We start from the raw sequence: 221,293 nt of genomic DNA on the forward strand, positions 1-221,293 counted from the left end.
TACATGTTCTGCCCCCAGCTTTGCTGCCAGTTTTTGTGAACATGACGCTCCTGTTAAACTTGAAAGCTGCCCAGTAGATTCAGAAATTGTTAGAGAAGAAAATAAGAAGAAATTCATAATTGTTAGAGACAGAAAAGTTGTGTGAATACAGAATAAGTTTTAAAAAAAGCTTCAGAGTGTTTTTTTTTCAATCCAGTCCATGTACATACTACCTTTTTTTTTTTTTCCTAAGAGATACTTCAGCACTTTTTCTGTTTACCTCCCATTAAGTGTGGGTTCTCACCCAACAGCTGCAGTGACATTTCCTCCATAACAATATCTTAAAAACTCAACCTCTTCACCAAATAATAAAACTTAGCATACTAATTAACAGTCTTCAGGAACCTGAGAGAACCATTTCAAGATGTCTCTAATCTCAGTGGGATTTGTCTCTTCTCAGGTCTGTGCAAAGCTTTTTATTTGTACCACTCTCAGCTGAACAGCAAAACTGCACGGATGGTACAGAAGTAATGCAATAAGCAGCAGTAATTGGATTAATAACCCATTAGCACAAATTTAAAATCTCAGTGGTTATTCCTAGGAGTAAAGGAATTCTCGCTATTAGTACATGAACACTGGCACCAAGAAACAAGAAAATTCTTTTTGCAGATGAGTGATGTTGTGTTCTTATTCCTACAGACAACACTCACCAGCAAGGGAACTAGTTACCAACCCCACTTCTGAGCACAGCTGCAGCATGTATTAACCCTGGAGGAGGCAGCACAGGAGGTGCTACAGCTGCTTTACAGTGCCAGACACTGGTGAACAAAGAAATCAGATTGGTCTGAGCTGTTTTAATGCCTGCATGGGCCTTTTAGTTCCCCAAAGAAAAATAAAGACTTACTAGCTTTTTCCCACCCTGCTTTCAACTTTTTTTTTTTCCTTAAACCAGAGAAGCCATAGTTTCTTCCCTTCCAGCCTTCCTGCTTAGAAGTTGCCCAGCACAATCCCACAGACTATTTCAAGATTTTAAGGGGCCACTGCTGTTGCTGGCTTGTTGTTTGGTTGCTGCTGGTTTGCAGAGCTATGCTGGATGGGAACTGCCAGCAATGACCTTGCTGAAGCCTTGTTACAGAATTTAGGTCTTGGCACAGCACTGGCTGAATGTGGAAAGATCAATAATTACCCTTCATGGTCACTGGGGAAAATACTGAGACCTTTGGTTCTCTCCCATCAGGAAAGATCCACAACCAAATCTCACCAGCTGATGTTTTTCTTGGGTTTAAAAACAAAAGTGCCAGGTATTCAGAAGTAAGGGATGAGTCACATGCCTCCCCCATTTAACTCATCATTAATGCCAAAATATCAGGAATCCTGCAGCAAGCAGGAAGAATCAGAAAGCTCAGAGCTGAAGCAGTCCAGATCTTCAATTGTTTTTTAGCAGAAATCCATGAATTTCCCCCTGTGGTAATAAGATAAACAGCTGCTAAACTACAGCATTGCGTAAGGGGGGGGGGGGGGGGGGGAAGTACTTTTCTAAGTGAAAGATGCAGACTGCTAAACCTTTTTTAGCCTTTTTGAACCAGTCTTGTCAATGGAGGTGTGTGTTATGTGGCTACCAGCAGCCTCATGGAGACCTGAAAGTGTCACCATCAAACACCGGGTTTCAAATTTCCCCAATCATCTTGAGGATGTGATTGTTGCAACACTTACAAGGAAATCCTCTTAAACCTCAAAACCAACAATTCCCAGGTCTTGTGTGGAGCATTCCAGTGATACCCCCAACAAGTTCAGTACTATTTTCAGAGGCAGCACGGGCAGTTGTGCAGCAGCAGAACGGATCAGCCATGTCCTTGCCTGTCCTTAGCCCCATTGTGCTTTAGGATTTGGGCAGCAGCGCTGGTGGCAGCCGCCCAGGCCCTGCTGTTTGGCAGGGCAGCCAGGCGGAGCTGCTGGCGAAGGGAAGTGCCACAAACGCGATCCAAAGGTGCCATCTAGTGCCTGCTCGGGACCACAGGGAAAGCAGCCCGAGCTGCAGGGACAGCAACGAAGGGAATTTCTAGTTCTCAGGAAAACACCGAGGAAAGAATTTTCCCGTGTGCCTGAGGCAAGAGTGCGAATTTGCAACGTGCAATTGGATTCAGGGGTAATAGGGACAGATGTTTTATCATCCTTTTTAAGAATTACAGTGCTGTGGTGCAAGGATATATTTGCAATACAAATAGATAGAATACATATATAATAACCCAGCTCTAATACAGCACCTGGAGCTGAGAGGATTCTCCAGGGAAAGCATCACATTCTTCACAGAGAACATGACTGCATGCCTGCCAACACTTGGCTCAACGTGTCCACCTCTAACCTCTAGCCTGAAGATCTTCACCAGTGTCATACTGGGCTCCCTGTCATCCCCCAGTCACTTCTGCCTGACTCACCTCTCCAAGGGATCCTGCAGGGAGGCAATGCTTGGAAAACCACTGTGAACACCAGGCAATCCTTCCAGAGGAACCCTGTAAGGGCTGAAGAGGAAGGTGAAGCCCTGCAGGGATGAAGGGCAACAACTAAGAGAAAAGACAGTGTAATCATTCCAAGTGTCCTAGCACAAGGAAACTTGAGCCAACCACAGCTCTCAAGCTAGACTAAAAACAAGCCAATGCACACACTGCTGAAGGACTGATTTGTTTCAAAAAATTTATTGAAATGTAAAATACTTATTACAAAACCATACTGGTGCCTCCTCAGAAGAGAAGCTCACCTCTCAGGCAGAAAACAAAAGACCAGCAGGATATACACAAACCAGGACACTGTTTGTCCAGAGCTCCTGGCTCATATGGACAGAGACAGCCACATCTCATCTCATACCCCTGAGACATTCAAGTCATGAACAGCCAGACCCAAACTGTGGTTAGCAAGGCTATGGATACTCCTGTTCTCTAAACACATGCCCAGGTTTACATTCTTAAAAATGAGGGCTATCAGTCAGGGGACAGACTGGCAGATCTGTATCAGAAGTAAATTAAAATCCAAATCATCATCTGGGGAGAGAGAAACATCACAAAACAAATCCCTCCCTCTCTGTCATTATGCACAAAGTTCTGTGGCACTAGACACAGCAACAGGTGCTAAGAGACAGGTCCCAGTTGCATCTGATCTTTATAAAGGTCAGATATCAATTTTTCAGGCTGTTGCACTAAAAGGCTATTGTACTTAAGTACTACTTTGTACTAAAAGGACACAGGAGATATCCTAGGAGTCAGGAATTTTGGTGGTTTCTGAAGTGTGGAATGAATGTTGGGAACCAGAACACTGAAAAAAAACCATATAATACTGAGAATCAAAGCTGCCATGCTGGGATTTCAAATGACTGCTTCTGGCCATGTGCCCTATCCTATCCCTCCGAATCCAGCAACCTCTGTCGAGCTTCCAGAACGATCTCCTCTGTCACCTCTGGTTTGAGAATGTCCTTGATCTGCAGTGGAAAGAAGAGCAATATGAGCACCAGAAATCAACAACTACTTCTGCACTCTGTGGGGAGAAAGGTCCCTTACACACGGCAGCAACAAGCAAGGGAGTTTAGAGGGTTGTGGTGAAAAAAGACCTATGGCAGAGGGTCCAAGGCATAATTAACTCTGCCAGTTGGGAATTCTTACAGAGACCACAGGAAATCAAAGGAAGGCTACTAACCCTCTTCATCTTCCCTGTAGGACCCAGACTGTATTTGGGAAGGGCAGTTATACTTCTAAAGAACACCTCATTGGGAATGAAAGCAGAATTCAGATCTCATTTATTCATGGGAAGAGAATTGCCCATGTTTGTGCTGGCAGGAATCACAGTGAAAAGCTGTACAGCAAGAGGGCAAATGGAGGCAGTCTTCCAGCAGTGCAGGATGTGGATACAGACATGAGCCTGCTCTCTGTACAATACATGACATTTACTTTTTCATTGCTTCATAAAATGCACTGTACCCTCAAACAATGCCAAATTTAATACTGTTCTCATAGGAATTAAAGGGTCCATAATCCCAGTGAGGGATACACAACATCTGTCAATAAAGGGACTGATCTCTCTTTAGGAATAGTTGCCAGAGGTAGAACCTTTCAAACTATTCCTGAAATTGTGCAAGGCAAGTTATGTTGTGCAGAAGAGGAGAGTTCATACTGTCACTTACTACAGGATGCTTTGGTAAATTTTAAGGAAACTTCAGCAGCAACTGATGCAGCCTTTCTGTTCCCTCCCCTCAGTGTGGAATAAACACTACTGGTTCCTGTACCTGATGAGGAAGGGATGCTTCATAGCAATACAGGATGCTGGTGTCAAAGAGCATAATCTTGTGAGTAACCAGAGCCATGATGCAGTTTCGGAGCCGTGAGATCACCTCCCGGTCAGACAAGGGAACTGGCTGAGGAAGGACAGAGGAAAAGGGATGAATGCACAGGGAAATCATGCAAGGAGAAAAGCCTTGCTGTGCACCTAACACAGGATCCTGAAGGTCTCAGGTTACTCAGATGCCTGTGACTGTGTCAGACTAAAAACCATCACTGGCAGAAGAGAGCTCATGTTCCCTGGACACTCACCTCCAAGTTGGCAGTGTAGCCTCCAGCCTCGTCATCCTTCTGCTCCGGAGTTGGGTAGATCCAGATGAAGCCATTGTTCCCAAGGATCACAGATGCACCACAGGGCAGGTCATGGAAATGAGTCTTCTGGCGTTTCACAAGGGAGGGAGAGACCTGAACCAGCACACCCTGGGCAAGCTGGAGAGCAGACCACAAGGCTCAGCGTGAGAGACATCACGAGCCACCACAGATAACACCAAGCCACCGATACACACCCACTCCATTCCTCGCCTAGGAACAACTCTGTTTTAACACCTTTTCCTCTGAAACAGTGAATATAAAACCTGCCTGCCTCTGGGAGCGCTGGGAGGATTAGCTAATGCCTGTGCAGCCCTTTGAAGATGAAGAATACTCTAAGTGCTTAGCACAAATGTTAATAATATCTTGATCGTAACTACACATCAACCATCCCTGCAGAAAAATGAGGAGTCAGAGGCCCAATTTAGCAGAACACTTTCCCCCATAATCCAATCACTGTCCTTCACCCTTTGTGCAATAAGCACACTTCCCTTTCATCTTTTAAGTGCTAATACCCTTGGTCTGGTAATCCCAAACTGCAGCCTACGCTCCAACGGCCCCTTGGCTTATTTCAATGCACAAAACCAGAGATAAATGCCAACTGTGTAAAGCCTAAAATAGAGCCCTGGGGAGAGGAACAAGTCGCAGGGGCAACAGCCAGCAGAAGAGCAGTGAGGAGATCTCTCCCCAGGATTTAATTCCCAAGTGGCTACTGGGGGAAATAGAACAAGCAGGCTGAAACTGCAGACAGGGAGAGCAGTGGATCAAAGGGCAACTCAAGGACACCTTCTTTGCTTTGGGGAAACTCTGCTTGGTGGTCCCATGGAAGAACTGAGAGGCTTTCTGTCCTGTAGGAATGAGTTATAACAACATCCTGCTCTAGTCCATAGCTCTTTTCTTTAAAAAGCCTCCAAAAGGCCTTATACAAATCAGTTGGTGCAGAATGAACCCAGGATCAAGGGCTTTGGAATAACTCACCTTCCCATACTTCAGGCTCCGGGTGTGCAGCGATACAGCCCCATCAGAAAATATAGACTGGACCTCTGCCTGTTGGTGCCACTTAAGGAAACAGGGTCCCTAAGGTTGCCCAGTGCCACCCCAGCATAGCTCTCACCCCCAGCCAGGCTGGCCAAGCTCTCCCTGTTCTTCCCATGCCCTTGGCTCTTCTGTCAATGGGAGCAGCAGAAGGATACACTGATGAGATCCCCTTCCTGCAGGTAGTCCCTCATTGCAAGCTCATCTTCTGCTGATTTCCTTCTCTGAAACATCACAAGAAAAGTTACATGTAGCCCAGAATAAGAAAACATCCATCAGTAGCTCTTTGTGGGGGACCTAAGGATGCCGTGCAAAACACAACCAGCTACACTCACCAGCTCCCCACCAGGTAAGTTTATAGACGAGAGCAAGAGGACTGAATCCAGCCTGGAATTTGTTTCAACTTTCCATCGCTTCTGCTGAACCTAAGGTGAAAAAAACCACCAAAACTTATCGGTACACACTCAATAACTGAACGGGAGCTGCAGCTCACCAAGCTGCAGGAGGGGACAGCTCTGCTGGCTTCTTCCAGCCCCATCCCGGTGCAAAACACTGATGTGTGTCAGTGTTTTAGGATCCCGGGAAGCGCTTAGAGTCGGACTGAGCCACAACCACCCTCCTCCTCAGCACCGTAGCAAACACGGGGCTTTACCTCCGTAATCCTGCCGACCACGATGTCGCCGATCTCGCCGTTGTACCTGGGACAGAGAGCGGCGGTCACACACCTCACTCACGCTGCCGAGGCAGGCCCCGCCGCCGGCCCGCACCGCCGCGGCCGCGCTCACCTGGCCTTCAGCGCCCTGACACACACCAGCTTGTTCACCCTCTCCACCACGCCGGCCACCGAGGCGATCAGCTTGTCGTCCTCCACATAAGTACCGTGGCCCCTGCGGAGAAACAGCGGCTACCTAAGGACAGCCCGAAGCCGCGCCACCCCGCCGTCGCCTCCCCTCCGCCGCTGCCCGCACCTCATGTATCCCGTGTCCGTGGTGATGGTGTCCCCCGGTGCCACCAGGTGCTTCTCGCCGCCCCGGAGCGCGCTGGAATCCAGGGGCGCGCGGACCGCCGGCAGCCTCATGGTGACCGCCGCCATCTTGGCCCCGCCGCACGCGCCTTCCGCCCACCATGTTGGCTGCTGGCGAGAGCGCGCTTGAGGGCGCGGGCGGCGCCATCTTGAGTGAGGGCGGCGGGGGCGGTGACTGGGCAGCCATGTTTGTTCCTGGCAGCAAAGGGTCTCTTGGGCTTCGCTCCAATGGGGCCCAAGGGGGACCGCGGCCATCTTTAGTGAGGGCAGCGCCCGGCAGTGACCCGCTCCCTCAAAACCCGCCCGGTAAACCTGGGGGAAGCCCGGGAACACTCTCCCGGGGCTCACCGGGCCCCACAGCCCGGGCCGAGGCGGGGAGCAGCACTCCCAGTTCGGGTGCCCGTCACACAAGGTGTCCCCCTGAGAGCCATCCTCTCGTGCCCTCCCCAGCTGGCCGGTGCTCACGCTGGGCTCAAACTCAGCGCGGCTCGGCCCTGAGCCCTTTCCACTCGGCCGAGCTGCGCCAGCACGAACTCATAGGTCCGTGGAAAAGTTTTATCCATTCCAGCACCGGTTCGGCTCTAGGGCTGCGGAGGAAAGGCCACGGGAAAAGCAGCCCACCATGAACTGACCGTCAGCAAATATGTCTCCATCCTTCCAGCAGGGCTTGCACCTGTGCCCCATCACAGCCGAAATATGGACACTAATTCATGGAATGTATCAAAGGATGGCAGTAGCTGTGGCTTCAAAGAGGGGCTGTACAAGTTCACAAGAATAGGGACTGGCAGGGTCGAAGCAGTAGACCCCACGCGCTCCGAAGTGAGCCAGCCCTTACCCCAGCTTCCACACCTGAAAAAGGGCCTCTATAGCCAAAAACTGGGTTTCCTTCCCCTCCCAGATGCATTTCTTTGTCCTATAGATGACAGCACATCTCCTCACTCACATATTGTTGTGGTAGTTAAGACCTTCACTCATCCCAATACCCACATCCTCCCCCTAGCACATAAAATAAAGCTCTCCATGCAATCCCTCTTCTAAATGATAAATGTTCCAAGTAATTTTTATTTAGAATACAAGAGAGGTACAAATGTATTTACACTGTATACATATACAATCAAATAATATATAATATCAAAGTCTTGTAAATAATGTTTACATAAATATTTACAAAGTTAAAGTGACAGTTGTTTGGGGTTTTTTTTCTTTTGTTTTGTTTTTGTTTATTTTCTTCTGGAAGTGAAACACGGTTTGAGAGAACTTTATACATCTTAGACTTATAATTAATATTAGAATACCTTTTTTTTTAAGATTTATGATACACAACTCTCCTCCTCAGTGTGGGAACTCCAGAGGGCGCTTAGAGTTGTCCTTGGGGACAGGGCTGGCCGGGGACAGGTTTTCTCTGTCCCCAGAGGGCAGTAGCAGTTCCAACCAAAATGTTCCTTCAGAGCTGGGAAAGGGACGGGGAGAAGAGCTGCCAGGGCTGGAACAGGCACAGCCCGGCAGAGCTCAGGGTCCCCACAAAACCTGCCTATGCGTGGGCATTCCGAGCTGGCACGGTGTCCCCTCTGTCCAGAGCATGGCTTGGAGCCATGACAGACCCCAGTACAGGGCTCTGGCTGGAGCAAGGTGGGCAGAGGGGGCTCGGCTGCAGGAAAATGCAAATGTTCACTAACTCGGGGCTCCCGAGCAGGGAAAGGTGTCCCTTGGAAGGAGCCACCGGGACCAAAGCCACTCCCGGGGCAAACAGGTATGACTGGGGTGGCCGCATCAGAGCGGTGCCAACCTTTCAGTGGGACACGTGTCTGCTAGAGCAGAGGACACATAAGAGGAATTTTTCTTTCTACCAAATTATCTGTAAAACCGAGGCATGACTGCTCCAGGCTCACCTTTTTGGCTCTCCTAGTCCTCCCCCAGTGCGCGTGTCAAACCTACACAGGACGTCCCCTGCCAACCCCAGGGGCCACCAGGCCACTCTGTGCCACATGTCCATGGGGATGATCCTGCACAACTCAGCTGCAGAGCTGGGGGCTCCCCTCCTGCTGACCCCCTGCAGTCAGCAATGCCCAAAAACAACCCAACACTCTTCAAGACACAAAGCAGCTCAGCCAAGGGCCAACCCCCCAGTTCATTGCATGTCTCAGCATCAGTCTTTGCTGTCCCAAATCCTGCTGCCACACCGGGGCTTCACAGCACCATGGTGGGGATGTGATGGGCCAAGGAGGCAGGGTGGGGCACAGGCAGGGCAGGCGAGTGGGCCTGCAGGGAGGCGTTGGGGGGCCGGTGGCGGGCGCTTTTCTGGTGCGCCCGCAGCCCCGCGAGCTGGGAGTAGGCACTTTGGCAAACCTGGCACTTGTAGGGCCGCTCGCCCGTGTGCAAGCGGACGTGGTTGCGGAGCGTGGAGGACTGGCTGAAGCGGCGGTTGCAGAAGCGGCACACGAAGGGCTTGTCCAGGGTGTGGATGCGCATGTGGGAGCGCAGGTTGCTGCGGGAGTTGAAGCCGCGGTGGCAGATGACGCAGCGCATGCGCCCCGTCGTGCTGGCCCCCGTCTCCACGGCATGGAAATCCTCTGGGGATGACAGGAGATAGTCAGGTGCTGCCCTCCAGCACAGCAGCTCACCCCACCCCAAGTCCCTGGGGTGCTGGGTGCTTTGGAAAGTCCCCACTGCCCTCCTGCTGGCTCCCTGCTGCTGAGGTCACCTATGCTGGGCAGACTGGCATCCAGGCTGGCTCTTAGGATTTGGGATGTAGCCAGTGCTGGGAATGGGCTCAGGCAGGTTTAGGTAAGGGGAATATTCAAGCTGAGCTGAATGAATCCCTTTTAAATGGAGACAAAACCAATTTTCCCCTCCCTGGGCTGCAGCAGAGCTGGAGGAGGTGGGTGCAGGAACTGTCAGAAACCCCCAACCACACTGTCCAGCCCCTGCCCCAGTCCCAGCTTCTCCCCTCACTCTGCTGGGCTCAGACATGGCTCTCTCTGAGTGGGGAGCAGAGTCAGGGAGTGTAAAAGTGGCTCCAAACACAGCCTGAGCTCTGCCGTGCCACAGAGAAGCACCTCTGGGAGCCACTGAGACAAGCGGAGAGCGAAAGCCGTCCTGTGTTAGTGGTTAAGATCCCTGAAGTGCAGAGTGGGGGTGTAGAGGCTGCATCCACTTGGTGTTTCACATAGCTGGGGCTGTCTTGCACTCACGCCCTGCACTGCTCCTCCTTGCCTGGCTGGGTCAGGCAGCGACTGCCAACACCCCACCAGCAACAGCCGTGGGCAAGCTGGCCTGGAGGCATTGTCCTGAATTACTGAGGACCTGCTCGAACTGTGTGAATCATTTTATAGTCCCTGTGCTTGTCCACAGAGAACTGGGGTATCTGACATACCCCTGGGATACCCCGCCTTGTGCCCACCCAATGGCCTCAGAGCTGGACACAGGGTGAACAGGCAGGGATGCGGCACCCTTGGCTCTTTCTGATGTTACCTACCATGTTTGTTCTTCTTCTGCTCCTCTTCCAGCCCTGGCACACCTGGGATGCCCAGGAAGGTGTTGTGGGAGTTCCCGTACCAGACCAGCAGCTCTTGGTCTGGAGGAATCATCTAGAAAGAGAGATAAAGAAAGGGTTGTTGGGAGGGGTGATGAACATCCATCCCTGCTCTGATCCATTTGGACCTACCCTGGCTGTGCCCCACTTCTGTGAGACCCTGCTGCCATCTGGGACCTGCCAGCAGTCCCCAACACCCCCAGACAGGCACGAAACAGCCCAGGATGCAGCACTGGAGGTGATGGCACAGGTCAGCACCAGCACAAACCCACTCCAGGCTCTTCCCCAAGCTGGGATACAAACATATTTATGGGCAAATATGCAACTACAGGCACAGGCACAGATCTGGAGTCTCCGGAGTGCAGGACCCAGAGGTCCCAGCAGCTCAGGGAAGCCAGAACAGGGTGGAACACAGAGACACGGAGAAATAAACCATTTGTGAAGCCACAACCAGCATGAGTGACAGAGACGAAAGGAGGGAGCTGGGACAGAGAGACCCAGCTCAGGGCTCTACCAGAGCATTTTCTCTTTGGACAGAGCCATCAGCACCCTTCAGCTGTAGGGCACAGGCAGCATCTCCCACCCACCCACCCCTGCCAGGGCTGATTTTAGAAGGTGGAAATGCAGATCCACCAGCAAAGGGCTCATGAGCCCACGGGGCAGAGGAGAGCTCGGAGCTGCTGTCAGAGACCATGGCTCGGGTGTGAAACGCTGCTTATATCCCCCACCAAAGCTGCTGCTCCTGCAACAGCCCAAGGACAGCTACAAGAGCAGGGCAGGAGTTTTGCGTCATCCACGCTCCCATTTCCCTGCAGTGATGGCACTTCTCCTGTCCCTGCTATTCCTGTCGTGTTCCCACATGGCTGGGGTGAGCGGCCAGGAAATGCTGCTCACAGCTCCCCTCGTGCAGCAGCCCTGGCTGGGAAGATGGATCCTCTCAGACCAGTTCAAACAATACTAATAACAACATAACTTCATTAAAAAAATACATATTTTGCCTAGCAGTCCCTACTGTTAAGAACCTAATTTAGAAATAGGAACATCCTGCATTTTGGAGGATGGTTTTCTGTTCACTGAGCATGTTAGATCCAAGTAAAATATCATACACATGAAACACAGATGCTAAGTTCAGTCACCTCAACATTGAAAATATGTTGAATTTAAAGCATCTGAAATATGTAGGAATTTGACTTCATATCTTTGTCCCTCTGCATAAAGACCTCACTGGGCTGCAAAGGAGGAATTTGGGATTCAGAGGAAGCTGACATCACTTTGCATCTCAAATTGATGATATTTCTTGGCATTATTTACTCCTAACAGAAAATTAGTCATTTTTAATACAAGCAAATATAATATTGCTGAAAGGATAAAACAATCTGCATGGGTGCATACATGGGTGTGTGGTTTTTTCTGCTGAAGCTGCTGCAGCCACACCAGCAGCACGTGAGAACTCATGTGTTCACCCCAAAGCAAATTCAAATTGCCCCCCAGGAATCTTGTGGCCTCCAAATCAAAGGCCAAAACTTTCTGCCTTCGCTTTATTTTCCAGCAGCCGCAACTCGGTATTGCTGAGAAAGAGGATGGGAAAAACAAATCAGCAAATAAGGGCAAGAATGGGCAAAATGCACTAAAATATCCAAGGTAAATAGGAAAAAAAAGCACCAAATCAATCTGGATTTTTGGCATGTAGGTGAGAAAGGCATCCAAAGAGATGGATTCACTGGATGGGAAGCCACCAGGACTGGTAGGGGACGGAGGGTGACAATGGCTATGCATGGACACCTCTGGTGCTGAGCAGGGCAGCACCTAAGTTAATGTCGGTGTGTGCGTGCCCTGCCGAGCTTGGGGAGCAGGGTGACAGCAGGGACCCTTCATGCCCACCTCCTCTCACACATCTCTTGGGGTCCTGCACTCTCAGCATCTCAAATTCACTGCTTGTGCCAAGGGAATTAAATTCAATCCTGCTACACTGCTCACTGCTTCAGCCCTAGGAGCAAGCCCACAGCTGGATCATGGCTATACCCAAATATTTGCTCACCCACAGCCTCATCTGTGCCTGCACAAGGTGTAAAAACCACAGCTGTGGTCCTAATTACACCAGCACTACCTGGGATTATTTTACTTATTTGCATAATTTAAGAACAGTAGTAAAAAGTACTTAAAGTGCTGTCACAACAGGAATACCTGCCCACAGGAATATCAGGTCTTAAAACTAGAAACACCTGAAGCCTGTTGTCCAGCATGTGAACAGCAGGGAAGTGCTTGGAGCTCTTGGGAAAGGTGGCAGAGCCCAAAGGGTACACGGGACTCTCCAGCAGGAGGAGAGAATATCTGATCCTCTTCCTACCCACCCATTCTCCTTTGCCATCCCACTGCAGCAATCCCTAACCCAGCCCTGCTGTGGTACTGCTCCATGGAGCATTTGGGTTTGTGCTTCTCCGTGAGCCAGTGCAGGAGCCTGGACAGATCCAGAGCGCTGCCTGTGCCCACAGAGCCAGCAGGCACTCATGGTCATTCCCAGCTGAGACCCTCTCCCAGCTGCAAACACTCCTCAGGTGAGACTCTGAACCCAATACTGGAGCGGCACAATCCCAGTGCTGGTCTGGGATGGACTGAAACGTGTCCCCTCTTGTGACTCTTTAAGCCAAAGCTGCTGCACAGGGCCATCTCCCTAAGCCACCACCCTTCTCCACCTGCAATAGTGTTGGGTTATGGGGACACTGCCCATAAGCAGGGCTGGTCTCCACCATCACCCTGCTCTGGCACTGTGTGATTTGTATGCACATGACACCAATAATGCTGGGGAGTCAGACACCCACCTCCATCCCAGAGTCTCCTGTAGGGAGCTGTGGGCATCCTTCAGCCATCACCCCATTGCATGGCAGCCTGTGCCACCCCTGAGACCCTGCTCCTGCTCCTTTGCCACACCAGCACAGACCAGCACTTCATGCAGGAGCACAGGGATGAGGGGGCAGGAAGAGCCCCTTCCCCACAGTGTAAAGCCCAGGGCAGAACTGCACCAGCACCACTCCCTGCCCTCTCCATGGCTCCCTGCACAGCAGAGTGATGCCCAGGCAAAGCAGTGCAGAGTCAGGCTCAGCCTGTGCTCAGCATCTAGGTTTCACAGAACCCCCCAAGCTTTACCCTGCTATAAAGAAGCAGGTTCTGCACAAAATCCCACTTTTTCAATAGAGCATCCAAGCCCTGTCCTTGCCCACAGCCCCATATGGGCCAGAATTGCAGCTCTTTTCATGCTTTACACCCCAAGCAAGGATCTACTCTCACCCTGTTCAACACACATCACTCCATGAACCCACAGAAAGAGGGCAGAGAGGAGAAGGGACCTTAGCTACTCCTTGAATCCCATGCAATGGCCCTTCCCTGTGCAGGTGGATCTGAGTGCCAAGGATGGAAAAGCTGCCATATCCTTCCACAGACACCCCACCAGGAACTCAAAGAGCAAGAGAGGGAGAGTCTTCAGCCACACTTACCTCAATGGCCTTGTAGAAGATGCTGTTCCCAATCTGGACCACCTCGAGGTTCTGCTCCTGCTCGTTCCGTGCACATTTGATGTAGGTCATCCAGCTGCGGTGATCCTCCTGGCTGGCGTCGATGAAGTACCGCACTGTGCCGTCCTCGTTGAAGACCTGCGGGGGCAGAGAGCACTTGGTAGCAATGCTGCCCACAGTGGGCTGAGCCCCTCCGCCTCTGGGATAAAGCCCCTGGACAGGGACAAGCTCAAAGCCAGCAGAGCCTCAGGGCTGAGATCCTGACAGCAGCCAGGAGATGCTGAACCCTTCCTGCTCATGGTGCTGGACTGTGGCGGGGCTGAGAAATGTCACCTGCTCTCACTGGCATGGCTGGTCCTGCCAGCCCCTATCTCCCTGCACAACCCAGTTCCCTTCCTCAATTTCCCTTCTCATCAGAGCCACCAGCAGCTCAGTCCTAGAGGAAGGGGCTGTTCAGCATCCTACAGCTGCCATGGGAGCCAGAGAATCCCTGGGTGGAGGGGGAAAGTGCACGCCAGGCCTGGAAAGATGCTTAGCAGGGTGCCAGAAAAGATGAGGCAAGTTTCTGTTAGGCATAAAATTACAATAATAATTAACAATAATTAAGAAGCGCAAGTCTGAGTCAAACAACAACAAAAAAAAAATTAGGAAACCCCTCCCTATTGGCTGTGCATTAGCTCACAATGTCCTGGCATCTGGGATCCCCCCAAACTCCACGGTTTCATTTGGGATCAACCTCACCAGGTCTGGGGCAAAGCAGGGGGCAAGGGACAGGGCAGAGCTGGTTTTGTCTGCTGTGGCCAGTGCAGGCAGCAACCAGTCGGGTGTTCCACCAGGACAGGATGGGCAGGGCGTTATCTGCTTGCACAGGACATGAGCAACAGCATTTTGGGGCACCTCTGTGGGCTGGCTGCACCCCGAGGGCTGGGGAGACCTCATCCTTCTCCTGCAAGGGGTTCCTAAACCCCCCTGCCCAGATATTTGCATGAATGGGGAAACTGAGGCACAAGGATGGTGCTCAATGGTGCCCAAGCACGGGACAGAGCCCCAGCACCCCGTCCCTTCTTCTCCCCTGACCAGTCGGGGCTTGGGGTTCGGTGGGGTTGTTACCTCCCACATGAGGTTGTTGTTCTTGCACAGGTCCACATGTTCGGGGGAGATGACCCTGCCCGTGAACGGCCCCATCTCTGTGCCAGCCTTGATCCAAGTCTTGGAGAAGATGCCGAGCCCTTCCCCGGGGATGGAGCTCTGGGCGATTATCACTTCCGACGGCAGCACCAGGCTGGAGAGCTTCTGCACCTCTGCGAGGGGGGAGACCAGCTCAGAAAGGGACAGGGGTGGGGGAGAGGAGGGAGACCGGGGGCAGCGGGGACCCCGCCCCACCCCAGACCCCGGGGCTGAGCCTTTTAAACGCCCAACCGGGCTCCCACAAAGCGGTACAAGGTTTCCCCCGGGGCATTGAGAAGGTACCTGGGAAAAGCATCCCGGGCTGGGCGAGGGAGCGGGGCTGGGAAAGGAGGTTAAATGGTGTCTATTTCGGCCCATCCAGCAATTTGTCATGCTGTTAAAGTGATCTGCATTCATTAAACTCAACTAGAAAGAAATTGCTAATTCTAAATTCATTAGTCCTTTAGGAATGCTGTAGCGGTACATTGTGCCTGAATGGCGCGAGGGCTTGTTTAAAAGGGCCCAGGAATTCCTCTTACAAAATGGGGAGATGAGATGGTTGACATATCGTGAATGGAAATGGAATTAGCCTTCATGGTAAATTAAGAGAGGAACAGAAATCCGAGAGGGGGAAAAGGGAGCTGGGACGCCCCGGCGATGCCGGGGCGAGAGAAAAGATATTGTCCCGGGCGGCTGAATGCGGGACGGCCCCGGCCCCCCCAGCCCGCGGTTTAAGTGGGAACTTTCTCAGGTCAAGCCCAAGTTAACCAAATGAATTTAAAGCCCTTTTTCCCCAGTCCCACGCCTGGGGAGAGCGGGGCGCCGGGACCGCATCCCGCCGCCGGTCTCCGGGAGCCGGCCCGGGGCCGATGGGGGAAACCGAGGGGATCGGGGAGGGTCCGGGGGTGGGTCACTCACCTCCGGAGAAGGACTGAGCCAGGACTTCGGCCGTGAAGGCTGTCTTGGGGCTGCTCTTCTCCTCGAAGAGCTGCTCTCCCAGGACGTTTCTCCAGCGGCCGTAGAGGAAGCTGTGCAGGATGTCGGAGGTGATCACCTCAGCCAGAGAGAGCCCCTGCGGCTTCAGCCCAGGCTTGAGGACCAGGGCCTCGGCGGGCAGCACCGAGCCCATCATGGGGGCGAGGCGGCGGGGCCGAGCGCGACGGGGCCGGGCGCGACGGGCGGTGGGCGGCGGGCTGGGCTCCGTTCGGCTCGGCGGCTCCCGCCCGGCTATATATGAGCTTCATTGACCCTCCTAATTGGTTATTAATGACCTCCCTGACGTTGGCGGAGAGACTGCGGCTGCCGGAGCGAGGCGAGCCGTCGGAGCCCCCCCCTCCCATCTCCTCCTTCCCTCCCCTCCCGGGGGTGGGGTGGCTGGAGGGAGGGAGGGACACGGCAAGCACACACACACACACACACAAACACACATACAGGATACACACACACACATATACGCACACCCGATACACACACACGCGCACCGGCTCTGCCCTCCGCACCACCCGGCCCTAGCAAATCCAAACCCGGGCACCTGCCCCCGGGCACGGCAGAACAGCAGCGAAACGGGCAGAAATGTCCCCGCCGGTGTCCCACGGACGGGGCGCACCCTCGGGCACGGTCCCGTTCCCCACCTGGGCCCCGCGCTCGTTTTGGGACTGAAACGCTGCGCTTTGTGGGCCATTGAGCCCCACAACGAAATCGGCGGCCCCGAGCCCGACAGCTCCCGGTGCTCTGCGGCGTTTGGCCCTCGCAGCCCCCGGGGAACGGGCTGAGGCTCCCGCAGTTGGTCCCGACCGTGCTTGGCTCCCCGCTGCCCCCCGCAACCCCGGCTTTCCCGGACGGGACCGGCAGCACCGGGAGGCTCCGGCACTGATCCCCCAAATGCCGGGAGAGGGTCCCCAAGCACGGGGAGGGTGGGACGCGCTCCTGGGGCTGATCCCCGCTTGACCCCAAGGCAGGGCTCACCCGGCTGCCTTCACCAGCCCGGCCGGACCCCGATCCCACAACCCCGCAGGAATTGTGACCAGGTGTGGATTGGGAACCGCTCGTGGATCTCTCGTCTCCCTGCAATCGCAGCCATGCCCTGCCGGGTCCCCCCAGGGCCGGACCCGCAGCCGGGGAGGCTGCAGTATCTCCGGGGCTCTGCCGCCGCATCGCCCCGTCCCCGCACCCGAAGGCATTTCCCGGCCAGCCACGGCGCCCATCCCCGAGCCCAGGAGCTCCGCAGCCACCTCTGCTCCCCAGCAAGGCGGCACCAGAGCGGTGCCCCCAAACCCAGCGCTCCCCTCGGGGCCCGAGCTTTGCCTGCTCAGCAAAGGGTTAATCTTTCCCGGATTTAAACCTAGTCCTGCTGTGTCGGAGCTTAGAGCCCTCTCCTTAGCCTTGTTCTTTTGATTTTCATGGGGACGACGGGCTGTAAAGGGCTGCGGGGAGAAGGCTGGGCCCCCAAGATCCTCAGGCGCTCAAAGGCCGATTCCCGCACCCCGGAGTCCCGGGAAGCCCCGCCGGGTCTCACCGTGCCCGGAGCAGCAGCCAAGCACAGCCCAAACCCCTAGCCTCTCCCCTGGGTGGGTGTCTTAGAGAGTGAAGCTGAGGAGTGTCTTCTGGCCTGGGTGAAATGATGCTACAACCAATGTGCAATTAATTTTTTCTATTAATCAAATCAAGAAGCAACGCAGGTGTCAGGAACCCACCCAAACCAGCGCTTACTTTTGGGTCTTCGCCTGGCGAGAGGCAGCGCTGTCCTGGAAAGGGATGTTAGCAACCTGCCAGGGACTGGTTTAATAAGCGTAAAAAATAAGTTTATTTTGTTTTTCTGGACTCTGGCTAGAGGAGCCGTCAGAATATTTCGGCCTTGCTAAACATAACGCATCAGGTGGAAAGGTTCCCAACACCGGCTCCCTCCAGCCGCCGAGACAAGCCAGTCATCGGATTGCTTTTTTTATTCTTTTTTTCCCCCCGTTTCCCCAGGAAAACCCTTCAACCTTCAAGTTATCCCGGGACAAAAAAAAATAATAGATGCTCTTGAACCCCCTGCGGCTCCGGTGCGGGCTACGCTGAACCCCGCTCCCGGCTGCGGGAGCTCGGCGGTGCGGGGGGGTAGTGGTAGAAAAAGGTGGAAAGAAAAAAAAAAATCTTCCATTTTCTGCGTGGTTTTAAATATCCCCAGCTGTTTCCCAAAGCTTCTTCCCGGTCCTAGGAAGGTGCTTTGCTGTGTGTTTCCCCCCCTACCCCCTACTCATTTCTCTTTTTTAATATCGCAGCTATCCCTCCTTTTTAACATTTAAGAGGAAACAAGTTTAATATTCATGGCTGTTAATAGAGAAGGGCCATTATCGCCGCCCCATTGTTCTGAGCCCCGCACAATGCTGCTTGTATTTTCATGTGTATATTCCCAAAGTTCCTTCTGAGCGTTTAGTGAGCACTTTAATATTCATGGGTGTTAATAGAGAAGCCCTCAGTATATTGGCATATTGTTGGGAGGTGTACATATTGGTCTGACTCTGAATAGCCACAGTCCTCTTTTCTTTTGCTCTGTTTTGCAGGGTTGATGGGCCAGGAGTAAATGGGCATTTTTCCCCCCCGTCTCCCCCTTACAGAGAGAACATCTTTATTCCAGTCCCAGACTTTCTGGTTTCCCATTCAGGACCCTCAGAAATAATGTCAGGCAGAAGAAAAGTGGAGCAAATCAATCTTTCATGGTCTTTTTGAGACCAATTTGACATCCATGGACTCTTCTTTTCTTTCACAGCCTACAAGGGGATGGTCAGGATCTGGACAAGGTTGGGGTCTGATGAGGGGAGACATGGGATCATAATGCAGCAAAGAGAGAAAAGAAAAGCAAAACAAGAAAAGATTGCAGGGATGGGGTGATGGAGGAAAAATGAGGGTGAATGACAGTGCAAGAAAGGAGATTAGAGCCCAGCAGCTGCTTTTTGGGGGGCGGGGGGGAGGGGGGAGCTCTCTCCCCTCTTCCAGCCCTTCGCATGAATAGGATTTGAACAGAGCGGAGATTGATTTATAGTTATTGCAGTTGAACATTTATTGCTCTTAAAGAGTGGCGGGGAGAAAAGAGAGAAAAGGGGTTTGAAAAGCTCCTTTCTGTATTAAAGAGGTATCAAATGAAGACTGCTGAGATAATATACAGTGGCCAATGGGAATTTGATTTGCTTTAAAATTTAACTCTTGTGGGGCCGCCGGCGGCGGAGCCGGGATGAGGGGATGGAGCCGCCGCTGCCCCGGGCCGGAGCAGCCGCGATTCTTTCCTCAAATCCCGCATTCACTGCCCGGCTTCACTGCAAAGATCTGCGGCGGCTCCTGCGCGCCGGGGAAGGGCTGCAGCACGGAAGGAGGATTAGTGCTTCGTTTGTACAATTTTGTATTATTTCTTTTTTTTTTCCCCCGTAGAATGTAGAACGCAGGAGGGATGCAGAGCTACGAAAATAACCGGCGCATGGAAGAGCCCTTTTCGAAGCTGAGTTTTTCTTGCCCTAAAACCGGAGGTTTCTCCTCTCCGGCAGCAGAAACGCGATCGCAACCGAGTCCCCTCGGGCGCAGAAAGGAGCCCATTGTTCAATGGGGAGAAATACATTTTTAGCGGTGATTGAAAGCTCCCCTCTCGTTTGAACTTTAGAAGAAAGTCCCTGGCAGGGAAGAGCATCCCCCTCCCTCTGCCTCAACATCTGTTTGGAGCAATCCAGGCTCTAGGGCAGAGCCGGGCTCTGCCCCCTCCCAAAGTCATTAAAAAGATATTAGTTGAGCTGAGAAAAGTCCAGCGCAGCCCCCGATCCGGGGTGGGGTAGGGGGGTGGTATGTGTCATTAAAAACGATTTTGGATTTGCCAGCGCTAATACGAGGCGAAGGGACCGTGGGCTCTGAGTTCAAAAGCCCGCTGGCCCCGGCCGCCCCGCCGCGCCCTGCCCGCTGCCCCGGTGCCCGGTACCGGCGCAGGGCGGCCCGGCCGACCCCATCACCTGCTCCGTGCGCCCCCCGAGCGCCGGGAAAGGCGACGGCGGAGAGCCGGGCTGGGAGCCGAGGCGGTCAGCTGCTCCGGCCGCAAGCTCTGCGCCTCCACGGGCTGCAAATGCCCCGGGAGCCGCAGGGAAAGGGGGGCAGGAGGGATCATCGCACCCCTGCGGGAGCCGGGGGAGCCGGAGCAGGAGGGATCATCGCACCCCTGCGGGAGCCGGGGGAGCCGGGGCAGGAGGGATCATCGCACCCCTGCGGCTGCCGCAGGAGCCAGGCGCCTCCGAAGTTGCTAAATGTGTCATTTATTAAAGCATTCAGGGGGCTTTTCTTTGGCGTTTGCTTGCAAACTCACAAAGGCCGAGCTGCTGTTTGGGGGTCTTTTCTGATGGAAAAAGGGCTCGGAGACCCCCGGCACAAAAGAAATCCTGGCAGTGCTTTCAATGGCCAGGACTCAATGAGGGGGACCCTGCGCGGAGCGGGCGGGGGCGAGGGGCCGCCCGGTGCTGCCTGAAAGGCAGGACTGAATGTAATGGGGAGATCTGCGTTTATTTGTTGGGATCACATTTAATTAGCTTAGTACAACCCTTGAAAGACAAAAGGACCTCAATCTGGATCCAATCTGAAGCTCGTTTGGAGAGCGAGGGCTCCTGGAAAAGTCAAAAGAGAGAAAGGAAAAAGAAAAGGGAGGCTGGGAGAGAAAGGGGCTGGGGGCCCAGCCAGGTGACTGGCACGCGTGAAACAAGGGGGCCTTTTGGGCACAAGGCAGGGCTCAAAAGGGAGGGAGGAAAATAGCCTCTTCCTCAGGTTTTACCTACTTAAACCCCCTGAAGGGGCTGGAGCTGAAAAGCCTCAATGGGGGCTAAGGAGGCTGCAAAGCAAACAGCAGCACTGGAGAGGGGCTCCGGCCCTGCCGCCGCAGCAGTTGGTGACACTCGGTTATGGGAATGTGCCCAAATGTTACCTGCGCCCGGGAACGCTCCCAGCAGCGGAGCAGGCAGTGCAGGAGGACAAGGCGGCGAGGACAAGGCGGTGCCCAGGGTGAGCCTGGGCCCAGGGGGCCGGCGGATCCTTTGCGTGTTCCCTCTACAGGGTGGGACTTCCCACCTGTGCCTTCACCCGCCCCACGCAGCAGCCCTGCAGCATCACTTGGGGAGCTTCATCACGGGCCCGAGGGGACACCGAGGAGGGGTCCCCATGGGTCCCCGTCTTGCTTTGGAGCAGCCTCCGGCATCCCCCATCCCAGTGCCAACACAGGGCACATGCAGGTGCGGTGCGCTGCCATCTCCACAGGGGTAAAAAGAGAGCGACCGTCCCCAAGGTGCCTCATCCATGGATGGAGCTGAATGGCCCCTTGTTTCCCTCCAAACCGCGCACTGCCAGCCTGTCCCTGCTGCCCTCCGAGGGGCTGGGAGCAGTGGGGAGGGGTCAGGCCCGGCCCCCCGGCCGTGCCCGGCGGCTCCGGGCACGGAGCGTTTGGTGCGGGGGAGCCGCGACCCTCTCGGCAAAGCTCCGGCACAGGGCACGGCAGCCCCCGGAGCCGCGGGCTGATTGCGCTGCTCGGGGAAGGAGCTTTAGGGCATTATTTGCCTCCATTTCACTCTGCGGGAGGCCACGGAGCCGAGCAGAGATGCTGAGTGCTCTCCCCTGCGCTCTCTCTCGCTTCCTTGCCTTTCTTTCCCCCCTTCCTTTATTTTAAGTATTATTTCCAGGATTGTTTCGGCGAGGGTGTCACGGCACGCAAGAGCAAGAAGAAGAAAAAGAAAAAAATCACCTTCCCAGCTGCTTCCGAGCTCAAGCGGTCACGAAAGGGAACCCGGTTGTGGCGAATCGCGGGGGCGACTCCTCGGCCACCACCGCGGCTCGGCAGCAGGGCCGGTGGCACGGGGTGGCCGGAGGGACAGAGGGGAGATGTGGACTGCAAAGACAGGAAAATCTCTGCGCCTTTTTCTCCCTCCTGGCAGTGATCTGGGGATGGGACAGTCACATCCCACCGACTTCTCCCCCGCATCCACCAGCGTCTGTCCCACATCCCATCCCTCCTGCAGCATCAGCTCCAGTCCAGCTGCGGGCTGTGACCCGGACTGCGCTGAGCCATCAGCCGGGAGAGGTGCCCGAGGGGACAATGTGGGGCTGTCCGTGAGCCCCTCTGCTCCCCCTGCCCTGCCCTGCTGCCCACTGCCAGGGCCACGCCGGCCGAGCCTCTCCAGCAGCTGCCCAACCCACGGGCCGGCTGCACCGGGGGAGTTGCAGGAGCCGGCGGCGGGAGATGGCAGCCGAGGCTGGCAGGAGCAGGATCTCAGCACCAGCCACAGCTGCCCTGCTCCCGGGCTGGGCAGCGCCCCAGGGCCCGGGCCGCGGGGCTGGACGAGCCCGGGCACGGGAGGACGGGGGTGGGTGACGGGGACGGGGCTGCCTGGCAGAAGGATGACCCCGGCGGGGGGCTCAGGAGTCCTCCGGCAGCTCCTGCCCTTCACCAGCCCTATTTCCCCCAAAACAAACAGAGCAGCAGCTCCGGCCTCCCCTGTAACGACTGCACGGCAGCAAAGTTTAATATTCCCTGGCGAATGGTCCGGACAAGGAGGCCGCGCTGAGTGACGGCTCCCACAAAGGGCAGGGAGCGTCTAATCCCCGGGACCGCGGCACCTGCACCCCGGCCCGGCCGGGATTAGAGGGGAGCAAGCCGGGCTCTGCAGAGATCAGAGGCTTCATTAGAGCGGCCTTGAAATAGGATTTCCTCAAGTGATAAGGGCCAGGGTAGGAAGATAATCTGGGGGGCTGTTGGTACCTGCCCTCACATCACCCCCAGAGATGCTCTTTTGGGTCACCTGCCTTGTACGTGGTGTCTCAGACCTGGAGGGAAGTGGCAGGGCAGATCCGACACCCTCTGTCCCAAATCCTTCATCCCAGGGGTGGCTGGTTCCCTTCTGCCATCTTCCTCCATCCCCAGCACCGGTTGAGGAGCAGCCCAGACACGGGTGGGGCTCGCTGCCCTCCCACTGCCCTCGGCTCCGGGGGCCACTCTCTCCTCCTGCCAACAGACCCGAGAGCTGTGGCTTTCCAACTCATCTTCACATCACATAACACCAATTTCTGCTCATTTCCACCATTAACATTCTTGAAAGTTTCTTTTGTGTCTTTTCCAACCTTATGAGAGCAGAGAAACGTTGCCTGCCATGGGCACCCTGCACTGCTGCTACCCACAGCAAATCCAGTGAAAAAACCCTCCAAACCAGCCAAATGAAGGATGAACAGCTCCCTGCATGGACTAAACACCCATGTGCTGTGTGACAGCATACACCGACACGGCAAGATTCCAATTTCTCACCCTGCACCACAAACCTGCAAACACCAACAGCCCTGAAAATCCCCCTGAGAGTGGGAGGAACCAGGTGTGTCTAGGGGAGAAGCAGCAGCGCAGGTGGGACCTTGTGAACATCCATATCCTGTTGGAAAGCTCCACGTTAAACAGGAACTCTCACTCTGACCATGCTGCCCATTACTGTAAATACAGCGTTCCTTTAATGCAATTAAATATTTAATACTGGGAGAAGGGGAGAAAGGTCCCACATCTTGTCTCTTTCAGCAGTAATTTCAGTCTAACTCACAATGGCCTTAATGTAGCTTGTTCTGAAATCATGCAAAATTAAAGTATTTTAGTCTATCTCAAAGTTTCCCATTCCTAAAAGCGCTGTTCCTGTTCAGGCTCACCAAATACAGAGCACGAGAGAGCATCAGGGTCATCCTGGACTCAGTGAGATGCTTTAGTGACAGGGTTTTTAGGGCTGCTGCTCAGAAAGGGTTTGCAGAAGGACCACAGTTTTTATTTCTGCTCAGGATTCAGGCTCTGCCTGCAGAGTGGGGTGGGTGCTGCCAGCTTGGGGGGTCCTGTGGGACACGGTGCAGACACCCCCCCACACCCAGCAAAGCTGTGCTGCTGGGCAGAAGTGAGATGGATTCATTCTGGGGGAGCAGAGCCATCGTGTGCCTGAGCCAAGGGCTCTGGAGAGGGATTGAGCATTTTTGTCAAAGGTAGGAAAGAACAGGGGCTGGGCACCTCCTGCCAGGGCCATTGACTCCAGTCCTGCTCTTCCCAAATGCCACACTCTGGAGGTTGAGCCTTCCCCAAACTGGTCTTCTCATGGGATCACCTCCCTGCCCCTCAGGATTCTGTCCTGCCATGGCCCCGTGCTGGGCTCTGGCTGCCTGTGGGGAGGAAAAGGCTGCACCATCCCCTTCACCATTGCTGGACCCCAAAGTCCCAAATGTGTCTCACTTGCCAGCTCCTGCCCAGCCCTCAGGGACTGCTCCTGCTCCAGTTCCTGCCAAAGGTACAGACAAACCCTCCCTGCCCCAAAACCCAGCGCAGCCAGGGCTTAATCCACATTAACTGGGGTTAAATTTGTCCAGAGCTGAGCAGGAGATTTGGTTCCTCTCCTGGACACCAAGACTTGGCTTTGAAGGCACCACAGCAGCTTCTGGGCTGCACCACACACCTGAGCCAGGACATGAGGAGCAGACCCCAGAGTGAAAGGTGAGGGGGCTGTCCAGCCCTGGGCTGGGAGTGACCATCAGAGCAGTCCCAGAGTTCCTGCATGGCCACAGACCAGGAAAGCAGCAGGGCTGGGGGAGGCCTTGGAGGAACCCAGAGGCCACCAGCTCCTCATGAAATGCTGAGGCATCTCTGCCTCAAACCCTGCCCCTCTCCAGCCCTTCACAGGCTCACAACAGTTCAACATCCGTGGCCTCTCTGCCCAGAGCAGGCAGCAATAATGGAAAACAAATCAGTGAACTTGGGAACGTTTCAAGCACTTCATCCTTCCAGGACACCAGACTGCTGATGAAACCCCAGCTTTGCAGGCACCATCTTAATGACAGGCCAAATTTCAAAGGCTTGCAAACTATTTCTTGTGCTGCTGCCCCACCCCCTCAATAAAAGGTTGCATCAGAAAGAGATATTTCCATAATTTATAGTAGGGGCATTTCACTGGGGAGACTCACTCATCTGTACTTACAGATACATTTAAGAAAATGCATCCTCCCACAATCCTGCGCCATTTACGACTATTGGCACAATCTGTAATCCTCAGTCTTCAATTAAGGGACACCTTAGGGTTCATTATCACACAATTGCTCCCTGTGAACCATGCCAAATGCTGTTTTGGCACAGAGCTTGGAAGATGAATTAGAAGGAAGTCTTCTCGGTAATGCCCGCTCCCAATTCCCATCAGCAGCCTTTATGCCCTCCTCTAGCCATTTTTTCCCCCCTCTCCCCTCTTTCCAAGTGGCTTTTACTATCCCATCTTTCAATGTCTCTCTTGATTCTCTGGAGGTATATTTAGAGATGCTACATCTCCTTTTCTTCCGGCTCTCAACGTGCCTCCCGCTCCCGGCTTTGCAGATGGGATCTTCTTTCCTCCCTTCCCCCGTCGTAAACCCCCACGGCTGCCTGGGAGCAGGGGACGGAGCTGCCTGAGGCTGGAGGAGCTCAAAACTCACATTTTACAAGAAAGGGATCCCTGAAGGAGCCACAGTTCTTGCCAGACTTGGCCTGGGCACAGCTAATGCCCTCAACACATCTGATAATGGCCGGAGCCACGTCCCTCCCATCACTCTCCTCAGTGCTGCTCCAGCAACACCCGCGCAGGGACGGATCCTGATGGATTCAGCCACAAAGTTGGGGAAGAGCAACAAGTCCAGAGCCTTAAAACCAGGGGCTGCCAACTCTTTAGCAGTAAAAGCCTTACAGGGCTGCAGAGGAAACCTGCTGGTGTTAACACAGACCCTGCTGGGACCCTTCTGGCACAAATTGCAGCAATCACAGAAACTTCCACAGGAATCCTCGGTGTCACAGCACCAGGGAGAAGTGACAGTGACAGTTTCTCCAGAACAGCACCAGGGGGAAGTGACAGGGACAGAGTTTCTCAGGAATTCAAGCTGATGCTGCCCTCAGTGACCACCCCAAACTCCCCGGGACGCGGCGCGAGGAGCCAGGAACAACGGAGTCCAAGAGACGGGAAATACTTGGCCCACAAGACACCTTGTGGAAATTTTATTATATAGAGTGTAAAATGCAACTGTCAGTCAAATAAAAAGAACACTTTTTTTTTTTAACACCATGCTCAACATTATCCAATCGCGGTTCTTTATAGTTAGACATTTCAAGCATAAGGAAAAATAAGGAAAGAACCCAAGAACAGTAAATTCAGTACATTTAAAAACGGAATGTCCCGCAGGGCAATTAAAAATGCAAGAAAAAATAGCTTCAATTCCGTTTTTCCTTTAAAAATACACTGTTATCTGTACAAGAAACACTACAGTAAACATCAGAAATCATATTATCCCTTTTATTAAATCAAAATTATTTAGCGCATACTGTGGTTAATACTAGATTCATTTATTTCTCTAGGTAATTTGACAAATATTAGATAAGAAAATATTTAAAAGAAATGAAAAAGCAGAAAACACCTTGGAATTAAAAAATAGTTACTACCTTTTATACGGTTTTATGTTCCACAGTGTTTGTTAAAGGTACTAATAGCAGATTCATTTTAATATTAAAAATAACAGTATTTATATTTCTGAGAGCATAGAAGAAGTTTTTTTCTTTTTTTTTTTTCGTTTTTCTTTTTTTTAACAAGCTTGGAGGTCTTAGATACATAAATGCAACTAGCAATGGAGACATGAAAACATGTATTGCTAAAAAATTAACACATTTTTATATTACCCCTTTAGACTCTAGAAATTATACAAACCCTACAAAATGCCCCCCCAACTTGCAAACAGTAACTGTTTCAAATACAGAAATCATATCATTAATTACAATACATATCATAGTTCAGTTTTTTAAAAATGCAATAAAATCAAAGACAGCCAAGATACAAGAAATTAGAAGTAAAACATTTAATGAATTTACATATTTAAGAATATTTAAATACTGTTTAAATTTTTTTTTTCTTTTTAAGATTTGTTACATACCACCTAAGACATCCAAGCCACTCTTTCTGTTCCAACAGAAAAGATTGAAAATTAAAAGGAAAAAAAAAAACCACACAAAAAACCCACATGTTGAAATGTCACAGCTCTGGGGTACGTTTTGGTGCCTGCAAATTCTCTGGCTTCTCTCCAAAAAGAATCCCGGAGGTTTTTTTTAATATAAATTTGGAAACAAAATTACCAGCATGTCCATACGTTTAGTACATTACTAATTGTTCCTGATTCTTAGAAAAGTTCAGTATAGATTATCCTACAGCTAGTGTTTCACAAACAGAAAAGTCTTCATCAAAATGTTGCAAATCTAGAAACCTCTGTTACAAAAAGGTTTTCTTCCACAACGATTCCAAGGAAAAAAAATTGCCACGAAGACCTTGTTCTACTGCTCCTGGAAAGAAAGAGAGAGGAGAGAAAAGGAAAAGTTACTGAGCAGCAGGAAATTATCCAAGCTGCCGAGCCCTCCTCCCCCAACACAGGTCTGTGCCCGCTGCAGCTGAGTGGGAAACAGAGCTCAAAGGTTGCTCTGAGCTGCCACCAGAGCCCTCTGCCCTAACGCTGTCCCAGAGCTCTCCTGCCCTCACCAAACAAGATCTCTCTCTCTAGCAGGGCAGGCTCGGGGAGGAATGCAGAGAAGCCCTTTCATCATCACCGCGTCCAGGTCACACTTGGCCAGCGCCCGCGGCGAGCGCCGGCTCCACCTCGCTGGGGAGAGCAGCTGCTGGGGGCTGGCATCCACAGCAGCCTCTGCTCCCGGAGCCAGAGCTAAATGTGGAGCTGTGGGGACAAGTGTCAGACCACAGCAAGGTGCCCCTGTGCTTTGCACAAACTTTCTGCCGCTTTGTTTGCTCCATGAAGCAGCGAGCATGATTAGGATAAATCTCACACAACTCTCTGGTGCACTGAGTGACAGCTGAGGGGAGATTCCACTCAAAAGCAGGTTAATACAAATTATTTTTCAATGGTTTTGGTCTCTTTTGGGACAGGGTGAGCACACAGCTCCTGTCCCAGCACGAGAAAAGGCAGCGCTTGCACTCCCAGTTCTGGGATGTGTCAATGCTGTGCTGCCTCACCAGCCTGGCTTCATCTTTGCTTTTACTTTAATTCCCCAAAGTCAAACAACTGCCTGGGGACTATAAGGAAAGGCTCCCAGGAGAAACAAATAACCTCCCAGTCCTCTCCCAAAAAACCCCTCACCCACCCTGTGCAGGAAAATAAGACTTTGATGTTGAGGCAACGCTTCTGTAATCACTTCCTCAGCCACAAAACATCTCTGCTTCACCGTGTGAGCCTGAAGGAGAATCCCTACACTAGGGCAAGGCCAATATACCCAATTGCCCAAGAGAAGGAGCAGAGGGGTTTGGGGAAGGTGAATACAGACCTGGCTGTGGGCCTGAGCCTGCCCTAGTGTCTGCCCATAGTAGGCAGCCTGCTGTCGGTAATACTCTGCCCAAGCCATCGTGTAGTCCGGCTGGGAACTTGCCTGAGAAGCAGCACTGGCAGCATGACCTGGAGGGAAAGAAGAAAAAAGGAAGAGATAAGCAATTCCAGAAGTCCAAGCCCAGGCTTAGGATCTCCTTTTGCCAAGCTTAATGAAGAGCCAGCCCCCTTCCAGCTGCTGCAGACACCTGACAGAGCGACACGGGCTCCGCTGCGTGGGATGGCAGGATGGGCTCCAAGCTGGACTGTGAGGGACAAGCCAAGAGCAGGCAGAAAGCACCCAGAGCGTTCCTGCAGCTGCAGGGACAGGCTGACAGCCTGCACACCCCTCATCCTCAAAGGCACAAAGCCTCCAGCAGCTCCATGTCAAAGCAAGTCCAGAGGTCGGGATCATGCACTCCGTAACACGGTGGAGAGAGCCAGGCCTGTGACCTTCCATGAGCTCTCCTACCCTCTCACAACCCAGCTCCAGCTTCCTGAGTTTTGCCAGCAGCAGTTCCTGCATGCTCTGTGCTTCCCCAGGCAGGCTGGCTGCAAGCGAGGGCACGAGGGGCCCGGGGCTCAGCGGGAGCTGCTCCCCCGAGACGCGACAGCACAACCGAGAGCTTTCCCTGGGAGCACTACATGCACCATCACCAACAGGGCAGGGCCACAGGGCATCTGCAAAGGACTGGAAGCTAAAAATGGCAGGGATGGAGATGCAAGTCATCAGATTAGAGTTAACTCCTTGTGACAAGAGCCGATTCATCTCCAGTAAGCCTGTTTCACTCACTCTGTTTTTTGAAATACTCCTCCCATGCTTTGCTGTAATCGGGATGGCTGTTCTGCTGCTGGCTCTGTTGGCCTGTGCAAAGATGACAACAAGGGGCACGTCAGTATGGAACAGGTGACAGTTTCCAGCCAGTGATATCTACCTCTCCACTAGACAGGCCCTGGGTCTACCCCAGCTGCCCAGACTTAACACTTCAGCTTCCATTTTTCTACAGTGTTGGGCATCTTCAGAAAAGCTTGAGTTCCTGACCTCACCTCATCTGCTGAAGGGCATGAAGCCAAACGTCATCCTGCTGGGACCTGCTCAGGACAAAGCACATGACTGGGAGCTGCCCAGTCTGCTTGCACTCAGTGCAGGAGAGCTGAGACACCTGACACAGCTGAGATGTGTCACCTCCACAGAGCTGCCAAGGGAACGGCCATATTTTGGGTCACCTCACTTGTTTCTCAGGGGCTGCATCCTTCACCCCTGCTCTTCTCAGTGGAGAAGAGCTGAGGGACCCCTGTGAGCAATGCCCCTCCATACACCCTGCAACAGATCGGCCTCCACAGCATGACCTGCACAACTCCGGGGCAGCCACTCAGCTCCCGACTCCTCAAGGTGCTGTGAGCCCTGCACAGGACACAGCCAGCTCCACTGGCCAGGGGGCACAGCCAGCTCCACTGGCCAGGGGGCACAGCCAGCTCCACTGGCCAGGGGGCACAGCCAGCTCCACTGGCCAGGGGGCACAGCCAGCTCCACTGGCCAGGGGGCACAGCCAGCTCCACTGGCCAGGGGGCACAGCCAGCTCCACTGGCCAGGGGGCACAGCCAGCTCCACTGGCCAGGGGGCACAGCCAGCTCCACTGGCCAGGGGGCACAGCCAGCTCCACTGGCCAGGGGGCACAGCCAGCTCCACTGGCCAGGGGGCACAGCCTGGGCATCACTGAAGAGGCAGCCACGACATCCCAAACCACCACAGCTGGCTCATGGTGTCATCTCCAGGCTCCTACACTGCTCCAAGGGAAGCAGTGCCAGCGTCTCCTCACAGATCCCAGACCTGGGGCTCCACCCAGCACAGATCCCCCATCTTTGAAGCACTAAGACACCCAATACAACCCAGCACATCCAAGTGCCACAGCAGGGAGAGCCAGGCCAGCCAGGCCAGGGAAGGATACCTGCCCTTCCCACGCTTCCCTGGACCCCAGCGGGAGCACAGAGCACTCAGTGAGACACAGGACACAGCAGCAGCAAACACAGCAACTGGGAGCTGCAGAGAGGCACAGCAGGAGGGGGGAGCACAAGGCACGGGGGACAAGGAGAGAGGCAAGGACAGAGGACACGGGTGGAGCAGAGCTCTTCCCATCCCATCCCAGCTCTGTGCGCAGCCCAGCCCCGACGCCGGCCCGAGGGGGGCTTTGAAGTGGGGGAAGGGGGAAAATAATACACTGCAAGTGTGAAGTGGGTGGAGGGAACAGGGCAGCAGTGTCCTGTCCAGGGGCATAAAAGCGGGTTAAAAGACTTGACCAACGCTACAAGTCAGGACCTTTTCTGGCAGAGGTCAAGGCTGCCTCAACTGTCCACCTGCTAATGCCAACAAAGGACCTCCTTCAATGCCTTTTCTTCTCGGAGAATTACAGTCCACAGCAGGCTGAAAGGACACGCAGCTAAATGCATTTCACAGCAAAATGTTTCCCCAGCCAGTTAATTTATTTAAGATGGGGGAAGTAATTAAAATCTAAATACATGTGTAGGGGGTGGGGGTCTGCCCCTCCTCCCACAAGGAGGGCACTCGAGGCTGTCCCCAGGACGCCGGCGCTGTGACAGGGCTGACAGAGCTGTGACACACAGGCTGCAGCACTCGGGCCAGGGACCCTGCACAAGGCTGTTTTCACATTAAAAGGTGCAAAAGCAGGTATTTACCTATTTCTTACAACAATCCTCCTACGCCTTGGTGAGCTCCACCTGGGCACCACTGCAGCAGAGAAGAGTGGTGAGGGTTCTTAGAGCATTATGTGTGTGTTCTCTCTCCTCAGCCTGCCTTCAGTGTGCCTGGCTACAAACAGGAACAGGGAGCATCCTAAGCACACATGGAACTAGAGAGACAACATCTTCCATCAGGTTCAACTGCAGAAATAAAACACCTGCCTCCAAAGGGCAGGAGAGTGTGGGACTAAACCCACATGGGGAAGGACAATGGCAAGGCAGGAAGCTCCAGGGGTTTTGGGAGCCACCTGAAACCTGACAGTGCAAAACTGCACTGGAGTATGAGCTGCATTATTGGTGATCAGGGGGCTCAAGGGGGCTGTGCTTCCTACACCAGGCTCCAAAGCCAGGAGGGGTGAGCCTGAGACATGATTATCTGCTGCAGGAAGGGAGATTCTTCTTTCCCCAAGGAGTGGTGGGTAGCATGAGGGGATATTTCAGCAAAGTGAGGAAGAAATTAAGTTACTAAGGTGAGTTTCTAAAGGCATCTTGCAAGGCAAAGAGCAACGCATTTTTGTAAGCATTTCTTCCAAGACTCTATGGAAGATAAAAGTTAAATATTTTTGTGGAGCTTTCCCTGCTGCACTGACTGCTCTACTTCCCAAAGCTCAGGGAAGTTCAGAGCCCTTGTGGTTGCAAAGCAAAGGAGTAGAGTAACAATTTTTCCTGTAAAACAAGTTAGTGAGAAAAAACTCTTCTTCAGTACCATACCATTCTACTCCTATACACAAGAAAAGTCCACTGAAGCCCAACACTGCATTTTAATGTGCTGAAACCAGAACAACTGCTGACCTTCTCCAAGACCCTTGAGCTCAAAGGGAAAGTCATCATCTCTGGTTGTAACTGCTAAGAGGGAGGACTCATCCAGAGTTTAACACACACTTCCCATGCAAGGTCCCCATGTGCCACCACAGCACACATTTCAGAAGTGCAGCAAGTTAACAAAGCAGCACTGAGATTTCTAAATTTCACATATTCACAATGTCATAAACACTCAAAGGTGATCATTGTTACAGGAAATCACAAATGCAATTGCAGACATTGTCCCTGCAATGATTCCTCTACCTCAGGCACTGCAAAGGGCAGGAATTTATACCAAAATTCAAAATCTGCTTCATTGCTAAATCAGCCTTAGCAGTGAAAAGCATCTGCCATTAAACCACTTTTAAAATTACCCCTCCACACACCTTTTGGTGCTTAGGTTTAGTTTAATGAGACCAGACAATTAAAAAATTTGTATTTCTTAAAATATTGTGACTGCTAAGGTCCTTTGGGCATTACCATCATCACATGAGCTTTGAGATTACCAAGCAGACATGAATCTGCTCTGCTCAGGGCAAACCATTCCTCAGCTGTTGGAGACACAGGATGATGCAGCTACAGCACCACCATCAGCATTTACTACTAGAATTATTCTGAAAAGGCCATTCCAAACTGCTCAATTTTGACTCAACAGACTTTCAGGAAGAAATGACCAGTACAGGAGCCCTCCCTAACCTTCCTCCCATTTCCTGCATCCCTCTCCCCTGTTGTTCCATCAGTCTGGAATTTGAACAGGGAGAAAAGTTTGTGAGGAACAATTAAATAAGAAAATAAGCAAGAAATTATAAAGTCAAGAACAAAGAGATGTGAGGGCTCAGCACCTGTTAGGGGGAAGTGTAGTTAGCAAGTGCTTGCCTGCAGAATCCTGGGAGAAGAGAGCCATAGGCAGGAATGTTTTTGTTAAGAGAGGAACAGACAGCAAGGACCAAGTTTCTACCCAAAGAGCAGAAAGAGGCAAGAAGCACTTAAGCACACAAAAAGCAAAAGTTTTCCATGTCCTTTAGCTTGTTCTGAGCTCAACCACCACCACGTGCCTCCACACACCTCTTCTGCTCAGGAAATTGTTCTGCTGTTTTCACACACGTGGTCTCATGGCTGAACCTGCCTTTTGCAGGCACGAAGCAGAGGCTGCAAAGGGAACACCAACCCTTGTCCAGGTCCTGGTACTTACTTGGGACTTGCTGTCCAGGCTGCTGCCACGTCTGGTAGGTGCTGCCCCAGCCCTGTGTCATGAACGCCTGAGGACCACTGCAGAGGACAAAAAGCCATGCTCAAGTAGACAATAAAATACTTACCAAGCCACAGAGAAGGTGTCACTCAGCAGCAGCTGCTGATCAAACAGGCAACATGGGAGCAAAAGGAAAGCTGTGCAGGTGTGAACTGCTATGTCCTGCCTTGGTATCAATCTGTTCATGAAGCCAAGGTGAAGACACATCACACTGAACAGCACTCCTTGTGTTCTATGCAGTTCAGGCTTCTTTCCATGCTCTCACTGCACTAGAGATAGGAATTTTGGAGATGCCAATACCTACCTGTGCATACTTAACAGATGAAATCTTTCCTGTAGTCAAGCTTAAAGCATTGAGCTCACTTGCTTTTGCTTCTGAGTGCTCAATCTTTAAAAGGCTCCACTCATACCCCACCCCTTCAGGGCCCTCCACCCTTCTCCCAGCACTTTCTCTCTCCCAGCCATTCCCCCAGCCCACGGGTGAGGAGATGCAGCAGCTTACTTTTGATGAGGTGTAGCAGGTGCTTGGCTGAAGGGACTTTGACCAAATCCTCCAGGTCCACCCATGCTGGTACCCTGTCACAGAATCCACAAATATTTAATGCCAGCTCCAAGTACAGGGTGGAGGCAGCTACTATGAGGAGTAAGAAAGGAGAGAAGACAGCCTGGGACATGTGGATCCTGAGGTTGGTGTCAAGCCTTCTCCTCTCAATTCAGCATGAAGGCAGCTTTTCAGCTTTGCCATGCCCCACTTCAGTAGTTTCCATACTTTTCTACCAAAGTCTCCTCATTCAGTAGTACTGACTTTATTAAGCCTCAATACCACAGCACTGCATTAAGTGTAAGATAAGTCATCCTGAACTTACAGAGCAAATTGAGTGTTTTACTTTCAGGATGATGTTGCCAGGACTGTGTCATTCTCACACAGTGACACTATTGTCTCCCTTTCAAAAATCTCCTTTGACAGCCTTTTCATACCTTATTACTGCTGTTCTTCCCTCTCATATAGCTGTGTACACTACCCAGGATTATGTCAACAGCCAAACCCTTCTGGGACCACAGCAAAAATTAACCAAATGGATGCTGGAGGGCCATCAAGTTCAAGCCAGCTGCTAAGAGGCAAATGGTTTTGAAGCTGAACAATGCAAGCACGTGCATTCTGTGCCATCCTGTGAGTCCAGGCCTACATGAACCCAGTGAAAGGGACAGAGCAAGAGAGCAGAGATGGAACTTACCCCAACTTTCTCATCTATGAGATGTCTAGCGAGCTCAATTTGCTGGGGGACCCCTCTGATTGTGAATATTCTTACACCAGGGTCTGTGTTTGGGGGTGGGTTTCTCTGCAGCTCCACGTGTGCTCCTGACTGCTGATTTATGCTCTTGATGTTCTCACCACCTGAAGAGAAGAAAACCAAGACATTAGGAGGGATATTCAGCAGCTTCTTCCATAAAATCATACCAAAGTCAGGTCCTGGGGATGGATTACAGTTTCAGCCACCTTCTGTGTGCCTCAGGAGAGGTGGGCTGAGGATGGCAACAGCAAAAGAAACTGCAGTACCTGAGCTCCTGCTGCTCCTTTAATCTACTTCACAAGCATAACCTGAAACCTTGAGCTACCCTAACAGTTTTTGGGGTCATGGATGATGCTGCTTAAAGAACACACAAGCCCTGCTAAGTGCCCATTGCCAGGCTCCCAACAAGATGCAGCATGACTGGGATACACTTTGACAAAACAGATGCAAAACCTGCACTGACTGAATTCCATTGCTTTTGCACAGCTGCTCAAATCCTCTAGGAAATGAAGGTCACCTGCAATCTAAACATGCTGGTTTTTCTTCTTTTTTCCATCACTAAGGCAAAAAGCCACCAGCCACACAACAAAGCTTAAGCCTTTTCCCAAACATGAGCTGTTTGATAGGTTATTGCCTTAGAGCAGCTTCTGCTTACAAGGTTTGCTATTCACCCTGCAGCTACACATCCCTCCACAGCCATGGCAGCTCACGATTCCAGGCTGTCTCCTGCTATTTCAGAGTTAGCTGGGCATGCAGTGAACACGTCTGGCTCGTTTGCCATCTGGATGCACTAGAGCACAGGAGTGCTTCCAGCAGGATGCAGCAGGGCCAGTCAAAGTGGATCTGATTTCCTCAAGACCTGCTAGGTCCTGGTCTCTTCATGAAATTTGCTTAACAAAAGCCTCAGCCAATGTTACAATGGTTCAATTCTTCTTTTGGAAGCTCACACAACTTACAGACCAGCTCCACTCAACTGGAGAAATTAAAGGGTGTGGGGAAGGAAGGGATTTTACAAGTTTTAAATCACAAACCAAAAAATCACCAGCTCAAAGGATAGACAGCAAGCAGCACAGAGAGCAAGGGAAACTAACCAGAGATTTTTGTTTGGTTTTCATTAAAAAGAGCCTCCAAAAATAAACGCCTCAATTTTGCTCACATTTCCATCTCTATACATCCAGCACAATTTCAAAACAAACTGTGGATGTTGCAGACACTTGTTCATTTCATTGTAATGGACTCGTGACCTTTTTAACATTTTAAAGCCTTCTTGGGGAAGGGAGGAGGAAAAGTTGCCAAAGGGCAATTAACTCTTTCTAAATGAATTTTTGAAGATGCATTTAACAAAAGATAATCATGTCACATCCCTGGGCAGACAGCAGGGATTGTACTGTGCAGCCAAAAGGCAACCCACTTACTTTCAGTCAAGCATGGGAAAGGAGTAAGACGAAGTTTCAAAACCAAGAAGGGTTTTTTTTTTTTTTGTGTCACGCTTTTGTCTGATGCAGATTTGTTTGAAGCTCTGGTTTTTACATATCGAGGTGAGATCTGAATCAACAGCCATTTCATCTGCTTAATGAAAACAGAGGACCCTTTCAGGCAACACAATTTGAAGGAGTGGCACAACTTCTTTACTGGGTGACAGAGGCACAACCAGAGGTTGCTACTTGCACTGCAGACTAGTTTCTCCTTCCAAAAGGGGATTAAAAATCGAAGCATTCTCAAACTGGAAGCAAGGAGAATACAGATTTCAAATCATTGCCCCATTTAGCATTCAGCACCAAGCCTGTGGTTGTTGGGCCTGTTTCTACAGCAGCTCCCTCCTACACCACACAGCAGAATTAAGTCAGCTGCCTCTCCAGGTTTGGTAGGAGACTGCAAGCTTTACCCCCTCTCCAGAAGGACTCAATGCCCTCATCCCCTTCCCCGTGCAGCCTGGTACATGTGGAAGTGCTCCCTCCCAGCCAAGCCACCCTCCAGAGGATGCAAAGGCCGTGACGCAGCCGCGGTGCCGGAAGGAATCTCCTCCCCACGGCGAGGTGACTGCTGGGCACATGGTGGCTGTCTATAGAGCATTCATCCCCTCCATTCTTCCACCTGATGGGGGGCAGGAGCGAGCCAGGAGCGGCCTCCCGGCTGGATGTGAAATCCTAAAGCAATTAATCAAACCTGCTCAAAGGCCGGGCTGACAAGAGCCAGGCTGGCCGCGCTATCTGTCAGGGTTGCCGTATTTATCATGGAAATCCAGGGGGGCCCAGGGAGTCAGAGGCTGTTTCCAAGCACCACCAAACACAGACAGACTTTGACATGTGTATGGTGCTCGCCTCCACCCTTCCTCAAACCTTGGGGAAAGAAAAGCTGCACCTTCCCACCCTCCAGGGGAAAGAGCCATGCGCAGGATCTGCAGGCCAACTCCTAAAAGCTCATGCTCCCAAGCTGAGATGTCCACAAGAAAAAGGCACCAGGTCTTCAGTCATGTATGCTGCAGAAATTGAGCTGAGAAACTTCCCAGCCTCCCTCTTTTCCCTGCTTCTAGAGGGGTCACATGGAGCTGGGAGCACAGGAGCAGTTACCAGGTCAGATCACACACACCACACCTGGGTGCCCAGGGCACTTGGGTCAGCACTCTTTGCTTGGGTGCTGATCTTGAGACCAAGCTGATGGCCCACAGTCCTCAGCCAGATTTTACAGAGAAGGCCAACAGCCCCATCCTGTATCACAGCAAAAGAAAAACACCCAGCAGCTGGAAACTGCTCAGAAACTGTCAGGGAGTGCAAAGGTTTTGTAATTGGTCACTGTTAAGAAAGCCCCACTAAGATCCCCTCTGCCCTGCACTGCCCCACAGGCAGCAGGGGTGGAAATAACAAGAACTGCCTGTCTTGCATCAATGTGTAGAGAGAGCAGCACATCCATGCTGGTCCAGACCCCAAAAGGCAATGCTACAGCCATCACTCACTTGACAAAAGTGAAGGCTGCAGCAGCCTAAGAGCACAGGCACTGTGAGAACACCGATTACAAGGTGGTATTACAATGCTACCAGCACTCAAATCACCATACAACTAGTAATTAGTCACTCCAGAAAGCTTCTGATCTGGCCAAGTAAGAATCCCTATTTTGCTGTTGTGGAAACAAAGGTAAAAAGCCACCCTTCACCCCCCAGTGAGGCTGTGCCAGGCCTTGCACTTGAATGCTGGGACATTCACTCCACTACCTGCATTTATCTTTTCAGCACACAGTGCTCTCTGCAGTCACAAATGCTCCACTTCAGTGCACTGCTGAACAACAAGTGACCTTTTCTGATCCTTTATTAAAGATGACTAATGGATACAGCAATAAAGTTTCATTATAATTTGATTTTTCTGAACATGTAAGTCTCACTCCTGGGCTTAAAATTTACTTTGCTTGATCTTTTGGCCAACTGGACTGCTCAGTGAGGACAAGCATAATCACTGCAATTTCTGCATAATGGGGAAAGCAGGTGGTTTTTCATACTGAAAAAAAGTTTTCAGGTTTGTGAACAGGCTTGTGGCAAAAAAACAACATCTGAAAACAACTGCAGCTACAGGGCTGACCTGCCCATGGCCCTGGTCATCCAAGAGAGCAGGAGCTCAAGGTGCTGTGGGGACAGGCCCACGGCAGGGAACAGCAGGGATGTGCAGGAGGGAAAGAGGCCACAAGAAGTCTCACCACAAGCTGCCTCCTGCCAGGAACACTCAAAGCCACTGAAACTTGGCCCAATGCCCTCAAGTCTCTGCCTCCTTTTCTGCTGTAGCTTATCTATTCCTATTCTATTCTCTGCTGAGGCTGAAAGCCAGCTGTGATTACTTAAATACTAGTTCAGGCATATGTCATTCTTTCAGAAATAAGCAGATAGAAAAATGAAACACTGCCTTAGATAGGTCAGTGCATTAGCTCAGACACATCACAGCAGTTCAGAGCTAGAGAGCTTGTCTGCTCCTGGCTCTACCCTGAGTCCTGCCACTGGCCCATGTGCAGCTCCTGCTCTGTGACAAACTGAGTCTGCTGCTCAGTTTCATAACCATCACAGGGCTGTCCTGATTGAGAGGATGACTCCTCATCCATCTCCTGAGCATGGAGAGATCCACTGGCCAAGCAGCCAAGGAGCCTCCCTGGCAGTGAACACGCTCAGCCAAGTGGCACAAGGTGCACCAGGCTTCTGTGCCAGGTCAGGTGCCAGCAGAGGCAGAGAAATCCTCCTACTTCACTTCATTCATCACACACTTCAGGGGCTGGAAGCAGCTCCAGTTATTAGCACACTCAGAGACCTTCCATTTCCTCACACACAGAAATCCAGCACCATGAAATGACTGTTCTGCTTGTCCCTGATAAAGCGTCCTTCAAATGAGTTCTCTGAAAAAAGACTCCACAAATGAACCTGCCTTTTCTCAGCCAGCTGCTTGTTATAAAACAAGCTTATTTGACAGCTCTGCATTAAGAGCCTCTCCTACAGCTTGTGAACAAGGGCCTGGAGAACACAATTACGAGTGAGAACACCACAAAGACAACAACCACAAGCACTTAGAGCTTATTCCTATGCTGCATTCACCAGGCACTAAACACTACAATCACAGAAAACCCCAAAGCTTCACTGTCAGGCAGCAAGAACATGACCATCCTGAGAGAGAAGGACTGCAAGCTGTGGTATTTGGAGCCACCAAACCCACCTTTGCCTATAACAAGGCCACATTTGTCAGCTGGAACAGTGTAGGTGATTTCCTGCACGCCCCCAGGTGCTCCAACACTCCAGTCCCCACGGCCACGCCCTCTTCCTCTGGCAACAGCCAAGTTTCCAAAGCCATCTCGTTCCTTAGAAGGCAAAACATGTGCATCAGTGTTTTTATGCTGGCACCAATGCACATTAAAAACAAAATAAAGCCAGGTCAGTTAAACTGCATCATAATCAATGGCACTGAATTGAGATATTCCTGGACCTCAGTTTCACAGTCAAGGTTTAGAAAGATGCCAAGTAATGTAGGTTACAGTTGCCTTCCTCATTCAGGAAGATATTTTTATTTTTAAACGCATGCCTTTACATCTGCTGAAATAAACCTATAAATAAGCATCAACTACTAAAGGACTTTCAGTTTGTGATGGGGGGGGGGGGGTCCTCTTTAGAGTAAACAATGGATCTTGGCAGTGACACACACAAAAGCTGCTTTCCAACACTTTCAATCAGCACCCTGCTGGAATTACTCAGCAGAAATGCACGTTTTCCAAAACTTCCAAAGGAAGCTTCTAAGTTCAAAGACACTGAAAGGACATAACCATTTTGGGTAAGTGATTTTTCCAAAAGCAAATCCTATGGGCAGTCAGAGGCTATCATGACAGACCACAATATTTAAGTGAATCATTACAGCAAGTTATGAAACCAAGTATTCAAACCAGGTATTGGGGCTAGAAGAGATCTCAAGATGGACAAATTACAGACCTTGCTGGACGAATTATGCTCTGGTTTCTGAAATGGCCTAAAGCTTTAATTCCTCATAATGCAAAGGGAATATAAAACATCCTTCAAGAGTCTGCCCTAGTACCTCACCTTTCTTGCTCTTGTGTAATGCAATGTTGGTGTGTCTTAGAGCACAGTGACACAATACCTGAGCACTCAGCACCTTCCTGTGCCTCTACCAGATCAAAGGGCTGGAGTCTGAAGATGAGGCACCACTGAGCACTGGCAGTGCTCTGCTGTCTAAGCAGAGCCCGCAGCCACTGTCTGATGCTGATGGACTCCATTCCATCAGGTCACTGTTTCCAAACTTAACAACTCAACAGGAGATTGATGTGGAGCTATAATGATGTCTCACAGGCCTGGGAATAGAAGACCTTCCTAGAGCTCAGTTAGCCCACATCACATTAAGAGAACTTCCATCACAAAGAAACAAACCTCAAACCCAGCAGCTCTGGGCAGCAGCATGTGTGCCCTACCACGGGAAAACTGAACACTGCTGCTTTTCAGAAGATGGTCTCCATCCCTCCATGCAGCCCACATTCCCACAGAGCAGTTCCAGAACCCACCTGTGCCGTGAGGATGAGCTCACTGATGATGTGTGCTGCGTGCTGACACCGATCGGGGAGCCCCATGACCTGCGCGACTCTTTCAGCGCTAATCCCATCATCTGTGGAGAGAGGTGGCAAAGACTCAATTAAAAGCAGAAAACATCCCCTCACCAACAAAAGCTTCCTTCCAGCACCAACACTGCTGGCAGCATTTTCACACCACAGAACTATCCCAGGAGCTACTGCTTCCCTCCACCTTCAGCCCCTCTTCCCTGGACTGCAAGAAGACAAAACCCAGCCCGCACTGCAGAGGGAACAACACTCAAAAGAAAACACTTTCAAATGTCAAAAAGCTATGAAAGAGACTGATATAATTTTAAGAGGAAAAAGGCAGCTTTGATAGGTGATCAGACAGCCAAGGACCCAGAGAAAGTTACTCAGAATTAATCAACTCCTGATCCCCAAAGGCTTTAATGTCCTGAAGGAGAATTCTTTAACAGGAAACAAAAGATTTTTGTTATTTTATTTATCTGTATAATTACCACTCAAGATATGACTGTTGTAACATCTAATGTTTGCAAAGGAGCTGTACATAACCTTACTCTCTGAAAACCAGGAAGTGCATGAGGAGGCAGCACATCACATTTAAATGGATTTCAGAAAGAGACACAATGCACCTGTAAATGAGGAAAGCCTGGCTGCTGGAACCCAAAAGTGGAACACTGGTCAGAAAGCAACGGCTCTCCATCCTCACACAAACCTGGTTTAAATTGAATCCTAACTCCAGCATCATTCTGAATCTTTTTGATCATTTCTCCATTTCTTCCTATCACAATTCCAACAGCATACCTGGGCACAGAGACCTGATGGGAAAGGCAAAGGAGTATGAAAGTGCAGAGAACTAGACTGAATGACTCTGATTTTACAAGGAGATGCTCTTAACTTTGAGGACGGGCCATGTTAGGCAGCTCCAGGCTACAGAACCGCATCTCTTGAGAAAAACAAACACGTGGCCACAAATTCCTTCCCCACTAAATGAGCTCTGCACTACAAGAATGCAGCTTCAATTATAAAGTGCCATCTGGGAGTCCACGAGAACTCCTCCTCTTTGCAGAGCCAGACTCAATTCCTCTGGCAAAAAAAAAAAAGAACACAACACACTTTAAAAAAAGCTTACAGGTTACAAGTGCAGTTGGATGACTCCCCCCAGTACCCATCCCACAGGGAGGTTAGCAGAGCACTGAGAAGCAAACGTACCTCTATGCTGCCTCCTCCCATTCTAGCACTGAAATCACTGCGCACGCCTCGGAAGTCTGCCTGATCTTTCTCTCGGATGATCTCCAGTACCATTTCCCTCGCTTGCTACATGGGGAAAGAAGTTACAGTTAGCTTCAAATTCTTCTGCTTGCCCTCCTGGTGTTAGGGCCTGAACATGGGGAATGGTCAGGCTTCAGGCAGGGGGATCTCCATCTGCTGAAGGGGACAGCAGCCTGATTTAGGATTTCTTTTACCACAGTCTGTTCTTGATGGCATCTTCTATGTCTGACCAAACCTGCCAGGTGCACAAGGTGGCAGTGTCTTGGGTGCAATTGCTTCCTCCAGCTTTTCAAAAAAGGTCCTTTAACTTTTAAAATATCTTTGGAAGTGGATGCCCTTTCCTACTGACAGAACTGAAACCAATAAAGTAAGGTAGAAGCTGCTGGTGGCATGGCAGAGTCATGCCCACTAAGAGCTACTGAGCACATACCAAGGAGGCTGCTGGGCACCACTGAGCTTACTGACTCTGAGAAGTTAAACCCAAGTCTGCAGCAATCCAGCAAGACATTTTCTGAGACAAATGAGTATTTTTCCTACCTACTGACAGCACTCAAGGCCATTCACAAGCCCAGCTAGTGAATGTCTACCCTAGCCAACAGTATTCACCAACAAAATAAAAAAAGCTTATCTGTCAAACCCCAGCAGTTGTTTCTCACTACTATCAGTCAAGCTTTTGACATCTTTGTTCTATTTCCAAGCTTGAGGACAGTGGTGAATCTTTTTCCTTTCATTTTTACACATTTCCCATGTCCTCAAAGTATTTTTAACAGAAAGAAACTCAAAGACATTTCAGAGATGCCAAGACAGAAATATGGGTGATGGAGAGATTTCAGAAGATCTGAGGAAGTTAAGAAACACTGTTGCAGCATCCACAGAATCCCACCAAACCCAAGGATTCATCACACTTCTTAAACACTTCCTAAGTGTGCTCAGCTTTAAGTGCCTCAAAGATCTTCCAGCCTGTGCAGTCCCCATGTTTCCTTGAATGGAAGATGTGACAACAGCAACTCTTGCACAGCAGAAGCCACCTGGGAAGTGGCAGCACTAAGAGTATGATTTGGTTAAAAGTAGCCAGACTGTCTTTAAACTCCTTTTGCACAGGGATACCTCCACAGTAAGAATTTCAGGGGGAAAAAATTAACTCTAAAACTTGCAATAAGATCTTGGAAAAATACTACCCAAACACTATGCCTGGGCAACATCAACTGTTGCAGCAATTTATGATTAGGGAGATCCTATGAAACAGAACTACTTCTATTGGAGACAGGAATGCTAAGCTAGATTTAAGTACTTAGCAAGTTATGAAAGGCACTTGCTGAGAAGTGGAACGTGCTGTGGCTAAACTTCAACGCTCTAATTCAGGCACTCCCATCAGCCTGCCATCCCCCAGTCTGCAGCTGATGGGGTTTTTTCCCCAAACCACAGGTACATCCACATCTGCAGAACCCTGGCACAAGGAGACTGAGGCACCAATATTAAGCAAACCCCTTGGTTTCAGGAGTTGTTGTGGGATTGGTTTTTAATTACCTGCGTCGATTGGCTGTCTGAGGTAGTTTTGTGAAAGGTTTGCTGTCTCAATCGTGTGATTCAGTCAGTCACTAAGAACCCATTTGCTCAAGTGACACAGAGCTCTCATTTTTTGTCACACAGACTGGAAAGCATTTCAAAACTACTTTCTCCAAGCCCTCCCCCTCATCTCTACTCCTATCCATGTGCAGTATTTATGTGGAGTAACAGCTCCTAAGTTAAACAAACTGTAGAACAAACTACTCTGCTGTTTTAACTTGCTCTACTCAACCTTACAGAACAAACAAAACCAGGAAAAATTATTACATTTACAGTTGGATTTGACTCCATGAGGTGCTCACAAATACACTCAGGTTTGAATTTCTCCTCAGTTCTCTTGGGGAACCAGTTTGCTTTTGTTACATACCTGTACTTTAAATGCATCTCCAGTAATACGGAGAGGTTTATCTGCTCCAGTAGGCAAAGGACCATCTTGGATCATAATCATTTTCACACCTGTTCGCTCCTGAAGAAAAAGCACAGAGCAATTTTCTAAGCAGAGTCCCTAAAACAAGGGACTAGATTTTGGTTATTAAACATTATGAAGGTCAAACCAGCACCGTTACAGAAGGCACAAATTCAGGAACAGTCCTAGAGTGTAAAGGACTGCCAGAAACTGCACTGCTCCTGAGGTTCTCAAATAGCTCAAATCCTTGCAAGAACAACCCCCTCCACCTCAACTACTGACTTTCCAGCCCTTTCCAAAATGTGTATGCATGTAACAGTTATTAAGTGACCAGCCTCCAAACTATATGACAGAGGTCTAATAAGGGCACTCAAAACCCCTCTATTTTTGACCCTAGGTGTTTTGCTACAACCCTCTATTCTTTAAAAACTTGTACCAGATGGAGGAATAAAGAACGTCCAAGAACACAGTTTATACATAACACAACACTTAATTAGAAAGGGGTGGGATGAGAAAAAAAGATGACATATGGCAGCTTTACCACAGACCAGCAACAAAAGAGAAGCAGAGCACTCTACAAGAGCATGGCTGGCATTAAAAATACTGCAGAGCAGAGCAGACCAGACATGGCCCTTCCTTGGCTACAGGGATCCCCTCCTAAACAGCACACACCAAGTGTTATCTACAGCACAAGGGTTTCTGTCGCACTTCTGGCAAAACTCCACTACTTGTGTAGCTGGGGCCACGCTGATTTTGTAACACGAGATTGGATTTGAGTCCAATCTCCGAAGGCAGAAGAGTAGTCCCTGCTGGAGAAGGTTAGAGCATTCAAGGCTCTCCATTTCAGCCTGTTCCAGTGGATCTAGAGAAGCTGCAGTAGGGAAGAGAGCCCTAAAGGAAATGCATCTTGCGCACCTGCAACTGTTTTATTGTTTCACCTCCTTTGCCGATGACTAGACCCACTTTGGATGCCGGGATCAAAATCTCCTGAATGGTACTGTTGCCATCAACATCGTTGTGAAAACCAGGTCCGTTCCGACAGCGATCTACAATCTGCCCCAGAAGCCGTTTTGCTTGTCTTTGGAAAAGAATCGAGGGAAACAACCATTAGACAACATTGCTCCACGAGACCAAGAGACCAGGAACCATCGGAATGGAGAGCGGTCGGGGAGAGGAGAAGTGGAAAGATGGAGGAAACCATAGTCAGCACAATGTTTGCCCTTTTTTTTTTTAAACTCTTTGATGTCTATTTTCCCCTATCATGATTATTTGTAAGCAGTTTGATTTTTGAAGGGGAAGAGAAAAGGAAGAGCAGCAGCATGCTCTGACCTCTTAGGAAGTTAAGGACAACAGCTGAACTACAGCATTTGGGATGCTTGCTTCAAATGAAGATGCTCTAGGTTTTAACTTTTCTAACACATATACAATAATAAAACTCAAGCTCTGGTCTCCTTCTCAGTCAAGACAAAAAGACACACACTGCTCTGATACTAACACAGCCCGTGGATTAACCATTCTCTGATCAGTCACAGGCAACTGCTTTGCTCTTCTCTACCTGCTCTTACCAGCAGCACCAGAACACTGTCCTAACACAGCCTCTGCTCCAAGCAGTAGGTGCTGAAGCTACACCACGAAGCAAGGCAGGGATACTGCAGCAGCCACCAGTGAAAGACTGGGTTCTTCTACTCCTGGTGAGAAGAGACACACAAAGAAGCATTTGGGAGATTAAAGATCCCTTCTCTAAAATCTTTAGCATGTCAGAGGTAACTGACAGGGTTTCCCTTCATCTTGAAGACTCCTATACCAGCACATCCCATTCCTGCCCTTGTCCCACAACCCTTCTGAAAGCAGAAGAAATTCAGTGGTTCCTTGTACAGCCTAAAGCAGCATCTTTCCCTCTCTCCATTTTACACCAAGCCATATCAGGCACCCTATGGATGACTGAATTCTCTCTGGAGATTTGAAGAACCAGTACAAACTCATCTCTTCAAGCAGACATTCCCCCAAGGCAGTTCAGGGGGTGGTGCACTGAGGCTGCACTCAGAGCAGAGCACTGCTTGCCCTTGACTTTCTCACAACAAAAAGGAAAAGGTGAAATTTCTGGAAGCCTGTTTCAAATGTTCTGGAAAAGTCCTGGGACATTTTATTCATCTGCCTTCATATTTTGTGCAAAGTCCTTTAGTGACAATATAGAGACCACAACAGTTAATACACAACATATTTCAGATGAGGAGTCACTTGGAAATTAACCCTTTTAGTTTGTCACTGGATATAACTAATGAAAACATTCCTCACAAAACCCTCCTCAAAGAAGTCTGACACTTAGAATGGTTTCTTTACTTCATTTTCTTTTTCTACAAGTAGCCTGAAAAAACCAGTTCAAACAGCCAATTTGTCAAGAATTTTACCAGAAAAGTAAATTAAATTTCACTTAATTCCATGTCCATGTTCTGTTTCACAAATTTAAGAGTCTCACTTTTAAGATTTACTCATATTTTTATTTAAAGACAGCCTTGGACATGAGTACATTTAACTGCTTATTTCAGAAGCATGAAGTCTTAACTACACTTCTCTCCCATTTTCCCACAACTGCATCTCATGAAGCATCCCAGCTTTTTACTATTTTGCTCTTGTTCTTAAATGTCCTTTGCTAAAGGGGGAAAATCACCTCAATATCAGCAAGAATACACTGCCTGTCCTGTAATATGAGATTTGCCAATTATATTTGTTGGGGCTCACTGCTTGCAGTATTATGGTAGAATAATGAGATTTAAGTGCCCTTAGATCTCTTTAGGAATGGAAGAATGATGAGTGTCTTCTCTTTAGAGAGACAATCTTTGCACCAATGTATTTTCAAACGCAACTCAAAGATTTCCAGATGGATTTTAAAAAACCCACCTACCCAAAGGCTGGGGAGAGAAAGAGCAGCTCCATATGTTAAGTGTGTTCCTGTAAGCCTGAGGATCCTGGATCCAGTTCCAGCAGGAGGTCCTCAACTGGTTTGTGAGAGTCTCAAACTCAGCTCCTGGGAAGGGGGAGGGAGGAAACACTGTCCCTAAAGTTTCTATAGGTCTAAAGATAGAAATCCCTGCTGGCTGGCCACGTGTCTCTACCATGCAAGGAGCAGAATCAAGACTTGGGTTCAGTCCTTTGCTTCTTGTTGGCAGCAATGCAGAGACAAGCACCCAGTGGGCCTCATGCTGCTCTGCAACAACACCAACACCTCCAGGGTATCCTGGAGTGGCACCCACAGGCTTTGGAGGCCTCATGCAGCCCTTCTTCAGCTGGAAGGATGCTCATCTCAATAGGAGTAGGGAAGCGAAGGGGAGAAGAGAAGTGCCCTTCAAGAGCTTAGCTCAGTATCCTGGAAAGCTGCAGTTACTAAACTGCATCCTAGGTGCCCTAAGAGCAACCTCACCCTGAGGAGGGGAATTCCAAGGAAATTTCTGCAGAGGAGTCAAACTGCAAGTGGAAAAAAAGCCTTTGAGGTGCACAGTTTAAAGCATCAGACCAAGAGGTTCTATGCTCCAGAGACCCTCAAGTTTCTCTAGGCCAACATCTGCTGGTGTGGCTAATAACCAAGTAGCACCACTGACAGAGCACAGCATTAGGGAGAAGAGAAAGAAGGAAAAAGGAGAGAAATTAAATCAGAACTCACTCAATGCTCTCTGGTGTCCCAGTGAGTACACAGGGCCTCTCGGGCATCCCACCACTGTCTGCAAAGGAAACAAGGAGAAAACTTGTGATACATGGAATTAAAAATGTGGCAGCTATTTCAGTGACCACCAAGCACCAATGGAAGCACCACCCACCTGCACACACAGCTAAAGAATTCAAAGACATCCAGGATCAACATATTTTAAATTATTTACTGGATGTCTGCATTCTTTTAAAGCCTTGCCCACCAATTAAAGGGAGGGGTAAAAACTCAGATAACATTGATCAACAGTTCCCTGCACAGCACTGCAGCACAGTCTTCCCCAAAGCAAACTGGCACCAAATGATCCCATTTGGATGAATGGTCTCATTTCCACAATGCAAAGCAATCTGTATGGAAAGCTGCTGCCAGCCCTGCTGAAATGTCCTCTGCCAGGAGCTGGAGCTGACCAGACCAGTCAGAGGCAAACCACAGAGCTGAGCAAAGTGAGGAAACTCAGCAGCTTCAGGTCTAAGCACAACATGGATTGTTCATTTGCTCTGCAACCATCTGCTGGTTAGAGCCAGTTCCCTCACTGCTCCATTCCCCAAACCACCTGACCAACCTGCTTCTACCCTGGTTGGGAGGTGGGACCCACAGCAGCTCTCCCATGGTTGTCTGTATCCATGTTAATGGTGATAACACACCCTGAGCATGGAAAGTGCCTGATCTAGTGGACACAACACCCTTTGACATTAAAACCTGCTCACCACAGGTTTCTGGTCCACCACACAGAGGGGCTTACCTGGAGCAATTTGAATTTTGCAGCCAGACTCTATCTGGATCCGTGAGATCTGCTCTCCTCCCCTGCCGATTACTGAAATGAGTGCAACAAGCATCAGAACAAACTGTTTTTCCTGGAAACTGCAGAGCACCTTCCCCCTTTTACTCTGCTGCAGCTGTCTATAAAGGAACAGTTTGACTCCAGGATTGCAGAAGAGGCATCCACAGCATGACCAAATTTATCATGGCAGAAAAACATTAAAATACTGCTGAACGTTATTCTATTTGCTTGGAAAAACAAAACAAAAAAGCCTGTCTTGCACAGGAAGGGAAAGAAATGAGCATGAAAGAAATAAGGCACTAGTCTGGGTGATGCTAGGAGAGTAATTTAAGTACATCTTGTTCAGCCTGAATCAATAAGCCAGTTATTTGGGGTACTAAAAAAGGCAAAGACTTGTTTCTTTATAATTCCTATCTTACTGCCATTTTTGAATGGACATGCTATTTGCCTGTCTGCACTCAGACAGAACCACATCCTGAAATGCTCTATCAACCTCCAGGGAACACAAATATCCCTCTCCCTTAACTCTCAGAGTTAAATTGCTGTTTCACAACAAGACACCCAGAGCACAGGCTGTGCCAGTCATCATTCCTACCCTTCCCAGACTGCAGAAACAGTAAAGCAGTCAAGTCAACCAGGTATTCCTGGCTCAGGATGCTCCCAAAGAAGCATCTCAGCTGTGGGGCTGCATCCCCCCGTATCCATCCACCCCGAACCAGGGTGAGACACAGAGATGATGCCTGCACGCTCCCCTCTCCCAGGGCCAACATGCTCCATGTGTAGCACCAGGAGTGAAAAATGAAGAGGTTTGGCAGGAGAGGCGGGAGCTTTTCCTCTGCAGGAATTTGAGTTCCAGTCCTACAGTAGCGTTAGAGTCGGGACAAAACTTGGCGCGCTATGGGGTAATTAGCAGGGCCTGTTATTTTCCTCTTTACTCTCCATATATCAAATTGGAAGGGATACACAGAGAGCCAGCAGTGGAAGAGTCTATGCAATCACTGCAGTAACACATCAGCAGGAGGTGCCATTGAAAGCCAGAGTAATGATCATTAAGAGGAAGAGAGAAATTAGGATCAAGCTTGAAAGAGAACAGCATCAGGAATGCAAATCTAGGAAAAACTCTGGTCTGGTTGTTTCCCTGCAGCAAATGTGTGAGGAATTTAAAATTCTGTTTAACTTGCCATTGGTCAACTTATATTTTAACATTTAAATGTTGTTTTCCTTCCTCAACTCTAACAGTTTTGCATACTCCAAGTAAAATGTTGCAATGAAGGGAAATAAATTCACTTTTAACTTGTTTATGTACTGTCCTAATGGGAATTTAAAAGAGAAAATCACTAAAATGCCCAGTAACTTGTCCCAAACATTCTTGTTCTTATTACTGGGACACCAAGCTTTTACATGAAGTTTGCATCTGGAATTTAAACACAAATCCTCTGTTCCCCTCTGCTGTTAAAACAGCATTAAACAAAGCTTATCCAAGGCTATTAAGCACAAAAACTTGTGTCAGAATCAACAGCATTCCTGCACAGGAAACACATCAAGAAGCATCAAAAGCATCCAAGGTACTTACTAAATCCAACCATTTTATCAGGCACTTTGAACTCTTCTGTTATTACAGCCCTAAAAAAAAAAAAAAAAAAAAAAAAAGGAAAAAGAAAAAGGAAGAAAATCCCAAAGTCATTACAAAGAACAGTTTGGAAGAAACAGCCCTGCCATGGAGCCTGGGCTCAGCACAGGGGCTCTGCATACACAAGTAAAAGCACATCACTATCAAAATTATTTGTTTTGGAAGGGACCTCTGATGGTCACACAATTCCTCCCATGCTGGATCCATTTCCAGTCTATCTCTGGTATCTTGAATGGAGTTGATGGAAGAAGCTCTTTCTGTCATTCTTGCTCCAGACAGTTTTAACAAAAAAAAGCACAAAGTTTCCTTATCACTGAGCCTGGACCTTCCAAGCAGCAGTGTCTGCCCAGTGATTCTGGATATTCTCTTCCAACCAAAGCCAGTCCTGACGTGAAATTCCCCTTCTAACAGTCACAGGTTTGGTGGTTTGGGACTCTTTTTCACTTGCTTGTCCTCATAATTCTTTTCCTTGGAATTAATAAAGATTGTCTTCAATTATCCTCTGAATTCTTATTATCTCTAGAGTTCCATACCTATTACTCTTTGGACAGTTTCTTCAAAACAAATCACTCAAAGCAGTTTCCTAAGACCAGACCACAGCCAAGTAGAAAGGAATTAACTTGGATTGCTCTTTTGTTTAGCTGTTTCTGTTTTGTAGAAAACACAACACCATGAAGGTGGCATTTGCAAATATGTATTATATACAATTTGCTCAGCAATCTCAAAAGCAATAAAACATCTGCATAGTAAGTTCAATGCAGGTTTTGTAGAGAGGTATATTAAAATATTCCCTTTTTTTTTTTTGCTTTAGATCAGTTAGGAAAGGTGTAAAAGACACAGACTTGATTAGCTAAGTTGCAGATGAAGTACTAACACTGCCTACCCCTTTCTAGGATGCTCTAGTAGGACATCAGCTTTAACTTAACCATTAAAAATTTAAGATTCTACCGCCTTCATGCACAGTTTGTCCCTTCTGCTGAGGCCCCAAACAGCTGGTTAGGATGGAAATGCACTACTAGTCACCTTCAGGCTAATCCAGCTTTAGAAATGTTCTTCCCTTCAAAGCAACACAGAAAACTCCTCAAGAGCAGGATTTGAGAAAAACTGAGAATTTTACATTTTTATTGGATGCTGAGACCTGCTGGATGACAACTCATACTTGCTTCAGTCTTCCCAAACCATCTTTGACAAAGGAATCATCCCAGGTCATACTAACCAACAAAACTAAATAATAAGGACAACAACAGTAACATGTGTCTGTTTGATACTTCCACCTTTCACCAAAATGCCAGATCTTTTTTCACTTTTTCTGTCTTGCCCCTGCCAGGGCAGGGGAAGGGAAAGGAGAGAGAAATTCTTTTTTTCAGTCCTGCAGATTTGCAGAGACCAAATCCAAGTTTCACATCAGCTCCTCTTTTTTCATCAGAACAAACAACCCAGACTGTAGAAAACCCAAGCTGACAGTTTTTCCACATTCTCAACCTCTGACTTTCTAACACTACTACAGATGGTGGATCAATAAACAATTAGAATTGATCAATAAATAATAAAACATAACCCACTGCTTACCTTTGATGTACCAGGGCCCCTAACTGGTTACCTACTGTGGCAGAGAGAGAAAAAAGGGAAAAAAATCAAAGCATTAGCACGGATAAACTAACTTCATCCCTATAGAAAAAGAGTTCTTACCGTTTCATCAAAAAAGAAAGAAAAGCAAAACAGTAATTTAGGTTCAGTGGCTGAAATGAATGCGTTATGTGCTACAAAACAGGAGGGGATTTCTTGATCAACACACACCACAGCCCAGTGTCCAGCTGAACACAGGATAGGGAATTGATCCGTGTCTCCCCATGCTGAGAGTCACGGGAGAAAATCCTGCCTGCCCAAATCCAAATCCCTGCAACTAACCTCCCCCCCTTCCCAAATTAAGCCCAAAGTAGTAAAAAAAGGGAAAAGGAGGGGAGGGAGGAGGAGGGAGAGAAATCTGAAGGAGACCAGTGTGTATTAAGAAACAAGAATAAAAGCCAAGCATCCTCAGAGATTCCCTCAGTCCAAGCATTGACACGGCTGGCACATACTTCTCTCTGTGTCTCTGATCTGTGCTCCATGGAGCCCACTTACACGGAGACCTGTTAAAGGAATAGGGCTGTTAAGTAACCTCGTGGCACCCAAACACTGTTTCAACCCAACAAAACACATGTTCTTGAACACATTCCAGGCATTTCTGCCATGCTAGCTGGTGGTCCATCTATGATTAGCAATTATCTCCCTACTGACAACCCTGAGACAGACTTTTCCCCCCAGCCCAAACAGATTAGATCTTTCTTCCAAATGTTAATGGGGAAAATATCATTAGACCAACTCATGCAAAGTAGGAACATGAGCCCTGCTGGGCTTCCTACTGGACTTTGCCTGCAGCAAACCAGCTAAAAACCAGACCATTTGGTGCTAACAACCAGTTGAAAGATTATACTGCATGCCTGGAGGGCACGGAACAAAACAAATGAAATTGGCCAACATGTGAGCTGTGAGAATAAAGATGCTGTTTCAAACTACCTTGCAGCAAGCTGCACATTCTTTGACCTGAAATAAATTGGCAATCAGCTGGCAGGGATAGAAAGTGGATGCATCCCACACTCTCTAAATCTGGTAGAAAAATGCATCAAGTTTGTGGCCAAACACTTTACTCAAAGAAAATAGACAAAGAGAGTCAATAGTGTATTTCTGCTGCGTGTCAATACCTCCATGATAGTTCAGGACCAAAATATTGACAATGTTTCTATTTTATTACTCTCTCCAGCTCAGCGATAAGACAACTGCTGTGTTAATTGACTCCCTTAGATTTGTCTTTGCATATTCTCACCTTGAATATGAAAAGCTCTAATTTGATAATTGTGAATAATGCAGTTGAAAAAGGTGGGTGATGTAATGGGGACTATTTGCCCTGGCTGATAAGCTTCTACCACAGAGCTGAGCAAATACAATCAAACTCAGAGTATTTCAACTCCACGCAGTAGGTCTGGTGGTATTGGTGTAGTGTGGGGCTGCCACAGCCAAGGCCACTCATTATCAAGATACCAGAAAGAGTGGTTTTAACTCTGCAAAGGCTGTATTTAAATCTCCACTTGGCATTTCAGTTCACTAGAACTGCTCTCTTAGCAATCTGTTCCGCTGCCGCCGCAGCCCACAAATTATGAGACAGATACACATCCTATAATCAACTCCCCAAGTTCATGCAAGGGAGGGAAGAGCCTTCATTTTGTAACACAATCCTACACTTGAAAAAGCCAACTTCTGATGGGAAACCTGTACCAGCACAGGAAGTTAAATCAGTCAGGGAATTAATGCTTTAGATGCAGGTAGCAATGTCTCTCCATCCCATTCTGAGTTACAGAATCCAGAGTAAGCCATTCACCCCCACAGGGAGGTATCAACCTTAATGCATGTTTATTGTACAAATTAGTATGGAAAAATTATGCCACAGTAATTTATGTGAGAGACCATTCCTTCCACAGTTCACAGATAACTTCTCAAAAAAATTGAGATTGAAGGCAAATGGAGAGAAATGGAAATTATTTACTTCAAGTCGTTTATGATTTCTGTCTGTTTTGAGGAGGGAAAAAAATGATGTGGCTCCCAGATCCAACAACCTAAAGGTCCATTCCTTCTCCAACATATCCATTTTTCTCTGAAAAACTGGGACTAACAGAGAGGCAGGGCTGGGGCAGCCACAATACTAAAAGCTGATGCACCATTCCACTGTCTCCCTTCACACCAAGGAGGGGGCTGAACTCTGACAAGCCACATACATATTTCCCCCTTTTACATCTATTCAGTACAATTTAACTGTAACTGCAGTCATTTTACTGCAAATAAGGAAAAATACTGAATAAAATCAGCACAATTTCCTATTAATGGCACCTGCTGGTTGATAACTCTTCAATCTGCTTTACGCTTCACCTTAACTGAATTCTACCTAACAGACACTCAAAACAAATGTGGATTTTTCTTCCACCCCATAAAACAGAGCAGTGCCTCCCACTAAATTAATGTGCATGATGGGAATATACAATCTCTTCAGGAATATCTTCATGGCTAGAATAAAATCAGAGCAACACATCTCCTTGAGAGCAGTGGAACAGGGCTGCTTTTCATACTTTAGAGCCAAAATGGGATCATCATAAATTTTAGAAAGCTACAAAGATTTTTAGCCTAATTCCCCATCATTAAACATTGATAGGTTTTTCTTGAATTAAATAGTCAAACCCTAATAATTTTTGTGTGTGACTTCACTGCAAATCTTTGGAGGTTTTTTCCCCTCCCTTAAACCACCTCATTTAAAAAAGTGGCCATCTGTAAAGTTACAATTCTGAAGAACAGTGGCATTCTGTGTATTAAACCAAATCTTTTGCCAAGAGATCTGGACTTTTGCCCTGGTCCTACTGCTGCTGCAGATGTGTCAGAGCATCAGTACTGACTTTCATCAGCAGTAAGACAGGGATACAATTCCCTTCTGCCCACCACTATTTTCATTGAAAACACATTGGAGGGAAAGAATGAAGTATTCTTTACAGCAGGATCATCTCGTGCTTGAGCCCTTGGTCCTATTACAATCAAATTTTATTACACCAGAACAGGTCATCTTCAGACCTGGATGTACCACAGGAGCTTTGGGAGGAGAGAGGAGTGGAGAGAGGGGGGTGTGAGGCTTCTCCAAGGTCTCTCACCTTTGTTTTCCCAGACTCAAAGGGTGCCCCAGCCTTCAGCTGTAATGCTGCTGCTTAATCCTATGGATCTCACAGGACACTCCTTTAAAGCAGCCCAAACAAAGGGGAATGTTCTGTCCATCAGTCTCTTTGCAGCAGACTAGATCCCAGCTTCCTTTGAACAAAAGGAGGCTGCTTCTTTAAAGGTTATTTAGCATTAAACAAACTTACTCATCTGTGCTGATAATTAGAGAGATCTTTTAATTAGAACAGAGGCCAGGGGCAGCAGTTGGCCCTTAACAGGTGGGCTGGGCTCTGTCCTCAGCTGCAGCTCTGCAGCTCAGACTCACCTGTCCCCAGTGCTCCCCTTCACTGAGAACCATTAACCCCTGCAAGTGGCCACAGATATGCCAGCTGTGACTTCCCAGGAGCAGTACTAATAAACCTGATCTCTTCCCTGCACTACAGCTGTTTGCAGGATTACTTTCAAGTTGTTTCCAGAAAGGGGGAAAAAAGAAGCCAGGGAAAAGAGAAATAATCAGTCTCAAGCTCCATCTAACACCAACGAGCCAGGTTACCAGGGGTGATCCTGCTGCTCCTCAGCTCAGATGAGGGTTATGTTAAGGGAAGTGCAAAAAAGCACTCACACATCCTGATTTCTGACACGATAATAAATCTGTTTTTCCTGGAAATGCTTGAAAAGCAGCTGAATTTGTTTTGATCAATGCACTGACACCTGTCTCAAGACCACTTCCTCAGTTTGCATCAGGCAGACACAGCAGCAGCTGTTTACAAAAACAGACAGGAAGAATTAGATTGGCCTGAAAGACAGACAGTTCTCTGTCACCTTAAATACTTCCTCTGCAGACAATTTTTTCAGCACTACTAGGAATAGCAAGACTTTCCCAAGAGCTGCATGGGGATAAGGAAACAGTGAGACCTGCACCCAGCTGTGAGCATGCAGTATACAGGGAAATTTCCCACCAGATTTGTTTCCAACCCATCTAGAGCAGTAGAATGTATCCAAACCCACTATAAAATGCACTATAACATTTCTAAAGCATATGTAACAACATAATCACTTTCTGACAACAACATCTCCAAACTATGCTTCACAGACAAGCAGAAAATGGAGAGAAGTGTGGGCATGAAATTCCAACACCCCTTGTTTGCAGTTAACAGAGAACTAAAAAAATCATCCAAATAGGAAGTGCTTTCCTAATTTAAGTGTCCTATTAAAAGCACCTTCCATCTTCCAGATGTTTAAAGTTAAGGCTGCATCATAGACATTTAATTACACAGCAGCAAGAGCAGGTAGCCCAAGACTAAGATATGGATCACAAAGAGATACAGAGCAAGAAGCACACACAGCTTCAGAAGTTGCTTTGCCAGGCTGCAGGTAAAGAACAGCACAGGAGGATCCCAAATGTAGGGGGACTCATCACACAGCTGCATCTCAGTACAGGACTTACTAATACCATTAGAAATAAAACCCAACATGACCCAAGCTGAAAGAATTGCTACAACCCTTATTCCTACCTTGACAACTCCCACTTCTTTGTCAAATTCCAGCCCTTTACAGTAAGACTTCTGTCATTTCTCCTCTCCTTAAAGACCTCACAGACCAGATTTTTTGGGAGGGGAGTTGGACAGTTATATACAGATGTGTATGAACAACCCAAGGGCAAACACAGCATTTAAAAACAATTACAAACAAGGTTTAGTGCTGAGGACAGGGTGAGCAGAACAACTGCTGAGGCAGGAGTCAGGAATAGCCACTCTGGGAGGCTCTCCCAGGAACAACACCCACTCCATGGAGTTATCTACCCAGCACAAGAAACCAGCAGCAATGTGCTTTTCTAGCCCAGACTGCTACTGTATTGACATGGTCTGTGTCAACACAAACAAGGCTCACCAAGTTCTAGGGCTCATCAGTACAAGTACAAAGTCCAACCTGTCACTGAAACACTACAACCAACTCACGTGTTCCGAGTTCCTACAACCCATTTTGTCAGGAGGTCAGAACTCCACTTCAGTCTGATGAATCAATGAAAAACAGGCAGGGCAAATGTTGTGAATGACTGGTTCCCAGAAGGCTATTTTTACTCCTTTTCACACACAGGCACATCCCTAAGCTCAGAGCTGTTCAGCATTCCTCAACACTGCCCAGCACCTACCCCTGCAGAACCAGCAATGCCAGACCTCTGGCTTCTCAACAAAGATACAAAATATGGGGGCTCATCACCCAGATAAATCCATTCTCTCCTGAAACCAAACCAAAGGAGCAGCAGCAACCTGTTGCTCAAATAGAGCCCAGAGCAGAGAACAGAAGTGGGTGGTGGCATGTGTTCAGAAAACAGTAATGTTAGCAAGCCAGAGGCTCCACATGAAAGAAACTTCTCCCCATGCACCAGCATGTTTCTTCAGACTGAGGAGCAGACAGGCAGCTATTTTCAGCCTTTGTATCAGACAGAAAAAAATTCTTTTCAAAATGAAGTGCTAGGCAGCAGCTTGGCTTATCTCCTCAGTACTCTTAAACATGTTCATGGGGGAGAGAATCACCCTGCAGGGCTACAAGTGTCAGGAAAAATACCAGAGGAAACAGCAAAAAGGAAGACACTGCCATGCTTTTTATTTCTTCACAAGAAAAGGTGAGCTCTTTGCATCTATACAGCTGTAGATAATACAGTTTAAACACTTGAAACAATGCATATCATTAAATTTATAAAACCTAAAAAACTCTTTTTCCAACATTTTTTGTTAGAACTCTTGCTCTAATAAACATAAGAAACTAGTGGCTTAATTTAGAATTGTAACAATTCACACAATATTGACTTATGACAGTTACCAGTTATGCTCCATGCAATAAACTATCCTTTGCCTATGGCCAAATTTAAATTATTCAGAGATTTCAGAATTCTCAAATAATAATGGAGAAAGCAAAACTAAATACTGAAAGTTTCCTTCCAACTTGCATCATCTTACATAAATACCTTTTCTCCTTAAAATTCAAGTAAAAAGCAACCAGAACTTGACAGCAACTCAGCTCCTGGGCTGTGCTGGAAACAAATGGAAAGGAACACTTGTAATACTGTCCCTACACATTACCTGCTCTCAGAAAATAGGGGCCATCAGGGAAGAACATGTACTGTGTACACCTGGTGCTCTATATATGGGCTCCAGAACAGACCCAATGAAAAAATCCTTCTCCCTCCCTCAACTATCACAGACCAAGATTTAAATGACACAATTTGTTTGCTGATTCCCAAAGGTCATGAACTAACAAAGAATTACTTCATATTAATACTAATGCCTAAGAACACTGTGCAATCTAGGTAAGAGTAAACAGCACAGGGCATCTTGTATAAAATTTCTACACACAGAAAGCTGCATTTTCCATCCTTAACACAGACAACTGCCTCACTGATGAATTTCAGGAGCTGCAGGCACAAGACTGACTAATCACAGCCAGCTTACCTCCATCATCCAGGGGCCGTTTCTGCACTCCATAACCGTAGACTGATGGGTCCACAAGTGTTGTAGAATTATTCAAGTGAGGAATATCTCCAATTTTAGCAGCAATCTATAAAAAGGGGATAAAAACATTATCAGCCACCACAACTAACACTGTTTCTCCCAATAAAGCTTTGACCCCAGGCCAATCTTCTCTCAGGTAGTTACTATAGAGGTGGATTTGTAACAAGGTGCTTCATTTGTAAAGCAAACAATTTTCTGCTTGCTTTTAATATTTGCTTAATTAAGATCATATTCATCCAGTTCCTCTTCCTGATCATAAGTAGCCCTGGAACATTATATTCAGGATTATTTGCTCAATGGATAGCTGACAAGCTAAAACTTGCTAAGAGGAGGGTTCAAACTAACCCACCAACTTTGTCCTGGAGAAGCTGCTACCTCCAGAGCTGTGTGGGAGGACATGTGCTTCCTCCTGCATCCATGCAGATCCAGACACACAGAAATGCACACTCACACACCCCTGGGGGAGCAAGGGAGAGAGTGGAAAGACACAGCACAAGGACAGGTTTGGGAACTCCCTGTCAAAGAGACTGGATCACTCTTGTTTACTGTGTGAGGAATAAGCCAGTGGGCAAACTATCAGTCCAGAACTAGTTTCCATTTCCTGCAGTGGTCAGTCCTCCACAAACACAACCAATGCTGCCTGTGCCTCTGCTTCCAAGCCTTCCAGAGGGTAAACTGCCATTCCCTGCTGAGCCAGGATACAAGGAGTTTATTCACAGGAAAGAGGAGACAGGCAGGTATCACAGTAAGGGGACTAAGGTAAGAAATAAACTGAGACACACACCTAAACATCACTTAATGCAAGTGGAAAGCTCATCTCCAGTGACATTTGGGGGACAGCTGTACAGGTGAGTGCTGATAACACAAGCTCTTCCAGCTGCTCTCTGAGCTAACTGGTGGAAACCCACCCTAGAAAAACCCAGGTGCATGCCCTGGGTGCTGCACCCCAGCTACACCCTCCCAGGACAGGCAAACTGCAGTCTCACAGCTCCCTTTGCCTACATAAAGTATTTTGCTGTAATAAGCAAGCACAGAAAAAAGCACTTACAGAACAAATATCAAGTATACAGTATGCTACAGCACTTGCTGCCTTTTCCAGCAAAAATAAAATCATTTAATCAAATCTTTACCAAGAGATTGATCTCACTCCATTATAACTGGATTTCATCAGGGAATAAGGAACAGGAGCAGATGAAAGAGCATTTTACACAGAGATGTTTTAAATGACTAATATATCTAAAGATTTCTAAAATTTGTCTGTTGCAGTGAAATGCATCTACAGCAGCTCTGGTTGTTGATACTATCTTCTGCTGCAGTGGAACAAACAACTGCCCAAGATGCAGAATCACAGGGTACTGGAAAAAAGCTATTTGAAATAATATTGAAAGATTGAGGGCACTGCTTTTAGAAAGAGAACAGGAAACATTCTGTTCAATGCCTTCCATAAAAAGGGCCCCAAGTTTTGACCATTTTCTCCTTATAGTCCATTCTGTCTTGTCTCCTTTTGGAAAGTCAGAAACTTTGCTGTGTCAGAAATGTCAGAGCTTGAGAATAAAATCTTTCACTGGTACCAGCTGCAATCCTGTAGTGAAGCTTTCATGACAAGCATTTTGTACATCAACATCTCCAGTGAGTCCCCAGAAAGCTGGTTCTGAAAGCATGAACACACCTTGTCCTCTCCACGAGGGAGGGACAGGTGATGCTTTACTTTTGTTAAATGTTGTACTGTATCCATGGATTCAGCCCTTTGCCCTTACATTTCATGTTTGGGATGAAGAGAACTTTAATAAAACACAAAGAGCAGAAATGTTTTCTGACTACTTCAGTGCCGAAATACAAATTTTAAAATGTATTTTACAGCAATCTATTAACAGCTTTCATACAGTAACTTCCAACACAGACCAAAAGGAACAGTGTCAGGTATAACACACCCTGACATATTTTGGGACATTTAATTTCAACACCCTATTCAAGAACTCTCTTTCTGTCAGTGGTTATTTACCATGACTTACAAGTTATGGACGATCCTTCAGAGGTGAAATCACTCAGCACACACTCCAGGAAAAGAAAAAAAAAAAAAACCAGTCTGTGGACAGCAGAAGCTGACTTAGGGAAGGAAGGCAGCCTGAAGTACAGAGGTGTTCAGGACCAGCCTGCTGGCACCAAGGCTGTGTCCTCCCACCTCAGGGGAGCTTTGTGAACCCCTGCTCACACTGAGCACACAATGATCACCCTGGCACAGGATCCTCCAAGTAAAGGGCAAAGCAAGAGTGTTAAAGCAATTTTTACATTATCAGCTTTTAGGATATTTTCCTTTCCCCCCTCTCCCTTTATTTAAACTTGTACCCTTATCTCTAAAGCCTCCCAGCTGCCACTGGATTACAGGCAGACAATGGTGCCACCTCACCACAGCAGGAAAATACACCCTGCAAAATGAAGAGCTGAGCTTTTAAAGTACATGTAGCAGCTAAAACACATTTTAACATCTCATGTTCAACTTAAAATGGAAGCTCAGTTTTTATGACAAGTTCAGCAGGGAAGTAAGCACAAAAATTAGGACATGGCAAAAGCAAGCAGACCCAGCCCTTATCTGCCTCTATGACCTTGAGTAGTGTACTGCTGCTAGCCACTGCTTTTGTCCTGCTCCATGTCAGCCTTAGGTTTTTTTCTTTTCTTTTCTCCCCCTTAAACCCAATGCATCCATTTTATCAAGCTCTGAAATATACTGGGGAAAAAGCATCACTGTTTCTGCACCTAAATTCCCCAAAATAAAGCTCTCCAACAAAGACTTAAAAGGACAACACAAGCCCCAGCTGCAAACTGCACTGATAAAGCCAAGAATAACAAATTAATCCATGAAGTTGTGTGAAAGATACAAGTTCTCCTATACCTTGCACTTCTGTTCTCCTATATTTTTAACAGCCAGAAAAATGACAATACAAAATAAAGAATAATACAAAACCACTTTTAAACATGAAGCTTCCTTGCTAGGCACACTCAAACACCAATATCTGCAGAATTCAGCTTTCAAGAGAACAGGCCCAGCTTCTAGGAAAAACCTCTCCATGGTGCCCTGCAAAGAACAGCAACAGATAAAATCACCAATTCTAGGTATTAGCAGGATAAAAAAAACAATAAGGCACTGTCATCTGACCCTTCAGACTATTCTGGTCCTTGTGCTGCTCCTCCCATTCACTCAGCAGAACACTTGAGTTGGGGTGACAGACATTTCTCCAGAGCTCTGCAGAAAGCAATAAAACCATCCACAACCATTGAAACTTCATGTCACAGGTGGTTCTCCTAAATACCAGAGTAATTGGAAAAGCCTAAATCTACTTGAAGATGACTTGAAAAAGGACTCTGTAATGGGGGAAAGAGAAGTTTGTCCAAGACCCCTCCATCACCACAGAAATTAAAGTCAGAGCCTGATACAAAGACAGATTTCAAACACAGCCTGCTGACTCTCAGTCAGTCTCAGGACATTCCCCATTTTTGAGGTAGCCAGGATGGCACATCACAGGTTCATCAAGCCTCAGCCTCTCTTCTCCAGAGCATTCCCAGAACTCCCAGCAAGACACTGTTTGGTCAATCAGAACAAAACTTAAGGACAGTCTGAGAGAAATTCATTTTAGTCCAAAGTACAAGCAGCTCTGCTTATTTTCTGATCCCACTATTCAAAAGGGGAGCAAACATCCTCTCCCTCTCTCCCCAAAAATGCCACAGAAAAGCCAGCCTGCCTGGGAGCAGCTGCTCCCCACCTAGGAGCCACCAATCCACTTGAGACACTGTGCAGAAGATGCAGGACAGAGCAATTCAAAGTCCCAGCATGTCTTGAAACAGTAATTATTCATAAATCCCAAATATTTCAGAGTCCACAAAAAATCCAGGCAAGTCCAGCACAAATGCTGAAAGCAATACAAAGAAATTTCTTTCAAATATATTCCAGGTTCCTATTTTATATTCCCATAATCATCTCACATCCCAGTGGCTCTGAGGAATGCAGCTACTTTCCTTTATTCAGGGAAGTCTTCCTTGTCCTGAAGTTATGTCCCTGTTTAGATATCCAGAACCAAGCACTGTATTCCACACCCTGATTGTAATGTTGTGGCTCTCATGAGAACTGAATTTAGCAAATTTGATTACTGGTCTTACATGTGACACAAAACCTTGAAAGATTCAAACATCAAGCCAGGGATGACCAACCCATAAAGTAAGAACCATGGCTGAATTTCTTTCCTCTGCTCCCTCATTCCCTTGGAGCAAAAGGAATACTCCAAAAAGGCCAAAACCAGAACAAAAGCTGTAGCAGATCAGTACAGCTCAGGCAAATACAGCACCAAACACCCTTGGTGAAAGCTCAGCCATCACCTCCAGAGAAATATAAGATTTCATTTTCCCCTGATTCTCAGCCAGGAAGTTCCATCACAGATTGCTTGGGTGCTGGGGCAAACCCATCACCTGAGCAATGAAGAGCATGTTCAGTGACGTTTGGCAATGAGTCACCAGTGACAATCTGGTTCTGTGCAAGAGAAGGCCACCTGCTCTCTTACCCAGCCTCTACAGAGCTCAAATCAAGTATTTTCACAGGGGAAGGAAACATTTTAGCCCTCCAACAGCTCTTTTCATCCCACAAACACTAACAGAAAAAAATCATATTCAACAGGCAGCAAACAACTCACTGCACAAAAATGTAGGACACTGCTCTCCCACAAACACGTGCAGAGCCCACATTTCCCAACACACTTGTTGCCAGGCTGAGAGACAGCCAGAAGGTTGCTGCTGGAATCTTCCAGTTCTAGGCTCATGGAAACTCAGCACGTACAGAATAACTGCAGCAAGTATAATGAACTTAAGAACAACAAAATCAAGTAAGTGACCAGAGCCAGGGCACAGAATTATTTATTATTCTGTATACATAACTATTTATTATTCCATCTCCCTCATGCAGGGTTTGGGGTCTCACAGACTCCCCCTACAAACATGACAGCAGTGAGGCAGCTCCAGCTCAGATCCATTTGCAGTTTGTGCTGTTTGAGCCCAGGATGCTCTGAGGCATCACCCTTTATCCTGTGACTGATCACACAGAAGGGTTTGGGGTGGAAGGGACCTCAAAGCTCATCCAGTTCCACTTCAGGTCACCTTCCCAGGTGGCTCCAAGCCTTGTCCAACCTGGCCTTGGACACTTCCAGGGATGGGGCAGGCACAGCTTCTCTGGGCACTCTGTGCCAGGGCCTCACCACCCTCACAGGGAAGAATTTTTTCCTAATATCTGACCTAAATGTCCCCTCTTTCAGTTTGAGCCCCTTCTCCCTTGTCCTCTCACTACAGTTCCTGATGGAAGAGTCCTGTCCCTCTGCATCTTCCCTGCAGCCCCTTCAGATCCTGGAGGATGCTCTGCTCTCCCCATTGCACCTTCTCTTCTCCAGGCTGAACAGCCCCAGCTCTCTCAGTCTGGCTCCACAGGGCAGGTGCTCCAGACCCCTGACCAACTTCATGAACTCTTCTGGACTTGAAACACTCACAAAATAATTTCAACCACCTTCACTTCAACAGCAAATAATTATTTTATTTTACATAAATGAGTTATTCAACTGCTAACAGGTGGCAGCAATACCAGATATTTAAATAAGATGTTTTTTGCAATGAGAGGCCCTCAGTAAGACTGAATCAGGTCAAGACAAAAGCAGCTGCAGCACCTCTCAATTTAACTGCACCAAGCACAAAACCCTGTCTGGCTGCTCAGACATCACATTTCAAGGACAGGGCACTTTCCCAGTGACTGGAAGAAACAAGGCCTGGCTCACCCTGCAGCAGTTCACACCCCACCAGCCCTGTGCTGAGAGGGAAATCAATGGCCCCAGAGCAGCTCCTGTGTCCTGGGAGGTGCAGGGTGTGGATCTACAGCACCAGGTGCCCCTGTGCAGGTCACAGGGACTGGCTGCCACTGATTCCCAGGTGAGCTGGGAGTGAGGGGACAGCACCTCAGCTCCACTACACAGAGCACTTGAGAGGTCTTAGGGTCCAGCTTAGTTCCCTCAGAAGTTTGTCAGTGAAATTACAAAGTCTGGGCAACAGGAGGGGATTTCTCCCACCTGGAGAGAACAAAGTCAGGGTCTTTGAGCAGCAGGTGGGCTCTGCTCCTGACACTCAGCTGTGTTACAGGTCCTTAATGTGCAGCCACTAAGCACAAGTGCAACCTGTTCAGAGATGAGAAAAACCCAAGACAGAGCTGCAACAGGAGATGTGAAGAACAGCCACAGCATCCGTGCTGTGAGCAGCAGTTTCTTGTTCTGCAGCCACCTTCCACAAACCAAGGAGCACACCAACACCTGGAATACCCTGTACTGAAGGCAAGGGTGTTGATTCCTGCAGGTCTGGGTACTCTCACTGAAACTTCACACTTCAGCACTGAGTAAGCTCATGGATTCCTCTGGGGATCACCTCACTGCCCCCTCCCTCTCTCCCTGCAGGGAATGCCAAGCTCCTGCTCTGCCCAGGTCTGTATTCACAGAATCAATCAGCTTGGAAAAGAGATCTATGAGGCCATGGAGCCCAACCTGTGGCTGATCACCACCTTGTCAATCACAGGACAGCACTGAGTGCCACATCCAGGGTTCCCTTAAACACCTCCAGGGAGGGGGACTCCACCACCTCCCTGGGCAGCCCATTCCGATGTCTAATTACCCTTCTGTGAAGGAATTCCATGCAATGTCCAACCTAAACCTCCTCTGGCATGGCTTGAGACTGAGTGCTCTTGTCCTGTCGCTGGTTGCCCGGGAGATGACTCCGACCCCCACCTGGGGACAGCCTTCTTTCAGGGAGTGACACTGTGACAAAGTCCCCCCGAGCCTGCTATTCTCCAGGCTGAGTGCCCCCAGCTCCCTCAGCTGCTCCTCATGGACACACACCCCAGCCCCGCTGCCGCTCTCTGGTCGCTCCGTGGCTCAGCCCACGGACAAGGCCGGTCAGAGACCCGAACCGGCACCGGCTCACCCCAGCCAGAGCCCAGGGCCAGAGGCTGCGGGCCGCCCACTCCCGCACAGCAGCACTGCTGCCCCGGCACCAACCACGGCCGCGGCTGTCAGAGCCCCGCCGCCCCCTCAGGGCACAGCCCCGGGGCTCCGCTCTCCCGGCACAGGGGCAGCGGGGCCGCCGCCGTGCCCCGCCTCCGCTCCGCGGCCTAGCGGCGCCCCGCGGTCTCCTCCCGCCCGCCCCCGGCCCGCCGGCCGGCGCCTCACCTGCCGGGCCCGGTGCAGAGCGTCCACGAAACCCTCGGGCTTGATTCCCACGGGCGCCGCGCTCTGGCTCTGCCCCTGCGCCAGCTCCGCCATGGCCCACGCCCGTCCCGCCGCTCCGCCCGGGGCCCGCGCCCGGAAAGGGAAGGAGCCCCCCGCTTCCGCCGGAAGTGCCCCGCAGGGGCGGGGCTGGGGGCTCGCGGGGCGGGGCGGGGCCGCTCGCGCGCCGTGGGGTGGGGATGGGGGCGAGGGGCGGGGCCAGATCAGGCCACGCCCCTAGGGACCCCGCGCCCGCCCCCGAGACCGGCCCGGGGACACGGCGGGGACAGGGCTGGGACAGAGCTGGGACCCAGCGGGGACAGGGCTGGGACAGAGCTGGGACTGGGCTGGGACACGGCGGGGACCGGCAGCGCCGCCGGACCCTGCTCTGCCCCTTACAGCCCCTCCCCGCCTGTGCCAGCCCGGCCCCACCTGTGACATCCCCTTCCTGACCGTGCCATCCCATCTCCACCTGTGACATCCCCTTCCTGACCGTGCCATCCCATCCACACCTGTGACATCCCCTTCCTGACCGTGCCATCCCATCCACACCTGTGACATCCCCTTCCTGACAGTGCCATCCCATCCACACCTGTGACATCCCATTCCTGCCTGCACTCCGTGCCTCACTGGTCCCATCCCATCCCTGTCTGTTCCTTCCCATCCCTACCTGTGGCCATCCTCCCCCTGCTCATGCAATCCTCTCTGTGCTAGTGCCATCCCATCCCTGCCTGTGCCATCCCATGCCAGGCTGTGCCACCAGAGCCCTCACTGAGCCCCTCCCTGGAACACGCCTCCCTCGGTGCCCAGTCCCTGCCTGGTTTGGTCCGTGTGTTTGAGCACCATGTTCCTGACTCCCATGGCCATGGCTGGACACTGCCATGGTGTTGGTGACACTTTGCACAAAGATTCTGGGCATGGGGTGCTCTGGGGAGCTCTGCCAAGAGCTGGAGCTCTGGAGGTGCCCCCAGGTCTGGTCCAGCCCCCACTCCTGCCACAGTGGAGCAGCAGGAGACTCTGGGATGATGCAAGGACCAGTTAGTCAAGGATTCATGCAAAGAACATGCAAAGCTTGTTCCTTGAGCAGGGCCCTATACAGCCCTTCCTGCTGCTTTTTGTGAGTGTCATTTTTGGGTGATACCTCCCAAAATGCTGCCTGCACCCAGCTCCTGGCCTGGCTGGGTTTGCACACAGCCTGGAGTAGCTCAAGGTTCACTGACCCCACAGCCCGTTTCCCAAAGCCCTGAGTAGGAAATTCAACCCCTGAGGGACATCCCACAGAGCTCTGTGCTCCTCCTTGGCTGGGTCTTGCTCTTTCCAGTTCTGTGCATCCCATTTGTGCCTACAGGAGCAGGCAGGAATTGCTGAGCTGGTGGAGTGATCTGGTGGGAAGGGAACACCTTCTTCACTGGGGTGCAGAGTCTGCTCTGGTCACCTCCTCACACCAGTGGGCTGGCTGCTCCCCAGCCTTTCCTCCTCTCAGAGGCTGGGGTCATTTTCTTAAGGAAAAAGTCCATTTGTTTTAGGAAAATGGACACAGCCCATGGGGAAAGGATTTTAACCACAGAAGGGTTTGGGTTGGGAGGGCTTTAAAGCTCTGCTGGTTCCAGCTCCCTGCCTTGGGCAGGGACATTTCCCATTAGACCAGGTGGTTCAGAGCTCCATCCAGCCTGACCTGGAGCACCTCATCACCTGAGATGATCACCATGGCCATCCCATCATCTTCTGAACTTGATGGAGGCAACATCTCCAGCCATGCCCAGGACTTTGCTTCCTCCTCTCTTGGAAACACTCAGAGACTTTGGATTCAGGGAATTTTCCCCTCCTGACTCTGGATGAGAAGACCCAATGTGCTCAGCAGCAGCCTCTCCCCAGCTGCCCCTTTCCCCAGGCATATCCTGGCTGGGGGATCACCCCAACAGCCCCACCTGGCTCTCAGGGGTGCCCTGTTCTGGGCAGGATCCACCTCGTGACCCTACAGCCAATCTCAAAGTCGCTGCAAAGGTGACCAAACCTGCAGCATAAAGCCACCAGCACTGGGACACAGACAGGGAAAAGCTGGAACCTCCTCTACCAGACCCAGAACGGTGCTCAGGGCTGTGAGAGCTGAATTTTGGGAGCCTCAAGCCCTGCTAAGAGATGGAAAATCCTCCTTGGCACTGGGCAGGAGCAGCTGAGGGACCAGGCTGCTGGGAGGGTGACAACCAGCCTCAGCACTGGAGCTGGAAAGAAGAAGACATCAGGCAGTGATTGAAACGAGGGAAATTACAGGCCTTAAACACTTCCAGAAACAAATTTCTGATGTAAATCTTCCTTTTGAGGAATAAAAAAAAAAAGAAATAAAAAGCAAGGGAGTGATTCTATGCCTCCATCCCCCAGCTCCCCCCTCTCGAGGCACACACACACCTTTGCACACACACACTGAAATTAGTTGTGACAGCTGAAATTCTCCACTCATCGGATGCTGTTTGACAGGGTACTTAAAAAAGGAGGAGGGAAGGGAAAAAAAAAAAAAAGGAGAAGAAGAAGAAAAGGGAAAGTGGTTTGGTGTCGCACGGGGGAGGCAGAGGGGGGTGATGTGCTGGGGGGTTTCAAGTGATACAAGACGCATAATTCAGGCTTCTTGGATTGCAAAAGCTCCTCTTACCTAAAGGGCCTGCTGCCTTTATTTTTATCCAAATGGCTCAATTACTGCAAAGCCCCACAGAGAAAATTATGGATGTTTGCCTCTATTTTTCTCCCCTTGTCTCGACAACTGTAGATATTTTGTTTTCCTTCTTTCCATCTCTTTTTTTCTCTTTTTTTTTTTCCCCTCCCTTGTGGTGGTGATTGTAGGGGGTAGAAGGTGGCTGGAAATGAGGATGGGGAGATGTGGGGGACCCAGGGTGAGGGGTGGGGTGCTGGCATGTGGTGTCCCTGCCACCATCACACACCTTGGTCCCCTCTCCATCTCCCCTGTGTCACCTCGCACCTTTAGCTCCTTGCATCCCCTTCTTCCCCACAGCCCCCACTCTTCTCCCTTCCTCCAGCCCTCTCTCCCTCTCTTCTCCCCCACCTCCCTCCTCTCCTTCCCCCTACTCTCCTCCCCACCACCCCCTCCCTGTGCCTCTCAAAGCCACCATAATAGCAGCTTGTTTGGCACTTCACTTGGTCTCAATGAGAAAATTCCCCTCTCTCCCTCTCTTTCCCTTCGTTATTTCCAAACCCTGCAATAGCTCCTTTGCTCAGGGCTGCGGGAAGTGCCCATTTTTCAACATTTTTCTTTGGCTTATGTTTGTCATCCTCTGAATTACCGCCCCGGGGAGTCCAGTCAGCCCGACACCGGGCCCTGCTATTCACACCTCTCCTGCTCCTTGAGATCATGTAGGGAGAAATTAGTTATTTATTTCGAGCACCACTGCAATGCACTTCCCCACACAAGTGTTTGTTTTGATCCCCTGCTGGAAAAGGAGGCTCCACGGGGAGCGACGGCGCCGCGGCAGCGCCGGGTCCGGCTGGAGATGCAGTGAGGGCAGGGCAGGGTGTGGGGAGATCCAGGGATTCCCAGGAAAGCTGTGAGCACAGAGACCCCCAGCATGGTCCCCCACCACGCTGAGCTGCCTTTCTGCAGGTGCTGAGAGTTTCCAGGTGATCCTGTCCCATCAGAAATCTGTCTGTTTGTGGTTTTATCTCTGGGTCCCCTGGCACCAGGGATCATCCCACCCCGAGGTGGCCACGACTGCAGCAGGCAGTGTGACCCAGGAGCCGCTGCCAAACGCTGAAAATCTGGACAGATTTTGTGGCTGGAAGAAGAAACTCTACTCTGACACACCCATGCCACTGGTCGTGGTCCCCAGCCCCGTTCACCACCCGTTGTTCTGCCCCCCCTGTCCCGGTTTGCAGAGCAGGGCCAGCCTTGCATCAGCAGCCAGCCTGTTGTCCAAGGGCAGCACCGTCCAGCTCAGAGAGAGCCCCAGATGATGGGAGAAGGGAAGGACCCTGCCGTCCTTGGAGATGATGATCCACCACCTCCCCTCCCTGTGCCAGGTCAGGAGCCAGTGAGCTCCCATTGCAGACCAGGCTGGCATTGCTGCGGCACCATCGTGAGGATGCTGCCAGTGCTCCTGAGCCCTTCTCCCTGTGCAGATGCCATGGCCAGGCACAGGCAGCACTGGCACTGCCACTGCCACCAGCAGGCTGCAGGGAAGGGGCCCAGGGAGCTGCAGCTTTAAAGAAAGAAGAGGAGCAGCAGGAGGACGAAAATGCAAAATTGGCCCAGTGGGTAGAACTGCTATTTAAGTGCAGTTGAGAAAGGAACAGGAGGAATTACAGGAGAAATGATAGTGTCCTGACAGCTGCTATTTCCCACCACCAGTCTCCCCTAATGGAGTCCTAATGTAGTGGTGGGCTCTTCGCTGACAGCCCAGCCCGAGACAGGGCTCGTCTTTGTGCTGGTGACAGATGGGACAGTCCGGCAACAAACCTGTAATCCTCTGATTCCTGCCGCCGCTGGCTCCGCTTAACCCCTTCCTCCCCAGCACCCGCGCTCCGCCAGGTGTGTGGGGGGGTCCGACCAGCCCACAGGGACCCCCATGGCAAAGCAAGGGAATGGGAACGGGAATGGGAATGAGGATGGGAATGGGAACGGGAGGCAGCTGCCTGCATCTCCTGCCTCATCCCTTGGCTGCCGCTGGGGCAGATGCTCAGCCGGGTCACGGAGCCAGAGCAGGCGGCAGCAGGAGTCCCTGTGGGTGGCTCGGACTCTGCCCCGTGCCAATGAACTGCGCAGGTGAATGTGGGCAGGTGAGCACGGGCAGGTGTGCTCCGTGCCCGCAGGGAGGGCTCTGGGCTGCCTGCCCAGCACAGCGCCCACAGGCAGCCTTCCCACTACCTGGCACTGTTTCTAAACCTCCTTGCCCGCCTCAAATTAGCCCCAAACCCGGTGTGATTGGGTGGCTGTGAGATAAAAGGTGTGACAGCTCCCCCGCCCCCAGAGCAGGCGGCAGTGAGCGCTGGCTGCTCCCGTCCTGCTCCCCAGGATGCCGGGGGTGGCAGCAGGAGAAGCTGTCCAAGTTTTTCTGCAGAAGAATAAATGCAGCTACTGCACGTACTTGTCTCTCTCCCGGGAGGGGGAGGGCTGGGGCCCCTGGTTACAGAGGGGGAGATTAACCACCCTCTGGTCTCTTTCCCATATCCCAAAGGGCCCAAAGGATTCCTCGGGAGGGATTTTTGGATGCTTCTCCATTAGGCAAAGGTTCAAGCCTCTCTACCTCCCTTCCTGCATTGAAGCATCTCTGACTTGCACCCTCTCTGCCCTCCATCAGGCACCTGGATCTCATCCCCTCCAGTGAAACCCACTGGCATCCCTCTAAGCTGCTGGAAGATCTGGCTGCCATAAGCATGGGGCAGCCAGATCTTCCAGCCTTCAGCCCAGAGTCACAGCCACAGAGCTAAAGTCACCGGTCTGGCAGGGTGGCACCCATCTCATGCCCCCAGAGCTCCCATTCCACTGCAGCTGCCTGCTGCCTTCCTGCCTGCTCTCCTTCCCAGGAAGGAATCAGCAGGTAGGACAGAGTCCAGGGAGCTCTGCAGCATCATCTGTTCATCCACGCTGCTGCAGAGTGAGGGCTGAGCTGAGCCCCACTCCTGGCTCTGTGACCATCCTCTCCAGGCTGTGGGGAACAGAAACATCCCAATCCCATATCCCTGCCCCACCACACCCTGCAGAGCAGCTGAGACCCCCAGGGCCAATCCTGGTGGATGCTGAGGGTTCCCATCACCACTGCCCTGGTCCCTGGCAGCATCAGACCCTCCTTGGCAGGAAAGCGCAATGCAGGTCCTCGGCACAATTAGCCAACAAGTGGCTGTTTTGTGAGGGATTGTTGCTGATGTGTTTTAAGTGGCTTTCTGAGTGGAAAATGTGAGGCACTGGAGAGGCCGGCAGACAAAGAGGGGGATGCATTAGGTTTTATTGGTCTGCCTTGCACACATCTGACATCACTCCACGGAGCAAGTTCTGCCTGGCTTTAGGGAAAATGAAAAATAAAGCAAGAAAAAGCGGCCGAGGGTACAGGGGCGGGGGAGTGCCAGTGATTCGAGCAGGCAAGTGGGGGCTTAATAGCAGGAGACACTGGAGCAAACTGTGTCAACCAGATGGGACCCGGGTGCCGCGGGAGGAGAGGGGAATTAGCCAACCCGCGCTTTGTTCCCGCAGAAAGCGCGGCCCTCTCCCCCCAGGAGCTGCCTACATGTGATATAATACAGCCCCTTTCAGCCGCTAAGCTGGCCAAGGACAAAAGTCACCAATAAATAGAGAGAGGGCGAGGCTGAAAGCAAAAGGCAGAGTTGCCAAGAGCTCCCTGCTTTTCTCCTCGGGCTGCCCGAGCTGCTGGGTATCTGCCCTGGCTGCTGGCACAGGGACCGTGGGCATGGCCGTGGAGGTGCTGGGGATGGTTCTGCGGGACAGGAGGGGTTCTGGAGATGTGGTGCCTTCAGCAGGGGTGGTGTTGGAGTGTTGCCCATGTGTTCTTTGCCGTCATTCCCCGAGCCAAGCCATAAAAGGAAGATTCCTCATGCCTTGGGCATCCCCCAGTGTGCAGCAAGAAGGGCTGGAGGTTGGTGTCCCAGCCAGGGCTCTCACTGCTTGGACTTATATTTGACTTTTACTCACCCTTTACCGTCACCTCCAGGCTTCTATAAAAACAGCCCCAGCACCAAGTAGAACAGTTCCAAAACTCCTCATCCAGGCCCAAACACCACAAGCAAGAAGCAGATCCTCCAAAGCAGCCCCACCCCTGCTGAGCAGTGGGGCTTGGAGGCTGAAGCCATCCCAGCTCCTCAGGTTTTGAAGGCAAAGATATCCCAACCACTGTGCCCCAGTGCAGAGCATGAGACCCACAAACTGGAAGGAGGAGACCCCAAACATCTCTGGTCTGAGCTCCACCCCTGATTCAGGGTCTTCCTGCCTTCCCAATCCCCAGAAATGACCCAGCCCAGCTAAGCATTAAACCAGTCGTGGGGCTGTGCAAACAAGAGGGATCCCCTCATCCCCTCCTTCCCCTGGAGGGATCCTCCTTGCCCTTGCAGAAATATTGATCCAGATAAACCAGGGACACACATTAGGTGCCCCGGGGAGGGTCAGGAGATCAGCGGCTCAGCTGGGCCCCTGCTGCCCACGGGGTCTGGCCATGCAGGGCCAGGATGGGCAAGGGAGAACTGAGGGCCTTGGGAAGCCATGGAAGGGGCCAGGGCCAAAGTGCTTTAGCCAAGGGGAGGTAAAACAAATCGATGAGGGGCCGCTGTGACACGCTGACCCTGGCTGAGCCGTGGTTTTAACACGTGACAGCAAAGCTGGGCGGGGGGCTCAGAGGCAGATGGCTGGAGGGGGGAGGTGAGAGAGGGCTCTTGCTGGTGGGACAAGGGAAGGGCAGGAGCTCCCAAACTGAGCAGAGGCCAGCAAAGCCCCCAGGGAAGGAAGAGGAGGTGGGAGAGGGGAGCTTGGATGCTGACACGGGGATGGGCGATGCCTCTGCCATGAGCAGGGTGCTGCTCGTAGCCAAGGATCCCCCCCGGTGCTCCCTTTCTGCTGCTGCACCTGCCCGGTCCAGACCTGTGGGGTGCCTGAGCTGAGACACCTCGAGGCTTGCTCCAAGCCCATTTCCAGATGAGGAGAAGCATCCCTGCTGAATGGAGGTCTCGTTTCCAGCCCTCATCTCCTCACTCCCACCCCCCGCCGAAGCCAGAGCAGAGGGCAGGAAGGCACCAACGGCTGCGGATCCTGTTACCTGCGGCCAACAAAACCTACCTGTCCCTTCCCAGCCACTCCCCCTGCCCCCTGTCCAGGGGGACAGAGCAGAAGGACCCCCTGGCCCTCCCCAAACATCTCCAGCTCGCTGCCTGCCACGATCGAGTGACCAGATGGACGCTGGGCTCCGAGTGCAGCCTCCTCTGTGGGTCCCTTGTCCCTCCCCGAGCTGGCTGAGCTGTGAGGCTCTGTCCCCCCGGGGCAGCCTTTGTCAGGGCCGTGCAGAAGGGCCCCTGTGTCCCTCTGATCCGGCCCCACAGCAGCGTGTCCCCAGCCAGAGCATAAAGCTGGCTTTCAGGGACCCGGCGTTGGGAAACTCCCAGGGAAGGAGCGAGGGAGCTCCTTGTTAAACGTGAGACAAAGCCACCTTGTTAAGGGCTTTACAAAGGCCACCATCTCCCCCCTGCCTGGGAAGCTCAGGACTGGTGACTCCCAACCTCACCGGGGGGATGGCTTTGCCTTGGAAGGGTGGGAACGCTCAGCAGCCGTGCTGTGCTGCAGCCCTGTGACCCGAGTGTGGAGTTCAGGGCACCTTCTGTGCTCCCATGGATCACTGGAAGCCACATCTCCAAAGGAAAATGGGAACCGACCACTCATCTTGGGGAATCCCGTGGTTTTCCTAAGAGTGCACCGTTGCTATCAGTGTCCCTGCTGAGGGGATGTCATCCAGGGCTAGGGAATGCCATCTGCCCAAAGTGATGGGATCCTGGGCAGCACCAGAGGATTTTCTGTCCCTCCTTTGGGAGAGGTGGTCCAGGGTCCCCTCCTACACGCCCCACAGATGGGAGATGGAGCCCCAGGAAGGGATGTGATATGGGCACAGTCCCACGGGGCACAACCACACAAAATCTCCCTGCTTGCCTCCTGCAAAACATCATGGTTTTTCCTTGCATGGACGCAGCAATGCATTTCTTTGCCTGACAAAATAAAATTTATGCAAAAACCCAGCAGCCCCACAGCTGTTCTATCTCTCCAGGAGTTTTCTCTTAAAATCCATCTATCCTCACTGTCTTTTGCAGGAAAAATCCCTGCCCCAACAAGGTTAGCACAACCTTTGGCATGACTGTTGTGACTCTGATGGTCACTCAGCCTCTGATGGGCCCCACCAAGCCCTTGGGCTCCCCATTTTACAGCCCACATCTGGGGGTTCCACACACCTTGGTCGTGTCTGAGCCCCCAGGATGTGCTGCACACACCTGGGCATTGTTCTGAGCTGTTCTTGGCAATTCATGCTAAAATCCACATGCATATTAAACCTCACACCTGGTAATTACCTCAGAGAAACGGGAAAATGGATTATGCCACTGGTATCCAGCAGGATGTGGTAGCCAGGGATGGCTGGTAAGCTTCAAAAAACAGAACCCACTGAGCCCAGAGCCCATCTGGGTGTGATGCACAAGGGGAAGGGGAAGACCTGGCTCTGCAGCAATCCTGAGGGATGGGCAAAACAGGACAAGTTCCAGGTGGGGAGTCCCACCAAGTAGCAAGTGTGATGCCAAAGCAGCCAAATTAACAGCAAGAAACTGCCACCCTTACTCTTCCCTGCCTCCCTCCCACGTGTGCAGGTGGCACTTTGGGGGTCCACACCTCTTCTGGCATCATCCCCACATCCTTCTCTTCTCCCTGGGGAAATGCCACCTCTGGAGAACACATCACCTTCTCTTCTTTGAGGCAGCACATGTGAGCAGCTATGTGGTGACACTGGGGGTGCCAGTTCTTCACTGGGAAGCCCAGCCACAGCTCTGTGCCCCCTGGAGCCAGGCTGCAGGCAGCTCTCCCTCCCCAGGACAGCAGTAAATTGGAGTGCTACAGCTTTAAAGAAGTGTGTCTGCTCCTTGGCAGGGCTGGTGGCAGCGGGGAGAGCCAGAGGACACCTGCAGAGATCCTGTACAGCTGGGGAAGATTAGCCTTTTCCACTAGACAAGAGCCATTACCATGTTCCAATATACCATCACTTCCGCTAGGAGAGCCTGCAGATGAGATATCGATTGCAGTGACCCCGGCCAAGCCCTCCACCAGAGCCTGGGAGGGTGGCAGAGCAGCCCCATGGCAGAACCCAGGGTTCAAAGAGGGGCTGCACTTTCCCAAAGGCATCCCCAGGGGTGGCAAGGGGCTGCCTCAGAGCTGGAGTGATGGGTGATGCTGTGGGGGATGCACACAAGAGCTTACAAGCCCAGCAGTGACCCAGGTCCCTCCCCAGGGTCCCTCTGGGCTCTTTCCAGTGCAGCCCTGCCTTGGGAATGGGAGCCCCCAGCCCATCTTCACTGCCCTCAGAGCCAGATGGGTGCTGCAGAAACAAGCTTGTCACCTTGAAGGCCAAAATATTCTCCCCAAAAACATCTCTGCTGGGGAGTTCCAGGTGGTTCAGGAGGTGCTCACAGAATGCTCCTCACCCACTGCTTATCCCTCCTGGCAGTCCCAGCCTCTGAAATACCTCCCTGAGACACAGAGGGGTGGAAGGACACTGAGAAACCATCAGATCTTGGGAACTGGAAGGGCTGATGGCAATTAAGGCAGCAAGGTAATTAAATGTGGTGTCTGTCTCACAGCACCCTATCACTGCAGCCCCAACAGGAAGCACAGGCACTTTGGTGGGTGTCCTCTATGCATTGAAACCATGATTTCTGAGAGTTTTTTCCCTTCTGCAAGACTCACACTAGGTTTGACTTGGCTTTTTGAATGCACTGAGCTCTGCCTCACCAGCACAATCCACTTGCAGCCCAGTTGGAAGCAGCAGCTGGAAGCTGACACGTGATACTCCTCCAAGGCTGAGGTGTCATGTCCATCACTGCCTCTGAGAGCATCCCTGTGCTTCCCGAGGAGCTGGAGCTGCCATGGTGGAGCATCCTCTGCCCTGAGCCAAAAACCTCACTGGACACTCCAGTGAGACAGGATTCCCTTGGATCTGGGCTTTGGTCTGAGTGGATATTCCAGGACTGGGAGTTAAGTGGCTTTTTCCAGGTGATGATTTAAGCACCCAGCTGGCCCAATGAGCCCACACTGAGCTTTTCCAGCATTTCTCAAGCTTTGGGGCACAAGAAGCTTCTGCCAAGACACTTTGTTTTGTTGTTGTTTTGTTTTAGGGTTTCCCCCCCCAAATAAAAGACATCAGCTCCTCATTGCACCCAGTTGTTTCAAACACCACTTTTCCAATGGGGTGCTCTACCATAGCCAAGGATGGGCATGGGAGGGAACTCTCACAGCTTCCAGGGCTACTCACTGCCCCATGGGCCAGCACAGCATCCATCCTTGGTGTGTGGAAGGGAAGCAGCTCTGTTCCCATGGTGTTGTGGATGATTCCTCAGGTGAGGTTCCAAACCTTCCCCCAGCTGAGAATGGGCTGCTGTGGGATGAAAAGGGCTCAACACTGGGCACCCAGCCAGGCTGGCTGGTCAGCACAACCTGCTGGCCACCAGCCCCACTGGGGCCCATGCAGGACCTTGTGTGCAGCTGCACTTGCAGCGTGGACTTGCTGCTGAAAGCAGTGGGATTAAGGGAATGGGGTGGCCCTGCAGAGCATCCCCACCTCCCCATAGCCCACAGGGGTTGGACAGGCTCCACCAGCCCACAAAACCATTTCTTTCCCCTCTCCTGACAGCCCTCTGCTGCTTTCTCCTCCCAAGATGGTCGCTGCCAGTAATAGCAGGGAAATTCACATCCAAGCTGGGAAAATAATATGTTATTTTCCCAGCTGTGATGTCAGAGCTTGTCACACTTGCTGGCTTGGCAGCAGAGTGGGCAGGGCACTCCTGGACGTCCCCAAATGGCCACTCGGCCTGACTGTCCCATAGGGGCTACTAAAATGTGCCCCTTTTTGGTGGCAGCTCTGCTTTTGCTCCCCAAACACGCCGGGAAGCCCCACATTCCTGCTGTTGGGCTGGGGCTGCCCTGCTCCCTGCTGGGTACCACAGCAAGCACCGTGCTTGGTGCAGCCCAGCTCCAGGGAGCATCTCTGCTCCTCTCCCAGGGACCCCCAATGAGGGGATGTCCCAAACCATGTCCTTCCCCAGCCTCAGCAGTGCTGAGCTCCAGTCCTTTTCTCTTTCCTTTCCCTCTGCTTCCACCACAGCTCCAAGGTTCCCTCGCCGAGCCTCCCAGCCAGGTGTGAGCATCGGGAACACAGGGACCTGCATCTCTCCAGGCATTCGGGAGAGGGATGCCCAGCCCAGCCTGGACCCAGCACTCCTTTCCTCCTCACCTCCTGCAACACCACCAGAGGATGTTTCCTGCATTTCTGTCTTTCCCGAATATGCTTTTTAAAACTCACCAAAACGCTGCAGAAAGGATCGAGCCGCGTTGACCCTTAAGCACCCAGCTCACCCCTGTAGTCCCTGGAATACCTCTCTGAGAGGTATTTCCCGCGCCCCACCTTCCCCACAAGGTACCACCAACCCCCCACGTCCTTCGCAGCCACTTAATCCATCACAAATTCACAAAGCCGGGCTGGGGGAAGCGCTGGCCCGGAGGAGCAAACAAACGAGGCAGGAATAAAGCAATAAAGCCCGGCTCTCAATGCCGGACCCCGCGCGAGGCTGGGGTTTATTTCTTTCCCCACTTCTCCTCCGATGGACAAACCTCTTTTTTTACCCCCCCCCACGATTGCATTTCACTTGCAGCCCCGTAACAAAGCCGTCACCTCCGCCGCCGCTCCGCTCCAGGGAGACGAGTTACAATTACCAATTGCCACCACAATTAGTGCTACTTCTTCGAGAAATTAGAAAGGGGAGCGGGAGGCTCGCGTGCGATTGATTGCTATTCATCCTGCTTTACGGTGACCTTGCTCTGGAGACGATGATATTCCTTCAGCCTGGAAACCGGGATTTGAAAAAAAAAAAAAAATTAATTGTAAATTAACAGTGAGAACACACATTTCCTTTCAATTAATTTAAGCAGAATGAGGGGGCGTGAAGAGCAGGCGTTTGTTAAGGCCTGTACAGTTTAATTATTTTTTTTTCCCCCCACGAGATAATGTAATTAATCTTAGAGGAGTCGGGGGGGACACGGAGCATCAGGGAGAACAAAGCAGTTAACAGGCAAAGGAAAAATTAAGAGCCCATTATGTAAATGCGGCGTGTTTTACAGCCCTGGAGTTGGGAGGGGGCTGAGAAATAAGTAAAATAACGATGCTGGCTGTGCTGGGGAAGGCTGCAATTAAACAGGGCTGGTACTGGCGGGGCTGGTGGCACCCCACTGCTCAGGGGGAGCTTGCAAAGGGGGCTTGGTTCACCCCCAGAGCCTGAGTGAGGACAGGGGGAGCCCCGGGGAGCTGGGGAGGGTCCCACTGGAGCCTGCAGACCTGAGGGAGTTGATGTTGATGAAGCCGGTGGCGTCGGCGGGCTCGTAGTCCCCTTGCACGTTCATGCTGTGGAGAGAAGGGCACTGTCACTGCCATGGGACTCCCAGGGGAACCAGAGCTGCTCTTTGGGAAGGGAGAAGGTGTGGGGGACCCCAGACCTGGCTGCTCTCCCCTCTCATCCACTGGTGGCTGCGGGGGGCTCAGGTCAGGGTCCCTGCCAGTCCCTGGGGAAGGGGCACAGGGCTCAGCCATGCCCAGGCTGCATGGGCCCTGCCAGGGACACAGCCCCAAAATTCCCTCCTTGGTCCCTCATGTGCATCATCACCTTCCATCATCACCCTTCCTCTCCGTGCTCTGGCACTGCCCAGGGATGTTCACCCTGTCCCAGAGCAATCCTACAGGTTTGGGATCCTGGGCAGGAGACACTGGCCCAGGCATGAACAGGACTCCAGGCAGGAAGGGACAGCCCCACACTGGTGTGGGGGTTTATGGACCTGGCAGTGATTCCTCGGTGCAACACTGAGCACATCCCCTTTCCCAAGGCAGCAGCCACCCACTGAATCCCAGCTCCAACAGTTTCCTACATCCCCAAAACACACGGCTCATTTCCCAGAAACCACAAACCTTAAAGCAGGAAGTGGAGGGAAATAAAGAAGAAAAAAAATAAAAAAAAGAGTTTACAACGATTTTACCTCCCCTGACGGGCTACAGAAAAACCTCTGTGCTTTTATTTTTGCTCATTCGAGTGGTTCTGACCTGCTCTATAATTACGTTACTTTCTACCTACTGTGCAGAGGCATTTCCACACAGCTCTGCCTCTCACAGCTTTCTCTCGGGTTCCTGTGACGCCGTCACTCAAAGGCTTTCAAACCAGCGATGTAGAAATCAAAAAGAAAAGGAAAATGGTTGGAGACGCAGGGAGAATAAGTGCCCCTGCTTTTCTCTCCCTCTCTCTTTTTCCTCCGTCCCACCCCCCTCCATCCTCCTTTTTTTTCTTCCCTCTTTTTTTTTTCTTTTTTTTTTTATTTTAATACTTTATTCATTTAATCTCTCCAAGTGAGAGTGCAAAGCATAATGAAGGGTTGGGACGGATTATTAGGAGCTGTTGATTTTGAGGGGGAGGGAAGGGGGGAAAAAAAGCCAGAGAAGAGAAAGAGAGAAGATAATTTGACTCCGACTGATCTAAACTCATTCGGGTGTATTTATGGCTTATAAAGTGTTTAGAGAGATTGAAAGGAGTTGAGGGAGGGCTGAGGGGGGAGCGAGCAAGCGAGAAAACAACACGAAATAAAAGGGAAAAGCCAGAGGGGAAAAAACCAATATTGACTTGAAACACGGCTCACACTTCAGCTGGATGCTGGGCTGGGCCCATGGTGTCACCTGTGCCACTGGGGATGGGATGGGATGGGATGGGATGGGATGGGATGGGATGGGGTGCCCACTGTCACCACTCCTGCCCACCCTGCCCCACTCACCTCACCAGCTCCTCGTTGTAGAGGGACCGTGGGGACTCCCTGCCCAGGATGTAGACGTGGCCCTTGAAGACGGAGAGGTGCACGGTGCCCACCACGGGCTCCTGCGAGCGCCCGATGCACTCCCGCAGGAACTCACACTCAGGGCTGTGCCAGAAGCCTGAGGACACGAGATGGGGTCAACAAGGGGCTTGGGGAAGGCCAGGGGGGCCTGGGATTCCAGGTGATACCCCAGGGCAGCCTAGGGTGGTCCCCAGGTTAAGCCTTACAAAGCAGAGCCTGGGTAATTTCCAGGGGAAGGGATGCGATTGCAGGACTGGGTGAGGAAATGAGATACTGGGACACACAGGATGAGCCATGAGGGATGGAGAGCTCAGGTGTTTCCCTTCTCCTTGGTGGCCCTCAGGATGGGAGAAGAGGATGGAACAAACCAGGAATAGGCCATGGGGCCATCCCTGTTCCAGCTCTGCTGGGCAGGGGTGATCATGCAAATGAAAAGGTTTGTTAAGTAGGTATGAAATTGCCACTCAAACACCAACATCTTGGGAAGGCCAGGTGGAGACAGACAGATGGACAGAAATGGGGGGGGATCAGCTCCCAGCCCTCCAAGAAAGGAACAGGCCATTCTTCCCTGGGATGGGCAGAGTAGGGGTCTGGCCAAAGAGCCAACCCCAGGCTGTGGACTGTGCTTAGGGGGTTGCAGCCCCACAGGTGCGGTCACACCCTGGCCCCCAAAACACATCCTGGGGGAGTGGCTGGTGGCACTGCAGGTGCATGGAGGGGCCGAGCCCTGCCTGCCACCCCCACACCCCTCCTGTCCCTAAGCAGGGTTATTAGCCAGGGAGTCCTGGGAGACCCAGAATAAAGCCTGGGAGATGTAGAAGGAGATAGAGGTGGAGAAAGAAAGAGCCCATTCACCGCCCTCCAGTCAGGGCCTGGTTTTATCTCTCCCATCTCACACCGGTGCCCTCTCACCTTTCCCTTCCCAGCTGGGCTCTGGGGCCGAAGCCATTAAAGAAACAAATAATTTCTTTTGTTGTTTGGCCTCACCAGCCCCTGAGCAGGGCTGTATCCTGCTGCCTTGTCCCCGGGGTCTGTGTGGCCCTGCTCCAAGGCACAGCACCGTGGTCCTGCAGCCCCTCACCACCAAACCCACCTGCCTGAACTGACCCCCCTCAGCTGCCCCACCCCAGCACGGCCGGAGGGTTTGGGGATCCCTTTCCTAAAATCAGCACTGCCACGCCAGTAGCAACCCCAGCTCCAGGCAAATACACTCCTTTTTTTGGTACCCACCCTCCAAGTACAACTCTTCAAATAGCAGGCTTGGTGTAAAAATCCCTGTAAAAATAAACCCCAGACACACTAAAATAATAACCAGCTGCTTAAATCCTGACTCTGACAGCTCCAGGTGGGAGAAAGCATTCCCCCCCCTCCCGACCCCCCACTGCAGACACTGGAAGCGATCCCCCTTAATGACCTTCCCACCATCCTGCCCTAATCACGGCGCAGGCAGGGGGACAATGGCATTTCCGCACCTGGGAAGGAGGGAACTGCCTTCAAAGCCGCCCCTCCACAATGGGATCAATAGGAACAGGGGGAAGATAAACACTAATTCTCCTAAAAACGGGACTAGCTGCAATAATGAGGTGTTAAAGGAAGGTGAGCTTGAAAGGCTGGCCTCGGGCACGGGGACCCACGGGTGCTTTTTGCACCCTGCTGGGGTTGTTCCTTGGATTCAGGATTGGCTGGCAGGGAAGTCTAGGACCAAGCTGGGAATCCCTGGGGATTCAACACGTGGAGCCAGGGAAACAGCAGCCTCTGCCTGGCAGACACGGGGAGGGAGAATTTAAATCATGATTCCCTGAGTGACTTTTTAACCTGGTGGCTGCACAACAAGCCAGTGGTTAGGAATAAACAGACAAACAGGTTTAAGCCTGAACTACCAAAAAAAAATTAAAAGTCAAAAGACAGGCAGGCCAGGTCAAAGTCTAATAAAAATGGAAAGAGGCAAAGTGGCACTGGAGAATGAATGAGGGCAGGGGCTGTGATCCAAGAGGAAGGTGACAAAGGCTCCCCCAGCCCCTGTCAGGGACCTAAAATGTGATTTAAGCAGCAAAGGGGCTCAGGCATTAAATGCCAGTTGCTGAGGAAGATGCAAGAGGGAATGTCCTTGGAGGGGAACATGACAAGCACTGGCACAGAAGGTGCAGGGGAGAAAAGCCTGACCCAGTCCTACTGATCTGCTGCTGCCCAAAGCCTGAGCTCCCAAAATCAGGTTATTTCAGAGTATCTTCCCATTGAAAACTCCACAGGAATCATCCCAGACCTGAAAAGCGATGGGAGAAGGAGCTGGGAGGCTGAGAAAACAGGGCCTGTGCATGACACATGTCTGGCCATGGGGCAGGAATCTCCTGGAGTGGGGCCTCCAGGGGTGACAGCTCTGAGCCGAGCACCCAGGTGTGGGCAGTGGGTGTTGAGCCTGCTTAGGGCATCCTGGGCTAATCCTACTTCCTTCAGCTTAGCACCCGAGCCTGGGCCGGGGTGGATCGGTGGAGCAGCCCCCAGGGCAGGGCTGGTTCTCCTCCCAGGGTGCCAGGACAGGGAGCTGCTCCTGTGGCACAGGGGAAGCTCTGAGCTGCGACCCCTCAAACTGAGCTGTGACCCCCCAAACTCAACCCGCGGTCTGGGGCTGCGGCTGCCGCACAGGAAGGAGGACACAGGGCTTCACTGCTGTCCTTCACTGCCGGGTGAGCCACTCTCCCCTCGTTCCTCATGGCTCCCAGCCCTCTCCAGGCAGCGCTGTCCTGTCCCAGAGCGGGAGCCCCAACCCGCAGTGCCCCTGTGTGGGCTGTGCACCACATAGCACAGCCAGGACCCTCCAACCCTCCAGAGAGAGTCCCCTGTGCCACACTGCCAGGGCACAGGGACAGCTCTCCAGCTCCAAATGCCATGGCAGGGTTTGGAGCTTAAAGTTTGGGTCCCCCCCCGTCCCAGTGTGCATGAGGCAAGGGCAGAGGTAGAAGGGGTTGGAGGTGAGAGCTGGGGAAAGGTGACACGAAAGGGGACAAAAGGATGGTGAATTACATCCAAATGTGCTGGTTGGGATGAAGTGGTGGCACTGGGCTGGCAGAGATCCCATGAGCAAGCCCTCGTGGAATATGACATTGCCTCCCAAAGAGGCACAGAGCTCCCTGGGCAGGAAAGCAGGCACAGTGTGGGGTTTTGCTCAGCCCAAACCCACCTTTCTCCCCAGGAGCAGCCTCAAAACCCACACCTCAATTTTGCCACCAATGGGACCTGCAAGCTCCAGCAGCAAGGAGGGAGGATGAGGAGGAAGGCTGGGAGGGTGCTGCTGTGGCAGGACTGGACTGCACCTACCGTTGTACACCAGCTCTGAGAATTTCAAGGAGAGCCCCTGCTTGATTTTCCTCACTTCCCGGTCCATGGTGAAGGCCTCGATATCTAAATGTGCATGGTATAGGATCGTTCCTGCTGGGGTCTCATAGATACCTAGCCATTTTTCCAGGCAGGGGGAAAAGCAGAAAAAGAGAGAGAAACGAATGAGACCAAAACTGTCAGCAAATGACAAAAAATAATGACTTGGCTGACAGAAGGAGCCGTGGTCGAGCGCATTCAGTCTCAGCTCGCTGTAAAATGCATCTGTCATTATATTCATGCTGGGGCCGAGACAGTCCACTCCGCACCTTGCGGAGAAAATTTCTAGATTCCCCTCTTTGAAGAGGCACTCTGACGAGGCTAAATGACAGGGTTTGGGAACCGATCCCCCCACCCATCCGTGCCCAACGGTCTGCAGCTGAAAACCTGTAATTAGCAGAACGAGCGGGGCACAGGCATGGGGAGCGCGGGGCCCGCAGTGCCCTCCTCTCCCCGCGGCTGCCGAGAGGCAACGAGGCTACCTGGGGGCTGCCAGGGCAACCTCCTTCGGGGCTGGCAGGGCCCCCCCAGTCCCTTCCTGCTGCCCCCTCATTGCACAAGGCCTGGGGATGGAGGATGTTTAATTATTTTGGCGTGCTGCTCCTTTGTTCTAGCCGTTCAAGGCTTGTTTTGTGCGTGGTGTTTAAATACGAGCGTGGCCAGGCGGTTCTCCCATCCGTGGGGGATGCAGGTGGAAATATTGTGGGGAAATGCTGAGCTGAGCTGGTCTTCTGGCAGTGAGTACGTGATGGGAAAGGCTGTGAGCTGTCCACAGCCAGGGCTGCTCCAGCAGCATGTCCCTGTCCCCTGCCTGCCTGCAGCAATGGTCCCTTCCCAGTGTGGTGCAGTCATGGGAATGGCAAAGGGCACAAAGTTCCCACTGAAGGGGATGTGTCCCCAGCCAGCCCCAGCCCCAAGAGAGGCTGAGGGGGAGCCCACAGGGCTCAGAGCTTCACCAGGCTCTGCTCTCTCAGTGCCCTGGAGAGTGGCACAGGCTCACATCCCGTGCCAGTATAGCCACAGTCCCACAGACACAACAGGAGCCACAAGGGCAGCAGCCCAGGGCTCTTCCATCACACTTCATCCCAAGCAGTGCCCATGATTTCAGCATCCTACAGGATGACAGTCTGTCTGTCCCAAAGGAGAACCAACCCCTTCTCTCCAGCCACCCCAGGGATGGTGCAGCCCAGTCTCTGGGGCAGCTCAGGTGCTCACCAAACATCCATTCCCTCAGGATGTGGGAGCAGACAGCCAAGTTAACACCAAACCCCAGCTGTCCCCAGGGGCACAGCAGTGACAGGGGCACAGGGAGCTGCTTGTTGTCCCCTCCAGCCCCTGACTGAGAAGCTGAGCCCACTACAACACAATTAACACAATTAATACAATTACAATTAATACAATTAATATTCCCTCTCCTTCCCCTTAGGGACTGTTAAAGGCAGGTTGGGTTGAAGGTTTGGGTACATGCCTTGACCCCCACCTCCTGCCACCCTGGGGGTGCTGGGAGACAGGACCAGAGCGTGTCAGCTGGGGCAGAGGGGAGGGCAGCTGACAGCCACTCTCCAGCCTCTGCCGAGGAGACAAGAGACACCTTCAAAGTGACACTCCACAATCTCCAAGTGTCTATTTTCCTCTCCCTATGTTTACAGGAAAAAGACAGAGGTGTCAGCACTGCAGCCCAACGATGCTTCAATCACCCCATAATTACTGCTAAGGAAGGGGGGACCAGAGCAGGGGGGACATGGAGGGAGGCAGTGAAGGAGACAGCTGCCTCTACTTAAAATTTTCTAATTTGTAACCTCGGCTGTCACTTCACCTCCATCCAAGCAATTCCGCTGTGCTGAGTGCAGGCTGTCACTCCCGACGTCATCCCTGGGACAGGAAGGGATGTGCTGCCTTCCCGAGGAGAAGGGCAGGATGATGCTGTGCCCACAGGAAAATGCTGCCCAAATTTCCACCCCTGCTCCGGGGCTGAGGCTGAGCCATCAGGCCGAGTTTGGCCTGGTATGTGCTCATTGCAGGGAAGGGCTTTTCCACTCTCCTCGTCCATCAGCTCAGCACATCCAGAGGAAGAAAAAGGTGGGAGCCAAGGGGAGGAAAAGCCCCAGCCGCCAGCAGCGCTCGGCTTTTGGCAGCAGCCGTCCTCCTCCTTCCCTCTTCCTCCCCACTGATTTCATTTACTTCGCTTAATTAGCCCCCCTTCAGAGTTAAAAAGATAATTTGATAATGAGGATGTGAGTGGGAGGCAGAGGCAGGGCTGTGCCCCCCGGCCCAGCCGTGCCCCCCGACCCTGGCACCCTGTAATTAGCCACCTCCTGCCACTAAAACAAACAGGGCAAACCTGAGTTAATTGGGCTTGAAAGGTTCCGTGTGCCCCTCGCCCATTAGGCCTTAACGAAGTCCAATTAGGAGCTTAGTAAAAATCAATGCAAATGAATTTTTCCTCTTCTCTGACTTCCTGGGACTGGGAGGTGAGGAAGAGGAGGCACCTTCGCTACCACCTCCACCACAGGGAAGGCTCTGGCCATGCTGCTGCCTCTGCCTCAGTTTCCCCTGCAGAACCCCAAACCTGCGGGGCAACCTCACCCTGCTGGGGTTTAAAGGATTGTCTCCTCCAAGCCCAGTTCCCATCTCCTACACTATTGATCCTAAATCCACTTGGGGTCCAAAATGCTCCAGGCAGTGGTGGAGTCACACCCTGAGTTCCAAAACCCTGGAGGAGAGCAGGTGCCAACAGCCCCCTCCTGTTCTGGCCTGCTCCCATCCCACTCTCCCTCTCTCCTGCAGAGCACATTTCGGGGAGGTTTCTCTCAATCCCAAAAAGCCAACCAGGGGCAGGATCCTGCTGAAAGCAAAGGGGGAGGCTTCCCCAAGGTCTCATCCCCACGGGGAGCCACCCCAGGGTCTCCTCCCTGCAGGGCTGGCCCAGACCCCCCGGTCCCCCGGCGCAGGAACGCGCAGCGATCGCTCGGCGGTGTCACACAGGAGACTGACGTGACAGTTAAATGGGGTTTGGAGAAATTATTAAATGCTGGAAGGGTCACTAGAGCGTGTCAGTGGCTCTTAAAAAAAATAAAGTAGATTTTGACAAATTACTCAGCATCCTGAATGCAAATGCACAGGCTGGCGAGTGCGGGTCGGGGTTGGGGTTTTTTTCCTTGCTTTTTTTGGTTTTAATGTGATTATTCAAACTCAGATCAAATGATTTGGGGTTTTGTTTCTTGCCCTGTGGTGGGGAGGAACACTGCAGGCTCAGTCTTCCCAAAATATTTGCTGTTGTCCTGCACAGAGGGCAAGTTTAAAGAAAGGAAGCATCTAATAAAGTATTAATGAGATTTAAAACAAAAGAGTTGGAACAAGGAGTTGGGAAATGATGCTGAACCACCTCCTTACTTAGTTTTGCACAGGGCAGCTTGCTGCCTCCAGAGGTTTCCATTGAAATTGATCCCAATGGAAGATCAATATTAGGAGACATGGACTCAAAAATATGTGGATAAATCAAATATTTGCTTTTTTTAAAAAAAAAAATCAAAGCAGTAATTTGCATCAGCTTCCTGTGGTTTGTACAGGTATTGGAGATTCTGGCACCGTCCAGGACCTTCCATGAGCATATCCCCACAAAACCTAGAGCCTGGTGTGTTTGCTGTGGGGACTGGTCTCACCTGGGGGCACTGGGACCCCCAGGCTGGTGCCAGCAGTGGCAGCTGCTGTCATTAGAGAGCAACAAGGAGTCCCTGTCACGGGGAAATCTCTGCCAAAGCTGATGGGGAGGGAAAGGCTGAGGGCTGCTGGTGTGACCTGAACAAGAGCTCCCCAGGATTACTGAGCACCCACCATGGCTTTCCCATTTTTCTGTCTTTTCAGGGCAGTGCTCTCACCTCTGGACTTCATCCCGACGAAGCGGTTCTCCACGATGTCGATGCGCCCAACCCCGTGTTTGCCCCTGTGAGGAGAAGGGAGGTTGCAGCAGTCCCAGCCCCACAGGTGGGTCAGAGGGGTGGACAATGGGGAAAAACCCCAAATGACAGCAGGGCAGCCTCTGGGCAGCACTGCTGACCAGCAGCAGGGACAAGGATAAGGCAGGTGACAAGGAAATGGATTTTTCTCTCCACCAGTCTCTCATTTGTCACTGGGACCACCATACTGCAGGCAGTCATGGCACTTTGGCCACTGGGGAATAAACTGGGCAAGGAGACAGGGCATGGCACAGCTGTATTCCCAAAGAACTTTTACAACCACTTATTAACCATTTAAAAAGTGAACAAAGTGGAGAAGTTCATTCCCATTCACCACCAGGAGGATAAAGGCACAGAGGAGGATGGCCAGGGACTGGGTGGCACTTAGGAGGAGTAACCCTCCTCACGCCCAGTGAGCAAAACCCCGAGGTATTTATACCCTTGTGCTCCTGGCCCTGGTGCCCAGCTCTGCTTGCTGGCATTTATGGCACGGCTGGCACCACGGCTGGCCACCATCCCTGGGCTCACCAGGACGTGTCTGCTGTGAGCTTCCTGCTCCCACCCCGCGCTGGGTGCCCTGGGGACGCTGCCCTTGTCCCCTCTGCTGGCCGGACAGGGTGGCACTCACGCGATGTCGTTCAGGTACACAAAGAGCTCCAGCGCCGAGGAACGAGTGGCTCCGTCCCCAGTGTTGGTGACCTTCACTGGGACACCTGCAGAGGCGGGGAGAGAGGATGGGCAGGATCAGCCAGTGTCAGGATCCCCCCGGAACATCATCCCGTGGGCGTTAAATAGATGTGACAGATATGAACTCTAAATAACTTCTTAAAAAGGCATATCCAAGCTGGTGCGAGGGGGAGGCGAGGGGAGGGGGACCCACCTCGGGAGAGGAGCGAAATAAATAAATAAAAAAGGCCATAAAAACGTCACCCCCCCTTTTCCTCTCTCTCCTCCCTCTCTTTTTTTTTAGGGCCTGTGAAATTGCAACCAGGCCCTTAACTAATTGAATTTCACGCTCCGCAATTGTCTTACGGCGCAGCACCTTCTGTCCCACCAGCCCTTGCTGGGGAGGGGGGACAGAGTGACAAATGTGTGCCCCCCCCTCCTCCCCTCGCCAGCATGGGGGGGTGTCTGGGGGGGACCCCCACCCCGGGGCACGGCTGCTCGCACACGCACGCACACGCACCCCGCGGCGGGGTGCTCCCCGCCATGAATTAATTATTGCACTTTTTCTTTCTTTCCCCCCTCCTTCATTTTTTTTTTTTTTTTTTTTTTTTTTTTAAGGGCACCGGGCAGGAGCAAAGCAGAGCGGGGTGGTGGTGGTGGTGATGGTGGGGGGGGGATGCTGAATAGAAAGAGGCATTTTTCTTTAGCGGTGTGAAATGAGCAATAAATGTATTAGGAAGCTGACAAGGGGGCTGCGGAGCCCACAAAGAAAAGCGGTGCGGAGTTGGAGGCTAATCCCCCCTCCATCTGCCCTCCTCATTACCATTTAACGCACTATCAGTTGCCAATCAGCCTCAATGCCTCCCTTTCTAGTCTTTATTATATAGGCGCCCGCAAGAGCCCTGTCTAGTGACGGGGGCTGTCAGCTCCCCCCCACTGCCCCCCCCTTAAACCCCCTATTTTCCAGGGGTTTATAAACTCAGTTGTAAATTGCTATTAAATGTAAACTCGCGGCAATAATGAACCTTAAGCTGCTTCTCGGCGTGGGCCCCCCCACCCCGCGCCCTCCCCTCGCCCCAGCTCTTTCTCTCCTCATCCTCCACCGGGATATTGGCCGGGGTCCGCTCGGCGAAGAGCCGACGTTGTCGGGGCTGTTGTTGCTGAAAGCTGCTTAGCCTTTGAAATAGTTAATAATTAGATTAAAACTTCAAATAAATTAACTAGGGGCTGAATGGGCTGCAGGGAGGGGAGCTGCTCCTTGCAGGGGGAACATTATAATGGAGCAGGGAGGCTGGCGGTGGGGAGGGGGTGTCCCCTCCCAGCAGGGTCTCCCCCCAGCCTGTGCTGGGCTTGCCACTGCTGCCAGGATGGGTGGTGGCACGGGGATGGCCGTGGCTGGCAGAGGGGGAGATGTTGCCCAGTGTCCTGCTCAGGGCTGGCTGGGCCTGCCGTGTGTCCCCAGGGATGCAATGGAGCATCCCTGTCTCCTTCATGATGGTGTCACCAGCCAAATCCTGCTGAGCAGCTCCCCAGCTGTTACCTGGCCAGCATCACCTGCATGCCCTCAGAGCCACCTGCAGGAGAGGGGATCCTGTGCCCACTGTGCCCTGATGGCAGGTGAGGGAGCTCAGACCCATTTCCACTCTCGGGGGAGGCCCAGAAAGCCCCTGAGATCCGAGCAGACCCTCTGCACACCTCAAAAGGCCCTGGTGTGCTGCAGGCACCATCCTCAGCCCCAGTGTCAGAGTCAGGGCCACCCATCTGCCCCCACCCTGGGGGTGCTCCCAGCTGCCAGAGAGCCCTAGTCCCAGCTGGGAAGTGGGGCTTGGGGGCACAGGGACAAGGGCCTGGCAGCAAGGAGCCTCTTACCCCTCTCAAACTCAATCTCCAGCACATCTGGGGTGTCAGGAGAGTTGGCTGGATCACAGGTCTTGGTGTAGAGCCCGGGAGGAGCCTGGTTCTGCAGGGAGAAGGAGAGAAGAGGGACAGTCAGTGGCATTGCCATGGCCAACACTGCTGGCAGCCCCAACCCGGAGTGCATCCCCCATCCCAAAGCTCATCCCATCCCAGGGGGGTATCCCCTATCCCAAAGCACACGCGCCATCCCAGGGGGGTATCCCCCATCCCAGGGGGGTATCCCCCATCCCAAAGCACATCCCCATCCCAGGGGTGCATCCCCCATCCCAAAGTGCAGGACCAGCACGGCACCGACGCTTACCGGGGGCCCCGGGAACAAAGGGGTTGGCAGAATCAGCCAATTTTTCCCCTCAACTTGATCTCATCTTTTCCTCCAACGCCCCCACAGCTGGAGGCGGGATGGCTGAGGAGAAGCAAGTCAGGCAGGGAAAAGCAGGACGCTGGCAGCGAGCGGGCGGGCCCCGCACGTCCCCGCACCGCGGCCGGGCTCATTCGGCACTGACCGAAAAAACTGATGAGGAAGCCTGACCCCAGCAGGTGCTCCCGGCACACCGGCTCTTTCATGGTGTCCCCGGGGTTAATACACACGGGGGAAAATAGAGCAGCAAAGCAAAAACCCATTTCAGAGCACATCAACCTTTATGTATATTTTTTTTTTTTCTCTGAGATTTATAGGGAAGAGGCATCTTATCTCCATCAGAGCCAGGCCAGCGGAGGCTCGGGTGCCGATGGTGAATTGCTGCAATTGAAGTGCGTGCCAGAAGGGAGGGGGGAGGGGGGTGGGAAATGTAATATAAAAAAGCTTTCCGTCCCGGAGAACAAATGCTTTGCAATTTCACATGGCCCCTCAGCACTCACCCATGATGCGACTGCACAGGATGACCCCAAAATACTTTCAGATCTGTGTTTGTAAACTCCTGCCTCCAGAGGGACTCCCCACCCAGCCACAGCTCCAGGAGGTGGAGGGGGAATGCAGGCACAGAGCAGCCAGGGCACTGCAGCACCATGGAGAGCCAAGCACCCTTTTAAAGGTGGCAAACTGGTATTTCCACACCAAACCCAGCTGGACAGAGCTGGAGCTCTGGGTATCTCTGGGCAGGGAGGCCCTGCCTGCACCCAAGCACCCAATGCCTGGCCCACGCTCTCCCTGTTCTTCTTTTCCTTTTTTAAGCACAATTCTGCTCACTTAATCAAATAATGAAAGAGTTTGGGATGGAATGGACCTTTAAATGTCCCTTTTCCTCCCTTCCCTTGCATTCCAGCAAGGAAAAAAAAAAAAAAAAAAAAGCCCCGTATAATCCAACCAAAAGTGATTGCTTTAAAAAAATTTAAGCTTTTTAAACGGAAAAGTAATTTCTCTATGGCAGAAGTTTTCATCTAAAATTTTTCCAGACTGGCAACAAGAATTTTAGTGAAAACTTTTATTTATTTTTGTCCAAATGTATTTACATTTGCTGAACCACTGCCAGCACCTGAGGGAACCCCATCCCACCCTCCACACTGGGGGGGACCCCTTGCCTCACCCCAAACCTCGGGGTGCACATCCCAACACCAATCCTGGGAATACAGACATAGCTACCCAAGCACTCACTGCAGCAAACCCCTCCTCAGTTCCCATTTAATGTCATTTTTGTCCCTTTCCCTCGTTTTAAGGGACGGGCACTGGCAGGCAGGCACATCTCCCCCGTGCCCCCACGCACAGATTACACGGGCTGTGGATTTCAATTTTACATCATCTGGCCTTTCCTAGCCCTGATCACACTTATTAACTAGATGAACCTGTGAGAGATGATGAAAAACTTTGAGTTCAAAAGGAAAAGGTGGAGGGAGGTGGGAGAAAAAAGACCGGAAAGTATTAAAAACTCTTTACTAAACATTGGAAGTCAAAGTCAGGTAGTTTCCAATTTTCCGAGCCAACTATGAAAACCCCTATTAAATAAAATAACTAAATAGAAATAAAAGTGACATTTGGCTTGCATTCCATCATTACGGTGTGAGTCTGTCCTCTTTTTATTCTCTCTCCTAAAAGCACAGTTCAAATGACAAATAGTTTGTTGCAGTGTATCAATGCCTCCTATTTATCCCTCCCCGCAGGGGGGCTAGTCCTGCAATGTCATCTTTAAAGGGAAGAGAGGAAAAAAAAGGGGGGGAAAAAAAGGGGGAAAAAAAAAAGGAAGAGTGTGTGGAAAGTGAGAGAGGGAGGGGGGAAGAAAGAAGCAAGAAAAACGGGGCAAGAAGAGAAGAAATTGGAAGCAAATGGTCCATGAAGTAAACCATGATGCAGAGCTATCGATGCCGCAAATGGTTTATTCATCCGGCTGATATTGTTGTGCCCGGGACTGAATGAACTCTTTCAGAGTGCCATATGAAGTTAAAGCAAGTAAATTTCTATCTTTCTCCACATTAGCTGCCTCATTGCCCTTCAATCGGGCCTCACAGAGGCAGAAAATAGCTCAACCATCTGCTTTCAAATCCCTGCGTTTGGCAGGTCCCGGGGGTTTGGGGAGGGGAGCCCGCCGTGCCTGGCACCCCGGATCTTGCCAGGGCCACCTTGTGCCCAGCACCCCTTCCCGGGCCGGGCAGGGGACAGCAGCGACAGTGACAGCAGCGACACCGCGCTCCAGGAAGCCACCCCCGGCACTGTCACAGAGTGAGGTGCCCGAGCAGGGGATGCTCCGGATGGGGTCAGGGCATTGCTCAGCCCCGCTTGGGAAGGGAACGGGCTCGGCAGAGCCTGGGGAGCGCGGGGGAGAGGCGAGGCGCTGGGCGCGGCAGGCTGGCTCGGGACGGGCGCGGGTCAGGCCCGTGCCACCTTCAGCTAAAGCCGTGAAGGCCCATCCCTGTGCCAACCACTCTCCGCGGGGCGAGACCCCACGGGAACCCGGCTCTGACCCACAGGCACCCCTCTGGAGGGCACCAGAGGAGGAACGGGACCCCCTCCCCACCCTCACCTTCCTCTTCCTGCCGCCCCCGCCGCAGGCACGCGTCAGCCCCGCTGCGGGAGCCGGCTGCGGGCACGGAGCTCCAGCGGCTCCGCTCCCTCTGCGCCTGCCTTCCCCTCCTCTCCCCGGGCTGTCTAATTAGGCCTGATGGATAGTTTAAATAGTTTAAATAGCGGCCGGGCCGGTGACCCGCTGGAGCGTGAACGGAGCAGGCAGCGCCGGCAGGACCGCGGGCACGGCTCGCAGCGGCCGGAGATGTGGCGCTGTCACCGGCGGCGCCCTGCCCCAGGTCCCTGCTGGTAGCCAGAGCTGGTGGCCCCATGGGCGCCCACAGGGTCTCCAACACCACCACCCACCCAACGGGAGGTTTTACACCGCACCCCATGGGAGCGGGCTGGCAAAGCGAGGAGGGCCGGGCGAGCTGCAGGGGACGCCCCGAACCTCTGCCACCCGCCACCAGCTCTGACTGTCACCAGCACCGCGTCTAACTGCTCCTTTAACGCTGCCCGCGACACTGTCCCCTCCGGTGTCACCCTGAGACGGTCCCTTCCCCTATTCAAGCTGGCGGCAATCAACGTGCCGGGGGCGGCGGCGGAGCCTCCCCGCACACACGGGCGGCCCCGCCGTGAAATTTCCAATTAGGCTGCAAATACACGAGACGTCCCCGGCCCCGTGGCTGCCGTGATCGATTACCTTGGGGTTCTCCAGGATCCCGGCTTCGTAGCTGCAGCAGGCAGGGAAGGAGAGAGGAGTCACTGCAGCACCTGCAACTTGCAACCCCAAAATCCACTGGGATGAGACCCCCGCCCCCACCCACCCCATGAGGATGGACATAAGTACACATCATGGATTTCCAGAGCGTTTTAGCAGCAACCCTGAAAGGACAGCCGGGCTTGGGAGAGTCCAGGAGAGGAATGCTGCCACGTGCAATGTGGACAACTAGAGAGAAAGGGGGGATGGAGGATTTGGTGTCACCCGTGGTCAGCATGTGGTGGGGCAGCCTGGGGCAATGGATGTGCAAAGGGCTGTTCTGGACATGTGGGTTGGAGGAGACTGGGGCTCCAGATCCCAGGTCTTTACCTCATAGAAGCTCCCCACCTGCCCAGCTCCTTACCTGATGTGCATTAGGTTCTCATCCATGCTCCAGGGCGTCTGAGGTGTCACAGGCACTGGGATCCCATGTTTCTGCCAAGAAAGGGACAGTGGGGTAAGCCAGCCCTCATTGATGCTGGCTCCCAGCAGGATCAGCCCCAAAAGCACAAAGGCACAAACCATGACCAGCAGGGCAGCACAGAGCAAGGTGCACCCCCATGTCCCTGACCCTGAGCAACATCAGCTCCCACCACAAGGGCCACCTCAACAGGGACACCAGGGACACAGTGTGGCTGGGTGGGGGGAGAACAGCCATCCCAGCCCTGCCACAGGCTGAGGAGGGGGCCCAGAACACCAAGTGAACCCCAGAGATGGGGACACCAGCACAGATGATGTCTGCTTTTCCCAGCTCCAGGGCCAGGATGGTGCAATGATGCTCTCAGGTGTGTGGTGGGATTGTTGGGGTCTTCTTTGCAGGGCCAGGAGCTGAACCCAATGACCCAGTGGGTCCCTTGCAACTCAAGGTGTTCCATGATTCTGTGATTCCCCCAGCCAGGCTTCTCAGCAAGGGGAGGTGACACCAGGATCTGAGTCCCCAAACCCACAGGATGCTCTAGAGCCTACAGAGGACAAATGCTCTGTCAGGAGGGGACAGCAGCACATCCTCACAGCCTCGTGCAAACCCATGGGGAAGCAGACACAGCCCAAGCAGGCTCAGTGCCCAGGGCACCTCGAGCACTCCGTGCCCAGGGACGTGTGGCCCCACAGCAGCTGCCTGGCCAGCAGGACGTGCAGCACCGAGCCCAGCTCCCTAACAAGGTCACCAGCGTGCCATTTATCCACTGACAGCTCAATGGGGGAAATTGCCTGTGAAAAGGAGGTGAATACGTGGGGGAATTAGCGGGAGAGGTGACGGCAGCAGGCTGAAACTGGAGCCAGAGGGGATGTCACCCACCCTGCAGGGACACTGAGTCACAATGTGCTGGCTGTGGGGTGGCCATGGCAAGACAGGGATGGGGTCAGTGGCTCCCACTAAGCTTTGATGTGTCTGTACAGCCCGGGCACTGCTGGGCAGCTCTGGCATTTCAGTGTCACCACAGCAGGGACTCAGTGAAGGGCTCAGCTGGGGACAGAGGAGCAGGGGCTGAAGGGACATTTCTTGTCTTGCCAGGAACGGTGGAAGGAAATGCTCATGGTTGTTGTATCACAGTCCTCAAACCATCACCTGAGGTGGAAACAAGATTCTGAGCTCTTCTAATGCTGTAGAGGGACTGACTCAGGCCTGCTCCTGGGGGGACGTGGCCTCAGGCTCATGGGCTCTGATTTGCTGGTTCCCCACCATAATTCCAGCACAGGGCCTGCTGAGACCCCCCCATTATCCAATCTAGATCTTCTCTGGCACAACTTAAGGCCATTTCCTCTGTATTTGTGAGAGGAGATCCAGCATTGGCACACCCACCTTACCTGGGGTGTACAAATCCATCTTCCAGACCTGAATGACCAGTGATCTTGAGCTGGCTCGTGCCCTCAGCCAGCCCTCTCCTGGCAGCTGGGGAAGCCAGTGCTCCCCAACCCATCCTCCCCATTTCAAAGAGGATCCTCCAAGTCCACACCAAATATCTACAGAGCCAAGGCAGCCTTTGCAGGAGCCAAAGGTGCCAGGACCAAAGAGGGATTTTGTTCTCAGCTTCACCTGTTCTGCACCTGTGGCCAGGCTATTCCTGGAGCAGCACCCAGGAGAGTTTGGCTGTTCTCATTAAGGTGTGTGAGAATGAAGGAGCCACTGGCACAGATTTGCTGCCAGAGCAAGGCTGGCTTCAGCCCCTGGGCAGCAAACCCATGGAAAGAGCTGTGCCACAGTGAAACCCAATTCCCCCAGCACCAAGGTGAGCACACAGCTGTGCTCAAAGGACCTGGCCATGCATCTCCCTCTCCTCAGGATGAGAAAGAAGGGAAACCACCTTTTTTTTTTTTTTTTTTTTTGTAACAGATAACCAAAGACTGAAAAGTACTTAAACCCTCACCCCACAACCTTTTGCTCTTGGAGTGGGGCCCCAACCCATTTGATTTCCCTTTCCCCGCCTTCCCAAACAAACAAAACAATCCCCACAACCAAACAAAACCCCCAAGCCCAAAACACATGTTCCATTTTCCATATAATAAAACTGTGGCGCTCTTAATAACTCCCCTATTTGACAATTTGTTTGGCAACATATGGAAAGCTCTCGTAAACTCTCCCCTTCATAATACAGCAGCAGATGGCAAACACAATCCTCAACACACCACACTCTCCTGGCAGCCCTAATGGGCTCAGAGGGCTCCTCACCCCACGCCACATCCCTCCAGCTCCACACCTTTCCTTCCCTGAGATTATCCAGGCAGCTTCGGTGGCAGCTATTTAAAAACTGAAGCAATTTTCTGGTTTATGCACAGAGCTGACTTTTCCCTTTTGATTGATTGAGCTGAGTTGTCAAGCATTTCCATGAAGTCGCTAAAAAAGAAAGGTACCCTGGTGGGCACATAAAAACCTGATGCAAAACTTCTAATATGTTTTATTGTAACTTGTATTTCAAAAAGGAAGGGACAACAAAGGTGAATGTATTTGCTTTGTCTGTTACACAAGTCAGGGAGCTGGGACCCGTTTCCTTGGAAAGAGGGTTACAATTAATAGCCAGGTAATTATGGGGCTTTTAAAAAGGAAGGAGAAAAAGAAATAGAGGAAAGGGGGGTGGGGGGAACTCTGACCAGGAGGCTCCTGAGTGGTGCTGCAGGGATGTAGTGCAGGGTGTGCTGCTGTCACCTGCCAAGTCTGGTAAGCACCCCGTGGTGACCCCGAGCATCCCATGGTCACTCCAAGAATCCCATGGCTACCCTGAGCTTTCACAGCCACTCTGAGCACCTTTTGCTGCCCTGGGCATCTTGTGGCTACTCCACACCAGCTCCTACCTTGGCATAATCCATCAGCTCACGGCGTCCAGGAAAGCGCTGGTAAAACTCAGGCAGCCTCCACGGTGCAACAACCTGGCAGGAGGGCAGGAGCAGGAGATGAGAAGCCCCCTGCCCTCTTGTAGCCCCTGGGCCCCCTCTGCCCCTGGGAGCCAAGATCCCCAGGGTGCTGCTGCCCCAGCTGAAATTTAATCTCCCAGCACAAGGTGGGAGTAAACCAAACCCCGACCCTAACCAGGCACTGGATGCAAAGGGAAACAGGCAGCATCGATTATCCAGCAGCTGCCTTGGTACTGTCTCCTCTGTGGCCTCGTGGTGTTTGGGGTAAAAATAGGTCAATTAAGGATCATTACAGCCCCCTGAAATGCCAAAACGTCGCTGAGTGCAGCTGGTGGCTTGTTAAAGTGAGGCAGGGCCGTTTGCATGGGTGTTAAAACAGAATTCCCAGCAGCTGCAGAGGGCCAGGAGCCCGGCAGTGGGGAGGCAGGGATGGTTTTGGGTGCCTTACCTTGATCTTGGGACACAGGGCATAGCAGCTGAGCTCAAACCGAACCTGGTCATTGCCCTGAAACAGGGAAGGGAGTTGCTGAGGGGTTACCCCAGCCCAGGGTGTGACCACACACAAACACACACACTCTCAGCCTCTGAGGAGCTGATTGGCTCCAGTCACAGCTCCCCTGGTGGTGTTGGAAACCACCTTGGACACAGAGGGCAAGGATCCTCTGCCCCAATTTTGGAACCCAAACCACCTTTCCTCTAGCTCCTGATGTGTGTTCAAACCAGATTTGGGCATTTTTTCCCCCAAAGACAACAAAGGACAAAGAAGGAAGAGGGCAAGGTGGGGGTAAGACCATAGTGAGCAGAGGGATGCAGAAACTCATAATTAAATAGCTCCAAACCTCCCTTTACCTTAATTGTCCCTTGCTGATTAGATCCCACTAATGAGTCCAGGTATCTGGGAAGGAGCAAGGAGCAGCAGGGAGGCTGGGAATTACAGGCACTTCCTTGGGAATAGCACTCACTGAAACCTATTTTCCACCGTCACCAAGGGGTGTAAGGACCCCCACTTCCCTGCCGCGGGCCTGGAGGATACATTTACACCGGGCTGGGCATTCCCAGAGGACTATTACACACATCCAGCAGAGCACTCATGTCCCTCCCTGGCCCGGGGCTCGTCCATCTGCTCGGCAGCGGGCTCTCCGCAGATGGTCCCATTTAAGGCTCCGCAGCCGGCTCGAGTTACCGGCAGTCAGTCAGTCCCTGCCCGTGCCCGCGGCTTAATGGCTTGGGGAGTGCAGCCACCGAGGGTGCCCCTGCCAGCAGGGATGGCTGGTGGCACCTGGGGGCAGAGGGGACACCGTGGCCTTGCGGGTGTGTTACTCCAGGGCATCTCTGAGCTGGAGCTTTCAAGCAAAGAGTGCTGAGGATGGATAGGATGGACAGAAAGGGGTGCAGGGACCCGACTGCAGCAGGGGAGCGAGCAATTCTGGTCATGTGTCCCCCCAGCTGCCCCTCTGTCCCATCTCCTGGCTGCATTGAACATCCCCTTTCTAGCACGGTCCCCACCGTGGGGACCCCCAAACCCATTGCGATCCCCCCGGGGACCCTAAGGGATCCCCAGGGAACCTAAGGACCTGCTCTTAGCCCAAGGCAGGGGGTGTGGGAAGAGGAGAAGGAGGCACCCGGCAGGTCCTGGGCTCACCCGCTGAGCCCTCACCTGCCCCAGGTGTCCCAGCCCCGGACGGGGCAGCGGCTGGAGGTGCCGGGGGTGACCCACGGTCATGTCTCGCAGGTCCCACGTCCCCACCACGGTCCCCGAGGGGGATTCCCCCTCTCCAGGACCGGGCTGGCCCCGAGCATCCCTTTTCCACGGTCTCTGGCTGCCTCTAGCGGCAAAATGTCCTCCCTGCGGCCAGCGAGGACTGGGACAGGAACAACCGGGATAGGGACAGGAACGGGGACAGGGACCGGCACAACCGGGATAGGGACGGCACAGCCGGGATAGGGACAGGAATGGGGACAGGGACTGGCACAGCTGGGATAGGGACGGCACAGCCGGGATAGGGACAGGAACCAGGACAGGGACCGGGAGAGCCAGAATTGGGGACAGGAATAGGGACAGAGCCTGGGACAGTCACAGCAATTCCAGGACGCCCCTAACCCCGCCGGGTTGTGCTGGCTCAGTCTCAGCCGGCTCCTGGCCCGGGCAGCCTCAGCATTTTGAAATCCTTGCGGACACAGAGCGTTCAGCTGTGACTCCAGCCTTCCCAACAGCGAGACGGAACCGAAATTGGGCACAGAAATCCCAGAAGCGAGGAGGAAGTGTTGAAATACGGCTGAGTTTTGCACAGTCCGCCCAAAGCACCCCCCCTGGCACCCCCGGCTTGCCCTGCACACTGACCAGGTCCCCCATCCGAGCACCTCGAGCCATCCCTGCCCGGTGCCCGTGTCCCCGCTCACCTTGCCCGTGGCCCCGTGGGCGATGTACGGGGCTCGCTCCTGCTGGGCGATGCCCACGAGCCCGCGGGCGATGCAGGGCCGTGCCAGGGCCGTGCCCAGCAGGTACCGATCCTCGTAGAGCGCGTTGGCCTGCACTGCCGGCCAGATGAAGCTCTCCACGAACTCCCTGCTGACGTCCTCGATGTAAACCTGCCAGCAGAGGGACCCTGATGGAAAGGTTGCTGCAGGGGAAACCCACTCCTTTGCAGTTTTAGGAAGAGTGCAGAAAATCTCTTTGCCTCTTTTTTTCCTAAACGCTGCTAAAATGCTTTGGGGCAAACCCTCTCGAGAAGGGATTTCTCATTGGCACAATCCCCTCTCTGGGGTAGTGAGACCCTAAGGCTCACCCCCATGGTGGGGAGCAAGGGCAGGGACACTGTTACCTTCTTGGCCCCCAGTGCCAGTGCTTTCTTTCGTGCTGCCTCAAAATCTTCCTTCTGCCCAATGTTAGCCTGGAAAGGAGTGAAAAGAAAAAAAGACTCGGTGTGAAACAAGACCACAAAACCCAGAGCAAACCCAGTTTGTCACAGGGCATGCCTGGCATGGCAGAGTCCATGGTGGCTGGGCTTGAGGACACCCAGGATGGGCAGGAGGGGAGTTCCACCCCTGAGGTGATATCTCAGAGCCATGCCTCCCTCTGCCAGGCCCCTTGGCTCTGCCCTGATTCCCTGCCTTCATTAGCAGAGGGTCATTAGCTGGCAGGGACAAGCTGTGCCACACAGGGCTGGCAGCTCAGCAGAGCAGCAGTGAGCTGGGCCATGGTTAACCAGTGCAAGCAGGGTCACACCCACAGCACACACACACAGCAGGACCCCCATTGCTCACCCAAGCCCCCCCAGACCAATGGCCCAGCACCCCCTGCACCCCCAGCCCCCGGGGACAGCCCAGAGCTCACCAGGTAGGCGATAACATCGTAGCCCTGCTCCTTCAGCCACACCAGGATGCAGGAGGTGTCGAGCCCCCCGCTGTAGGCCAGGACCACTGTGCCCTTGCACTGAGCCATTGTGCTGCCAAAGCAAAGGGAAAGGGGGTCATGAAGTTCCTGCCCTTACTGCAGCCATCAGCCACGGCATCAGGAAGGATCAGCTGAAGCAAGAGCCCTCCCAGGCTGCAGGGAGCCAGGGCAGGGCTGGGGGCAAGAGGAAAAGCCACAGCACTGTGAACAAGGCCAGGTTGTGGCTCTCAGCCAGGGGGGACACCAGCCTGTGCACCCTGATGTGGCTGGACAACAGAGGAGCCAAGGGCAGCCAGGAGGGTGGTTTTGCTCTTACCTTTTCTCCATGCTGGCAGCCCCAGCACAGCCTGCCCCACACTCTGCACGTGCCCTGCAATGCTGGGGAGCTCAGGCACAGTGGCAGAGGCACAGCCCAGCACGTCCTGCCCGTCTGCAGAGCTACCACAGGTTCAGCCCCCTGTGCCTATCAGGACAGCAATGGCTGCAGGGCTGGGGGGCCTGGCAGCATCCCCTAGAGCCCAGCCCAGCCCCAAGGCTAATTAATGCTTACAGAGCATTTGTTCTAATTGTGCTGCAGTGTTTTCTGCCAGCACCAAACACCTACGTGGGGATTCAGCACCCCTCACCCTCCAGCCAAGGGTACCGAGGACTTCAGCCAACAGCAGGAGACGGTGAAGGATGCAGCAGCCTGGATCTCAGGGCAGGGTTGGGGCTCCCGGGTAGGAAGGGGCTCTGGACTGTCCCTGCAGTCCCCGGGCCAGGCTGTGAATCCCAAGGCCCCGCGAGGAGGCGATGCCAGCTGACCCTTGGCCGGGGGAGGGGACGTGGAGCCGGCCAAGCCCTGTCCTGAGCAACTTTCACACTGCTGCTGCTGCCAAGTCAGCACAATCCTGATCCTGCAGGCCGCTCCGGGCCGTGCCTGCCGCTCCGGGCTGGCCCACCCAGCAGCTCCCCCAGGGATGCGGTGATGCCGGGGTGTGCCCAGCGCCCCGGTGCTGCAGAGCCAGCATCCCACGGGTAAGGCTCGGAGCCAGCCGCAGGCAGCTCTGCCCCGCTTCCGCCGGCTTCTTGCTGAGGAACAAAGGGGTCTGGCAGCCCCGTACCCTTCCCTGCGGCTCCCCGAGCCTGCCCGTGCCCGTCGGGCTGGCACGCAGGCTGCACCCGGTGCCCGGGCTTGTGCAAGCAGCATTTCCCTGTGCCAAGCTGGGCCCCTGCCCAGCGAGCTCCAGGCGTCCCTTCCTCAGCGGGGCATTTACAGGAAGGCAGGCGCAGTTCCCAAAACGGCCCAGCCCAACCCTGACGCTGCTCCTGCGGCTCCTTTAGAGACAACTTCCCTCCTTTAGTCCCAAACTCATCCCCGCTGTGGCCACCAGCATCTCTGTTGTGGTTGCCAGCTTGAGTAAGCACCTCCGAGAGCAGCCACACTCGCTCTCCCAGTGGCCCAGCAGGGCGATCGGGAAATGCCTCCAACTTTTGCCTGCTCAGACGCGTCCCAATGTCGCAATACCCGAGGGGCCTGGGGGCACTTTGTCCTGGAGACGCATCCTGCATCCCAGAAACGGGGTGGGACCAGCAGAGCTGCCAGCTCGGGAAACAGGGTTCGTGCCAAATCTGCCTGCCCAGGAAGGGAGAGCCCCGAAGTTTGAACGTTCGGTGGTAAGAAATCAGAGCAAACAAAGCTCGGTGAAGGGGAACGCGGCGGGACTTTCTCAGCCCTTATTATTATTCCGTAGCAATTTCCGTGTGAGTTGGGGCAGGGATTTTGCTGCTGGAGAGGCTGGGGCTGCCCTACGCTAAAGGAACACCACGCTTTCAGTTTTAAAACCAAGAAATAAACAGAAAGAGGGAGGGGAACAAAACGGCTGAAACTTTGGTGAAGAGAGGAGCTGTCTTTGCCAGCCGGGCTGCTGCCTGTGGGCTGGGATGGAGCAGGCAGGAGAGGCTGGGACAGGCAGGAGGGGCAAGGACAGGGGCAAAGGCAGACAGGAGGGACAGTGACGGCCTTTCCAGCAGCAGAGGCATGTGCTTACTGGCGCTGGGGTTTTCTTCAGCATCACTCCTCCACCTCCTGGAGGTCCCATCCTACCCCCCAAAATCCCCAGAGCAGAGAGGGCACGAGGAGGTACCGGCTGAGGTCCCAGTTCCCCTCCTTGAGGTGCCCAAGGGGACTCTCAGGGAAATGGGACTCACTTGGAAACCCCCTGCCCATCCCAAACTGAGCTAGGAAGGGCTTGACTGCAGTCTGCACCGCACCGGGAAGGGGCTGGCACCCCCCTGCCCTGCTCCAGCACCCAGGGGTGGGGGGACAGCCGTGGGTGGGTGGAAATGGGACAGAGAGGATGAGGGGACATCCTCCAAGGCAAAGCCCCCCGTTTCCCTCTCCCCCGTGCCGTGCCCACACTCACGCACTCCCGGTGTCCAGCTGCCCTCGGTGCTCTGCTCCGGTGCCTGGAGCATCCTCCCCCTCCTGCTGCTCCTTTGTACCGGGCTCAGGCAGGCGGAGCCGCCGCAGGACAGCCCCCCCTTGGGCACCGTCCCGGGAGAGGCCCTGAGCTCCTCCTGCCCTGCAGAACAGGGGGAGAAGCTGCCCCCGGGCCGGGATGGATGCACTGCCCAGCCCCAGCCCCTGCATGGCTGCTCTGGGTGCTGCCACAGCTGCCCCCCTGCTCCTGACCTCCTCAGCAACCTCCACAGAGCACCCACGAGTGTCATCCCCCCTGGGGGACTCCACGGAGCCACCTGCCCCCGAGGAAAATGGGAGCAGAGGAGAAATGGTGCTCTGCAGCACCTGACTTTCCTCCCCAGACCAGCAAGGAGCAGAAGGTTGGATTTATTTGAACCTTCATCAGGAGGTAATGCAGAAGCCAGGGTGGGCAGGAGGGGACAGGGCAGAGGGCTGTCCATGGGGCCAAACTCACCATTCCCCCCTCACATATCCCCAGAGCACCCCAGACCCACAGCAGGCCTGGCTTTGGAGGACAGGAAAGCTCCATCCCAAAGGACAGAGATTTTTAGGGGAATCTCAGACAGGGGCAGCAAGAGCCAGCTCCAGTGACAGGATCTGACCATGACAGATGCACAGCCACCATCAGCCTCTATGGCCCAGCCCTGGTGGCTGGGGGCTCGTGTCTCCTGGGGCCAGCAGCCCACATCCCACACCATCAGCTAGGACTGAAACAGTGTTTTGGGAATGGCATCCATCTTCACCATGTGCAGAGAGGCCATGTCCTGCTCCTGCTGCTTGAGGGGTTTGACACCAGGGCAGGACTGGACCTTCAGGGGCTGGACATTGACCTTCTGGCATTGCTACATCCAGACAACCTCCCTTCTATGGCCCAAGGGCAGGCAGGGAGGTGTCCAAGCCCTGGGAATTCTACACACTGAAGGAAGCTGCTTTCTTCAGGCACAGCTAATATTTAGCCACAAAACACCTTCATAAATCAATGAGTGCACAGAGACCAAGTGGATTAAAAAACAAACAAATAAACAAAAAGACTATTTCAGTTTAATAATGGTTAATGCTGGGGTGCCCCACACCCTCCCCAGCCCAGGGAATCCCTCCCTGCTCCCTGGTGGGACCCTTGCTGGCCACTGTCACCCCGTTCATCTTCCTACCCCCCACATTTGGGGACTGATAATGGCCAAGGCCATCCAAACACAGCCAAAGCTGTGTTTGTGTTGGGATTTGGGACCTGATTGCAGGAGATTGGTGGAACATTTTATCCCCCCTGGGATCCTGACTCTCCTGCTGAGTCAGGGCCCAGCCCTGGGTGAAACACAGCTGAGAGGGGAAGGGGTGCCTGGGAGGGACAGAAAAGGTACAAGCTCAGCATTCCCTGAGCCATGTGCCCCACCGACGGGGTGGGGAGGGACAGGAGGAGAAATGTGTCCCCTCCTGTCCCTGGGCTGTGTCAGTAAGGGTAGGGCGAGACAGAGATGAGGAGGAGGAAGTTGCTGGGTGCTCGCTGCCCGTCCGGGACCAGCGCCTGCACCTGGAGCCGGTGAGTGCCGGGCTCCCGCAGCGGCCGCAGGGTGGAGATGATGCCCTGGCCCCGCTCGCTGCGGAGGGCGAAGGGGCTGTCGAGGTCCTGCTCCAGCAGCCTGAAGACGGGGCGGTGGCGCAGGGCGGTGGCCGGGGTGAGGCGCACCACGTCCCGGCGGGCAGCGATGCCGAGGGGCAGGGGCAGCAGCTGGTACTGCAGCGTGGGGGGGCCGGCCGGGCCGCAGAACGGGGGGCAGCGCCCCACGCACAGCCTGCGTGAGAGATGGGCAGTGTGGGATGTGGTGGGTGCCGGAGGGTGGGCAGGACACTCGGGGTGGTGGTGAGATGGGGAGAGCGGGATGGGCACTCCCAGCCCCACAGCACGACTCACCCTGGGCTGGAGCCTCTCCGGTACCCAGCCGGGCACGGCACGTCCATGCAGAGGGCACCTCCACGGGTGTTGAAGCACATCTGGCCCGAGCCACACTGGATTGTGCCCTCCGTGCACTCATCCACATCTGCAGGGAGAGAGAGGACAGGTCTGAGGGTGCTGGGGTGGTTGAGATGGGGGTTCAATCCCCAGCTCCCCCACACTCCCACATCTGCCTGGACACTGAGGCAGTGAGACACAAGCACTCAGACTGTGGAGATCAGAGGCTGGGAGCAACTGTCCTGAGAAAGGAGAAATACTTGCAGCCCCAAAAGATGACCATGGGCCCCATGGGGACGGGGCGCCCCCCTGGCCCCCCTGCACTGACCGTGGCAGGTCTTCCCGTTGGACAGCAGCCGGTAGCCAGTGGGGCAGAGGCAGCGGTAGCTGCCCGGGCTGTTCCTGCACTCGTGCTGGCACTGGCTCAGTGTCTGACACTCGTTGAGATCTGTGGGATGAGAGGGGTGAAGGCAAGAGGGGAGGATCAGTCCCCTATGGTGCCACTACCTTGTGCCAGCCTGGCTCTCACCTCCCCTTCCCAGCACAGCAAAGACCACAGGGTGCAAACTAAGTGGTGGACGGGGCAGCAAGAAGGACACGAGGGACCTTTTGGGGACAAATAATCTCTGAACTCCCTTCAACGCCCTTCCCCAGGCACGCTCACCAGTGCAGGTGCCGTTTCTCCTGATGTAGCCCGTGGGGCAGGGCGGGGCCCGGGCACCCCTCCCTGCATCCTTGGCCACGCGGCGCAGGGCGAGCTGGGTGTACAAGGATCGTCCCCGTGGGCGGCTGCTCGGCCCCTGCCGGCGCAGGGGAGTGTCCCGGGGCCCGCTGCTCGCCGTGTCCCCTCCCTCCATCCCCGCTGGGCCACACCGCCCGCCCGGCAGCACGGTCATGCCAGCGGGGCACAGGCACTCGTAGGAGCCCCGCAGGTTGCGGCACTCGAAGGCACACGGTGGGGGAAAATCCAGGCACTCGTTGACATCTGGGGGACAAAAGAGGTGGGGAGTTGCAGCTGGATGAGGAAACTGAGGCTGGAACAGAGCGGGGGCGTGACCATGGGTCCTGAGAGCCCAGCTCGTACCCAAGCACGGCCAGCCCGTGCCCAGCGTGCGGTAGCCAGGGGGGCAGGAGCAGCTGTAGGAGCCGGCGGCGTTCTGGCAGACCTGGTTGTAGCGGCAGGCATGGGAGCCCTCGGTGCATTCATCCACATCTGGGGAGAGAGGACAGGGTTGGGGGGACAGGGAAGTGGCACCAGGTGCCCCCTGCCATCCTCGTGCCCCCTCAGGAAGGGTCCGTACCCATGCAGTACAGCTGCCCAGGGTCTGGGATGAAGCCCAGTGGGCACTGGTCTCTGTCAGCACCTGTGAATTGAACAGAGAGAATGTGGCATGTCACTGCGGGGACATGGCCTTTGCAGACACCCAGAACGACAACAGATCTCCATCCCCACACTGGGGACTCCCCTGCTTACCTGCATCAAGAGAGGCACGGAGCTGGAAGCGGAGCTCCTGTTTGGCTGGGTCATAGGAGGCTGTGATGGCTCTGGCCCGGAGCTGCTGCACCCGGGGGGGCTGTGGCCCCACGGGGGGGTCGAACACGATGGTGTGGTTGCAGTGGGCACGGACGAGGCGCCCATCCCGCAGGAAGTTCTGCACCGAGCCCCCGGAGAGCTGCCCCGCGCCCGTCCGCACGTAGCGCTCGCTGAAGTCCTGGGCAGAGGCAGGGAGGGGGGTCAGGCCACGGACCCGCCGTGCTCCCGGCATGGCAGTCATGGTTCCCATGGGGATAATGGGCAGTGCCAGCACCTGCAGCAGCAGCACGGCATCGCCAAAGCCCTCCGGCACGGAGCCACTGATGACGCTGTCCAGCCGCAGAGCGCCGGCGCCACCCGCGCCCCGGGCGAGGTGGGTGACCCGCAGGAGCTCCCCTGCCAGGGGGGAACAGTGATCAGCACCCCACAGCACCCCCACACACAGCTCCACTCTGCATCAGGGATGGTGCATGGGGGAGGTGGAGGCTGAGCTGACCAGGCTGTGCTGTCAGGGACCCCTCACCTGTGGCAAAGTGCAGCAGTGACTCGTGCTGGAAGGTGCCCTGCGTGAGCAGGAGCCCGTTCTGGGCCACCCCGCGGGCGTGGGCCAAGGACCAGTAAATGGGGGCAATGATGGTCACCAGCACTCGCATCAGTGGCCCTGGGAATGAGGAAGAAAGGGTGTCACCATGGAGCCAGCACCCTCCTGGGGGAGCACCCAGGCTGTCCCATCCCTCCTTGCCCACAGTGGAAGGTTTGGGGGAAAAAAGGTTTGCTTCTGGGGGGAAAAAAGAAATAAAAACCTTTCTGCCAAGATTTACATCTGACAGAGGTCGAAACTCTCACCAGGGTGAAGGTAGAAATGTCCACCCACCTATGGCAGGTGGAATGCTCCCAATGCTGCTCTGGAGGGTGGTGGTGCTGGATTGAGAGTCCCCCAGCACGCTGGCATCAAGGCTGGAGACACTGAGCTCGTGGCCATTGATGACACCGACCAGGCTGCCCCGCACCTGGTGCAGCTCCCCTGGGGCAAATGGGATCAGGGGTCAGGCAGCAACACTGGGACTGCACTCTGGCTCCCCTCTCACTAATTTGCATGTCAAAAAAAATCTTATTTTCTGGAGGTGAAAGCAGCCAGAGCAAGGCAGGACATGTCCCTGCCTGGCTGCAGCAGTCCCCAGGGACCCCATGGCTCCAGGCACAGTACCATGTTGACAAGGGATGCTGTGAGTGTGGCCCTGTGCCTTGTCACACCAACAGGCACTGACACCCCCAAACCCTGCTCTGTATCAGCCTCAAGGTCCTGGCATAGCCCCAAGCTTTTATTTGCTTCTCCAGCGTGCCTGGCAGCGAAATGCCACCAGCCACACAAGGGCACATGGGGCACCTGGCACTTCCTCCAGCCTGGCTCTCTGCTCCCGAGGGGCAGCAGGAAAGGATGTGTCTGTGCACTCAGCAGAGCCCTGGGAGAGGGGAATTTAATCACGGGCAGCTGAGGCAGGAAGGCTGAGGAGAGGCAAGTGAGGGAGAGGCTGCTCAGGACAGGGCCTGCTTGGCCTCCAGCTGAGCAGTGCAGGAGAGGACAAAGCAGAGTTTGAGTCACAGGGGGTAGAACAAGCCAGGCAATGTCACTCCACAGCACCGCGCTGGAGGTCTCACCCCGGGTGGAACAGCCCTGGCAGGCAGCCCCAGCCCCCGGGGCAGGGCACACACCCACCTCGGACATGCAGGGAGGCGTGGGCGACAGCAGAGCCCAGGGCACTGCGGGCGAGGCAGGAGTAGCTGCCGGCGTCACGGTGGGCGACAGAGGGCAGCAGCAGGGTGGCATTGGGCAGGACACGAGCGTGGGGACCCTCGGGCACGGGCTCCCCGTCCCGCTGCCACTCCACGGAGGGGGTGGGCTCCCCTGACACCGCACAGTGCAGCAGCACCTGCTGCCCGGCATGGACCGTCACCTCTGCTGGTGTCACTGTCACCGCAGGGGCACCTGGGCAGGGAAAGGGGTGCAGGTAGTGATACAGCACTCCCCACGGAGCAGGGGGAGCTGGAGGGGCTGAGAGGTGACATCGTTTGCAGTCCCTTAAAAGAAGGGTGCGGAGGGGGCCAGCACTCACTCTGCAGAACGAGGGTGACAACTTTTGCTGCCGTGCCCGCGTCATTCTCTGCCACACACCGGTACTGCCCCACATTGGTGCTCTAGCAGGACCAACAGCATCAGCACAGCGTTTTGCTTTGCCAGGAAAGCACCCTGAAAGGTGCCAGCACCCCCCGGGCCCCGCTCACCTCCACAGCACGGATGGCCAGGGAGCCATTCTGCAGCTGGTGCAGGCGCCCGCGGGCCACCACCGGCACCCCGTCCTTGCTCCAGCGGATGAGGGGCTCAGGGTGACCCTGGGCGTGGCAGTCGAGGAGGACATCACCTCCGGCGTGCTCCACCTGGTAGGTGCTGGCCTCCCCCTGTATGACAGGTGCTTCTGGGAAAGGGAGAGGGGTGGCAGAGGAGGGGGGCTGGCCGGGCTCCCCAGTTTCCCTGCCAGCACCTACCTGTGACAGAGACGAGGACAGTGGCCCTGGTAGCCCCGGCGCTGTTCTCGGCGTGGCAGACGTAGGTGCCGCTGTCCGTGGGTGTGGCTGCCTCCCGCCGCAGGATGCTCCGCCCGCTGTGCCCCGAGGCACCATCTGCGGGGTGCAAACCCCCAAAAACGGTGGTTGGCGATCAGCTGGTTACAACCCCGCACGGCCAGACGTGCTGGCACCCCGGGGACCCTGAAAGGTGGGACAAGGGTGGCACCAGGATCGCATCTCCCCCATATTCAGCATCCCCTGCCCAGGTACCAGTGACGAGCTGCCCGTTGGCCATCCAGGAGACGCGGGGCTGGGGGCTGCCCACTGCGGCACACACCAGCTCCAGCCTCTCGCCCCGGCTCAGGGTGATGTCTGTGGGCAGCTGGGTGAAGGTGGGCAGGCTGTGGATGGAGAGGGAGAGCCGGCGAACGGCCCTCCCAGCGGAGTTCACCGCGGTGCAGGAGTAGCTCCCAGCATCCCCTTCCTGCATGAGGATGAGAGGGAATGATCTTGAGTCTGGGCTCCAGCTGCGGCCCTGGCTCGCTGAGTACAGCTGTACTGGTTCTTGCACACCTAAAAAGTCACAGTTTGGACAGAGCCACTTTTTCCAGCCCACATTAGCAACCTCACACAGCCCCAACCCCCCAGCCTGTGGCACAAAACTGCACGGGGCTCTCCCTCTGCCAGATGTATCCACAATCAGCCAAAAGCTCTTCAGCGGCAGAAGCCACTTGTTCATCACCACTCCAACCTCTCAGCGCCCTGGGGGACGGTGCTCACCTGGACATCCCGGAGCAGCAGCTCCCCGGAGGGCAGGACTGTGGCCTTCCCGCCCTGCACCAGCACTCCCTCCCGGCTCCAGGACACGCGGGGCTCGGGGACACCACGGGCGGCACAGGGCAGCAGCACCTCCAGCCCCTCTGGGACCACCAGCTCCAGTGGGCCAGCAGCAATGATGGGGGGCACTGCACGGGGCAGAAGGGCAGGGACAGCAATGATGGGGGGCACTGCACGGGGCAGAAGGGCAGGGACAGCAATGATGGGGGCACTGCACGGGGCAGAGGGGCAGGGACAGCAATGATGGGGGGCACTGCACGGGGCAGAAGGGCAGGGACAGCAATGATGGGGGCACTGGATGGGGCAGAAGGGCAGGGACAGCAATGATGGGGGCACTGGATGGGGCAGAAGGGCAGGGACAGCAATGATGGGGGCACTGGATGGGGCAGAAGGGCAGGGACTTGCTCACAGCTCGGCAGCCACGTTTGCTGTGGGGCGCTGGAGAGGGGCTGAGCAGAGCAGGGAGAACTGGAGCTCTGATGGCTGCTGTACCTTGCACAATGAGCCTGGTCCTCCCCGCAGCCGTGCCCGAGGGGTTGCGGGCCATGCACAGGTAGGTACCTGCGTCCTCTGGGGCTGCTCGGAGGAGCCGGAGCTGCCCCCTGGGGAGCACCTTCAGCCCAGACCCTGGCAGAAAGGAAGGACAGGATGGGGCAGTGCAGCTGAGCCAAGGCACACAGAAGGATGATGTGCAGGGACTGCTTCCCCCACAGAGGTGCCTCTTCCCAAAGAATCTCCATGGAACAGCTCCAGCGGCCACTACACCCACCAAGGACAGCAGCCAGCAGGACCCATGTACAGTGACAAACCCCCGGCACCTAAACCTCCCCCTAGGTAAAGGCTGACAAGTAATGTGGGCTCTGCCAGCCTCCAGCTCACTCCTGCTCACCTCCAGTGATGCCAACACCATCCTTTTGCCAGGTGACCTCCGGCCGGGGGATGCCCGTGGCCTCGCAGGACAGCACCACGCTGCTGTTGACCATCGCCATCACCATGCCAGGCAGGGGCTTCAAGGCAGGGGGCTCTGTGAAGGGCAGGAAGTGCTACCCCAGGAAGAGGGGACAGGACCCGCAGCAGCAGGACCCCGGAGCTGTGTTTACCATGCACTGTGAGCCAGAGGTGCTTGCGGGCCGTGCCCGCGGCACTCCGAGCCGTGCAGGTGTAGCGGCCGGAGTGGGCAGGCAGCGCCTGCCGGATCTCCAGGGCTCCTGGAAAACAGCAGCAGGCAGGGGGGAGGCGGCGGCAGGGCTGGCAGGGACCCCTGTCCCCCCCAAGGTTGTGCTGCCCCGGGCTGTACCTCTGGGCAGGACACGGTAGCCCCCTCCTCTGCTGCCCAGCTGAGCCCCCCCCTTGCTCCAGGACACCGTGGGCGGGGGCACGCCCGAGGCATAGCAGGTGAGGACTGCAGGGGACAGCCGGGTGACAACCACATCTGTAAGGTCATCAGCAATGGTGGGGGGCACTGCAGAAAGGAGGGGGGGAGGTGAGCAGGCAGTATGGCAAATGTTGAAGAGGATTCTGTCCCTGTTCTTATGGGCACAAGTATTTCTCTCCCTCTTGTCTACCCCCAAGCCCAGATCTTGGGTGGGCACCCAACCCAGTGTGGGGCTGGAGCACACCCAGGTCACAGCCCAGGCGGTGACAGATCCTGGGAAAGCCACTCTCAGCAAACCCCCAGCCCCAGGAGCTCACCATGGACAGACACGAGGAAGGCCTTTCGAGCCTCTCCAGCAGCGTTGGTGGCGATGCACTCAAACCTGCCCTCGTCCCGGGGAGCAGGGCTGGAGATGAGCAGCGACCCTAAGGACTGCAAACTGCGGGCAGAGCACACATCAGGATCATCCCTGTCCCCCAGGGAGCAGCAGGAGGGGCAAGACCCCCTAGGGGGGAGCCCTTTGGTGTACAGGTACCTGTAGGTGCCAGATGGGAGATGCAGGCTCAGAGGATGGCCGTCCTTCTCCCACCTGATGTGGGGCTTGGGGGACCCCCAGGTGTCACAGCCCAGCGTGGCTGGCTGCTGAGCTAGCAGGGTGAGGTTGGAGGGCCCAGGTGTGATGGCAGGAGGGACTGTGGGAGGGCGTGGCAGCCATGAGCAGAGGACAGCAGCACATCATTGCACTGATGAGGGCAGCCCAGCAGGGCTGGGTTGCAGGAGGGTGAGCCCAGGAGGGATCCCTCTGACTCTCCCACTAACCCAGGACATGGAGGTCCAGGCCTCGCCTGTCAGAGCCAGCAGGGCTGGATGCCATGCAGAGGTAATGGCCCAAATCCTGGGCCTGGACAGGGTCAATTTGCAGGGAGCCACCAGGCAGGAGCTGCAATCTGAGGAGGGAGAGCTGGTGAACCCTGTGGGGGCTCTGCATGGGCAGGCTGCATCACACAGGGAGCAGGAGTTGGGAAGGTGACAAGCGCCATTGCGGCCACCTGCAGCTCTTGCCCCAAGCTGGTGTGAGGACAGAGCACAGCAATTCACAGGGTGACTGGCACACTAATCACCTGTTGCTGTGGAGGGTGGCACGATCTGAGCACCAGCTCTTGGTGCCACCAGCCCACAGAGCCTCATACCTGTCACTCCCGGGCAGGGGCAGGAGCTGGCCGTCCTTGCGCCACGTCACCTGAGGCACAGGCCACCCCTGTGCCTGGCACGGCAGCACAGCCGAGGTGTTCAGCAGCACCTTCACCTCCTGGGGGCCTGCCTGGATCTCGGGGGCCACTGTGGCAGCACCCAGAGACAGCACCGAGAGTGTGGGACAAGGCTGGGGGAGGGAGGGCGCCAGCCCAGAGCAGCACTGGGGGCTGGGGCGTGTCCAGCCCTGCCATCCCTTCACCCGACCATAGGCCACCCTATAACATCCCACATCCTGGATTTAACCGGGAAGGGGCCGGCACTCAGGGCAGGGCAGGGCAGGGCAGGGCAGCACTCACCGTGAACGCGCACCCGGATGCGCGGGCCGGTGTCCCCGGGGGCGCTGGTGGCCCTGCAGCTGTACTCGCCACCATCCACCGCAGCCACCGCCAGGACCTGCAGGAAACGCCCCTGGGCCAGCACCTGCCTGCGGGCATCCTCCTGAAAGCGCCGGGAGCCCGTCAGCAAGCACCCAGCGTCACCCCCAGCCCCCGCCCCGTGCTGCTGGTGACAGTGGCCAGACCCTGACTGCGACTCTCCGTGATCCCGTCACAGGTACCTGCAGCAGGGAGCCCTCCCGGTGCCACTCGATGCTGGGGTGGGGCTCAGCACCCTCTGGGCACTCCAGGAGGAGCTGCCCCCCTGGCACAGCCGTGATGATGGGGATCTCCCCGGCACTGGCAATGCTGGAGGGTGCTGTAGGACATGGGCCGGGGGTCAGGGTGTGCTGGACACCCCCATCCCGGTCCCCACAAGTCATGCACAGGTGCACAGGCCCCACTCTGCAGGACCAGCACTGTGCTCCAGATCCCTCTTTTGGAGCCCACACCAATCCCAAAAAAGGAGGTTCTGGCTCTCTGTTCCCCCAAGGGCTGGACCATCCTGCAGCCCCCCCTGCTAGCCCTCTCCTCACTGCTCTGCTGGGATCACACTACCTTGCATGCTGACATGGAAGCTCCTGCTGTCTTCCCCTGCAGGGCTAGTGGCCAGGCAGGTGTACAGGCCAGCATCAGCCACCTGCACAGCCAGGAGAGGGAAAAATTGAGGTACAAAACCAAAACCAAGGTAGGGAGAAAAAAGTAGAACTCCTACCTCAGTGCTGTCAATGTGGAGGGTGCTCTCATTCCCTGACATGAGCGAGGGTCCTGCCAGCAGCTGTCCATCCTTCTCCCAGGTGACAGTGGGCACGGGGACACCTGTCACCACACACCTCAGCCCTAGAGGGGTGCCCACAGCGATGGATATCTCAGTGGGATGGGACCCAGCCTCGACACGGGGTGGCTCTGCAAGGTACACAGCAAGGCAGGAGGGTTCATCCTTCATTGCTCCCAAAAAATTGGCTAAGCTGCCCTTCCCAAATCCCAGAGGGATGACACGCACCCATCACCACGAGGTGGAAGGCTTTGCTGACCTCTCCCACTTCATTCACCACCAGGCATGAGTAAATGCCTGCATCAGCTGGTGCCACAGCCACCAGGCTCAGCTGTGGGCCACCAGGCACCTGGGCCCTCTGCTGCCCTAGGGGCTCTCCGTTCTTCAGCCAGGTCACCGACGGTGCTGGGGACCCGGTGGCTTTGCAGGTGAAAGTGACATCGGAGCCCTCGGCCACCATCTGCTCCTCGCTGCTCTCGGGGCTCTCCAGGACAGGGGGCACTGGGGAGAAAAGTCAGGTCCCCAGACACCGGGGGTGGGTTTGGCCACTCCCTGCTGTCCTGCGAGCAGCCAGAGGTGGCTCAGCCCTCCTGCAGGATGCTCTGGGACTGCTCTCAGACAGATCCTGCTTTGTTCCATCCTGTCCACCCCACCCCAGCAGTGGAGGAATACACGCTGTGCATTGCACCCTGCTCGGGGACGGGGTGCAATGCACAGCGTGTGCTCTGCCAACAAAGCAGTGCCCAGGTGCCCCCGCTGCCGGGCCCTCCCCACCCCCCTGCCCTGTACCCTGGATCTGAAGGACGAAGCTGCGATCGGCCACTCCTGCCCGGCTGGAGACAATGCAGGTGTAGAGTCCAGCATCGGAGAGCTGAGCCTGGGAGATCCTGACCCGTGGGATGGGAAGGAGACATCAGTTCTGGGTGACACTCTGCCACTTCAGGGTGCGGCAGGGTGCAGCCCTCATGCAAACCCGCCCCCAAAGCCTGTGGCGGACCATTGCTGCAGGGTCACTTCTCACCGGAGGACGTGCCCAGCCGAGAGCAGGGTGACACGAGGGGACAGGCGGAGGGGCAGCCCGTCCTTCAGCCAGCTGACGTGCAGAGGAGGGGACCCCCGTGCCCAGCACTGCAGTGTCACCGCGGCGGACAGCACTCCACGGGCCACCTCCGGGTCATCGGTGCCTCTCTCGATGGTGGGAGGGACTGGGAGAGGGGACAGAGGGGCTGCTGGGGCTGTCGGGCTGGGGGTGGCCCCGGCGCTGCCCCGCAGGTCCCAGCCCTGCTCACCCAGCACGTTCAGCGTGTGCAGCCGCGTGTCCTCGCCCAGGCTGTTCCGGGCCAGGCACGTGTAAGCCCCGGAGTCGGCAGCTCGCAGCCCCTCGAGCAGCAGCGCGCTGCCATCCGGGGACACCCTGCGTGGGGAGGGTGGGACAGTGACCTGCGTGCTCATCCCGAACGTGCCCGTGGGGCACAAGTGCTCTGTGCTCAGTTTACAGCCAAGGATGAGGATTCTGGGCACACTGCAAGGTCAGGGCGTCCACTGGGACCCTGCAGGGTGACAGTGGCCATCCCAGACTCCGAGGTTTACCCCAGGATGACATTCTCCCAGCTGAGAGCCGGGATGAGGCATCCCAGACCAAGCAAGGGGAAGCAGCAGCACAGCTCACCGTGCCTTGCCCAGCGATTTTGCACGTGAGGACACTGAACCCCAGGGGTGTCTCCCCCAGACTCACCGGGCGTGTGAGGGGGGCTGCAGCCCCAGGGGCTGCCCGTCCTTCAGCCAGGAGATGTGGGGGGTGGGCTGCCCCTCTGCCCGGCACTCCAGCCTCACCCTGCTGCCCTCCAGCACGCTGTGCTCACTGGGGTCCCCTGCACTGCTGATCCGGGGAGCCACTGCACCGAGGAGAGAGGGAGGCTGAGGAAGAGGAGGGGGACGAAGGCTCACCTCTAAGGCAGAGCCCACAGGGAGCAGGCTGCCTCAGGGAAGCCCTACCTCGCACCAGCACCATGAAGTCCTTGCGTGTCTCGGCCCCCGGGCCCTGTGCCAGGCAGGTGTATCTGCCCTGGTGGAAGGGCTGCAGGGGGCTGAGCAGGAGCTGGGTCCCCCCAGACACCAAACCCTGCTCTGGGCTCATCTCTGCAAGGAGACAGGGGGAGTGGGGGCTGAGCAGTGCTCCTCCACTCAGCCCTCCCCAGGCTCATTGTCGTGCTTCCCCCCCAGACCTAAGTTTGGGGGCACTGTTAAAGCAAAGCAGGGGTTTTGCAGAGTTCACTGCTGGAGCTTCACAGGAGAAAAGAGACACTGGCTTGGGGACAAGCCCCTGTCCCAGCTAGCACCCCAAGGGCTGGTAACCAGAAAGTTCACCCCCTGCATATCCCTCCATCATGACTTGTGGCTTTGAACCTCAGGAATGAACCTCAGGTCTCTTGAAAGCATGCAGGGAAAAGGCCAGACCCTATCAGCCCTAAGGGCCTCTTGCAGCAGGGTTAGAAGTTGGGAAACTGAGGCAGGACTGCTTGGAGGGCAGCAGCAGTGAGGCTGGGGGTGGCAGGCTGGCACAGCAATCCCCTGCACACACACCCAGCAGGCTCCCATCCTTCAGCCAGGTGACAGAGGGCACGGCCACACCGGTGATGTGGCAGCTCAGCACCAGGGGTGTCCCCATGTCAGCCTCAAGTGTCTCCTGCTGTGGGTCCTGGACGCCTGGGGGTTCTGAGGAGGATGAGCAGAGTCAGGGGTGTGAGACAGACCAGGGCTCACTGTTGGCTCCTCAGTGTGGGCTCGGGGGACAGCTCCTGGCTGAGCCCTCACCACTGACCATGGACGGTGAGGATGAAGCTCTTCTGATCCTGGCTGGCCACGTTCAGTGCCATGCATGTGTATGTGCCTGAGCTGGAGAGCTGCAGGTGAGGGAGCTGCAGCACCCGAGAGCCTGGGAGAAGCAGAGAGCAGGGAATCAGGACAGCCTGGAGGAGAACCAGGTCTGGGCCATTATGCCAGCAAGCTGACTGGTCCCCCAGCACCCGGCCAAGCTCCATGCAAAAGGAGTCTGGCCATGGAAGTCCCATCTTGAGGTCCAAAGCCTTGCTGTGCCCCACAGGAAAGGGCACTGAGCTCCCAGGAAGCAGCAGCATGGAGTTCTGCAGGATGCAGCCCTTGATACTCTCCAGAGGGGATCACTCAGCAGTGTGTTATTAGTGTGTCATTAGTGTGTCACACAACGCAAAGGCAGAGCTTGGGACCCACAGGTGGCATCCAGAAAAGGGGAGTAGGGGCCCTAGAGCTCACTGTCAAGAGCTGGGACACAGGCAATGATCCTGGCTGATCCCAACATACCTCGGGTGACAGTCCCCTCCTCTCCGAGCCGCAGGACGTGGCCATCCTTGTACCAGGTGATCTCTGCAGCCGGGTGGGGCTGGATGTCACACACGAGTGAGACGCTGCCATTGACAATGCCATCGACCTTCTCGGGGTCTGTAGCCACACTCCAGGGAGCTTCTGCTCCAGTGCACCCAAAAGACAGTGCCAAAGGGGAGCCATCACCGGGGGGGGGCGATGCCTCCCCAGGAGGAAACACACACCAAGCCTTTAGCCTGCTCAACCTCCTCACACAGGGTAAGCGTGACCAGCACAAGGGGACAGAGGCAGCCAGGCAGTTCCAGAGCCAAGGAAACTCCAGTTGGTGGAGAAAGAGGAGGAGGACAGCAAATCAGTGACCCAGGGAAGGGGAGATGCCTCACCCTGCACAGCAAGGGCAAAGTGCCTCTCGGCTGACCCGGCCATGTTCTCAGCCACGCACGTGTAACTCCCAGTGTCACCTGCCTCCACCATTGCCACCTACAGAGGGGGAGCAGAGCACCACTGAGGGCTGCCCTGAGCTGGGGAGATGCTGGGGCTCCCATGGGCACCTTGGTGAGATCAGGGCAGCCACCTCTGGGAGGAAAGAATGCCCCATCCCCTCCATCCAATGTCTCCTGTGTCTCTCCCCAACACAGCCACCTGCTTAGGGGAACACCAACCTGCAGGACTGTGCCACCCTCCAGGAGCTGGTGCCGTGGGCCAGCCTCTATGGGGAGATCATTCCAGAGCCAGGACACCGTGGGCTCTGGGTGCCCAGTAGCTTCACACTCAAAGCGGACAGTGCCATTGATGGTGGCCGTCACCTCCTCCAGGTCCTCTGTGCCACCACGGATGGCTGGAGCAGCTGGAAGCAGGTGGTTATGGGGCTGCCATGTGCCTCAGCCCGATGTCCCCTGTCCCTGTACTCACTGAGCACCTCCAGCTCGTAGTGCAGGCGGTCCCGCCCCGCAGCGTTGGCCGCCTCGCAGGTGTACCTGCCCCTGTCCTCCTCCTGCACCGCCTGCAGCTGCAGCACCCGGCCCCCTGTGACACGGGACAGCCTTGGGGCAGGGCACAGGGGAGGGTCTGTGGGATATCCCCCAGCCCTGCACAGAGCCCTGCACAGCCCCAGTGACTCAGAGGTCCCAGGGGTGCTGTGTGTGGTGGCAGGAAGGGGACAGGATCCAACCTCCTCCATGCTGTGGATGCTCTCAAGCCACTTGGCTGCTGCAGGAGCACCCCCAGTCCCCACAGTGGGGGTTCACACCCACTGCCCATTACCTTGCAGCATCAGCACCCCCAGGCCAGGGGAGAGGGGCTCCCCATCCTTGTACCAGGTGAGCTGGGGGGGTGGGATGGCACTGGTGTCACAGTAGAGGGCGGTGGGCTGGCCAAGGACAGCCTGTCGGTGCTCTGTCACCTCCCCGTCCTGGTCTTCCTCCCGATAGAAGATTTCAAGGGCTTCTTTGGGGCTTGTTTGCTGCTGGAAGATGGGGGGCACTGCGGGGACAGGCTGTGGTCAGCTCTAGGGAACAGGGACACTGACCCCCAGGTGCATCCACAGCATTTGCCCTCACTGCAGCTGAGGAGATGTTTGTTGTTTTCCAGCAGGTTTAACTTTTTTTCCTGCTCAATTTTCTGTGCTCCCACAAGTGGCCCTGAGGACCCCTGCTCTTGCTGAGACACCCCCTGCTCTGGGTGCTGGCTGTCTACCCAGAGCTCACCTTGGACGTGCACAATGAAGTCCCTGTCATCCTCCCCCACAGCATTGGTGGCCACACAGGTGTAGTGCCCCGAATCTGAGACACCAGCTGCTTGGATCTGGAGGACCTGCCCCTCACTGAGGATCTGAATGTGTTCAGAGCTTTCCAGAAGCTGAAGGGAAGAAAGAGAAGGGCAGGAGGAGGATTACACACCCAGGAGTGGGGCAGAGCCCAGCCAGCTGTACAAAGGGTATTTTCCCACTCCATCCATCTGGGACACTCCCCAAACCCAGCAGCTCCTCCCTGGGCACAGCTGGACCGTCCCCAAACCCTGCAGCTCCTCTCTGGGCACAGCTGGACTGTCCCCAAACCCAGCAGCTCCTCCCTGGGCACAGCTGGACAGTCCCCAAACCCTGCAGCTCCTCTCTGGGCACAGCTGGCACCTCACCTGCTTGTCCTTGTACCAGCGGATGGTCGGCTCGGGCACAGCCCAGGTCTCACACTCCAGCACCACTGTGCTGTTCACCCTGGCTTTCACCTCCTTCACAGCAAATTCCCCCAGAGGATCCTCTCTGGCAATCCAAGGAGGAACTGGTGGGGAAAGACAAAGGGAAGCAAAAGGAAGCCAAAGGAAGCAGCACCGGGCTGGTTACAGTGGTGGGGTCACTGCAGGAATTAGGAAGGATGTGGGGAGCTCCCTCACCCAGGACCTTCACAGCATAGCTCTTCACAGCCTCCCCATCTTCGCTGGCCACGATGCAGCTGTAGGTGCCCGTGTCCTCCTCCTGGGCATTCAGGATCTGCAGCCCATGGCCACCTGGGCAAAGGGGGTCTCCTGAGAGGGTTGCTGCTCACAGCCACAGCTCTCCCCATGCAGCACCTGAAGGCATCTCTAGGGACCTGCTGAGCACCTGCAAGCCTGGCTGGGGAGGGGGGGGGCAATGCTCTTCTAGAGCCCAGTCTCAGGCTTATAAAAACCAGCATTGAGGAGGCTTGTTATTATCAGAGGATGCAGCACTTGGAAGAGCAGCACCCAGCTGATCCCTGAGCCCTTAGGTCCTGCAGGATGATGATTTCTCACCATCCCACTGTGCTGGACCCCTGCCAGACCAAGAAGAGGCCCCAGTCCCACTCCCCAAGGCATGCACAGCAAGGGGCCACCACAGTCATGCAGAGCCAGGGGACAGCAGCACGGTACCAGGGAGCAGGAGGACATTTCTAGATGCTTTGAGAGGAACCTCATCCTTGAGCCAGGTGATGTTGGGAGATGGGTATGGCAGGGCCTCGCAGAGCAGGGAGATGGGGTTGTTGATGATCACTGTCACTTCTTCTGCAGCAGCATCATCTCGAGCAAAGGTGGGACTGGCTGCACAGACGTGGCTGTGTGTTAGGTCAGCACTAGCACACACTTTGGCTTCCCAGTGCTTCATCCCCCAACCAGAGAGCATGATCCAAGTCCAGGGAGTTGGATTTGACACAGCCTGTGCCAGCTTCAGACTCTGCCCTGTCCTGCTGCCCTTCAAAACCACAGAGATCCAGAAGACACATCCCCCCTTCCACAAGCCACCATCACAGATGGATCCTGCACTAAGCAGGTGCTTTCTGCTCCTCCAAGAGGTCTCACAAGGGCTTTGGGACAGGTGCATGCCGGGCTTTGGGACAGGTGCATGCCACGCTTTGGCTGCAGGACTAAGGGATCCTCCCCACCTACCTGGGACAGGCCATTAAAACCCTCTAAGCCTGCTCACACCTGAGACCCTGCCTCCATCTAAAGGCATCTCATACCCAAAACATCCAGCAGGTAATGCTTGGTCTGATTTGCCACAGGGTTGGAGGCCACGCAGGAGTAGTGACCAGCATGGGCCAGGGAGGCCTGGGGGATGTGGAACAAGGAGCCATCAGGGGAGATGGAGAAGGTGCCAGGGAGAGGATGGTTGTCTTTCATCCAGGTGATCTTGGGTTGTGGGTTGCCTGTGAGGGATGGAAAATTGGTTTTGGCCTTTGTGTGAAGTTTTTCCATGTGTGAGCACAGCCTGGCTGGGGTCACTGTCAGAGCTTTTCTGGAAAGCAGAGACATCATCCCAAATCAGAATTATCATGATCTGGATCAGGATTTTAGAAGCTGCTGGATGAGCCAGCAAGAAGAAAGAGAACTGTCCTGAGTGGGAGGTGATTAATTATTCCCATCACTAAAGGAGCAATGAGATTAAAGGAATTTTAGCTCCATTTGGGAAAGATTGGATCTTACACTGTGGAACAGGCTCCCCACGTGGGCGTCCCCTCCCCAGCGCTTCCCGGACAGCACAACTGCAGAGCCAGAACCATCCCAACAGAGCTCTGCAGCCCATTTCAGCTGTTTTCATGTCTCTGACTGGAGACATCCGTTTGTTCCACACCCCAAAGAGAGACTCAGCTCTGCCCCTAGGCCCCATCTCCCCCTTGCTCATGCCACCTCCCTTCCCCACTTGATGCTCACCTGAAGCCAGGCAGGACCAGGTGACAGGGTGGCCCTCGGGCACCTTGAAGGTGTCTTCTTCATCTGCATTCTCAATGTGGGGAGGAACTAGGAACACAAGCCCCCAGGGACTTCAGCAGCTGGCCAGCTCGGCCTCTGACCTCACGTCCTAAGGACTCCAGCACACCCAGCATGTCCAGTCTTAACTCATGTCTGTTCCTGCAAGGGTGGAGCTCTGAAACCCCAGCAGGAATCCTACAGCAGACAGAAGACCCCTCCTTACCTAGGACCTCCACATAGAAATGCCTCCTGGCCTCCCCAGCTACGTTGCTGGCCAGGCAGGAATAGTGACCACCATCCTGGGCTCGTGCATGGGTGAGCCTGAGCAGCCAGCCCCCTGGAAGGACAGAGCAGAGGGGTCTCAGGGCCCTGATCCAGGTACCAGCACATCCCATCTGGATGGGAGGGGGTGTTTGAACTGTGCTCCTGTGGAGCTCTGGCTCCACCATGAGTTTGAACCCAGTGTTGGGGCAAAACACATTCCCAAAGGAGATCTCTGACCTGAAAGCACTTGTGTGTGCTCGCTGGGGGTGACAGGAGAGCCATCCCAGAACCAGGTGACGCTGGGCTGGGGAATGCCAGTGGCCTCACAGGTCAGTGTCAGGGATCCTTGCAGGGAAACGCTGACATTTGTTGTCAGTCCTGATCCTTGAATGAACTCAGGGGGAACTGGGGATGCAGAAGAAGATGGACATCCATTTGCAAAGCAGCCAGGACATCAAAGGAGCAAAGCAAGGAGGGGAGAACTGGGTGAACCTGGTTTTTCCCACCGTCTTGCTTTGTACAGCTTTAGGGCACAAACCCAGAAGGACCATTAGCACCACCTGGAGATGGTGACTTTAAATGTGTTATGGGACAGGTGACCCACAGCAAGTATGTGCCACTTACCTGCACACCTGAGCCCAGGCTTACAGGCTCACACTGGGATGGCCACACAGCCTGAGCCACCTCAGAACTTTTATAGCTCAAGTGACCTTGACCCATGAGGTAGCAGAGGACTTTATAGGGGATGATCTGCTGTGATGTCTCTGGAAAGAAACTCCTGCCTGATGGACACAGTCCTACAGCTATTCCTGAAGCATAACCCTGAGACCTGCTACATGCTGGATTGTCCAACATCTGCTGCACATCAAGTTACTCCCCATCACCACCCTCCTTGTCCTGCCTGCATCCACCCTGCCCCCAGCCACCAGCCCCATCCCTCGTCCTTACCATGCACCACAACATCGAACTCCCTCTGCTCCTGCCCCTCTGCACTGGCAGCCAGGCAAATGTAGTGTCCTGCATGGGCCACCTCTGCCCTGGGGATGTGCAGCCGCCTCCCCTGCTCTGTGAGCAGGAGCCCATCCCCAGCAGCCACGGGCTGCCCGTCCTTCACCCACGTCACCCACGGTGCTGCCGTCCCCGTGGCCTCACACTCCAGAACTGTCTCGCCACCCTCGATGACAGAAACCTTCCTCAGGGTGCTGCTGCTGCCCTGGAGCCTTGGCAGTGCTGTGGGCAGAGGGACAGGGGGTGAGGGGATGAGCAGCAGCTCCCTCAGCCGTGCACAAGCAGAGGGGCAAAGCTGACCCAGGTAGCAGCATCCCTTCCAAAATATCCAAGGCACCAGGACATGGCTTTAGGGTCCAGCTGGACCTTGCATTGAGAGAAGTCCCAACACTTTGACCCACCCCCACAGGTCTCTGGTGCCCCATGCTCACCTTGCACCTCCAGGTGATGCTCTTTGCTGCTGCTGCCAGCAGCATTCCTGCACTCACAGGTGTACGTCCCCTGGTCCAGCAGCTGCACCTTCTCCATGTACACCACATTCCCTCCTGGAGACACCAGCTTTGGGCTCCCTGGCTGGGTGGAGAGGGGCTCACCTGCCCAGGGAAAGGGACAGCAGCTTCCCCTCAGGCTCCCAGCAGGACAAATTCCCACCCAGAAGCTGGATGCTGCTCAACTAAAAGTGCTCCTTGCTCCAAGGAGAAGAACAGCTAGGCCAACCCATGTGGGGAGAGATGAGGCTGAGGAACAGGGCCCTACCATCCTTCCACCAGCTCAGGGTGGGCAGGGGGGTCCCATGGCACTCGCAGGCCAGCTGGACAGGTTGTTCCTCTAGCACGGACACGGCCTCAGGCTCTGGTGAGGAGAAGGATGGAGGCACTGCAGGGATGAGAGGAGCAGCTTGTTGATGGCACTGGACAAGAGGAGAAGGGCAGCTCCTCACTGGAGCTCCATCCTGCTGGATACACATCCCCTGGAGCCCTGCTGGGTGCCACAAAAAACCCAGTGACATCCCCTCATCCTGGCTTCATGTGGAAACAATAACCTTGTCTCTCCAGCCAAGCGAGGGATGCTTTTAATTGCACATGGCCAACAGCAGAGGATGACCAAGCATCCCACAAGCAGGCCAAGGTCAGGTTGGCCAGATACAGCCCTATTAAGCAGCTCTGCTCACTGAGAAGGTTACCCAATTCTTTCCATTATCCATCAGCTGCTCATAAATACAGCTGGCTGGAAAATGGTAACTCCTTCCCATGAGGGATATCAGTTTGGAGAAGAAAAGCCTCAACACCCAGAAACCCTTGAAAAACAAAAACAGCAGAACCCAAACAATGCACCCGAGCCAGGACGGCAGACGTGCAAACATTTCCCTGGGAAGAGATTGCAGGAACAAGCCCAGAGCAGGAGAACTGGATCTTCTCCACTCCCTGGCCACCTTCCTGCAGGACTTCCACCAACTGGAGCATCCCTGGGAAAAGCCAGGGCCTGGCTCAGCCCCCGGAGCTGTGGACATGCTGAGTGGTCTGGGAAGCTGCAGGGATGCTTGGATCAAGTGAGAAAAAGCATCCAGTGCCTGTCTAGGCAGCAGCCCAGGAGTCACCACTGAGTCCAGGGGGACAGAAATGTCACCAGGCATATGGGGTGCAAAAGGGACAGGGTGGGTGGGTGACCCCGTAATGGGGACCTGGCAATGCCCATCCATGGGGCCATGGCTTTCCAGGGTATCATTTGGGATGAACACGGGGGATTGCATGGCTGGAATTGCAAACGAGCCATCTCCCAGCGACGTATCCTGAGGGCTGAACAACCCCACCGATCCCACACGATATTCCAGGGGGAAGCCCCCATCTCTCAAGAAGCCACAGCTGCACTCACCGGTGACCTGCAGGCTGTACCAGAGCTCAGCCACTCCGGCCGCGTTGGAGGCCACGCAGCGGTAGCTGCCGGCATCGGAGGGTCGGGCACGGGCGATCTCCAGGCGCTTCCCATCCCCGGACAGCGCCGGTCCTGCTCCGGCCGAGAGCTGCTCCTGCCCCTTGTACCAGGTGATGTCTGCAGGGCAGCCGAGAGCTGAGCTGTGAGCAACGGTGCTGCTGCCCCCCTCAGCCAGGGAAAACCCCAGGGATTCAGGAGCAGGAGCCGAGGGACAGGATGGACTCACCGGGAGCGGGCAGCCCCGAGGCCAGGCATTCCAGGGATGCCGAGCTGTTCTCGGGGACGGCCAGATCCACCGCGCTGGGTTCGATGTTCGGAGGCACTGCAAGCCAGCAGCCCCGGTCAGAGGCTCTGTGGGACCCGGGCTGCCGGCAGCCAGCACAGGGCAGGGCCCTGGGGCACTGCCAGGCTCACCCATGGCTCCTGGCACACACCAAGTCCTGGCAGAGCAGCAGCCGGGGGCCACAGCTCATTCCCAGCTCTGGGAGGGGACCACGTCTCCCCATGGTGCCACCACTGCTGCCCAAACCAGCTAGAGGCTGGGTCCCTGCCCCCATGAGAGATTCATTCTTCCCAGGCAGGAATCTCTGTTCCCTGCCTGATTTGTCACCTGGCAGCTTCAGAGTCACATCCTGCTGGAGGAGGGGAATTGGGGCTGGGGGAGGACCCTCCAGCAGGAAACACCAGTCAAGGATTTACTGTGGTGCCAATGCCATCACCTCTCAGCTTCACTGACAAAGCACAAGGTCCCAAGGAATCAAGCCAGTGACCCTACACCTACCAAAAAACTGGGCCAAGAACTCCCACCCCTTTGGGCAGCCACATTGCTCCCAACACATGGGATGGACAGCCCCCCTCACCCCAGACACTGCACTCACCATGCACTGAAACCTGCACCTCTGCCTGGGCCAGCCCTGCCCAGTTGCTGCCCTGGCAGATATAGAGCCCTTGGTGACCAAGCCCCACTCGGGTGACCAGCAGAGTGCCACCATCCTCGGACACCACCACACCGTCCTGCCCATCCAGAGGGTGCCCATCCTTCAGCCACCTGCGGGCAAGGGGACAGGCAGCAAGTCCTGGCTCTGTCCTGCCACCACCCACGTGTCTCTGCACACCAACAGGGTGAGCAGTGCTGGCAGCAAGGACTGTCCCCTTGTCCCCTGGAATGGGGCTGGCAGTGCCAGCAGAGCACTGTTGAGAAGAGGACACCAGGGACAAGAAGAAGGAATAAATGCCTCCACCCTTAGGGACACTCCAAGGCAGAGGCCCTGACCACCCCTCCTGGGAGCACAGGGAGCACCCACCACTGCAGCACTCACTGGATCTGGGCCGGGGGGATGCCCGTGGTGTGGCACTGAATCCTCAGGGAGGTGTTGGCAACAGCCGCCAGGTGCCTTTCCCCATCACCAATCCACAGCTGGGGGGGAGCTGGGGGAGAGGGGACCACAGGCTGTGACCACCCTCGGACCCTGGCACAGGGACAGGAGACAGCCAAGGCTTTGGAGGGTTAGTGGCACGTGGGCAGGGTGTTTGAACCTTGCACGTGCAGGCTGTAGCTGAGCGAGGCGTTCCCCGCGGCGTTGGTGGCCATGCAGGTGTAGAGGCCATTGTCTGTCACCTGGGGCTCAGCCAGGTGGAGAGATCCTGAAGGGAGGACACTGAACCTTGGGGGAGAAGGAACAGAAAAGCTGGATGGGAGAAACAGCCATGTCATCCATCACCCAACCCTGAGCAGGAGCTGAGGGCTCGAGACAGCCAAGAGAAGGCCACCATGGCCACCTCCCACTCAAAGAGGGTGGCACAGCTGCCCCTGGGGGTAAATCCCCTTTGCTCAGCCTCTGCACGAGCTCAGCACGAGGCAGCACATGAGCTCAGGGGGATGAAGGAGGACAAGGGTCCCCTCAGAGCACAGTCCCTGCAGCTGGAGCTGGCCATGCTCTCATTCCCAGCCCCATCTGTGCTCCACAGACATAACATCATCTCAGCCCACGGCTGCAGATTCCTCCTCGTGTGCTCCCATAAATCACCCAGCATGGACAAGCCAGCTGAGATGTGGGGAGCAGCACAGGTCAGCCAGGAACAGCCATGGCAAACCAGACATGAACAACAAGGCAATGCATGCCCCAAGAAGAGCAAAACCAAGATGTCTTCCTGCTTCCCCAGGCCACAGCAATCCTCAGGGACAGGTAAGAAGTGTTTAACCCCAAGACCAGGACCTGTGGTTTTAGGGATCCCTTGCAACACGGTGCTAACATATGGGGAACACATTGGAGGACCAAGACACCAGATAACCTGGGGAATGGTTGGATATGAGTTTATCCTTGCCCATCAAATCACATTGACTGTCTCATGGCTGTCATCAGCTTCAACACCATCAACAAATTGATTTGTCCCTCCAGAAGTCACTCACTGGAACAAAACTGGCCTAAACACCACATCCCAGGGCAGACAAAGCCATTGCTGGGCTAAAAACTGTCTTTGTGCCAAACCTCGTCCCAAGAAGCATCAGGCCCCGGTCCAACACTTCCCACAGGGATCCACCATCCCCAGGCACCTCCTTGACCTTGTGACAGCACGAGGCAGGAATGTGCACGAAGGCAGGCAGACAGCAGGCTGAGGAGCTGCACTGGAGCTGCCTTTCCCTCCCAGCCCCTTGTCCAGGGTAGGCATATGAATGATTGGAAGCAGCTGCTTGGTCCCAGATGTTTGGAAGATGGAAGAAAAGCCTGGTGCTCTCCAAGGAGAGCAGAGTTAATGCAGAGCTCAGCTGCCTCAGCTCCTTCATCGCCCACAGAATGCCAGGGATGCCCTTCACATCCCCCTGCCAAGCAGCTGAGTCCCTTCATGGACCTGACATCCCTCTGAAGAGGCAAAATCCCAGGAGATGGTGGCTCCCAGCACCCACAGCCCTCCTTACCTCGTGGTGGCGAGGGGCAGGGGCTCCCGGCTCCACACCACCAAGGGAGGGGGGTATCCTTGGGCCTCGCAGGGCAGGGTGGTCTCCTGCCCCAGCACAGCCAGGATGGGGACAGGGTCTGATGTCTGTGATCCATTCACGCTGATCCTGGGCTTTGCTGCGTGGAGAGGGAGCACAGCTGGTGCAGGGACACTTCAGGAGCCCTCATTGCTCCTCTTCCCATCCTCCAAACCCATCTGGCACCTGGATTGGTGCTCCAAGGAAGCCAGGAGTGTTCCCAGGCCATTCTCTTTCCCTGCCAGTCCCCTCTGGAGCTGTCCTGAGCACTCACTGCTGATGGAGAGCTGCATCTCCCGGCTGGAGAACCCAGCTGCATTGGTGGCTGTGCAGAAGTAGGTGCCAGCATCCCCAGGGGACGATGAAGGGATCAGGAGGGTCCCATCGGGGTCAAGCTGGTAGTGTGGGCTCAGTGAAATGGGCTCTGTGCCCTACAGAGGAAAGGGAAGGGAGGAAGGCAGAGATTCTTCCATGAGCTGAACATCCCAAAGGCAAGAAGAAAGCTCTGGACACATCAGAGCAGGCCAGGCCCTGGTCCCAGCTCCCCAGGGCACTTGGTGTCACCTCCCCACACAGCCACAGCCATGCTAGAGAGTTACACCCCTTCAGACACATTTCCCTGAACACAAGGATGGCCCCAGCCGGGCTGGCAGGGGCACACAGCCACCTGTCCCTGTCCCCTACCTTTGCCCAGGTGACAGTGGGGGGGGGCACGCCGGTGGCATTGCACCGCAGGGTGACAGGCGCTCCCTCGGTGGCAGTGACCAGAACGGGGCCAGGCTCGATGCTGGGAGGAGCTGGGAAGGAAGAGAAACCTCATCCTGCATGGCCAGGGCCACAGACAGCAGAGCACAGAGAGCACCTGCCCCGTGTCACTGCTGAGAGGGGACACCCAGCTCCCTGCCACTCACCGTGGATGACCAGGGACACGTCCTGCCTGTGGGAGCCGAGGGCGTTGGTCACCTCACAGGTGAAGGTTCCTGCATCCCCCTGGGATGCCTGCTCCACGTGCAGGCTCCCATCAGCCCGGATGGAATAGCCATCACCTGGGGCTACCTGGACATGGGCAGAGAGCAGAAAGCAGGACAGGTGGCAGGACAGGTGGCACCAACACATCCCTGCATCTTTGGGGCAGATCCAGAAATGAGTCCTTGAGTAGCATCCTGATGTGGAGATAAACCCATGGTGCCTTCCCAACACAAACGATCCGTTGGATTCCTTCACCAGCAGCTTTTGCCCCAAAGGCTGGGGGCCCCCATCCTGCAGTGAAGCCCCCCCAGGGGGCAGGTGCCCGCCTGCCCACCCACCCGGGATCCCACCAGGCATGAAACTCTCACCATCTGCCCATCCTTCAGCCAGCGGCGGGCTGGGAACGGGCTCCCAGCCAGGATCACACAGGGCAGGGACACGGGCTGGCCTGGGAGCACACGGACCACAGGGGATGCCAGGGCTATTTCTGGGGCTGCTTGAAAGAGGGGAAAGGGAACCAGCATTAATCAGTGATAAACTGGCCAGGAGTGCTCAGGAGAATGGATGTACATCACCTTTCTCCCAAGGTCTGGATCCTGGCTCAGCATAAACCAGCTCCGATTCCATTCCCCAGGAATTTGGGGATATTCGCTGCAGTGTGGGTCCACGGCAGCATATGAAGCCAAAGAGGGCTTGGAAGGGCCTTGCCCAAACCCTGCCCTGGGGTCGCTGAGCGTTCACTGTGGCCAGCTCAGCACCAGAGACAGCTGCTCTGGTCTCTGCCACTCACCCCTGCCAGCACACTGGGATGGACTCACTGACCAAAGCACAGAAAAACAAACCCTGTCCCGTGACTGTGAGCTTGACCTCTGCATGGATCTTCCCAAACTCGTTCTGGGCTTCACAGATGTAGATGGCTTGGTCATCCAGCGAGGCACCTGGAGCACAGTGGGGAGAAGCCTCAGCCTGGTGGGGCTGGAGAGCCCTGAGCAAACTCCAAGACAGGGACCACCCTCCCGTGCCCCACCACCATCTCTAATAGGGCACACCCCTCAGAGCTGGATTCTTGCAGGCTGTTACTGCACACGTAAGCTTGCACAAGTTAAAAATACAAATAAATGCATGCACACTCAGTCCTTACTGTCAATGAGGAGCTGGGCAGTCTCCAGCTGGCTGGAAACATCCCGTGGTCCCTGCCAGCCCACCACGGGCTTCCCGTCCTGCCGGGACCAGGTGACCTGTGGCAGGGGAGACCCCTCGACACGGCATGGCAGGCTCACTCTTTCCCCAACCCTGACCTCCATGTCGCCCAGGGGCTCAGGAAAGTGAGGGGCAGCTGAAGGAGAGAGCAGCAGAGAAAGGGCTCAGGCAGGTCCAGCATCCCAGCTTCCCCACAGCTGAGCCTGGAGAAGGGATGGGGCTGCAAAACCAATGAGCTGGGTGCCCTAACAAGTTACAAGACCCCCATTTGGTGCTTTTCCAAAACTATCAGAGCCTTTGCAGTTTCCACGTCTTCCAGTTACACTCATCGACCTCTGGCTCAGCAAAATAACTTGCACTTTTCCATCTTTAACCACTTTAAACCCTGCTGCCCTCAACACAGAGCCTTCCCTCCTCCGCCTCATGCTCTTTCATCCCTTCTGCCTCCAGCAAAAGGTTTTCACCTGGATTTTCAGACACACAGAAGTCAGACCCCACCTCTGCCTAATCCCACTGAATGCACTTTGCATCCCCTGTTGTATCCCAAGCCCTCACGTCCCCATGCAAAAACAACTGCCTCGTCTTTTCCCACTTGCTGAGCCTCTTGCATCTTCCCAAATCTTGGAACTCCTGCCAGGCTTCCCCCTGTTTGTACCAAACACCAACACCTCCCTGCTGGGAAGCCTCAGAGAGCAGCAAAGGGGAGAGGAGCCACAAAGGAGAGCTGGGGGAGAGGCTCGAGCCCTCGGTAGGAGCAGCAGGACTTACATCCCACGTGCAGCACGGTGCTGTCGGAGGCGCTGCCCGCCTCGCCCAGGGCCCGGCAGCCGTAGAGCCCCGCGTCCTCCTCCCGCACCGCCTGCAGCCGCAGCACCGCCCGCTGGCTGCCCGCCGGGAACGCGGCCACCGCCTGCTCCCCTGGCCAGACCCCAGTGTCAGCACCCCGCGGGCCTCCGTGGGTCCCTGCCGGTGTCACAGCCACGCGTGGTGTCCCCGCGGGGCAGAGGAGGGGTCCCGGTGAGTGCTCCCGGTCTCACCTTTGTACCACACGATGTGGGGTGGGGGTGCCCCTGACACCCAGCACTCCAGGGTCACGTCCTCTCCCACCAGCACCTTCAGGCTGGGCGTCACTGCCAGGATGGCAGGAGGTTCTGTGCCGTGGGGAGAGGTGACTTTGGTCACTCTCTGCTGCTCTAGGTGCAATGCCATGCAGCCCAAGGGGACCCCAGAGCCCTGAGAGCTGTCCCCTAACACCCTTTATCCCACACAGCCCCATTCCCAGTATGTTGACCACAATTCCCTCCATCCCAAACAGCCCCATTCCCAATGCACTGTCCCCAACACCCTCCATCCCACACAGCCCCATTCCCAATGTGCTGACCCCAATTCCCTCCATCACACACAGCCCCATTCCCAGTGTGCTGACCCCAATTCTCTCCATCACACACAGCCCCATTCCCAATGTGCTGACCACAATTCCCTCCATCCCACACAGCCCCATTCCCAATGTGCTGTCCCCAATTCCCTCCATCCCACACAGCCCCATTCCCAATGTGCTGTCCCCAATTCCCTCCATCCCACACAGCCCCATTCCCAGTGTGCTGACAGGGAGCAGGTACCAGTGAACTCCAGGGTGACCACTTGCTCATCCCAGCCCAGTGTGCTGCTGGCATAGCAGCTGTAATTCCCTGCATCCTCTGGGACAGCAGACCTGATGTGCAGGGCACCCTCAGCATCCCTGAAAACCCTGCAGCAAATGGGAGAGAAAGGGAGAAACGAGCCCTGTGGAAACAGGGATGATGGAAAATGTGTTGATGGAAATGAGCAGGTTTCAGGCCATGCTGGGCATGTGGTGGATGTGGGTCAGCACTTAGAGCCAGCTGCTCCAGGGAAGGACTTTGCTTTGAGCCAGGGAAAAGCACTGAGAATTGGGCTTTTTCATCTCAAAAGTCCAAAAGCCTTCTCCAAAGTCAACTCCTGCACTCACAGCCTGACACGGGCAGCAGTTGGAAGGCAAAAAGCAGAAGAAATTAAGGGGAAGTACAAGGAGTTTTTTGAGACTTGAGCTCACACCAGGTGTGCAAAGTGGGGACAGTGACCTGGATAAGGCAGGACAGCTTAAAAATAAATATAGGAAATTAAGGCCAGCAGCATGCCAAGCACCTCAGGAGCATGGGCTGGGACACTGCAAAGCCTCCCTCTTTCCAGAGCTACGGCAGCCCCAAGCCTCCCTCCCTCTCCTCGTACATCCCTGCAAGGGGAGCACCCTCCCTGTGGGAAGGCAGGATGGAGGCTCCTGGCTCCCCAGGGGTTACCTCTCATCCTGCTGCAGTGGCCAGCCCCAGTGCCTCCAGGTGGTGTGGGGCTGGGGGTGGCCCCCGGCCGTGCAGTTCAGCCTCAGCTCCTGGCCCCTGCTGAAACGCTGGGGACTGGGGTCCACCTTCACCCACGGTGCCTCTGCACGGGGTTGGAGCAGGGCTCAGCCTCCAGGTGCCATTCACCAGCCTCCCACAGGCCAGGGTCTGCACAGGGGCACAGCCTACCCTGGATGAAGAGCCACAGGGAGGCAGTGGCAGTGCCACGGGCGCTCTGTGCCACGCACTCGTACAGGCCCCCGTCCCCTGGCTGCACGTGGCTGATCTCCAGGGAGCTGTTCTGCAGCAGCCGGGTCCTGCCATCCCCTGGCTGTGCCACCTTCCCATCCCAGCTCCAGGTCAGGTTGTAAGGCACATCCCCCAGCACCATGCAGGACATGACCACGTCTTGGCCCGGTGAAGCCGTGATGTTGCCCGGGGCGATGAGGCGTGGTGGTGGCTCTACAAACACGGGATGGATGCCTGGGTGAAAGGAGCCCGTGCTGAGAACCACAGACATGGGAAGGGCTCCAAGGCTTGGCACAAGCAGCCCCCACCTGAGACAGAGAGGTAGGCACGGGCCCGGGTCACTCCGACCTTGCTCGTGGCCATGCACTCATAAAAGCCTTCATCACTCTCAGACACTGCAGGGATCAACCAGCTGATGTTCCCTGAAATCCTGCAAAAGGAAGAGATGAAAATATGGATCCCTCCCACCTTGGGACTGCCATGCCACCATCCTAGTCCTACTCCCTGGGACTTTTTTTCATCTGAGTCAGGCAGATGTGCATCCCCACTTGCTGCAGACCTGTCCCTTGGAATTTTCCTCTTGGGATGCTCAGAACCTGAAGGCACTCACCCAGCACACAGCACCCCCTCAGCTGGCACAGCTCAGGGACTCACATGGGACCCTCCTGGTGCTCACTGGGCCATACCAGAGGCTCACCTGAAGAGCTGCTCTTCCCCGAGCTTCCTCCTGCCACGGCTGAGCTGCAGGTGGAAAGGGATCTCACTCCGTGCAGAGCAGGAGATGAGCTGTGGCTCCCGGTTGTAAGCCTGGATATTGCTGGAGATGTTCACTTTAGGCAGACCTGGAAGGGGTTTGGGCTGTGCAGATGTGCAGCACCCTTGGGAGCACACTGGGAGCTGCACTGGGACGCAGAATGACCAAGGAGAAACCAAAGCAGAGGCAGCGCTGCAACCTCTGCTCCCTGCTCAGCACCCGCACGTTCCACTCACCGGGGACCACGCTGGTGTAGGTGACCCCTGAGAGGCGGTGCAGGGGGTGGCCCTGGTCATCTTCACCCTTCACCTTCAGCAGAAAGTCCCCCGGGGGGACCCAGAGCGGCGAGCCCACCCAGAGCTGCGTGCTGGAGCCGGAGGAGGAGCTGAGGAGGGGCTGCGCGGGCAGCGAGACCAGGACGTGGCCCGAGGTGTTGAAGAGTTCGATCTCCTGCAGGCGCCCGGGCGGCCTCAGACCGGTGCAGTTCACCAGCACAGAGATGGGCAGACCTGGAAAGCGGGGAGGGAAAAAAAACACCAAGCACGTTCCCGGCTGCAAAACGCCCAGGGGCGGCACCCAGCCCCCCGGGCAGCGCCACCCTCACCCTGCACCGGCCGCTCTCCGGGCTGGCTGGTGTCAAATTCCGGCTGGGTGGAGAAGCTGGCTTGAAAATTAACGTTGCTGATGCCCGTGATCCTCAGCGAGTGGCGGCCACTGCTCCGGGTCTGGAAGCAGATCGAGAGTCAAGTGCTGAGGGAGGGAAGGGAGAGGAGATGGGAAGGGAGAGGTTGCAGCTGGCCCCTTTTATCCTGCTCACACATCCTCTGCCTGGCTGGAGATGGATGGGGATAGTCCACACCTGGAAAAGCCTGGCAAGCTAAACATCCATCAGGGAAAGGCAGAGGATGTGCAGGTCTGCCAGCAGCCTACCGTGACCAGCCACGTCCCTGGCTCGTAGGGCTCCACGGCCACCACCATGGCTGAGTTGGGGATGCTGAGCAGTTCCTTCAGACCTCGGCCTTTCTCCAGGATCTTTCCTGTAACAGGAAGTGAATGCCTCAGGTGGGGAACCCAGGTCTATCCACTGGTTCCTACAGCAGCTGGGAATCACCTCCCTCAGGGCTCAGGGTGGTGCAGAGCCCGTCACAACTCACAGCCAGGGCAAACCCTCATAGGCAGAGGCAAAGCCAGCCTGGGAGGGGAACAGGGAGATGGGCTGGTGTTTACTGAGGGCTTTGTAGCTCATCACCTTCTCATCTGAGTTTTAGGGCAGGTTTTGTGGATCCCTTCCTGTTTGTCCTCACCTGAGGTCATTGTGGGAGCCAAAGGCCCACCCCCACCTTGTTGTCCCTCTCCCCTGGGCTCCTACCTGCTGGATCCTGGACCCTGATCCCTGGGGCAGGGCCACTCAGGGAGATGGTGACCTCCTTCAGGCTGGGATCAAAGGGGACCTGCCACGTGTTCTGCCCACCATCCTCGTGGTCCGTGGACAGCAGGTGGACCTTGGAAGCCTGGATGGCCTCTTCCACCCACTTCAGCACCTGCAGGCAGTCAGGGGAGGATTAAACCCAGCTCTCCCCTCCCCAGCCGGCACAGCCTCACTTCAGCACAAGGGGCCAGGTGTCCCCACTCACCTCTGTCACCTGCTGCTTGTCCAGGTGGAAGATCTGCCCGGAGCTGGTGGCAGCGATGCGCTCGTACACGCGGTACCCGGGGTGGCTCCTGTCCCCGCAGTCCCCCGTCAGCACAAACACCACCTGCCACAGCAACCCACGGGAGGGGACATAGCTGGCATCCACCAGCATCCCAGGACATCGAATCGGCCCGGGGGATGCAAAATTCCCCCAGCCCAGGGTTTTATGGCTGTGTCTCACTCCCTGATGCAGTGCCGCTGTCGCAGGAGCCCTGCGGACAGCGCCAGGGCCGCTCACCTGGCTCTGCTTGTGCTGCAGCAGCCGCAGCAGCTCCTCCTGCTGCTCGTAGTCCTTGGCCCGAGCATCCGAGAAGACGTAAATGAAGGAGCCGGGATGCGAGATCTCCACGGCCACCCTGATGGCCCCCACGCTCATCTCCGGGCAGTCCCCCCCGCCCTGAGTGACACAGGCAGGGACCTGCCGCAGGCACCGAGCCACCCCGGGCTCAGCTCCCCGCAGGATCCCACCCGGAGGATGCTCACGGGGAGGAACGACCCCATTTTACTGGAGTCAGCGGGATGGAACTGCAGGGACACTGAGGATCACACGGACCCGGCCCTGTCTCACTGACGAGGATAATTAAAGCACCCATCTGGGGATCCATGCTCGAGAGGCCACTGGCTTCCCACAGATACCTTTAGTGGGCACATTTGTGCCAGCCACCCCAGGGAAGCCTCCTGGCACAGAGAGGACCAGCTCCCACTTTCCCAGGGCTTGGCACCCCGAAGGGCTGGGAAAGCATTTGCAGCCTCAGCATTGCATCTCCTGCCAAAACAGCTGCATCCGAGGGGAAATGCCACAGGGATTTAGCAATTCACGGGAGGCAGGGCAAGAGTGGGGATGGATAAAGCAGGATTAAGCTCCCGGGGAACATTTCAGCTGGCAGAAAACAGAAGTAATTTAAAATTTTAAAAAGACAGAAATTAAAAACTCAATTATCCGGCACTGGTTGTAGAAAAGGAAATTTTTGGTTCCATGGAGAGTCTGTGCAAACTCTTCTGGGATCAGCATCTCCATTAGGGACAAGAGCTGTGGGCTGGGAATGCTCTGCCCTGTTGCAGGACTCTGGGGCACAGCACCAGTATTACCCATCCTCTCCACTCCCAGCCCTGTGTACAGCCCCCAGCCGGTCTGGCTCAGCCTGAAGCCCCATCACACTTGTGGGGGATGCAGGGATTGCCCCCAGAACCCACCACCATGCAGTGCCAAGGCCTGGCAGACAGTGTGGGGCTGAGGATGCCTACCTGGACATGGAGCTCCCGCAGGCGCTGCTGGAAGAGCTGGGGATCCGTGGTGAGGGTGACAGGTCCCACCTCTGTGAGCACATGGATGCCACCACCTCAGTCCCCTGAGCCCAGCAGCAGCTCCTTCCAACACCACCCACGCTGCTGGCGCTCCTGGCACCTGTGAGACTCTGGGTCCAGCATCTACCCTGGCTTGGCACCAGCAGAGAAATGGGTTTGGGCAGACCAGCCCCTGTGCCCATACTGTGACCACTTTGGCAAACTATTCCTATGCCCAGGAATTTCTCCCTACACGCTGGGTGGTCCCAGCCAGGGTGAGCTGCAGACCCCATGCCCTTTTCTAATGGGGGAAGCTCCCAGCAAAGCAATGCAGGAATCAGTTCACTGCCTCTGCCTCCTTCCCTGTCTGGCTCCAGTGATTTCACTCAGCTCAGTGTTTCTGCTGAAAATAAAGCTTGGGTCTCTCTCTCCTTGTAGGAGGCCAGGGCTCTTTTGGGGAGCAGCTGCCCTTTTATGGGTGTGCACAAAAAGAAGACAAAAGTAGTAGAAAGAAATGATTCTGGCATCACAGCAAGTTACCAAACCCTCTTAGCAAGGGTGCTCTTACTGAGGTGACCTGGAAGCACGTTGTGGAGTTGGACAGAAATACCCCCATGATTACTCCAGGGAGAAGAGCAGGATGGAAGGGGAAGAGCCACCCACAACAGTGTAAGCACCCCTGGGTTTAATACAGTGGAAACAGCCCACCCTGTGCCACGGGGTGGCTTGGGGACAGGAGCCCCAGCCCAGCTGCCAGCTGCTGAGGTGCCATCCCCACCACAGCAGCCACCAGGGCATTAAACACAGGGAGAAGGGGCAGCGCGAGCACTTGTGAAGCGCACGCTTCAAACACAGCCCCAGCCAGAGCCACAGCCCCACCCTGGCAGGACACTCCCTCACCCTGTCCCGGACCTACCTGGGTCATGGAAGGGCACCAGGGCGTAGTTGCTGATGGGCTTCGTGCTCCTGCTGCGCGTCCGCTCCAGGATGCGCGAGGCCCCGTCCATCACCTGCACCAGGTCGTCGTACATGGAGCCGGTGACATCGAAGACAAAGGCGAGAGTGGCCCACCCTGGGGGCGTCTCGGCCACACTGAGGGCCAGCAGCATGCAGAGACCCAGAAACACCCCTCCGTGGGGCGGCATCGTGGGGGGACACGCTCAGGTGTCAGAAGCACCCCTCGCGTCCTCGTCGTTCCCGCAGAGCCGCTGGGACCGTCCCCGCAGCAGGGAGGGACACGGTGGGCGAGGGGCCACACGCGGCGGGGACAGGGAAGGGACCCCGGGCAGGGAACGCCCAGCCCTCCGCAGCTGCGGACCTGCTCCTCCAGCGTTCAACTTCTGGGAGGGATCAGGGAGGGCGGGAGGAAAAAGCGGAATTTTGGAGCCAGCGACGCGGCAGGGAGGTGGGTGGGAGTTGGAGGAAATCGGGATGGAGATACAGGGCTTGGGAAGCAGATCCTACAGCCCACGGGATTGTCAGAAACGCTGCCCGATCCCCTGGCTCAGAGAGACCCTGCTCTGCTGGGGGGAGCAGGGGGTTAGGGGAGGACATGGGGGTCACAGCTGAGCACCTGTGAGGAAACCTTGCCAAACCCCAGCGGGGGAGAGACAGCTGTGAAAGGAGCCCCAAGGACTCAAAACTCCCCCTTGCTGGGCAAAGGGCCCTGGAATGGGGGTCTGCAACGGGGCTGGGAGGTCAGGGGGCTCTGTGGGGGGTTCGGGTGGGCTCACCCACGCAGCCACCCCACGAACAGGGAGCAAAGAGCCACGCAGAGCACAGACAGAGCCGGAGCCAGGACATGGGCCGGGCAGGCAGCGCTTGGCCGGGACAGGCAGCGCTTGGCCGGGAGCGCTGGCCGCGGGCGCGGAGCGCTGAGCTCATGGCTGCTCCGCAGGGATGCTCTGCTCTTGCTCAACTCCCCCGCAGCGGGAGCCAGGGCGCAGCCACCGCCAAAAGCCGGCTCCAGGTGAAGCTGTGCACCTTCTGCACCCCCAGCAGCAGCCCTGCTCCTCCCAGACACAGGGGCTGGGGGACCTTGGAGGTCACCCATCTCATAACCCACACACAGAACAGTGGGATCATCCTGTGCATTTCTTTATCCCTGCAAGCGTGGGCTCAGCCCAGCTCAACCTCAGAGCAGGCAAGGACAACCTCACAGCAAGACAATGACACTTCTGCCCCTGGGGCTGTGCCAGTGGCCTATTCCTGTCCCACAACCAGAGCTTGCACTCCTCCAGGCTTTGCACTCCCAGCCCCACAGAGCTGAGGGCAGTCCTCCACCCCACAGTGCCACAAAACCTACCTTGGAGCATCCACAGCCACCAGCCTGCATGCCAGCTCCATCCTGCACCCTGGCAGGGAGCACCAGCACTGCTGGCACCAAAAAACCTCCAACAGCTTCTCCTCATCACCAAGTTAATCCCAGCCAGGCCTTCCCACACTCACCAGTGCTCCCAGTCCCAGGAGCACCTATGCTAGCTGGGCTTTAACCCCTTCCCTGCTGGGGGTTAAGGCACAACCTCTGGGGAACCACGGTGGTTTGGAGCCTGTGCCTGTCCTTGCCCACTCCATGGCACAGGGGAGGAATCCCTGGGAGCTCCCACCATGTGCTGGCACAAAGCACCCCTGGACAAAACCCCCTGCACAAACACAGCCTCCTTGTTCAGACCATTAGGGCATCTCCTCTGGCCTCCTGAAAACAATTAGTGAGCCTCGTTAGGAGAGCAAACACAAGGGACGTGGCTGCCAGGGAGGCCTCGCAGGGCTCGTTTCCGGAAGAGTTGGCAGAGCAGAATGGCCAACGCTGCACGTGAAACCCAGTCCAGGCTGTGAGCCCCCTGTGAGCCCTGCCAGGAGCAGGGGGCTGCCAAGGGGCACATCCAGGCACTGGGACACAATTGTGGAATATTTGTATCAAGATTCCTCTGCAACCACTGTGTGCCAAAAGTGACCCAATGGCTCCCAGCCCGCTGCATCAACGAGAGGGCTCACAGGGGACAGGGGCAGTGCCTTCATTGCACAAGGGAAATGGGGCGCAGGCACTGTGTCAGGATGGGAGCTGGCAGAGGGAAAGCTGTGTCTGGGTAAAAGGAGGTGGGAAGAGCAGTGTATGGGATGCCTGGAGCTGAGACCTGGCAGCTCATCACAGGTGTGGGCACAGTGCCTGCCCACAGAGCCCAGAGCATCTCTATTTACACCTGTGTTGGTGCCATCACTCCCCTGTGCTTGGGGCACGGGACAGTGGCACCCCAGCCCAGCTCCCATCCCCGCTGTGTGCCAGGGCAGCTTTGGTGGCCCTGTGAACCCCCACCCCAGCGCATCACAGACCACTCACACTTCATTACTGTCATTAAGCTTTTATTTCCACTGTCACAAAGTTCCTGGGTTTTGTTTTGTTCTGTTATTAAACTGTTTCATTTGCTTGGTTTGCTCTTGAATTCATCTCAAGACAAGGCAGCGGGGCATGCAAGCCGAGACACCGGCACGGACGCACACACAGGCTTCATCTCCACAAACAAGGCTCTTTGCTGGAGCTGCTGCTTCTCAGCCCAGGGCTCAGCCACCCCCTGGGCAGGGGTTGCACCTGTGGCACAGGGCACCCTGCCCAGGGCTGGTGGCCACAGGAGCAGAGAGAGAAGGGAAGGATGACTTTGCTGCAGCGCTGCTGGAATAGGCAGGGCTGACACGTGTCACTGAGACCCCAAAAGTGCTGCACCCCAAACTGTGCACTGAGGCTGGGGCCATCAGCTCCCTGCTCTGCTCTGGGTGAAAGATGCTCTCACTAAATGCCCCAAATCTCTCCTTGGATGGGGACAGTGAGCTGGCTGCAGGTCACTCACCCATCCCAAATGACCCCCAACCCTAAATACATGGCAAGGGGGCAGCTCTGCCAGTGATTTCAGCTGCCCCCTGCTTCAAAGCCAGCCCTGCTCCAAGTGGGGCTCAAACCCAGATCCCAAGACTCCAAGACAATTCCACCCTCTGGGCAGCTGCATCCCTGCCCACTGAGGAGCAGTGACCTGGGCTGGGATTCCCATAGCCCTCAGCCTCCCATCCAACAGGAATGTAGTGTCCTGATGGCACAGGAAGAGCCAACAGGCATCTGTTCCTGTGAGGGAGGGTGAGATGCAGTAGGTTCCTGGCACAAACAGGGTCTGAAGTCCCCCAGAAGAAAACACCCCCCTCCACCAACCCAGTGCAGAGTGCTCCCGGGACCAGCCTGGTCTCGTTATAAATTGCATTAATTAACAGCCTGCTCCAGAGGAAAAACCCTTCACTTCTCTCTCTTGGGTCCTGGTTTGTGCTGTGAGGAGAGGGCAGGGGGGAATCTGCCCCCAGAGCCCTCTCCCACGTTCTTGCTCCTGAGGGAAACAGCTCAGCTCAGCCCAGCCCCAGAGCTCAAGGAAAGACAGACAGAAAGCAGCAACAATCAGCACACAGACAGAAAAGTGAAAAGAAAGGAAAGTACAGACATGGCATTTAATGGGGCAACACTGACAGGGACAAATGAGAGGGGGGCACATGCCACAGTCACCAGGGCTGGACCCTCACCTCTGCCTGGCTGTGCTGTGGGCCCCCTTCCCATGGCCAGGGCTCTGTTTTGGGCAGGCACCAGGAACCCGAGTACAAACAGAGACAAACCAGGGCTTGCTGCCTGTTTCATCATGGGCAGGTGTAAAACAAGGCTGGAATCAAAACTCACTGACAAACCCAGCGTTCCATGCACCGTTCCTGGTGCTCTGCAGTGCCTGGTGCCCAGTGGGTCCTGCCAAGCCCCATGCCCTGGGCCATACCCAGCACTCATGCTTGCCAGGGCACAGACCCCAAACTGCTTTCCAGAGGGGGAAGGCTCACCCCAGCTACTCCACTGATGGGGAAACTGAGGCACGAGGAGGTTAAGGCCAACATTCCCAAGCACAAGATGCTCCAAGCCTTATTCTCAGTGATACTAAGATGCTGCAGATCCTGGTGGAGGTCAGGAGGAATCAGGGGCCCTCAGTGCTCCCCAAAAGTGGGACTAGAAGCTTCCAAGCCAGGGTCCCAAATCCACAGCCAGTGGAAAACACTGGGGCCAAAACGTTTTGCTCAGGGACACTCAAGAGCCCTGGCAGGGCTGACTCCCTGGGGAGACATCTGTGAGCACTGATGGAGCTCAACCCATGACAGGTCCTCCAAAAATTAAGAGCTTTCCAGGGGAACAGTGTCAGAGTAAATGAGGTTTGCCTTTGCCTGGGAACTATGTCAAACGTGGCAGGGGCCATCATTCATCAGCAGAGGTGATTACAGCAGTGTCACATTCATTGGGAACATTGATTGGCACCAGGAGGGGACCAGTCTGGCAGATGAGCATTCAACAAGTCGCAGGCACTGCAAAAACCTACCCCAGAGAGTTGCATTTTGGCCACAGAGCAACAAGGAAAAGGAGATTTCCATAGGAGTGAGTGAGGGACACCCTCCAGAAGCACCCCCACAGTGAAACATGAGCATCCTCAGGGGCTGGAGCTGCAGAAGAGGCAGAAATATTGCACGTGGACGTGAGGTCAGTCTCCTTGGGGATGGGGAAAGGTGTTTTTCTATGGGCATCAAGAAGTACCACAAGCACAAAATCCCAAAACTGGGTGAAGAACCAGCACCCCTGGGCTGGGGCATCTGTCCCTGCCATGCCAGGAGGGCTCAGGGCACACTGAGGCACCACCTTGTCTCCTGCATTGTGAGACACCTGTCACACTGTCCTCCACAGGCAGATGTCACCTCCCACTGCCACGGGGACAGTCCTCTGGGCTTAGCCACAGGAGCTGGGAGACAGCTGGGTGGGAAGATGCTGCTCCCATCAGCTGGACCAGAGATGGAAGGGTGAGGCCCCAGGGTGGCTTTAGGGGCCCCAAAGGCCTCTTGCACTCTGCTCCTGAGGGAATGCACATCTCTCCTTTCCCTGAGCAGCTGAGGCATCACCCATGCAATGCTCATTCTCCAGCAGAGATGCCAGCTGTGCCCCACGGTGGGGGTGCTGGTGGGGCTGAGCTGGGGGCACATCCCAGAGGGGTCCTGGGTGCTGATGGAGTTTGGAGAGGCCCTGCAGGCCTCACTGCCCCCAGGTGTAAATTCCCAGCCCTTTGCCTCCCCCAAGGTGGGTGCAAGCAGCTCTGCTTGGGGTCACAGCAAAGCCTCCCAGGTCCTGTGGGAGTGGTGGGGTAAGGAGACACCCTGAGCTGTGCTCAGCCCAGCCTGGCACTCCCCTGTCACCTTGTCCCAGCTGGGAGGGGGGGACAGAGCAAGACAGGCCAAGGCTGCCCCTCTGTCCCTCCAGCACACAGGATGGTTCACAGCCACCACCAAACACCTTCCCACCGTTTGCAAAGCAGAAAATAGCAAAGGAATCTGCCTGAAAGCAAAACCCAACTCTGGGCTCCATTAATACTTTTTCATGCAGTGAGAAAATGAATAAAAGGAAGGAAATAGGGATGTTCTGGTGCCCAGCAGTTTCCTCACCCTGCCCGACTGAGGGATGGAGCTCGGTCTGCTCCGAGTCTGGGCTGAGTGAGCCCTCACTGAGCCCCCAAAGGGAAGAGTGAACAGAAAAACGCAGGGAACACGGGAACAGGGAGAGGAAAAGAAGCTCAACCCCTCCAAACAGCAGCCAGCCCACGGAGCTTGGGATATGAGGGGTGGGAGGAGAGGGGGGAAGGCAGATTTTTGGCTTCATTGTTATTGCAGGCTCCCGGGTCCCCGCAATAGTGTACGAGCATGTAAACCTTACAAATCCTCACCTGGGTGGGTGGACACACACACGAGAGACAAAACACAGCAGCAACATTTACAACAAATAAATAAGGATATCAATCGTCGAGATAGGCATATAAAAAAAAAGCCTCACTTTTTTCCACCGAAGGGAAAAAAAAAACCAAAAAAAACCAACAAAACAAAACCAAACCAAAAAGCACAATACTGTCTCACCAGAAAAAATAAAATAATAATATAATATATATCCCTAGTGAGCCGAGCCGGGCTGCCAGCGGCATCGTGGGTGACGCCAGGACTCTGTTCCCAATCGCCGTCGGTGCCTCGGCTCCCGGCCGCCCCGCACGGGCGGAGCCCGGGGCTGCAGCCCCCGGTACCTTCGGGCTCCTCCCCGGCCGCTTCCCGAGAGGACCCCGCCGGCGCATCCGCAGTCCCATCCGGAAATGTGGGAAAAGGGAGCAGAGGGGGCGAGGAGGCCGGGAGGGGGCTCTGCCTGCGGCGATGCTCCAGCCGCTCCCCCCGGCCCTGAGCCCTCGGACGTTCGCTGCCGCTCAGACCGGGGTCTGGCGCGGGGATTGTTTGGGAAAAGCGGAATTTGGCGAATGGCAGCGGCTGGTTCAGAGTGCAGAGAGGGGGGTGAGCTCGCGCTTTGAGGGCTCTCCTTGCTCGCAGGACAGAAAGGAAGGCCGGGAGGGACAGGCAAGCTTCGCACGGCGGTGGTCGGATGGCACGGAGAGCATCTTCCCCCAGGCATCTGCAGGAGAGGGTGGGAGAAGGGAAACGGGGTGAGAAGGACGGCCAGAAATCTCTGTGGCCATCTCAGCGCAGCTGGAAGGGCAAAGCCAGAAACAGAATAGATATTGAAAAATCTCAAAACTCCATTGGGTGTTAAAAACACCCCACCCCCAGGACACTCCTGGACTGTGATGACCAAAACCACTCCAAGGGACTCTGCACAGCTCCACAGGGCACAGCAAGGACCACGGGAAGCTCAGCCCAGCACCTGTATGATGCTGTGAACCAGTGTCCCTGACAGTGCTGTGCCAAACCAGCTCCAGGGCATAATATAATAAGAAATAAGATAAATAAAACATTTAATATAATCTGTCTCTGGAGCATCCCCATGCCCCCAGCACACCAGCTGCCTCCCTGCCTCCTCTGCAGCCACATCTGCTGGTGAGGGCACGAGCTGTGCCGCAGGCAAACATTTCCATCTCCATGGGATGAGGTCTGAAGGGGCTCTGTGATACTGGGAGAAACCTATCAGAATGGGGGCAGCATTCCCCCTGGCTGGATTTGGGGGGGATATCCACGTTTTGGTGCTTCAGCAGAGGAGAATCAGCTGCCTGTGCTGGGGGAGGTGGGGATGGCAGCTGGGGGATTTGGGGCCCCCAGCCCCTGGTGCTGCACTCACCGCCGCTCGGCCCCGGGACTATACGAGCCCATCGTAGAGGGAGAGCGCCTGCACGATGGAGGGGTCAGCCTTGGAGCCCTCCTGGAATTCCTGCAGCGTCAGCTTCCCGTCTGCATTCTGCAAAACACTCCTGTTACTGCACTGCTCCACCCAGCTGAGCACCTGGCACGTCCACACCGGCCCACACACCCTCCCCACTCTGCTGCCTCAGCCTCAGTTTCCCCACTGAGCCACTCTTGCCTGCAGCCATGGAGGGGACAATGCCACCCTGGAGACCCTGAAATGGATACAGGGATCCCAGAGGGATGTGGGTGTCCCACAGTGACCTTGGCAGCAGCTGAGATCTTGTGTTGGTGGGGCAAGGAGGCACCTGCAGGAGCCAAGATGCAGCAAAGGGACCCACAGCACTTCCTAAATCACTTGGCCACAGGGAAAAAACCCCTCAGGCATCCTTACCTTGTCCATCATGGCAAAAATCCGATCCACCCTCTTCTCTGGTGTGTTCTCCTCCTCAGGAAGCTCCACTGTGTTCCCCTGCAGCAGCAGGACAGGAGCAGGTCACACACCCACCTGTGCCCTGCCTGGAGGGTGTCCCCAGGTGAGGACTGTCCCCCCACACACATCAGGACAGGGTGCAGGGGGACAACATTGGCACCAGAACCACCCTCAGCAACCAGATCCAAACCCTGCCCCGGCCATGAGGGCCACGATGGTCACAACCACCCACCAAAAAAGGCCAAAGAAGGAATTGGGGGTGTTTCAGCATTCCCAAAGAGCTGAGCTCCAGCCCAGCAGGGACTGCTTGCCTCGTGCCCCCCCTGCCCCTCTTACCACCATCTGATAAATGGCATCCACAATGTCCAGCATCTCGTTCCTCGTGATGTACCCGTCGTTGTCCAAGTCGTACAGCTTAAACGCCCCTGCAAGGCAGAGCAGCCCCGGGGGGCTGGGACTGTGGCCCCACCCTGGACACACAGCCCAGCACCCTCGTGGGGCTCAGCCCCCCAGCATCCCCTGGGGAGCACTTACACCTCAGCTTCTCGTCCAGCGTGCCCCGGGAGGTGACCGACAGCGCCTGGATGAACTCTGAGAACTCGATCCTCCCATCCTGGGAGAGGAAAGGAGGAAAGGAGGGGTCAGGCTGCTGCTGCCACTCCTGCCCAGCAAAGTCCTCCCTGCCCACGTATCCCCTCGGGGGTGGGGGGGGGGGCACATCCAAAAAGGCAGCAGAGAGGGAGGAGTGATGCACGTTTATCCCCAGCACTGTGATCCAGCTGCCGGTGCCCAGCCCTCCAGTGAACATCCCAGCAGGAGCAGCTCTGGAATGCAGGAGGCACCACAGGCACGGGCTCTTGTCAGGGCACCAGAACACCACTTCTCCTTTCCTGCTTTGCCACTTCATCACCTTTCCCCACATCACTCTCCCCAGCTAAAATCAGCACAGGGGCTCACTCCAGCTGTGCCGCTGCAATTTCACGCCCCAGGAAGCGCTGGAATATTTTGCTCCTCCAGTGCCAGGCAGACACATTCCAAACCCATCCCACCATCACCATGGGCCCAGCCCTGACCACCCTGGACCAAGCCCCTGGATCCCAGACTTACTTTGTTCTCATCGAAGACGTTGAAAACAAAGGTGGCAAATTTGGTTGGGTCTCCGAAGGGGAAGAACTGCTTGTAGATCTTCTGGAAGCCGGCAGCATCGAGCTGCCCGCTGGGACAGTCCTTGATAAAGCCCTTGTACCTGTGGATGGAGGGCACAGCATGGGCCCAGGAGGGCCTCCCCACTGAGATGGGAGGCTCTCCCCAGTGCTGCAGTGGCAGAAGCTGGGAAGGTCCCCAGGTGCTCCCTGTGTCACTCCCATCACCCACCCACAGCATCCCAGCTCGGTGGATGAGGTGCCTGTGGGCACCACAGTGAGGGTGGCAGAGGGGACAAGCAGTGAGTGGCACCAGTGACACCAAGTGATGCCCACTGCACTGCTCCAACCTGCTACCAGCCCACAAGGGCCCCAGCCAGGCTTGTGTTGAACATTGTCTGGGACATGGGAGGTGACAGGAACCCACTGCCCAGCCAGGACTGGCAGTGATGCCACGCTGCAGCCGTGCCCTGGCAATAAACAATGGCACAGTGACCCCTGAGTCCTGTGAGGGTGGTTGGGCACTGGAACAGGCTCCCCAGGGAAGCCTGCCAGAGGTCAAGAAGTGTTTGGACAACAGTTGCAGGCACATGGGATTCTTGGGATGTGCTGGACCAGGAGCTGGATTTATGCTGATGCTTGAGTCCCTTCCAGCTCAGGATATTCCCTGATAATTTTTGCACGACCACAAATCAAAGCTGCTCAGAGGAGCTGGAGCACTCAGCGAGGTTCCTGTGTCCTCAGGTGGCACAGCCCAGGTCACTTCCAAAACCCATCGATGCTTTAACACCCCAAAAAGCCCTCGGTGCCAGCTCCAGGCTGGACCTGGCTGCTGCAGAGTGCAGCTGAGCCGGAGGGCACGGGGAAGGGGCTCAGTGGCTCCGTGGGTGTGGGCACCATGCAGGGAGCACAGAGGGAGCATGTGGGACCACATGGGCACCACGTGGGGTACGTGAATATTATGCAACACATCGCCCAGATCTGTCAGGCGCCCGCTGCAGCGGGACAAGGGCTGGAGGAGGAGGGGAAGGGGGTGGCGAGGTGGGAAACCGAAGTGCCGGTGACATCTTCTTCAGCTGCTGCAGCTATGACTCATCGGGTGGGGGGGAAGGATGAGAGAAAGAGATAAAGAAAGCAAACCTTGACTGGTGGAATAGGGAGATGAAAGGGAAGCAGTGGCTTTTCTAGGGCGCTGTGTTCGGTGGGATGGAGGGGATGGAGTGCTGCTGGTGAGGAACTGTGGATCCTACCCCTGACAACCTCTGCAGGCCCTGCTGCCAAAGGGAACATGTTGGGACAGCACCAGCCTCCTGCACCAGGTCACCAGCTGGACAGTCCCCATGTCCCCACGCTCTTTGGCTGCTCATATGGGGAGGGAAGAGACACTAGAACCCAGCCCTCTCACAGGGTGTGCAAGGAAAGCCCCTCTATTTTCTGCTCTCCCCTCTATGAGGCAGCACCTGCACCCCAATAGAGGTGCACCTGCCCACACCTCCTGCATGTCCTGCTCTGCCCAGCCAGTGGGGTGGCTGAGTGCCACCAGCTCCTGTCCCCTGCCCACAGCCCCACACCCCAGCCAGCTCACCACCATGGGAGGCACTCACCACTGCTGCACCTCCTTCTCTGTGACTGCAAGAGAAAACAGGAGAAAAGAGAAAAAAAGAGACAGAAATTTAGTGCTTTTGCAGTGACAGCTGTTCCTCTGCACTGCCCATCAGTGAATTCCCTGGGGAATGCTCTGGGGCTCCCAACAATGAATTCCCTGGGGGATGCCCCAGGGCTCACTTGCTCCATGACCTGCCAAGTTTTCCCCATGTGGCAGAAGCTGCTTTTGAGGCACAGCCTGGGCCAGCCCAGGTGGTCCTGGGGGCCAAGGCTTCAGGTGCTGGGGACCCCCAAAACCAGGGAGACTCCCAAGATGTTTTATGTTGTGCTCAGGGAATACAAAACTACAATTGACCATGAAAGGGACAAGCTGATCATGCCTGGGGAGGATCTTGTCTGGCCCTGACACTCTGAAGGTGGGCACAGGCACAGCCCCAGGGCTGGCATCCCCCAGGTACCAGCTGTCTCTGGAGAAACATCCTCAAACCCATCCCAGCACACTGGGGAGCTGGGCTCTGGAAAACCCCCAAAATACAACAAACTAGCAAACAGACAGCACTGGTATCCCCAAGTGTCCTCAGCCAAGGGACAGCTGCTGAGATGAAAAATGTTCTCAGCAGAGGGAAGGCTCTGAGGGTGCTGGGTAGGGGCTGGCACTTGTCACTGCGTGTCCCGCTGCAGGAGCTGTGCCTGTGCCTCCCCACAGCGGGGAGCCAGGTGCCAGCAGGTGGGCACAGGGGGGAACGGCCTCTTTTGTCATTTCCTTTGCATTCAAATAACGATAAAAGAGCCGCGGGTCTGAAAGGCGCGGGGATAATGAGGCGAGTGGAGATGTCAATGTGCAAACGGCTGATAAAAATAGAGACCCAAGACACACCAACAGATGCCAATTACCTTGGATGGCAAGAAAAATAAAGAAAGCAATTTTCCATCAGGAAGATTTGTAACGTGCCTGGCAGAAGGTGCAGAGCTCAGAGGTGAGGGCTGGGGCAGCCAGGAGGGCACACAATGGCTCCCACCTCACCACCAGCTGGATTCTGGCTCCAGCATCCCTGTCAGCAGGAATTTCTGTGCCCAAGGCTGTCCCCATGCATTGGAGAGTCCCTCCATCCCAGCACAGGGGTCGCTGGAGGGACAGAGCCTTCAGTTCCTCATTTCCCCGGGGTTCAGCAAAAGCAGCACCTACTGTAGCACCATGGGGTCTCGGAGAGCAGCTCCCCAGGAGGGGGGACACAGGCACGGGGATGCTCAGCATCTGGGGTGAAGGACATGGAGGGCTTTGGCAGTGTCACAGGAGGGATTTGGAGGGCTGTTTGTTTTGGGCACACAGCACTCTCTTGGCAGGAGGGAGGCAGGAAGGACACGCTGCATCCAGCAGCTGAGCTGGGGTAGGATAAAACAACAATCACAGCAGTTCCAAGGGATTTCCCCATTTCCCCCCCCCCCCCCCCCCCCCAAAAAAAAGGGTTGCACAGAAGCATCCTTCCAAAAGAGAGATGCTGAGTGACATCTCCAGCAGGAACAGACCTCCCTGCACACACCTGCATGGAGACACCAGCTGTGACCTCCTTCCTGAGGATGCCCAGGGGATGCCCCAGGCACCACCTCTGCAGGCCCAGCACCCACGAGCACCAAGGAAGGCAGGTGGAAGGAGGAGGATGAGGGTGAGCCCTCGGGGCAGGCAAAACGAACCGCAGCAGCAGCCAGGGCTGCAGTCAGAGCTCGGCTCAGCTCCTCCAGGCAAATCGCCTTCTGCTCTCTCTTGTTCGACTGCTTTTCCCCCACCGTGCTATTTTGGGCCCGGGAGCTGCCTTTCAACTCCAGCAGGAAACAATTAAGAAATTTGTGCTTTTTTTAGTTCGGGAGAAATGCTGGTAACGACAGCTCGGGCTGAGGCGGGAGGGAGGGAGGGACGGAGCCAGCTCCCCTCGTGCCGCAGGAGATGTGTGATGCTCCCAGGAGAGGCTTTTCCGACGGGGGGAACCGTTCAGGTGCCAGGCTGGAAATCAGCACAGGGCTCCCGAGGAGGGATTTGTTAATGTGCATCCTGGCATGGAGCCACACGGAGCCCCATCCCTCCTCCAGCACGCCGGCACTGGTGCCTCTCCTCCAGCCTTGGGTGCTGGGGAATCCGTGGGGTTTTTCCTGAGGTGGGAGCGTGGCCTCATCTTCCAGGGCTTGGAAAACCACATACCTCTGAGTTCGCCCCTCCACTGCCATCAAACCTCCGCTCTGTTCCCAGGGCAGGGAACAGCCCAGCCCTGACCCAGTGTGGGGACTGAGCAGTGCCTGCCTCCTGCACCTGCTGTCATAGCCGGGACGGGTGATGACTTCCCGGCTGCCACTTCCCAAACACTCCGACCCTGATGGGGTCACACTCCGAGCGGCACCAATTAGGAATGCTAATGCCCGACTTGCAGCCGCAGAAGCCTTGGGGACACGGTACTGAGTGCGTGGCTGTCCTGAGGCTGGAGACAGAGGACACAGGGCTGTCGCTCTGCCCTGCATTGCCCGGCAGGGCTCACAAGCAGTCCCTGTGCTGCATTTCCCTCCCGCGGCATCGATCACGGTGCGGTGCTGAGCCCACACACATCAATTCGCAGCGATATAAACCTCGGCCAGGCGCGCCCCCGACGTCCCAGAGCAAGGGGATGACCCACAGCAGCCCCCCAGAGCCCCCCACCGGAGCAGGGCCGGGTCCCACCCGGGCAGGGCCGGGTTCGGCCGTGCCGCGCTCCGGGGACCGCCGGCTCGGGCTATAAATAGTGCACGTAGCAGCTTGTTAGCAGCAGCGTGCCCCGGGCTCCTCGGAGATGAAAGGCGCTAAATAAAGGCAGAGTATTATCGTTTGTTATGAACCGCAGCGCTGGAAGAGGCATCGCCGAGCAGGGAGCCCCGCGCCGCCCCGCAGGCGCCGGCCCGGGCGCTCAGCCCCGCTCGGCGGCGGCGCCGTGCAAAGAACGGGAGAGAGCGGGACTCGCAGGGCAGGAGCGGGGACAGGGACAGGGACAGGCATCCAGAGCAGCTCAGGAGCTGCCCCACACGGCCAAACCCCGTCCAAGGGGCCTCTCTCTTCGCTGGTCGGTTCCTTCCCGCTCCCACCTCAGGGAGGAAGGTTTCGGCGTCTCGTCTCACACAGCGCAGAGGAGCAGAGCCTCGGAGCAGCCCCCAGCCCCCTCCTCGCAGCTGCCGGTACCTACCTCTCCCCCCCAGGCCTCTCCCCCCACCTCTCCATCAATCCCAGTGGCACAGGCGGGGACTGACAGCTCCGTCACCACCCGCCCTTCGCGGGCCCCCTCTCCTCCCACCACCCAGCTGCCACTGCAGCAAGAATCACTCTGGTTAATCAGTGTTCAAGCCTGTTAATTTGTGTTTTCCAAGCAGAGAGGAGAGGAGCGACCCGGGACTGCAAATCCCCGTCCGTCGCCCTGCCGCAGGGAGCTCGCTGGACCGCGGCGGGGACGGGGCGGCAGGAAGGAGGGCGGGAGGAACCTGGATTCAAATGGTTCAGGGACCCTGGTCACGGTGGGATGCATGAGGTGACGGGATGCTTCAGCCCGCCAGGGGCTTGTTCTGTGCTGACATCCCTTCCCCTGTGCGCAAGGGCAGGGGTTTGGCCACTGCCGCAGGGCTGCACCCTGAGCAGGACTGTGCACGCTCAGCTCAGCCCCTGGGTGCCAAAACCAACGGCACGGCTCTGTCCTGGTGCAGGTTTGGGCTCCCGAAGGCTCAGCAAGCACCATCCCCACGCAGCAGCAGTGAGGAGTCTCCCCCGAGCCCCCACACGTCTCCCCCTTGCCCCAGCTGCTCGGACAGCACCCTGATCCCGCGGGGCCGTGGGCACCGCAGCCTTATCAGGGAAACCAGTTAATTATTTCCAGGCACAAAGTGGCTCCCTCACCGCCACAGGGCACTGCAGCTGTGCCAGCTCGAGGGCTGTGCCAAGCCACGGGCACAGCACCACACACGGGGTCACGGCAGGGGCAGTCCTGAGGTATTTATTTCCCCCAGGGAATTGCTGTGGCTCTTTCACAGGGTCCCCCAGTCTGGGGGAGCCGGCACACCACCCCAGGATGGGGCTCCAATCGGGTTTGGGGCTGCCTAAACCGGCTCTGGGTGCTCAGAGCAGTGCCCAGGCCGGGGGAAATTAAACACCCACAATGGGTGCTCAGGCGTGAAGGAATAGGGCATTTATGCACGAACTAAGTGGGCACCCATGCCTGAGCCAGAGGGGCACTCATGCAAAAACACAGCGGGAGATCATGCGTGGACTAACTGGGCACTCGTGCATAAATTACGTGGGTGCTTCTAGGTGAACTAATTGGGTGCTCATGCATGAGCTGCCCGGGTGCTGCGGCGAGAGCTCAAGGGCCGCTCATGCACGAACCAGCTGGGGGCTCATGCATCCATCTTTTTGGGCATTCATGAATTCACGGGGCGCTCATGCACGGATTAATTTAGCAGTCACACGTCCATTCGCTGGGCACTCCTGCGTGAGCTAATTGGGCACTCATGTGTAAATTAGTGTAATTAGGAGATAACACACTTGTGCACGTACTAATTGGGCACTCAGGTGTGAATGCATCAGGTGCTCATGCATGAATTAATTGCACACTCAGGCGTGAGCTAATTGCAGCCACGTGCGCCAATTAATTGGGCACTCATGCATCAACAACCGAGGCGCTCATGCACGGAGCAGCAGCGTGCGATCCAGCGGGAATTCGCTGGGCAGCCATGCATAAATCCAGCTGGGTGCTCATATGCAGATTAATCGTGCGCTCATGTGTGTGTTAATTGGGGGCTCATGCGTGAACTAATCGGGCCGATGCGGACGAGTCCGGGATGCTCATGCGGCTCCTCACGGGTAAAACCCCCGGGAGCTGCGGGGTGAGCCCCGCACACCCTGCAATTCATGCCAAACACGCTCCGCCCCTCGTCCCGCCGAAACACGTATTTAAGAATTTTCTGAACGTAAATTTGATACAAACTGCACTCTCAACATCATCCCAATGTTAATATTGACCAATGAGGAGCGCCCCGCTCCCTCCCGCCCGGCTCGGCAGCGTGTGTGTGCGCTCGCCCCGGCTGCACTCCAGCCCCGCGATCACAGAGCCAGCATCTCGGTCTGAACAGCCCCTGCAGAATTCGCCTCTGGTCCCTCAGAGTGACCAGAATTCGGTACAGCAGGTACTCGGTGCAGGCTTCACACCTGCAAACACGGACGCAGCGAGGTCCCGTCGGTTTGCACAGGGGACCCAGGGCCAGCCCTGGCTCTGCAGAGTGAGTTACCCGGGCTAAACACAGCCCAGCCTCGGGGGTCATTCCCAGTTCCAGGCCTTGTCCCTACAAAACACTCAGCCAAGGGCACAGCAGCAGCTGTTGCAGGTGAGTGCAGTACTGGGGACTCCTTCCAGCCCCCAGACTTGTCTGGTGCAGAATGGGCACCTCCCTGCAGAGAGAGCAAGATGCCCTGCATGCCAGGGCTGGCTGGGGTCACCTCTAGCAGCCTGGGCTGTCAGGTGGCTTTGTGCAGTTTGGGGGACTCAGGGGGAAGCACTCAGGGACAGCTGGAGCATTAGCACGAGGCTCTTCCCAGTGCACTGCCCCAGCTCCAGCACCAACCCCCAGCACAGAGCCCAGTGCCCAGGGGAGCTGCACGGTGGTGGAGGGAAGGGGTGAGCTCTTGCAGGCTGCCATGGGCTCAGTCCTCCCCTGGGACTGTCCATCAGCCCATCCTGGGGCACTCAGAGCTCACTCAGGTCCCTGTTTGATTACAGTAACTTTTAGGATACACCACATGTCAGCACTTTGGAAATCTGGGTAGTTTGGTCCTGATGATGTGGTGCCATTAAAATTCAGGTTGAACTCCTTAATGATGTCCTAGTCCCGTGATCTCTGCCAGCTCGGGGGCCACCACACCACCCCTGGTTGGGCTCAGCTCCTGCTCCCAGGGACAGCTCTGGGGCAGAGGCAGTAAAACACATCTGTGGCGCCAGGGTCACCCCCATGCAAACAACTGTTGCTGGAATGTGACTGATGTAATTTTCTTCTGCTCCCAGCTTGCCCCAGCCACTGTTCCCCCAGCTCACCCCCGTGCCCATCTCTGCTCCTGGCCACATCACCCACACACTGGGGTGTCCCTGTGTGGGAGCCCATCCCTGCAACATCCCCAAGGGGTTTGGGAGCATCCCCCAACACAGCCTGCCTGTCACATTGGGACATCCCCATCCCAGCTTTCTCAGTCTGTTCTCTCCCCATCAGACACACACATCACCAGCACCTCATCGGCCCAGCAGGTCTGGGAGCCTCTGAGATGTTTGAGCTCCAGCCCCACAGAGTTATTGGTGTCATTTGTTACTCTGGGACACAGAGCAATGCTCACAGCATTGCCAGGGTGTTTGGCACCCTCCTCTCCAGCAGTTGCCATTAGTGGTCTGCCTTGCTCCCAGACTGGATAAACAGGTCCATGAGCAGCTCTCATCTCCCCCGGGGCTGGTACCAACAGGAAAGCCAATATGCAGCTGAAATCCTTTTTAGACTTTATTAAATATTTAAGGGCCCGACATTAGGCTTTGGAAATTGGGTTTAGGGAAAAAGCAGAAGTTGTTCTTTGAAGCAAAGGCAGGAGAGGAAGGGCAAAGACAGTGCCTTCATTTGGAAATTAATGAACCAGGCTGAAGCACCCCCACAGTAGGAGCTGGTGGCTGGGGCAGGTCTATCCCAGGATTGAATCCCAGCTTCCCCACGAGCCAACGCAGCAATGCCTGGAGGGGCAGAGGGTTCCCAGTGCTGCTGGGAGCAGGGATGGAGCAGCCCCCCTGCCCAGGGGCAGCTGTGTCCTGCCATCTGCTTAAATCCATCCCTTGGCCACAGGGATCTCAGTGTGCTCTGGCACTCCAAGGCACCATCTCCAAACCAAGGAACAATTCCTGTGCTGGGCCAGGGAGCAAACTCCCCTCTAGACCAGCGTGGGCAGTAGGAAGGAAGTGCCTCTGGCTCAGCCATCACTCCCTGGAGCCATGGAAGGTCAGGAGGATGCTCAAGGCAAAGCCTTGCTGGCAGCAGGGCCACCTCTGCTGCCCTCCTGGTCTCTCTTGCAGGGATCACTGTGCACTGAGGGGGGACACAGAGACCCAGAGCAGCTCCACCAGGTCCAGCCATCAATCAGAAGATGCTGCAGAAACAGGTGGATGAAGCACAGGCAGCCCTCCTTCCAGCAGGAGGTGTGGGGAGGGAGCCCTGTGCAGGCAGATGTTCATGCCCTGGGGCTGAGCCCCCCATGGCCACCCCTGCCCAGGGCATGAACCCTGGCTTCCCTTGGCATCCAGCTCCCTGGAAGATCCAGGAGAACAAGGAGGGGAAGGAGGAACAAAGCGACCCCACAAAAGTCACCCCGATAACAGAGTGAGCCCACGGGCTCCTCCCTGAAGCAGCCGCTTCCTTTGATGCCTTCAGAGCTTCTTGTTTCACAACCTTAATTATAGCGGCAGCAGCAAAGGTCAGGAGAGTGGTTAAGCAGATCCATTAACATGTCAGGGGATAAATGAAATGTGATTCTTGTGATGCTGGAGCAGCAGCAGCAGCGAGCGTGGCCGGAGGGGACGGCTGCTCCGCTCTGCCGCAGAGGAAACCCTCGGGGGGTTGGTCATGTCTCCCCCTTCCCACCCTGGCACTGCAAGAACCTCCCAGAGACTGCAGGGACTTCTCAAAACTTGCTTCTGAAACCCCAAAACTTGTTTTGCTTGCATCTACCTATGGAGCCCCAGGTCCGTGTGTGTGTGGGATGCCCTGGGTTGGATTCACTGGGAGCAGGTTGGGGTCGCCTTGGAGAAGGAGCTGGAGATGCCTCCAGAGCACCAGAGTCCTCCAGAGGCAGCACAGCAGGTCCACATCGACCTTGCAGTGAACCTGCACCACAGCAATCCCCTTCAGAGCTCTGGCTTACATGTGGCTGCAGCAAATCCAGGCCCGGGGCATCCCTCTGGCACCTCCTGCCCATCCCCAGTGCCCCAAACCAACCCAGCCTTGAACACTTCCAGGGATGGGGCAGCCACAGCTTCTCTGGGCAACCTGTGCCAGGGCCTCCCCACCCTCACAGGGAACAATTTCTTTCTGATATCCCATCTAACCCTGCTCTCTGTCAGTTTGAAGCCATTCCTGCCTGTCCTGTCACTCCAAGCCCTGTTATAAGTCACCCACAGTGACAATTTCACCCAGCCTTTGCCACTGAGGGATAACGGGTCCGTGGCCACCCGGGCAGCTCACCCTGCCTTCTGCTGGATGAGCAACAGGAGGGATTTCAACACAAACCAACCTGGCAGAGATACCCAGTGCCTGGGGCCAAACACTTTGGAGGCTAAAAATAAACCAGCAGCAGTGGGGGGAGCTACCAAGGTCCCTCCTCTGCTCCTGCCCACTGCCCCAGCCAGCACATTTCCTCAGCACTGTGGTGGCATGATGGAGAAAAGCCCTAGCCTGGCTCAGCCAGCAAGGAACCAATCCATTTTCCTGGCTGCAAACTGCTGCAATCGTAGAATTTCCTCTCCTTTCCCAGAGAATTCCACCCGCCACCACATTCCCCTGTAACTACAAATCAATATGTTTATAGTTTGCTCTTAAACTAATGCCCTTTAATTCCCTGCATTACCGTCGAGCAATGGAGCCAATTTTGTGGCTTATTGTGAAAGAGCAGAAAATGATGATGCTGGAGTGAGTTTAAAATCCACAAAATAGATCACAGTGGGTGGGATGCGGTTCTTGGGAAAAGAGCATCTTCCTCGCACCCACTCTGCAGCCTGGCTGTCATTTTGGCACCCTCACCGTGGCTCCCACACCTTCACCTGAGCCCCACTGTGGCCTCAGGAGCACCAGGACCACCATCCCAAACCATCCTGACCCCAGCCTGGCCCCAGAGCCACGCTGCTGCACCAGCAGAGCTCTGAGCATGCCTGATTGCTCAGCTATTGCAGCCTCAAAAATAACACAGAGCTGGTTCTGGACACGGGCAACAGCTGTGCAAAGGGAACCCTGAAAGCCAATCTTCCCCAAAACGACTGGGAAAAAAGAGCTAAAAGGTGCTCTTCTGAAACAAGTGCACATTTTAAAAGCTGCTTCATGGTTTTAAGGGTTCCTGGCCTGGGAGTGCTGCTGTGAGTAGGGACATTCAGAACTGTGTTTCTCTCCCAGTTTCTCTCTCCACACCAAGTCCTTTCCACCCAGGACAGGTTTTGTGCTCCCACAACTGCACACGTGCCCATCACACGCTTCATTCAGGCTGCAGCCACACCTCAGGACCTTCACAAATCTCCAGCTGAGCAGAACCCCTGACTGCGACCCCACAAGGTTCTTAAACACAATCCCAAATCCCATTGTGGCCTTAAGCTGTGAGCACCTGGCCCAAGTTAAGCTCAGGTTTAAATCCCCATGGAAGAGGATGTGATCCAGGGAGGATGGTGGTTCCTTCAAGTCTCAGGAGTTACCACCTCGTCACCAAACTGCATCTCTGAGCTATCCCAACGAGGCAACAGAAGGATTAATAAATTATTATTATTATTAAGCACTTTTCAATGAAAGGATCTATGAAAGCACAAAGAATTACACAATTTATTATTCAGTATTATTATCACTCAACATTGACTTCTCCTGCATGCTCCTGCGTGGCACCAGCCTGGTGTCCAAGGAGGGTTAAACAGCCCTGCAGCCTGGCTGTCCCCACCAGCACCATTCCAGCACCTGGCAGACGGTGGAGCTTGGATTGCCAGGTATTCCTGGGCACTCAGGCGCCCAGAGACACAGAAAGGCACACGGAGATGGGTCCAACCCAACAGGACTTGGGCAGCCAGCCCTTCAAAGAAGCCCTTCTGCACCTTTAGGTGTCCAAGTGCCATTAAAACCTGGCCCCCAGCACTGGAAGTCAGGAGCAGAGTGGGGAGGGGAGCCAAGGGATGAGGTTTCCAGGCTCCTGCCTTTCCATGTCCAGCTCCCAGCAGGGCCTGGGACAACCTGCTCTGAATGCACACAGGAAAACATTTCTCACAGCTCACACAGGCTGTTGATGGCTGCCCTGCAGTATCCTCAGCTCACCCTCCCTGTCCACAGCTGCCCTGGCACCTGGGCCTTCCCCTGCTCCTCTCCTGGCTGCTCCCATCTCCTACTCTTCCCAGGACTGCTGCAGCTGAGGCAAGGCCAGAGAAACACGACAAATAGGAGATGGAGAGCTCAGGGAGGACAAGGGACACAAGAAGCCACCAGGCACTAAAGAGCACTGAGCTGAAGCAGATGTCCTCTGTGTCCCACGGATGAGATAAATTAGCAGAAAAGCTATGTGGGGCAGGGAGAGGGGGTGACATTTCCCTCTGATCCCGAAGAACTGAGAGGGACATTTTTGGTATTTGCTTTGTTTTGTGTGGAAATCCATACAAGCAGAAAATGATGCAATGGAAGGAAATCCCAGCCTGGGAGAAGCCCTCACATACCACAGCCACGGCTCACGCTGCCACAGGAACCTCCCTGGGACAAATGCAGGCTCCCATCAGTTTGGGCTGCTAGAGACATCTGCCCAGATGTGCTGCAGCAACAGCAGGAACAGCACCACACACCAGGCAGGGACAGCACTTGCTCAGCAATGTGGCAGGACATGGGATGGGTAGCACAGGCCAGGGATGCTCTTGTGTCTGCCAGAAACGTGCCTAAATATCAACATGCTGTGGAAACAAAACCTTTTCCAAGCAGGCCCCCAGAAATTCTTGAGCAGGCCTTGGATTTGTGTGCATGTCCCCTGCTCCAGCTGTTCCACCAGCCACAGCACAGGGCCTGGATCAGTTCCTCCCACTGTACTCAGCACAGCTCTGCCCTCCCACCTGCCTCTCCTCTGCCTGGCTTCCCCAAAACACAGAAGGAAATTGGTATCTTTTCAATCTCCCATGGTCTGAAGATAAACCAGAGGCTCTCAGCCGTGCCTGGGAGGGCCCTGTGAAGCCTTCACCAGACAAGGGAATGCACGCTCGCCTTGACAGCTGCAGAAAAGGGGCAGAGGCACACAGCAAAAGTAATTAATCCCAGAGACGAGAGGTGGAATGAGCAGAGCTCAACAAACAGACCAGAATTAGTGACAGCTCTCCCTGACAGGCACCACACACCAGCCACATGCTGCTGGGATGCTGCACCAGGCTCCAGCCACGTAAAGGGCCACGTGCTGCTGGGTGCTGCTGCCTCACCTGCACAGGTACAGGAATCTTTAAAAAGAGACAGTGAGAGGTCCAGAGCAGACAGGCAACGCTCCAGACAGACTGGAAACTCATTGAGGGAGGGATCAGAGGACCACAATCTTTCTTGGAAAGGGTGCAGTGGAAAGGGGAGGGCACCCAAGAGAGGAGCAGAAAGTTGGGAATGAAGTGATTCAAAAACACAATGACCTGCTGGCCTTATCCAGCTAAGAGACATCCCTGTGCCCAAAGATGTGGGTTTCACCAGCGCTGTGTTTGGCTGGCTTTGGCTGCAAGTGAGACACGGGGCACCACTGCCTGTGTGCCCCATGTCAGCCCCACTGGTGCTGGCACTTTCCTGGGCAGAGGAGCCACCCCAGGTGTGCAGAAAGGCCAGCACGCAGGAGATCACCGGCAGACAGTGCTGTGCTGGGACTGGCAGTTCCCAGATTCCTCTCCATCGGAGATCAGGTCGGCACAGCGGCTGCAAACCGAGCGGGCGATTGCAGCACAGCGCTGCCGGCACCTGGCCCGGCGCGGCTGCACTCGCCGTGGGCGACAGCTGCAGTGAGGACACCAAAACCCAGCTCAGCTCCAGCGGGGGCTGAGCCCACCTGGCACTGCCACCTTCTCACAGCTCCCCTCCCCCCGAGCACTTTGAGGAAGCCCAGCCGCGGTACCCCAGCCTCTCCTCCCATCACACCTGGCTTGGCACTGCGGGCATGCCCCCCAGCACCTGCCCCCCTGCTGTGCCAGGCAGAGAGCAACCCCGCGTGTAGGGTTGTGCAATGCACCAGTATTGCCTCTTCTCCATATGGGAGAACTTGCTGCATCCTAATCTATTGCCTTTTTGGGTAAGCGCTGCCGTGGGACTGCAGCAATGACAGAGGGGAGAGCTCGCAGGTCTGCTGCACGTTCGGGGAATATCTGCGACCTGCAAGCGGGGAGGCAAACTTGAGCCACCAAAGCCTTTGTTTCCTTTGTGCATCCTTCAGGGAAAAAAAATGATTTTTCTAAAACTGGATGGCTGAGGCACCAGCCACGTTAATTAGATTACGGTGGAGGTCCAGACGGGAAAGCCACTCGTTCAGAAAATCAGGTTATTAAACCGATACTGAGATACTCAGATAAATATCGAACTCGCCGGTGTCGGGCTCTTCTCTCCACTTCAGATTGCAATAACAAAGGGAACCCCTCCAAGTAACGCACCCAAACTTTGGAAGCCACCCAGAGGCTCGGCACCCTGCTCCGGGAGCTGCTGCCAGGCTCCGGGGAGGCAGCGCGGGGACCACAACCCCCGCGGCCGGCCCTGGGTACCGGGGCCCGGGCAGCCCGGGGGAAGGATGCTCGGGGCAGGGGCGGGGGGGCGGCGAGGGAGGGCGGGTTTGCTCCGCTGGGCGCCGCGGGCGGGCAGGATGCGGCCCTGGCCCCGCCGTTCCCGGAGGCTCAGAAATAGGCCACGGAGGATGGTTTTGGTAAAAAACCAGCGCGTTCCCCTGGCTCGCTGCCCCTCTCCGTGTCTCTGCTGCCTTATGGGTTTTTTCCTCCTCCCAGGCCAATCCCTGAATTCTTCCAACAAAGCCCGGCCGAGCCTGCGCCCTCCCCGGGAGCGGCCCCGCAGGAGCCGCCGCTCGCCGCGGCACCGACCCGGGGGAGCGGTAGCGCGGATCCCATCGCACCCCCGGCAGCCCCCCGGCAGCCCCCCGGGCACTCACAGTACGTTTTCCTGGTCAGCTCTTCCACAACTTCAGGCTTCAACTTGCTGTTGGATTTGCCCATGGTGGCGGCAGCGCCGCTGAGCCCGCCGCCTCCCGGCCTCGCTGCGGGGCACGGAGCGGCGGGGCCGCTGCCTCGCTGGGCTCCCGGCCCGGCTACATCCCGCGGGGGGCGGTGGCGAGGGGGGCGGAGGGGTCTTTGTTGGCGGGGTTTGGCCGCAGAGCCGCGCTGCGGGGCCGCGCTGCGTGTGCGTGTCCGTGTGCGTGTCCCCGGCTCCACGCGCCCTCCCCGCCCTCCGCCGCCGGGCGCGGAGCGGCCGCGGGGGCGCGGAGGGGCGGGGGGGCGGCGCGCCCCGCCCCGCGCTGCGGGAGCGCGATGGGGATGGCGATGGGGAGGGGGCTCCGGCACGGCCCCGCCGCTCCCAGTGGCGGGAGGACCCCGGAGGGAGGGGGATTCCAGAGCGGCCCCGCCGGCGGGCCCCCCCCCGAGCCGCCCCGCGGGGATCGGCGGAAACACTCGGAGGGAAATGTCGGGAATAGGGGTCCTGCTTGGGGGGGTGATGGGCAGCGGGGGGATGAGGAGACTTGGAGCTGGCGGTGGGAACACAGAGCCTGGAGCAAGGCTGAGCTCAGCGTCTGGGGGTGACCTTGATGGGACATCAACACCTCCAGTTGTAGAAGCATTTTCCAACCCCTCGGCTCCCCAGGTGAAGAGGAGTATGTTACCCACGGGGAGGAGTCGGATCCATGTGGGTCCCTTTCAGCTCAGGATGTTCAGGCTGAGACCTGGGTTTACTCAGCCTGGGGAAGAGAAGGCTCTGTGAATACCTTAGAGCCCCTTTCAGTGCCTAAAGGGGCTCCAGGAGAGCTGGAGAGGGAATTTGGACAAGGTCATGAAGGGACAGGACAAGGGGGGGATGGCTTGCCCACAAGCAGGGTTTAGATTAGGTATCAGGAAGAAATTCTTCGCTCTGGGGGTGGTGAGGCCCTCACACAGGTTTCCCAAAGAAGCTGTGGCTGCCCCATCCCTGCAAGTGTTCAAGGCCAGGATGGATTGGGCTCTGAGCAATCTGGTTTAGTGGAAGATCTCCGTGCCTGGAAAGAGGGTTGGACAGAATGATCTTTAAAGTCCCTTCCAACCGAAACCTTTCTGTGATTCTACCATTCTCTCACACCTGGACTCGACTGAGCCTTCACTCACTCTCTGCAATGTGTACATAGAGAGAAGAAGTTCAATCACTTCAAAAGCCCCACAGATTCAACCTACAGCAGGTTTGTGGTGCAGCCAGGAAACCATATAAGTGTTAAAAGCAGCAGCACTTGGCTTTTCCCCACCTCAAACCCATGCAGGGCTTTGTGCCTCCACAACAGCTCGGTCTCTGTGTGCAGTCATTAGCTGTACTGATGCACACGATAAATACACTTTTCTTCCTGCCTGTGTTGCAATGAGGGCCTTGCTGGAGCTGCCTGGGCATGCCTGGACTCCCGTGGTAGCAGCCAAAGAGGGGGAAAATCTGTGCCTGGATACAGCAAAACCTGTCTGTGGGGCTGTGGAGAGCCCAACACAACACACACGGGGTGTTTGCAGAGGACACAGAGGAGCACAGCTGACACAGCACTGCTCTTTGCACCTTTATTGTTTTTAACCAGCCAAACGTGTCCTGACACTCTCTTCTCCAGGGATACATTCCCCAAGTGGATGTTTCTAAAATGCCTCATCCTCCATTACCCAGCCTCACACAAACGAGCTCATTAAGGCAGAAGAGGATAAAAACACCATCCCCATGTCCCAGCAGCAGCACAGCCTGGGGGATGAGCTGGAGGGATGGCACTGAGCACAGGGGATTGGCAGCACGTGGCAGCCAGAGCTCTGTGAGGCTGTGTCTCGCCTCCAGCATCCCTCCCAGTTGCTTCCAGCATTTGCATGGCTTTTAGGGACAAAGGCCTGCCTGCAACTCCAACAGGCCTCAGCAGATTCCAGTCTAGTCCCCAAATGTGCTGCAAAAACATCCTGTGTAGCCCCTTCTTTGCTGCCCATCAGCAAAACTCCAATTTTTGCAGTATTTCCCTTGATCTGTGCTCCCTGGGCTGTAACCACATCGCAGCAGGGGTGTCCTTTTGTGTGCAGAGCATGACCTGTCAGTGCCCAGCTGGGGGTCCAGCGAGGTCCCAAACCTTCCCTGCACAGCACAGGCATTCTAGCACAGGCTTCTCTGCTGCTGCAAAACTGATGTTGAAAGGATTTAATTCTATTTAACACTCTACCATGCCTCCATCACATGAAATGCTGAGGAGAGAACTCAAATCACACAGACGAGAGGGGAAAAGTAATCAGAAACTATGCAAGCCAGTCACTTTCACTCCCCAGTTATTAGCTTTAACCCTATTACTGTTTAAATAACAACCCTAGTGACATTTTCTAGAATGAAGTGACATTTCTACAGGCAGAGAAACACAACCCAAGCCTGGAAAAGCTCCTGGGGCGGCCGACAGGATAGAAATCTGAACAGCAACTGGGACACAAAACAATCATGCCCAGCTGAGTGTGGTCAGTGTGCCCAGGAAGGAGCTGGGTTGTTTGCTCAGAGGAAAATCTACTGCAGGCCAGTCCTTGAGAGTAGTTTTGCTTTATAAATCCCCCTGGCTTTCTCTTCCAAGACAGACCTCAGGCACTGCTCACATCTCCCACCACCAGCAACTGCAGGACAAGCTCAGAGCCAGCCCTGACCCAGGCTGGCTTCTTCATTAAGCAGCGTGTGCTTGCAGGGCTTCCGCTGTCTGATCCTCACAGTGCAGCCATGGAAATGAGCATTCCCTGGGCAATATTTGCTGTTGCTGCCGTGGTCAGAGCGGGTTCCTGCTCCAAGGGAAGCTTTACCCCTCCTGCCACGTCTCTGCTGGAGGCTGGGATGGATCCGATGCTGCACGTTCTGACTGTAAAAGCTGGGAGCTGTGTGGGCTGCACAGCCGAGTGTGTGTCTGCAGAAAGCTTTTCCTTCCTTGGGTATCTGCGTGAAAGTGTTTAATAAAACCCAGGAGTTCTTTTTGCCCAGGACACAGCAAGTCTGTCAGGCTCAGCCACGCAGCCGTTTGTTCCACGTGGGCTCACCAGGCTGTGCACATTTAATCAGCATCCTCAGACGCCATCACGGGGGTTCTCCCCAACGCATCCTTCCTGATTTAATTGCCAGGATTGCAGCTGCCTCGTGGGAATAGCACTGCATGCAAGCAGCGAGGTGCAGACTGTCCTGATCTCGTGTGTTCACTCTGTGCTTCATCACAGATGGTCTTTTCTTCCCCCTTCATCCTCCTCACTGATGTGCTCAGACCTAAAAATCATTGGTGTCACACAGCCCGAGCACAGCACCCACTGAACCCCATCTTGGCACGGCTGGAGCTGTTTGTGGGTGGGAGGTTGGGCATGGGGTAGTATCCAGCATGGCATGCTTGCACTCTTAGATGTGCTTTGACGCAGGAGCTGCCCCAGGAAAGGGAGAAGAGAGGCAGGGGATGGACTCTGGTTAGCCCATCCCATCCCCTTCCTCGCTCCTCCCCTTCCCAGGGCTGGACGAGGCGCCTCACAGGGTCCGTTCAGGCTTCTCCAAACCGCTTTTTCCTACAGCATCACGAAACCCACACATCCACCCACCCATCACAGTTGTCTTTGTGGCCAGTGTCACCCCCAGACCTGGCAGCTTGTGAACATCCCCCTTCCACATCCACCCACCCAAAAACGGATTGAGAATATGCTCCAAAACCAACAGACCACATGGGCGAGGAATCTGTGACTGGAGACACCAGCCTGGCAGTGAACTCACGGAGCAGAGGACACACAGCCTGTAGTTCGTGCTTTTTTTGTGGAAAACCCAAGTTTTTCTCAGAGTTTTCTTGTGCCAAAGCAGGAGTGGGTCAGCAGGGGAGTGGTGAAGCATCAGAGCCTGGAATAGGGAAGGAACATACACACAGAGGAGATTAATTATATCAACTACAAAAATAGTTGCTATTTTAAGGTTAATGCTTGAGTGATCTGACTCAGTCAGAAAAAGAGCCAAAGGAATTATTGGCATCAGTGCTGGCTGCTTCCCCAGACAAGCCATGGTCACCACTGGCACAGAGAGCCACCAAAATAGCTGCTTTTCCAGAGGGTTTGAGCAAAAAAATGCCATTAGAGCGAGTTCAACATCCTGGTGCAACAACCACAAGCACAGGAATGCATCAGCTCGTCCTGGGGACGCCCTCGGCTTCCCAGGCATCACCCGCATCTCGGATTACAACCATTTCACATACGGATGATCTCAAGGCTGTGAGCAGCGTTCCACGGGACTCCACAGCTTCGAGCTCACCAACCAGGGCGTTCCTGAAGCTGTTTTGTACTTGACAAGATGCGAGTGAGCTGCTCTTGCTTTGCCCCTGGTATCACTGCAGGTCGCAACAAGCACCCAGTGCCGGCATTCACCAACTGCTTTGATAGCTGAGCTATATATGACTAAATAAGAGAGCCCTCAAAAATCAAGATTTATAACCCAAAACACTCCAAGACTCGGACTACAGCAGCTCTAATGGCTATCTCTGCCATTAATTAATTTCTATGGCACATGTATGCCAATACATCACACGGCTTCAGAGAAAGGCAACAGACACAAAACACTCCAGGTTTTTGGGAAAGTGGCAGCAGGAATGGTGCCCTGCAGGCTCTTTCCCCAGGAAATGGAAGTGTAGATATTGAAATGATGGCCAAATGCAGCGGAAGGTCTGGAAATCAAACTGTGCCAGGGCTGCACGTACAGCTGTCGCTCGAGACTGACACGCAGCCGGCACGCTCAGCGTTACAATTTGCTACGCTATTAATTTCTCTGTTAAATTCTAGTTTATTTTTTAAAGCCTGTATTCTCTTTACAGCCTCTGGGGCTGTAATTGTCATGCTAATGTAGGAACCCGGGAAGGGTGGCTGTGGTGAACTCATCAGCTGTTCTCCCGTTGCCTGCAGTTTGCAGGCAGCCCTGGGCTGAGACAAAGCCAAGCAGGAGGAGGTTTTGTGGATCTTCCTTCGATCTTCCTTCGTGGCACATCACAAATCCCGGCTGGCAAGTGGGAAATCACCCTTGTTCTGCTCCTGCCGTCCCCATCCTGCAGAGCTCAGCCTAGCCACCTTGAGCTTGATTCCAGACAGACTGAAAAGAAAAGGCTCCTTGTAAGGACAACCGAGGAGCGCTGGGCACTTTGTCTGGGGGAGATAAGATCACAGCCACAGAGGCAGCAGGAGCATTTTGCAGCAAACACTCTCGGCAGCATCCACCGGCACCCTCAGGGCTGGAAAAGGGGTTGGAGGAGCTGTTCTCCACATTGCTCTCCACCCACTGCAGGTGACTTGAGCACTGCTCACCAGCTCTGCTGCCAAGCTTCAGCAGGGGGTTTTAATAACAAACCCCACATCTGTGACAGAAGCGTCCTTAAATCTGAAAGAGGTTTGGAGCAGAATAGAGCTTTTAGAAAATATACATATTTATAAGAACCTTCAAAATAAAGAGAAGTCACGTGGCTTCCAGCTCTTCTGTGATCCTGCCCAGATGTTTGCTCCAAAGGCAGCTCAGTGACTGTTCCAAGTGAGCTCTGAGCCTGCAGAGGGCACAGGGAATGGTGTGGTGGTAGGCTTCACACCCCAAACCAGACAGAAATCAGCCTCTTGATTACTCATGAATCCTGCAGTTGCTCATCACCCCTCAATGCCCAGGCTTTGTCGCTGAGGCCATTTGGAGGCTGGGGCAGCTGGTGCTGACCCGCTCTGGTTTTAACACAAGACACAAGTCTCTTGAGCAAGCTTTGGAAGAAAACTGTGCAGTCAGCAGTGATGTCTGCCCACCCAAATCCTACCCTGCAATCGTTAAAACCAAACCAAACCAAACCAAACCACAACAATCCCCAAAAACGTTCAAACATACCAAAAAAAAAAAAAAAAAAAAAAAATCAAGCTGATCAACCTGTACCTATTCTTCAAATTTTGTTGCTGTTTAGGAGTTTGAATTGTTGCCTCCCATAAGGCTGCTCTGATTCATGGCAACACTCAGGCATTGTGTGCTTGGTAAATCCCAGCAGATATTTCCACTCAGATTTTGCAGCAACAGTTAAACCCTGACTGCCTCAGAATACAGATTAGGGCACACACCAACCAGCTTCATTTCAATGTGTTCCTCCTATGGAGCAGCCAGGCTCACTCAAGGCATCTCTGAGGTTTAACAGTAAAACTAAAATGACCCCCTCCCCCCCCCAAAGCAGGAATTATGCACGCAATATATTTCCCACTGAGATAAGCAAATGGAAATTGGCTGAGCCAGGCATTTCATCCAGCTCACAGCTGACAAGGGGTCATTCCCTGCAGTGTATTTAGCAATGATTTGTCCAGCCTAGTGTTGATTATCTAAAACAACACAGAACTGCCTCCACTTCTCCAGGGAGATTGTTTGCAGCCAAACTCATTGGCAAAAGGCTTCTCCTAACATCTTGTTTTCCTCCACAGCCCAGCCTTCAGCCACACTAATTCCAAACCCATTTCTGTGGGCTACCCCCACGCAGCCATTTTGTACTGAGCTATATCTTCTTGGCTTTCTTTAATCATCACTTAGTCAGGGTTACAGCTTTAATTCTTGTAATTTTCTGCCATTGCCCAATTCCTTTCAGGCACTGCAGCTGTTCTTTGTAGCCCCTCCAATTTGGCTACTGCCTCCTGGTATGAGATCTAGCCCAACATGAACAAGTTTGGCTTCTCCCAGGAGAGGCAGATCAATACCTTCACAGCTGTGCTGGGTGGAGATTCCTTTCAGCTTCACAGAGCTCCTGCAGAACAAAGATCCTGAGCAGTTCAGGGAAGAAGCAGCTGGAGCACTGACAGGGACTCTTCCACACCTGCAGGTAAGCAGTGGGTGCAATTTCAGGGAGAAGCTGGTGATGGAATATTGGGGGATATTGTGACACCTTACCCAAATGACTCAGGATTGAAGGCATACAGAAGATCTGCACCCCAGAGCAATGTCCTCAGGGACTAAACCCCCCAAACTTACTGCTACACTTACAGGTAATCCATGTTTTAACTGCTCCTTTCATCAAGGATGCTCTTGCCAAGCTCAGCACAATCATCCCAAGAGGGGGCAGTAAAAGGAATTTCATGCTGCCTCTTCCATTTCAACCCTCACCCATTCCACCTGCCACTCCTGTAACAACCTCATCTGACATGCCTGTTTATTTTTTTTCAGGAATACAAGAGCCATCTCAGGTATTGTGTCTCAGCCACCCCACAGAAAATATCCCACAGGGGAGAAGAGCCACAACAAAGCAGTGTCACCCCCAATTACTATTTTCCATGGATGAGAGGGGAGAAAAGAAATGGATGATATGCACTTTTTACTTCTTAAGACAGAAGAAAGCCTTTGTCTCCTTACCAAGGGCCCCAGTATCAGGATCAGCTGTGCCAATAACAAGCTGTGTTATTACCTCTGCTGTACAAAGCAATTTGGTTTTTATTGACCACTCACTATACAGGGCACTACAACACTCTCCCCTCATTAGAGCCTGTCAGTCAGAAGGCAAAGGAAGGCAAAAGCAGATTTAAGGAGAAGGCAGCTCTTTGCAGTCATGAAGATAACCTTGCTCCAGCAAAAGCATCAACAGCAGGCAGCCAGGACTGCAATGAGGAGCTGCAAATGATCAGACAGTTGGGAATGTCAGACACTGGAAGAAAAACCTTAGTGCAGGTAGAACAATTTACCTCCCCTGGGCAGGAAAACACCTACAAAATTACATCCAAACACAGAACACCGAGGAAAGTTTTGTTAGCTGTGGTTTTGTTTCTTCTGCTCCCTGTGTAAGTCTGCCAGATGACCTTTGCTTGCAATAGACTTCAAATACTGGGAGCTCTTATTTGTGTCTCTTTGGAGAAAATGGTCAGGAATCAATTTTTCCACTGATAATTTCATTTGGTCTCCTTATCAAGTGAGTGTTCCCACGATTTAGTCCCACCTTACCCACCCCAACCTTAACATTTCACCTTTCCTTATTGGCTGAGTGCAGGCAACTCTGGGGATGAGCCTCAGCTGCTGTCAGGGAATGCCAAGGGGGAATCTTTTAAGGCCAAATACACAACAGACAGAATATGCAGAGGATATTCAGTTTGGAGAAACCTGCATTAAAGAGATTTAGGCCACTCCAGTGCAACAACCAGGGACCACCTGCATCAGGAAAGTTTGTTCTAACCTACAGTAAGGTATTAGGAAATCCAAATTCCAAGTACTTTTTATAATTTAGCTCCCTGGTAAAACACCACCCACCCAAAGGCTTGAGGCAATGCAGAAGTGGCTGCTTGGGAGGAGCAGGGTAGAGAAGAGAGGCTATTTCTGGCAATATCCCTCAGTGGTAGGATGAGAACCACAGGCTGAACTGAAAGAAACATCTTGAAGACTGGAATTTTGTGCTGAAGGACATATGCTTTTGAGGGATGGGGGATTATCAGGAAGAACACTTCACAGGAATGCTGTGCCCTCCTCATCCCTGCCAACCCAACCAGTCTGCAGAATTGAAATGCAAGGTTAGATCCCAACACCTCAGGAAGAGCACAACTACAGATGTCCCAAATCACCATGAGGCTAACTTAAAATAAGTCAAGGACTTGCCCCTCTGAGATAGTATGGCCAGATCCACCAGAGGTATTACTTTAAAAGTAACCTTCTCTCCTTAATTTGTATCTGGACACCAAGGTTCAGAGCATCAGCTCCTTGTCTGCCCTTGCCTGGCAAGCTGAGAGCAGAGAACACACAGACCACAGGGCTGGGGAGCAGCAACAAGCCCAGATGCTCCTGAATTCCTGCCTGCCCCAGCCTGCAGGAGACACAGGGCTGGGAGAAACACTTTTGTTCAAGACTCAGTCCACAAACACTGCCTAAGTTCAGCTTGCAAAATTAAAAAAGCAGCTGGGCACACACAAGCACAGTTCCAGTACCTGGAGCTCAAGAAAAGGCACCTCAGTGAACCTCAATGGGTCACTGACAGGAAAAGCTTTTCCCTTCAAAAGAAGTTTTCCACACAAGTTTTGTGATTTGGCCCTGAATCCATGATGCAGATGTTGATGGCTGGAAACAGAAGTTGAGCAGAGGGGAATGCAGACTTTGGGAACAATGGGTCAGCTTGGCTGCTGGCAGTTCAGAAGGAGAAAATGAGATGCATTAAAAACTTCTTTCTGGTCAATCTTTATTTTACACATTTGCATCACAGCAGGGAAACCAAGTTACACAGACTGTCCTGACTTGCCTCTACCTTGCTTCTCTTCAAATACTGTTTGCTGTTCTTTTAATAAAGTTTAAAAAAATACTGAAAAAAATTCATTTTTACATCTGAACAGGAATTGAGGAATAAGATATTTACAGGTCACCAAAACCCCAAGAACTGGATCTTGCTGTACAGAGAAAAGTCTTTTTCTGTTCTTCTGGAGGTCATTTACTGAATGAATTCAAAGCTACATTGTACAATAAGGTGCCCTAAAGCTGCTTAATGACACAAGAGGATCTAGAATTAATTATTAATAGTTCCTAAAGGGCAAGGGAAGCTATTTAGACCCATACTCTGTTTTAACAGAGCAGGTACCAGCTCCACTGGCTGCAGGATGAAGTGCTTCTGATGATGTGGAGGTCGGACTCTACTTTAGTACAGAGAGAGCAGAACACTGAGTGAAATCCCACAGGGAAATATTTATTTAGAACTGTCCTTTCTAGAGGATTGCTGCAGTCAAAACATAAGTGGGTTCTTGAGCCAGTCAGCCTAAAAGGAGTGACTCTTTTCTCAGCCACTTTCTTCCTACACCACTCAACACCTGGGTATTGATATTTCCCTACATCCTGTTCCAGCCACTTGGGAGCACAGACCATGTGCAGTTCTCACTGCATCATTGCTATATCCAGGGAAGACACTACAAAGGGAAAATGCACAGCTTCCCAGTATTGCTAAGGAAAAGTGATTAATCAGCCCAAAAGTATTGTATCCAGCAGCTACAAAAAAGAAGCCAAATTAATTCAATTGAGAACAACGTTTTACAGCATATCAGCCCCAGGGAACACAAAGAAACATTGGTCAAGTGTCTCTGGGCAGCACCAGCTCAGCTTTCATGAAACATTGAGGCTACTGACACTACACACAAGGTCACAGTTTCAGTGTGAATCCCTCAAACCTCACTGCACCTCCCACTCCTGCAGACCACAGCTCCTCTCTTTGTACACAGGTGAAAAATGGGGATGTGCTCTATGAATGAAGCAGAGATCATAACACAGGAGCTATAAAACATCTTCTTTAAAGTGACAGCAATCTGTTAGCTAGCATGACAGGTCAAATTGAAGGAGACAAACGAACTAGGCTGAAGGAAGAAAGATCTCCTTCCCTCTCCCTAATAGCTAGAGAACTCCAGTTCTCAGAGCTCAATAGAGCCTACAATACCCAGTATTTGCTTCAAATTGGGCAGTTTTCAAACAAACAACAAAATCCCCTCCCTTCTCATCAATTTGATTGTCAGTGGCTCAACTGCTTTTCTCTAAGAGGAACACACAGTAAGGAAAAAAGACGTAACACTAAAAATCTTCTACAGGACTTGCACCAGATGTGCACAATGGAGTGATCAGGACATGGCCTTTCAGGGCCAGAAGGAATGCTACAGTGCTCAAGGACACATGGGGGATGCACACTCGTGCCAAAGAGAGTCCACTCAGCTTAGAAAAAATACATCTTCCACACTACCAGCTCCAGACAAAATGCTGCAATGCAGCAAATTTTTACAACATGCTCTCCCAGGGCATGCCAGCATGGAAATCCAGGAACAGGGCACTGAGCTGGGGGGAAACACTGAACAATGCACTGCACACATCACAACACGACAACATGAAACAGCATCTTAATAGGACAGCATGTGTTCTTCAACTCCAAGTGCTCCACTCCGAGCAGGCAGCAGCTCTGTTCCACATGACCCCATTATGTCTTGCTTTCTTTTAGCATGGCTCTTGATGAACCATCAAGGAAAACATTTTCCAGCCCGAAGAATGCAAGAGGCTGGCAGTTGCACTGCAAGGAGGCTTCCTCTGGAAGACAGCCTGCTGAGCAGCTATGGGAGGAAGGAGAGCAGCAGTGCCATGTGCATGTCAGCATCCACAGGGATTTATTGGGGCATAACCTACATTGCAAGTGAAGACTGAACCAATCTCATTTTCGTCTGCAGAGGGGACCGAGTGCTGGGCTGCAGCAGCATATGGGAAAGCTTTCAAAACATTTATTCCCATTGCAGCAGACCTGCTGTTCCAGGACTCCTGTCACTCTGCTGGGTACTGCTGGTGATTGCTCCAGCTCCTCACTTCAGCAAAAGCAGCGACAGGGAAGCAAAGCTGCACATTCCTAAACGATTTGTAATCCACAACAGCTCCTCTCTTCCCCCCTGTGAGAGGCAGAGCTTCCTACCAGATCAGCAGCCATCAGCACGTGAAAAGCAAGCACTGATTATCCTGCCTGGGGAGCGCTGAGCTGCTGCACACTCCACTGGCCCTGGAGTCATGCAATGCCAGTCATGCAGCCGTGGGTTTGCCTGGGAAGGAGGGGAGGGAGTAGTCCTGTCTCTGATGTTTTGCAGTGCAGCACTTGCTGTGCTGGAGAGAAGCACAACTGCAGCCATCCCTCCACTCTCCAACTTCCCAGCTGCCACCCCATCCATCATGACAGACTTCCTGATCCAAGGGATTGCACCTGAGAAAATTCATTTTGGAAATGGCCACAATAAGAATCTTTTGGGTTTTGACTTGTCCATGACTGAATTTTACATCCTAATGCTCAGGTCTGACCATTTCCTGCTGCTTGGCATCCTGTGTAAAACACCAGCAGAAGCTGTTTGTGGAGCTGACTGCTGAACCTCAGGGCTGAACTTGGAAAAAGCTCTTGTAAAAAAATGGACTTCCAGAATACTGCTGTGGCCTTCCATGCCAAGACAAAAAGAAATGACCCATTTTTTTGGCCTTTGACTGGTGAGTCAGGGACTTGGCAGATAAACCTACACCATATGCAACTTTACAAAAAAAGTGCATATTAAAAAAAAAACCAAACCTGAGACTAAGGTAACAGCACTTGCCAAATTATCAGCTCCACTGATGCTGAGGTGTGGAATAGGCAGCTGTTAGGAAGCAGCTCAGCATTCCCTGGAATCACAGCACAGCCCTCATGGTTCTGGGTGAAATGCCACACCTCTGACAATTTCACCTCTCATTCACAAAAGGATTAACAGGCTCTAGAATAGCATTGTCCAGATGCACTTTGTTCCTCACAGCACATCCTCACCCCTTACATACCTCAGTGCCAACACACTTCAAGTCTTCAGTGGGCCTCTCTAAACAAGCTTTACAGCCTGTTCGAGCAGCCCTCTGGATGCAGGGTGTGACAAGGGACAGAGTAACTGCAGAGTTTTCCAAGTATTGCATTTAAATGTAAGAGCTGGGACTGCCTGTGTTTATGGTCCAATTTCTCACACTTCAGGCTAAATATGCAGATTTCTTCCTCCAGGAGGCCTAAAGGCCCATAGGTGACCAAACAGCCTTTCCAGTGGTACAGGATCTCTTCTCACTAAAACTGCAAGGCAATGACAGCAAAGTAGAACCATCACTGCTGTGATTACTGTGAAGTTACAGCTGAGGAGGAAAACAGAAGAGGATTCTGCAGCCAGACACAAATGCTCTTCTTCTTGTGCTTGATGTGAAGAGAAAGCAGTTCCAGGTATCCAAGCAGGTAGATTTGTTTCTACCATCTCCATGGTGCATAGAACCAACACCTGGGAAAAGAACTGGCAATGGGGGAAAGGGATGCTGCTCCTCAAACAGCAAGGCTTGCTACAGACAGCTCACCAAGAGCTCCATAATCCCTGCTCAGGAGTGAGGAAGTGGTTCAAGATTCTGGAGGAAATCCTCCTTCTCAGCTTGAAGAATAAAATAAACTTTAGGCTAACAGTCCTCTCCTCAGGTGTAGGAGAAATGTAGTCCCTCCAAAAAACCTATTCCTGCACGAGTCTGTAAGTAATGCTGGCACATCCAGAGCTCTGCTGATGCCTCTCCCTGACACCCTGGCAGAAGCACTTGGCTCCACAGCACCACATGTTAATGTCTCTGCATGAATATTAAGGCTTCAGTGGGTCAGTGACTTATAGCTGATTTATTTTTGTTAAAGCTAATCCTCATTCCACCAGTGAGCCACTTCCACCCTCCCCCAAATGAGCACCCGTTTTCACTACTACAGCTCTGGACACCAACTGCCCCACTGACAACCCCCAAGGACTACAGACAAAACACATGTGGCATTTTGGAATGTGTCTGTAAAGACTCCACTGCAAGTCTGCAGCTAACAGTCAAGGATTTCATATTCCCCTGCATCAAGGTTCTGGTCATAATCGTCTCCTCTCCTGCCCAAAAAAAAAAAAAAAATTTAGGACTGGGAGTTACAGTTTTTGGATGCAATACTACCTTGACCAGTTCAGCTCACCTCAAACAGCAATGTCATTAATCCTACACAGCCAGAGAGGTACAAGCAGCCATCCAGAGAGGCTCAGTAACTCAGAGTAACTGTGAACCAGAGATTTATGCTGCAGTAAAATGGCTAGACAGATTTCCACTGGAGAGTCTGGTACTGTTTATACTGTGCCAGAAAGGAGTGACTTTCGAAATACCTTGAAAATATTTTATGAAGCAAACCAATGTGCTCTGGGTCACAGCTTGAAAGTAAACATTTAGGCAGACCCCTAAAAAGCAAGCATCAGTCTTACACCTCTTGTGTACTTCTCGTCAGGTGGGGGTGAGCCAAGAGCAACTCCATGGACAGTGGACAATGTACACAAATACTTATTGCACTATGGGCTTAGTGCTTTAATGGAGAACAGTCACTCATTTCCTGTATAGCAACACATCTGAAAACCTGACACATTCAGGTGGACACCTGCAGGGATAAGACAAGAAGATACTTATCACCTTTCACACTTGCATGAGCAGTGGCAGAAGTCATCTGATCCAATACCCTTCAGTCTCTCAAATAACTGCAGTTGTTCCCATCCATTTGTTTTGCAATGTTCCATCCAAGCCAAAAGGAGAGTTTATAAAAAGAAAAAAAATACTTACATGTCTTTATCTTCTTTTCCCACCTTCTGACAGGCTTTGCAAGTCCCAGCATTCATGTTACAAAGCAAGTGTGTGTGTGTGCATATATATGAGCATTATATAAAATATATTCTTTACATACACACTGAAGATCCCTCTTCACATTAGTATTACACATTCTGAGGAACACAACAATTCAGAATAAAGAACCGATCCAGAAGGGGGGGAAAAAAAGCTACCCAAAATCCCTAGGAAAGCTTCACGCTCCTTGCAGGTACCAGGAGATCCCATTTGCTTATGATCAAAGGAATAGTGATATTTCTGTTCTGCTTTGCTCTCCCTAGACACACCCCACTCTGCAGTTTCAGTGGTGGGGAGTGCAAGTTGCTCCCTTTCCACTGAGAGTAATATTAATAAATTAAAAAAGTTTCTCTGAAAGTGCTGCCTTAGTCCAGTCCATCATGCTGTGCTTTCCCATTCGCCCTGAGGCTCTGCTGAACCATTCACCACTTTCTTGACTTTCTTCATGCCCTCCATTACTCCTGAAGTTGTCACCCTAGAAGAGAAGGGAGAAGCATCAGACATCAGACCTTGAACTGTAAGATCCATTTCAGAAACAGCTCACACCCATCAAACAACACTTCTCACTTCTCTTTACCCACACTGAGCAGTTCCCCTGTTTGATCTCTTGTACCACCCTGACACAGCACAGATGGGAGTTGGAAGCACAGCCAGTGTCCTTGAGCACCTCAAAGCCCTTCCCATCTATCACTAAACTAAAGCAGCAAATAATATTGACTCATATTTCAAAAAAGGTAACAGGGGTGATAAAACAGTTAAACCAGGTGTTTATTTGCTAAATTTGAGCAGTTCATTTAAAAACCCCATTAACTATGCAGCTGACCACCCTTACTTCTGTGACTTTCTTCTGCATTTTAATAGGTACAACACATTACACAAATACACAGTGGACAGTGCCCCAGATGAACCTTATTAGCTTAATGCACACCAGCTCCTCTTAATAGCAAAATGAGCAGCAACAAAACAGAAAGAAGTTATCCTTTTATACCATCCAAGTCTGGATTTACCATGGCAATCTGACCATTGAAATACAAAGCCTCACAATACCCCTCAATATGAGGCAGGCTGAACTGTTTATCCAGGCAGAACAGCACCATCCCTCTTGGAACTGCCTTGGCTCTCCAACAGCTCTTCAGCTCAGCAGCTTTTCTCTGCTGCTACACCAAACAGGCAATTTGGATGCACAACACATTTCCTTTATTCTTTTGCACTGTGTGATTCTCATTCCATACAGGTATTTTTTTCCCCTCAAACATGCTACAAAGGTTATTTTGGATGCTGAAGGTAAGAGCGCCAATAGCTCAATGCATTCCCAAGGGAATGCACACACAGACCTGTCCTGTTCAAAGCTGCCCCTGTTGGTCTGTGAGCACTTCACCTGCTGTTTACCATGTCAGAGTGCTTTATTTGATCAGAGCTGCTAACAACATCTCCACAGTATCACCCCAAGAGGAGAAGTCACCTTCAGATAACAATCCTCTTCCCTTAGTTCCATGTTAGGTCCCAGCTTCTGTTCATGTACTGTAAAAATAATTTACTCAGCCTGCTGTGTTCAGTGACATTCCAGCAGTGGTCATACTGGGATCATCACTGGTTCTCACTTTAGAATGAGCTTGGACTTAATAGGAAAGGGTCACAAGAATACAGATCAAATAACTTCTTTCCCTACTAAAGTAAAAAAAGGCAAGTACAGAGAAAAGTAAGCAGGTTGCTTAAAGGAGAAAAATGGAATTACTAAACAATAAACATTTCCTAGAAGAGATCAAACTAATCAGTACAGAGGCAGGCAGATCTTTTCAGTTCTCCCTGTTGCCAAAAGTTTCCCACAGTCAGATAGGAAAAAATCTGGAGAAACACAAGCTAGACAAAACCAAAGTAGATGGACAACTAATTGGAAAAGTATGCATTGAGATTTACTTAATGGTTTCCTGTCAAAAATGTAAGAACATTGAATGTGGTTCCAGAGAGGCCTGTCCTGGGTTCACTTCTACTGAGTATTTTCAGTAATTGCCTGGGTAATGGAATAGAGAACTTGCTTATTAAATCTGCACAAGACACTAAGAGTTACATACTGGAGAACAAGACTAGAATGCAGAAAGATTCTGGCAAATCAAAGTAATAGTCTGAAAAGTATAAGAGGATGCAGCAAGACAGCTACCAAGTTTACTCTTCAGAAATAATCAACTTCATAATTACAGAATGAGGAGCTAAGTATCCATTCCTCAGGGAGGAGCTGAAGATTGCCATGAACTGCAAAGCAGAAATGAGCACCTCACACAGCAATGCAGCAGCAGAGACACTGGGATATATAAAGAGGTGTTTCACACATGCATGACACCAAAGCAGTCCCAACACTTGACTCACAGCTGGGAAGATCCCACCTGGCACACAGCCTAGATTCCAGCACTGCACTCTAATGCCACCAGAGAGCCCCTGCACACCAAGGTGGTGACAGAAGTAATGCAAGGTTACAGCCAGGAGGGAATGATCCACTTCCCATGTTTATGGGACAGGTAAACACTGAAAGTGCAGGCAGATCAAATCACATCCTTTGCTACCAGAGGCCATTTAGTGTGTGCCCCCTCAGTAACAGCAAATAGCTGGGAGAGATTTGTGTGGATTCTCCAAGAGAGAAGGCTAAATCCCATCTGAAGAGCTGAAGAGACTGTTCTTGTCTCGTGACAAGTGCATGAAGTAGCTCTCAATCCCCTCCTTCTCTCAGATTATTCAGGCACAACAGGCAATTCCTCTTGCTCTCAAAAATCAGTCCAGTCATCACATTTTAGTGCCCAATAAAATAAGGGTAGCAGCACTAAGACCAAGCACACTGAAATCCTCATTGTCCTCAGCACTTCAGCTCTGACCAGCAACACAGCAGGGAAATGTTCCTCACCTGCAGTCTGCTGAACTGCATTTCCAGCCCACAAATCAGCAGCAGTTAAAATGCAACAAATCCTTCTCACTGAACCATCCCTCTCCAGAGAGCATTTCTGTGCCTGCCAGAGGGATATCTGTCACAAATGAGGCAGAGAAGGAGTTCCCCAAGCACTCCATCACACAGTGGTATGTGCTGCAGAGATTTCAAGGGGTTTATTTTTCTCCTGCACTGTATCCAAGGTATCAAGGAATGGCTAAACATTCAGCAGTATCTCCAGCTCTCCACAGTGGTGGATTTCAACTGTCTTTTCTCCTGTTTATTTGTTTTATAGTCCAACAAGAAACACTGCAATACTGGCAGCAGCCAGCCCTTACAAGCTATTGCAAACTGGAGTGAAAACTGATCAGCCATAGAACAAAAAAGCTGATCTCTGCAAGCAAAAGATGTGCTAGGTGAAGAAAATCACTGCTAATGGAGAGCACCATGAGTCAGTCTGCCATGAAGCACAACCTGAGAGAAAGCAGAGAAAAACAACCAAGCAGGTCATCAAATCTCAGCACAGAATAAGCTGCCTCATGACACAGAGAGAAACTCCAGATCCCAAGGCATAAGCAAAGATCAGTGTTACCACAACAGTTCCCTGTGTTGAGGCTGTTTTGGGTGTTAAGGAGAAGCAAAGTCTCCCCACACTGAGTAAGATGGATTTACCAACTTGAGAACAAAACCATTAACGGTTTCTTCTCCTGCAATCCCTCCCCCAGTGGAAATATCTTACCCTCCTCTGCATGCATGAACATTCTCAACCAAGACCTGTTAAAGAGCACTTTGATATCCAGCATCTAAAGTCAGCTGAGTTAATGAAATTAAAAAAAAAAAAAGGCAAAACCACCAAAAGTTCTTCTTTTCCCCTTCCTCACCCCCACCTCATCTACTGTACTGTTCATATTTTTGTGTTCATGCCCCAGAAATGGCATTAGGACTGGAAGCCTGACAGCTCTTTCTGCCAAGTGTGGCTGCACCTTTCCAAGCAGGGAACTTTCATCTAACAAACTGTCAGCGACAAGCCCACGTACTGACAGAACTCAAGAGGCTGCCCAGCACAGAAAACACAGAAAGCCACTTTGCTGATGATGAATGGCTATTGAACCTGCTTGAAAAAGGACAGACAGGTCCTTAGCTCAGCTTTAGTCACACTCTTCTCCCTGCCAGAACAACTTCTGTGGAGCCTGGAACAACTGAAGAGATTCCAGCAAAGCCTGTGGATCCTTTCCCCAAGCCAGAGTTATCTTTGCTATTCCTAATTTGTATTTTATTCCTGAGAGTTACAAGGACTTACAAAGAGTGGATTTGTGCCTTGTGTTGCTTCTGTGCAGATACCTAATTTGCAGATTTTCCTTGAAACTCTCCAGATTTCCAATGTCCTTAACAATATTTGCATTTACTGCCAGACTGAGATTTGTATCATTTGCAATGCATGAAAACAGACCCAAACTAGAGAGCTGCACTTAACATGTCCTATTCTTTTTTCAAGGAAGACAAGCAAGCCTGGAGAAGAGGCTTGATAACCTCACAGCTTTTCCCTCTGTTAGCTCATAGAAATGTTGAGTCTAAAGGAACTGAATGCTTCTGTTTCAGAGAACCTGATTTTAAACAAAAACCCTCTGGAAGAGGAAAATAACAATAAAACTGACACAGCAGAACACCATGAAGTTTGCAGGCTTTTTGTTTCTGCCATAGCCTGTAAAGACAAGTGGGTATTTATCACATGAAAGACAAAACACTCACGCAGTGGTTAGTCAGGACACTGACAGATACTTAGTCACCTGCTCAAATAAACCCAGATATCTTTTCCCCCCACAGAAACAACATTTAATATTTATGAAGACAAAAACAGGATCAGCAAGACCAAATCATTGAGGAATTTAATACGCATCCATTGCAGTTCTTCACCTGTCTCAGAATGTGTATAAACTCTGTTTTTCAAATATCTACAAACATAACCTTCCAGATGGAGCTGGGGAAGGGAGAACCAGGCACAGATTACACCCTGCCAAGTGCCCAAATGGAAAAAAACTTCTGGTGAATCAGATCAGAAAATTCAAGCAAGGCTAAGGGGAACAACCCACGAGGCACAACAATGGAAACTCCCAAATAAAGAGCAAAATGCCTTACTAGGAAAAGGCTCACAAGGAATTCTAACTCTGATGAGATGTAAATCACTGAATTACTTCATTAAACTTTCTCCAGTTCATTTCTGGCAGATTCTCCTAAATTTAGCAACTTCTCAATTGACTAAAATAACTGTATTTGACAGGTGTCCTATTATTAGTCCTAGCAAAACCCCCACAAGCAAAAATTCATTAAGCACGTCATACAAAGTTGAAATTTGCTCTAACAGGCAAAAAGGGAAAAAGCTTGTTTTGGTACAATCACAAATCCTGCCAGTTCACACAATGACTTCCTGATGTGAATGCTTTTTTACCAAACAGCTTCCAAACTGAGACCAGTTTCTTACATAAAACATTTAAACACATGTAAGTGATAGTGATTTTAAGGTCACTACCCACTAGTTGGATTCCACTTGCAAAAATGACAGATTTTCTAGACCTGAAGCAAAAATAGTTAAGCATTTAAAAAGATCTTTGTTACTAGCCATACTTCTGAGAATTTAAACTCCTTACATGACATTTCAGTCTGGATTCTGTGATTCAAACCTCCTTGTAGCAGTTTTCAAATAAGATTAATTTCTTTTTCAGCTAACTATGACAGCAAACACATTTGGACTTTTTTTGCCTCTGTAATAAAAACAGTGTTGATTTATTTCACCCAGGTAAAGGAGATTTGCCAAACTGGAAAAACTCTTAGGAACAGTCTTCTGAGCCTGTACATGAATTGCAATTATGCATCAAACCTATAACTACCAAAGGATTAAGTTAGCTCTGCTCCTATTAAGGCACCAGACTCTGGGGCACGTAAAGCTGTATCCAACACTCCTGGCAGGCTGAATTTCTTAGGGCATTTTTAATTACACATTCAAAAATGCCACTCCTTTTTTTAGGTCCTCAGAAAACCATTGCAAAGAAAATGACAGGGACTTAGCCTGAGCCCTGCTATGTATTTTTTCCAGACTACCTGAGGTCCTGAAGCATTTGTGGTGCCTCGTGGTTTTGCAGCAGGGAATAAACCAGGGAAGATATTGATAAAAATCCATCTCCTTGGCTCAGTGTTGCTTAAAATAAATTTTTGCAAAGCTATATGCTGAACACCAAGGCAGAAGGGACTTTGCACCCTGTTCATCTATTTATTCTTATATTATTTTTATACATTTATAATTATTTACGTTCTGCAGATTGGTGGATCATTTTTGTTGTGAAGTATATGAAGCATTAATGATGAACTGCAAAACTCATTTATGTTCCATATCTAAATTAAAATTAAAAGTTTTCTTACTTCACATTTTCATGGGCATCTTTTTGCCCCATGAAAAGCTCTACCAGCTTTTTCCACACTACTGCAATATCCAGGTCAGAGGCTCCTGTGCACACCACAAATCTCTTTACACACACCAATACAGACACCTCCTCTTTAAATGTGGGCAGATCCTCATCTTTGTCACAGAAGGATTTAGAGAGATTAAAGTAAACTGCTTTTAAACACTGCTTTTCTCAAATCAAGTGAAGAGGTAAATCAAAGGGGAGAGGGGTTCTTACACAGCTTCCATCTCCAAGTCATCCTCATCATCTTGAGAGAGCTGTAGGTAAGGATTGTCTGATGCTGGACGGAACTTGTACCCAGTGAGGACAAAGAACACCAGCGTGGCCATTTCATCCAGCAGCTGCAAGTGAAAACATGAGATGGAGATTGAGGTGTTCAGTCCTGCTATGCTCTGTGGTCATGAAACATTGCTCCTCATTCATAAGGTTCAAGGTTTAATGGCCAAAAGGCCTGGGCCATAGTAAAAATAAAATAATTCCTGTCTGATTGTCATCAATCCCAGGCTAAAGGCTGTCAAATCCTTTGTTCTTTCAGTTTTCCCTGTCACTTTAAATAGAGTTACAGTTCTATCCAACTCTCCAGAGCTTTCAAAGAACTATGGCAAGACTTGGCTTTTAAATGGTGGGGGGAGGAATCATCCCTACGTTGCTTAGTTTTCCCAACAGTTAATGTATTCCAAGGACTCCCTGCACAGTCACTTGGATTATGTGTTAAGAAACCAAGTATTTAGAAGTCCATAGGCAAAAGAAGCCTGTAGATGGAAGAGCAAAGTCTATTTCCCTGGCTCCCTCAGGCTTCAATTACATAGAGCAAACCTGACTAATTTTTTCTCCTTTGTATGTTCTTGATTAATTTCCTTCAGACATTTTTAAATTGAAAGACTGAAAATCAATAATGCAATTACTTTCAGACATCTCATGTATAATCCAGCAGCCTTGCTGGACAAACATAAAACCAAGAATATATTCTTTCACCTTAAGCACATCAGTGATAAAAGCAAGAGGAGGCAGGGTACTGCACTGTGCTCTGAGATGTTTTAGTACAACATGAGGAACATTTTATGGAATTCTGTTGTGCAGTTATATTTAAAGAATAATAGAGAAAAACATCAAGAAATTGATGTATTTTCCTTTGCTGGCAAATACCTGGTACAGCCATTTCCACTGGAATGGAACAGCAATCTTTATGAGAATTGCAATGATCCGTGTGAAGTAAATGTAACACACAATCTGGGAAGGAAAAGGAGAAAGCATGAGAACAATAGCACCATCCTTACAGAACCTTCCTACCCCAGAGAAATAGCTCAAGCAATTCCCAGACAACTCATTATGTCAGACCAGCCTTATTTTGCTCCTCAATAAACATGGAAGATATAGGCTGAGGGCTCTACTGCTTGTTGAACATCCAATAACTCAAACTATTGGTAACATACTCAAGTTACAGCAGGAAATTCTTTAAGTATTACAATTTCATAGAATTTCAAGAATCACAACTGTAATTTATTACTCTTGCCACTTAGGAGAGTCTGAAATGAGGCCGTTGGAAATCATTAAGAAGCCTGTGTTCTCCTGGGAAACGTACTCATGGCTCCCACTGACTTAATCAGGAACTGCACACATGCATCTCCAGGCACCATTTGGTCCCAAGTTTAATTTTTAGCAAGTTTACAGTATGTTATTCAAGCCCATCAATTCAACTGGCAGCTCAAGCTGTCTCCAAAGGAAATCAGGAAGCATTACAAATAGCTGGAATTTAAAGAGAGACAGAAGGATATAACCATTAGGAGAAAAAAGGAAGTTGCTTTTAGGATTCTAAGCCAGTTGACCAAGATGCTAAAGCACAACAGTGCCAAGAGCCTCTACCACATGCACCAGCTGCAGTAGTTTCCAACAAGTATTCCATCAAAAGCTTTGAACAGCTTCCAAGTTCTCCACATGCATGTGTACAGGTGTTTTACTTACCATGACATAGTAATGTCTGAAGAGCTTCAGCTTTGCTAGGTTAATGGCAGCTATCAAGAGAACACAAAAGTCCATCAGAAAATTGTTAACAGGAGACAATTTCTTCTGATGCCTGTCTGCAGGGTAGGCAAGTGGTCAAAACCAGGACTCAGGTAATCCCAGGCCAGAAGGATCTGTACTGAGGAGTGCCAGCCTGGCATGTCCACATACAGGATAACTCCCAGGCTGGGGTGAATTCACTCTTAAAAAGGGAACTGAGATTGCTTTTGCATTAAATTTTATATGCACACACTGCTTTACAGAACCTTCCTCTACCTGTGTACAGCCAACTGCATACTGTCACTCTCTCCTGCCAGAAGGGCCATTCCACCTGACACTGCCTCCTCTTTTCTAGAGCCCTCCCTGACCTGCTCCATGCCTATAGCTGAGCAACTTGCAGGTAATCACAGCTCTGGGAACCACTGCACCTTGCTGAACAGCAGCCCAAGCACTTAAAAACCTCAGCAAGGTCCTCCATCATGGCTCAGGCACAGCTCACAAGTGAGGAAATCATCCTGAGCAGTTCCCCAAACGTGCCAGCCCAGGCCCTAGGGTGAACCTGCAGTATTGCACACATCACATCAGCTGGAGAGCACAGAGCACTCATGTGAACCAGCTGAGGTCAACAACAGATGGAGCAGCTGTCAGCTCTGCTCTGAGAGTCAGCTTTTAGATGTGCAGCAGGATTACAAACACAGGCCACTGATGCTTTTGTGACAACATGAAAGGCAAAGAGTCCAAGATCTGTTGACAGCATACAGAGATGCAGTTCAGAGCCAATGAACACGAGCTGCCAGTTAAAAAATACTGCCACATATTTACTGGTATTCCCTCCAAGTCCTCAAAATGTATTTATCAGATGTGGAAGTGCAATACATCGAGCTGAAGCTCACCTGCACCCCCTCACAGAACTCACCCACTGCAATGATTTATAAAAGGCTGCATATATTTGCATGTAAGGTCTTCCAGGTTCACAAGACAGCAAAATACAGTATTTCAGATGAGGGAGAGGAGAGCTAATAGCTCCCTAAGAAATGCTTCACCTCCTCTGATGAAAACAAAGCAGCTTTTCTTATGCAAAGGAAGTGTCAAATGCACCACTGCAAATAAATTCCTCTAGGTTCCCACTACAGAAACTACAGTGAAGACAGCCAGCATTCTGTTATAAAACTACTTTTATAATCTAGAGATCAAGAGTCGCTCTCCAGTTTACCTTTAGTGTTCTTGGGGTACTGCTGAGAGCTACAGACACCTCAAGCCAGATACAAACCCTACTCCAGCAGATACACTCTAAGAGCAGCAACCTGACCAGCACAAGACATGAACTGACTGATGATCTGAAGTAAAAAGCTTTTCCTAACAGAGTAAGTGAAAGATGAAAGCATGTAAATATGCATGATAAGTGCAGTGAATTGTGAAACAGGAAAGCAATATCATCCTATTTAGAGAAGAGCTGCATTAATGTGACCATGAAGATCTTGTGATTTCCCACACACCAGTTTGCACACAGAAGGATCTATTTTGAACTCAACATGTCCAACTTCAAGAACTGCCACCAGTTGGTGCACTGACAGGCCAGGAGAATTACCAGGCTTTGTAGTTGAAGGAACACCAACTCAACAGCTGTGACTCAAACTGCCAGTCTATCAGTGTTTTACAGTCAACACCAGTGAGCTGGGGAGTCATTTCTGCTGGATTCATGCACTGCATAGGATGAAAGGACAGCAAAGCCAAAGATCTGACTGCCAAATGAAGAGCCATAATTCCACCTCTCCCAGCTGATGGCGCACAGCTCAACATCTCAGCTATTCATCATGATAATCAATAGCAAAGAGTCATAAATTGGTTTATTCACATATCCAGAATGTTTGAGCATGGGAAGGAAGGGCAAAGAGAGGAAAAAAAGACAGCCACCACCAAGGAGAAAGGCTAAGGAGGCACCTGTGGAAGCTGACTTGCTCTCCTCAACTGTAGCAATAATTCTCTCCACTATCAGATACGTAAGTCAGCATTAATGAATGTCTACAAAATTCTGCCAGTTTTTTTTTTTAAACAACTCAAAGTTACAGGACACACTGTTCTGGAGAAAAATCTAAAATCATCATTGCTTGGCATCAGCAGCTTGTGAATTGCTTCTTTACAGGCTGAATGTGCTCCAAGCAGTATTATTTGAGTCTTGCTATCATGGACACGCCAAGATTTCTGTTCACCTCAGCCTGGCAGCCCAGACAGCAACAGCAGCATTTACAAGGAGCAAAGCTCAGCCAGCAGCTGTCACTTACAACTTGAATCACTTGCAACCCAAACCTGTAAGGCTGTGATAACACAGCAGCAATCACAGCATGCAGTAAAGGTTGGGTAAATTTATATTTCGAGTATGATAACCATTCTGCAAAGACCAGTACTTAACTGCAGAGAAGGGAAAAAAAATTTAAAAAGAGACCTTCTACTAAAGGTTTTAGAAATTAATTCATGCTCTTTCAAACAGTAATTAGAAAGATAAAAGCCATCTTCCACAGAAGATTTATAGCATCTATACCTTGCTTCACTCAGTTTTCCCTCTCTATCACCATTTACCTTAACAGCCTGTGTCTGCAATAGCCTGATCTGCATTGATCAAAACACAGCACACCAGTGTTTTGATAAGCAGTCTCTTTTTGAGATTGTCCCCATGCTAATTTCCAATGTTGAGGCTGTCTATAAGATGGAAAAAGAAGCTGGACCATCCACTTGCACATCACACAATAGCCTTTTGATGAATAAATCCAACCTTTTCAGTATATGTATGTAATAACAATCACAGGATTGCAGCTGAGGGTGCAGGGAGCTTGAACCCAGACAATACAATCCATAAAGAAAAAGCATAATGCAGCCAGTGAACGTGCTCAAGGTACAGCTGAGAGTATTTCTTCAATGCTTTGCTCACCCTACTCAGGCTGATGCATTTGAGATGTGATTTGTGCCATTATCAAACTGTAACTGGAAGCTTTCTGCTCTCCCCCAATGATGCAGCAACATGTAGATCTAACCCTTGAAAAATCAGCTCTGAGATGTGTGGCTCTACAGCCTGAGCCCTCTGCTTAAAAGCATTCCTGTACTAGAAAGAAGAGGTCAGACAGATACAGCAAGGCTCAGTGTCACACAGAAGAAGGTGGCACAGACTCATTAATCTTGAGTGTCCTGAACCACATCAGCCATTTGGCACAAACGTGCTCCACCAGGGTCAGATGAAAGTCCAAAGTACAGGATAAGCACTGTATCTCCAGCACAGAGCTGCCACATCAACCCTGGACAGCTTCTGGGGCACCTGGAAGTGGTGCTGAGCCCAAGCAAGCACAGGCTGCTCTGCACCACACAGGACCAGGCTCTTTGTTCACAGCATTTTCATGGCACGGCAGCAGGAAGACACTCAATACTGCAAATGGTTTCTCCTGACATGGGGGCAAGCACAAAAACATTAATCATCATTTGCCCACTGCACAGAGCACAGGGAATGAATGATGCCTAGGAGCAACAGGCTGCCATGTATTTCCCATAATTCTGCTGCCAACTCTAACTGCAGTGCTCCAGGAAAACAGCAAGCCATGATCTGACTGTGCTGTGTCACAACTCTCATCACAAACACACAGGTACCAGCAGAACAAACTGCTTTCCAAGCCCATTCCTCCCTCAAACAACACAGGATGTAAACACAAGAGTGTGCTATGAGACTTGAGAGGTCCAGTGACCAAGTACTCAGAGTTTCAAACAAAAATGATGTATAAATGACATATTTACTCCCTCTCTTTTCTCGAGATGCCTGTAAACAAGGTGGTGGCAGTTGAGCAGCTTTGCAGGCTTAACAATTTTAGGTCAGTTTGCAAGGCTGATTTCCTTAAATCTGCAAGGCATTTGCAATGCAGATCTACAAATGGACAGAGAGCAAAGGCTCCCATCTGAAGGAAGATATAGTAACAGATCAAAGGTGTAGCTAAGCACTTCCTTAAGTCTGAAGGTGGCGATTTTAAAAGGGGAGGAAAAAAGATTCTAAAAATGGGATGTTTACGCCCACTGCTGTGCAAGATAAGAAGCCTGTGTAGGTCAGATATACCGCTTTAAAGATCACCTTCAAGGGAAAAAAGCAAACAACCAGGCAGTTCAAACTCAGCCATAGCACTGTGCCCTGCCTACTCTTCACTAGCAATCCATAGCAGCTGGGTATGTAAGGTCTCCCTGCATAATTATGGCTTTAGACCCATTTCTCCAGCTTTCCCACTTTGCTTTTCTTTTAAAATATTTAATCTTGTTTAAATGACTATTAGCTAGTGACTCCAAATCAGTGCCACTTATAACAGGCTTTTTTAATTGTATGTTGCTAAAACAAAGGCCTATGACAAGCCCAGACTAAAGGTCTGGTAAATCCAAATCTGCTTCATTCCTAATCCAGTCACACTCCAGTCATGGCTGCCACTTGACCCAGGGGACTGCTACCTAATAAACAGGTGGAGAAGCAGCTGGAAGAGAGCATGACAGTCAGGAAACACCACCAGGATACTGAGCCATAAAGACCTGGAGTTGTTAGTTCTAACAGATGCAAGGAAGAAAAAAATAATTTTCCTTAGGTCTTTGTCACCAGCAAGGACGTCACCAGAAGACTCTGTGCCAGGAGAAACAGCTATTGAATGTGTAGTAAGTATTCCCCAATACATCCTATAAGCTAATGAAGTCTCTGTGAGAGAAGAGGGAAAGCAGCCTTTGACTAGACAATAAATCCAGCAGGCCAGAGGCAGCCCAGCTAGCAGTGTCTGCACACAATCCAGCCAGCTCTAACCATGGGACACAAACTGCATAATGAGAATATCCAGCAACTTTTACTACTTCAGGAGAAAACTGCCTTTAACTGCAGGGGAAAAAATGCTTGTGATTTAATAGTAAGCATTGGTTCTATTTTTTATTCCCATGAGAAGCTGAGACATTGAGCAGCCCCTCTGAAGAACAGGGCCACCAAAGGAAGCTTATGAGCACCTGGTTGTAGTGAAGAGAATTCAAGAATTCATTGATAAGCCTAACATGAATGATTTCACTTTTTTACAGTGCAACCAAACCACTTTTGGTTTTCTCAGCCAGCCACACTAGCAGCATGACAGCAGTAGGTAATATTCTGCTTCTGGCATCAGTTTGCCATTCATTTGCTCCCCGTGGGCTCCTTTCAACAGCCTCTAAATAGTCCAACCAGATTGTGTTTCACAAGTGAGTCCCAGCACTGCAGCCACAATCTGCTCTCAGCCTGTGCAATATTTTCCCTGAAAATCTATTCCTTAGCTATTCTTTTATTATCAGTGTAGCCCCCTGAATACACAGTTACTGAACTTGCAGGATCTATACAACCAGATGGCAACACCACTAGGTAAAGCTGGCAAGAGCAGTAGGTGAAATTCAGGATAAAAGCATCATCACCCATGGAGAACAACACAAAACACAGGACAAAACCAGACCTTAAGTGCTACTGTGCATAGCACTGACTAGCTGTAAAGACACAGCCAGTCCCTCTCAAATTAATATTTCTTTCCCTCCACATTTTTTACACACCAAAGTGCATCCTATAGAACAGCCTGGATTTACTCAGATCTGGATTTCACCTGGCATGAGGGACAGTGGATAGGCTGAGCCTATACACTGAACATCCCTGCTATGGCCACCTCACTTCTCTGCTTCTCAGCATGTCTGAGGTTTATCAAACTCCACAGCACCATCTTGTGATAACAACTAAAGCAGATACACAGGGATCACATGAGGCCACACAGATCTGAAGGGTTTCTGTCTTAATTGCATGCATTAATTGCTGTGTGCTCACCACCAGGACAGACAGATCCATGGCCACTCAGCTAGGAACCAGGCCTGACATGTGTGAAGTCCTTGGTTCAGAAGAAAGACTGCTTCAAGGAAATCTGAACTTATCAGGACTTTTTAAAGGTAAGAGCATAAATACTCCAGAACATATGTTCAGTGGACAAGGTTAAACAAATCCATCAGTAAATGTCACTGAACCCAAGTGAATGCACTGATAAGAAAGCTACCAATAACATTTATATTACACTTTGGTAACTGAACTTTTTAACATTTATTTCTATTAGAAATTAGTAATTTTCCACCATTAGCTTTGGAGTAGATAACTTGTAGGGCTGTTGTTTGGTGGCTTTTTTAACAGCTTGGAACATCAAGAAAGCACGCTAGGCTCATCACAAGTATTGTTTAAATTTAACACATGACAGAAAATGAACTAATCTGTGGACTGTAGAGAACTAAGTTCAGTACCCAGCCTTACATTTCACCTACAATCAGCAGTGAAGTGCAGAAGTGTCTGTGAAAGCCAAGGAAAAGGCTGGAAGAAGTATCCAGACCTGGCTACAGAATTCCAGAAAGGAGAGCCAAGAGTTGAAGGATGGGATTGAAGTTAGAAGGCTGTTGCCAACAAATGACCTTCTACAAATGAAGCCTTGAAGAGTAAACCACAGAATGACAGAAGATGGAAAAGGCTGCCTGCTTCCAAGGAAGCCAGTGCTGTGCTCCACAGCTTGTATCCAAGGACCTAATCCAGAAGAAATGAGCAGATAAGGCAGGAAAAGCACACTCTACAGCAGCCACGTTTGGCCTTTCCATCCATCAGCTCCTTTTCAGTGCTACAATAAACATAACTCCACTTTCCCCAGGCAGCCCTTGGAGGTGCTGCACAAACATGGACAAGTCAGGAACTGTGCTATATTGAATGCCAAGTTATGTTTTGTTTCATAATGAGGTTTATTTCCCTCTATTCTGTCAGGAATACACTTCTGCAGAAATTGAAATAAGTGGGTCTATTTGGGCTAACAGTCAGCAATTCTGGAATTTATTTCTAGTTCTGTTTCTGAACACTCAAGTGAGGAAAAAATGGCAAATCTGTCAAGATGACTTGCTCTAGATGTCATGTCTAGCTTAAACACTGAGAGCTGTGCAAGGAGCAGAGAATGGGCTAAACACTGCAGTTCTGATAATTAAAGCAATACAGGAAAAAGATCATTTTCCAAAAGTTATTCCCATGAGCCCACTGAGGAAAAGCAGAGGGGCACTAAAACAGTGTAGATGCATAGCCTTAGTTTGGTTTTTACATCAGCATCACATGTTTGAAATTCTGGCATTATAACATGTAGCATAAAAGAGGAAAAAGAATGCAGATTACTTGCCTTTCCCATCTGTTGCTGAAGCCTCTTGCAAATGTCTTATTGACCTGAAAAGTAAAGAATAGATTAATGATAAGTTTTACACTCCCTTTTCACAACAGTTCTCTAGATCACTGGCAAGTTTTGTTAGCTCTTTATGGCTGGAGTATGCTCATAATTAACTGTGCTTAGCACTGCACACACTTCACCCTCATGCCCCCAGCTCAGGCAGTCAGCTCAAGCACCTCTGTTTCCTTGGGATTAGGAAAGCAGATTGCTAAAACCTACTTCAGCCTACAGAAGGCTTTGTGGGAGGGAGGGAGCAGAGTGAGAAACTGGGGCATTTTCCAGCATAATGCTTTCCATTTGTACAATTAAGCTGAGCTATTCTTCAAAGTACTGCCAAGCATTTGGCATCTTACTGCTCTTTTAAGGTCTTTTCATTTAAATAGTTGATTGCAGCTTACATATCTACATAGGCAACTTATGTAACAAACTACCCTGCAGGAATGTAAATTCAGGGGCCAAGTCTTAGTCACCTTGCTCACATGAGTCATCCCACCAGCTGCAGTGACACTATCCAGAGGAAAAAGGGGCAGGATTTTATGTCAGGGGCTTCACTGCCAGTTTATGCTGGCACCATAGCAATGCAGGAACACTGGTTGCATACCATAAACAGTCACAAGACAGCTCACATTTGTTTTTCAGACACAATTCCTTTATGGAAATACATTTTTGAACCAACACCTCACTAGGCTGGGCATACAGATCCCAGCATTAGGTAGCAAGAACTGCAGAAGCCACCTTTATTATAGGAGATTGAGTCCCTCTGCAATTGAAGTTAATATCCCTCAGCTTTTATTTACCATTGCCAAATGCTCCTCAACCTCAGAGCTGAAGCATTTTGACTGGAGCAAGGGGAAGGACAAGTGGGTAGAGCAAATTTCTTGGAAGACATCTCCCAGCCTTGGCAGAAGGCCACCAGGAGTGTGCAGGGGAAGAGAAGGCCAGCTGAAACCCACCTTCACAAGTCAAGCTGGAGCTTATTTCCATCTACTGAGCCACACCTCTGAAAAACTCAAGAGTTACACTCTAGAGTGATGACATGCTACCAGACATTTATATAATCTGCATTTCAGAAAAAAATAATGGAAATACTGGAGAAAAAGAGGAATATTCTGTGTTTACTAACCAAGGAGTCAGAAGCTCCTTGACATCCTCCTTTAAACCCAGCTGTTTATCCAATTAAGACAAAATGCATTTAGAAGATAAATGTTCTGTCTAACTGGCAAGCAGCAACAATAGTGTTTATCTGAATTATCTGTGTTTCGGTTGAGTTTTATGTAACCAACATTATTCCCTGCCAAGTGGAGTGGAAGGAAGGGCGGAGAAATGCTCCCTGTGGGATTATTTCCTATAAACAGTCAAATAAACATGCAGCGACTCTGCTTGAAGGCAGCCCTGATCTTAGACAACACTACTGTTTTGAAATTTAGCAGTCAAGGATCTAGAATCCCATTTTTCAATTTAGAGAGTCAACACTTCTGCAAAATTCCAAGTCTCAAAAGCACCTACAGCCTGCACCGTGTTGGCCACATTTAAACTGCCACCCACCTTCCCTTATCCCCCATTCCAACATCCCCAAAAGGAGCATCTTCCACAACCCTAGACTGAAATGTTAAGGCTGATGTAAAAGTTAAGAGAATGCTTGACTCCACAGGACCACAGAGCTCTTCTGCTTTGGCAGAACTGTCAATGCCCTTTAGTTCACGTGTTTTCCACATCCAGCAACTCACCATACCACTGGGAACAGGATGGCCCCACAGCACAGCAAATCCACCAGGAAAAGGATTTCTTTCCACAGTCCATACTCAGTTGTCCCCTCTTCTGTTGACTCTATGATAATGTAGGCCACGTTTGCCAGTACCTACACAACAAGACAAGGTTCTGGTTTAGAAACTGCCCAAGGAGCCACTGCAGGTGGCTGCCAATTCAGAAAAAGTCCAGCCAGTACCATCAGCAATTTTTTTGCAGCTCTACATACAAAGTCACATGTTCAGCAGCATCTTCATAAAATTTACAGAAATAAAACTGATGGGAGCTTATTCCTGCTGACCTCCAGAAAGTAGTTCTTTTGTTATATACTGTGCTTAATCTACTGCATCAGTGGAGATAAAAAGGAACAAAATTTACTTTTGATACACAGATATAGGACTGTGTGGCACATACAGCCAATAGTGAAAATACATAATTCTAAATTAAGCCTGGTCATTGACCATCTTTTGTACTCCACACCTGAGCTCTGTAAGAGCCTCAAACACTAATTATATTTACTTCTGCTAAGGGCTTGTATCTGGAAAGGCAGAAAATCTCTTCTACATACAATAACAAACAAAAGTGCTGTTCTCCTATGTACTTCAGTTCCTCAAGTAGAAGACCAGCACTGAGCACTTTGAACCACTGGGAATGTTTCCCTCAGACCCAACAGACCTACAAGTCTTGTTTTTCCCACTTTTTATTTCACTAAGACATTCAGCAAGCATTTCAGCAGTGACATCTTTAATTCAATTCCTCCACTTATTCAGCACTGAATTTCCAGCCCAAGTTTTGTCCCACTCCTTACAGCCAGTTTTCATTTGCTGAAACTGTTTGATCATTATTATCTCACGCTCAATATGGGAGAAAAACTGGGAGAACTGCAGTATCTTCTGGAGGAAATAGCCAATAGGCTCATACAAGCAAGAACTGCATGCTACTGTGGGAAGCTTTCACAGCCTTTTCCAGTTTGCACAAGCAGCTCTCCCACAAGACAGGAAGTATGAGCACAGCTCAGTCCTCACCTGAAGTGGGATGACAATCATGAAAATTTTTTTGTCTTTATCTGACAGGATGTGTTTAATGAAAGCCCAGCCTGTGCCAATGAGGGCAATAGTGATGAACAGAAGAGCTCCCTTCAGTCTGGAAGAGAAACAGACATCTCAGTGAGAGACTATTTTATTTTATCACACTTCCTCTTCTGCCCAGGTTTCTCCCACTGCCAATAAAGCCACAAACCCAAACAAATGCTTCCCTATCCATAATTTTGGCAAGCACTTATCCATCCCACAATACTGGAGCAGATGTACTTGCTACAACTCTGCATCACAGAGCAATATTAGGCTTCATTCACAATATATGCAATCTTTTCCTGGGGGAATCATCCATTCACCATTGTGAACAGCAGCAAATACTGACAGCTGTATCCACTTACCATTCACACCAGGAGCAAATGAGATACTTGAATATTAGTGTGAACAAAGGAAAGTAAAGCATTTGTTATCCTTTTACTCTTCTACCCACAGAAGTGCCAATTCTCTGCAGCTGCCCTCTCTAAGTGGAGCTTTCCACTTCACACAGGGCTGATTGCTGAGTCTTTGGTACTGTGGTCTGCATGAGAACAAAGATTTCCCACTCTGTACAGGAGGGAGACAGCCCCAGTGGCAATTTGAATCTATCACATCAATCTTCTGACATACTTACAGGTGAGTGATGTAATAAACAACAGCCCAGCCCTCGATGGGGAATCCCTGAGAAGAGATGTAGTGATAGTCGATCTGGAAGCAGAAAATACAGCACTTTACAAGCTGCTTTTGACACCCCACCCTCTAAAAACAGGTCTGCTCCACATCCACTGCCGCTTTTACTTTCCAGTCAGTGTGTACAAACCCAGCTCAGTCATATTCAGAGAGCACTTCCTCCCAACACACTCTACTTTTGTTTAGCAACAATGAGATAATTTCCATTTGCTCTATTTCCTAAGTGCTAGTGGATGTATCTTGTACAATCTACATCCTTCCCACACAACTCCCCTGCTTAACTACAGTGAAACAACCGCAGTTGGAACCTATTTTTTCATTCATTTTTTTTCAGGTTCAATTGCTTTAGGTGACTAGAGGCTTGCTAGTTTCAGTTTCACTGGAAGCCAGATTCACTTTACATTAGACTCCAAAAATATTTGTAGCAGGTAAAACACCGTGGGCATGAAGGTGAAGATCGTGGCTGGCACAAACACTGAAGGATTAAATGCTTGCCATTACCTTTGCTCAGGAGATATATTTCCAGTGGAAAGTCAATACAATTCAACAGAGACATTATCTATGGAAAGTCTCAGAGCTGATAAGGTGAAGTCTGTTGCCATACACCATAATACCTCCTTGCCTTTGAATTTTACAAACAAAGTTTTCATTTATTAACATTTAATGCAAGTCCTGGAGCTGAAGCAGCAGCACAGCCCAAGCTTTCAGGCCCACTGCAGATGGCCAAAACATTAAAATTTGTGGAATTCACTCAACCCCCAACCCTTGCTGCTTCAACACTTCAGGCCATCTCAACTGTATTTAAAGTCAGAATTTGCTGATGAAAACAAACACTTCCACCAAAGAGCTGCAGTTCAGTTCTAATGCTTCATTACTGAGACCAGTTCTCCCTCCCACTGTGCTCTCTCCAAAGCACATTTCCCTAACAGCATGTCCTGAATTCCATGTTTTTACTTCCTAGCTGAATAGCTTCAGGCAGAGATGCTGTACGCACCGCGTGGAAGACTAAAGACAAGGATTTGGTGAAAGGAAGGGCTGCCATGAGCCAGTGGATCTTAAAGACATCATTTCTGGGAAGGAAAAAAAATACAAGGAAGAGCATTACTTAAAAGCCAGCAGTAAAAATTTCAGTTTCCAAGGATATTTCTTTAAAACCTCTGTCAGCTTCCAGGCTGAGCTGACCATCAGTGTAAAAAGATTCCCCTTAATGCTGCAGTCCAAGTTTCTGCCACATCCTGAGCCATATTTCAACTTCATGTTCTAAACCCCCGATTTTTACTGCTTGGGATAATTGAAATTATTAACTAATAAGAATATTCCACATATATATATAAATATATACCTCTCAACTGTTAGAAAATTTGCTAAACATAATTCAAACCACAATCAAGATATTTAAGGCTCTCTACTGTCATAATTTGCCATTTCCCAAATAAAGTGATGAATTTTTTCTCGCTATTTATTTTCAAAGTCTTCTCCTTTTGACATCAACTACAGAAACTTCCTGTCTATTTTTTGCCACAATATGTACACTGAAGAAATTTCAACACTGAAGACTATGTAGCTGAAGAAATTTCAACAAAAGATTTGAGAATTTTAGAAAGACAGTCTGCAACAATGCTGACTGACACAGTTTTCAAATATAAACTACGTGTATTAAGCATACAAACCTGAGCCAGATTGGGAGTTTGAGGTGATCAAATCTGACTGTGAATTGGGCATTATAAGAAGAGGAATGAAAAAGAAAAAACCAAACAAGGTAGGTCCCTACTTGCCACAGGCACTGAACTTACCTACGTTTACGAAGTATGTGGATCCATACAGTCCCAGACAGGAAAAAGAAGAGAGCCATGGAAATGTAAAGTTTTGGCAGTGGGATTTCACCTGCTGAGAGGTAGCTTTCAGGATTCTTTTCCGTAACATCTATCTGAATATTAAAGGTATGTTATGTGTACAGTTGGAAAAAAAATCATTAAAGCACTGAGTTAGCAATTACATTTTGCAATCAAATTCACTCATTTAATATGAGCTTTTCTGAAGGGGTGACTTATGAGTCTCAGAGAAAAAAAAACCAAAAGCTACTCTTCATCCTTAAGAATCTCAAAACATTTTGCAAAACTATTCCCATCAGAATAATCTCCTTGGAAAACAATGCTTCAGTTATGAAACATAATTCAGAAAGGTAATTTTCCCAAAGAATAGTTGTTCTCTCTAGAAAACGTCACAATTTGCCCACCTTTGATTCAGAAACAATATCTACAATGGGCTGCCACCCTATTTTCCTGTGACTGAGAAAACAGAAGCATTATTTAGCATTCTATTTATACCCTTAAGTGGCTTAGTCATATGTGCTAGGACTTCAATAAAATCACACATTGAGTCTGGTCTGAAGCACTGAAGCTGTCCTGCATCTCTAAGTACACCCAAGCAGATCAATCATCCACATTTTGTTCTCTTTCCAATTTCTTCTGTGGGTCAAAGTGACCCACACAGCAATTCAGAAAAGCTGGTCTTCTAAACCTATAACTTCAGAAGCAGCTCTGAAGTAGTCTGAGTCAAGCAAGGGCTGCTAAGTTTTATCACCTCCATGTTCCCTTGCAATAGCATTAACACAAACACATAAAAAGGGTTCAGGGATTGATGTTGCTGAGGTACCTCAGTCAGTGACAAAATTCATACCAGACCAGCTCATTTTACACCAGCATGAGCACAGGAAAGGGAAAAAGGGAAAGCCCAAGCTCTGATAACAACTAAAACCACACAGGAACAAACCCCTGTACATCAAAAGAGATGAAGCATTTGCTACAACACATTGCCTTTAGGATATGTATCTAACACCATAAAAACACATCTTTAATTAGGCCAGAAAAAGCAAAAAACTGAATTCAAATACCAACAATTTACATTGCAGCAACAGTCTTAATATCTGCAATCACGTAAAGAGAAAAGTGACTTTTGAGTGCAGCAAAACAAAAGCAGCTGATGCAGCTCCCATCTCATTACAGCATCAGGTCACAACTGTGTAGACTGAACCCAGCCCACATTCAGCCTTCAGATTTTCAGGCATTTCTGCAAAAACAGTATTTTAATTATTTTTACAGTAGTCACTTCTTTCAGAAATGCCACTGCAGAGACTGGCACACAACTCTGAATCACGTCCCACCCCATATGTGCACTCATGTGCAGCGTGTGCTTGGTTACAAGCTGGAGCTGGAAGGTGGATGTTGCAGTCTAAGCTAACAAGTTAATTATCCTTTAGAAGCCGTACTCACATCAAGACTAAACAGCAGCTGATCATTAGCTGGCCCTTTCTTGCCAACACACTTATGGAAATACAGGCTGTAGAGACCTTCTTGTTTATCCGAGGTGATGTTAAAAAAGAACTGAAAAGAAGGAATAGAGAAGTCAGCATTCTTCTCATTCACAACAGGGTTGCCCTGGTAGGAAGTCATCTCTACTGAAGCATGAAAGAAGTCAGTCATTTGAGGTCAGTTGGTTCCCTTCAGCAGACTGTTCTGAGGATAGCAGCACATTTGGAAGTTTCAACAGAACTCCAGATGCAAAATCACTGCACCTATCTAGGATTATGCACTCTGGGAATCCAAGCCTGTTAAGTGTCAGTGCATAACTTGGTTCACCACAGAGAAAAGATGACCACAAATACAATATATTTGACATGGCAAAGCATAAAATTTTTATTATACCTGCCCTACAGCTTTTCTGTTCCTCCCCCACCTAGGCAAATTGTGATAGCTCTGGAAATGGGATCTGTGTCAGATAACAGAATTTCAAATGTGTTTGTAGTAACCAACCATCACAAGTGAACCAGGCAAAGCAAACAAACAAAGCATTAATCTGGCTTCATACAGACGATCTTCCCCTTGAGTCAGCAGTCAGGTCACAGCTATTGGTTATCAGCAATCTGCACTACTATCACAGTAAACTTTAATACGTTGAGGCTCATAGACTATGATATTTAGAACAGCATCACAACAAAGCCAATTTAAAAGCAGCTCCCATAACTTATAAAGAAAGATTTCCATCATTGATGCTTAGCTCAGTAAATTTTCAGGCAGACTCCTGCTATCAGAAAGACATCTATATCCTAGACTTTCACTTTTCCAAAGTAGGACAGTGAAGGAACTGAGTTCAGACACTGGCAGACACCCTACCTGAAACGAAAACGTTCTTTGGACGTGGCGTACAGGATGTTCTTGTTCTACCATGCTCTGGGAAAAGGGAAAGAGACCTTTAGATTTTCTTAAGCAGGTAACTAACACTTGGCTACATCAACCAGACAATAAAATTTGCATTCTGCGTATTTACAGTGGAGGCTGAGAGCAATAGCAAATACTCTCCACTTTTCTGCTATGATTCTACTGCAATACCCCCCCAGGGTCTTTGTGAAAGAGAGCTCCAGATAGTTTCTTACCTGGGAGGATGTTGTACTTCGTTTGAACTTCTTATCTAGAGATAAAAGTATTATATGGTATGTTTAGTGTTTGCATTTAGACATCCTCAGAAACCACCACGTTGTCAACACCTTACTCACACCTTCCTACACTTGTCTGCGTGGCAGTTCCCCAGCTAATCATTGACAGAGATGCTTCCCCAGTCTCTCCTTACTCTCAGAGGACTCTTCCCACAGCCAGCATTCATTCTGAATGCATCCTCAAATGCCAGGATAGCATTCCCTATTCTTATACCTCCTACAAAAGTCTACCCCAGAAATCTTTCCAGCCTCTCTGGTGAGAGTGACCAGAGGCAGGTGACCTAAACCAGATGCAAGCTACAGCTCTGACTTTTTATGTTATGACTGAGTACTGTTAATCTCACTGACAAATCTCAATCTGAGCATTAATACGTGGCCTGACAAACATATGGAAATCCTAATTTCCATATGAGGAAGGAATAAATTCACAGCTTTCCACTAAGGTCCCAGTACAAATACAAACAAACAAAACACAAAAGCACAGGTGACCTGCCAGGTGAGCATTTCCTCTGAACTTGAGGTGACAGGAGCCTTCAGTAGAGCAGCATGTCAAGTTCACAGTTTGACTCTACTCCTATAACAAGCTTTTCAAACATTAGGTCATCCCTTTCTACCAGGAAGCAAAAGTTCAAGACTTGAGCTTTGCTTTTGGCTCCCACACCTCAGTGCACTGTCCACAATCATGCTACACTTTTTACACCAGAGAAAGCAAAACTATAGCTGTCAGATCCATTCCCTCCAGTGCCATCCACCCTTGGTTCCTGACTTCTCACAACAGCTGTCCAAGCTTTTGAATGGTATCAAAGCTGGTGAATGTGACAGGCCAAGACAGACTCAGACTACTCCAGCTCAGACTGCTCAGCAGTCTGATCTGAAGTCTAAACTCTGCCAGGAAGGGATAACATGAGCTAATCCCATTAGAGCTGAGATTATAAAATTATTTTGTCTGCTGGTCTGGAAGCCAGACAAAGGCTTGTGACTCCCAGAAAGATTACTGGGACAATTACTCCTCCCTCCCCATAGTTTCTAAGTGATAGGAGTTCAACTCTTTAGACAGACACAGACTCCTACAAATGTTGGCTGGAAAGGACTCCTGAAGACAAATCCAACTTCTGACTCAAAGCACACCTGGTGTCAACTGTATCATGTTGGCCCTGGTTTTACTTTGTCAAGCATTTAAAACCACAAAACATGGAGATCAGATTGCACAAGTGGTCTGCTACAATACTGGAATACCTATTTAGGAAAGATATTTGTTTTACTTACTTTCTGTCTTAACATCCCATCTGAGACATCCAAGACTTAATAAAGAGAAATAGACATCATGTACCACTACTAAAAATTGCTTGAAATCATTGTCCTCCTAACTTTCCTTCAACTAGTTGTTGGTGGCCATAAAATTCCCGCTTTAGCTTTCTTTTTTCCAGACAAAAGACAACCAAGTTGTTAACCCCTCCTGAGAGACACCGAAGGTCTCCAACACTCATTGTCTCTCTGATGGATCAACAGGACTGGTGAACACAAATCACAGAGCAGGAGACTCCAGCCCCACAGGCAGCTCTGTGCACAGGTTTACACAGGATGTACATTAAGTTCTTGCCCCAGGGGACCCCAGAATGTGACCACAACTCAGTGTTGGATGCACAGCAATGAGGAATCAGTAGTGAGAGCACACACAGCTCAGGTTTAGCTGGCTTACCTTTGTCACCTGTATTTTCATTGGTCTTTGGAGGATTTTTATCAGAATCACTGCTCAGTTCAGAAGTTTTCAGCAGCTTGGTATTTAAGGCAGTACCATTTTCCTCAGACACAAATACAATTTTAGGTAACAATGAAGCAGCTTCTGAAGAGAACCGTACTTTCACACTAAAGAAACAAAGAGGTTTTATTACAAAATGAACATAAAAATGAAAGTAAACCAACATTTTTAAAGAGGCTGTCACAGCCATATACCCAATAAAGGAAAATCAACTTGTCTTGTTCTGTTTTTTGTACCACAAAGAACAGGCAAGAACCAGATCATGACTCACAGCAGAACTGATCAGTGTGGGAAAAGTCACACTCTACCTCTACATGAAATACAAGAGTAGATGAAGAAAATTAAATTTCTTCAGCTTTGGTAAGCAGATTCTCACTAGAAACCATGTTACCACACATGAGCTCTTGCAAAAGGAAGCAATGCAGACTTGAAGGTACTGCCATAAAAAAGATAACTCAATACAAACAATAAAATTCCATATTGAGTGCAAAAGTGCCTCAAGACATCAAAGCTCATTCAGCACAATTAAGGTAGGTTGTTTTTGCCTGCTGTCCCTTTACCCCTCCAATATGCAGGAAGAATTCTTGGACCATTTTAGACTGCAGATGTTTTACTTTAACATTCACCTCCTCTCAACTGTCATGTAACCCCTTTAAAAAAACCAACCTACATGCACAGAAACTTTCCAAGCCCCTAAAAAAAAAATCCCAAGTGCGAAATGATCTTCAACTGAAGAAGTAACTTTAAAATGTCTTGTACACTCTTTACTCACACATCACGTCGTATGTCCAGAAGTAAAATTACAACAGAGACATCTGGCTCTGGAGTCTTCTTCAAGATACAATAATCCACTTCTTCATCCTGGTAACATGAACAAAATACCTCTGAAGTGCTCTCTGGACATGCTCCCCTCCAGATAGAGGTTACCATTCTCAGTCCAGTAAGATGTAAATCCATACTGCCAATGTCTAAAGTCCTCCCCATCTTTGGTTTTATTTCTTCCAGCCATCCCCAGAGTCAGGGAGACTATGAGATGTCCCATCTTAGAACAGCAAGCTCACTTCCCTTACTCTTACCAGGTAAGTGGAGAAACCATCATTCCTTGTTCGATCCAAGCTGAAACCCACCTAGGAGACAATTGAGATGAATCTGTCAAATTGAAACCAAACCACTACTGAAAGAGTCAAAAATACTGCTTTCTAAACAAGTTAACTTACATTTAAAGTGAAATTCAGATATTTTCTCATCACCAAACAGGCATAAAAATACATTCAAATGTAACAAACTCATCCATATCCACCAAGGGAAAAAAAAAAATCATTATTCAAACCCAAATTAAATCTGGAGTAGCTTCTGCCTCTGAGCATTTGAACTTTTTTCAGTATTATTCCGCACGTTTTTGCTTGACAAAAACATTTAATACTTTCATAATGAAGAAGTGAAACTGTGCAGCAGAGGAAGAACTCAGGTATATTATCTAATCTCTATTAAAATCCCTAATATAATGTGCTATGTAACATGTAATATTACAGTTCTGTTAAAAATAAGACTGTCACTTCTGGAAACCTACTGACACAATGATCACAAGCTGAATTGCAAAGTAACATGACACAGTGTGAAAAAACTCATCAGAGGACTGTTAGGAAATTGATGTTCAATGTAAGTTATAGATGTGTGCATTGAGTGCAGCAGAGGGTCCAACAAGTTAAAGGTTCATCCTTACAGCAGAATGGAGAGAGAGTGCTCAGGGATAAATCTCAATACACAGATCCTCATCATTGGCTCATGCTGGGAAGCAAAGCCAACAGCATCATGAGCTTGGATTTGACACCTCAGACAAGTGGGGGGTAATTTCACAGGAGGCTTCATAGGAAGGAACTCACTGATAAACTGTCCATGTCATCAGGGCTTGGTTCTGGATTCAGGGAAAGGTTGCTGACATTCACTCTCATGAAACCATCCTTGAAGAAACCAAAGGTATTCAGGTGCACTTTCTGCCTCACATCATCCTGTTAGAAAGGAAAGCAAGTTTACAAACACATCCAGAGTCATCTACTGCAGCAAAGGGAAAGCAGGGTGAGAGTGACTGACACTTGAATATTCATGCAAAATATCTAATTATGCAAATAGCAAATTTCTTTAGGATACCTTCAGATGTAACCAACTATTTCACTGGAATGGACCAACTTTTCCAATAACCTGAACAGCAAGAACTTTAAAAAGACATGTTTCTGCTTATTGACTTGCCATTCTACTAGGAAATATTTAAAAATTTAAGAAGAATTTTAACATCTGGCATCACTGATTAAAAGCATACAGCAAAATCCCCCAAAGTGACTGCAAACACATCAAGACAGCTATTGTTTGAATTGTGGCTACTGTCATTGCAACAGGCTGCAGAGGAAATAGACTTTGGGGATCTTAGCTAACCGAGAGCTGGGGTTTGGCCAAGTGTTTAGCAAGTGCATTGTCACCACCTCAGATCATCTATGTTAGGCAGGGTCAGGGTTTGGACAGGCAAACATTAATTCACTGGAAAAACTATGTGTGAAAATTAAGTTTTATATTTAGTCCCACACCTCCAAATTATTTTTGGCATAAAATAAATAAAAAAATAAAAAGAGAATAAATACCAAAACCAGAATTTTTTGGGTTAGTTTCTCTAGCAGGAAAAATTGAATTCCTTCCTCTGCTCCCATTTTAGCTGAAGAATAATGTCCTTCCTCTCAGGAAACCATAGCAATTGATCTCTTCCCATGCCCTGCTCAGCTTATAAAGGTTCAAGTACAGTGAGCTTTAATTTATTTTTTTTTTAAATAAGGAGGACATGAAGGACCTCTCATGAAAAGTAGCTGACGTCACACACAGCTGCCACATCAGATGACAAAAGGTCACATCCAACGTCTGCAGCTGGTCCCTCAAATCTACTGGGTCACGAATTGGAAGAAAAGAAAAAACAAGGCAACAGAAATCAAAAAACAAATTTAAAATGGAATCTAAAACATTTGAAATCAAAAATCAAATTTAAAATGGAATTTTAAACATTTGACAAGTTGGTTATAAAAAAAATTGAAATATGTTTCTTCCTCCTGCTTCTTCTAGGAAAAGATAATCAGATTGCAGAATTCTCTAAAAAGAGAAGTCAGCTGCTAAAGGCACACTGTTCTGAAAACAGACCTGGAAGACTGAGCTATGAACTGTACAAGTACAAAAAGTTCTTTCCCTCCCTCTACCCCAGTATTGATTTTGACGCCTCTGCACAAAACGTTCCTGACTCATAAACATCCCTCACTGTAATAGCAGGACACTCATCCTGACACAGCTAACCTGTAATCCAGCTGTAATTAGATCACCCTAATAGAATCAAGTTAACCTGGCAAATAACCAGATGGTTCCCTTGGTGCTCAGAAGAGGAAAAAACAGTTAAGTGCCACAGGGCTTGCAGCAGATGCTGTGTTTAACAGAGTTTTGGAGCTCTGCTGTCTGCGGGTTCTGGGTCATGGAACGAGCTTGAAGCAGGAGCCCACCTGGTTCCACTACACTCCATGAAACTTCCCAGCCAGTACAGAAAATCCATCCTGGCTCTTTACAGGGCACATCAGATGTATTAAACCCCAAATGGACAGAGAAGAAGAGGGGGACATGGTGCCATCCAGACACAAGGTTTTGTACATTGCAAACAGGACCAGAGGCAGCTGCTCAATTCAGAGCACTTGCAAGAGCTCCTCAGCTCAGCTGAAGTGATTTACTCTGCTAATTTACTGATATGCTCCCCACCACCAGCAGATAATTAATATACAACACACACCACTTTCCTCCCTGGCTTTATCTCAGCTTTGAGTGCTTAGAGTTTACAGATTTAGTTCACAAATCCTTCAGCTTTACATGATCCCCCACACACAGTCACCAGTTGCCACCAAGCAACAGCAAGAGCATCTACTGCTCCACATATTGACAGCCTGAAGACACTGGCTTACTAATGGGGTTGAAAGAATCCAGTTTTTATTTCTAATCACTCAACTACTGACTTCAGAAATATTTAAGTTTACAACAAAGGTGTGAACCCATACAAGTGAATACTTCAGCATCCAAGTTGCTAATACACACATTAATTTAATTTACATAGGATGCATTTAAAATTAAGCCTGCCCTACTGAGAAGAGATGATCTGGGACTCATCACTAACAGCTTACAGTCAAACCAACACCCAAAGTTCTCAAGCTTGTTTCCATAAAAATCCTCCTCAGTTCTTCCACTCCTGTAGGAACAAAAGTGATCCTGCAATATTTCAGTGAGGTTACAGGGAAGCTGAATCCATGATTTTGTAGCTCAGAATGTGCAGAAAATATTCTCCACCATTTTACCCTAAACCTAACTGGAATCACACTGTCAGTGCAGCCAGAGTTCCACTAGAGACTGGTGATCCCTACCTGGAAAGAATCTTCTTATATGTGTGAGACTAACAGGAAGGCTTATAATTTGTCTAAGACTGAATGAATTATTGTGAGGTATTTTCAGCCTGAGCTATTGAAGTCTGAAACCTATCAACATTAAAAGGCCACAGGTATTTACAAGCAACCATTGAAAACCAGCATCTTCTCTACAATTCCATGTCTGACAAAGGCTTTGTTTTTGGTCAAGGGAAACATTTCAACTGCAGCTATTTCTGGAATCCTCTGAAAATTGTTTCTGTTGGTCTTTTATAACTTCAAATTTTTGTAGGTTTTTGGGGTTTTTTGGGGTTTTTTTTTTTTTGTTTGTTTGTTTTTGTAGAGGTAGGTTTTGTTAGTTGAGGTGTTCTGGCTTTTTTAACATATCTCATTAAACTAATGAAGCTGACAGCAATTGCTGCTAAGGAGGAGTTTCTCTGGCAAGGTCAGTCTAACAGCAAAATTCAAGGAAATCATTTCTCTACTGCAAAAAAACACCCCAATTTTGTACACTTTTATAAAAATAAAATGTTATTTTTAGAACTGGAAACTGCTCAGACTGTGGCTTGTTTTTCTGACAACAAAAAAGCTTCACATTGGCACAGTAATTACAAAGATACAAGAATGAAGCTATTCTGAATTAGGGAATAACAGCTTGCTTGAGGAAATTTAATATCAAACACTCCCACAAAACTGTGGCCTTTAGCTTGGCTCAGTGTCAATGCACACTTGCAAGCAAAGCAGGAGCCACTGGCAAGAACATCAGACAGGAGCTTTCATTGTGAAAGGACTCAGTTGTTGGAGTCTGATGTTTACATAAAGGCTGTAAAGCAAGGGTTGAAGGAGGAAGGGAGAGACTGCTCAACAATAAAGCTCAACTGCTCTAACAATGAAGCTGTTTATAAAGCAGGTGGGCAGAGGCATTAACTCACTGCTACTTCTCACAGCAAGTTTGTGCTGCAACTTGCACAAAACACCTGGACACCAAACCCATACCCCACTCTGAGAGGGAAAAAAACCAAACAGGATTCAGTAATTGATCCAGGCAGTCCCCAATAGGGACTAAAGGCCATCAGAACATTTGCTTCAGGCAAATTGGGAAGTTTTCTACTTAAGGGTAAAGAATTACCCCAGGAGAAATCCTACAGTGCTCAACTGTTTGTCACAAATTTGCATATGATTAAGCAAGTAAATCCTCAAAACAATGATGCAACCAGCACAAGCCTCCTAACTGACTGCTTCAGGAAAAAGTTTACTTGTCCTGCAATACAACAATATTCATGTGGTTGCACTTTAAACAACTACATAGTCTGGAGAATTTCCCACAAGTAAGACATGAACATCTCCAGCAGTCATTGTATCCCAAAGGCTGCAAAGTCCTGGATTCTCCCTGAACTCCTACAACAACACAGCAATGCAGGACCCAATCATTTACCACTTTATTATCTCTTCTAATGCTTCTACTAGCAGAATACTGCATGTTGTTGACACCCAAAACAAAATTTAAATGCTGAAGATTGACAGAGCTTTCCATGAGCTCTACAAAAGCCTTAAGAGGCACCACCCACCCCAGTGCAGAGCCCCTCTGTCCCACAGCCCCTCTGTCCCACAGCTGTGCAGCGGCTCAGGCACAGCACAACAGGCAGAGCACACCTTCACCCTGACCTCCAGCACTCCCCATCAACAACCCTGAACAACGAGTTCTTCTCAAATATAGTCACAGCCTAATATATCGCTCCTTCACAGCACACCCAGCAGTCCATGGAACCAAAACAGAAAGCTGCCAGCATCAGTTTCCTCAGTCTCTACCAATGGCTTGGTTAGGGCACAGCAGCTGCAGCCAAACACCCTTCGGAGCGACCAGGGCACTGCAGAAAAGGAAACTCAACCAAAATCCACTTTCAGAAACCTCTCCTCAGCCCACGTTCGGCCCTCTCTTATCACATCGCTTTTAACGGAACGTGAAGCAGCTGCACCCTCACGTACTGCGGCTCTGGGGCCCCTCACACGCTTTACCCGCGACTCAAACAGGCGGCCAGAAAAAGCGGGACGGGACTTGGGGGACGCGGGCAGAGGGAGCGGGAGGATAACGGCAAAAGCAGAACAAGGCGGGGCCCGGGCGGGCTGAGGCGCAGGGGGAGAACTCAGAGAGAAGCGAAGAGAAAGAAGGTTCGGGGCACGCAGCAGAACGAAGAGAGAGACGTGGGGAGACCAATCCCGGCCCGCGGGAGATGCGCGGGGCCGGGCCGGCCTCACCGCTCCCCTCAGGGCACCCGGGGGCCGAGCCAGCGGGGCCGGGGGCGGCGCAGACCTTACTTTGAGGGTGAGGTGATGGACGCGGGCGCGGGCCGGGCCCGCGCGGAGCAGCAGCAGCAGCAGCCCCACCACGGCCCCAGCGCCGCGGGCCGCCATCTTTGTTCCAGCGTCAGCGTCCCCCGCGCGCCACTTCCGGGTCAGGTGAGTCACGTGTCGGGCGGGGCGCGTCACGTGACCGCGGTGGGCGGGGCCGGGTCCTGTCAGGGAGTCATGGAGGGGTTGGGGATGGGGGGAGCTGAGGGTTTAGTCAGTGCCACCCCCTGCCCGGGCAGGGATACTTCCCGCTGCACCAGGGTGCCCCAAAACCTGTCCAACCCGGCCGGGAACGCTTCCCGGGGAGCAGCCTCGCCTTCTCTGAACGACCTGTGCCAAAGCCTCACCGCCCTCCCAGGGAAGAATTTTCCTCCCAATACTCAGCCTGAATTTTCCCCTCTTTCAGTTTGAACCCACTCCCACTTGCCCTGTCACTACAGCCCCTGCCGAAGAGTCCCTCTCCGGCTTCTGTAGCCCCTTCAGATCCTGGCAGGTGCTGTGAGGTGTCCCCACAACCTTCTCCAGGCTGAGCACCCCCATCTCCCTCAGCCTTTCCCCATGGGGAAGGCTCTTCCCGCCTTTTTCTCTCCCCCTGAGGCCCTGCTGGGCTCTGCTGGGTTGCCCCTGCCCACAGGCTGCTCCCCACGATGCCCCCCAGGCCGGATCAGCCCCTCAGTGAGGGTCACGGCAGCCCCCAGGCCCTGTGCTGGGTCCCTCCCCAGCCCTGGGACCCCCTTGGCACAGGGGTCCCCCCTGGGTGCTGGGTCCCCCCATGGCCGTGGGGCTCAGTGGGGGACACTGGCCAAAAGGAACCCCCTGAGCCTCCCTCAGCCCAGCCTCTGTGGGGTGACACCAAAAAAAAAAAACCCAAAAAAGATTGAAGCTCTTCCTACCTCAGCCCTGCAGCATCGTCCACAGGGAGATGTGGGATGGTTGTTTACAGGGAGGGGTGAAGTGGTTGTTTCCAGCTCAGCCGTGGATCTACCAGCAAGTTCCAGCTTCTTCCTGGGAGCTATGGCAACAGCAGACGTCTGAACATCAGGTAGTCCAAACAACAGGAAAATTGCTTTTCTATTTAAAGCCAGGGTTAAAGTATTGGTTTTGAATATGGCCAGAAAAATATGTAACAAACAAAGGGATTTCTGCCGCTTTACAGGGTTAGTTTTGCACCTATTTAAAATATTTTGCACCTATTTAAACTGGTAGTTGTAGTCACATTTACAAATAAAGCAAAAAGAAGATTGGGCCTGGTTTCCATGAGTTGTTGCTCAAAATTAAGAGTAACAGAAGAAGCAGAGTGAACATTAATGGGGGCAATTAAAATGGCTTTTTGGTTGGCACATTGCTAAAGAACAAAAAACTGGAAGACTATGCAATGGGAAGCCATCAATGTCAATAAATCTAATTTTTCAGTGAGGAGCCTTGTGCTTTCAGCTCCCAAAACTCAGATATTCTGATTTTCCCTTTCAGTGTGTGGAGTTAATGCTGAACAAGTTGTCTAGAGACAGATAAAGAACTGGAATGGACCAGGCAAGTGAGGGTGAAAAGGGAGAGAAAAATCAATGGCCTTGACCTTTATTTTTATCAAGATTGTATAGTATGTCCCATCTTTATTTAGAGAAATGATTCAGATGTTCCTGTACATTTTTTTCTCACAATTTCATTTCCTCTTTGTATATTCTTAGGTGAAAAAACAAACAGAGAAATCTCACCGAGAGCCAGAGAAACCTGGACTGGTACCAGGAAATATCTGGAAGCATGAAAAAAAAAAAAAAACCAACTGTTTTTCTAGTAATGTTCTTTCTCTGGGCAGTACAAATGTGTGCCGCTAGATGTCCTGGCAGCATCAGCCCTTGCACCGCACGGAGCTGCAACACAGCTTGCAAAAAACCCACGGACCTACAAACATCAGATGATTTATTCTAAGAAACACCGGTTAGATATTTTCTTGGAATATGGAGGGGGTTGGGGGAGTTGTAGGAGGTTTTTTTTTTTGTTTGTTTGTTTGTTTTTTTTTTTTTCATTGTAATTATTATAATCCCTGTGCATGGACCACCTCAGAAAGCTGGGGAGTTTTGACTCCTGAGAAACAGCTGCTTGCAACCACAGCTACAGCACAGGCTGTGGTGCCGATAACAAATATCAGGAGCACTTTGACTGCTTGAGTGGTCAAGAAATTCCTCTATAATTCTGAGATTTGGTTTACCTGCAAAGCCTTTTTTAGTCTGAGAATGCTTCCTTTAGGAGCTCCATTCAGAACCAGAATCATCCTTAGCCTGAGGATGATTCCTAGCAATCAGGGATTTTTATGCAACAGAATGGAAATTTTCTGAAGATCTTTATTTTTTTTCGATATTTCTTTACCAACTATTAGGATATTCTAGTACCTGTAAATTCCCCAATTACCTATACAAAATGAACAAAAAGTAAAATTTATAGCATGTTTACTTTGTTTGGCTATGCATTTTTCTGAGAATTTGTATGTTAAAAGATGTCTGTATTTAAATTTACATCTCTATCAAGATACAAAGCAGCTTCTGAATGTCATTAAGAAGCTGTAGCAATAATTTTCATTGTGATGTTGATTTGTTTCATTGAAGCTTCCACACGAGATCGCTTTGCTCTAAGTCTGCTGTTCCCAGTACATGCAGTTATTCTTAGGCTGGATATCTTTTTCTTTACTCCTTAATTGTAATTAAACATATAATTAGAACTCATCACAGAACGGTGGGGGTTTTTTTAGAGTGTATTATGGGGAATTATTGGCGTTGGATGCAAGGTATCAGCAGTGTCAGAAAATCATGATGGAGGAACAGCCTGCAGGCACAGCTCAGCACAGAATGAGCCAGATTGCCATTTCATGGCAAATTTTTAATTTGTGAGCCAGGGTACAGGTGTGGAGAGGGGAGGAGAGCAAGATAACACAAACCCAGGGCAGGAGCCCCTCTGGATCCAGTCCCACAGTCCCTGGGGAAAGAGAGAAGAGCAGGCCCTGGGGTCAGGGCTGGAGGCAGCCAAAATCGAGGTGATCTGCTCAGTTCACAGCAATGAGACAGGGGCAAGGCCGAGCTGGGAAGTCCATCTGCAGTTTGGGTGATTGGAACCAAGGTCAATCATGGTCTGATGATGGCTGGACAGGTCCACTGGACAAAGCAGTCTAACGTGAGGTCAGATGTGAGCTAGGCTCCATAGCAACAGCATCTACAGCCAAGCACAGCCTGAGCTGGAACTGGGACCCCCTAAAACACGGGGCAAAACAACTGGGCTTTCAGGCCTGAGCTTAAATGCAGCCCCTGGATCCACGGGCAGGAGGTGTGGGCAGAGGCCCCAGGTGAGGCTGGCCAGGGCCAGTAGGGTTTATCAGGTGTTTATCAGGTTTTGATCAGGCCCCTCTGGGCCCTGATGGGGCATTAAAGAGCCCCGCGGTCCCCTGTTGTGTGCCTGAGTGATCTGGGTCATGTTGTAACAGCAGAGAGGAAACAGCTGTGATGATGATGATGGCCTCTAGGAAAGGAGTGTCCTCTTCCTTTCCCGGTGCTGTGTCGGTCCCAGTGTATGAGAGGTTACAAGTAACATCCACGTTCCTTATCTTGGACATGGATAATTCGGGTAGAATTGTAAAATCAAAGGGAAGCAGCTGTAAGGGTGGTAACTCCGGGGGGAAAGGTACGTCCTCTTCCTGCTATATCCTGGAAGCTGGAAGTGCTTGTCCATGCTCTGAGAGTTGTGATTTTCCTTGCTTTGCATAAGTAAACAAACACAGAGTAAAAAGGTTTCGATTGAACTGTAGTTTAGGGATTTATTGTATCTACTTTGCACGGTTTCTCAATCATTTAGCAGTCAATCTGGCTGTTTTCAAGGGGGATTGGGCTTTCCTAAACAAAGTCCCGGCTTTCTAAAAATGGAATTGCTTCTAGTTAGGTTTTGGAGCTGAAATCTGGGAGTGTTCTAAATCATAACAACAGGGGAGATAAACAGAGAATTTACAGGAATAGGCCCATATCTGGATAGCAGATCTGCATGATCTTGTTCTCAGCCTGGCTGAGGGAAAATTCCTACCCAGCTTCTGTTGCTCAGATGTGCGTTGTGCAAACTCAGTGTAGAAGTGCTAGATAATCTAAGTGTAATTTTGAGTTATTTTTTGAGACTGGAACCCACTGGGTTTTCCAGCATCAACTTTGGCATAAAGGGCTCTTAATGCTGCTGTCATTGCTAATTACATTATTAATTAGGGACTAGCCAAGCTGCAGGCCCTCTTGTTTTGGGTACTGCACAACTGAAAGTAATAATGTAAGTGGCAGTCCCTGCCTTGGAGAGTCTCAGGCTAAACAATAAAAGCAGTCAAAAATAGGGGAAAATCCTGTTCTTGAAACATTTAGAACTAACTTTTTAAAGTTTTTGTCTTGAGCCTCTGTCCACAGAAATTTTGATAACATGTAATAGTTTTTGGCATGGTTTATTCTAATGTACCATCAAAATACAAAACTTGTATTTCTGGCCTTTATCTCCCTGGAACTGGTGGAGCATTTCTATCTCTCAGTGTGGACAGGTTTCCCTGCCCATGCTGGTGTAACAGGTTTGCCCTGTTCCCCTCCCAGCTCTTTGTGCAAAAGGAAATTCCACACCAACTTAGCTCAGATGATACCAGTGCTGCTTTCTGTTTCTGTACATTCTTTTTCTGCAAGTATTTATAGGTTAAGCTCTCAAAAAGTGGTGAGGGAAGAGTGCTGTCTGGTTTTGCAATGTGTCCTGGGTGGATGTGGGGCTAAAGATGGTGTCTGGGAGCCTGTGGAAGTACAGGCCCTTGGAAGACTGTGGTTGTGCTTCAGGCAGCAGGGCAGGCTTGGATATTCAAATATGTTGGCAGTAGAAGGAAGAACTATTCTAAAATGAGCTGAACAGGGTGTCTCTTAGTTGTTATGAAGCCAGCCCTTTAAAGTAATAACTTTTAATGATGAACAAAAGCACTGCCTGTTGTGTCTCTTCAAAGACAGCTGTGTGAGGAGCTGCACTCTCCTCTCATCTTCAAATCAATGGAACTCGGATAAAAATAAATGCAATTCTGTTATTAACATTTGTCTTCATTGTTGTTCAAAATGTTGGAATTGCTTAATGTGTTTTTCTTCCTCATGTAGGGTAAGAGCCAAGCATCAGTGGAAGAAGTGCATTAATCTAGAGGAGATAATGCTTGTTGTAGCAGCTGGTCAATTTCTATCTCCTCACATCAAAAGCATCCCCACCCTTTATGAGCAGAAGCCTTTTACCTCAGGTGAATTAATATGCTTCCCTTTTTTATTCCCCCCATAAAAATCTCTCATGAATAGATACAGTAATAAATGTATTGGTCTAAAGCTCTTTTTACATTTGTTGTAGCTGAAAAGCAGAAATGCAAAATGAGATTAAGTGACACAGCTCAAAGAAATGACTGAGGATCACAAAATAAATATTTTTCTGGCAAGGAAATGTGCCATTTTCTGCAAGGCCTGTGTAATTGCTACAATAACCCACATTTATGCAAAGGCAGATAATTTGGTTATTTTCCTGCTTGCTTGCTGAGCATTTTGGTGACAGATGGTGGATTTAATATTCTTGGATTTGGGTTATTTTGGGGGTGAGGGATGTATATACTGCTTAGCTGAGTTAGAAGTCAGCCCTTGCAGTAGAGTTCACAAAATTAATTCACTTGGAAAAGACCTGTGAGGTCATTGAGTCCAACCTGTGACCAATCCCCACCCTGACAGCCAGACCATGGCAGAGTGCCACACCCAGTTTTTTCTTGAACACCTCCAGGGATGGTGACTCCACCCCCTGCCGGGGCAGCCCATGACAATATTTAATCAACCTTTCTATGAAGAAATTCCTCCTGATGTCCAACCTGAACCACACATAACACAGCTTCAAGGGTTCTGGGTTCTAAGGCTGTGGGTTTTCTTCCTTTCTAGGGCCCTCTCCTCCTTTACAAATGACCAAAACTGGAACATTTCCTTCAAAACCAGCCTATCCTGGCTTGGGGGGAGGGTGGTAAGAGGTAGAGAAAGGCACCTGAGGGTGGGTGGGGCTGGAATCACCACCTGTGCACTTGGCACAGGTGAGGCACCTCAAATACTGCATTCAGTTTTGGGTCCCTCACTTGAAAAAGGACATTGAGGTCCTGGAGTGTATCCAACAAAAGGACTTCTAAAACTTGTGTAAGTTTTAGAAAGCACAGAATGTTACCATACTTAGGGTTGGAAGGAACCTCTAAAGGCCATCCAGTCCAACCCCCTGCAGTAAGAAGGAACCTCTTCAACCATATCAAATTGCTCACAGCCTGTCCAGCCTGGCTTTGAACATTTCCAGGGATGGAGCATCCACCACTTCTCTGGGCAACCTGTGCCAGTGCTGGTGATTCTGTGAGCAGGGCAGGGAGAGCCTCCTCCTCACATGTGACACCCATTCCTTAGTGTTCCTTAGTGTCCCCCCTTCTTTCAATTGACCCCCGCTCCTCCCTTGATACAGATTCCCCATTGACCCCCACTCCTCCATTGATGCCCAGAGACCCGCGTTCCTCATTGATCCACTGCCCATTGACGCCTGTTCCCCATTGACCCGCTCCCCATTGATCCCCAGCGATCCCCTCTCCCGCACTGCCGTCGTTCCCCACTGATCCCTCTTTCCCCATGGCCCCACTCCCTGCTGATCACCCTTTTCCCCGCCGATCCCCTTTCCCCGTTGATCCCCACAGATCCCCCTTTGCCCCACGCCCCGCTCCCCTCACGGCCGGGCCGCGCCTGCGCTCCACCAGCGGGGCCGCCCCCCCCCCGCCCCAGCGGCGGCGGCTCCGCGCCTGCGCAGCCCGGAGCTGTCAGTCGCCCCCCCCGCCCCGCGCCGCCCGGGCCATTTTGCGGCGCGATGAGGCGGGAGCGGCGGTGAGCAGCGCCCGTCCCGCCCGCTCCGCTCGCACCGCCGGGCACGGCCCTCCCGAGGGCGAGCAGGCACAGCCAGGGGACAGGGACACCGCCAGCGCCCCCCGCCCGCCCCTCAGCGCCGGCGGAGCCATGAGCTGGGGCACGGAGCTGTGGGTGAGTGCGGGCGCGGGGGGAGCGGGGCTGCGGGAGCCGCACCGGGGCATAACGGTCCGTGCCCGGGGCCGGTGCGGGCAGCCGGGCGCGCTCCGCGCCGCCGCCTCGGCGCAGCTCAGCCCGGGGGTCCCCCCGCTCCGGAAAGTTTCATGTGCAGCCTCTGCATGGAAATCCCAGCGGAGGTTCAGGAGTTTGATTTAATTTTGCAGAAGGAATTAATTTTTTAAAAAAAAAGCTCCATAGCGCGAGAAAAGCGGCGGCGGCTGGGGAGCGGAGGGGAGGCTCACAGCGGAGCGTGGGGTGGGTTTTGTGTGTGGCTGCTGCGGGAGGCTCCGAGGTGGATCTATGGACAGGGGGTCCGGTTTCAGGAGAGGGAGCTGCAGGGAAGAAAAGCCAGATGATAAAATTTCCTGTCGCTGCTGTTGAGGGGCTTCTCTCCACGCTAGATCCCAGGGACGGAGATTTTTACGAGAAGAGTTTTGTGTTGTGTGTAAATAAAGTAGGTTTTAATGGTGCAGAGGGTTTCAATGTATAAATCTCCTTGATGCTTTTGAGGAGAGCCTGAAAAGTATAAATGCATTTGGTTTACAGTGAAACGTTAATGGAAAATATCGGACTGTTAAAAGGAAAGAGAAGTGGGCAATAGCGATGTGAAACGGTCCCTTGCTAATGAGAAGAAATAAGGGAAGGGAGATGAAAGAGGTCTGGGAAGGCAGAAGAGCTGTTCCACATACTCAATCACAAAGAGGACATGGTGCAGCCATGTTTGATGGTGGAGCATGGAGCAAACCTGCTGGGTCTGGGAGGGCTGGTACCCGCGAACAGGAGGCTGTGGAGCGGCTCTTCCCCGAGTGGTGGGACAAGGAACATCTTGGGACGGATCTGTGCTCGGGAGGAGGGGGAGGAGGGAGATGGAAAGGGTGTTTTGAATGAAGAAGTCAAAAATAAGTGGCAGAGGGTCATCTGGATTGTAAAGCACTGCAGGATTCTCTTCTGTAGTCATGTGTTTGTGGCTGGTAACCGGCGCGAGTTGAGCTGAAAATACATCTGAGCTTTTGAGCTGCCTCGTGTAGAAATGGTTATTTTAGATGTGCTAATTGCTGTCCTTTCTGGGTGCATTCCTGGCCCGCTCTGGCAGGCAGCTCAGCATCCCCTTTTGCTGTGACATTGGAGTCATGTTTTGGTCACATCTGGATAGACCTATGCAGTAAATGAGGGTGCAGTCGCTGACCGGGAGAGGTTATTTTGGTGTGGTTTTATTTGCCATAGAAAGAAAGGTGATAAATGCTGGTGAAATAGTGTAGTGATGCTATATTGATTCATCAGTATATAAACAGCCCTGCTGCATGGAAATGTTTCTGGGAGGACCTGCAGTTGCCTCCTTTTACTGCATCTTGGATGCTTTGGGAGGAGATTGAAGAGTTAGCGTGGAATTAAAGTAAAAGGCAGCATAATTTGACAATTTTCATACTGGAAAATAAACTCTGAATTCTCAACAAATGAACTTTTTTTTTTTTCCCCACTCCTAAAACTGCAAGCAATACTGAGGTGTTCCTGAACCAGGATGGTAGTAGAGAGTAGTGCCTATAAATAATTCTTCTTCTTTTATGTAATATTTGTCGGGGTGTGTGCATGTGTGCAGCCATTTACGTCTTCTGCAACAGTTACAAATTGCTTTTGTAACAACTTTTAACCTGATAATTTTGTTTCTGAAGTTGTCTTCAGCAGCATCAAAGTATCATTTTTCCAAGTCCTCAGTGTAGCACTCTGAGAAATGTGGTAGGTTACTGGGGAAAAGGGTTGGATCAAGAAAATGAATGATTCTAGATACAAATTTGGCAGGAGTTGTTCCATTTTAATTTGGGCAGAGCTCTGAAAACACATCGGTTTCCAGTGCTCTGGGTATTTAGGCCAAAACTGATTTCTCACTCTGTGTTCTCCCTTTTGCTGGAAAGGAAACCACACAGCCAACCTGTATTTAATATATGCCACTTTCTTTTGTTGATCATGGCATTTCTTTTTATAACAAAATTAAATTTCCATTTACTTTAGAACTCTGCTGTCTTTTTTTTTTTTTTTTTTAATGGGTTTTCAGGAGCAGGTGTGGTAAGCAGCAAATGCCTGTTCTACATGTGACTCATAGGTGGTTTGGAGGGCTGAAAGTTGAGGCAAAAGCAAGTGTTTTAAACTGTAGTTCAGAAACTTGCTTGAAAAATCAGCAATGTTTGATCAGGCTTGACTTGCACCCTGTATCTCTGGTCTACTAGGCTGCATGCGTGTTCATGATTCACCCTTTAAATCTAGCAAAGAAGTAAAATCAGCTTGCTTTTTAGAGCTCATAGGATGTTAATGTGCTTGGAGTTATGTAGAATTTCTGTTCATTCCTTGGGGGAGAAAAAGGCTGGTTGCAGAAAGCCTCATACTTCAGAAGCAATAAAATCCCTTTGGCAACGTGTGAGTTATTCCCAAAACAGGCTTTTAGCCTTGTACTGTGATGTGAGTGCATCCTGTGCCTTTGGCGTGCAAATCTTATTCTTAAGTTCCTTCTGATATTTCACTTGATTCTGGGCTTTGGGTAACATCTCAAGATTGTCCCTGTGAGTGTAAAAGAACCCATAACCAGCAGAATTATCAGATGCCCTAACACAGCATTTATATCCTGCATGGGGTGGAGTGCTGGGGATAATGAGATCGTCTGGGGCCTCCCAGCAATCCGGTGTTGCAGAACAAAACCTGGAGGTCTCTTGTAACCCTGCTTGCAGCTTCTGTCCACCCAAGCCCTGCAGAATTCTTCCTGTTGTCCTCCAAACATTCAGGAGCTGAGGAGGAGGCAGCAGGTTAAGGACAAAGTGCAGGCACAGCACCGAAACATTTTGTTTTTCACCTGAGTTTAAGAATGCATTAAGGGCTGACAGGTAGGGGTGTAGTACATACTTATTTCACATCTGATTCTTGAAACTGGCAGTGTTTTCTAAATACTTCACAAGTGGAAGTGATAAGGAAAGGTTATGTAGGGGTGCCCAGACCCGACTTGTACCTTCAGTGCTGTGCTTTGGGGACAACAGGCTGTAAAAGCACACTGGGATCTCCTTCACCTTTTTCCTCTCTTGGCTAATGGGAAAGAACATGGAGCATGGCACCCGCAGGTCCTCTGAAGGGTACTTTAGTTTAGTGGGTAAAATCATAAGTGTGTGTCCCACTTCCCACCAGTGTCCTTTTGTGTGGTATGAAGCCCTTGACACAAGTGGGATTACATTGCAGACTGAGCTGAAAACGACCTTAGCACTTCGGTGCTTGTTTTCAGGGTAGAAAAGGCTCTAGCTGGTGTATTGAATGGAATGAGCTTTCTTGAGTATGACATTTGGTACAGGATGTAGTTTGGGGGAGTTTAGTGTAAATTTGTGGTTAGGTAGTCCAGGAAAATTCTGCCTTTTCAGAACACGGGCACAGCACGTCAGGTTCAGGTGGCCAAGTGATTGAATGTGGAAAGTTTGTCCTTTTGTTATGAATGTTTCAGAGGTGCAGCTACTGTGGGTTTGTTGCTGTGGGGTTTTTTTTCCACAGTCAGTGTAAAATTAAAAAAAAAAGCCTGGGGAGGGAGGTGATTTAATCAAGTTTTTCCTTGACCTTTGTGAAAGCTGGGTGGCTGCTAACAGCTGTCACTGTCCTTTCAGCCTGTGAGAAGGTGGATATTCAGTATTTGCACGGGTCTTAATTAGCTGCTGGAATGCAAGGGGTTCTCTTGTCCAACTCCTGACAGAAGCAATACTTTGGGGACCACACCTTTTGTTTATAGGGTGTTCCAGGATGCTTTATTATGAAAACACATGGTTTGTGGATATGGGTTTATTGTTTTTTTTTTCTTTTAAAGTTCATTCCACATAGGTGCAACTCTGAGAACTTGAAGGCCCCCTTGCTATTTGTAACTGCTAAATCGTTTCCTCTTTCAGTACTCGTGCCTCTATTTCATCAGCAGAATCTGTGTTTAAACAGCTGTAATCTTGCATTTCTGCAATTTGCTTGAATGCAGCATTGTTCTTCAATAGTATTTGCAACGTATGGGTGTTGCATGTGTGGTGACTCACATTTGGAAACCATCTGGAGTACCTGGGTGATTTTGACCTTGGTGGCATTGCACAGGGCCTGTAATGGGCACAGTAGTCACATGTGATCTCCAAAGAAAACCCTGTTTTCTTCTGCTTGTAAGAGCATCTGCAGGGCTGGATCTAGGTTTGATGTATTGATCCTTGAGCCAACATCCAGGTTTATTGTATGCAGCCCCGTAGCTGATTGCAGACAATAGAAATTATGTGTCATCCCACCCATCCCATTCTCACACCTCCTACCGCACTCATCCCACAAGCTCTTTAAAGCTGGGTGTTAAGTGTTGTTTTCCAAGACTTAAAAGAAAAGGAGATGGTTTCTGATGGGAAAAGGACACGAGTAATTAGTCTTGCATGATAAGTCATGGGTTGACTCTGATGAGCTGAGAGTTTCCATTATGGGCCGTATCTTCACAGGCGGCTGGGTGAATGTTGGCCGCCTAGACAATCTTCTCCTGCGGTGGTGGCAAATGCTCCTCTGAAACGGCTATTTTATTCTAAATTTGCTGTGAAACTTACTTGATGACGTTACTACAACTCCCAGAGGCAGAGCTGGGTATCCCTGACCTTTTTTTTTTGGTGTGTGTCAGTTTCATAGAAACTTGGTTCCTGGGTAGTAACATGCTAAAACTTTTGTATATTTCGAGGAGTCTGGAATTTCACCCACAAAAATATACTGTAAAAGCACCTTAAGAGCAGATACTGTGAAAGACTGAGGTCAGTAATGAATGCATAATATTTATAATTTTTGCTTGGTTATTCTAAAGCTCATAGTAAAAGTTGTACACAGAGTGCTGGAGATGGGCACTTCAAAGCAAAACACACTTTTTATTAGTTCAGTAGTATTAGTTTAGTATTCTGCATAGTTATTTGGACAGTTTTGAGGTAGCAAAATTGTCTGACACTAATATTCCCTTATTTCACTCACTGTTTTAAGTGGTCAGCCTATACATACAGATTAGTATGTGAGAAATAGTTTATAGAAGCTGAGTCATTACAGAGGATCTGCATTCTGCAGCTCACACCTTTGTGTGCATGCCCAGCTCTGGGTGGGATTCGGGGCTGCTGCAGCCTCTGTGCTCGTGCATTGTCAAGTTACTCCCATCAGAGTCCTTTCCATGAGCTTAAAAAGAGAATTTGTTAAACTTCAGGGTGATGTGTTGTGTGGGGGCTGCCCTGCTCGCAGATTGGGAGGTTAATGGGGTTGAGTGAGAAGTCCCTGCTGCACCCCTTGGTACCTGCAGGAGTGGAAAGATTCCCTTTGGGTACCTGAAGAGCTGCTGGGACTTTAATGTTTGAATGTCTGAGTAATTTCGTTTACAATTCTGACTGCTTTAAGAAAGAGGATTTTTATAATATTGTCAAACCACCTATTCTGGTATTTCCTACCTATTCATTAAAGAGTGGGGGATTTACGGTCTTTGAGCGTGAGTCAAGACTTGCAGAATTCAGTGTTTTCCCTTCCAGCCGTATTGTGGCTCCTCAAGATCCCCCGCTTCCTTGAACCATATGGGGAAGGCAGTCAAACACGAGCCGATGTTTTTCTGGTCTCTTTGCAGCTCATTAGTGTTACTCGTGTTGTGAAACATTCTTTTACAGCAGAATTTCAAAAGCTGTAAAACATTCTTTTAAAGCTGAATTTCAAAAGCTGAGTTCCGCATAAAGAGTAGGAGCCGCTGTTGCACCCTGACACCTTAACTTAATAACCTGCTTTACATTATTGCCTTTGATTGCTGGACAGGTAATCTGCTAATGAATTTTTTGGAAATTCACTTTCATCCTGTTTGAAATACTGCTGCTGAGATTGGTTACACATTGAATCCAGTCCAGCTGTCAGAATCCAATGGTTTGTTGAGTTTCCTTAGTGTTCATGTAAATATTTTTAAATAACTTCCCCCTTCAGTATGATTGTATGCTTCAGATGAAACTTCCCTTCTTCCTTTCACCCCTAGAAACTCTACTTTTCTATTTGTTTTTTTCCCTGAAAACAGTGAGCTGGTTCAATTGGTAAAACACTGTTGTCTCTTGGTGTATTGTAGTCTTTGCCATTCTCTTCAGTCAATGGCTTTGGTTCTAAAATATAAAACAGTGGAAAAGTGGTGTGTGTGTGTGTATATATATATATATATATATGTATATATATATAGTATGTATATACAGGATATGCTGCTTTTAGTCTTAAGCAGGTGTGGTGGGGTGGTCTGGATCTTTTTGGAATTTAACACAATCACTCTGTTTGGGCAAACTTATTAACCTGGTCAATAATTTCTTTTGGCTCGTTTTATTAAGAATGGCCCATTGGCATAATTAAATAATATATTTCTTCTTGCATCTAAAAATAGAAAAAACTGTAGAAGGGCTTCTAGATTAACTCTTCTGTAAGTAAAGTGCAAGAATGAAATGCTGTTTGCCTGGTGTTCATTGCTGATCACTGAAGCAGATCGTGCTGTAAACCATGTAAAGAAGCAGTTCTGTTGAATGTCCTTAAATGATTTGAGGAAGAGTCAGTTTAATTGGCAAAACAATCAAAAGAACAACAGCAATCTGCCAAATGCCCTCAGAAACCTTGTAAAGCAATAAAACTTGAAAAGGAGTCGCTTGGGAATTAATGTCTGGTTTAGAAGGATGGCCCCCAATGAGCTACCAAATCACCCAGCTAGTTGTTAATCCTGAGGAAATCCCAGAGTGGATTTTTCTTCTTGTTGCAGATGAAATAATATAGATTTGTTCCAATTAATGTGTCACTTGGCCATTTCTTGTTCAGTGTTTTTCAAACTGCTTCTGTTTGGTACCTGAAGTGTTTTTATAAAGTAAAACCTTCAGTTCTGCCCCAGCAGTGGGGCTGGTGTAAGTGCTGCTGGTACCATTCATTCCCTGAAGGGGAAGAGTAGTTTGTAGTGTTTAGATTTACTCCTCTGGGAATAGCAGGTAAAATTTCTCTCATAAATTATTCATTTTTTAGTTCAAAAATTAATTTCAATGCTCTGAGTCTGTGGATGTGCAGATAAAGGAGTGCTACCTATGAGACAGGAGAAGGATTGTCTTGCAAGGATTCTGAGCATATTCCTTATTCCCAGCTGCACTCCTGGAGATTTTTCTCCAATTAACACCAAGAAATTGCTTATTTGGTGCCTTTAACAGTTTTCTCTGTCTCAGACTCTATTCTAGACTGAGCTGGCAGCCCTTCTTATTGAGAATGTATTTAACATTTTTTTGTTCAAATCATCTATTTTCTGCTGCTTAATTTTTTTTCCCTGTTAGAGTGCTCAGGCTGCAGTTTTCCTCTTTCTGTGCCTAGCTCTTGCTTTTTGTGTTTCAGAGCAGTTGGGATCATTGGGTTGTTACCAGGGCCAGTGTATTGCACATGCTGAACACGATGCCTCCTTGGTTTTGGAAAGCTGTAGCACTCCCATTCATTGGAGCAAGGTTCTGAAATTTGGCAGACAGAAGCTGTTGAACAGAGATATGCCTGCTGCTGTTGTTAAGAAAATATTCCTCAATTAGGCAAACCTGTAAGTCCTTGGAAAAATACCACATTGCCTGGACTCAGTGAAGATGTTATTGACCAGATTTTCCTGGGTGCTGGCTACGTTTTGGCCTTGGAGGGATTTTTGTGGGGCAAGATGAGGTCACCCAGAGTATAATTGAAGAAGGCTCAGTCTGGTCCTTGCAGGAGAGCAGCCAGACTTCCCATGCCATGGCTGCTGAAGGCCAGGGTGGAGCTGGGCAGCCTCCTGTGCTCTCAGGCTCCTTTGTTGGCACCCAGTGGCACAGAGGGAGCACAGGGGCAGCTGGCTGGAGGACAGCTCTGATGGGTGGGAGCTGGGCTG

The 221,293-nt window shown here is 51.8% G+C and overlaps 7 protein-coding genes across 13 annotated transcripts; all 7 read right to left on the bottom strand.

Annotated features, from left to right (window-relative positions):
* Positions 1-2,645: 2,645 nt before the first annotated feature.
* On the bottom strand, positions 2,646-6,780 carry EXOSC2 (exosome component 2). The gene is made up of 9 exons (XM_059865188.1): positions 6,614-6,780; positions 6,431-6,532; positions 6,298-6,343; positions 5,981-6,070; positions 5,804-5,869; positions 5,589-5,657; positions 4,554-4,730; positions 4,250-4,378; positions 2,646-3,448 (listed from the first exon to the last, which is right to left on the bottom strand). The coding sequence occupies exons 1-9, from the start codon at positions 6,736-6,738 to the stop codon at positions 3,368-3,370; spliced, it is 885 nt and encodes a 294-aa protein (XP_059721171.1). The 5' UTR covers positions 6,739-6,780; the 3' UTR covers positions 2,646-3,367.
* Positions 6,781-8,856: 2,076 nt separating this feature from the next.
* Positions 8,857-16,009, bottom strand: PRDM12 (PR/SET domain 12). Its single transcript, XM_059865333.1, has 5 exons — positions 15,796-16,009; positions 14,821-15,011; positions 13,693-13,848; positions 10,145-10,256; positions 8,857-9,239 (listed from the first exon to the last, which is right to left on the bottom strand). Exons 1-5 carry the CDS (start codon positions 16,007-16,009, stop codon positions 8,857-8,859), a joined length of 1,056 nt encoding a protein of 351 aa, XP_059721316.1.
* Positions 16,010-25,863: 9,854 nt separating this feature from the next.
* Positions 25,864-65,392, bottom strand: FUBP3 (far upstream element binding protein 3). 3 transcript variants are annotated; one of them, XM_059864943.1, is made up of 19 exons: positions 65,244-65,392; positions 57,946-58,051; positions 51,841-51,891; positions 51,332-51,362; positions 49,706-49,755; positions 48,094-48,165; positions 47,310-47,367; positions 44,567-44,729; positions 43,613-43,711; positions 41,620-41,724; positions 41,123-41,225; positions 40,381-40,481; positions 39,033-39,174; positions 34,294-34,454; positions 33,561-33,634; positions 33,002-33,078; positions 29,045-29,116; positions 28,214-28,341; positions 25,864-27,223 (listed from the first exon to the last, which is right to left on the bottom strand). In XM_059864943.1, exons 1-19 carry the CDS (start codon positions 65,334-65,336, stop codon positions 27,215-27,217), a joined length of 1,695 nt encoding a protein of 564 aa, XP_059720926.1. In that variant the 5' UTR covers positions 65,337-65,392; the 3' UTR covers positions 25,864-27,214. The 3 variants fall into 3 exon arrangements, with proteins under 3 accessions (XP_059720926.1, XP_059720924.1, XP_059720927.1); XM_059864941.1 differs by having other exon boundaries at positions 51,332-51,365; XM_059864944.1 differs by lacking the exon at positions 29,045-29,116 and having other exon boundaries at positions 51,332-51,365.
* A 12,158-nt stretch (positions 65,393-77,550) lies between these two features.
* Positions 77,551-102,742, bottom strand: ASS1 (argininosuccinate synthase 1). Of its 3 annotated transcripts, none has more exons than XM_059865133.1 (15): positions 102,644-102,742; positions 100,179-100,290; positions 99,667-99,735; positions 99,245-99,433; positions 97,293-97,349; positions 96,785-96,859; positions 93,861-93,931; positions 93,440-93,470; positions 89,757-89,847; positions 87,850-87,934; positions 87,144-87,208; positions 83,209-83,340; positions 79,834-79,990; positions 78,359-78,424; positions 77,551-77,869 (listed from the first exon to the last, which is right to left on the bottom strand). In XM_059865133.1, exons 2-15 carry the CDS (start codon positions 100,284-100,286, stop codon positions 77,815-77,817), a joined length of 1,251 nt encoding a protein of 416 aa, XP_059721116.1. In that variant the 5' UTR covers positions 100,287-100,290; positions 102,644-102,742; the 3' UTR covers positions 77,551-77,814. The 3 variants fall into 3 exon arrangements, with proteins under 3 accessions (XP_059721116.1, XP_059721117.1, XP_059721115.1); XM_059865134.1 differs by having other exon boundaries at positions 102,648-102,666; XM_059865132.1 differs by lacking the exon at positions 102,644-102,742 and adding an exon at positions 100,555-100,708.
* A 963-nt stretch (positions 102,743-103,705) lies between these two features.
* HMCN2 (hemicentin 2) lies at positions 103,706-136,795 on the bottom strand. The gene is made up of 79 exons (XM_059865230.1): positions 136,522-136,795; positions 135,567-135,637; positions 134,560-134,718; positions 134,263-134,385; positions 133,998-134,169; positions 133,559-133,665; positions 133,233-133,353; positions 132,865-133,137; positions 132,572-132,716; positions 132,183-132,304; positions 131,815-132,087; positions 131,587-131,728; positions 130,891-131,018; positions 130,309-130,422; positions 130,040-130,189; positions 129,213-129,407; positions 128,914-129,009; positions 128,440-128,564; positions 128,014-128,158; positions 127,787-127,899; positions 127,377-127,533; positions 127,046-127,202; positions 125,665-125,792; positions 125,448-125,556; positions 125,007-125,176; positions 124,355-124,450; positions 124,069-124,245; positions 122,953-123,072; positions 122,628-122,789; positions 122,137-122,418; positions 121,426-121,593; positions 121,148-121,261; positions 120,886-120,972; positions 120,195-120,380; positions 119,608-119,775; positions 119,113-119,226; positions 118,858-119,000; positions 118,431-118,581; positions 117,988-118,206; positions 117,637-117,750; positions 117,387-117,571; positions 117,108-117,204; positions 116,704-116,865; positions 116,186-116,299; positions 115,948-116,079; positions 115,360-115,503; positions 115,100-115,259; positions 114,654-114,778; positions 114,386-114,569; positions 114,154-114,251; positions 113,593-113,865; positions 113,305-113,495; positions 113,148-113,229; positions 112,772-112,908; positions 112,512-112,653; positions 112,152-112,299; positions 111,781-111,908; positions 111,497-111,653; positions 111,279-111,400; positions 110,884-111,048; positions 110,687-110,794; positions 110,476-110,610; positions 110,079-110,213; positions 109,530-109,714; positions 109,020-109,233; positions 108,729-108,863; positions 108,468-108,658; positions 108,299-108,380; positions 107,902-108,171; positions 107,059-107,208; positions 106,708-106,845; positions 106,459-106,580; positions 106,125-106,362; positions 105,952-106,014; positions 105,735-105,863; positions 105,315-105,635; positions 104,979-105,098; positions 104,612-104,738; positions 103,706-104,492 (listed from the first exon to the last, which is right to left on the bottom strand). The coding sequence occupies exons 1-79, from the start codon at positions 136,748-136,750 to the stop codon at positions 104,150-104,152; spliced, it is 12,177 nt and encodes a 4,058-aa protein (XP_059721213.1). The 5' UTR covers positions 136,751-136,795; the 3' UTR covers positions 103,706-104,149.
* Positions 136,796-138,948: 2,153 nt separating this feature from the next.
* On the bottom strand, positions 138,949-160,209 carry NCS1 (neuronal calcium sensor 1). The gene is made up of 8 exons (XM_059865157.1): positions 159,922-160,209; positions 147,002-147,026; positions 145,363-145,501; positions 144,790-144,868; positions 144,592-144,680; positions 144,217-144,294; positions 143,761-143,877; positions 138,949-143,100 (listed from the first exon to the last, which is right to left on the bottom strand). The coding sequence occupies exons 1-7, from the start codon at positions 159,983-159,985 to the stop codon at positions 143,779-143,781; spliced, it is 573 nt and encodes a 190-aa protein (XP_059721140.1). The 5' UTR covers positions 159,986-160,209; the 3' UTR covers positions 138,949-143,100; positions 143,761-143,778.
* Positions 160,210-169,138: 8,929 nt separating this feature from the next.
* GPR107 (G protein-coupled receptor 107) lies at positions 169,139-206,420 on the bottom strand. 3 transcript variants are annotated; one of them, XM_059865438.1, is made up of 18 exons: positions 206,267-206,420; positions 201,404-201,529; positions 200,597-200,647; positions 200,293-200,381; positions 199,461-199,627; positions 197,702-197,736; positions 197,442-197,498; positions 196,542-196,652; positions 195,063-195,196; positions 194,264-194,339; positions 193,214-193,287; positions 192,535-192,652; positions 191,491-191,621; positions 189,719-189,762; positions 182,481-182,530; positions 181,665-181,748; positions 180,735-180,859; positions 169,139-174,621 (listed from the first exon to the last, which is right to left on the bottom strand). In XM_059865438.1, exons 1-18 carry the CDS (start codon positions 206,360-206,362, stop codon positions 174,525-174,527), a joined length of 1,665 nt encoding a protein of 554 aa, XP_059721421.1. In that variant the 5' UTR covers positions 206,363-206,420; the 3' UTR covers positions 169,139-174,524. The 3 variants fall into 3 exon arrangements, with proteins under 3 accessions (XP_059721421.1, XP_059721423.1, XP_059721422.1); XM_059865440.1 differs by having other exon boundaries at positions 206,262-206,390; XM_059865439.1 differs by lacking the exon at positions 206,267-206,420 and adding an exon at positions 202,154-202,234.
* Positions 206,421-221,293: the final 14,873 nt, after the last annotated feature.

Source organism: Haemorhous mexicanus, chromosome 21 (assembly GCF_027477595.1).
Source record: "Haemorhous mexicanus isolate bHaeMex1 chromosome 21, bHaeMex1.pri, whole genome shotgun sequence".
Taxonomy (NCBI): domain Eukaryota; kingdom Metazoa; phylum Chordata; class Aves; order Passeriformes; family Fringillidae; genus Haemorhous; species Haemorhous mexicanus.

What these genes read in the sequence shown, in the direction of transcription:
- EXOSC2 (XM_059865188.1), bottom strand. Translation starts at nt 6,738, where the DNA reads ATGGCGGCGGTCACCATGAGGCTGCCGGCGGTCCGCGCGCCCCTGGAT. An exon ending in GGAGCCTGAAGTATGGGAAG is followed by an intron (nt 4,731 to 5,588) that starts GTGAGTTATTCC and finishes TCTGCTCTCCAG; the next exon opens with CTTGCCCAGGGTGTGCTGGT. An exon ending in GCTACACTGCCAACTTGGAG is followed by an intron (nt 4,379 to 4,553) that starts GTGAGTGTCCAG and finishes GTCCTTCCTCAG; the next exon opens with CCAGTTCCCTTGTCTGACCG.
- PRDM12 (XM_059865333.1), bottom strand. Translation starts at nt 16,009, where the DNA reads ATGATGGGCTCGGTGCTGCCCGCCGAGGCCCTGGTCCTCAAGCCTGGG. An exon ending in ACAACAACCTCATGTGGGAG is followed by an intron (nt 13,849 to 14,820) that starts GTAACAACCCCA and finishes CTGCCCCCGCAG; the next exon opens with GTCTTCAACGAGGACGGCAC. An exon ending in TCTTCTACAAGGCCATTGAG is followed by an intron (nt 10,257 to 13,692) that starts GTAAGTGTGGCT and finishes CTCTCTTTCTAG; the next exon opens with ATGATTCCTCCAGACCAAGA.
- FUBP3 (XM_059864941.1), bottom strand. Translation starts at nt 65,336, where the DNA reads ATGGCGGAGCTGGCGCAGGGGCAGAGCCAGAGCGCGGCGCCCGTGGGA. An exon ending in AAACAATAAAACAGTTGCAG is followed by an intron (nt 43,712 to 44,566) that starts GTGCGCAAGATG and finishes CTTTTTCTTCAG; the next exon opens with GAGCGAACAGGTGTGAAAAT. An exon ending in TAGGATTCAATTTAAACCAG is followed by an intron (nt 40,482 to 41,122) that starts GTTTGTGTGAGG and finishes CTCTCTCCACAG; the next exon opens with ATGATGGGATTAGCGCTGAA.
- ASS1 (XM_059865132.1), bottom strand. An exon ending in CCCACGGGGCCACGGGCAAG is followed by an intron (nt 97,350 to 99,244) that starts GTGAGCGGGGAC and finishes TCCCTGTTTCAG; the next exon opens with GGCAATGACCAGGTTCGGTT. An exon ending in GGATCCTGGAGAACCCCAAG is followed by an intron (nt 89,848 to 93,439) that starts GTAATCGATCAC and finishes TTCTCCCTGCAG; the next exon opens with AACCAGGCTCCTCCCGGGCT.
- HMCN2 (XM_059865230.1), bottom strand. Translation starts at nt 136,750, where the DNA reads ATGCCGCCCCACGGAGGGGTGTTTCTGGGTCTCTGCATGCTGCTGGCC. An exon ending in CTGGTCCTGCCTGGCTTCAG is followed by an intron (nt 120,381 to 120,885) that starts GTGAGCATCAAG and finishes CATCCCTCACAG; the next exon opens with GCAACCCACAACCCAAGATC. An exon ending in AAATGTCCTCCTGCTCCCTG is followed by an intron (nt 119,227 to 119,607) that starts GTACCGTGCTGC and finishes CCCTTTGCCCAG; the next exon opens with GTGGCCATGGGCTGCAGATC.
- NCS1 (XM_059865157.1), bottom strand. Translation starts at nt 159,985, where the DNA reads ATGGGCAAATCCAACAGCAAGTTGAAGCCTGAAGTTGTGGAAGAGCTG. An exon ending in GAGAAGGAGGTGCAGCAGTG is followed by an intron (nt 145,502 to 147,001) that starts GTGAGTGCCTCC and finishes CTCCATCCACAG; the next exon opens with GTACAAGGGCTTTATCAAGG. An exon ending in TTTTTGCCATGATGGACAAG is followed by an intron (nt 143,878 to 144,216) that starts GTAAGGATGCCT and finishes AGTGTTTTGCAG; the next exon opens with AATGCAGACGGGAAGCTGAC.
- GPR107 (XM_059865438.1), bottom strand. Translation starts at nt 206,362, where the DNA reads ATGGCGGCCCGCGGCGCTGGGGCCGTGGTGGGGCTGCTGCTGCTGCTG. An exon ending in ATGGTTTCTCCACTTACCTG is followed by an intron (nt 200,382 to 200,596) that starts GTAAGAGTAAGG and finishes TCATGTTACCAG; the next exon opens with GATGAAGAAGTGGATTATTG. An exon ending in GTTTATTACATCACTCACCT is followed by an intron (nt 192,653 to 193,213) that starts GTAAGTATGTCA and finishes TTTCTCTTCCAG; the next exon opens with ACTGAAGGGAGCTCTTCTGT.